This window comes from Emydura macquarii, unplaced genomic scaffold (genome assembly GCF_026122565.2).
Source record: "Emydura macquarii macquarii isolate MOO-44397 ecotype Brisbane River unplaced genomic scaffold, CSIRO-AGI_Emac_v2 contig_2676, whole genome shotgun sequence".
In the NCBI taxonomy this organism is placed as follows: Eukaryota; Metazoa; Chordata; order Testudines; family Chelidae; genus Emydura; species Emydura macquarii.
The window spans coordinates 20,733,658-21,022,015 of record NW_027132813.1 but is presented as its reverse complement, the minus strand read 5'-3'; the positions used below and the strand labels follow the sequence as shown (position 1 = coordinate 21,022,015).

At 41.3% G+C, this 288,358-nt stretch overlaps 4 protein-coding genes across 6 annotated transcripts; 2 read left to right on the top strand and 2 right to left on the bottom strand.

Moving 5' to 3' along the window:
• Positions 1–48,214: 48,214 nt before the first annotated feature.
• Positions 48,215–108,762, bottom strand: BICRAL (BICRA like chromatin remodeling complex associated protein). Its single transcript, XM_067565035.1, has 11 exons — positions 105,810–108,762; positions 96,138–96,186; positions 95,971–96,039; positions 88,778–90,472; positions 76,799–76,904; positions 75,434–75,534; positions 74,675–74,736; positions 74,381–74,526; positions 74,094–74,188; positions 57,837–57,939; positions 48,215–52,307 (listed from the first exon to the last, which is right to left on the bottom strand). The coding sequence occupies exons 1-11, from the start codon at positions 105,851–105,853 to the stop codon at positions 51,505–51,507; spliced, it is 3,273 nt and encodes a 1,090-aa protein (XP_067421136.1). The 5' UTR covers positions 105,854–108,762; the 3' UTR covers positions 48,215–51,504.
• A 34,439-nt stretch (positions 108,763–143,201) lies between these two features.
• Positions 143,202–148,191, top strand: TBCC (tubulin folding cofactor C). Its single transcript, XM_067565034.1, has one exon. The coding sequence runs from the start codon at positions 144,013–144,015 to the stop codon at positions 145,084–145,086; it is 1,074 nt and encodes a 357-aa protein (XP_067421135.1). The 5' UTR covers positions 143,202–144,012; the 3' UTR covers positions 145,087–148,191.
• A 16,901-nt stretch (positions 148,192–165,092) lies between these two features.
• PRPH2 (peripherin 2) lies at positions 165,093–184,056 on the top strand. The gene is made up of 3 exons (XM_067565419.1): positions 165,093–165,673; positions 169,714–169,960; positions 183,820–184,056. Exons 1-3 carry the CDS (start codon positions 165,093–165,095, stop codon positions 184,054–184,056), a joined length of 1,065 nt encoding a protein of 354 aa, XP_067421520.1.
• An 8,521-nt stretch (positions 184,057–192,577) lies between these two features.
• On the bottom strand, positions 192,578–287,750 carry UBR2 (ubiquitin protein ligase E3 component n-recognin 2). 3 transcript variants are annotated; one of them, XM_067565032.1, is made up of 47 exons: positions 287,619–287,750; positions 281,433–281,692; positions 276,582–276,660; positions 273,875–273,988; positions 267,816–267,946; positions 267,106–267,244; positions 265,802–265,864; positions 263,219–263,339; positions 254,822–254,929; positions 251,606–251,694; positions 250,736–250,834; positions 247,656–247,819; positions 247,469–247,568; positions 246,161–246,289; positions 245,076–245,259; positions 243,365–243,426; positions 242,234–242,344; positions 238,629–238,694; positions 235,320–235,442; positions 234,199–234,262; positions 233,660–233,784; positions 232,845–232,897; positions 232,483–232,585; positions 231,766–231,814; positions 230,971–231,125; positions 222,265–222,367; positions 221,398–221,507; positions 221,038–221,118; positions 220,101–220,282; positions 218,683–218,882; positions 216,663–216,756; positions 214,791–214,952; positions 211,716–211,813; positions 211,162–211,240; positions 207,753–207,901; positions 207,591–207,646; positions 207,003–207,099; positions 203,895–203,962; positions 203,042–203,177; positions 202,292–202,382; positions 201,619–201,749; positions 200,355–200,463; positions 200,052–200,108; positions 197,942–198,019; positions 197,421–197,591; positions 196,507–196,608; positions 192,578–195,061 (listed from the first exon to the last, which is right to left on the bottom strand). In XM_067565032.1, the coding sequence occupies exons 1-47, from the start codon at positions 287,694–287,696 to the stop codon at positions 194,920–194,922; spliced, it is 5,265 nt and encodes a 1,754-aa protein (XP_067421133.1). In that variant the 5' UTR covers positions 287,697–287,750; the 3' UTR covers positions 192,578–194,919. The 3 variants fall into 3 exon arrangements, with proteins under 3 accessions (XP_067421133.1, XP_067421132.1, XP_067421134.1); XM_067565031.1 differs by lacking the exon at positions 250,736–250,834 and adding an exon at positions 250,565–250,663; XM_067565033.1 differs by lacking the exons at positions 250,736–250,834; positions 281,433–281,692; positions 287,619–287,750 and adding exons at positions 250,565–250,663; positions 279,464–279,577.
• Between the last annotated feature and the right edge of the window lie 608 nt (positions 287,751–288,358).

Below are 288,358 nucleotides of genomic sequence, written 5' to 3'. Positions count from 1 at the left end.
TAGTTCTGGGCCTTTTATTGAAGGGATTTATGTATATCTTCTAGTGTTGTATAACATAAGACAAGGAATGTAGAAATGGAGATGGAGACAACCTCCTTTCTTTCCAGCAAGGAATCAGCTTGGTTATAGTATCATGAGTTGCAATTTGGTAGTGTGTGCAGTCTGTGCCTGTGCGTGTCCATGTTAATTCATTTGAGATCAGGCTGAGATAGCGCAGAAGTTGCAATTAGCTATAAAGAGTTACAACAAGCTGTGCAGGAACTGGAATTTCTGTTTCACAGGAAATTCCACAATACTGACATTTGTTTTGTTCCAAATTAGAATGAAAATGAAGTGTTTTGAAATCTTCTGTGAAATATAATTTCTGAAAATGTTTAATTTCAGGTCAATCGAAACCTTTCATTTAGATAACATCAAAATGTTTCATTTCAATTTAGACTATTAATTTACCAAAAAAATAGAAAATAAAAGAAATTTCACAATGAAAAGTCATTTTGAAATTAAAAAGTCTGAAAATGTTGAAATGGAACATTTTTGGTCTCATTGAAAAACTTTTTTTTCATTCTCTCCACACACACCCCCCCCCCCCCCCCCCCCCAACGAAATGTTGTCAAAATTAAACATGCTCCTGCAGGAAGCTTCAGTTTTGAGCAAACTGGGCAGGGCCCCCTGAATTCCTGACATAGAATGCAGGGTTCCTTCCAAAAAGAATGTTCTCCATTCTACTGCCAGGTTATACAGGAAAGAAAAGGTGAGTGAGGTAATATATTTTATTGGACCAACTTCTGTGGTAAGAGAGACAAGCTTTTGAGCCACACAAAGCTCTTCTTCAGGTCAGCTATAAAGGAAACACACGGAGGCTTGATCAGGCCAGACTGAGAAAGCTGAGTGGAGTTACAGAGCTCTGTGAGACTTGAAAGCATGTTTCTCTCACTAACAGAAGTTGGTCCAATAAAAGATATTACCTCATCCACCTTACGTCTCAGGCACTGACCTGACAGTGTTCCTTGTGTCTCTTCTCACCCTCTGCACGAAAGGGGAGAGAATGGAGGAGGAGGAAGAAAAGAAACCATGTACCATGAAGCTATGGCAGCAGGCTTTGTCACAGTGGATAAATACAGGTATTCAGTCTCAATGGTTGTCAATCAGCCAAATTTCATAAGAATTTAATTCATTAAGAGAGAAAATAAAATGGATACATTCTGTCTTTTATATAATTTATTTTCTAAGGGTTTTTTTCATCATAGGCTATACAAGCTCACCATGGACCTTGGGTAATTAGCTGGGCAGCTAGCCTATACTGTAGTCAGTGCTGCCACAGTTTCACTATCTCCAGGGCTGTATCTTCCCCAAGCCCCCGGGCGAAGTGGTGGCAAGCTTCAGGGATCCATGCAAGCCAGTCTCATGATTTTTGCATGTATGGGGGTTATCATAGCATTGTTTCTCTTACTTATTTGAAAAAGACTAACTCCTCAGATTGCCATTGTGAGATATCTCCTGATCACATATTTAAAATTCACTTTCTGCGGATGTATGCCAATATTTGCCTAATGTTTACTATTTCTGCAAATATTTTATCCAGTAAATTTGCTTACTAGACTATTCCTGGAAAGCAAACAAAAAGGGTGCAAACATAATCAGAGAATTCATGTAAAAATCCAAACAAATCTTTGCTGCATTCATCCGGCTCTAGCATTTATAACAGTAAACCTCTGTGGCCAGCTGGTGTAAAACTGACAGCTAGCATAAACCTGTTGACTTCAGTAGAGCTATGCTGATTTACACTAGCTGAGGATTTGACAAACAGTATCTTTTTTAAAATGGGTGACTGAATTGTTTAAACTGTTTGAACAAAATACAACAAAAATATAAAAGTTCAAATGATGTAAACAAGCTACAGAACTTCACAAATATAAGAGAAGCAAATATTCAGTTAAATAAGGTTTTAAAAAAACCCTTAGAAAATAAATTATATAAAAGACAGAATGTATCCATTTTATTTTCTCTCTTAATGAATTAAATTCTTATGAAATTTGGCTGATTGACAACCATTGAGACTGAATACCTGTATTTATCCACTGTGACAAAGCTCTTCCTCTACCTCATTGGGTCCAGGGCTTCCTTCTAGCGGTAGGTCAGAGAACTGCTTCACCTTCTAGTGTTTCTTCCACCCTCTAGTGGTGGGGGAGGGTAATGCAGCCTCTCTAAGATGGCCGCTCCCTGCTGGCTCCAGGTCCTGTCTCTGTTTCTCACAGGCCCTTGCCTCTTCGCTGGGGCTCTTGGCCCTCCAGTGAATGGCCGGAGGGGGGAGGGGGGGGGCGGTCCCACCTTCAACTCTGGGCCCCAACCCAGGGACCCTATAAGTAGCAGCCTTGTGCTGTGGCTTCAGGAAAGCTGCTAGCTTCCCTGGGTTACTTCCTTGTGCCCCTTGATTTAATGTCCGCACCCTGCTCAGACAGGGGCCCTTCCTGGCCTCCTTGCCAGAGAACGCTCTTGACCCCCGACAGCTCCACTGGGCGTGGTAGTGCCAAACCAAATGTCCAGTTCTATCTTCCCCTTCTGGCAGGGTCTCTTCCCGCAGGCCTCCAGGCCTGGGAAAGGTCCTTTGCCCTCTTCGGGCAGGGTTTTTCTCTCCCCCAGTCTTTATACCTGCAGGTTTCTCTTCTGCCAGCATTCTGCTCCTTCTCCTAAACCCTACTGGTTTCTGACAGCATCTTGCCTGCTCACACACTCTCTGGTAGCTCGCCTCACTCTCACAACTCTAGCCACATCCTTTCTCTGGAGGGGAGACTTTTAACAAGTCCTGGGTGGGGCCTGGATTGACTCCAGGTGTTTTAATTAATCTGGAGTATACCCTGCTCAGCTACCAGGGGAAAAGGGACTTGCTGAGCCTGGGGCTGATATATTGGCCTTCTAGCACTCTCCGGTAGCCATCTAGTCTGACCCTGTCACACCGCATAGAAGATATGGCACAGGAAGCAACAGTAGAACTCTCTACTGTTGGAACGCCTCCCTGTGCTCCAACCCTCAGCTAATGTGACCTGCTTTAACTCTTTCCTGGAGAACTGAGGGTGGAGTTCAACCTCCATGTCCATTCACTGTTGGGCCTCTCTGTTAAGACTGCCAAGAAGGGATGAAAATTGTAAGGTTGTTTGTATGTGTATGACATGGCAACCTGTCCATGCAAAACTGAACTGAGACTACCAACCACAGCTTAAAGATGTTTCAAAAAAGTGCCAAGTCTCTTGCTGCTGACCAACATCATTTCATAAACTCATAACAAAATGTTAAGGCTTGGTCAGTGTTCTCAAATTATAATCTTTACTTGGAAGGGCTCGAGAGAGTGTATTTAAAATTGGATAGATTCAGAGTAGATAATGATAGGAAATTACTGAACCTGTAAATCAGCATGCGCTGTGGGATTGCATCAGACCACCCAGAGATGAGTATGGGAAAGGCTCAGAGTGGTGACAGAGCAGTTCAAAAGTTAGATGTCAAACCAAAATCAACCCACAAGATTTATGCAATGACCTGCAATATTCACAAAATTCATTTCTAATGGGTGTGTTCCTGTGTCTCAGATGTCAGAACACGAGAACGGCCATACTGAGTGAGACCAATGATCCATCTACCCCAGTATCCCATCTTCTGACAGTGGCCAGTGCCAGATCCTTCAAAGGGAGTGAACAGAAGAGGGCAATTTATCAAGTGATCCATCCCCTGTCAGCTAGTCCCAGCACCTGGCAGTCAGAGACTTACATCCATTAAGTATGGCATCTTTGACAGTAGCATTGGGTCCTGAGAGGAGGAGAGAACATATAAGAACATATACTGGATGGGAAAGCTCAATGCTCTGCTTCAGATTTGGCTCTGTCATTTCTCCCATCACTGGAGATCAAAGCTACCCACTGACTCTCTCTATGTTCGCTGGGTGCATCACCCCAAGGGGGGGCCACTTTAAATCTCATTTCATTAGAATACCAAACAGCTGACATAATTACTGGTGATAACTACATTGGGACAGATTTGACCGACATATGAAAGTCCTTATATCCCATTACTAATCCCTTCAGGTCCCTCCAAGTAGTAATGTCTGTAAGCAAATACCATTCACACTGTAAGAAAAAGAAGTTAACAAGCTTGGTTTCCCATAATCCCGAAGTCCTTCATACTCCAAGAAAGAGGACCATGTAACACTATATTTCCCATAAATACCTGAAGGCATCTTGTCAATTTCTCCACAAAACCAATTGCCCACATTTTTGCAAACCATTCTGTGGCTAATAGTCTTGCTCTTTGGCAATATTTAGCCACCACCCAAATACAAACATAAAGCAGGTACATAATTATGCTTCACTGGGCATATGAAAATGGTATATCCTGCATGGAACCAAATAAAAAATTGTGTTTCTAGTTTTAGAAATTTCGCTGTAATCACCAACGTCTTCCATTCAACATTTTCTCCCAAAAGTCAGGATTCTCAGCCACAGCCCCTTCACTGATATAAAAATAGCTGATTTCCCACAGCCTCTCCAACAATTAGGCAACAAACCTGCCCCAACACGATTTAATTTCATTGGAGTCAGCACCTATGGAACAATGTGGTTTGGGTTTCTTTAAGTATTCAGGAGTGTTTTCAGTAAGAATGCCAGATGGCCTTGCAATCAAAACCTTTGCATTTGACCGATACCTTCAAGCTCTGTGTTGATATTGTTATGAGGAACTTTAGCCACATATGAATATACAATATGGAAGGTGTTTCAAATGAACCCCAAATGAAGCAAAATATATTGGCTTCTGAAGCAACATATGTTTAACTGTTCTTTGTCTTTATGGTATCTTTAAAAATATTATGTGTGACATTTAAAATAGTAAAATTAGGAAAGAAAGGAAAAGGTAAAAAAACGAAGCACAAATGAAGTGACATTACTTTTTCTTTTCCCAAGTGAAATTGTTACTTAATTACAAACAGAAACCACCCTAAGTGAGGAACTGAACAGAAAGGCAACATGTATGACCTTTCCATAGCACTGTGCTTTGAAATACATGCTAGGCAGAACCAATCAATGTGGACAGACTTAGTAAGATAAACACCCAAGGCGACATTTTATACTTGACAAGACTAGGTCTTCTCTAGGATAGAGAACAGGAATGAGAAAACTTGTTATGTACATCTACAGATGTACATTTAAAAGGAAAATATTTGCTTATCAGTTGTGGCAGTATAATGTCAAACATACGGTAGCTACTTGATGTTTTAACCTTCCCCCTAAGCTATGAGGAAATTGAGTAGATAGTTCTTTTTCTTGTGTCTTTAGAGTAACTAAACATGAAAGGCTGGACTTAGGGAGAACAGCAGATAAGCTGCCCAACAAGGCCAACAGAGCTGGGGAAACATGTTCATGTGCAATGGATATCCCGATGTTTGCTTGGAAAAATGGCATAAAATGTAACGTTTAGTGCTGATTTAAAGAATCCCATGTGAATAGGCAGTGGAATTTACACAGGAAAAAGAAAAGGATATGGAAGATTGATACAAGCTGAGAATAAATTGATGGTTAGGACCCATTTTAATTAACATTATGATCATATACTGTAGTTAACAAACACTTTTTTTTAAAGGTAAAGTAATGACTTGCACTGAAAAATCCAGTCTCAGACAAATATCTTGTAGATAGTTTAGCATCAGAGGAACATTTTCCTAGCAATACCAAATTGATGTTATAGGGAAAACAGCCCTATTTTAGCATGTATTTCTAGGGCCTGATCCCAAGTCTATTGAAATCAATGGAGTGACTTACACTGTCACTCACTGGGTTTTGGATTGGGGCCCTAGGAAGGATTTAAGAATATTTAAGATACTTGCTACTCCATATTAATCTTAAGGAAAAATCTTGTAGAATTTCAGAGAGAATGATAACTTTCTGATACAATTATTAAAACAACTTATGGAGTTTGATAGCAGGGTTATCACTTTCTATTAAATTCTATAGACTGTTTTACAAATATTGTAGAAATGATATTATTCTCTGCTAAATTCAGAGTGATTTTTGTAGCACCTTCTTTGTTTCATCCCTATTAAATTCTGTGGATGTTCTACAGTGTAGTCTAGAGGATAGAGAACTGGACAGGTTGATTATTTAGTCTTATATCTTCCCTGATATACCACTGGCAACCAAGTATTTGGCTATTTTATTCTTGGATCACCATAAAGAGTAATCTGCTAGCTGTTCTTGGATTAAATATTTTTGAAGTGGACAAGACAATCTAGTACTGGGCCTTCTCTCTCCCATCCAAACTCAAAGTCACCAATTTATTCAATCAGGCCATTCTCACCTATTGCCATTTCCTATGCACATGCCCTGAAATTAGAGTTGCCAACCCTCCAGGATGTCCTGGTGTCTCCAGGAATTAAAGATTATGTCGTGATGAAACCTCCAGGAATGCATCCAACCCAAATTGGCAACCCTCACCCTGATGTAATTGGGGCAAAGACATGCCTATCACAGAAGTACATGAAACACTCTCCAAAATTACCAAGCATGTAAAGCAGGCCTGCTACAACCAGACTGCCATTGGCTTGGTCCCCCTGCAGTCGCTCAGCCATAGCAAGGAAGGGACCCAGAGCTGTGTTACATCCTGCACAGATTTCCACACAGAAACTCATCTGGTCTCCAGAGAATAAGAACATAAGAACGGCCATACTGGGTCAGACCAATGGTCTATCTAGCCCAGTATCCTGTCTTCTGACAGTGGCCGGTGCCAGATGCTTCTGAGGAAATGATCAGAACAGGACAATTTATTGAGTGATCCATCCCCTGTCATCCAGTCCCAGGTTCTAGCAGTCAGAGCTTTAGGGACATCCAGATAGTGGAGTGCTATACAGATTAGACAGCCCCTTGCTCCACCCTATCTTCTCCCAGTCCTGCTCCAAAAATTCATGGAGCCCCAGTGAAAGAGCATTCATAGAAGACTAGGGAGTAGGTGGCATAGAGGCAACACTTGCCCTTCCTTCCCCTGGGTTCCGCTGAGAAGATCTGGGCCAAAGTATGTATTATAGTACCAACAATGCTAGGATTAATTTCTTAAGAGATAATGGGAATTAATGCAGGTACAAAACTCCATTTCAAATAAACTCTTCTTAATTTGAAGTGCCCCGATTCTAGCAATAAGCTATTGTACCTTCCCTTCATTTTTTTATTAAATCTAATTTTATGAAAATTTAAATGTTCCCCAAGACTTTCTTAAAATTGAAGTTTACCTGTATAAAGATGTTTCACTGGTTGGTTTACTTACATACAGTATATAGTGCCTGTAAATTTTGGGTTAATTAACTCACATCTGGTTTTCCACAACAAGAAATAATAGTTCTGCAGCCAAATCCTACTACTAGCTAAAATTTCTTGTGCTATCTCTTGTCTGGGGATGAAACTAGTGTCTCTTTGATTATTAAACCTATATTCTCAAAGTTTGATGCCTTGTTAGAAGGCCAGGGGTTATTAATTTCAAAAACAGAAGGTAGAGTTTAATGAATAATGAATAGCAGCTGTTGGAAACAAATCTTTGTAGCCCTGGGACTGTCTTTCCCTATGTTACAATTACACTTTGATTGACCCCAACAATAACTAACAAGCATGCCTAGCTGGATCATAAACCAAGTGTATACTATGTCCAGATTTGGTGTAAAATTTCACATCAATGAAACACTCACTGTCAGTCTAACTTTGTCCCATTGCACATCAATCAGGCTTATGAATTAACTTTGTGGAACTAGGACATGCATTTGCCTGGCGGAAAGCCCTTTACTGGAAGTGCACACACATAGATTTGGAAAATCACTAACGCACAGGGACAGTAGACATAGAAGAACACTCTGTCACCTACAATTTGGGGACTGTTTATTGTGTGAGTGCCTGTGGGCTCTGAGGGGGATGGATGTTTCCCAGTTCGACTAAAGCAGCAACATCCTTGTAGCTGGGACTTACAGCAGAAAGGGATTAAATGTGGGAAGTTGATTAACTGAGCACCTGAGCTGTTTAGACGTTTCTTTATGAAGAATCTTACTAAATTAGGATGCTCAGTTCTCTAGCAAGCTGGCATTTGGAATAGCCACTGGCTTTAATGGGAATTCGTGCATCTATTGTTTGGAGCAAAGTGTAGCACATCACTTGAATATGTCAGTTGTCTGAACAGAAATGCTCAATTATTCTACCTTGCTAGCAAAACCAGAAAAGTCTGGTATGTGTGCTCTAACAACAATCCTCTGTCAATGGCTGACATACTGTCTTTACCTCCCTTTGTCTCAAACAGGAAATCTACTCCATAGGCAAAACATTACAGGGATGAGACAGTGGTGCATAAAATAATCCATCCTTTGGATTTGCAGAGTGCTCCCCCTGTTCTTTCCCAATAGCCCCCAGACAAATCAAATAAGAGAATAGCAGACTCATATCTCATCAAACTCCCTGTTATTTTCCCCATTAAGACAATTCCCAACCTAAAACAACAACTGTAGCTAAATGTGATTTTCATAGGTTTTGTAGGGGAGACAAATTCCTCTGCTAGTATTCCCTCTGCTCCACAAAATACACTGCAATGGACCACAGATTATTTTTCAGTGGGGAAGGCTGGCGTGCATCCTCACCTATAACCACAATATCACAGGCCTAAGATTCATCCATGACACCACGTTCCCCCAGCTTCAGTCTTCCAGATGCCTCCAAAGAGAGCACACAACAGGACCTTATGTAACCATTGAACTGTTACTTGTTCAGCTTCTGGGCTGTATGTGACACACAGCAGAACAGTAGTTGTGTTCTTACCTGTTTTTCTCCACTTGTGCAGAAGAAACACATACATCCCTTCCTTCTGCTGCTCTCCCTTCCTCTGGATGTTAGAAAAATAAAGGGCTGTGGAATAAAATAGGATCTATCACAAAGACAAAAATTGATCCTTCTTTCTATCCCCTGTCCCTAACTCCTTCTCACCAAGTGCCTTCATTTTATGGACCTCACTTTATGCTTTTGCAGTGACTGTAATCAGCTATATCTTGTGTTACTGAACTTAGAACTTTAAAACAGTTGCAATTTCTTGTCAGATTTTCCTAAGCTCATCCCTTTCTATATAGAACTTCTTTGGTGTGCTGACTGTTAACAGAGCTGGGCTTAGGTGGACTGGATGGGGGAGTGAATTCCAAAACTCAGTATCCAGTTCAAGCATCTCCACTAAACTCAGCTGTAGCAGCATGGTACTAGGGTGACCAACTGTCCCGCAAATCACAGGAGAGTCCCGCAATTGGATCCTTTGTCCCACATCCCGCAATGTTTACACAATGTCCCTGAAAATACAGAGTAGCAGGGGGAAGGGGCTGCCTGGCCAGGCTGCTCCGCTCTGGGCTCGGAGTTGGGGGGCTGCCCAGCTAGGCTGCTCTGTGTGGGGCTAGGAGTCGGAGGAGCTCCGCATCAGGCTCAGGAGATTTGGGGGGGGGGGCTTGGGGCTGGCTGGCGGGCGAGCACAGGGGGACCCAGAAAGGGCAGGGCCAGGTGGAAAGGGAAAGAGCCTTGCCAAAAGGGTTGGGGCCAGCTGCGGGGCAGGGTTGTTTGCCTTGCTAGCAAACTAGCTATAACAACAGCTAGCAGCTAGCTACTGAATGTAGAATTTAGTTAAATGTGTTGTTTTAACTGTCTACAGCTTCCTGAAATGGGCTATTTTGCTACAGGATGAAATTAGTGCTCTTGGTTACATTAAAGGGACTTATTTATTTTAATTTCGCCATGTCCCTCCATGTCCCACAAATGAGATCATGCTGTCCTGAAATTGGAGTCATGTCAGTTGGTCACTTTACATGGTACAGGGAGCGTGATGGTCTCTCAAGTAACCATTTAGGGCTTTATAAGTTAATATCAACACCTTGAATTCCATTCAAAAGCCTATTAGCAGCCAGTGCAGATCCCAGGGCCCTGGTGTAAAGTGTTCTTGCCATGAAACTCCACAAGTGAGCAGTCACATTCTGCACTAGTTCCAATTGTCAAGTGATCTCAATGTATAGACCTATGTAGAATGTGTTACAGCCATCCAGTCTCAAAGTGACAAAGGCATGGATAACTATGGCAAGGTCCCTGCACTGGAGGGAAAAGGCCTCCATCCTTCTCACCATTCACAGATGGAAAATTCCCAATGTTTGCATCAAAGACTTGGCCCAAAGTGTAATTAATGTATATGATATCATTCATCCAAGAACTTTCTGCCTTAGAAAGTTCAAATAAGACTTGTAGGGTTTTACGTGTATTAGATTCATATGAACAGTTTCTGACCTCACCCTACTCATGTTAATGAAGTTATACTTGGGTAAAATCAATAAGAGGTCAGAATCAGCTCCTATGTTGTGGATAGGGTGTAATATACTTGTATAGTGTAAGTAGATGAAATGGTCTTTCAGTTTCTTTTATAGAGAGTGTGATTTTTCTCATGACTCATGAAGGTTTATAAAATTCATATAATTTGTCTTCACTTTTCATCCAAGAGAAAAATGATATCATTGTCCTGTGTGTTGCAGGGCTGGTAAACCCTGTCCCCCTTTGGAGATGGGGGAAGAGGGCATTATGGCCCCATGGATGAGTTGAAGTGTCCACCCTATGCCTCAGGGCGGTTTGGCCTAATGGCTGGCATCAAAACATCGGCCCTCCCTTATGGAGCTGTGTGGCCTAATGGCCCAAGTCAACAAGATGGCCTTCCCTAACAGGTCAGCGCAGCCTAATGGCCCAAGTCAATAAAGTGGCCTCCCTAGCAAGGTAGCATGGCCTAATGGCCAAAGTCAATAAGGCAACCCTTCCATGCAGGGCAGGATGGCCTAGTGGCCAGAGTCAATAGGCGACCCTTCCCTGCAGGATGGTGTGGCCTAGTGGCCAGTCAATAAGGCAGCCCTTCCATGCAAGGCACCGTGGTCTAGTGGCCAGAGTCAATAAGGTGGCCATCACTAGCAGGGTATCATGGCCTGGTGGCCAGTCAATAGGCAACCTTTCCATGCAAGGCAGCCTGGCCTAGTGACCAGAGGGGGATGTAGGCCTCCACCCAGGAGTGGGTGATGGCCGAGGTAGGGGGACCCGGGCCCTCCCTGCTCCACTGGGTTCCAACCCAGAGCCCTAGTAGTGGCGAATGGGTTAGCCAATAGGTCAGCCGGGATCCAATTGAAACACGCTGCCTAGATTTCCAGTTCCATACCCAAATCAAAGCCTAATTCCCCTGGATTTCTTCCTACCTGGTTCTCTGGCATTGCAGTCCATAATTCCTGAGGGCTTTTGGTGTCGGAAGCTTGCGAGGCTAGTGGCTTGGTTCCCCCTTGGGCTCCTGCGGGCAGTTGAGTGTCCATCTGGGCTTTGGCACCTCCAGCCTCTGCAGCCTGGGACTCTGGCAGCTCCTGGGTGGGAGCCTGCAAAGTGCATCCTCCCTTCTCAGTAGTCAGTCCTGAGTGAGCTTGGCTGATCCCTTTTATACTGAGGCTCCAGTTGGAGCATGCCCAACAGAGTCGAGAGGGCATGGCCTCTTTGGTCCACACACTGGAATCAACCTCTGCCAGACCAGTGTGGAGCTGGTACACCTCATCACACACTCTATCCTTAATACAATGGTTGGCGGTGGTACTCCTTCCTCTTCTTCTTCTTCCACCCAGGAGAAGAAGTCCGCCTTTGCATGGGCCTTCCCTGGCCAATGTAGTATGCAGAAAGTGGAAGGGAGAGGTACCAGCACATGATTCGAGCATTGGTCTCCTTCATGTTGTTATTCCACCGGAGGGACACGTGGTCAGTCACCAAGTGAAAGGGCTTTCCTAACTGATAATACAATAGGGCATCAACCATCCACTTGACAGCAAGGGTCTCCCTTTCTATCATGGAGTAGTGTGTCTCCCAGAGGAACAGCTTGCAGCTGAGACATAGGATCAGCCATTTCTCCCCATCTAATTCTTGAGACAACAGCGCTCCCAGTCCTACCTCCCAGGTGTCGGTTTGGAGGATGAAGGATTTTTTGAAGTCGGGCTGAGGCAGGATCAGCTTTCGAGTCAACCACTCTCACAGGGATTGAAAGGCTGCCTCACAGCTCTCTGACCACTGGATTTTCTATGGTTGGGAAGTCTTAGTCAGGTCCATCAGCGGGGCAGCAAGTGTGGTGAATTTGGGTCCACCCAAGGCATCAGGTATGCAACACACTGCAAGATAGTGTTCACCTTCCTGAAGTCAATGCAAAACCTGACAACCCCATCAGGCTTCGCAACTTACTCCAGGATTCCTCGTCTACTCCCAGGGCCAGCTCCTAACCAACGTCTTCTGTACAACCGCCCTCCCCCCCACCGCACATCTTCTTGGGGAGTGGATGGTGGTTGTCCCTCACCTTCTGGCCAGGGATGGTGGCAATATAATGCCTTGTCACATTCTTTCACCCTGGCTGAGCTTACAGTATGGTGGGGAAGGCTTGTACTACTTGTTGTGCCTGGTCCTGTTGCTCGGGGTTGAGTTCTGATCCAAAGGTCACTGGATTGGTTCATCCATTGGTGAGTTGGTTCATCAGCCCTCAGCCCTAATTCGGGTTCCAGGGAGTACGAGATGATCATCATGTCTTCTCGAGCCTTCCAGGTCTTCAGGAGGTTCACGTGGTAGACTTGCACCTCCTTCTAGCACCCGGATAGCCTAACTTCATAGTTGACAGGCCCTACCCCCTTGTCACCTCAAAGGGCCCCTGCCACCTGGCCTGCAACTTGGACTCAGAGGAGGGCAACAACAGCAGGACCCAGTTGCCAGGTTCAAAGGTTCACATCTTCATCCCTCTGCTGAACTAGTTCTCTTGGGTGTGTTGGGCCTGCAACAGGTTCACTCAGGCCAAAGGTACCCAACATCTGGAGTTGCTCTTGTAGCCGCAATATGTACTGGACGGGCCCTCTCATCTTGGTCTCCTGTTCCCCCCATGTCTCCCTCAGGAGGTCCAGAATCCCCCATGTCTGCCTCCCATAGAGAAATTCAAATAGAGAAAAGCCTGTGGATGTTTGCAGGACCTCTCACACCATGAAGAGCAGGGCAGGCAGCAACTTGCCCCAGTGCCAGGCATCGTTTTCCATGAACTTTCTCAACATCATCTTCAGGGTCCTGTTAAACCATTCCAAAGTAATATTCTGAGGTCCTGAGGGCATGGATATTTAGCGGGCAGCAGAGCTCAGCCATCAGCCTAGATGTCACATTGGTCCACTGGTCCATTAATCTCTCATGAGGTAGCCCAATCCTGGCGAAAATCTTCAGGAGCTCATTGGCAATCACGGGGGCCGTGGTTACCTGCAAAGTAATGGCCTTGGGGTACTGCATTGCATAGTCCACCGCAATGAGGATGTGCTCATGGCCCATGTGATGTTGTATGATTGAAATATAACCATGTATAACATTGTTGCTACTGCTGTTATACAATTGCAACTAAACTTATGCAAAATATGTCATGTAAGGTGTCAATGGAGAAGTTATGATTTGCTAAGAATGATTATCGTGTTTATATGCATATATCATTTTGTATCTGAAGTTATAGATATTGACTATATACTGGCATCCTGCATATATGCTGCATTCCTGACACACACCCACCAGATAAAATCTACATTGAAGCCAGACAGCCCATTGTGAATGGATTATACAAATTATGGCCCATTTAAGGACACTTAGCTCACACAATAAACCATAGAAGAAGCCTGTCCCCATCCAAATGGCCTCCCCGTGAATGTTTCAGCCATAGCATGAACAATGGCAGCTCCCATGACTCAACAAAGCATGCAAGGATAGTGACTTGCTCATGTGACCCTGGAGTCCATTTTGGGCTTGTAATTTTCCACAAACTGAGACTGAAAGCATCCACCCACAAGGGAAAAGGTATATAAGGCAGCTGCACCATCTCCATCTTGTCTTCATCTCCTGCTTCATTTCTCTGGACTGGATTTCTAACAAGAAAGCTTTAAACAAGGACTGATGAACTCCTAAGCTGTTTGGGTAATTTGCAGAGACTTTGCAAGTCAGCAGTGTATTTCACCACTGCTAAAATCTGATTCAAGAACTTTGCAATAATTGTATGTATGTGATTCTTTGACCAATTAACTCTCTCTTCTTTCTTTTTCCTGATGAATATACCTTTAGATATTAGATACTAAAGGATTGGCAGCAGCGTGATTATTGGGTAAGTTCTGAGTTATATATTGGTCTGGCTGTGTGGCTGATCTCTTGAGATTGGAAGAACCCTTTGTTTGATGAAATTGGTTTTAAATAATCACTCATCATAAAGTTTAGTGTCTGGGTGGTGAAACCAGGACTGGGATATCTAAGGAGACTGCTTTGCTGACTTCTTGTTAATCAGGGTGGTGAGACAGGAGTTTATTTTTGTTGCTGGCCTGGTATATCTTATAGAAGAATAACCACCAGTCTGCCTTGGATCTTCCCAATTTCTCAGCAGTTTGTCCTGAACCTGGTATCCTCAGCTGTGACCCACTGAGGCATGGTGACAGCCCGTACTTCTCTTTTCCAGTGGTCCTACCAGGTCCAGGCCAATGCACTCAAATGGGGTCCTGACCACAGGCAGTGGTATAAGGGGGGTGCTTGTCATCCCCTTCGGGTCAACTTTCTGGCATTCGGGGCAAGAAGCGCAGTAGTCCCATACTTCTTGATGTATGCCAGGCCAAAAAAATCTCTGTGCCATCCATAGCTGTGTTTTTTCCCAGGTGTCCTGCCCAGGGTACCGAGTGGCCTGTGGAACAAGCCTCGCCAAAATCTTCCTGGACCAGCAGTTGGTGTAGGTCATCCTAAGTTTGTAGGTCCTGGACCAGCCTGTAGAGGAGATCACTGCAGACCTCAAAACGAGGCCCCTGGGGACGGTGCTGGGGTTCATCCCACTCTTTGCTCCTTTAGGAAGTCCCCATCAACGTCCAACCATCCTTGCCCTTCCTTTGTCGGAGCTCATGCCTGTGGGTGGCTAGGGTTCGACGTCTAGGGGACCCTGGAGGGTCCTTCTGAGGGGTCATCAGGTAAAGGAAGGGCCAGTAAACCCCCCCTCCCCTTTATGGAGTGTGCCCTCCTCCTCTTGGGAGAGTGCATGCCCCATGCCTGCAGGATGTTGGCAAACCCCAGCCAGTTGCACCCCAGGATCACCGGGTAAGCCAACTTCAGTGCCACCCAACCAGACATAGTAATTCCCGCTGGTAGCCTTGAGTCACACCCTGGCAGTTGGATATGCTGTACGTCCCATGGATGCACTGCAGATGTATGGATGCTCCCACTAGGCCTGTGATCTTGGACCTGATGAGCATTTGACTGCATCCTGAGTCAACCGGGCTGTCATCCGGGTTCTGTTCACCCACACTGGAATCAGAATCTCACTCAGCTCCCTCTACTGGGCTCGGTGCCCAGCCATCCACACCTGCCCATGATGGCCACACGTAAAGGCAATCTCACTGGAAATGTCCTTCTCGTCCACACTCATAACAGGGGACACAAGACAACTCTGCTGGTGGGGCGGTCTGGGGTGTAATCCATTCACCCAGTGGGTCGACCCTTACCCGGGTTAGGGACAGGTCAGTTGTTCTCCCTGCACTGGAGCTCGTCACAGGTGCCGGCAGCCTGGCGCAATGTGGGGACCTCCCTGCTTCAGTTTTGCAGAGTCCCCAGTCCAGCAGTCCATTTTGGTCTCCTGGGCCCTTTGATTTACATACTGACCACACTGATCCTTCAGTGGCCATGTAGTCCTCCATCAAGCTCCCCCTTGCCTCTGGCCTGGCCAGGGTGGAGGAAGGCGAGGAGGGCAGCTACAGCAAGGCTACCATTTGTTGGACTAGCCACTCCTGCTGCACCTGTTGCTGGGTGGCCAGTTCGGTACCAGGTGTTCCAGTTGCTCCTGCTGCTTCACCATCTGGAGCTGTTGCTGGGCTGTGAGCTGTCAGAGTTGCTGGGCCTGATGCTCCTGCTGCTCCATGGCCTGCTGCTGCTGGCTCTCCAGTAGCCACTTCAACAGCTTCCCAGGCTCCATGACTCTCATAAGTGTCAGTGTTGTCAGTCAACTCATTGGATTAAGGATCTTTCCAGCAGGACCCGATCATTACCTGTGTTCTACACCAGTTGTCACAGGGTTGGTACACCCCGTCACCAATTTGGGGATGGGGGTGGTAGCCTTATGACCCCACGGCTGAGTCCAAGTATCCACCCTATGCCTCAGGGCGGTATCTGCCTTGTCACTTCTGATTAGAAAGAGAAGTCCAGCTGAATATATTTACCTTCTGGGTCGAGAATTCCTAGTGCTCTGGTTGTTTCTCTGACAGATTTCAGACTGTTTCCTGTCTATATTAACTACAGCTAACCTTTCCCCATTAGCTATAATGATGTTATTTCATAGAGACTCTGGGTAACGCTCCTCTCTGGTGGGTTCAGGTTGTGTTAGTTTCTTTCCTCCCTCTGGAAGATGTTTTAGTTCACTTGATGACTGAAGAGGTGGGCACACAGATCCAGTTTCAATAAGAGTTAAGTGCTGGAAATATTTCTCTTGATTTGCAAGTCATGGAATCTTCCTTGTTTCCTTTTACATCAAAGAATTTCTGAAGACAGGGATCTTGCATATACTTGGGTTATTAGCCACGAGTGGAACTCCACCAATGTAAGTGAACTGGTGTAGTCACAGTGCACTGGTGTAAATTGTGCCTTGCACTGCTGCAATTTATGCCGGTGAAAGCCATCATTTACACTAGAGTACCATATTTACATGAGAAGTTTCCATCAATGACTAAAAGCCCCAGTGAGGACATTGCCATAATCAGGTCTTCACAATCCCCTCAGGCATACATTTAGGTTTCCAGACAAAATAATGAAATTCCCTTCCACTATGAAGCTTTAAACTGGTGGAATCTGGGGCCTGATTCTCCACTGTATTACTCCACTACTGCAGATTACTGTGGGTACTACTGGATCCATGTGGTGTAGCTATACATACCCTACTTGATGCCGCAAGTGTAGGGATGTATACACTTATTAGTTATTCATAACTGTATTCTGCTTGGCAAACATTATGATCAGGCATCAAGTAATGACATAATCAGGAGACCTCAGATTTTAATTGTGATAGAAACTAGAAGTCCTGCGCCAGAGAATCACCACTTATGCAGTAAGGGCTATATCCTTGTTCCACTGACATCAGTGGGAGTTTTGACATTGATTGCAGTGGGCCCAGGATTTGGCTTTGAGAGCGTAGACAGCAGTTGGTCTGTTGCCTATGCAAAAATATGCTTCATAGTTTGCTGTGACATTATATGCATTGCCTCCCGAGGACACTGAAGTCAAATTTACACTAAAAAGTTTTAGCAGTAAAATTTCTGCCAGCATACCGTTGCCAACATTGCTGTGTCGCTGAATGGTGTTCACCTTTGGCTGCTTTTGTCAGTGCAGCACCTTTGTGTGGTGACAGGTTGTAGCAGCAAATATGCAGCATAGTGCTTAGGTATTCCAATGTTCCCTGTGCTGCTAGCCTGAGCGCTATCTTCAGGAAATGTTTGCAGTGAACTGTGGGATTCCAGCAGTCCGCTCAGGAATTGTGGGGGTTTGGTGGTTGAATTCTCACAATTCTCTCTGTTCCATCCCTCAATCTTCTGTTATTCGTGCCCTGTTTTGTTTTGTTTTTTTAATTGCCACAGTTGTCTCTGTTCCATCCTGTAATGTGTTTTTAATCTGTGCCAGTTTTCAATCTCTCCATTATCTTGCTATTAGAAGCAAAGATGTTGAACAGATCAGCTGAGTTTTCTGGTCTGTTTTAGAAACAGAGCTACTGATTCTTCTGTATTTGTGGAAGTTAACTACAACAACTACCGCAATGGCCAGATGTGCAGCAGTGAAAATGAGAAAACTAAGCAGGGGTGGATAATGTTGGCAGTGAGTGAAAGTGACCAGATAACACAGGCATTCACTGACCAGCTGGATATGGAAGAGCAGTGGTTCTGAGCCCATGAAATGAGCACTGAGTGGTGGGACTAGATCATGGTGCAAATCTGAGATGACCAGCAGTGGCAGTAGAGCTTTCAGATGAGGAAGGCCACACTGCTGGAGCTGTGTGCGGAATGCCAAAGCACAGACACCAGACTGAGAGCTGCTTTGGCAGAGAAGGATGCTGCGGAAGCTTACAACCACAGATTTCTATTGATGGGTAGGCAATCAGTCCAGTGTTGAAAAATCTACACTGAAGGTGGTCATCATCCAAGTGTACAAGATCATTAAGCATGTTCTGCTGCACAGGAGTGCAACTCTGGAACCAATACATGGTTTCAATGTGCAGGAAATAATAGCTGGATTAGTGGAAATGGGCTTCTACAGTTATGGTGGGATACATATCCCAATTCTGCCCTCACCCTTTGTTTTTGAGAACCTAATGGAAAGGGCTACTTTTCCATAGTTATGCAAGCATTGGTGGATCACCAGGGATATTTCACTGGAATTAACTTTGACAGACAGGTGATTCTTGCATCTTTAGAAATCCAGGACTTTATGAGAAGTTCCATGCACAAACATTTTTCCTGGACTGATACATTCACACTGATGGGTGTCAATGCTATTGTGATTCTCGGGGGCTGAGTCTACCGTTTGTTTCCCTAGCTCCTGAAGCCATATACCAGGCACATGGACAGCAGCAAGGAAAGCCATAACTGTTGCCTGAGCAAGTGCAGGATGACTATGCAGTGTGCATCTGGTAGATTTAAGACTCAGTGGAGATGTCTGATGACTTGGCTAGATCTCAGGGAGCCAACTATTCCTATAGTTACTGCTGTATTTCACATAATATTTGTAAGACCAAGGGGGAAATGTTACCAGCAGTGAGGAGGAGGAAAGCGGAAAGCTTGTGTGCTGATTTTGAGCAGCTGGACACAAAGCCAATTCCCAGGCCACATTAAGGCACTGTATGGCTGAGGGAGGCCTTAAGAGCACACGTTGATAATGTGTCATAGCCAGACAGCATGCTGTTTTGTGTTGCTTTATAAAAATAGAGTACATGGCCAGCTTATGAATAGTTATGAACTTTTGTGAAGCTGATGAGGTGTTATTGATTTGAGGGGGTTACATCTTTGTATTGCAAGAGAAAATAAATCATAGTTTTTCACAAAATAGAACATTATTGTGTGGTAATAAATACCCCCAGACACAACTAACAAAGAAACTGCAAGGTTCTGGCTGCTCTGGGCTTCGTCCCATGGCTCAAAAGCTTGTCTCTCTCACCAACAGAAGATGGTCCAATAAAAGGTATTACCTCATCCACCTTGTTTCTCTACATGTACTCAAAGCAGTTCTTATTGTCCACTAGAGTTGAGTGGAGAGACCCTGTTGCAGGGCATGATGGTGCCTTGATGGGGCAGAGGGGTATATGCCTCTGACCCCAGGAAAAACTAATTGTTCACACAATATAACAGCTGCTGGGGATAGACCTTTACATGTTTTGTTCCTTAATAATGGGGTACCTGGGTTTGTTGTTCTGAGGAGATGCATCATGTGTTGGTAAATTTCCTGAGGCATTTCTCATCCTTTTGCCCAGGGTCGCCAATGTTGGTTGGATGTATTCCTGGAGGGTTCATCTCATGACAATCTTTAATTAAAGATTAATCTTTAATTCCTGGAGACCCCAGGACAATCCTGGAGGGTTGGCGACCTGACCTCCAGCATGCAGTCCCTCCATTCCCTGGTCGACCGGCTCTGGAATCAGAACTCAGGAGCAGCTCTGGTAACATGCCCTCCCTTATCCATTTCTCTCTCCTTCTTATCAAGGTCAGTCTTTCAGAAGGGGTCGAGGGTGGCCCTCAAGGATACCCCAGCCAGGGTAATTGATCAACAACCAGACAGTTACTGTTAGCTTTAAGGGGCTGGGAGACATCAACAGAGAAGTGTCACAACTCCCTAACATTTTCCCATATGGATCTGAACAAAGATCTGAACAAGTCCACATTCACTACCATGCACAGCTTCAGGGCCGGGCAACCATGGTGAGCGTAAGAGGGCACTTTTCAATCCCTCCAGCCTTGAGGGGTGGGGGGGTTCGCGTTGGGAGTTCCAGTAAGTGCAGAGATAGTGTAGTACACACTGCTAAACTTATGACTGGCAGCACTGCTCCTGGCAGATACATCGCCCGTGAAGCTGCCAAGGGCACAGAGAAAGCTGTTTGAGATGACTCGAGGTTGCCTGGGCTTCGTCACAGTGATAGTAACCAGGGGAGTTCATTGCAGAGCGGCACAGGAAGGAGAGACAAAGCTGCTCTTCCTAGAAATGTGCAGGCAAAGATCAAACAATGCTTGCTTGAAAAATTCACAGGATAAAAAGAATGTCTGGGCCGAGAAAGTCTGCGCACAGGGAAGAGCCGTAGTATCGAGCTAGTTCTATAAGCTAGTCCAAGCCAAGGTCCCTGAGCCAGCAACGGTTTCTACTTGTTTCCTGGATGTAAGCACAGCATGCGAGTCAATTGCTCAGGCCTTGAACTTTCAGACTTGAAAACCGAAACATTGTGGTTTGGACTAGAAAATCTGCCTTCAAGAAGTTTACAACAGTACTTCCGCAGAACCATGTCATCCGAATGCCCAGTGACTGGATTGCTTGCAAGCATTCTTTTGTATTTTTGATGTATTTCCTTTGAATACTCGGTTCCTGGTTTATGTGCATTTCAGTTTCAGTTTTGAATGCATGGAGTTACATTTGCATTGTTTTTATTGTACTAGAATATTTTCTGCCTGCGAATGTTTTCCATTTGATTGCTACAGTGTGTATTTGGGAATGCCTTTTGATTGTTTAAAGTACTCTTTTGTTCCTTTGTACCTATTAATGCCAGTGCATACTCTTAAAATAAACTGGCTACTTTGAAACAATTTGCTTGTTTCCTGCCCACATGTGGCTGGATGCCATTTTCAGAGGGGGACTGGGGAATGGAAGGGGTGGGGGAAGTGTTGGGAACCTTGAAGAAAAATAAATAAGGTGTGCATTAATGGGGGCAGTAAATACACCTACCTGAGTCCCCTGCCTTTACTCAGTGGTTCTCTCTTTGAGTTTGGCTGGTGCTTGAAGAGCACTGTCCATTGGCTCTGCATCTCTCACATCCGCCTCCTCAATGAGCTCACTGTCACTGTGCTATTCTGGAGTGCCTTCCGCCAGACATATGAGGGGGGGGTCCACTGTCACTTGCAGCTGGGTGGTGAGGTCCTTCTTCAGTATGACATCCAGTGGTAGCAGCTCTGGGGACCATGCCAGATGCTTTGTTGGTCTCCTTTGTCTTCTGGTAGGGCTGCTGCAGTTCCTTCCCCTCAGTGGCATACCATGGGTCCCCCGTCGGGGGAAGGGTGTCTGTGGGCCCATGTCCCACTCTCCCCCACTCCCCTCCCTGTCGGTGGCAGCAGTGGTGGCAGCACCCTACAGGAGAGGATCTGCAGGCCCATGTCCCACTCTCTCCCCCCCCCGCTGTGAGGATGGCAGGAGCTGCCCAGCGGTGGTGGGCGGGGCATGACGGGCTCTGGTCCCCGCAGCTCCCTCTATACGCCCAGTGCAGGGGTGGAGGAGCCGAGAGGATGCCCTGGCTGCCTGCGACAGGGGGTGGGACAGCTCCTCCTCCATGGGGCCAGGGCCTGGCCAGTACCTCTCCCCAGGCCGGTTGCGTGGGGGCATGGCCCCCTGCTGTCCCCCCACCTCCCTCGATACGCCACTGCTTCCCCTTTGCCCAGCATTGGAACTCGTCCCTGTCACACCCAGCTTCTACAGCTCTTCCACAATGTCCAAATAAATATCTTTATTCCTGTAGGAATTCCACAGCTGGACTTGCACTGCTCTTTTCCCCCACAGGCCAAGAAAGCCCAGGACTTCTTTCCTGGCCCAGGCAACAGCACGAGGTTTAGCTGGAGTTTTAGCTGCAGCTTTACCTGGAGCCATACTTATGTGCTTGCAAAGGTTGGCTGGCAGGAAGAGAAGCAACTCCAATACACACAGGGGATTTTAAAGCAGGGGGGAGGAGAGGGAGACAAGCATGATCCCTGGGCAGCAGAGTTCAAAAATTTGATCAGAGGAGTCACTACCGCAGGGACAGGGGCATTGTGGGATTGTTGCTGGAGGACTGGTCGTACTGGTATCAGTAATATAGCTCCACACAGGCACTGTATTGGTGGAATAGTGCTGGCTGGCATGGGACTTGCATGGCTCAGGATGCTGGTTTAACTTGATGACCAGAAGTTCACAGTTTTGTTGGCAAGACTCAAAATCGAGTGTGGACTTGCCAGATTGTGCCACTAGAAGGCCAGGTTTGCGAGTAAAACTTTGTTACATAGACTAGGCCTAAAACTATGCCCAGGTTAGGAGCACTTTAGGCCTGGTCTATGCTGCCAATGGCCATCGACAGGAGATACGCAAGTTACATACTTACTAATGTTCCCTTACCGGGGTGTCTCCATTGTGCTGCACCGATGGGAAATGCCCTCCAGTCAACACAGCCATACTCCTTTCGGGGGGAGAGGGAGGGATTTACTGCATCGCCCGGAGAGCACCTCCAGGATCAATTGTGTGGGTCTCCACTGCCCGCTCAATCAATCTCCCTGCATTGATCCATGCAGCTCAACACAGTGCCTGGCAATGTAGACATATCCTTAACTGCATAGCTATAATAGTCTACTGTATGGGCAAAGCACTCCTAATGTGGATCGAGCTTATTCAGCAAAACTGCGCTTTTACTGGTATAGCATATTGCACACGCATCCCCAGCAAAACACACTATGCCAGTAAAAGTATAGTTTTTGTGGTATAAACGTACCTACATGATAGGCTTTTGCCAACAGAGATGTCTTGATCAGAGATCACACTTCTTCACATCCCTGACCGACACAACTATGCTGGCAGAAGTCCGTAATGTAGAGATGGCCTAAGGCACCTCAGAGAAGCTAGATGGGGGCATCTCTTCAGTATTTATGGGCTTCCTTAAAATGAGGCCCTGTTACTCTAGTCTAGTTAGTTCTAGTCTTGGAAATGTCACATCATAACACAGAAATATCTTGAAAGTGTTCTCAAAAAACATTCTGAACTCCCACCAACAATCTCCATGTGAAAAGAAAATGTAGGCCATGTGTGAATGTAAAGGCGAGTGAGTGAATAAAATAAAATACTCTCCTCCCATATTTTGGGAAAAAGAAAGCAAGGGGGTGTGTTCAATCTTTAAGTAAATCACTTGTAAAAGGAGCGTAAATGATGTTGCTTTTACCCACAAGAAATAGCATGGCAGGGTTTCTCTTTCTAAATTAGTCTTTATTGTCTGCTTGGTAAATCATGCTTCCATATGATATTTATTACAATGAGTTTTATTGGCACTGTGGACCTGTTTGTTGCATTCAGTACTTTCCATTTTTTTTCAAGAGGAAAAAGCACACAATTGTTTTTGTTCTATGGCTAAGAAGACTTTTTGGCTGGTCACGTCATGGAAGATCAGAGTAACAGACAGTCGATCTCCAAAAAATTAATTGATTTTGTTTTATTGTCTGAATGCAGTAGGCTGGGTTTTGTAGACAACAGATCGTGTTGCTTCTTCATTTTGTCCCTGTTCATTATAAGAGCTTTTTTAAAAGTACAAATAAAAAGAGAAAATAATCTTTTTCCATCCTAATGAGATTTTTCTATGCTTGTGTAACCTAAGTATTTACACTGCCTGCACTAATACCTGTCTAAAATGTTCCACTCTGCACCATTAGTTAAGCCCTTTTATAACTGACCAAACCTTTACAAACTTGCCAAACAAATACAGTCAATTTGCTGACTGACACAAATTCACCTCCCCACTGAGGCCACGAATCACTACATATATAAAATGAAAGAGAAAGAGTGATATGATTCGGGACAAATACATTCCTGGCATTTTTTGGCTGGAAACCTACCCAGGTTTGGTTTGAATTAAAGATCCATCATACTGAAACAAATAACTAACTGGAAAGATATGGGGCCCTTTGAAGTGTGTGCAAATCAAATTTGGGTGATAATTAGCAGCAGACAACTGAAGTCTACTGTTCATTTACACATCAGCTGATGTTACTGAGTGCTGTTTGAAGGTGGGTACATGGAGAGCTGAGTGATTTTGCTTTATTAGAGATGAACTTGATCATTTTAATATATCAGTTTCAAATGACATTTTATACAGGAAAAAGAGAAATGCCCAGCTGCCTGATTCCTTTACTTCAGCTACTGTCAAACACTATACAGTTACTGGGCTTTGGGAGTTCCATCTGCTGTATTTTTCCCCTTCAAATAGCTTCCTGAATAAAAAGATGCCATAATTGGAATGGAGAAAAAGCTGCTCATGCTTATGTTATAACAAAATATAATCTCCAATGAGGTCTTTCCAAACTATTCCTTCTTTGTTTAATTTGATTTGCCAGAATGCATTAATATATGTGTCATCAGCTACGTGTTTGGCAAAATGTGCAGTTTTTCTGCACTTGGCTGCAGCCTAAGAGGAAATACCGTATTGCAACACTCGTCAGGAGAAGAATGGTTCTCCAGCATTGAACAGACTAGTCAGACTACTCTTTATTGATTTCTCCAGTGTATTGATATCTCCAGGGCACTACATTAGGTTTGAGTATAGTTTTCACAGCACTGCATGTTTTACAGATTTTTTTAAATGACTGACTGCTAATAAATCTAAACCATCAAAAAGCAAAGAGGGTTTGATAAAGATGCTAAAAATATTAACATCTCTGTAATGATGGGAACTGGCGATAATGAAGTACTTAGGACACAATACTGTGGCAAATTCTAAGCCCCTCATCTTTCTATGTCAGCAGACGGCTACTAATTGTATGTATTAGAACCATGTTTCTGAGATTAGGAGACACTACATTTTATACCTTGAATTGCCTGCCCAAACCGTGAAGCATGTGGCTAAAATTAAATTTCCTATATGTAATGCTGCCCTGCCTCAATCTCATCTTCACCCAAAATGGCTTGTGATACATGATCAGTATTATAGCAAGAAATGTCACACCTCAAGTGTCGATCACCCCTGGGGCTGGGAGAATACCCATGTCAGCCAATTAGATTGCAACCTTCCAGAGGTTGATACATGTCTCTTGCTTTGTAAAGTGCCTGTAGTGTATTTGGCTGCACTGGGGGTTGCACTGTAGTCCCCAGTCCTGGGTCAGGGGCAGCTCGGAGCTGCACATCCCCAGGAGCAGGTCAGGAGGAACCAGACTGCCTCCTGCTCCACCCTTCCTCCAGGGGGAGATAATGGGTAGCAGCCCTTTTTGCTGCAGTAGATTGCTACTTCTGCCTCTGCACCAGGGTGCTGCGTGGGTGCAGCCAAAGCCTGCCGTTGTCCATCCCCCGCCCACCTGCACAGGAAAGGGAGCAGCAGCCCAGCAGCAAATGCTCTCGCACCTGCGTAAGTTCAGGCGATGTGGGTAGCCCATACAGAGGAGCAAGCTGCCTTACACCCCTGTGTGGTCACATAGCTGGGCTCACACTTGAGCCCCTATAAATAATTAATAAATAGTGGCTAACAGAGTCATGGGAGTCTCCTCAGCGTCAGCTTTGCCAGCTCCATTTTAAGCCAGGCTTGGTCTACACAGGTAATGGCAGCAGAGCTACGTCAGTCAGTGGTGTGACAAAACCACATTCCTACCTGCCACAGCTATGCCGACACAGCTATGTCAAAGGAAGAAGGCGTCACCTGAAGTAGCTCCTGTCGTTTGGGGATATGGTGTTCCTACACCGACAAAAACACTCCTTCTGTCGCTGTAGGCTGCCTCTATACTAGGGGGCTGTGCTGGCAAAGACAAAAGCTCAGACACAAGAGGAGCTTTACCTTCTGCACATTGGCTCTGTGAGCACAGCTCTGCAGGTAAGGCAAAGCTATGCTCGGAGGACAAAAACTCATTCCCTGAGGTTGTTTTTGAGGCATTCCCACATATTTATATCCCCCGGGAAAACAAATATCTCAGTTAATTCTCATGTTACTGAAGCAGAAAACATTTCTGTTAAAGCAGAACCAATCATCTCCAATGACTGAGATGAGCTGAACTGTAAATCTCCAGCTGGGAATTAGAAGTTTAAGCCAGATATACACTTACAGACTGTGGCCAGGGGTGTGAAGAGATGTGATCCCTGACCAATACAGATGTGTCATAGAAGTCCTTAGTGTAGGTGCAGCTATACCAGCAAAACTGCTTTTACCAATATAGCTTTTTTCACTTGTGGGCGGAGGAAGGGGCTACTATCCCATTACAAAGAGCAACTTTGCCAGCACAGCTGTGTCTACACTAGACCTGCTTTGCCAGTCGGCCTGGTCCACTCTTAAAAGTTTTGTCGGCACAACTGTGTTGGCAAAGCCACAGTATATATGCACTTATACCTTCCCCAAAGTTCTTTTCCTGATATGGCTTACATTGTTTGAGGAACTGGCACAAGCTATACTGGCAAACCCTTTCTAGTGTAGATTAGACTGAAATACACCAGTTTTTCCTCACGTGTCTGTGTATTCCATGCCATCTCATTATCATCCACCTTCTATTTGTCATCTTATGGGTCTGCTTTTTTGCTATTAAGTTAGCTCAGCATAACTGGAAAGCCCCCTTAACACCACTGTAGATACAATTTAATAACTTTAAAGGTAAAGCTGCCACAAGATGACCAGTTAACTCAAATGAGAAGGTGTTAAATTATGGGTGTCAAGGAGGATTTGCAATCATGTTAAGCTAACTCAACTGAATCAACTCAGTTGAAAAAGAAGCATCTTTTCCTGTGTTCACAGCATGATTGTCAGGGCAATGGGATTACAAGTGAAAGAACTCAGATGGGTTAAGGGGTATAGGAACTAGGCCTCAGTTTTAAAGCACATCATTTTCCCCTTCCTTTCCTTTTGATTTTTAAATGTCTCAGAGAATAAAAGGGACTGAGTTTGGACCTAATTTTGTAAGGTGCTGAGTGCTTTCAATTCCCACTGAAGTCAATAGGAATTTAAGGGCAGTCACACCTCACAGGCTTACATCCTTTGGCGGTATCCTAATATAAATCAATGTGTTTTGCTACACAGTACTTCAGGAGTCTATAACTTTTGCTATTTGAATTTTATATTTTAACATTGAGATGCATATTGAAAATATCCCCTACTAAAGGAGAAAATTCACAGGGAGTCATCTCCTTTTCCTGCTATAGAAACCCTTCTATCAAATTCTACAGTAAAATGGACTTATTGACTGCCATCTAAAGTTTAAAAGGGGAAGTAGGAATGCTGCACAGTAAAAACAGCAGAGGATAAGAACTAAAGTGCAGGGCTTCTTGAAATATGCATATTGCTCAAGCATAAGATAGTTTCTCCATCTACTGGTACATTTTGGAACTCCTTTTTGTAATCAACATCAGACACCACAACATTTTTGTTCTGTCACATGGTAATGTGCCTGGCTTCAAGATCCATACAGTATCTAATCCTTCCTTGACTCTTGGCCACCATCATCTCTTGTAGTAGTGAGTTCCACAGATTAATTATGCTTTTTGATTTAAACATATTTCCAGTTATTTAAATATTTCTTTTTTCACTGGTTGTCCCCTTTCTCTTGTATTAGGAGTGTAAATAGGATACCTGGTTTGCCTTCATTATACTGTTCATTATTTTATATATCAGGTCCCTTTTTATTTGACTCCACTGTAAACTAAACAATTCTAAATCTTTCTCTCCTCATGCGGACACCTTTCCATTGCCTGTCTCTGGAACCCCTCCACTGCTTTTCAGATAATGTGGCCAGAATTGAACACTTTATCCAAACTAAGGGCATACTATTAGCTTATATAATGGTATAATATTTTCAGTTTTTTCTAAGCTATTATGTATACTAGTGGGGTTTTTTTCTTTTTTGTTTGTTTGTTTTGATTTTGGTTTTTCTGCTTTTGACCATCACTATATATTGAGTAGATGTTTTTACTGAGGCCTGGTCTACACTACAAAGTTAGATGGATGTAAGCCACCTTGTGCATTGACCTACTTGTGCATGAGTTTACACTTAAATTTGTTTCCTTCCAATGTAAGTGCCCCAATACAGGGACACAATAACACCACCTCCCCAAGCGGCACTGAGCCATGGTCGAGGCACTAAGGTTGACACAGCGTGAGAGTAGGCACTGTTATCTATGTCAACCCTAACAGTCCTCCCGCAGCTGTTCCACAATGCCAGACACTCACAGTTGTGAAGCACACTGCCCAAGAGTCACAGAGCTCCAGAAGGCCCGAGCCCCCCATTTAAGCCCAATTAATTTTTTAAATGCCTTTTCCTGCTTATTTAACTTGGCAAGCACACCTAGCAACTTCTATTGTTGTGTGCAACTGCCCAGCTGACCATGCCAACTACATGCTCCAGACACACTCCAGCTTAGAGTAGACAGGAGATATTGGATCTCCTCCTGGGCCTGTGGGTAGAAGAGGCTGTCCAGGCACAGCTATGGACCAGCCATAGAAACGTGGACATCTACAAGCAGATTGCATGGGGGATGCAGGAGAAGGGGTACAACAGGACCAGCATCAGTTCTTCGTGAAAGCAAAGGAACTGCATCAGGCACATCAGAAGGCCAGAAAGATGCCAGGCCACAGACCTGCTGCTTTTACAAAGAGCTGCATGCCATACTTGGCAGAGACCCCAGTACCACCCTCCACACCACTGTGGATACCTCAAAGGAGACTGAGTCACAGGCCCCTGGAGTGAACAGCAAGGACAAGGAGGAGGTGGAGGAGGATGGGGGACATGTAATCAGGGGGTCCAGCTATGCCACAAGCCGAGACTTGTTTAGGACTCCACCGCCCTCCAGTCAGTTCCAGCAGTCAAGCATAGGTGAGCCTGATGCAGGGGAAGGAACCTCAGGTGAGTGTGTAAATGTATTTCCTATTACACTGATGGCTCCCCCAACTTCACAGACACAGCTATTGACTTTTCAGTAATTGACTCATAAGGACACAAGAGGTGTCCCGGCATTGGGTGACTGGGGCGAGTTTGGCACACAGATCCAGGGACGTGGCCTTGCACAGCCCAAAGTTCTGCAGCCACGGCTCGTCATCCTACGCCTGCATTACAATCCAATCCCACTAGTCAGTACTCATTTCCCAGGCCCAGAAGCAATGCTCCATGAATTCCACCAACCACCTTGAATTGGTTCTCGCTATGTCCCATAGCAAACTGACCACTAGGAAATGATCGTGTTCCCCACGGTTTTCTTGTGGCTCTGTAAATACCGGAATATCATGCGTCCTGAGCTTGCAATGCTCATGACAATAATGCAGAGCTGTGCTGTGCCGGCTCCATGCCTCTGTCAGAGGTGACGGACAATGACCACCTGCCCAGCTTCACAGGAAACTGAAGATAGGCACAAATATTATGGGCTAGCGATATTATGGGATGGAGAACATCGCATTATGGCAGAGTCTTCAATCTGTGGGGTGCACCCCCTCTGGGGGCTGCAAAGGAACATTTGGGGAGACACGACTGGGACTGGCAGGGAGGGAGCGCCACTCAGCCCCACTCTGCCCCGAGCCCAACCGTGCCCCAGCTCCAGCGCCCAACCCCTGCCACAGCGCCCGGCCTCAGCCCCTACACACCCCAGTGGCCACAGAGCCTGGCCTTGGTCCCCAGCTGTGGTGCCCGTCCCCTGGCCACGGTCCAGTCCCCACCTCGGCCCACAACCTCAGTGCCTGGCTCCTGGCCGCCGGACTGATCATGGCCCCCAACCACCAAAGTCCCCGGAGACAGCCCCGGCCCCAACCACATCCCCCCATCCGAGGCCTGGCTTCCAGCCACAGTCCTGGCCCAACTGTGGCCCTGCTGTCACCCAGGCTGTGTGGGGGGGACACGGGTGCTAGAATGGAGGGGCTGCCCCACTGGGTATTGTCACCCCGGGGAGGGAGAGAACAGAACACTCAGAAGAGAGAGACCCAGAGGCAGGAAGACAGACAAGCAGCAGCCCAATGACGAAAGAGGTTTTAAATTAGAATTTGCTCCTTTTGTTCGTAGTTCCTTCCTGCATTCGAAGAACCAAGACTTTGCACATTCCTTGGTAAATCAAGAAGTCGGCATTCATAGAAAATACCAGCCTCCATCCATTTCTTCTCTCACTTGGAACAACCAGGGCCCCAGCTACTGGTTTCAGCCTTTTTGAGTGAAAGCCCCACTAGTTAACACTAGGTAAAACCAATGCCGCCCCCCACCCCCACCTCCCTCCTGACCCTCCCCTCACCAGCCATAAACACATATAACCCCTATAAACACAAACACTACATTACATAAAAAATGATAAATGACTTTTACCTGAGTAAGAAGCTAAGCCTTCCCTGGTGCAGCCGCTGCATGTGGCCTCGCCTCTTCCCATCTCTCATGGACTGAGGGTAACGGAGGTGGGCCCTGGTGGGTTGGCCAGGGCTGCTCCAGGCCCCCACAGGCATGGGGCTGCTCCTCTCCGGCCAGGCCCCCTGTGGGGGGGAGGCTGCTTCTTTGCTTCGACCAGCGCAGAGCTCAAGGCTGCTCCTCTGCTCCGGCCAGCATGGCACTTGGGGGGGATGCGACTGGCCAGCGTGGAGCTCGGGGAGCTGCTCTTCCGCTCCGGCCAACACGGAGCTCGAGGCTGCTGTGTCCAGTGCAGAGTTCGGGGGGCTAAATGACCTCAATATTAGTGAAGCCTCATGGACCCCTGTAATTTTTGGCACCCTCCCACCCCAGGTTGGGAATCATTGGACTAGTGGGTCAGGTCAAAAAGGAGTGACACTGTCTTAAAGTTTGTGGGATTTTTAGGTAATGTGGCCTCACTTCATTCCTTTGGATGCCTTGGTGCTACAGCATAGTGTCCCGCTCTTTCATCCTGTGCACTGAATGAGGCAGGGGCCCTATGGGGAAAAAAATATAATCATGTAATTAAAGTGTGTATCATAATGCATACACACAAGAGGGTCGAATTAAAGTTGCACATGCAACCTTAATTCTGGCATTCCTAACTTTTGAGTGCTTGACTTTGCAACTGTAACATTTTAACACAGTTTTTGTTGGCTTGTTTTTAATGTAATTTTTATATATATATTTTGTTTCTGTCCAAGTCACAAGCACAAGAAAGTGTTTTCAGTGTAGCTAGAATCTGAAGACCACCATCTGCCATCAGCTATGCCCATGCAAACCCAAAGAGCTAAATTCAGCTCTGGCGTGAGCAGGCGTTTCTCAGACTGAAGTGCCTAGTAGTGGTGCCCCTGGAGGCCAGATCTAAATTTAGCCTTATATCTTGAACAGAATCTCTTGTACGGAGGACATTATTGTTGATGCTTTTACCCACAGAGAAGAGCTCTACAGGGTTTCTCTTCCTAAATTAGTCTTTGCTGTCTGCTTGGTCAGCCATCAGTGCATAGGATATTGATTGCATTACATTTTATTGTTGCTGCAGGCTTGTTTCTTGCACTTGGTACTTTTCATTTATTTTAAAGAGGAAAAAGCACATAGCAGCCTAAGAAACAGCTGGTCACATCATAGAAGCGTAGAGAAAAAGCGAGGCAATCTGAGGAAAAAAAAATTGTTTTTAGCATGATTGTAGCAGAAAGGATCTTATAGGAAAAGGACCAACTCATTTCATCATTTGATCCTAATTTGCACCCTGAAACAGAGCAGGATAAAGGGGAAAAGATTCCTTTCCACGGTAGCAGAATTTCTCTGTAACCTAAAGACTTTCACTGCCTCCTCTGATATCTACCCAAAATGTTCCACACTCTACCATTATTTAAGCCCTTTTACAACTGGCCAAACCCCGACTTGCCAAACAAGTAGGGTTGTCAAGCGATTAAAAAAATTAATCATGATTAATTGCGAGATTAAAAAAATGTATCAGGATTAATTGCAGTTTTAGTCACATGGTTAACCAATAATAGAATACCATTTATTTAAATATTTTTGGATGTTTTCAAATATATTGATTTCTATTACAACACAGACTACAAAGTGTACAGTGCTCATTTTATATTAATTTTTTTTCCAAATATTTGCTCCTTAAAAGAGATAAACAAAAGAAACAGTGTTTCAATTCACCTCATACAAGTACTGGAGTGCAATCTCTTTATCATTAAAGTTGAACTTATAAAGGTAGAGTTATTAATATTTACTTCACTCCCATCAGCTGAACAAGCCCTGGTTTGCAAGTGAGGGTGGATTTTACCTCAGGTACTCAGCATGCGGTAGGGGAGGAGAAGCTGGTGCACGGAGTCTGAGCTCGCCAAGCTCTCTAATTTTTTGTGCTGGCAACACCATTTGGACTTAAAAAAATAACTGTGACCCCCTACTGGAAAAAATGGTGACCCTCTCTGCAGTCCTGCTCAGGGCTTCAGCCTGACCCAGAGCTCCAACCTGGCTTGCGGGTGCAAGCTGGGGCTCATCCTCTTCCCCTGCTACCCATAGAGCTGCCAGCTGGGGCTTCAGCACCACACCTCCGATGCCTCCCTTCCCACCCAAAGGTATGCAATTAAGGCATTAATTTTGCAGGTGTTAACTGCGATTGACAGTCCTACAAACAAGGGGATCCACTTCACAGACTGATACAGATTCACCTTCCCACTGAGCCCATGATTCACCACATCTATAGAACTAAATAGAGAGAATGATACAATTCTTTCGATTTTGGGGCTGGAAATCTACCCAAGTTTGGTTTGAATTAAAGATCTATCATGCTAAAACAAATAACTAAATGGAAAGATATGAGATCTTTTGAAGTGGGTGCAAATCAAATTTGGGTGATAATTAGCAGCAGACAATTGAAATCCACTATTTGCACAGAAACTGATGTTTCATAGCTTCCTTTTGAACGTGCAGAGTTGATTGGGTTTTTTACTATACTAGAGATGAACTTGATTTAAGTAATTGTATTAACTAAAATCTACAGAAGTGTAAGTGGGGTGGGGAGGGGCAGGGAGAAGAGCAGAACAACCCCTCCTCCTTTCTTCAGATGCTTTCAGAAACAAAGTAGAACTATTGCAATTCGTTCTGATGCTTTTTCCACATACATTCCAAACTAGCATTCTGAGTAGAGCAAAGCACTGGAATACCATAAGTAGGAAGTGGAAACATGTGTCCACATGATATTTTAACAAATATCTTCGACCTGTTTTATGACCATCCTTAATCTGACCTCCTTTTCGAGTTTGTAATTCTCATAGAAACTCCAGTCCTTCACGCAACTTTGCATGAGAGGACTCCCACATGTGCCTGGAACCCCGTTGACTTGAGTTAGCGCTTAGTGGGATCTGGGCCTTAAATGTCTAAATGCCAATTGTGCCATCAAATGGAAAATTTGTTATCTGATTATTTTCTTTTGGGAGAAACCACCACATAGTCATACAGGAACTCAAAAAATTTAAGTTGTTCCTAAATATTTCTCACATCTATGAAGAGATTTTCATAGACTATACTCCATTTCGTTAGTGAAATCTCTTGCTTTCACTGAGAGGGTAACAAAGCATTAGATTTTTTCCTTTCCCTTTCTAGAAAGATGCATGGGCTCGATTCACTACTGAATTACTCTAGTTTTACACTGGTATAGCTCCTTTGAAGCCAATAACCCAATGATGAGTAAGGCACATTGAAGGCTGGGTTGATTATAATAAAATATAATTTAAATATCCGGAGCCAAGTCCTTAGCTGGTGTAAATTATCGTGGCTCCATTAACTTCAGTAGAGCTACACCAATATATACCAGATGAGGATCTGGATCCCGTTAATTAATTATATGAATACTTACTGATGATCACTGTATTTCCAATATAACTGATCCATGACATGTAAACCATAATCAAGTTAAGTTTATAATAGGTTTCCATGGACAGGTAACGGATGTGTTCCAAGCTCATATTGTTTTCATTTTAATGCAGCATTATTGTCCTTTTACTAATTCTTGACACTGATTTACAATAAAAGGAAAACTACAAACAAAACATTTAAGCAAAACATGAATTATTCTTGCAATATCTGTGACCCCTACACACTAAGATAATGAAGTTACGAAGAAATGAACAGTCAGACTGTTTTAAACATTTAAATAAGAATAAAAGTAGACAGAAATTAAAACTAAACTTCCAGGAACTGAACAGCTCTGATTCAGGTCTGATTAATGTCAATAGAACTATCGCTGATTTCTGGGTTGTTGTTGTTTAGTTGTTGTATAATAGCACCTCTAGGATCCAGATGAGATAGACCCCATTGTTCATGACATTACACACACACACACACACACACACACACACACACACACACACACACAAAGAATTTATGGGCCAGAGAGTTTACAAGCTAAATAGGCAAGAAAGACAAAGATAATACTATTATACCCCCATTTTACAAATGGGGAACCAAGCCACAAAAAACAAGGTTATTTACCAGTAACTGATGTTCTTCGAGATGTGTTGCTCATGTCCATTCCACCATAGGTGTGTGCATGCCTCCATGCACAATTACCCAGAACTTTTTTCCCCTTAGCAGATCCCGTAGGGCTGGCTTTGGCGCCCCCTGGAGCCCCACACACATGCTGCGGTATATGAGGCACTGCCAGCCCTATGCCCCCTCAGTCCTTTCTTTCTGCCAACTCTGGCAGGGGGGATGGGAGGTGGATTGTGGAATGGACATGAGTAACACATCTCAAAGAACATCAGTTACTGATAAATAACCTTGTTTTCTTCTTTGAGTGCTTGCTCATGTGCATTCTGCTATAGGTAACTAACAAGCAATACCTTGGAGGTGGGTCGGAGTTACCAGTGAGCTGCCCTCAGCACCGCTCTGCTGAATCCCGCATCCTCTCCCGCCTGCTGAACGATGGCATAGTGGGACGTGAAGGTATGCACCGACGACCAGGCGGCAGCTTTGCAGATGTTCTGCAGGGGCACTCTCTCCAGGAAGGCTGTAGATGAGGCTTGAGCTCCGGTTGAGTGCGCTGTGATGGTTCCCGGAAGCAGTAACTTCGCCTGCTCATAGCAGAACTTGATGCATGACATAATCCATGAGGAGATGCATTGGGTGGAGACAGGTGAGCCTTTCATCCAGTTGGCCACTGCAACAAAGAGCTGCGACGATTTCCAGAATGGCTTTGTACACTCGATGTAGAAGGCCAGGGCTTGTCTCATGTCCAGCGAGTGCCATCTCCTCTCCTTCTCCGAACTGTGCGGTTTGGGAAAAAACACAGGGAGAAAAATATCTTGATTACAATGAAATTGGGAAACCACCTTGGGCAGGAAGGCTGGATGTGGCCTCAACTGTACCTTGTCCTTATAGAATACTGTATAAGGGGGCTCTGAGGTCAATGCCCTAATCTTGGAGACCCTCCTGGCTGAGGTAATGGCCACCAGGAAGGCTACCTTCCATGAAAAGATGAGCAGAGGGCATGAAGCCATGGGGCCCCGTGAGTCTCAAGAGGACCAGGTTGAGATCCCAGGGAGGCACTGGGTCACGGACCTACTGATAAAGCCTCTCCACCCCCTTGAAGAACCTGACCAACATGGGATGAGAGAACAGCGATCTCCCTTCTAGCAGCTGATGGAAGGTCGAAATGGCCACCAGGTGAACATTCAACGAGGCCAGCGCCAAACTCTGGAGCTTTAGCTGGCGCAGGCACTCCAGGATCGCCTGTATAGGTGAGTGGTTGGCGGAATACCTCCGGACTCCGCCCAACAGGTAAACCGCCTCCACTTAGCCCGATACACGACCTCTGTGGAAGGCTTCCTGCTGCCAAGCAGGACTTGCTGGACCTGCACCGAGCAGGCTCTCTCTCCCTCCATCAGCCACAGAGCCTCCAGGCCGTGAGCTGCAGGGAGTCCAGGTCCAGGTGCAACAGGCAACCAAAGTCCTGGGATAGAAGGTCGTGCCACCTCGGGAGCTCCAGGGGTGGGGCGATCGAAAGGTCCAGCAACATGCTGAACCAGTGCTGTCTTGGCCAGGCCAGAGTGATGAGTATAACGTTCACCAGTCCCTCTTTATTTTCAGCAGGACCTTGGGTAGGAGTGGAACGGGCGGAAACACATACATGAGGGTCCCCGTCCAGTCCATGAGGAATGCGTCAGAAATCGACTCAGTCTCGCAACCCCGGAGAGAGCAGAACCTCGGACACTTTGCGTTCCAGGCCGACACGAATAGGTCCAGTTGGGGAACTCCCCACTTCTGGAAGATCATAGCCACCACCTCTGGGTGCAATGACCAGTCATGGCGGGGTAGAAACGACCTGCTGAGGCGATCCACCTCGTCGTTCCTCACGCCTGGGAGGTGAGAGGCAGTCAGGTGGAAATCGTTCATCACGGCGAAGTCCCATAGATGGATAGCTTCCTCGCAGAGAGCTGAGAAGTGTGCTCCCCTCTGCCTGTTTATGTAAAACATGGCTGCAGTGTTATCCATCAGCACCGGCACCACTCTGCCTATCAGGAATCGGAGGAACACCTTGTATGCTGGGCGAATGGCCCTCAGCTCCTTCACGTTGATGTGCAGGCACCTCTCCTCCCCTGACCAGAGCCCCTGAGTGCCTAGGTTGGCGCTGATGTGGGCTCCCCATCCTACGTCTGAAGCATTGGAAATTAGGGTAACTGACAGGACCAGCTCCATGAACAGAACGCCCTTCATCACTGCCATGGGAGTCTGCCACCAGTTTAGGGAGGCTAAGACGGATGGGGGAACTGTGACCAACCACTCCAATGGGTGCCTGCTCGGAATATATACCGAGGCCAACCATGCCTGAAGCTGTCTGAGCCTCAGGCGAGCTAGTCTCACTACATACGTGCAGGCCACCATGTGATCTAACAGCTGAAGGCAGTGCCTGGCTGTTGTCGTGGGGCATCAGTGCAGCTGGGAAATGATAGAGACCATCGCCTCAAAACGTGGCTGAGGCAGGAAGGCTGTGGCCTGGGAAGCGTCCAGGATGGCTCCAATGAATTCTATTTGTTGCACTGGTGTTAGTGTGGACTTCTGTTCGTTTATGAGTGGTCCCAGCCTGCTGCACATGGAGCAAGTGAGAGTCCTGCTTTCCCACACTTGGGACCTGGACCTGCCCCTGATCAGCCAATCATCCAGGTAAGGAAAAATTTGCACACTCTTTCATCTCAGGTGGGCAGCCACTACCACCATGCATTTGGTAAACACCCTTGGAGCCGAAGATAGGCCAAAGGGCAGAACTGTAAACTGGTAGTGGGAGCCAGCCACCGTGAAACGGAGGAAACGCCTGTGGCTGGAGAGGATAGACACATGAAAGTACATTTCCTTGAGATCGAGGGTGGCATACCAGTCTCCTGGATCCAAGGAAGGAATTATGGAGGCTAGGGAGACCATGCGAAACCTGAGTCGTTTGACATATTTGTTTAGACGACGCAGGTCTAATATGGGTCTCAGATCCCCCTTTGCCTTGGGGATGAGGAAGTACCTCGAATAGAACCCCTTCCCCCTTGAAGGACCATTTCCACCACTCCCACGCTGAGGAGGGTGTCCACCTCCTGCAAGAGGAGTTGCTCGTGAGAGGGGTCCCTGAAGAGGGATGGAGGGGGAGGGTTGTTGGGGGGGTAGATGTAAACTGTAGGGCATAGCCCCCTGAGACTATCCCAAGGACCCAATGGTCCGAAGTGATTTTTGCCCATTCGGGATAGAAGGGCCTTAACCTGTTTAGGAAGGGGCGGGGCAGATCCAGGAGAGAAGTTGGGGCACCACCCTCGAGCGCACCATCAAAATTGCCTCCTCTGGTTGCCTGACCCCCTGGGGGGCCCCCCTTGGGAAGCTGAGGACAAGCTAGGGGGCTGATTCCTTCTTCTAAACCCCCTATTCTTATCCCTAATTCCTATAGGGTTGAAAAGGCCTGGGTGGAGGCCTTGGATGCTGCTGTGGCTGGGGCCATGACTGGCGCCTGGAAAACTGGGGCGTGTAAAGGCCCAGGGAGCGAAGCGTGGCCCTGGAGTCCTTCAGACCGTGCAACTTCGCATCGGTCTGGTCAGAGAATAGGGCCGACCCATCAAAGGGGAGGTCCTGAATCGACTGCTGCACCTCCTGGGACAGGCCTGAGGCTATGGCCCTGCCCACTGAGTCAGCAGCGGCACAGGATGTCTGGAGCGCTGCCCTAGCTACCGTGGTTCCTTCCTCCATGATAGTGCTAAAGTCTGTAGCCTGGGGCAGGGACTCAGTGACCCACCTGAGGGAACCCACAGGTTGAAATTATATCTGCCCAGGAGGGCTTGACGGTTGGCAATCCTGAACTGCAGGCTTGCCATGAAATAAACCTTTCTCCCAAACAAGTCCAGCTTCTTATTGTTCTTGGGAGTGGACCCTGGCTGACCTTGCCTGTCTTGCTGGTTAGCCACATCTACTACCAGAGTTCCCAAGGCGGGGTGAGTGAAAAAACACTCAAACCCTTCAGCCAGGATGTAATATTTTTTCTCGGCCACCTTTGACATAGGGGCAACCGAGGAAGGGGTTTGTCACAGGGCCTTTACAATCTTACGGACCCTTTTGTGGACTGGTAGGGCCACTCTCGCTGGGGCAGCTGCTGCCAGCACATTAAAGAGGCTATCTTCGGCCTCTTTTAACTCCTTCACCTCCAACCCCGTGTTTGTCTCAGCCAAGCTGGTGTTATCATCACAATCGCTTTGTCAGCCCTGATTTTGTGTATGGCTTTGGGTATCATTGCTTTGGGTGGGAATGCATATAGTAATCCCTTGCCCCAGTTGAGTAAGAAAGCATCACCCATTGATCCTGGTCCTATTCCCGCTCTCGAGCAGAAACGATAACATTTTGTTTTGTGGCAGAGATCTATCATTGGTTGTCCCCATTGGTGAAATATTTCTTTCAGGACTTTGTTGTTCAATTCCCACTCATGGTTGCATGCAAAATGTCTGCTTTAGGTTGTCTGCAATTGTATTGTTTGCCGGGCAGGTATGCCACTGTTACATGGATGTTGTGTTTTATACACTAGTTCCAGAGCTTCATTAATTTGCTGCATAGGGAGTGGGATCTTGCTTTTCCCTGGCAGTTTATATAAAACATGCACGCTATGTTGTCCACCATTATTTTTATGGATTTGTTTCTTAGGTGTGGTAGAAAGTGTCGGCAGGCATTGCTCACTGCTTGAAGTTCTAACATGTTTATGTGAAGGTAAGTTTTATTTCTGACCATCTGCCTTGTATTGTGTATTCCTGTATGTGTGCGCCCCATCCTAGGAGTGACGTATCTGTGGTGATCATAATTGAGGGTGGCATCTGGGAAAATTGGATTCCCGCCATCATGTTGTTTTCCTGGGTCCACAATATAAGGGAGCCTTTTACTTCGTTTGGTACTGTCAACACTTTGCTCATATAGTGTTTGTTTGGTCTGTATACAGAAGCAAGCCATCTTTGAAGGCAGCGCATGTGTACCACAAATGTTGTAGCTGACGTGTGATGTCCTAAAAGCTGTAGGGCAACGTGTGCTGTCACAACTGTTCCTTACTAATGACATGAGGTCCATAATAGCTCTGAAACTTGGCACTGATAGTGATGCCCTGGCTACTGTCGAGTTCAAGTCTGCTCCTACGAACTCCAAACGTCGTGTTGGATTCAAAGTGGAATTTTCAATGTTTATGCTTAGTCCAAATCTCTGAAGCAGTTTTTATGGTTTGATCAGTAGCTTGTCTAGCTAGGTTTTGGGCAGATGCCTTTATCAGACAATCGTCCAAATATGGGGAGATGGTAATTCCCTGTCCCCTTAAATGTACTACGACAACTGCAAGCAATTTGGAGAACACTCTTGGTGCTGTAGAAAGGCCAAATGGTAGAATTTTGTATTGGTAGTGACTGCCAGAGACCATAAATCTTAGGAAACGTTTGTGTGCCAGGTGAATAGTAATATGGAAATACGTATCTTGAAGGTTGAAGGCTCAGAACCAGTCCTCTCTTTGCAGCACCGGTATTATGGTTGTTAAAGTGACCATTTTGAATTTTTGTCACCTGACGAATTTCTTTAGTGTCCTGAGGTCTAGGTCCACCTGGGTCTCCACCCCCTGCTCTTTTTCTGTACCACAAAGTAGTGGGAATAGAATCATTTCCCTATGTGATGGGATGGTATATGTTCTACTGCCCCTATTTGTAGAAGATGATCTATTTCTTGGAGCAATATTTGCATGTGAAATGGGTCCCTGGAAAGGGACAGGGAGGGGAACTGGATCAGGGGGTGGATATAAATGGGATAGTGTATCCTGACACAATTATTTCTAAAACCCATTTGTCTGTTGTTATTGTTGACCAATTGAGGTGGAACTGTTGTAGGCAAAATCGAAATTTTTCTTTGGTGAGGCTGGCACTCTATTTTGAGTGGGGTTTCTCAGATCCTCGACCAACTTCTCAAAACTGTTGTTTCAATGGTGTAGTTTGGGAAGTGGAAGATGTTAGTTGTGGTTGTCTGCGTCGGTGTGATCTCCGTTTTCCACTTTGGGGTTCGTACCGTCTGCACTGTGATTGAAAGGGATATCTGCGAATATACGGTTGAAACCTGTGTTGTGTCCTTTTTTGTTCCAGGGATATATGCCTAGCGTCCTCAGGGTCGCCCTAGAATCCTTCATTGAGGACCGGATTTCGTCTGTCTTCTCAGCAAAAAGCTGTGTCCTATCAAAGGGGATGTCTTCTGCTTTTGTCTGCAGTTCCACTGGAAGGTCTGCAAAATGAAGCAAGAAGCCCTACGCATGACAATGGCCGTGGCCGTTGTCCTAGCCACAGTATCGGCCACGTCTGAAGTCTTTAGAGTGCCGCGGAACGCTCGTTGCCGAAAAGAATGTAGATGCTTCTACACTTTGAGCTTTTGTTATCAAAGCCAATATGGCAAAAACAACGAGGGTTCCGCGGCACTTTAGTCTTTAGAGTGCCGCAGAACCCTCGTTGCCGAAAACAATGTAGATGCTTCTACACTTTGAGCTTTTGTTATCAAAGCCAATATGGCAAAAACAACGAGGGTTCTGCGGCACTTTAGTCTTTAGAGTGCCGCAGAACCCTCGTTGCCGAAAACAATGTAGATGCTTCTACACTTTGAGCTTTTGTTATCAAAGCCAATATGGCAAAAACAACGAGGGTTCCGCGGCACTCTAAAGACTTTAGTCTTTAGAGTGCCGCGGAACCCTCGTTGCCAAGAACAATGTAGATGCTTCTACACTTTGAGCTTTTGTTATCAAAGCCAATATGGCAATAACAACGAGGGTTCCGCGGCACTCTAAAGACTTTCTTTAGAGTGCCGCGGAACCCTCGTTGCCAAGAACAATGTAGATGCTTCTACACTTTGAGCTTTTTTTATAAAAGCCAATATGGCAAAAACAACAAGGGTTCCGCGGCACTCTAAAGACTTTAGTCTTTAGAGTGCCGCGGAACCCTCGTTGCCAAGAACAATGTAGATGCTTCTACACTTTGAGCTTTTGTTATCAAAGCCAATATGGCAAAAACAACGAGGGTTCTGCGACACTTCAGTCTTTAGAGTGCCGCGGAACCCTCGTTGCCGAAAACAATGTAGATGCTTCTACACTTTGAGCTTTTGTTATCAAAGCCAATATGGCAAAAACAACGAGGGTTCTGCGGCACTTTAGCCTATAGGGATGTTCTGGCTGCAAGTTGTCCCTCATTAATCAACTTCTTGTATTGATCTTTCATACTCTCTGGAATATCATTAATGAATTGTGACAGTTTTTCGTAAATGTTATGGTCATAATTAGACAGTAGAGCTGCATAGTTAGATACTCTCATTAGTAAAGTGAAGGACAATAATAATAAATCCTGCCTAATAAATCAAGTCTTTTCCAATCCTTGTCAGGTGGTGTAGCTTTATAATTTGTCTGTTTTCCTCTTTGGTTGGCAACATCTACGACTAGCGAGTTTGGAGGTGGACGGGTAAATAAGAATTCCGTCCCCTTGGCTGGAATATATTTCCTATCATTCCTCTTGTTGGTAGGAGGAATGGTTGCTGGAGTCAGCCATATGTTATTGGCGGGTTCCATTAAAGCTTCGTCCATCAGGAGAGCGATTTTTGATGATGTTGCTATATGCAATATTTCAGCAACCTGTGGTATGATTCTGTCACTTCCTCTAGAGGGATCTCTAAATCTTGAGCTACCCTATTAAAGAGATCATTAAATTGTTTACGGTCATCTACAACAGTAGGTGCAAGGGGAATCACGGCTTCATCTGGTGAAGAAGATGATTCGTTTGTGGGAGGAGATGTATCCTGCTGCACAGTGGAGTGCTCTATCTGAGCTTCCTTCCCCACTTCAACCAATGTATTTGAAGTTGACTGTCTCACTGATTTCATACTACTCATATGAGAACTGGTAGGCCTGTCATATGCCCTAGAGTGGGAGGACCACGCATCCCAATTATGCCATTGAATGTGGTATGACATAGGAGAAGCAAACCATGGTGGGACATAATATGGATATGGTTTGTGTCCTCTATGATGGCCATATTCAATTGGTTCTAGTGAAGGTCTAGCGGGGGAGGAGTGCTCAGATCAAAACTGAGCTTCCTCTGCATCACTATCATTAGCACTGAGGGAGCATACTGATGAGAACGCCTTGTCACGTGCAAAATGTACCAGAGCCTCTGTGGTCCCTTCTGATCGTGGTGATGAAGTCTGGATGGACTGTATATGATGTTGTTTGCACCTTCTTTTGCCTGATGATGCCGAAGTCGGTGCCATGCTTCCTGTCGGATTCGTAATGGTGGTCGGTGCCAAGATCGGTACTGCATTGGAAGTCTATGTCGCAAGCAGTGCATCACTAGCAATCAGTGCTGCTGTAGGCACCTTATTGGTCATCGGTGCCATAGCTAGCATTGTTTCTATGGCCAGTGCCATGCTTGGTTGCGATGCCAGCATGGGTGCCGTGGTTTCTCTCGGCACCATATTTTTCTTCAGCGCCATGGAGTCTAGCGGTGCCATAGTTGCCATTAACCATTGGTCAGGCGGTTTTCTGCACCGTATTTTTATGCGGTGCTGTGCTGGAGTATGGCAGGTTTTGTAAGTCGCTCAACTCCTCACCTGGACGTTTCAAGTCCTTAGTTGGCACTGACCATGTAGTACCTGAGGATCCTTTTGCCTCTTTGGTACTATATATGGGGGACAGCCCCTTAGGTGAACGCTTTCTTTTTGTCACAGTACTAGGAGTAGGAGATGAGGCTCTTTTCTTTGGTGTGCATTCTGAGTCAAGCTTGTCCGGTCCCAGGTCAGATGAGGGTCTGAGGGATCTTTCCATTAAAATTAGCTTTAACTTCAGATCTCAGTCCCTCGTGGCCCTTGCCTTGAGATTTTTACAGTGTGTACACTTTTGTGGTACATGAGTTTCACCCAAGCACCGTACATAGAGTGAGTATCCGTCCAACACTGGCATAGCCTCTCTACAAGAAGTACATCTCTTAAAATCAGGGGAGCCTGGCATGTTGCATGCCTATGAGCTCCGCTATTCGGAGAAAAATAAAATATATTTTTTTCAACAGGTAAGTAACTAACCAACTAAAAACAGACTACTATGGCTAAACTAAACTAATAACTAACTCTAACACTGCTAAACATGAGTAAAGTTTAACTGCTGGTAATGCTTTGTCTCTGACCATGGACAGTTGTTAAGGAACTGAGGGGGTCGGGTCACATGTGCACTAGAAGATGCACCAACGGCACTGACAGCATGACCCGGGTGAATACTGCTGAGATCTCCGATCAAGGGCGCGGGACGCGATGACACCTAAAGTGGAGCACCCATAGGGACATCATCAAAGAAGAACTTCTGTAATACTGGTAGGGGAAAAAAATTGTTCAATAAAAAATATTGTTTATTTCTAGGATGTGTCCATCAACATCAGATCTAATGCAGAATTACTGGAAATGGCCACAAATCTATTCTCATGCATAGCACATTTTATATAAAATTTTGTGCTCTGCAGTGAGTTTGGTGGTCTCAGTCCAAGTCCCAGTGGACAGATGTTCACTTCACAAACTGCCCCCACCCCTACAATGAGCACTAATTTCCACTTTCTTTGGTATTCTCCTCTCAGAAGGTTGACCCTATGACCATACTTTTGGGTCTCTTTCAGTTCACCCCCAAAGACCCTCTGGGCACTTGTCCAGGTAGAGTTAACACAAAACTCTGCACACAGGAGTTTCAGAGTCCATTTAAGTGCCCACTTGGCGAACACCTAGTCTGTCCCACCCACAGAGGAACTATGTCCATTACACTGCTCTAGGTAGGTGCCTTCCAAACCCCTCCCCTCTGGTGAATTTCACCCTGAAAGTAAGCTTCTTTCTTAATAATATATGTTTTTATTTTGACTGTTACTTACCAGCAGATGGTGCTACAGGAACACCGAATAATGAATGTATTCAGACCATGCAATGAACTATAACCGATTATCTGCCAGACTTCGTTTGTTCTGCCTGTGACTGTAACAAGTTAGACACTTTAGTTGCAATCATTTAAAACAGAAATTTCATAAGTCATGCACAATAAACAGTAGTATAAAATCTGAGTTTACCAGAAAATTTAATAGATCACCCATTAAGCAAGTTGTAAATCTACACAAATTAAGAACCATAGCAGAACCAAACAAAATTATCCAAATTCAGTATCTTACAAGAATTAGTACTGTAGTAAACCAGTTGTGTACATCTGTTAGCAAAGTGGTCCAGATCTAAAGAAGAAAATTGTGACATCGATAAATACTTTGTTAATGCAGGCCCAGGGCAATGCATTGCAATATTATCCAGGAGACCTGTCTAAAGATGTAATTTTAGATATTGCCTCGAGTTACGGGTGATGAAAAAGGTCAGAGAAATGACATATTGAGCCACATTTTCTAAACTTGACTCTCAATGCTTGCAATTTGTGTGTGAGAAAACAGGTATTTGTGTATGCAAATTAGATTAGTTCAGTAGCCATTTGATACATGTGGGCAAATGAGGTGTTTGCTCACAAAAAATGTTGCATTAACAAATTTATCAGTGCCATTTTGGTCCTTTTCCCGGTGCTTTATATGTGTCATCTGAGAATTTAAAATGAAAAAGGCCTGCTATTTGTGTAATGGTGTTATAATAGACAACATCAGGATGGACTAATCATCAGAGCCTGCAGCCAGGCAATGAATGTAAGATTCTGCACAAGATTGTGCAGACAGCTCAGCTAATGCCCTTCATTCCTGAGCTACAAGACCTTGCTATTGCAGTCTTGCACCTCTCTCAAGCTTTATATTTTATCATTCAGTAATGTTGTCACTCAGTTTCAATTATGTTCTACACAGGCTTTCAACTCAGGGTGAATGGCTAGCACATTAACTTACTGCATTATTTTCCCCCTGAACCATTTGTCAACCAATATTTATTACATACAATCACTAATTATGATCATTTTTATATGGTGCTACATCTTGGGATGAGAATTTGGGCCAAACTTCAAACTAGAAGTACAGTTTAGCTTTCTGCTTTGCTTTCAAAATTATGCAATTATTGAAAATTGTTAATGTTTTAAAAGAATACATATAATCAACAATTTGCACATATCAATCAGCGACATTTTAACTTTAATAAAATCATATAATTATTATTATAATACTACCTATCTGTATAGATACTTCTAGGATGCTCATCACTATCTGAGCATTTTCACATAGCATATTCCACCCAAGGATGTCAAAGGCATTTGCAAATATTGATGAATTGACTTCACACATGCTTTGAAGAAGCAGAGTCCTCATCATTATTGAAATTTTTCCATTGATTACCATGGACTTTAGATCAAGCCCTAAGTGTCAGATTTTCAAAAGGGCTCCAACCCCAGTTAGGCACTAAACGGGCAGATTTTCAAATATGGGTGCTGAGCGCTCTTAAAAAAATCTGCTCATGGTAATTTGCCTAAGGTCATTCAGTCACTGTGTCAGCATTACTGCCTAAAATAAAACATAAGCATATTGATTGACTACTAACAGACATTTCCCACAAATGGAACGATTTGTGATATGCATATGGTTTCACTGATGGCAAATAACAGACTTTATTTAATTTAAAGGAACTGATACTCAGCTGGTATAAAATGTCATAGGTCCATGGACTTCCACTGGATATGTGATAATTTACACTAGCTACGGATCTGCCCAAATTGGTGCACTCTCTTTTAGCCATATAAAGATGTGAGTTGCAAAAAAAATGGTGGAAGTAATATAATGTCACAATTCAAGTTAATAATCTGCAAGAGTAATGATATTGACCTAAACTAAACCCAGGGTACAAGGGTCAGGATAAAAGTAAAAGGGTTACATCAACCTATTCAACACACAGGAACCGAATAAGCAGATTTACTTTCCTCATGGAAAGATTTAACACATGCTTAACAAATGAGAAGACTTGACATGATGCACAAAGTTTTATTGTGAAAAAAATTAGTTCCAGAAAAAATAAAGAGTGTGCACTTAAACTTCTATAATGATTTTAGATTTGTATTAAAGTAAAACTATTGGATCGGTCATGTTAATATGAAAACTTTCTCTCCAGCCCAGCAAAGACAGTTTTTTGAGCCTACTGCAGATTGGAGTTTGAATACTCCAGTGGCAATCCTTACAACCAATTACCCAGCACAATTTTTGCTGCAATTTTGCACTCCTTTAGTCTTATGGTGCATGGATTTATTGCATAAAGACTAGATAGTTTTTAGCACAAGAATTTGGGGACCAAAGGAAACAAAAATGATAGTGGATTCACAAACCCGAGAATAATAAGCAAATTAAAATACAAGGATATTATTTAGAGGCTGGACTCTGTTGATTTTGCATATTAGAGCTCACAGTTGCAGAAGTTGGGATCTTCTACAGAACCTGTTCCTTGGAGTTTGCTGATGGCTTCCTGTAAAACTGGCTGCCAAAGCTGAGTCATACGAACTGTTTCTCGTGTTCTAACAAAGGGCCTGCCTGGTTTGAGAACTGCAAGGAAGACTGAGAACCATTCCAAAGGAAAACACCAAAATTTATAAAGAGGAAACATTTTCTGAAGATGAAAGGCATTTTTTGTGAGAAAGTTTTGAAGTTCACTTATATGCCTCCTATTGTGCTCCAGGTTTATTCTGGCAATCTTTTCCTTTTTGAAATTTCAGACACAGCTATGATCCTGTCTTTCTGAAATAACTTATTCATATATATACATGAAGGTAACGTTTTCAGAAATTCTGCATTCAAAGCTGGAATCTACAGGCCAAACACCACCACAGAAAATGCTAAGGTACCTATTTAAAAAAATAAAAAGTCAACTAGAGTTTTCTCACCCTTGCAGTAAAACCAAAGCACAGCTGAATTCCACCCGACCACAATGAAAGGGTACTTTAAAGTGAAGATAGTTGTGTAGTCTCACAAGTGTTGGACATCTGGGAATTTTTCTTGGTGATTCTATTGTCGAACACTAAACATTTTTCAAGATGTTTAGCCATACTATTTTATATAAAGATGAAAACAACATATAACCAAGTTATAAAGCCATCTTCGTTTGTTACAGGACAACTCCAGGTGAAAAGCATCATGTAATGAGGCTTTATTCTTTACTTTGTTGATACAAATTAGAACAGATTATAATATAGACCATGAAGATTTCTACCATTTGATTTCCTTTTGAGTCCACCTTAACATTCTGTGGCGTTTTCACAGGAGATGACGAGCAATGATATTCACCCGTTGGAAGCACTCACTACCTCCCTGGACAGGCCCTAGTCTTCATGCTCTCCTATGAATGTTTACATTATTCAGGCTACAAAGTCAAAGCATTTTGCTGGATCAGGATTTTAGGATTCAATTGTATCTTCTGCCAAGCCCAACCAGTGCTGAGGAGGCGCACCACCCAGGTGTATAGAGGTATTATGTTACTGAAAACCATGTTTTCTGTGTGCTGTGAGGGAAGGGTTGAGTCATCCAGGGGCACAGAAAGGGAGGTAACATGGAATCACTCATGCTACACCAAGATATGCTCCCTCCAAGGCTACTAGCACAGACAACTCTCTTCTCTCCTGCATTCTCCAGTCCTAGGAGGTAGTTTATGCCTCCGTCATGTGAAGATGTACTGGAGGAGGAGAAAGGGCTACCTGTACCTTTTCCCCACTATAGCACACACCCAGGCAGGGGAGAGATGATTTATTCCTTAATATCCTGTGATATCCTGGATGATTTATTCCTTAATATCCTGTGATAATGTAATAAGGCATAGATAGCTTAAGCACTTTGAGAGAAGAGATTAAAACTAAGTGATTTTATGCTACCACATGACCCGTGGCTTATTAACATATCTTCAAAAAATTACATGCACAGCATGAAAAACTGGTCTATCAAATGTTATTTCATAATACAGTTGCATTATAAAAAGTATAGTAAATCAAAATATTCTGCAACCATATTACTTGAAACTGAAAACAACCCCCTTTTTTGGAAATGTACTTATTCATCTTGGTAAAATCAAGACAATCACAGATACTTTTTTCCCAAATCTTTGGCTGTATTGCAATGGTTGTTTCAATCTGTCATCTCCAACTAAACATTTCCTATCCATGGATTAACAATATATTTACCGATTTGTGTCTTTTAACAGTATTTATCCAACATAACAAAATAAACTGCAATTTGTTATACTTTTTTTTTTTACAAAACATTTTATAAATATTTTTACAAAATGTATACAAAGCAATTTCAAGTGAGACATACTATACAAATGAAGGTATATAAGCAAATAAAGTCCATACCACATTGACAATAAGTGACACATCCTCTTTAAGTGAAGTCAGTCTGTAAGGCCTCCCTAATCTAACAGGTAAATTATGCTAAACTCTTCAAAGTTAAAATATTTTTTGTAATTGCCAGTTTAAAATGTATTTTAACTTTAGGCAGTATGAAAGAACATTGGAAATCATTATGCTGATCCAGCAAAGCATTTTAGCAGGTGCTTAAAATCAGGCATGTACTTAAGTACCTGACTGGATCAGATTCCAATTCACACTTTTTAAAAACAGTTTATATATAAGACTATTTTGTTTACTGCATTACCAAATACAAGTATTCCTAAAACTGAATCAAATTAATGAATAACAGAACATTAATGATCCAACAGTTAGTTTGCTGGCCTTGTTCAATGGGTCCCTGACATAAGAGGTTTGGACAAACCTATGTCTGACCTAATCAACAATGATAAAGATTAAGAAATATTCTTTATCTTTATTTGTCACTATCTAATTCACCAGGGAAAATAAATTTACATAGTGGACACAATATTTTGTTATTTAGGTTAGCTGTACAGATGCTTGAAAGCTTATACCCTATTTGAGATGGTACCAAGAGTAATAGAATCCATAAACATGCATCTTTTTTCCCATAAGATAAAAATTAAACTAATTTATGTTGCTGATATAACTTACAGTGTTCCTTCCTAGACAGCTCATACTGCCTGAAACTGAATGAATTATATGATTCAGTCCTCAGGATGCACAGCCATCAGTATCTATGAAATTTCAAAGGCAATCAGCAATGACTATACAGTCAGTATCATTAACTGGAAAGTAGCCAAATGCCTGAGAGGCTACTGTAATCATGCCCAGTTAGAAATTCAAAACTGGCAATACCATGTTATTATTTTAAATGTTTTACATGACATTGGGGAAAGTTGGATTTTGACAAATTTGTACTTTAAAATTGGCACAAATTTTTTAAAATGGCAATTAATAATGTACAAAATATTTATATTTCCATTCACATTGAAGGGGAACTGAATCTTAAATTATATGTTAAATATTGTTATCTTTCTCAGGTTGCATTATTAGATTTGTTTTTCTTGTGTTATCACATAGTGGACTGCAGATCAACACAATGAAGTGCATTATAATTTCAAGCTGTCAAAAACCCAAGGTCAAATTCTGCTCTCTTTTACGCTGGTGCAAACTCACTGGTGTAAATGAGAGCAAAACCTGACCTTTTGTTTTCTTTGCTCACAGTTCTGGCAATCTGACTGACAACCACAGTTTGTCACAAGTCTCTAGACTATGATAATGGCAATCAGCAAGTTTTGAAACATGGCAGTTTATTTTTGTGAGCAACAGGGAGGAAGACAGAAGGAAAGAGAAATAGAGAGCATGCCTTTGAAACCACAACAGCTCTACCCTTCTGAGCAGACGTACATGCTAGATTAATCTTGGTAATGGCAGAACACTTGTGTGCACAACAGCACTGATGACCAAAGTAAGCTATTAAAAAAGAAGCATGGGTCATAAAAGGGAAAATGTCACACATTAAAAATAAATAAATAAAATAAGCTTCTATTCTCATCAACATGAACACCAGCCAAATACAAACCATGCAGTGGCTTCCTTTGGCTCTAAAATGTGAATTAATAATTATACAATTTTAGATATGTTTTAACGATGGGATAGCTGATTAACTTTGGTCTGTACATATTTTGGTAGTTATGACTGCTGCTGTGGATGACTAATATTCTCTGACAGCAAGAAGCAGAAACAAGCAAAAACAACACTGGCCTTTAAATTTCTGAGATTAAGGCTAATGTCCCCTCAAAGTATAAATTACTAATTTGATAACAGAGTTTTCAAATAAAGGTGCTTTTAACACTTGGTCTTAAACAAACATTTATACCACTTCAGAAAGATTTAGGCTGACTACATCCAATTATAAAATGCAAAACCTCCTCCTTAAGAATTAACATATTTATGTATGTGTACATATAAATTCATGGCTCTCTCATGGCCTCCTCCTGTAGACTTTGCCACTTATTGGCTTCTGTTCTTCTTTCCTTAGTCCAGCATTTATTATTTCACATCATGCCGTTGTGACTAAGATTATACAGTATCATTCCACAGACTAAATTCACCCACTACAGATATACTGTCACAAACTACTTTCTGCTCAGTGACAAAAGAAAAGCACATAAAGTATGAAGCCCTGTAAACGTACTGATTGATGACATTCTTCCAACTTAAAATCCTAGAGCAGATGGATTCAATAATAAATCAGACAGACAATCATTTCTGAATAGAGGTACAATGGGTTTTTAACCACAAGGTTTTCCTGGAAAAAACTAAAATCTAGTGATTTATGGAAGGGGGAAAAATTGTTGCTTCCATTTGTCTTTTTTAAATATTCTTGAATAAATCTGTCCTTTCATACGACTGTGATTGTCAGTATATTACCTTATTACCTAGGGCCCAGTGAACTGCAATCTCATTAAGTTGCAGCGTGAAACAATTACCATAAACACAATCATTATAATACTTGAAATGTATAGGCCCCAACAGACTGCATTCTAACAAGGATTAACTTTACTGGATATCTCACTGTAATCACAATGAGTATTGCTCTCAAACACAGAACAAAATCTAGTTTAGAAAGGTTAACCTTTGACATATGTCAGGCTGTACTTGTGGTGTCATTCACATTTGTTTCTACTAAGAGAAACATAACTTGTCCATTTTACTGTAACTATTAACACTCTAAGATACTATTTACAGCTGCTTCTAAAATAGAGTCTGTTTCTACAACACCTTCACTGTGATCTGGAATAAACTTTTCCAGGCAATTTTCCTGTGAAGCAATTGGTGAAAAGTTTGGAAAGTCTAATTCTACAGAACCACTACCAGCAGCTTCACTTTGTGCCTGTCTCCCAGTTTTTTTCAGTTCCAAAATGTTTTTGAATGTAGTTTCTAAACTCTTACTGAGCAGTAAATCCTGTTGGGGTTCACCAGAGCCTTTCAGGTTGCCAGGATGTAAAACATCATTCTCTGGAAAGGTCCTTTGAGTTTTGTCTTGGAGGGAGTTATTATATGTTACCTCTGAGTGAGATTCAACTGTATTCCTTGACATTTTATTATGTGTACCGTGATTGGCTCTTGACAAGGTTTTTGACAGGTCTTCAGAACTCAAACAATTTTCATGGCTCTTGGCAAGACCTTTACCAGCCAATTTCTCTTCAGAGACAGCCATATGTTGACTGTCAGGAGAACAGCCAGCCTTCTCAAACTTTAAAGCTTTAGTGATGCTTTCTGGTTTTTTAGCAGAAATTTTTCCTTCTTGTGGTGTCATAATGTTGTTAGGCACTAAATGAAGTTTGTCATGATTTGTAGACCCCACTGTACTGGATTTTGATTGGTCTCTGGTTTGGGTCTTGGTAGTCTGACTGTGGGAAGTCAAAGTTTTACTACACTGATGATCATTTTCATTGGACTGTGTTTCATCAGCAGTTTCACCAAATTGTTTAGAGGAACAACAAAAATCAGCCAGATAACCATCTGAAAGTTAAAAACAAAGATTTTAGTTTAGCGTTATTAAATATCAAAGACAGTAAACATAAAGAAGCACTAAATGGAACAAGCATTCTAATGTGACTGAGCATTACAACCTATGAATAAAAAGAAGTTATTTGCTCACATTGCCCTCCCTTGTTGGAAAATGCCTCTTGTATTGACTGCATATTTATTGGACAACAGAACCTATTCAGAGCCTAAAGTCTTTATTGGCATTTACAAAAACATTTGTGGCAACCCAGAGTTCAAGTCAGCAGACAGTCCCTTCATATGCTAACAGCACTTTAAAAAAGTGACTTCTGCAACGGTCAGCTTTTAGGCACGTGACTTTAATGGAACTATAAGCATATGGTTAAGTATTTTACTGGATCAGGGCCCAATACTTTAGGTTTTGATCAAATTAACCAGTGGGCAAATTAAGTGTGATGCACTGTACTCCCAGATAAAGCCAGATATAAGCTAGACAAATTACGTATCATGGGAACTTTGAGTGTCTGGGAAAGTTTCAGACTGCCTCCTTGGCTCTTTCTAACATTGTTCTGAGCCTTCTATGTATTGGCAGTTTCAGGATTCTGAAACTCTTTTGTCCCTACTGAAAGTTTCTGAGGCTACAGCTACACTGACGGCAGCAAAGTTGCCACCATCAGATCGATTTCTCTGGATCGACGTACTAAGACCACCTTCACAAGTGGCGTAGTGGTTCCCGTCGGCGCAGTGCAGTGAAGATGTCGCACAGAAGAGAAGTCAACAGGAGTTACCCAAGTTTTTTGCGTAGCTTGCATAACTCCAATTGACTGCCACCGAATCTCAGAGGTAAGTGTAGACAGAGTCTGAGTAAATGGCGGATGTGCTGTTTTATATGACAAATATCATGTTTAATGGTGATCAGTGTACCAAAGACATAACTGTACTATTCTTTTAAGAGCATGCTATTTATTTGTAGTGAAAGTAAAACATGAAAAAGACACTGTTATAAGAATAAAACTCCAGGGAATACAGCATGGATTGGGATATACGCATTCTCAGGTATGGGAAATACACACAAGGAATATGCACACATCGTATTATGACTATGGATCCTGCTTTTTATTTGCTAAGCACTGTATATCATCCTGTTTATCATTCTGTTACAGCTGGGCAGAGAACAGTAATTCTGTTTCATGGAGCACTTCAAAATTTTGAAATTTGGTTTCATTCCAATTCAGAATGAGAACCAAAAATTTTGAAATTGTCTGCAGAATGGAATTACCATTCTATACCCAGGTCTACTAGAAGCCCTGGCAGGATGCCCCAGAGCTGGGAATCCTAGAAAGCCGTGAGCCTGGGATCCGAGAAGCCCAGGGCTTCGAGGCCTGGTTTCTGGTGGAATTTTTTCAAAAATCTGCACAGTCCTGAAGAACATTTCTATTTCAACAAACCAGAAAATTCTGACAAAAAGCATTTTGCTGGAATTTTTTCAACCATTTCTACAACCTACTGAGAATTATACACAGAATAGGCAGTTTGAGGTACAGGCTCATTTTCTGTACAATGAATGCATACCAACATTTTGCTACTAGGGTACATGGCGTCAGGATATAAAGTGTGCTAAAAACCAATTACACTTAAATGTCTAAAAATTTTCGTCAGAATAAAAATCCACTATGTTCAACATAAAAAAAAATACTGAAAAGTGAAATTTTATTACATTTCTGAAGAGTGTTAAATCAACGTATGAACAACAAACAGAAGATAAGATCTTCAAGACCTTACACTTGCTAAAGGTATGCTAACAGGTAAGTTAGGGATAAGAAAGCGTGCTTTACACAGTCTTGCATAGGAAATGGTGTGGAGTTGCACTGCTTCTGGGGAACACCAGGAGAGATTGTTCTAGAGTTCCCTATTATGCAGACTGCTCCCCCAGCAAAGCATGGTGCAAATTGTTTTCCTAGTACACCAACGCCACTCTGAGGAGTAATGCAGGGAGCCTTGTGGATAAGGGGGAAGTGGTAAATGGCATGTCTTGACTTTAGTAAGACACAAAAGACACTTTCTCACATGACCTTCTCATAAACAAACTAGAGAAACACAACCTAGATGGAGCTATTATGAGCTGTGTGCCTAACTACATAGAAAACAGAGAGCAGTTATCAGTGGTTCACAGTCAAGCTAGAAGGGCATATCAAGTGAGGTCCCGCAGGGATCAGTTCTGGGTCTGGCTCTGTTCAATATCTTCATTAATGATTTAGATGATGATGATGAAACCAAGCTGGGACAGGTTGAAAGTACTTTGGAGGATAGGATTAAAATTCAAAATGATTTGGCCAAACTGGAGAAATGGTCTGAAGTAAAACAGTCAAATTTTAAGAAGGACAAATGCAAAGTACTCCACTTAGGAAGGAACAATCAGTTTCACACATACAAAATGGGAAATGACTCCCTAGGAAAGAGTACTGCAAGAAGAGATCTGAAGGTCACACGCTAAATATGAGTCAACAGTGTAACACTGTTGCAAAAAAACCCCAAATATCATTCTGGGATGTATTAGCAGGAGTGTTGTAAGTAAGGCACAAGAAATAATTCTTCCACTCTACTCTGCGATGATACAACCTCAACTGCAGTATTGTGTCCACATTTCAGGAAAGATGTGGACAAACTGGAGAAAGCCCAGAGAAGAGCAACAAAAATGATTAAAGATCTAGAAAACATGACCTACCAGGAAAGACTGAAAAAACTGGGTTTAGTCTGGAGAAAAGAAGACTGAGAATGAACATGATAACAATTTTCAAGTACATAAAAGGTTGTTACAAGGAAGAGGGAGAAAAATTGTTCTCCGCAATCTCTGAGGATAAGACCAGAAGCAATGGGCTTAAATTGCAGCCAGGGCGGTTTAGGTTGGACATTAGGGAAAACTTCCAAACTGTCAGGGTAGTTAAACACTGAAATAAACTGCCCAGAGAGGTTGTCGAATCTCCATCATTGTAGATTTTTAAGAGCAGGTTAGACCAGAGCTCTTCAAAGTGTGGGGCGCGCCCCCTAGAGGTACATTGGGGTTGGGCATAGCTGGGCCCACCTCCATGTGGGGGAGGGGGCAGGGAGGGAGCACCAACCAGCCTCACTCTGCCCTGCCCCAAGATCTGCTCTGGGCTTTGCGGCCCAGCCCCCATCCCTGACCTGGCCTCAGCTACCACCCGCAGTGCTCCACCCCAACCCTCCTCCCCGGCCACGGCACCCAGTCCTGTCCCGCCCCACCCCCCCAGCCTCAGAGTCTCCCCCGACCTCGGCGCCCACCTCCCTCCCCTGACCGCAGCGTCCAGCCTCAGCCCCCGCTCCCGGCCTCAGTGCCCATACCTGGCTCCTGGCCACTGGGAGACTGGCACCAACCGCAGCCCCTACCTGGGGCCCTGCTCCCAGTCCGGGCTGAGAAGAGAGTCAGGAACAGGAGAAAGGGGGGGGAGTGAGGGTTCAAAAGTTTGAGTACCCCTGGGTTACACAAACACCTGTTAGGGATGATCTAGATAATACTTAGTCCTGCCAAAAGCGCAGGGGACTGGACTAGATGACTTCTCAAGATCTCTTCCAGTCCTGTGATTCTATGATTCTATGCATAAGAAAAACAGTTTTTGGGGGTAGTTTTTTGTTTTGGCTTCTGCTCCTTTATGCTAGATGAAGAATGCCTGAAAATTTGTTTTGAAAAATTATTTTCTGCTTTTTTATATGTTAGCAGTACTATTTCCTGATTTCCCTACTTCTGGTGGAGGATTCCTTGAAAGACTGGAGAATAAGCCGTATCAGGACAACAATTTGCTTGTATATTATGTCCCTTTCCCCCATCCTCTGTATGTTTTGCCTATTTAGACATTTAACCTAGCATACTTTAAGCAGTTGGGAAAAAATAAGTAGAATTAATAATAATAGGAGACTGAAATCTGGGCAAGTAATTGGAGAAGGAAATTTTTGCCACACTGTTCAAAACTCTTTGTTTCTATTAAAACCTCTTAACTCAAACTCACAAAAGAAGCCCACCCTTTCAACTGAATGGCAAGAAAGCTTCCACTCCAGGTGTCTAGTCCTATAAATCCTCCAGCAAAAAAATAGGAAAGACAATTATATTTCTAAGGTAAAAATAAGGATTTTTTAAAAGGTTTTGTTGCTTTCAGCCCTTCTTTATAGACAGTAAAGAAGCAAAAAGAACACTTTGTTGTTCCTTTGCATGTTAAATTGATAGCGAATTGCTTCACAAGTTTACATTGTAAGGTGGCCGAGGGACTGAACAACAGAAATGCATCATCTATATTTGCAAAAATCTGTGGATTTTCCTCCAAATTCTGCCCAATTTCTGCTGAGAAGTTTTATTTTTATTTTCTATTCTCCCACCATGTTCTTATATTTATTATTACATAACACAGTAAGATACATGGAGAGTTATTAACAAAATATACAAACCCAATTGTCTTTGCTGCTGGACCAACTTTATAATAAACCCACAAATTATGGCATGCTAAGGTGTGGGCAGGATCATACACGTTTTACCTGACAGCAATACAAGGACCCATACCCTACATCTCCTACTCCATTAAGTAAGGTTTGCAAAATAAGGCACCAAAGCATTTGCAAGCATTCTAACTATCTGAATATAATATCTAAAAGAATATCATATCAATGAATATTTGATTCTCTAAATATTCATATTTTACATTCTCTGAATGTCGTTTAAGATGAACAGAGTACCAGGATGCAAAGAGAACATTTAACTATATTACACAAGCGCATTTGTTGCATGTTTCTGGTTATATCAGTCATCAGTGAAATGGTTAACAATGCTGGAATTTAAGTGGTCCTTGGGCTCCAAAAGTAACACTTCATTAAGCCCTGGTTTACGCTTACCTGGCGATTTGGCAGCAGTCGACGGGAGTTACGCAAATTACGCAGAGTAGCTTGCATAACTCCTGTTGACTGCTGTACTTCCTTTCTGCACACTATCTTCACTGCACTGCGCCGACGGGAACCGCATTCCTGTCGACGCAGCGCTACGCTACTTGAAGGGGTGGTTTTACTCAGTCGACTTCCTGATCAATTGAGCGGGTCTACACAGACCACTCAATCGATGCAGGAAGATCGATCTGGCGGTGGCGACTTTGCCACCATCAGTATAGACATACCCTAAGTGAATGAGGGAACTCATACTCTGTCAGTATTATTTTATCTGGCTGGCTGCAGACCTCAAAGTCCACACAAGCAACAACATGATTGTTGCCAACATGATTCTTGCATGGTTTCCCACCAGTGCGCTAAGGAATTACTTTTTTCCTGAAAACAACTTTAACCTTACAATGTCTCTTGATGCAAAACATTTCAACTTAGGTTCTTGAAGCTGAAGGTATGAGTTCACCATTCTGAAGCAGAAAACAATGGTTTCAAAAAGGAATTCCACTTAAAAATCAATAGCTCAATATGACGCCTAATATTTTTAACACCTGTAAGATTATGCAAATAGTTTTCTATTTCACAGTGCTGAAGTTAAACATTTCTTACCAGGATCCACTAGTGCAAGACGCTTATCCCGGGACAGAGATGCCCTTTCTTCCTGGTTAAACATCCTGTCAATCATAACCATTTCTGCAGAGGGATTTATCCGCTGCAAAAGAGAATTCCTAGAAGTCATTTTCTATGTTCATATAAAAAAAACCAATCCAGCCACAGCTTTGGAGCATGAGAGGAGGGATGCTAAATAAAAATTTAGGGTTTTTTTCTTTTTGTATTCCACTAGTATTAACTTTTTGGGTCCGGAACTGTCTTTTATTATGTGTTCAGAGCCTAACACAGTGGGTCCCAATTTTGATTGGGGCCTCCGGGCACTACTGGAATACAAAATAATAAATAACTGCATTGTATTTGTTAAAGCTTTGTTGTAACAAATTAATCAATATTCTAATTATACAAAGTATAACATTTCAATATGGGCTACATTATTTAACATTGAAATTTGCAGTTTATTATCTAGTATGAAATAACTTTCTCTGTTAGAAAAAACACTCACAAAGAGTCCATATTGTAGCATTTATCAACACACTTCTGATTACTGCATTTTTTATTTCGCTTTTGTTTTTTTAAGTTAACTCTCTGGTGCTGACAGCTCTGTTGCATCCATTGCTGATAATGAGATTAAATCAGGAAAAATCCATCACCAAGCAATAGAGGATTAACCCATTGGCTGGTACATTACATCCCATACAATAAATCCAACACCAAACATGGCACACTGTTCCAAATATTGTTTCCTTTCCAATGTTACTCAATCTGAATTATTGTATAATGGCTCAAAAGATAAAGAATAGGGTGTTTTTTTAATATCCAGATACTCTTTTGCACACACAATTATTTCCCAGAACATTTGATGTCAGTCAGATAGCTGTCTAATCAGATAGTCAGATGTCTAAATGATGTCAACTATACCTACAATTATTTGTGTCCATAAAACCTGTAACATAAAAGAGACTATACTGAAACCCACACTATTTTAAAAAGACTTGAAAGCATACCAAGTCTAAAGCAACTATGAGGATGCCCTGATATTCACACAATAGACCCCAACATTATCACTTATATAAAATTACTAGTTTTTTTCCTTTTTATAGAACCTTGTTACAGCTGTGTCTGCACTTTTTTGGTAAGTCTATTTTCATGTGCTTATAACTCTCTGGGGGGACAAAAATTACGGTATACCACTTCATGCTGAAATTTCACATGCTTTATGTTCTCAGTTCAAAGGTGAATTCTTCTGGGAGGACATTTGGATTATGGAACACTATTGTTGTTTTCTTTCTGATGTATTGTGTATACATTTCTTATTCATCAGAGTGAAAATGAGATAAATAAATACTTTTTCTACAGCATAAAGTCTGGTGAAATTTCAGTTTTAAATTAACTGATTGTAAATAAATTGTTTTTCATGCTTTACAAAAAATTTCAGATTTTTTGGCGTACAGTTAATTCTTGCACATGAGTAAACCGAGGCACAGAAGCTGTGTCTTCACTAGGACAAAAAATGTATTTTTAGCCTGTGATAAGTTACTATGTTGACTAACCTGTGTTAAACTCTGGTGAAAACAAGGCAGTTGTAGTTTTAGCCCATTTAGCTAGTTTAGGTAAACCCAGCTAACATGGATTAAACCTACAGACATGTCTTCACTGAAAATGGTGAATGCAAAATCTTATTGGAAATATGGCACTGTAAGTTTCTACTTTGGTGTAGCTAGTTGTGGTAAACCCCAGTTTTGGGGGCTGGGAGGACAGGAAGTTATCACTGTGCTGCATATTTTGCTGTGAAGATGCAGACTACATCTGTCTTCATTAGGATTTTAAAACCAGGGTTAGTTTAACATGAATTTAAAACTTTTTTTTTTTTAAACTAGTGAAGACAAGGCCAGATGAGAGCATTTATGCATCTGCTTAACTTTAAGAATGTGAGTAGTGAAGTCAGTTAGACTACTCACACAATTAAAGTTAGCACATGCTTAAGTGCTTTCCTGTATCAGGCCTAGGTGACTTGTCCAAGGTCACATAGAGTATATACCTACAATGCGATTAGACTCAGGCTCGCAGAGCTTGGGCTGCAGAGCTGTTTCACTACAGTTTAGACTTCCAGGCTCAGGCTGGAGCCTGGGTTCTAAGATCCTGCAAGATGAGAGGACCCTAGAGCTTAGGTTGCAGCTCAAGCCTGGAAGTCTACACTGCAATGAAACAGCCCCACAGCCGAGTCAGCTGGCATAGGCCAATCACAAGTTTTTAACTACAGCATAGACACAACCATGCAGAATGTCTATCACAGAGCTATGAATAAAGTCCAGGTGCATAGTAAAGAGAGTACTCAACGAGGAAAACATACTTAATTAAGACTGAATAAAATTTGTTTTAGAAATAAAGAACCTCCAATCAATAGAAAATACCATGTTGCTTATGCAAAGTATGTCTTTCCCTTTATCAATTTACTCCCCGTTCTGGAAATCTGAACCACACAGGTGGACCCACTAACTTTGATCAGACTCTGAGGGCATAAATATTTGCCTGCATTGGGGACTGAGGAAAATACTAAATATACGTATCCTGCATATATATATATATATAGCTATCTACACATATTTATTTCAGTTATTGAACATTCAAATAAATGCCCATGGCACTTACATTCTGCCTAGATGAGAGAATATACAACTATTTCAATTTAATATTATACCAGGGGGCTTTTGGCAAAGAAATCATATCACACATTAAAACAAACAAATGAACAAGTGCAGAGTTGTAGATAGGTGCACTTGCTAGCATGCTTATCTCTGGAGATCTACACATTTGAATCTCACACTGAAATGAACAATTTCAGTGTGCGATCACTTCAACAAATAAGGATATGGAGTACCAGAAATAACCGTGTACCAGTGTGCCCCTAACTGAAGATCTGCACATTTGATTCCAACATAGTAATGTTTATTTCACTGTGCAGATATCCAGCTATATGAATACTCACTTCTGTGTTTCTAGATAACTACACTCCTTGAATACCAAAAGCAGCAAGGAAAATTACAATCCCATTGTCTTAACTTTATTTCTCAACAATACTTTTATTTAAAAAAGAAATGTTTCCAAATATTTATTGAGTCTCACTGAGAACTAAAACTAGCCAATTTTTATGCTTACATCCCACATTAAAGGATATATGGCGAAAACCCAGAATGCACCTAAAGTTTGTGAGGGGCAGGTAATGACCACTCCACAGCTGCTACTTCAGATTATGGCATAGTATAGAGGCTGCTGTCTTTCAGCACCCCCAGCTGGCCACTGGATCTATGTAAAAAACGGTTACCAACCGTTTGTAACTGTTGTTCTTCGAGATGTTGCTCATGTCCATTCCATGTTAGGTGTGTATGCACCGCATGCATGGTTGTCAGAGATTTTTCCCTTAATGGTATCCACAGAGCCGGCTCTAGCGCCCACTGGAGCTACATGCATATGCGCTGGTATAAGGGGCATCGCCAGCCCCACGCCCTCTCAGTTCCTTCCTGCCAAGGACTCCGACAGAGGAGTAGAAGGGCAGCTCATTGAACGGACATGATCAACGTGTCTTGAAGAACAGTTACGAAAGATTGGTAACTGTTTTTTCTTCAAGTGCTTGCTCATGTCCACTCCATGGTGGGTGACTCACAAGCAGTAGCCCCGAAGGTATGCTCAGAGTTCATAGACGTGTTAACTGCAACACTGTCTTCCCAAAACTGGCATCGTCTCGGACTTGTTGAGTGATAACTTAGTGGAATGCGAAGGTATGCACCGATAACTATGTCGCGGCTCTGCAGATATCCTGGATTGATACACGAGCAAGGAAAGCTGCCGAGGATGCTTGGGCTCTGGTGGAATGGGCTGTCACAATGGCTGGAGGCGTGACATAGCAAGCCTTGATACAGGCGGTTATCAAGGACGATATTCTCTGGGATGATACCCATAGTCCTTTCATCCTCTCTGCTATCACTACAAAAAGCTGCGTGGACTTGAGGAAAGGCTTAGTCCTCTCAATGTAAAAGGTGAGGGCTCTCCTAATAGCTAATGTATGGATCCTTCGCTCTTCAGCGGACTTGTGAGGTTTTGAAAAGAAAACAGGTAGAAAAATGTCCTGACTAATATGAAACTATGACACCCACCTTTGGCAGGAAGGCCATATGGGGACACAACCGGACTGTGTCCTTGAAGAAGACGATGCAGTGTGGCTCTGATGTGAGGGCCCTGATCTCAGAAACCTTTCTGGATGATGTGATTGCAACCAGGAAGGCGACCTTCCAAGAGAAAAGAAGTAGGGAGCGCAAGGCTAACGGCTTGAAGGGGGAACCTGTAAGTCTGGACTGGACCAGATTCACGTCCCATAGCAGAGTAGGCTCATGAACCTGAGGGCAGAGCCTTTGAGAAACCTAACTGTCATTTCGTGAGAGAACACTGACCTACCACTTACCAGCAGGTGATGGCTGCCAAGTGAACCTTTATAGATGAGAGCGCCAAGCCCTGGTGCTTCAGATGGAGTAGACAAATCTAATATGGCCTGCAGTGAAGAATGAGATGGAGAGAGATTCCATTCAGAGGCCTAGCAAGTGAAATGTTTTCATTTCACCAGGTTAGTTGCTCTGGTAGAAGGCTTTCTACTATCTAACAAGCAAGTCTAACTTGTTCTGAACAGGCCTGCTCTTCAGGGTTCAGCCATGCAGTGACCATGCCATCAGGTGCATGGAGGTGAGGTTCGGGTGCAGTAACTTGCTGTGGTCCTGCGAAATCAGATCTGAACAGAGCAGAAGTGTAAGGGGGCTCTGCCACCGAGAGGTCTATCAACATACAGAACCAATGCTGGGGTGGCCATGCCGGTGCTATGAGGATGACCTTTGCCTTGTCTGATTGTCTGAACCAGAGGGATCAGAGGAAAGGCTTAAAGAAGATGGTCCGTCCACGAGAGCAGGAGGGAGCCTGGGCTGTGCCTTCTCAGTGAACACAACTGCTGACACTTCCTGTTCTGCCTGGTGGTGAATAGGTCCACCTTGGGAAAACCCCATCTTTGGAAGATGATCCTGAGGACCTCTGGGTACAGGAACCACTCGTGGTGAGAAGAGAATGCCCTGATGAGGTGATCTGTGAGCACATTTCTGATCCCCTGGAAGGTATGATGCTTCGAGGTGAATGTCGTGCTTCACACAGAAGTCCCAGAGACACAGAGTCGAGCACCAGGAGCCCCCCTGCTTGTTTATGTAAAACAAGCTACTATCTGTCAGGACCTGTACCACTGTACACAAGATTCTGGGGAGGAACACCTGGCAGGCCAAGCGTACTGCCCTGAACTCTCTGACATTTACATGCATCACAAGGTCCTCTCAGGACCAGAAGCCTTGAGTCTACCAAGGTGGGCTCCCCACCCTAAGTCCGATGCATCCATGACAAAGGTCACCGATCGCTGCAGGGGCGCAAAGGGCACCTCTGGAACCTCTCTCAATATTGCACTGGGGTCTTTCTACCAGGACAGAGAACCAAGGACCAAAGGTGGGACTGTAAGCACTGAGTCCAACTGATATCTGCTTGGAGTGTAAACTGATGACAGACAGTTTTGGAGGGGTCTGAGATGTAATCTTGCATGTTGCACCACATAAGTACATGCTGCCATATAGCCCAACAGCTTGAGGCAGGTCCACACTCTCGTTATGCGGTAAGCTGTGACCTTGGAAATAAGGTCTGACATGGTCTGGAAACAAGCCTCTGGGAGGAAGGCTCTGGCCTGGGTCAAGCTGAGCACCGTCCCGATGAATTCTAATCTCTGAACAGGGACCAGAGTTGACTTTTGCTCGTTTATCAGCAGGCCCGGCTCTTGGAAGGTGATGCCCTCATGTTGATGCCCTCGGTGGCAGGGTGCACTTGTGCCTGTGACTGACCCTTGACCAACCAGTTATTGAGGTAGGGGTATACTTCCATGCCTCGACGCCTGAGGAAAGCCGCCACGACCGTCATACATTTTGGGAAGACACTCAGGCCCGCTGACAGGCCAAATGGAAGGTTGGTGAAATGAAAATGGCAGCAGTCCACCACAAACCTGAGGAACCTTCTGTGGCCAGGGAAGATGGAGATATGAAAATATGTGTCCGTTAAATCAAGGACAGCGTACCAGGCTCCTGGGTCCAGGAAGAAGATAAGAGAGGCCAAAGAGACAATGCAAAATCTCAACTTCTTGAGATATTTTCTGAGGTGATGCAGGTCCAGGATGGGCCGGAGCCCCCATCTGTCCTTCAGGATTAGAAAGTATTGGGAGTAAAACCACTTCCCATTCAGGTCTTGAGGAACTTCCTCCACAGCTCCCATAGCATAGCAGAGACTGAACCTCCTGGATGAGGAGTTGCTCGTTAGAAGGGTCCCTGAAGAGGAATGGTGAAGGGAGGTGGGATGGAGGGGTGCACAAAAACTGCAGGTTGTACCTGACTGTCGCCATGTTGAGGACCCAATGGTCCAATGTTACAGACACCCATATAGGGCTAAAGGGCGACAGACGGTCCCGAAATAAAAGGTGGGAGGAAACAGAAGCATTGTATGGTATAGTGGTGACAAGTACAGCGCACCCGGACGCACCTTCAAAAGGCCTGTTTAGGCCTGCCCAAATACCTCTGAGTGCCCGCTGGGGGGGGGGGGCAGGGGAGAGGAGGGACGCGTGCGCAGAGGGAAGAGAAAATGGGTGATGCTGTCTGTAACCCCTGCACTTTCTCTGATAGAGCTCGTGCCTGAAAATCACGGGGTCGCTGAGGCCTGAAGTGCTTCCTGGAGGCCGACAGAGCATACAGGCCCAGGGACCAAAGGGTAGCCCTTGAATCTTTTAGTCCATGCAGACTGGTATCTGTCTTTTCCAAGAAGAGAGCAGATCCCTCAAACAGGAGCTCCTGGATGGACTGCTGGACCTCTTAAGGAAGGCCAAAGGACTGCAGTCAGGAGCATCGCCTCATTGTGACTGCAGAGGTCACTGTTCAGGCTGCCGAGTCAGCTGCATCCAAAGCCACCTGCAGGGAGGTTCTGGCCACACTTTCACCCTTCTCTAAAGGAGCCAAGTACTCCTGCCTCGAGTCATGGGGCAGGGAGTCCTTGAACTTGCTGATGGAGTCCCACAGATTAAAAGCGTATCTAACAAGCACTACCTGCTGATTGGCAATCCGAAACTGGAGGCTACCTGTTGAATAAATCTACCGAAAAGATCCAGCTTCTTGGCGCCATTTTGTTTAGGGGCAACATTCTCCTGTCCCGCTCATTTGCAGTGACCACCACCAGCGAGCTAGGGGAAGGGTGAGAGAATAGGTATTCAAACTGTTTTGCTGGAACATAGTGCTTTTTTTCTGTCCTTTTTGACATGGGGCCGGAGAAGAAGGCATCTGCAAGAGGATTCTGACTGAGCCCATCACTGCCTCGTGATAGGCAGGGCACTCTTGGCTGGGGCAGCTGCAGCCAGGATATTATGAGGCTGTGAGAGGCCTCCCTGAGTTCCTCCACCTCTAAGCTCAGGACTGATGCCACCTGCTTTAGTAAGATTGATGGGCTTTAAAGTCATCTTGGAGCAGTAGATTACTTGGTCCTGCCACTGCCTCATCTGGGAGAATGAAGAGGAGGGTTGTACCAGGAGAGGAACTCCCTCCTTCTCCTTGACTACATCCCCTAGCAGCAATTCCAGTGCCTCGGTACTGGGGTCGGTACCAGAGTCGGGATCCGATGCTGAGTGAAAGGGCACAGTGCCCTGTTTTTCAGATGCCCGAATATGAACGGTGCAGAGAGGACCCGGCACTAGAGGGAACCCCCAGGGGTTCCAATACAGCCAATGCATTGGCCATTAGCCAGCCAGCCAGCCAACGACCTGCTGGAGGGCCACTGCTAAAGCCCGAGGGGAGTAGGCTGGGTGCCTATAGTGTCCTCTCACTTGCATTTCTCCTCCTTCAGAGGACTCCTCTCCTTGCAATCACAACGGAGCGATGCCAGCTTCTGCCTCTGTCAGGCGCCAGAACTCTGGAGACGGATGCCATGCCAGAGATAAGTATGGCATTCAGGACCAGTGCCACAATGGAGATCAGCACCATGCCGGTGACTGGTGCCACGCCAGGGACAGGCGCTGTGCTGGTGACTGGTGCCGCGCCGGGGACAGGCGCTGTGCTGGTGACTGGTGCCGCGCCGGGGACAGGCGCTGTGCTGGTGACTGGTGCCATTACCAGGGACCGGTGCCATGCCGGGGAACAATGGTGGCTGGGGATCGGGATGCCAGTCATCTGGAGCTTGTTCTAGAAGATGCCCTAGGTCCTGGTGCCAGGAACATGTTCGACACCTCCTGTTCCTTCCTGCCTGTGGAGGCCATTGGTGCCCGATGCCCCGATGGAATTGGGGGAATCAGCAGGTCTCTGGCTGCCTGGAAAGTTTCTGGCATTGACAGGACCACTAAGCTGCTGGTCGTGCCCTGAGATGGCTGGGGGTCCTGCACCAGACTCGATGCTCCCGGCGGAGTCGACGGTGCCGGTGCAGCAGAGTGGCCTGGCTCTTGTTGCACTCCCTTTGCCCACTTATCCTTCCTCTGCACCGGCAACCACTCTCTGTCCATGCGCTGCTCTTTGTGCTTCTTTCTTAGCACCGGAGATGGAGAACGGTGCCAGCAAGAGCTAGGTGCTGGTGGTACACTTCATACCGAGGCCAACGTGCTTGGTGCTGAATCGGAGCAGCTGAACTCTGAGGCAGGTTGGACGGTAGCTTCCATAAGGATAGCTATTAGTATTATATCCCAGTCCTTCCTAGTGCAGGGTTTAAAACCCTGACAAATCTGGCACTTATCTCTGCCTTGCGACGTCCCCAGGCACTTCACACAGTTGGCATGCGGGTTACTGACAAGCATGTGCTTTCCACAGGATGCACAAAGTTTGAAATCCAGGGATCAGGGCATACTGGCCCCAGAAATGATAAGTTTCCCTGACAGCAGGGACTTATGCCCTACTACTACACTAATTATTATATACAATGAATATAAAAACTATATACGCTAAAACTATTAAGTAAAACTGAATAAAAAACGGTTGCTTACCTTCTGCAACTGTTGGTCTTCGAGATGTGTTGCTCATGTCCATTCCAAGCAGGTGTGCACGCATCGCGTGCACAGTCATTGAAAGGCTTTTCCCCCAGCGGTACCCGTCGGGTCGATGCAGGCGCACCCTGGTGTGGCGCCTCCATGGCACCGTATGTAGGGGCCTGTCAACCCGCCACATCTCCAGTTCCTTCTTGCCGATCGGCTCCGACAAGAGGGGTAGGCGGGTGGGTCTTGGAATGGACTTGAGCAACAAATCTTGAAGAACAGTTACAGAAGGTAAGTAACCATATTTTCTTCTTTGAGTCTTGCTCATGTCAATTCCAAGCTGGTGATTTGCAAGCAGACCAACGGAAGAGCGGTCAGAGCTCACAAGATTGCCGACTGGAGCACTGCTCTACCAAAAGCCACATCATCTCTGCATTCTGGGTAACACCATAATACAAAGTAAATGTGTGTATAGAGGATCAGGTTGCAGCCCTACAGATCTCCCATGTAGGATGTGGGCCAGGAACACCGCTGACGAGGCCTGGGTTCTTGTGAAGTTTGCCATGAGAACTGGGGCTGGCACCTTGGCTAGCTCATAACATGCCCTTATACATGAGGTAATCCAGGATAAAATCCTCTAAGAGGACACTGGAAGTCGTTTCATCATTTCTCCTACAGCAATGAAGAGCTAAGTCGATTTACAAAAGGGTTTAGTTATTTCTAAGTAAAAAGCCAGTGCCCGTCTGATATCTGAGTGGAGAATACATTCCCTGCTGTTGGCATGCGGCTTTGGAAACAACACTGGCAAGAAAATCTCCTGACAAGCGTGAAATTGAGAGACCACTTTGGGCAGGAAAGCTGGGTACGGGCACAACTGCACCTTGTCCTTATGGAATACTGTATATGGGGGCTCTGAGGTTAACGCCTTGAGTTCAGACACTCTCCTTGCCAAGATGATAGTGACAAGAAAGGCTACCTTCCACGAGAGGTACAACAGAGAACATGAAGCTAGGGGCTCGAAAGGGGGGCCCATCAACTTACTGAGCACCAGGTTAAGGTCCCATGCCGGAATTGGATGACGTACTGGAGGGTAAAGTCTTTCTAAGCCTTTGAGGAAACAGGACACCACAGGGTTGGTAAATATCAAACAGCCCCTTTCTCCCAGATAGAAGGCAGAGACAGCCGCCAAGTGCACCTTCACAGACGCAACCACCAAACCTGACTACTTTAGGTGCAGTAGGTAGTCTAGTACAAGAGGCAGCGATGCCTGCATTAGACTGCCCTTATGTAGTGACCATACCGAGAACCTCTTTCATTTAGCCAAGTATGCTACTCTGGTGGATGGCTTCCTACTACCGAGAACTTCCTGCACCTGCTCCAAGCACTCTGTCTCCCTCAGGTTCAACCACGCTGCTTCCATATCGTGAGGTGAAGCGACTCTAGATTGGGACGACACAACCGACCATGGTTCTGCGAGATCAGGTCTAGAATCAGCAGCAGGGTGATCGGGGTGTCTACAGAGAGTTGCAGCAGCGTTGTATACCAGTGTTGCTTCGGCCACGCTGGGGCTATAAGAATAACTGAGGCCATGTCTCTCCTGATTTTCAGGAGGACTTTGAGGACAAGAGGAAACAACAGGAACACGAACAGCAGGTGGTGAACCAAGGGAAGGAGGAACACATCTGCCATGGAACACGGGGTGTGCCCCCAGTAGGAGCAAAACCGGTGGCACTTCCTGTTGGACTGCGTCGTGAATAGGTCCACTTGGGGAAATCCCCACCTCTGGAAAAAGTGTCTCGTGATTTCCACATGGAGAGACCGCTCGTGGGTGTTGAAGGAGTGGCTGAGGTGATCTGCCAGCTCGTTCTGGGTGCCCGGAAGATAGGATGCCTTCAAGTTTATGGAGCGGGCAATGCAAAAGTCCCAGAGTTTGATGGCCTCCCTGCACAGGGGAGAGGAACATGCTCCCCCCGTCTGTTCATACAGAACATCGCCATGGTGTTGTCCTTCAATACTGACACCTCTTTGCCCATCAGACAAGACTGGAATGCCTGGCAGGCCAACCTGATCACCCGTAGCTCTCTGATATTTATGTGGAGTGACAGTTCCTCTGAGGATCAAAGGCCTTGGGTCCTCTGTTCGCCAAGGTGTGCTCCCCACTCCAAGGATGAAGTGTCCATCACCAGCGACAGCTGTGCCCTAGCAAATGGGACCCCTAGGCACACATGACAGGGGTCGAGCCACCAATGAAGAGACTCTATAATCCGAGGTCGGAGGGAGACCACTCGGTCCAGACTGTCTCTGTGGGGTCGGTAGACTGATGCTGGCCACAACTGGAGAGGTCTGAGTCGCAGCCTCGTGTGCTGGACCACATATGTGCAGGAGGCCATGTAGCCTGGAAGCATCAGGCAACTTTGAGCTGTGCTATTCAGAAAGTTGCTAAGGATCCGTTCTATGGAGCCCATAATCCAGAAACAAGACTCTGGCAGCCGAGTTCTGGCCTGAACTGAACTCAGGACTGCCCCTATAAATTCTATTTTTTGCGTGGGCACTAGAGTCGACTTGATCAGGTTTGGTTGCAGACCCAGGTTGAGGAACGTTGCTGGTATTAGAGCGACATGTGCTTCCACCTGCTCCTTGGAGCGGCCCTTGACTAGCCAATCGTCCAGATACGGGTATACCTGGACACAGTGCCTCCTCAAGAATGCAGCGACCACAGCCATGTATTTGGTAAAGAGTCTTGGAGCCGCCAATAAGCCAAACGGGAGGTCAGCGAATTGGTAGTGGTTGTGTCCTAATATGAACCTGAGAAACCTCTTGTGGGAGGGTATTATTGAAATATGGAAGTAAGCATCTTTTAGGTCGAGGGTAACATACCAGTCCCCTGGATCCAGAGAGGGAATGATCGAAGCCAGGTAGACCATGCGGAATTTCAGGTTCCTTACGAACTTTTGAGATTCCGCAGATCAAGAACAGGTCTGAGCCCTCCTTTTGCCTTTGGGATTAGGAAATATCTGGAGTAAAACCCTTTTCCCCATAGCTCATGAGGGACATCTTCTACCGCTCCAGTGCGAAGCAGTTCCTGCACCTCTCCTATGAGAAGTTGCTCGTGAGAGGGGTCCCTGAAGAGGGACTGGGAAGGAGAGTGGGAAGCTGAGGTAGAACAAAATTGGAGGGAGGATCCCACTTCTACCGTCTGCAACACCCACCTGTCTGATGTTATTCAGGCCCAGGCATGGTAGAAATGGGATAATCTGTTGCAGAAAGCGGGGACAGAATCCGGTAACTGTCCTGGAGTGTCACCCTCAGGCGCACCTTCAAAAGTTTTGTTTTGGCCCTGGCGGATGCTTCCTTGTGTCTTTGCCAGGGTTGGGCGGCTGGGGCGTCCTGCGCCTTTTGCTCCTGCCCCTTCTCCTGGAGAAGTCCTGCCGAGGATGCTGAGGATAAAACCTTTGCTCAGGCTGGGGCTTAAAGTGCTTCCTCTGCATGGAGGGCATATGTAGCCCCAAGGATTTCAGGGTCGTCCTACAGTCCTTGAGGCTGTGGAGCTTGGAGTCTGTTTGCTCTGAAAATAGCCTCACTCCTTCGAAGGGAAGGTCCTGGATGGTGGACTGGACCTCAGAACTTCTTCTCATGGCCAGTCCTGAAGCTATAGTCTTTGCCGCAGAGTCAACAGCATCTAGCACAGCCTGTAATGATGTCCTGGACACAGCTTTTCCATCCTCCATCATGGCTCCAAACTCCGTTTTGGACTCAGCCAGAAGGTGGTCTTTAAACTTCACCATCATGTTCCACAAGTTGAAGTTATATCTGCTGAGGATCGCCTGTGGGTTGGCGATTCTCAGCTGCAGGCCCCCAGTGGAGTAGACCTTCCTCCCAAACAGGTCTAGACTTTTAGGCTCCTTTGCCTTTGGTGTCAGGCCCTGCTGTCCCCGCCTCTCTTTTTCGTTCGCCACAGACACAACGAGCAAACCAGGCTGAGGGTGGGTGAAGAGATATTCATATCCCTTGGAAGGGGCAAAATATTTCCTCTCTATCCCTTCTGCTCTAGGTGGGATAGAGGCCGGCGTCTGCCACAGCATCTTCATCGTGGACTTGCACCGTTTTAATCAGTGGCAGGGCTACTCTCAAGGGGCCCTCCGGGGCCAAAACGTCCATCATAGGGTCTATGGACTCTTGAACCTCCTCTGTCTGTAGACCCAGGTTTTGGGCCACCCTTCCCAAGAGTTCCTGGTCAGCCCTATTGTCCATGGGAAGCATGGTGGTCGAAGTCCCCATTACCGCTTCATCAGACGAGGAAGACGATGATGCCCTGGGTGCCCCTGCCACCCCGGGAATGTCCTGGTCCATCGGGTCTTCCGTACCCGGGACCTCCCTATAGGCGTAGGGTTCCTCCTTGGTACCCGGATTCACCTCCTCCCCGGCACTGCGTGCCACACAATCTGTCCTTGGTGGCACCGCCTCCCTGCGCCCACTGGCTTCAGTGCTGTGCAGCATGGAGTTGTGTTACTGCGTGCCAGCTGCATGTCTCTCTAAGGTGATCGAATAAGGCCCCCTGGGCTGGGACCCTTGGGCTCGGTGGTACGCCCACAGAGTCCAAAGGGCCATTGCTGAGGTGTCTGCCACTGCATAGGACAAGGTCCAGAGGGAGGTGCTTGCTGTCTACCCACCTTATAATATCGTCCCTCTGACCTGTGTCTCTTCAAGGCACCAGAGTCCACCTCTCAGTCCGATGACCTGGATTCTCACCGCGGGGACCAGGGTGAAGTTGAAGTAACTGCAGCCTTCGAGTGGTGCTGTGGTGCCGGCAATCGGTGCCGAGAGGGCAATCAGTGCCAAGAGGGTGATCGGTGCCGAGGTGGGGGCGATCAGTGCCAAGGTGAGGTTGACCGGTGCCTAGATGAGGCTGACCAGCGCAGGGAGGCTGATCGGTGCTGCGGAGAAGGTGACCAGAGACGCCGGGGGTGATCGGCGCTGGGGAGACAGAGATCGGTGCCTAGGAGACGGCGACCAATGCCTAGGCGAAGATGACCTGCACCGCATCATGGGAGGCTTGCCTCTAGACGGTACCGCAGCTAGCGGTGCCGGAGGTCTTTGATCTGGCATCTTTGCTCCCAAGACAGGGGACTGCTATGCCATCATGGCAATCAGGTCCCGAGCTGCCTCAAACGTATCTGGCGTAGAGAAGAGGTCCAGCTCTTCCACCTCACTCTCCCTCACTGGGGAACCCATGCTCTCCAGGCTCGGAGGTGCTCACGGCAGAGCTGCCGCCAATGGTCCCGGGGACCCTTATGCCTAAGACTCCTGTGGGCGCAATGGGCCAGCGACCTTATCCAAGGGCAGCACCAAAGGCGAGTGCCCATTGTACATCCTGTGCTTCTTACAGGGTTCCAGTGACTGGGATCGGTGCCGCACAGTCTTTGCCACCGGCAAGTGTTGGTGCCGAGGCTCCCTCTGCACTGAGGACTTCTTCGGTGCCAGGCCTCTTACTGTCGCCGGGGCACTGCACACCGACGCGGGAGTGGCGGCCAAAGAGCTACCTCCATGAGGATCTGCTTTGGGTGCGCACTCCTCTTCTTACGGCTCCTCGGACGAAACCCTTTACAGATCTTGCAACCATCTGTTTGGTGAGACTCTCCCAAACACTTCAAGCAAGAGTCGTGTGGATTGCCTTTCAGCATAGATTTGTGGCAGGATCCGCAGAGTTTGAAACCTTGGGCCCGAGGCATACCCCGGGGTCCCGGAGAGGTGAGTCCCAGAAACGGGGAGTCCCTTTACTGTCACTTAACACTTATCGATAGCTACATAACTACAACAACAGACTAACTTTCTAACTATTTACAGGAACCACTAAGGACAACGGGGAGAACTTGTAGAAGCAAGACAACCAAAGTTACAATGACCGGCATGGGAAGCAAGAAGGAACTGGAGCGGCGGCGGGCCCCTACATACTGCACCATGGAGGCGCCACTCCAGGGGGCGCCTGCATCAACCCAATGGATACCGCTGGGGGAAAAGCCTTCCGATAATTGTGCATGCAGCGCACGCACACCTGCTTGGAATCAACATGAACAAGCACTCAAAGAAGAAAAATGAGTAACCACTGGGTAAGAGCGTTGCCCAGGAAAGAAAGAAAGCGTTCCAGAAACTGTCATGGGTAGTTAGAAGGAACTGAGAGGGCTGAGGCCGGTGGTGCCCCTCAGACCGACGCATATGTGCATGGCTCCAGAGGGCGCTAGAGCTGGCCCTACAGAACCACTAGGGGGAAAATCTCCGGCAACCGTGCATATGGCACGCACACACCTAACATGGAATAGATATGAGCAAGCACTCAAAGAAGAAGTACAGATCCAGAGACCCTATGCACAGCACCACAAAATGATCCCCTCCACGCTGGCCTATCCAGACCCATGCAAAGCACACATCTCTGGAATGCATGAGGTGCAGAAGTTCACATGTTTCGGGCTATCATGGCGCTTAAACAGTGTGGAGGTCCTTGATCAGGCTCTTTGCAAAGAGCTGAATATCACCCATATTTTTGATAACTTCTTTTTCCCATCAATAACACTGCTTTTATCTTTGCTTTTGTATTAATTTAAATTTATAGCCAGACAACTGATGTTACTGGCACACTAAGAAGCAAAGAAAGAGAGTTCTTTTTACGAATAGGTATGTTTAAGTGATAAATAACAATAAGAAATTAAAAGTATGTAAAATATATATGTATATATAAATAAAATATATACAATTATATATTTTACACACACACACACACACACACACACACACACACACACACACACACACACACACACACACACACAGAAGAGCTAGCTCACCCCCTCCTGTGGAAAAAAATATACAGGATGACGCTTAGTGGATTAGTTCTTCTATAGTTCTCCTGGCATTATCCACCCTTAACCCCTTTCCTAAGCAGAGCTAATATCAATTCTGCAAGCATGACTCCAGCCTCTACTAGCCCCTAATGTCTGAGCAGTATAGTTTCAGAACCACTGCAGCTACCTGCAGCTACTGTGTGGTAGCCACACAATACTTGGGGATATAGAAGGAAATAATACAACTCTGAGATCACTCAATTCTGAACCGTTACACCTATTTTAATAATTCATTCCAATTTGCATTAACTGATCCATACATTTCACAAAAATAAAAATTATCTTGCTTATAAATCTTACCATTGCATCTTCTATGAGCAAACATCTATACTTATTTAGCATAGCTTGTGTCCTTTTCAGAAGCTGCGTGGCTACAGATTCAAATTCACTGTCCACTAAAAAGACACAGAGAATACATTTAGATAATGCTCTTCAATAGCTAGCACGATCTTGCAAAAGTTTCCTCTTTTTACTCTTTGTAATTTACACAATGCATTTTCTCAGCACCCCATGTAATATTTAACTGCTTAAAAATTCTAACAAGTAGCAGCACAACTTTTATCATACCAAATTAAAAAATAAATTACCTTTTCTTAAATCCTCCTTGGTTGGCAGTGATCCCTGGCACACATGATATGAGAGGAGTCTCTGGACTGCATCATTTAATGATCGGAATTGACTTTTATCTGGTATCATGGCATGTGCCTGGTCTTTCTGCAACTGCTGCAGAATTCTGAAAGGAAAAATGACTAATATAAATAATTAACATTTATTCTAATACAGAAAGGTTATGTTACAGTTTACAATCTGACAGAATGAGAAAGGCAGAGGTTAGTAGAAATGTCTGTAACAAAACTATAAATGAAAAAGAAATTACTTACAAAGCTCCTTTTGTTAGCTGTTTAGCAGCAGGCCTCTTTTGTCCAACTGTATGAACATCCACCTAGGCCCAAAGAAAACTTCAATTACATTGGCATTACCTTTTCCCTTAGAAAAAGTAAATTATAGGATTTCTTTGTGCAAATTGCCCATTAAGATATATTTTCTGTAGGCTTCTGTATCACTGAAACCAGATTATTTGAAGTATTTGCCATAAATGTGAGCTAGCATAAATGATTTCTGCTTTGCTCATGAATGAAGTAATCAATAAGCAATGGAGAAAATGATGTATCTCATCTTACACAGCACTCAGAAAAGAAACTTATCACATAGGTAGTACAACAGTGCTAACAATTAAGTCCCACTACATAAAGAATAAAAATACTGTGGAGTAACTAGCAGGGTGTAGCCTGAGAGCGCTTTACTGACTAAATAGATCTCAAAAGCAGAGTTCACAGTATGGAATTAGCAGACATACCTTCACTCGGTTTGCTATACTGATTTACTAATATTTAGAAAATAGAAAAAGTGTTTGTAACTTTTAAAACTGTAAAGAGTCACCCAGAATATCGCTATGGGCTTGGAAGGCATTCCTCTTTCTTCCCACAAAACACCCTTTTGGAAGATTAATTATTGTGTTTAGGGTAGGGATCAATGAGAATAACATTGAGGAGGTAATTTATTAGTATTTCTACACTGTTCCTGGTTCCTTATCATCACTAAAATTAAGAAAAACAGATTAACAGAAAAATGTTCCCTACCTGCATATTTTGTTGGACAGGAGATGATCCTAGTACTTTTTCCTGCTGTGGCTGTATTGTTCCTAAAGGTTGCTGCATGATTTTACCTCCAGAATCCTGTCCTATAAAAGTACACATTAAAAAGAGTCTATTACTCATGAGTCTTAAAACAAACCATCACAGAATATTTGAAGTTATGTGCCTAACATTTTACTTGATCTGGAAATTACATATAGATAGATACTGATACATAACAGCGTGTATGGGAAGTATTGCTATTGCAGTCATGTAAGGAAATCAGCACATATAGTAAAATGGTACTCAGATACTACAGTGCTGAAAACCATAAAAATGTTTATAAATAAAGCAAATCAGTCTAAAATCTCCATACACAACAATCCAAAATAAGAAAAAGTCAAATACTATAAGCATCATCCCAAAAGAGATCTGTAAAAAGATAAATAACTGGAGTCTATCCTGCTTTTCACAAATAGTCCCCTAAAATAATAAATTCAAGACTCCAGCACTATTAAAAGTTGTAAACAAGTGGCCAGATCAAACACCGTTGTAGATTCAGACTGGCAGCCTCCCACCTGATCATCCTGCTGTATAATTTAGAGGAATCCTATCAGCCCACCACAACCACCACATGTAGCACAAATAGTATTGTTAAATTTTTCACAGAAACACTGTGTAGAACGTACATTCGTTATAATATATTAAACCAAAATTGAACTAGAAGTCTATTGACATTTCCTGTTGACTTAAGTCTATATTAGAAACTTTAAAATTTTAATTAGGCTGGTGCTGTTTCAAGAATCCATATAATATCTTTTCACATTCAATGCACCACTACTTTAACTGAAAACTGGTATTTATATTTTGTTTACAAAACAACAACAGCTGATTAGCTTCCAACGCATCCTGTACCAGGAAAGACAAAATGGTGAGTATTTAGAGTGGTTGTTACATGAGGACGGCTGGAAGTCTCAAAGATATAACTGGAATTTTGAAGCAGAAGACCTTGGTTTGAAAGTGACTTTATATTTCTCACTTTCTAAGCCAAAGGAGCTGAGACACATCACACAGATGACACATCTGAATTGTGGAAACAAATTTTTGACTGCTCATTGAGCGAGTACATCTTGTCTATCATTCCAGCAAATAGAATCAGAAGGCTACTAGCAATTCTTTTCAGAAAAAGAGCATATGACCAATTGCTAAAGAGAAAGTCTGTGGGCTCAACTTCATTGTTCCTTAAACAGAAAGAAAGAATAATTCCCCCATCACCACAGATCATCAATCAGTGCCTGACATAATGAAGGAGAACCCATTTCAGATGCCAGATGGATTGGGGAAAACCATCATGAAAAGACTTTATCTGACCTGACAACGTATTACTCAGAAGACCTGTTAGCTGGGGTTGTCTCAAGCTATCCTGTGACTTTGATGCAGAAACTGGTGAGGACTGGTTCATACCTTTTTTCTGAGCCTGTGAAAATGCCAGAGAGATAAAGGTTAGCTTAGTAATCACTGAAAGTTTTAACAGACCTAGTAACAATGCAAAAAGGAAACCTACAACTCAGATCAATACATTCCCCCGTGATTATGTAAGAATGGCTTCAAAGAAACATAATGAAAACAAAAACTAAACTTTCACTACATACTCACTTCCTCTGAGATTTCTTATTAAATTATATTTTCTCTATATTGGCCACTTTCCCTCAAAGAACTCCTTCCCTCCATATCTAAGTCATCTAAAGCTGTTCATCATCTGCCAGGTTAAACTGTGCCATGATAGCAGTAAGTCCAGTTTTTATTTTCTCTTACTTTTACTTTCTCTTTAATTTTAAGAGCCAGAAACTCAGTGCAATCATATTATCAATTTAAATCTCAAATAAGTTGGCACACATAGCATCTAACAGCTGTTGTGTGATATTTTAATGAAATTTGGAATCCCAAACATGAAAAATAATCACGTTGTGCTGACTGGTTGGAAATTAACTATTTCCTTACACTCCCTTCTCTTCTATTCTTCGTGTTCTTACATATAAATAATCAGATCTCATGCAACACAGTACCAGACAATGCTCATAAGTACACAGAGTACTGATGTGTAAAACATTTCCAGTGTGATTACCTGGCTCTTCTATTTGTCCTATCAACTAATAGAAAAAACAGTTACTAACCTTTCATAAGGTTGTTCTTTAAGATGTGTTGCTCATGTCCAATTCATGTCAGGTGTGTGCTCGCCTCGTGCACAGTTGCTGGAGATTTTTCCTCTAGTGGTATCCATAAGGCCAGCTCTAGCGCCCTCTGGAGCCAACTGCATGTGCACTGGTATAAGGGGCACCACTGGCCTCGCGCCACCTCAATTCCTTCTTGCCGGTGACTCCGACAGAGCATTAGGAGGGCAGGTCATGGAATGGACAAGAGCAACACATCTCGAAAAACAACAGTTAAGAAGGTTAGTAACCGTTTTTTCTTCTTCAAGTGCTTGCTCATGTCCATTCCATGTTAGGTGATTCTCAAGCAGTACCAACACTGGTCTCCGAAAACTGGCATAATTCCTGGCCTGTTGGGTGATAGCATAATGGGACATGAAGGTATGAACCAATGACCAAGTAGTGGCTCTATCGCTGTCCTGGATTGGCACCTGAGCGAGGAACACTGCTGATGAAGCTTAACCTCTTGTGGAATGAGCTGTCATGATGGCTGGAGGCGTGACGGTCATCTGATCATAGCACGCCTTGATACAGGCGGTTATTCAGGACAAGATCCTTGGGGATGGCACCAGTCGGGCTTTCATCCTTTCAACTATCGCTACAATGAGCTGCATGGACTTTTGGAAGGGCTTAGTTCTCTCGATATAAAAGGTGAGAGTTTTTCTAACGTCTAGAGCATGGAGCCTCTGTGAGGTTTTGGAAATAAAACCAGTAAGATGTCTTAGCCAGTATGAAACTGAGATATGAGCTTAGGTAGGAAGACCGGATGGTGACGCAACTGGACTTTGTCCTTAAAGAACACCGTGTAGGGTGGCTCCGAAGTGAGCGCCCTGATCTCAGAGACCCTTCTAGCCAACATGATCGCAACCAGAAAGGCGACCTTCCATGACAAAAGAAGTAGGAACATGATGCTAACAGCTCAAAGGGAGGCCCTGTGACCCTAAACAAAACAGGTTCAAGTACCCTGGTGGAGAGTCAGCTGCCTAATTTGAGGATAGAGTCTTTCCAGCCCCTTGAGAAACCTAAACCTGATCTCGTGTGAGAACATTGACCTGCTGCTCACCAGAGGGTGGAAGGCTGAAATGGCTGCCAAGTGAACCTTTATGGACAAGAGTGCCAGGCCCTGCTGTTTAAGGTGGCGCAAGTCCACCACGGCCTGCAATGACGATTGAGATGGGGAAAGATTTCATTCAGATGCCCAGCACGTGAAGTGCTTCCACTTAGCCAGGTAAGTTGCTCTCGCGGAGGGCTTTCTCCTGCCTAGAAAGACCTGCCAAACCTGTTCCAAGCAGACTTGCTCTTCAGAGTTTAACCATGCAGCAACCATAGTCCTGCGAAATCAGATCCAGGTGGAGCAAAAGCATGAGGGGTTCTGCTACCAACAGGTCCAAAAACGTGCCGAACCAATGCTGGTGTGGCCATGCCAGTGCTATGAAGATGACCTTTGCCTTGTTCTGCCTGATTTTTAGGAGGACTCTGAACTAGAGGAATCAGAGGGAAGGCGTACAGGAGATAATGTGACCATGAGATCAGGAATGCATTGGAGAGGGAGTCCAAACTGTGCTCACTCAGCGAGCAGAACTGAGGGCACTTCCTGTTCTGCCTGGTGGCAAAGAAGTCCACCTGGAGAGACCCCCACATCTGGAAGGTGACCCGGACAACCTCCGGATGGAGAGACCATTCGTGCTGAGAGGAGAATGTCCTTCCGAGGCAATCTGCAAGCACATTTTGGGCTCCCGGGAGATACGCCTCTTCGAGATGGATGCTTTGTTCCACGCAGTAGTCCCACAGGTGCAGGGCCTCCTGGAACAAAGCCAAGGACCTCGCCCTTCCCTGCTTGCTGATATAAAACTTGGAAGTTGTATTAGGACCTGTTAGAACCTGCACTACCATACTCACTATCTTGGGGAGGAACACTTAGCAGGCCAGATGCATTGCCCTGAGTTCTCTGATGTTTGTGCGCAAAGGAAGCTCTCCTAGGGACCAGAAGCCTTGCATCCTGAGGCTGCCGAGGTGGGTTCCCCACCAGACGTCTGACATGTCCATAACCAGGATCATTGATGGTTGAGGGGATGCAAAGGCCACCTCTTCCATTACTGAATTGGGGTTTTTCCACCAGGACAGGGAGATGAGGAATGGTGAGCACCAAATCCAAATGGTGTCTGCTTGGAGAGTACACTGATGCCAGCCACTGTTGGAGGAGCCTGAGGCGTAGCGTTGCATAGTTCACCACATAGGTGCATACTGCCATGTGACCTAGCAGCTTGAGGCAGACCCGAGCTGTTGTTATTGGGTGAGCTGTGAGCTTGGAAATAAGGTCTGACATAGTGCACACCGGCCCTCTGGTGAAAAGGCTCTGGCCTGGATCGAGTCAAGCACCGCCCTGATTAATTCTATTCTCTGAACCAGAACCAGTGTTGACTTTTGCTCGTTTATCAGCAGAATCAGCTTTTGGAAGGTGGCATGGACCATGCTGATGCTGTGCTGCATCTGAATCTGTGAATGACCTTTGATAAGCCAATCGTTAAGGTAAGGGTAGACCTGTACTCCTTAACGTCTGAGAAAGGCTGCCACAACTGCCATCCACTTTGTAAAAATCATCTGGGCCACTGACATGCCAAAGGGTAGGGTGGTGAATTGGAAGTGGCAACAACCTACCATGAACCAGAGGAACCTCCTGTGTCCAAGGAAAATGGAAATATGAAAGTATGCGTCCTTTAGGTCAAGGGTGGTGTACTAGCCTCCTGGGTCCAGGAGGACCTGAACCAGGAGGACCATATCCCTGTGCAGCTGCCCATAGGGATATGACATAGTGAGCAGTGAACGTATGAATGGAGGATCATGTTGCTGCTTTATATATGTCCCGCCATGGAACATCTGCAAGGACAGCTGACATGGTGGCCTGAGCTCTGATAGATTGCTCTGTAATGCCCGATGGTGCAGAGAATCATGAAAGAGGGTAGCACTCCATCATACAGCAGGAGATCCATTTAGAGATGTGTTGGGACAAGAGGGTGAGGCCTCTGCAGTGCTCCGTTACAGTGAGAAACAGTCTGGGCAAGATTCGGAAGGCACACGTATGTTCAAGGTAAAAGGCAAGCGTGCACCAGACATCAAGAGAGGGTAGGGCACGTGTCCTGGAAGATATGTGGGGCTTCGGGTATAATGTAGGGAGAAATATGACCTGACTGAGGTGAAACGGCGAGGCTACTTTAGGGAGAAACTTGGGGTGAAGCCAAAGGGATACTTTATCCTCATGGAATGCCGTGAAAGGAGGTTCCGCCATCAGGGCTGCTAGTTTGCTGACTCGTCAGGAGGACGTGATGGCCACTATGAAGATTACCTTCATTGTTAAGTGGGTGAGTGAGCAAGAGTGGCTTGAAGGGTGGCTTGGTGAGAGCTGAGAAGACAAGGTTGAGGTCCCACATGTGGGTAGGTCTTCTAACCATGGGAAAGGTGTTCAGGAGACCATGAAGGAATCTAGGAGTGGTCGGGTGGCTGAAGACCAAGAAAACTTCCACAGGCACAGAGGAACGCAGACAGCTGTCAGGTGGACTCGAATGGAGGAGAAGGCAAGGCCTAAAAGGCAAAGGTCAAGTAGATAGTTGAGGATGACCGGTATAGACACTGTGTCTGCAGAGTGATGGTTGCATGATACCCTCTCCGTAAAGAGTCACCACTTTGTCTGATAGCACGCCCCGGTAGTGGGGTGATGGCTATGAGTGACTATGTCCTATACTGGTGTGGAGCATGCGTTGTCTATTTGCAAGCCCCATCCAAATACCAGGCTGTGAGGTGAAGAGGGTCCAGATTGGGGTGCCTGATTAGGCCCTGTTGTTGTGTGAGGAGGTTGAGCAGGAGAGGAAGGTGGATGGTAAGTGGGCTGACAGGTGAAGAAGATCTGTAAACCAGTACTGAGGGGGGCCAGAATGGGACTATGAGTATGAGAGTTGCCCGGTCTCACGTCACTTTCCAGAGTCCTGTTGGGAGAAGCAGAATGGAGGGAAAAGCGCATTGTAAGCCCGATGTCCAGGTGAGACGGAGGGTAGTCCCCTGTGAGCCATGCCCGAGGGCTCCTCTGGAGCAGAAGAGAGGAAGTTTGTGGATGTCATGAAGAGATCCCATTGCGGTGTGCCTGACCAATGGAATATGGCGTGGAGAAGGGAGGGTTGTGCAGTTCCCACTTGTGATTGCAATAGAAAGAGCAGCTGAGGGTGTCTGATAAATTGTTGTCTCTGCCCGGTAGGTGTGTTGCGTGGAGCGTGATGTGGTATCATAGGCACCAATTCAACAGCTATATTGCTTTTTGACAGTGCGTGGGCAATCTGGCTCCACCTTGTGTGTTGATATAGATGATTGATTGCCATCATATTGTCCAAGAGAAACTGTATGTGTCAAGACCAAATGAATGGGAGGAGCACCTGACAAGCACGCTGGACTGCCCATAGTTCCAGAATGTTTATATGCATCCGTGCTTCTATAGGGGACTAGAAGCTTGCACCGTATGGCTTTGTATGTGGACGCCCCAGCTTACAAGGAAAGCATCTGTGGAGCGGGTGATGTGAAAAGCATAGGGGTTGAAGGGAATGCCCGTGAGGACCATGGATGGGTCGCACCACCAAAACAGAGAAGCAAGTACTGCAGGAGGAAAGACCAGTTTGGTGAGGTGGTCCTTTTGCAGGTCATACACCAAACAAAGCCACATTTAAAGCATCTCATATGATGGATGTGCATGCTGCCATATGCTCCAGGAGTGACAGGCAGTGGCAGAGACATGTGCGTAGCTGGCACCTCAGCTTTGTGATTAAGGCAGTGAGTGTGGCAAAAGGATTCCTTGGAAAAAATGCCCTTCCTGCATAGGAGTCCAAGCATGCTCCTATGAAGGTGAGTTTATTGGTTGGTACCAGAGTGGATTTTTCCTCATTGATGCATATTCCCAGAATGGACAGGAGTTCCCACAATATGCTGATAGTGATAAGAAGGCGGGCCCGGGATGGTGCAATTAATAGCCAGATAGGGAAAGAGGGAGTGGCCCAAGCGTCTCATGTGTGCTGCCACCATGGCAAAGTCCTCTGTGAACACTCAAAAGGGTGGTAGCAATCCTGAAAGGGAATACACAGAATCGGTAATGGCAGTGCCCCACCATAAAGCATAGTGTGCAGAGTGGATGTCCACATGGAAGTATGCATCCTTCATATCAAGAGCCATGAACCATGCTCCGGTGGGAGGGAAGGAGTAATTTGGGGGAGGGTAGTTATGCGAAATTGGAACTTGCGGATGAATTTGTTCAATGCCCGTAAGTCCAGGATGGGGCAGAGATCTCCACCTTTCTTTGGTATAAGGAAGTAGGGGGAGTAGAAACCATGGTCCTGATAATGACATGGCACTGGTTCTATGGCTCCTTTATCGAAGAGGGTGCGTGCTTCCCTTTGTAGGAGACCCAGTTATTCTGGGCGTTCCTGGTCGCCTGGGGATGTTGGCAGGGGTGAAGGTGTGAAATTCTATGATATAGCCCGTATGTACAATATCTAGCACCCATCTATTGGTGATCTTGCTCCAGTTGTGGGCAGAGAGAGCAAGATGGCGCCTGAAGACAATCAGTGAAGCCAAGGAAGGGTTGGGGCAAGGTTCACAGGTCTCTCTGTAGTAGTCAAAAGGGGTATCTGGAAGAATGTTGATGGGAAGTAGATGCCATAGAGGTGGAGATGACAAAGAATCTTGGCCATTGCGATCGTTGGAGTCGTTGCCGCTGATCTTGTTGGCGTGATGGGTAGGGTTGATAGGCAGGCCTGGTCAGAAGTGCGGGCAGAAGGCTGGCCTGTTCTGGTAGCGGGCAGAGGCCGGCGTGTATAAGCCCAGCGACCTCTGTGTGGCTCGGGAGTCCTTAAGCGAATCCAGGCTCTAATCAGTCTCAACACTGAACAACTTCTGGTTGCCAAAGGGGCGGTCTTCTAGAGTGGTCTGGACCTCCTTGGGGAATCCCGACTTCTGCAGCCAGGAGTCCCGTCTGAGCACTACCCCTGAGGCCAGAGAGCACACTGCCGTATCTGCCATGTCGACTGCTGCCTGAAGGGCAACCAGTTTGCCCTCATCAATGAGTGATTTGACTTTACTCTGTTTAGTTCTAGCAGGAAAGCTTGGAACTCTTCCACCTTTACGTATGACTTGAAGCCATACTTTGCTTGTATGGCCTGGTAGCTGGCTATTCTAAACTGTAAGCCTGCCAAGGAGTACACCTTCTTCCCAATAAGGTCAAGTTTCTTGGCCATTCGATCTGGGGGAGCTGTTCTAAGATGCTGTTGTCTGGTCCTTTGCATTGCTGCCTGCACCACAAGAGAGTTGGGCAGTAGGTGAAAAAAGAGAAAATCGGTGTCCTTGGCCAGAACAAAATAGCATCTCTTTCTAGCTATGCAGTTTGAAAAAGAGAGATGTTCTGACTCTGGCCATGCAGCGGTTAGAACTGAGGGGCATCGACCCTATCAGCCTCGTAAGACCTCAGCCACAACCACAGGGACCATGCATGACGTGCAGGTCGATGGAGACTACTTCAAACAGTTTCGGCTCCGGCACATGGCGCGCATGCGCACCCACATATGAAATCCACATAGGGACCAACACTCAAAGAAGACCTCGTTTTTTCTCTTATACGACTCATATCTCTGAGGCCCTGAAAACTGCCAGGGGTTACTGCAATCTGAAGTGCTTCCTGAAAGAGGAGGGTGCATATAATCCCAGGACCACAGAATGGCTCTCAAATCCTTTAGCCTGTGGAGCCTGGTGTCAGCCTGCTCTGAAAATTAGGCTGAGCCCTCAAATGGGAGGTCCTGGATGGATTGCGGGACCTCATGGGGTAGACCAGAGGACTGGAGCCAAGAGCAGTGCCACACAGTGATTGTGAAAGCCACTGCCTGGGCCACCAAGTCTGCAGCATCCAGAGCTGCCTGCAAAGAGATTCTGACCACACTCTTACCCTCTTCCAGGAAGGCCACAAACTCCTATTTAGAGTCATGGGGCAAGGAATCTTTGAACTTATTAAGGGAGTCCCAAAGATTAAAATCGTATCACCCCAACAGCACCTGTTGATTGGCGATACAAAGCTGCAAGTTTTCCATTGATTAAACCTTTCTACCGAAAAGGTCTAGTTTTTTCCCGTCCTCATGCTTGGGAGTGGTTTGTTTGTCCTTGCCTGTCTCTTTCATTTGCCACAGCCACTATCAGGGAGCTCGGATGAGGATGGGAGAACAAATAGTCCAAGTCCTTGACAAGGACATAGTATTTCTTCTCTGCTCGTTTGGATGTTGGGGCCAGAGAAGATGGAGTCTGCCAGAGTGCCTTGAAAGTGCACATTACTGCCTCACTGATTGACAGGGCAACCTTGGCTGGGACTGTAGCAGCCACTATATCAATGAAGGTGTGGAAGGTCTCCCTGGGTTCCTCCACCTTCAGGCCCAGGTCTGAAGAGACCCACTTCAATAGGTCCTGATGGGCCTTAAAATCATCCTGTGGTCGGGACCGGAGTCGGGGTCTAGTGCCGAGTGGGTAGGCGCAATGCCCCATCTGTCCAACACCGCTGAGCCCAAGTGGTGTGAAGGGGGACCCTGAACAGGGAGAAACCCCCCGAGATTCTAGTAAGGCCACTGCATGGCCCACTGGCTAGCCAGCCAACCACCTGCTGGAGAGCCAGTGCCATAGCCTGCAGCGGGGTAGACTGAGTGCCCCCAATATTCCCTTGACCTGTTGCGTTCCTCCTCCGAGTCGAGGTGGAGTCCTGTGGAGCCTTGTGACCATGATGGAGCAGTGCCTGCTTCTGCCTCTACTGGGTGCCAGATGTGTGAGGAGCAATGTCACTCAGTGGATCGGTGCCACATCAGGGTGCGTGCCAAGTCGAGCACTGGTGCCGGGTCAGGGACCAGTGGCTAGATGAGGTCCAGTAGCTATATGGAGATTGGTGACAAATCTGGGGCTGGTACCCATCCGGACACTGATGGTGCACCAGGGACCAGTGCTGCACTGGAGATTAGCGCCACACTGGAGATTGATAGCACATCGGGGAGCAGGGCACTGACCTCATCTGTGGCTTGCCTCTGCATGGTGCCCTGAGTCTCAGTGCCAGGAAGGTGCCAGTAGCCTCCTGTTCATTCCTGCCTGCAGGGGCTGTCTGCACTCTGTGTCCAGATGAAGTGGGGGGGAATGTCAGGGACAACAGGTCCCTAGCTGCCTGAAAGGCTTCAGACATGGACTGGATCACCAGACTGCTGGCATCGCCTACGGTGGGCATTGGGTCTTGGACCAGACTAGACACCCTCTGCAGAGTCGACAGTGCTGACCTTGGTCCTGGGAAAGTGAAGCAGCCCAATACAGGTCTCACTCTCTCTGCCCACTTGTCCTTTACTTGTGCTAGTGAGCGTCCTCTGTCATTGCACTACTTTTTGTTTCCTCCTTGACATCGGCGATGGTGAGCAGTTCCAAGAAGTAACCGGTGCCAGGGGCGCACTCTGCACTAATGCCGACTTACTTGGTGTGAAATCAGAATGGATAGGCTCTGAAACGGGCCTGAGGGCAGCTTCCATCAGGATAGCTTTCAGTCTAATGTCCTGTTCTTTTCTCATGTGGGGTTTGAAGCCCAGATCTGGCACTTATCTCTTCCGTGAGACTATCCTAGGCATTTAAGACATTCAGAGTGCAGGTCGTTCATGTGCATGTGCTTCCCAAAGGAGACACAGGGTTTGAAACCTGGGAACCAGGGCATGCCCAGCCCCTGGGCAAGGAGTCCCTCAACAGGGGGACCTATCCACTATATGCACTACCATATACACTATTATTTACAGTAACTATACACACTAAAGCAGTAGAACACAAATAAATCACTAAACCACTAAGGATAGAAGCCTTGCGGAGCAAGAGAAGACATTCCAGCAACCATCATGGGCAGTAAGAAGGAACTGAGGTGGCGGAGGGTGAGTGGTGCCCCTTATACCAGCTCATACACGCACAGTTCCAGAGGGCACTAGAGCCATCCCTATAGATACCACTAGGGAAAAATCTCCGGCAACCGTGCAGGCAGCATGCACACACCTAACATGGAATGGACATGAGCAAGCACTCGAAGAACTGGCAGCATTAGAATGCTGAAATGTCCTGAGGACCCCTTCTACAGAAGAGAAAGGAAATATTCAGGACTACTGTACCATGTCCCCATAAAATAGGAAAAGAATATCCATCCCTACCCATCTTGTTCCTAGTAAGTGTCTTCAATATATATATAAAATTTATAAATATATAAATGCCACTGTCCTAAATATACAAATGTGAAGAGTTGCATAGTACAACATCAAGGAAGAAGAGAAAGTACATAAGCAGTGTAAATGTGCAAAGCAAACATTCTGGAAAAGTCACCATTTGTGAGATAACTGAGTAACCATTTTTTCCTCTTGAAAGTGGCATCTGCATATTCTTACTTGTGAGGGTCTCACAAACTGTACAAGCCTGGCCCAGACAGTGTCACACACTACCTAATACTGATTAATTAACTGAAATATAATTTAACAATAAAATAAGGGTAGTTTGGAATTAACAATATGGCTGCAGCACAGAAAGAAGCTAGAGCTAATCATGGAAAAGAACTGAGATAGTTGGGGCCACACAGCCCTTTTATGACTCAGAATTTTCAGTGCCAACAAGAGGGCGCTTGTGTGGCTCCAATGGACACTGCTTTTTAAAAATTCCCAGTGCTCCCATCCCACAAGTGGTAAAGTACAGAGGCCACCACAAAAAAAAAAAAAAAAAAAAAAAAAAACCAACAGGTAACTAGGCCTGCACACTATCACCACACAAAATGTTGTTAACTGCCTGGGCAACTTTGACTCAGATGAAAATCTGGTCCCATGACAACACAGCTTTATTTTCTAAATAAAGCTTGCACCCTTTATTTAGCAATTACTCTTTCTATGGAAAAAAATCAATGTTCCTCAAAAAGAACAGCAAGAAAGAGATATTCCAAGTGTATAACAGAACAGTTAACTCACTCACCATTTTATTAAGCTTAACAAAAACACAAAATAATTGTAACTGATTTCAGCAGAAGTGGTGTAAATTCCCTGTGTTGACCATGTGAAACTAGTCATTCACTCAGCTAAGCTCTGACATTATTTTGATGCTCACTTATGTAGTTAATTTGAATTTCATGTACATTGTTACGGCCCCCAACACCAATCAATCCAGCTTGTGACTCCCCCGTCCCAAAACACATATGCAATTTCTGATTCAGTTACACAGAATATCACTATTTTAATTTCACTGACCTCTTACTAAAAAGGATTCCCTTTCACATTTTATTTCTTATATGAGAATATTTTCTCTCCAAAGAGCACCATGAAATTAAGCTCTTTGTGGCTTTTGCAATGGTCTACACAAGAGTATGTATCTGCCCCAAACTTCAAAACTGAAAATCCAAATTGACTGAGACATTTAAAGCCGTACTGAACACAGTACTAAATAAAATATGCTGTAGTAGGGAATAATCCTGTGCTGGCAGAAAAATGGCCTAGAGGATCAGATACCCTTTTTCCAGCTCCAATTTCTGTGGGCCAAATACTGAGAGGGCCTTAGCATACATAACTCTCATTGAAGTCAAAATGACTTTCAGGTGCTTAGCACATGCCAGAGTTTTGCCTTACGACTCTAAAGGTGGGATTTTCAAAAAGTGCTCAGAGTTGGCATAGTTCTGCTCCCACCGAAATCAATGGCAAAACTTCCACTGATTTCACTGGCAGCAGAAATAGACCATGATGAACATTTGAAAATCCCACCACTAATCAACAAAAACAAGATTATCTGAATTAATGGGAATGATAGATTCATCCACATTAAAAAAAAATTGGAAGATGTTTTTAGGTGAAATGGCTGCAGCAGGGTTAGATATCTTTTCAGTAGATCCACAATATTTGTTTATAAAAAAAATTAATGTTTTATTAATGTATTAATGTAAGAATAGTAAATTATGCGTGAATATTTGGAGAATACAATATTAAGGAGTACTATGTATTAATGTCCTCCAACACCAAAGAAAAAGGTAATGCTTTGCTAAAGCTTGCATTAGAAACATTTTGGGGTTTTGCTGGTACTTAAAGGATATTCATACCTGAGCAAAAGTGAACTGTTGCTGTGTTACTCCTACTGATGTGTGACTGAAAGTGCTGATAGATTTAGAAGAGGAAACTGGAAGACGATGTGATACACTCACTGAAACTTGTGTTCTATTCTGCTGTGTAAGTTGATCTCCAGTAAAATTTCCTCCTGATGCAACAGATTGAACTGGTGGCCCAAGGCTGGGATGTACTGTGCCAGAAGAACTTACAACAGTAAACCGGTTAGATGCTGACATATTTGAGACTGTAGACTGTCCAGGTGACATTGCAGTAAAACCTGATCTACCTTGAGAAACACTACTTTGACTGGGTGATAAATGAAACACTGTTGGTGATGCCTGCTGTAATGGCACCTGTCCACCAACAATTTGCGAAGTTCCATGATTTACTATAACTTGACTTCCAGGAGCTGTGAATGTCTGACCAGAAACTAACTGAACAGCTGTATTCTGATTATTCAGCATCTGTCCTGAATATGAATGGTTGGCCCTGAGCATGTTTGTAGGGTTCCTATTCAGCATAACATGCTCAGCAGATACTTGGCTAGAAACCAACTGGGAAGGTTGAGTCTGAAGAAGTTGTCCATTTATGGTCTGGACGTGATGAACCGAATTAGAATTGACAGAGAGGCTTGTAGGTATGAGAAACTGGTTTTGAGATACATGAGGCTGTCCCATAGCAGAATGGATAACAATACTACCTCCAGTATTACTAACTGTTTGAGGAGTAACTGATTTTCTTGTGTTTTGTTGATTAACGATATTAACAGACATATGAGGACCAACTACTGAATTTTGAGGTGAGTTTGCTGAAGCAAAAGGAATCCCTTGTTGTACATGATGCTGCTGCAGTCCCAAGTTATTCACATTGTAAGCTGTTTGCTGAATAGGCTTTGGTTGGATATTAATCGGAACTTTATTAGAATTTGGTGCTAGACCCCTCTGAATAATGATATTATGCACTGGTAAAGATGTCTGAAAATTTGTGCTGTTGAATGGGACAGTTACAGGTTGTGCTACTGGACTTGAACTTGAGTTACCAAACAATGAATTACCATTAGAAGTTTGTCTATGAACCAACAATCCACTACTCATGTTTGTAGGTGCTTGCTGTCCACTGCCTTTCAATATAATCTGAGATCCATCAAGGTTGTTAATGGTCATCATAGAAGGTTGATTACTAAATGAACCAATTAGTTGTATCTGCCCTGAACCACTAATCTGACTATTATTAGACAAATGCTGGCTGGGAACACTAATTCCCACATGTTGCATAAAGCCATGTTGCACACCAACTGTATTGCTTGCAAAAGATGCTCCAACTGGTTGCTGTACCACTTGAGTAACTCCTATAGGCTGCAGCGTCTGACCTGAGTAATTAGAAACATTAGAAGCCTGAGTAAAGGATGCTGATGAAGAAGGATGAAGCTGAGCTTGTGCAAACTGTTGGCTAGAACCTATACTGGCATCCAGATATGCCTCTTCTGCCAAAGTCTGTTCAGTAATATTGGCCTCCTGTAACGACTTCTGAAGAATATCAAAAGGCTGATCCTCACTGAGATCAGGTAAAGGAGAAGATTCAAGTTCATCTTCAAGAAACTGAAGGCTACTTGACAGTTGTAGTCCATCACTAGGCCCCTCTCCAAGCTGACTGCTTACATCTTTGATGGATGATTTAGGATCAGTGTTCTAAAATTAAAAACAATAAATAAATTACATCACATTTTTAAAATAATGTAAGATACAAACTGTTTCCCATTAAATTTTTCCCTGCAAAAAAACAAAGCCTCTTTATAAAATCACATCCTTGTTTCTACATATGCAGAGTGAAATTCAACATGTGCATAGGGCCAATACAAAGCCCATGCACCACTTAAGCCCTCAAAATAGACTGCTGGGGCAGCACTGCTAAGGTGCAAAATTCAGATCTCAACCCACTCAAAGCCAAGATATCTTCCGAAACCAAATTCCTTTTGGCCCATGATAAATACAAGGTCTGGGTGTGCAATTCAGAATCAGGTTCAGGTTCGGAACTTTGCCTCAACCCTCAAGGATAGGGGGGTGTTGGCTTTGAATGTCTCACATAAACATTGTGAAAACTGCTGCATGACACAGTTGTCATATCAGAAAACTTTCATACCCTTCCCTGTGATGGGGTGGATGTACCCCACACCAGCCCAGAAAGTATTTACCCCACACTATGGGGGGAGGAAGTCCTACCCCCTAGACCATGTAAGGCATGCTCTAACTGCACCTTAGTATAAAAGGGAACAGCACAGCACACTAGGCTTACCACCGAGGAGGAAGGATGCATGATGGAGGCTCCAGCCCAGGAGCTTCTACAGCCCTTGTCTGAAGCAGCCAAAGACCCAGAGAACCAGGCAGGATCCCCAGTGCCTACAGATCTCTAACTGCAGTCAGAGACTGAGAAAGCTACCTGAGCTGAGGAGCCTGGGAGGTGCCAATGAGCTATGGACCACCACAACAGGAGACAGGGCAGAAAGTAGCCAGGGAAAAAGAGGAACAGCTGTGACCCCTGGGAAGAGTCAGCGTGTTGTGGTCAGATTCACTGCTGACTCAGTGGCAAGCACCCTTGCCACCTGGGCTGGGACCCAGCAGAGTATGGAGGGTCTGGGTCACCCTACCCCAGCCGTCACCCCCTGGTGGCAGCCCCTGACTCCAACCATTGGGCCATACAGTCCTGATCCCCAGGGCAGCCATATTGACTCTGGTCTCTAGGCCATACTGTCCTGAGTCCGAGGTCAGTCGGGTGAGCTCTAACCCATGGGGGGCCGCCACGCGCCCCAACCTGCCCCAGACATAGATGGGGTGGACATACCCCATGACACCCCCACCTTTAATGTTTGCTTTAGTCCCCTTTCTTTGATTGCCACACTATTCCATGAGTATAGCTTATTTATTCTATTCAATTTACAATGTCTGTCTGCGTCTGCCTTTTACTGAATCTATCTTATTTTATGAAAGTATCTCTCTCACTTTGGAATACTGTGGGATAGTTCTTGCTATTTTATTAAAGGTTTTCAAAAAATAACAGAAACTTTGCAACTTTACCTGTAAAGCTATGATGTACAGTAAATGCATGAAAGCAAAGATTACATCTGGCACAAATATTTTATCCGCACCTCTGAAACACCTAACACTTATGGGCCAGATTCCCTGCTGTTAGGTGCACCAGGAGGGGATGAGGAGGGAGGGTAACTGAAACCTGGTTACATCTCCCTGATTCTCTGTCCACATTAGAGCAGCCTGGGGTCTGCTCTAACATGTGCCAGCTTACTATGCTCCCCAAGGGACCAGCCAGCACCTGGGAATTGTGCTTTGGCCACTCTCTGCCTGTGCATCAGGGGCTGCAGAAGTCCATGCATGGGTGGTCAGGTCAGTAGGTCAGGTCAGGTCAGCACTCCACCTTAGGAAGAGGCAGTAGTGGCAGCTGAGGGAAGTGAGGGACTGAAAATAGAGCAGGGTGAGGAACAGGAGCTATCATAAGAACAAATGGGTATAAAATGGCTGTGAACAAATTTAGGTTAGCGATCAGAAGACTGTTTCTAACTATCAGACGAGTGAGGTTCAGAAAAGCCTTCCAAAAGGAGTTGCAGGGACAAACAACTTAATTAGTTTTAAGAGAGAGCTGGACCAAATTATGAGTGGGATTGTACGACACGACTGCTTGTAATGGTGGGGGACAGGACTCAGCAACCCTGAGAGAGTGCCTTCTGGTTCATGTCAGATATTTTTAAAATCTCATGCATCACCTGTCACCTGTAGGGATCATCAAGGGATTTTTTCTGGCGTTGGTTTGGGTTTTTTATGTTGTTTTTTGTGAGCTTTTTGTTTTGTTTTTTCGTCTCCTTTGAAGCACCACAGATGGCCACAGCTGGAGATGGGACCCTAGATGGGGTGGGCTAGTGTTTTGGGTGGTACTGAGAATTTTCTCTCTCAGGTGCTTGGCTGGCTTGTTCTTGCTCACATATTCAGTCTAACTGATTGCCCTATGTGGAGTCAGGAAGGAATTTTTCCCCAAGTCGTACTGGCATTGACAGTGAGGATTCTTCACCTTCCTTTGCAGCATGAGGTGCAGGTCCCTTGCCAGGTCCATATGGGTATATCTCACTTAATATCCTGCCACTGCAGCAGAGCTGCTGGGCACTGGTGCACCTCAGTCTCCTCAATTCTCTTGCTGGTGGCTTTTAATAGTTTAGTCTCCTGTGGGTTGTAACACGTTGGTCTAATTTCAGTTGTTGAGTTTAGCGTTCGTGTGTTGGTGGCCTGTGATACACAGGTTAGACTAGATTGATCTGGTGTTCCCTCCTGGCTTTAAATTCTATTACTCTAAATGGGAAAAAGGGCAGAATGCAGGATACTGCTCCAGGAACCCACAGCCAAAAGCCCTCTGCCCCAATTCCCACTGCCCTCCTGACTAGTCACCCGTCACAAGCATCTCAGACTGTGGCAGGCTCCCCCGCCTCTCCCAAAACCCCTCAAGGATCTCTCCTTCCCCCCAAACAATCCCATTCCCCTCAGGAACACCCACCTTCCCCAGCATCCCCTGCCTCCCCTTAATACCGTTTCCAATCAGATCCCCAAAAGTCCCCAGTTTCTGAAATGTGCAGGAAATAGGTTTCTGCCTCCCCCACTCATGCTCAGGGGGACCCAAGGGAGCAACCAGTGACTGTTTGTCACAGACAAGAAATGTCACACGCTGCCCACTTCTTCCATGAGCACCTTCATACTTGCTCTTTGACGTGGGAAGACCTCCTAGTCAAAATCCACAGAGCCACCACCTTACACTCCTTCAGGTGTCTCCTTAAAACTCACCTCTGCCATGATGCATACAGGACACAGCTGCCTAATAATGGCTAGACAGGTGGCATATTGTGATCACTGTTCCTGACTATCTGAAAATTGTGCACACCCTAATGCTGCTGTTACACTGTTTTCCCCACTTTCATCCAACCAACTTGCTGTCTTATCCTCCTGTCACATCATGTCTTTTAGACTGTACGTTATTTGGAGCAGGGCCTGTCATTCACTATGTTTGTACTGCAATATAAATGTTAATAAAATAATAATAATAATAATAATAATAATAAAGGGAGCAGAGCAGGGCAAACAATTTGCTTCTATAAAAACTGACTAGAGAAATGTTATAGGTTCTTTACCCACAGTGTCATAGTTTTCAGGGTCTAGATATACCTATTTTATGTCAGTTATTAACAGCCCACACGTCTACAGCGTATCTGTTATCATGTGGGACCATTCACTATGCAAGCTATAAAACTACATGCAAAGATACTACTTATCAATTATTCAGTAAAATGTAGAAGAACAAATATTGGACAAACCCTTCTCTATAAAAGTTGCTGTGTGGCATTATTAAATAAAAAACAAACATTACATCAGTTTCAAATATCATCCATAAAGAAATTATTTAAATAGAATAATTACTATAAGCAATAGTCCTTACTGCTGCATGTTGTAGCATGTGATAATGAAAAACGCAGCAAATCCTGAGCTAGAGATAAGGGCTCATATCTGAGCTGAAATCAATTATTTCCCAGAACAACTCACAATGAAGGGGACTATGACTATTAGAATACACTACAAAAATATTTAAACCAGTGACACTCAGAACTGAGTGGCTCAGGAGCCAAATTAGTGATCAACATTACCCAAAAGAGCCACAGTAGTGTGAATTCATTGTTTCCTGTGTGTATATAAATATAATTCTCACAACAAAAATGACTGACAAAGTAGGATTATTTTATCAACTACAATTGCTTAATAACAGTAAAAGCATACTGATTGGTTAATAACTTAGATTGGTTAATAATTAAATCAGTGTTTTAATACCTTGTGCTGCAAAGAGCCACAGAAGACACCTTAAAGAGCCACTTGTGTCTCTCAAGCATCAGTCTGAGTATACCGATTAAAACATTTAAAATATTCTAAGTCACTCAATCTTATTGAAGCATCTTCTAAGAGTCTAATCAGCCAATAACGATATGGAGTAATACAGATTACTTTAAGAGAAAAAGAAATTGAATACGTAACATTCTAAACCAATCTTTTCAGCTCGAGGGCCACAGATATCATTTTTACAAATCTAAAGGGCCACCAGTCTCCGCCAGCAGCCCTCCCTCCCGCGCACTGCAGCCAGACAGAAGGAGTTCCTCGCTGACCTCCTGTCCCCTTGGCTGCAGCAGGGAAACCGCATGTGTCCTATAGCCCTGGGCACTACACCTGGCTCCCTATGCAGTGGCTCCCTTCTGCAGCCAGGGGAATGGGAAATCAGTGCTTCCCTCCCTCTGGCTCCAGCAAGAACCCCAGCGCCTATGGACCCAGGCGGAGCGCTTTGCCGTGTGAGATCCCTGCTACAGCCAGGGGGAGGGGAGCACTGATCTCCCGTCCCCTTGCCTGCAGCAAAGAGCCTGCACCGGTCTTTGTAGCCCTGTGGCAACGCGTTCTACCTGGGTCCTTAGGCAGCGGCTCCATTCTGCAGCCAGGGAGAGGGGAGCAGCGGGCCACTTTGAAAGACCCCGCAGGCCACTTTTGGCTCTCGGGCCATGGGTTGGGAACCCTAAACATATTACAAGATTCTAGTATGAATTGGAAATCAGAGAAGACAGAATCCAAATTCTAGAGTTATAAGAAGAAAATGTTCTTTCTTCATTGTTCAGCCTTCAGCTATATTGTACATTATTTGCTCATTTAAAGCATAAAACGGGGTGATTAATTTTTTTAATGAATGATAACAGTGAGCTGTTACCCCAGATTCTACCTGGAAATAAGGTGGGATAACATCCTAATGCACACAAAATATTTGAGGTAGTATATAAACCAAAGGTTTAATTCACTATGAGCACTAAGAATATAAAACCCACAGTTTATTTGCCAGAGCTAACTTGGAAAATATATACACTATTCATTAAATTGTTCTTCCATGTTAACCACAAGACGGAGAGGGACCCTGATCATGCCATCCATTTTTAAGCAGAACTTCCCATAAAAGTATGATATGGCATGATATGGCTTGAGGTCAGAATTTGGAATTTCATCATAAGATGGCCACCAAAACCTGAATCTACTCCATTTAGTTTTATATAGGACAAACCATGATGGAAGTGTGTAATCGCAATAAATACATATTTTCTCTTCTGAATACTTACATTGGAGTTGGCGAAAATTGAATTAGAATTGGCTGCAGAGTACCCTGCATTAGTCAAATCTTCATTGCTCTGTCAAGGCACAAATATGGTAAAGTAATGTTAAACTAATAGTAAAGCAGTCACTAAAGTTCATGTAATTTTAGAGTAGTAACTTGAATACTACTTACAGATTTACTACTAGGTCCATGCAGAAAATAATTCAGTGCCTGTGGATCTCTTTTAAAAAAGAAACAAAAAAAGTTACCACTTTTAAGTACTTACATTTGTTAAAAAAGCATAAATAAGACAAAAATAATAAAAACCTTGAGCCAGGTGCTCTGCTGATGTAAATCAGTGTAGCTCCAAAGAATTCAATAGAGTTATGCCAATTTACATCAACTGAGGATGTTGTTTTTTGTTTTCAGCAAACCATGTTAATTTATATTTCACCGTATTTTTTTTTTTTTTTAATTCCTCAAAAACAGGAATTCTCACCATTACATTTCAGAATTTCAGGAGATTACAAATATTCATTACTGCAAAAAACCCTAAATTTCACTTTACATGTTTACTTCTATTCTATAGGCCACTACTACCATCTTTTAAAATAAATACCCAATATTCTATAACACAATAGTTTGCATTAGATGGACAAACAGTGATATTAGATCAAGAAACGTAAGAACAAAAATAGGAATAATCTCCTCTAATGAGCTGTATTGCCTGCAAATTGGTTAGTGTCCTGATAAAGAGCTATCATATTTAATAAATAAAACTAAATATTTAAGATGTTTTCTTGGCCAATCTATTCATAAAAAAAGAAACCATTTTCTCAAAAAAAGTTACTCACCCTGAGATGAGTGTCTGGTGAGTGCTCCACTTCTAGTGATGGTGTGTCCCTGTGCCTTTGATCAGAGAATTTCAGCAGCAGCACCCATCTGGGTCGCGCATGCACTGTCTCCATATCAAGTCGTCAGCGCCTCATTGAGCATACGCGACCCAACCTCCCTCCCTCAGTTCCTTCTCTACTGAAGAGTCTGGAAATTTAACTCTGAAGTAGAGGGGTGGAGGGTGGGTAGTAGAGCACCCACAGGGACACCCATCTCGAAAAACCTCAGTTACTGTACAGGTTAAGTAACCTTCTCTTCTTCTTCAAGGACTGTCCCTGTGGGTGCTCTACTTCAGGTGACTGTCGAGCAGTTCCCCACATTGGATGGAAGGGGCTTCAGAGTTCCTGCATATGCAATGATAAGACCGTAAGACCTAGTAATGTGCCTGATCTTGAGCTCTGGTTGATTGCACAGTGTTTTGTAAATGTGTGTGCGGAGGCCCAAGTGGCTGCTCTACATATGTCCATGTACATTGTTTAGAAAGGCTACTGAAATTGAAAGGGATCTGGTAGAGTGAGTTCAGATCCCCGATGGGGGCTGTAGATTCTTTTGTTGAGAGCAAAGGTGGATGCACCTGGAGATCTATTTAGACAGTCTCTGTGCAGATATAGCAGAGCATTTACAATGTTCTGCATGGAAATGAAATGCCTCGGAGATTTTCTGAAAAGCTTAGTTCTAACAAGATAGAACGCTAAGTGCATGCCTCACATCTAGAGTATGTAGTACTGAGTCCTGTATACTTCCATGAGGTTTGGGGAAGAATGAGGGAAGATGGATTGATTGATTTATGTGGAAGGAGGAAGGTACTTTAGGTAGAATTTTTGGGTGAGGTCTTACGGTGACCTTGTCCTTGAAAAAGATGGTGTAAGGTGGATGTGCCATAAGGGCCCCTAACTCACCCACTCCACAGGCTGATGTGATAGCCATTAAAAACACCACTTTCATCAATAGATGTGTCAGAGAGCATGTTGCTAAGGGTTTGAATGGGGGTCCGGTGAGGCAGCATAGCACTAAATTCAAATCCCAAGGTAGAGTAGATACATGTACTTAGGGGTAAATGTTCTTGATACACATAAGGAAACATTTGGTAATCAGATGGGCAAATATCAATGCCCCGTCAATCTTGTGGTGACAGACGGCAATAACTGCAAGATGCAAGATATACTCTGATCAAGCTAATGGAGAGTCCAGATGTCTTTAATCCCAAGATATAGTTCAATACCAAGGGTAGGGGTGCGGAAGCTGCAGTAATTTGTTTGTTCAGACACCATATGTGGAACCTTTTCCATTTGTGAAGTTAAGTATTGCACCGTGGTTGTCCTTCTACTGTTTAGTAATATGTCTTTAATCTGTTCCAAAAGGCTAATCCATTATAATGGAACCATGTAGGAGCCATGCTCTCAGGTTAGGTCTCCCCAGGTTTGGGTAATTAACCTGTCCGGCGTCCTGTGATAGAAGATCTGGCAGAGGCAGAAGAATGTGTGGTGTACATACCACCACCTGCAATATGTACATCTGTCTAAGTCACATTGGGGCTATCAGTATGACTTTGGCCTCATCAGTATGTATTTTGTGTATCACTCTCGATCACAGGGGGAAAACATGTATAACAGAGGTGCATCCCATTTGAAAAGGAAGGCACCCCGCAGGGATTGGGGCCCCAAACCTGCTCTCAAACAGAATTGTAGGCATTTGTAGTTCCAGGATGTTGCAAAGAGGTTGATGGATGGATGACCCCAGTGTCTGAATATTTTCTGTAGGACCATGGCATTTAGTTCCCACTCATGATCCTGAGACAATTCTCTGCTCAGCATATCTGCTGTAGTATTTTGACAACCTGGGAGGCATGAGGTTGAGATGTTGACACTGTGTCAGTGTGACGGGGTAGACTAGGTCCAGAGGCCCCCTGCTGGATGCCTCACAGCCCTGACTCACCCACCCCAGAAAAGAGCAGAGAAGAAGTCATCCAGGCAGCCAATTAGAGGGGCTGCTGGAGCAGCCAATCGGGCCAGAAGCATATAAAAAGGAAGCAGCAGAGGAAGAGTAGTCAGTTGCTGCCTGGAGCTCAAGTAGGGAGGACCAGGTGCCTGGCTGACTGAAAGAGCAGCAGGACCTTGGACAAGTCAATGCGGGCAGACTGAGCCCAGGGGACTGAGCCCAGAACCTAGCCAGACCAGGTGAGGGTACTGTGATAGACCCTGCTGCTCTGGCTGAATACTGAGCCCAGGCAAGAGTTGCTGAAAGGACACCAGCCGAGAGTACCGAGATGGGCCCCTGTTGAGCTGTTAAAGGCAGTGCCTACAGGAAGGAAGCCTTGGTGTTACAGCCCCATATCAGGGCTGTGAAAAAAAACTACAGACTGTATACCCTAGAAGGTGGGACAGTGCGTCACTGAAGACCCGTCGAAAGAACCATTGGCCGGGGGGGAGGGGCGCTCACAAGATGTAAGAACTGAAAGAAAAGTAGGCTCACACCTGACCAGAAAGGGGGCACTCAAGGGTGGCGGGTGCCAATGCTGTTACAGTCAGATACACTAGTTTCCTGGCTTTGGGGCCCTATAGGGAGCATGATCACGCTCCTCCATCGGTTTATACAAAACATGAAGGCAATGCTGTCTGTCATTACCATTATAGTTTCATTCCTGATCAATGGCAGGAAGTGTAAGCATACATTGCAAACTGCACAGAGGTCTAAGAGATTTATGTGTAACAGCGTCTCAGAGGAAGACCACCTGCCCTGAATTGTGTTGTGCTGTACATGGGCTCCCCAGCCTATCACTGAGGCATTGGTTGTGAGTATCAGTGAAGGTGGAATCTGGGTGAAAGGGATTCCTAGGCACACTTTATTGGGTTGCGTCCACCAGTGTAGAGTCTTTGACTTTGATCGACATTGCAAAGTGCCTGTTTAGGCTGTGGTTTGTGTGGTATGTAGATGGTACTTAGCCAGCCCTGAAAGGAGCACATATGAAGACGAGCATGTCGTACCATGAATGTTGTCGCCGCCATATGGCATAACAGTTCGAGGCAGGTTTGTGCCAATATGTGTGGACTCTCTTCCGAAGAGATGAGGTTGGCTATAGTAATGAACGTGTTTGTTGGTAATGACGCTTTGGCTTCCAGAGAGTCAAGATGGGCCCAATGAAGTCCTACTTCTGTTGGGGTTTAGAAGTGATTTTTGTATGTTTAACTAAAAACCCAGTCTCAGAAAGAGGGCAAGTATCATCTTCTAAGTGATGTCGAGGGCAAGTGGGAGCTTTTAGTAGACAATCATCCAGATAGAGAAATATTATTACTCTTTGTTTGCGAAAGTGCACCCCCGCCCCCACCAACACCACAAGAATTTTGGAGAACACCCATGGCGCGATCTAGAGATCAAAAGGCAAAACTTTGTATCAGTAATGTTCTGTTCCCAAAGTAAATCTGAGAAAGCTCCTGTAGGCAGGGTGCATTGTTACGTGGAAATATGCATCTTGGAGGTCAAGGGCTGACAACCAGTCCCCTGGATTCAGTGCTGGTATTATCATTGCTAGTGTGACCATCCTGAACTGTTGGATCCTTAGACATTTGTTGAGCTTTCAGAGATCTGGAATAGGCCTCCATCCTCTGTTCTTTTTCTGGGTTAAGAAGTAATGGTATTAAAAACCCTTCCCTCTGTGTTGTGGTGGTACCTGTTCCAGTGCACCCAAAAGTAGAAGGTGGTTCACTTCTTGCCATAGAAGGTGTTCATGAGAAGGATCCCTGAAGAGGAATGGGAAGGCAGGGTGGGTAGGAGGGAATGGAGGTAAATGGTATCGAGTAGCCTGTGTGGATTATCTCTAGGATCCATTTGTCTGTGGTGATGGATGCCCATGATGAATAGAAAGGGGTCAAACGGTATCCAAAATGGGAGGTCAATGTTGCCAACACTAATGGATGGGTGAGGTTGCTTGGGCCCTTGACCAATTCTTCAAACTTGTTGTTTAACAGAGAATGACTGAGATGCCAATGATCGAGGCAAAAGTGGTCAACGCCTTGGAGGTCTCTGTCTCTGTGTCTCATAGTGTCTTTGTTGTTGTGCGTATGAGGTGGATCTTGTTTGCTGATAGGGATAATATCTACCCTATTTTCTTTTGGTTGCAGGTGTATATATCCCCAAGGTACAAAGAGTTGCCCAAAGGTCCTTCAGAGTGTGGAGGGCTTCATCTGTCTTGGAAGCAAACAGTTTCTGGCCATCAAAAGGGAGGTCCTCCACTGTGGATTGTACTTCCCTAGGAAAGCCCGAAAGGTGGAGCCACGATGCTCAGCACATAATGATAGCAGTGGCTGTGGAGCATTCCACTGTGTCTGCCACATTTAGGGATACCTATAGGGCGGTTCTGGCCAGAAGTTGACCCTCAACTAGGATGGATTTGAATTGGTCCATCTTCTCTTTGGGGATATCATTAATAAATTCTGCAAGTTTGGAGTAGTTTACATGGTCATATTTAGCCATCAATGACGCAGAGTTGGCAATTCAAAACTGCAGAGTTGCCAATGAGTAGGCCTTGCAGCCAAAAAGGTCCAGTCATTTCCACTTGTCATTTAGGGTGAATCTTACCATGTTGGTTGACTGCGCTGACAACCAGAGTTTGGTGCGGGATGGGAGAATAAAAAGTCCATCCCTTTTGAAGGGACTTAACATCCACGTGGAAGGCGGGCCAATAAAAAGTATTATTGTTGCCGGGGTCTGCAATATATTTTTGGCTGGTTCCATGAGCGCATCATTTATTGGAAGTGGTATTTTTGAAGCTGACAAGGTTTACAGAATGTCCAGCAATTTATGTTGAGACTCTGGGACCTCCTCTAGAGGGATCTCTATCTAGGCAGTCTGCCACTGTTTTGAAGAGTTCCTGAAAATGTTTGAAGTCATCCGCGGCTGTAGGTGGTAGAGGCAATAGAGGAGGAAATATTGGCATGTGGTGTCATGTCCAGTTTCAGAAGCACCTCTTGTTCCTCAAAGCTTTCCTCAGAGGGCACTGATGATGCAGCCACAGAGGGAGGTGGGTGAGATCTAACTCTTTCCCTATAGGGACTCAGGGGCTTAGGGTATTGCCTCCTGTATGTGGCCCAGGGATCCCAATAATGTCATTGTGTGGGGAATGGCATAGGTGGAGGCATCCATGGGTGGCCATATCAGGTCTGGGTGTCAGGCCAGTGATGAAGTCTCAGCCAAACAGGTGGTCTTAGGGTTGCAATAGGTCAGACAGGAAAGGAGTGGTGTGATGAGAAAACACCCTCCTCCTTGTTATCTTCTTCCTTGCTGGAAAATGGAGAGGCCAGCAGTGAAGCAGTTTGGCCGGCTACCATATGTACTAGGCATATATCAGTGCCAAACAGTGGTGTCAATAGAACAAGTAAGTCCTTGTGCTGCAGGAAATGGGTCAGCGCTGATAGTTTGGCACCAAAGAGGTCACTGCCGACGACGCTCTTATAGTTGGGGTCGGTGCCGACACCGAAGTGCTTTGCGTTATCAAAGCAAGTGATGGAGCCATAGCCTGTGGGGAGAGTCTCGGTGCCAAGTCTTTGGGCAGCTCCATTGGTACCGCAATGGAGGAGATGGGCTTTTGTTTCCCTCTTGACTCCCAGCCTGCCTGCTTGGGGTGGGCAGATGTCATGGCGCACGCAGTGCCAGAGGATCTCAGTGCTTCGTACATACTCAGCCATGGTGCGGTTGGTAACGAGAATACAGAGTGGCTCTTTCAAACAAGCAGTTACTGCTCTTTTCTTCGTTGCTTTTTTAGAGGAATGAGCCCTCTGTGAAAAGAGTGCAGTCTCTGGAGAACGCTGCCCAAAGGGGGTCTGCTAGCTGGAATCAGATGTCAGGTGCAGACACTTTTCCATAAGAATAAGCATGAAACACAGGTCTCTGTCCTTTCTGGAGCAAGCCTTTAAGTTGCTGCAGTGAGAACACTCACCTAAACATCAGACACATTGAGAATGACCATCCAATACTGGGATCGCTTCCACGCAGGAAAGGCAGAGCTTGAAGCCTGGTGAACCAGCATGGTATGAACTATGGCGATTTAGCCCTGAGGGTGAACACAAATTATTGTAAGGGTAGGAAAACAAAAGAAGAAAAAACTTTGTTTTGTTGAGAAAAATGGGGAGGAAAAAGGAAAGTAAATCAAACTAGTAAACAAACAATTACTCTAACAAATTATTCCACAAACTAAATAAAGTTATCAGCTTTCACACTGCTGGGAGCTCCGTCTTAGGCCGAGGACGGCTGAAAAGGAACTGAGGGGTGTTGGGTCGCGTGCGCTCGATGAAGCGCTGACAACGGCATGAGATGGAGACAGTGCATGCACCACCCAGAGGGGCACCGCTGCTGAAATTCTCCCATCAATGGCGCAGAGACACACCATCACCAGAAGTGGAGTACCCACAGGAACACTCCTCAAAGAAGAGCAACACTATCTTTTCTTGGGGGAAAATACTACATCTTTTCCAAATGAAGTCAATTGCATAACTGATTAAATGCATTTTTTCCTTTGATAACTTAACACTCTTTCACTGAACAAAATAGTGATACACAATTAAAAAAAGAAGTGCAGTCGGATGAACTAGGTATTTGGAGTTAAAGTGTATTAAAAATAAATATTCATGAAATGCAAATCTGAGGGTAAAAATTCTCAATGTATGCACACACATATGTGACTTTAAATTACAGGAATTATTTTGTAGCTAGTGCTAAATACAGCAATTATACAATTATTTTCTTGACACATCCATTAATGTACACATTCAATTCAAAAAGTTACATGAACTCTGATTTAAAAGAAATTATCTTTATTTGTAAACAGTACTAATAAAACATTTTTATAAACATTGTAAGGGTCTCCCCAATAAACACCAGGGTCAATCTGAAACTTCCCCTCTTCTTTCTTGATCTTCCTAAAAGAAAAACAGAAAACAAAATAAAGACACCTTCAAGTTTCCATCTAACCTTCTGAAAGCATAAACTCACAAAACACCTTTAAAAACACCAAGAAAATCATGCAGTGTTCAGCTGTCCATACTATACACACATTTTAAACATATTGCGTGGTATACGTGATACTCAGTTAATGTTTAGGCATCTAAGCTCAGATTCTACTCACACATACCACAACTTTCTCACACTGTATTTTAAAAGAAATCTTGTTTTCAGTGAAGATTACAGAAAATTAAAAAGATAAAGGCGAAAAGCTTCTCTGCCTCATTCATACATGGACTCGTTGGGTTTATGGGGTTTTACTGATACATAACCAAGACCTTTACTATCAATACTGCTTACCAGATTTTATGATCATAAGAAATTTAAATCTTGATATTTTATCATCATCCTAGCTAACCATCCTTTCTTATAAAACTTTTGTTATTTCTAAAAATAAATCCATAAAGATTAGAAGACACTCACCAAACTGAAAGATCTAATGGAGACAAACTTCAGTTTTCTGTCCTGCTAGATGTTCTGGATGATAGTTGATACAAGCAGTAAAAAGGGACTATACAACAAATAATGCTTTACATCTCAACACTCTCCTACTTGTAGAACCTTATCTTCTGAGTCTGTGGACTGGGACTGGAGTTCTTGTAACTTGGCTTATTATTGAGCTCTTTTCACTTTTGTTTCCATTTGGACAATTTCTTATGCTGATGTTCCAGGCAGGATGTAAGTATGTTCCCTTTGGTGGCTGAAGTCAGCAGTCTCATATTATAATATTGTACATGACATAATTGTTAGGCAACACTACCAACACTTTGTTATTTTGGTAGGTTATTCACATAGTATTCTCCAAATTATAGTGATTATTGGGCCTGAAACTTCACTCCTTTTGCATTCAAGACTCTCACTGGTTTCAATAGAAGTATTGGGTGCATAAGCAATGTAAGATAAAGCCCACTGTTCTCTATACTTGACATATGTGGGTTGATTTGTCTTCTTGATTTCAGCTACACCTAGAACCATACAGGAAAACTTTCCTATTTCAGTAACTAGCATATCACTTGAAAAAAAAAAAATTAAAGAGTCTGAAAAAAGTACTCGATATTGGATATTCAAGATATTCTATACATTTTGGCCACATTATGATAAATGTCTGCTCTTGAAGAATTATACTGATATTTTGGTCAATCAAGGGAAAAGGAATTCACCATACCTACAGTGAGCATATTTCATTTCCAGATAAAGCTTTTTTTGGGTGCTACTCTACCTAAATATTGATTTATGAATCTCATATAGAATACATACCCAATTTGCATGTAAAAGTGGTATAGAATGGTATAGAAATAATGCAAAGTAGGAGGACTGTGGTTTTGTTTGTTTGATTTGCGGGGTTGGTTGTTTTGTTGGTTTTTTACACAAATAGGAATTTAAAATAAAAATGCCTTTGAAAACACAAAACTTGATAACCTTTAAAATTCTTGATTGCTTTTAATTCTTTATAATACCAGGTAACCATTCAATTCTTATAAAATTGGTACACAAATGCATTTTTTCTTCTGTAAAAATAATTTAGCTAGTTTGTATTTTGAAACCGTTCATATATTTTAACTATTATTTCATTCAGAAAGTTAGTGCTTGTGAAGGTGTTATACTGACAGCCCTGAAGGTTGAAGTCCTTTATCTAGCCAAAAAAGAGGTATTTCTTTTGCATCAATAATGCAAGCTACCCTACACTACTTGCCAATGTACCTCAGCACTGACCTGAGAGGACCATCATTGTACAAAAGGGGAATTCAGTGTCATGCCAACAAGTGGACTATCAAACAGAGTCCAATAGTCAGCTTTGTGGTGTGGATTCCTAAACTAGATTGTGACTATCTGTTCATTTCACTTACAGGCCTTCAAACTATCACATGACACCAACTTTCAAAGACTACTGGAAATTAATCATCTTCTGTATGGATCATTTTTGTACAATGATTTATGCATAGATTTTTCTTTAAGAATTTCTTAAGGGGAACTTACCCAATAAGATCAAGGAGACAGGACTCATCGTCGTCATCATCCATGACAACTAAAGCAAAAAGGAAAGGACTGATGATATTTCATCAAAATCACAGAAAAGATTTCCTTCAACATTAAAACAATTTCAAAGCACATCAATTTATTTTCAATAAACGATCTGTGGGAACTGTGTGGTATTTATTCTGGGCCATATTCTTAGATGAACCTGTGCAACTGCCTCTGAAGTTAATATAAGTCGTGAAGTTAATGTGAGTCTGCACTCTTATCTGACCACAGAATTTAGCCCCAGGAATCTATCTGTGTAAACTTAATGCAGTATTTTACCCTGTAATTCTGTAGTTATTTTTAAAATGGAGGCAGGCAATGACCTGACCAACTGACCAATCGGACCACTCTGTAGACGAAAAATGGATTAAACAAAAAGTGAATGCTAATTATAAACTCAAATTTCTCTCACAGTAAAATGCTTTTCTGGGAATTTTTGGTTATAGTGACAGCTTGCCCATCAGGAAACAAATGCATGCTGCAGAACCTGGAACGGTGGGGACTGCTAAGCATGGTGTTTTGTTACTCACAATCCAATGAGGTGAAGTAAATTGAAGGAAGTAGGAACCACAGCCCAGTTGGCCTAAGTCATGAAGCACCGAGCAGCTGGCTCAGAAGGATGCTGTTTTCTCAGAACACACATCTGTGTCAGTGGCTGGTCCTCACAAATATCCCCACTCTTAGTTTCTTCTAAGTGACACTCATAAGCATACTTGAGTGAGCTCCTGGTTAGTAACTGAAAATCCTAAAAAAGGTCTGCTACACACATCATTTGCATTAACTGGGTTGTATTTAATCATCTGTGCACTAGTTACATCCTCTCTCTACCCCCCAAACCATCATGGCCACCTTCTCTCCTATTAACTGCTTGTTCAGTTTGGTACTGATGTTCTTATGCATTTATCGTGTTGATCACTTTCTCTTCTGCTTGTTCTCTTCTTTAGGCTTCTGAGATTGTACGATTCTGGTTCTCTTACCACAATAACCATCATCATCTCATTTGAATGCTCTATCTTCCTTCACCTTTTTCCACTCGGTTGACACCCCTCAAAGTTATATCCTTAAACCACCTCTTTTGACTACATTTACTCTCTCTTTAGGTGACCTCATCTGCTCTCACTATTTAAGACACAAATGCTATGTTGGCATTTTCCAAATCTACCTTCATAACTCTGACCTCCATTCAGTCTCCCATCCCCAAATGCCTTTACATTATCTCCTCAGGGGTTTCCTGTAACCACCTCAAATTTAACATGTCCAAAATGAAATTTGCACTTTTCTTAGTTATCTCTCAACTTCCTCTGTTCTCTACCTTGCTGACAACTCCACTATAATCCCTAGCACCCAGACTTGCATATAAGGTGTAAAATGGGTTTGCAAAATGGGTTTGGGTTGGGATATGCAGGATGCATGCAGCCCTTCTACACTGCAGAGCCTCACTCAGTAAGGATTCTCTCTGCTTTAGTTTGCAAGGGCAGGTGAGGCAGGGCACAAGGATCAATCACTATGTGAATCCTCCAAAGGGCTATTTCAACTACTGGAATAAAGTAGCATCCATGGAGTGACTGCACCCTAGGAAAGAGAATTCTTTCTCCAATGCACTAGTCCATCTGCTCAATGCCAAATCTAGCTATTCAGTATGGGTGCTGAGCTGAGTATTTAACCCACAATGACTTACAGCATAAACACTATTTTATTATGTGAGTACATTCTGTAAATATGTACTATTGAAAATAAATAAATGGTTGGCCCATAGCTTTCTTTAACTGCATTCCTAGTATTGTTTATTGTATGTTGTTCTTTCCTTTGTTCTAATAGCAAATTGTGAGTCCATGCATGCAGTACTGCTTCAGTGGCAGGATTTTCTAAGGGATTGTCTACACATAACCTGCTACAGCGGCGTAGCTGCCTGCTGCTATAAACACTTCACTGTAGCCACTCATTACAGTGACGGGAAGGGTTCCCATATCGCTGTAGTTAATCCATCTCCTCTAGAGATGGTAGCTGGGTTGCCAGTAAACTTCTTCCATCAACCTAGCACTGTCTACTCTGAGGTAGTTCAGCATAGTTTCATACTCCTGAGACATATCACAATGCTGACTGAAGTTTTCAGTGTACACCAGCCCTCAGCTGCACAAGCCTCACTGAAAGTCAATAAGATTTGTGCTGCATTACATAGTGCTTTTGAAAATCCCACCCCAAAAGACACAATGGCAGTATACCTTCTTTTGTAAAAAAGTTCCATGGCTACTTCACTTGATACTACAGTACAACCAGTTGCTGACAAACAACTTAACTTGAGAAGCAGCAAAAACAAAGATAGAAATATTTCAGCAAAAGGACCACAAAATCTATTGTGACAAAATAATAAAGATTATACAATTTAAGAAAAAAGAAATAAAAGTCGAAGTAACCATGCAGAAGTTTTGCTCAGCTTCAGTATTTCCATGTGTATAAAACCAATAAAAACAAATAAGCTGAATTTGACAGTGAAAGCTCAATCACTAGTCAAAATCTGCAAATTATATTTTAAAAGGAAAAGGTAGGACGGAATGAAAATGTATTATAGTTAAAAATTTTAGTAATTCATATTCTTCTTTACAATCTTTATACTTTATAAAGTATTTACACTAAAGACTTTTTTGATTAATTCAAAATGAAAAACATCTACCAATATATTTTTCTTCACTCTGCACATCTCAAGTTCTATTACAATCTACCCAACATACTGTAAACAATACAAAATAAAGATAAATATACTGTGCATTTTAGCAAGCAGCAAGGATCAAGGGCAGTCATGATTAGTGAGGCTCCAACAAAAGCAAGCTTACAACATGACAGAGTAAGGAATTAGGCTATGAGTTGCTACATCCTACAATCTCACTGCCAGTGGAGTACACTTAAGAACAAGCCCCAATATACAATTTTGCACCGGGAAAGGGTATGGAACCAGCCACGGAGTTGTCTATGTGAAACCTATTCCCTTAAAACCGTATTTCTCAACCTTTTAAGTAGCAAGTACCCCCTAACTTCTCCAAATTTTAATAAGTACCCCAACACTCAATTTTCCACTCTGAAAAATACAATCTTTTTCCCCTTTACCGCTGAACGACTGTATTTCTCATAAAGCAGGAGAGTTCTGCAATGCTGTGCGGCTGTGACAGTTCACAAAACCCCCTGCTGTTTCTTCTCCCCTTCCTCCTCCCCTTCCTCCATATAGGAGCAAAGGTCAACACCAGCCAATCACTATGGCCTGACGGCAGGGACACGTGGTGTTCTCCTCACGCAGGCGGGAACTTGTGAGGTATTGGCAGGCAGTAGCGGCCCACCAGAATGGATAGCAGCGCTCCCCATGGCTGTCCCTAGGGGGTGCGGGCTTGGAGCAAATCACACTGTGTGGGCCCCTCTTAAAATTTTTATACTGGTAAAATCTGGAGCTGTCATAGTTGTAAATTTCACTGCTCAACTACAGCAATGAAATTGACAAGTAAGCCTGTGAGTAGAGCCCGGCTCCAGGACTGGGCAAGCCGCTGGGCTCACCGCCTGGCTTTCTTGGCACCGGGCTTTGAACTGGGGAGGAGAGCTGCACCTGGGCAAGTTGCAGGCAGCTGCCGCCTGGCTTCCAGCCCGGGAGGTGGACGACTGTCACCTGCTCCGAGCTGGGGCGGAGGAGGCTTCTGCACAGGCTGAGATCCAGGGATGTGGGCAGGCAGCAGGCATCTGCTTTCCATCTTCAAGCCAGCGCGCAGGAGGCTGTCTCTCTGCTCAGAGCTGGGGCCTGGGTGGCAGCCACCTGGCTGTGAGCCCAGCTGCTGACAGGCTCCCACCTGGGAGCTGGGACCGGGCAGGACACAGGCAGCTGCCGCCTGGATTCCCCAGAAGTCGTCAGCTGCTGCCCACCTCCCTTCACTGGGTTTTTCATCGCGTACCCCCTGCATGTGTCTTGCATACCCCTGGTTGAGAAACTATGCCTTAAAACACAGGAGCCTAAGCATGTACCCTGTCAGGAACTAAAACTTTTTAAATGAAAAAACTCTCAACCATACATATAATGGCTTCGAAATATGAGCACAGAGACTACCCCTCAGGCGCTTCAAAATATGAATAGCAGAGGCACATTTTCTAGCATTATTTATTGGGTAGGAGGCATACTACAATATTCATGTTCATACATTTTCTAACTCTGAAATGGCTTTTGTGCCGAAACAGTCATTAGTCTTCAGTAAGTTACTTCTTCTGTTACTAAGATGGCACAGATTCTGCAAATGTAGGTTTTGGTAAGAAGAAGACTAGATATTAACACATTGTTTTTGCAGTGTATTTGTATGTTCATTCAGGGGTTTGTTACACCTTCATCTAGGTTTCAGACAGAATTTGGCCCATAATCTCAGAACATCACATAACCAGAAAAAAAGAGCATCACAAAATACTAATAACCTGCAAGACATTCCACACAGAACAGGTCTTACAGATTAAATGTGTCAATACAAGATACCTGATTTAGGACCAACTTTATTCTTTTTCCATACTTCTAAGGAAATTTCCATTAACACCAGCAGAAATTCTGTGCATATATGGAAAGGAGAATAGATTCCATTGTTTCCTTCTGACCCAGTGGTTCTCAACCCACAGCCCGCAAGCTGCTTGCAGCCCAGTCAGCACACAGTTGTGGCCCATGTGACATCCTCAGGACCATACAGGTAGTATATATGACAATGATTCTCAACCTATTTACCATTATGGGCCACATATGCAGCTCTCTATGTGTTACATGGGCCACATCCACACAATATATATACTACCTGTATGGCCCTGAGGATGTCACATGGGCTGCATCTATGTGCTGATTGGGCTGCTGATTGGAACCACTGATATATATTGTGTGGATGCAATCCACATAACACATAAGAGAGCTACATATGTGGCCCACCATGGTAAACAGGTTCCACTGTTCTAACCCTGCCAGTGATCTGATTAAATAGACATGGGCAAAAAATTAGTATCAGTAGTCTTTACACAATCAATGCAACAGTGCCTCACAGTAGCCAAAAATATGCAGATCATATTTCTGGGCATCTCTTGGTATAACCAAAATTGTTATATTCTGCTGAGGGTATCATCCATCTATATTCTAAGGGCCATATGCTCTTGTGACTTGACACAGTTCAAATAATAGAAACTGCAGCAACTTCCTACCATGATAGCCTCAAGTGACTGCCACAACTTCCTACTTGATACGATGCCATACTGAACTGCAAGAGAAAAAATGATACTGCACAAAGAATCTGCAAATAGCATATAGAGGATGTGGTTTGTGGAAAAGTGGTTCAAGTTTAGAACTAGGTATGAAACTTAGAGGCTCATTGGCCATTTAGGGTAAGTTTTGCTCAGTTCACTGGTGTAAAGCTGGATATTGACCTCAATTAAATTATTCCAGATTTACATCAGGATAACTGACAGAAGAATTTTACTCATAAAGACCTAAATACCATGGCGATTGATGCTCTATAAATACTATAGGGTAACCAGATTAAAGATACTAAGACAAATTCAAACTGATGCAAGCAAGTACAAGTCCTTAGGCTTGCCTGTTTACAAAAGGGAGTAAATTCAAAAGGTGATGTGTAAGATAATGCAAGTTGGGCTCCCTTACACGTATTTACTTCCATTTACCAATATGTGATCATACATATGACTAAGTGTGTATAATGTACACAACGAGGAGCTAGAAAAAGTTTTAAAGAAGGTACAACTTTCAATAGGGTTTCTTATTTAAACATACAATCCCTTCTGCTTGCTGCTTTGTTTTTTTGCCACACTCCTCCCTTCAACACTCTCTGACAGAATTTGGCCCATCATCTCTAAACATCACATAAGCAAAAGAAAATGAGGCCCAATTCAAAGCAAGTTTCCAACATAATAGTGATTGGGCTGTGAGTTGCTACCTTCTACGATCTCACGGCCAAAGGAGTGTAAACTGATTATATAAATAGTAAGAGTGTGTGAAAATAAATAAGTCTACGGGAATTCAAATGGAGGTGCTGAATCTGGAAGATGTGAATTATATGAACCTCCACCCCTCCAGACTTTGACTCTCTTCTGACTGTCCCAAGGACTGCATTTGGCTTCAAATTGTGTTTGACAAGCACCAAATGCATTCTACCATTCTCACCTGTTTCTTAAAACGCCAACAAATATTGAAAAATCTATTATCCTCCCAAACTATTAAAAATAAATACATACTTAGAATCTGCAGACTGTTTTCCATTAGAAACTAATAATTTTAAACTATATTATATATTGGACATTAACTGCTTGATAATTCTTTTTATTACTTTAATTTTATTAAACATTTCTTAAAGATCCAAGCCTTACACTCCTGGGAAACTGTCAGAGGAAAGAGGGAGACAGCAGAAGAAAAAGAGCACAGAAAATCTGACATATTTCACAGTTTCATAAGACAGGTATTTCCATTTAAACAACTTATACTACAAACTAATCAATTTAGGTATAGATATCACAGTATGACACAAAAACACTGTGGATGTAGTTAACCTCAATAAACACCTACACTAGAAAGACGCTGGATGGGCTACCTGTGTTCTGTCATGTTCAACACATAAATGAAAGCTAAGTAGTGCCTTTACTTTTGTTTTCTTTAGTATTTATCCAGCACTGGCAGAAGATGAACAGTATGAGCTAACAGACCTTTTCTATCATCTCTCAACTTGTTCAGCGACTGATCATTCTTCAATAAATTATGTTTCAGACCAAAATGTAGCATACAGGTTCATAACCTGAAAGCAAACTTTTTTTCCTTTAAAAATATTCATTGATCCCACAAAAGTGGGTTGACCTCTTTATTAAAATAGAAATGATGATTTTTTTATATGCTCTACTATGCTCTATGTATCTGGTGAAAACTTTTAAAGCAGAAATTACCTTCTCATCAATGCACACCCAAAGCACCAACAGGAATTATAATACAAGCACTGAATGTAGAATAAAGTCCAAGCAATTGACAAGATGCATCATAGCCTTTTTGGGAGCCATTGCAATGTAGCATGTCAAACATCTTAGAGTTATTATCTCCACACAATTGTCTGACACAATGAAATCTGTCAAAAATCAATTTATCATCATGCCAAATATGGCCCTGTTCTAAGCAGGTGCAACAGAACTAACTCACCAGAGTGGTGTCTACTTATAACAGGACTAAATTTCAGCCATCTTTATTATCATCAGTGCCAAACAATGACACACAATGTAACTTTGTCTTATTAGTATGCTTGGCAGAATCTGATTTTTTAAAATAATTTCAACAGATAATATTGTTTATTTTTAGCATTTTTTCTATTTTTATCTATTTAAATTTTCACAGTTGTGCAAAATTGAGGCTTATAAGCATTTTTTTTCAATTTTGTCCATTTAAATTTTCACAGTTGCAGGAAATTATGGGGGGAGTCAGACAATGGGCAGTCAGACAATAATTATTTAATGACAGTGGACACAGTCAAAAAGTTGAGGCCTTATAACAGTTAAAACACAAATTGACAGCATCCCATGTCAAAGTATACAACGTAAACAGCCTTATATCAAACTCTAATTAAAGTTCTCAAGCAGCATTTTTCTTGCTTTGCCTATCTGTAAATATCAATTATCATCAACGGAAATATTTTGGTTTATTTGTGTGTGTACAGTGAATTCAACATTTACTAACATTTACCAATAAAAATCTAATCCTTCCAAGCCTACTTATTAGTAAATACTCTAGGAACCCACCACTTCACTCCATATTACTGAATGTTACTGGCACTGTTATCACTCTCATCAACAGAAGCTGGTCAAATGAAAAATATTGCCTCACTCATCTTGTCTCACTGGCACTTTGGCAGGTGAGTATATGAACTTTCTTGATTTCTTAGCTCACTCTTGTGCACTATGGAGCAGTCTTGGTCCTGGCCTTGCTTTTTGTGGGACAGAAACAGACTCCTTACATGCCCTTGCACACCAACATAGTACAGAGCAGGACCAATCCCACAGAACATTCAAGATATAGTAACATCTAGGCACAAAATAACAAACTACAGAAACAGAGCAAAGGACAGCGGTCAAAACAAAGGTCCTGAAATGAGGGCAGTTTAATTATTAATTTAAGTAAGTCACACTCATTTAATGTAGTTTTCACTAAGTTAAGGTTTCAGGCTCATTAATGAGACACCATATGTGCTGACATATTTAAGCACAGCCATAGTGACCCAAGGAGAAAATGGTAACAATCAGAACATCCCAATGGGAGATTTGTATATGAACCTTTTAACTATTGTAGCTAGTCAAAGAATGACACAGATAGATAGATAGATATTGGCTTGCTGACACAGCACTGATCATTTAATTTTGATATTGCCCTATTTCCTTACGAATACACTAGTATTACCACACTATCTTAATATCATAATGTCTTCTTTGCAGCCAAGAGTCACAGTAAGTTAGGTTCAATATAGCACTGAGATATCTTCCTTTAGCATATAAAGCAGTAGTTTTGGATCCACCTTCAGTGTTTCTGAACTCCAACACTGGCTTCATTCAGCTTCTTACTGATAATCTTAACATTGCATCAGTCCACTTGTATACAGGTTATTTTCATTTGAATGCAATGCATACTCAAACACTAAAATGGTCTCACTGTGATTTTATATGGAGACAATATAATCAAATCCCATTACAGTTGCAATGTAATCAAAGTATCATCATAATCTCCTGGAAGACCAAACTTTCAAGGACTTTGTCAATTTCTTCCCCCTTCAGTGAACATGGAGTTAATACCATTTAAAATTCTGAAGTCACCAATCCACTTAATGAAAGAATAGATTTTGGCTTTGCCACAAATCCTGAGCATATTGTTGCATTACCCCTGGGGCAGATCAGAAGGCAAAGGGAAAACCGGAGTCACTACATAATATGCCTCCTGATTTCCCCCTCACATTAGCAGGTAGGTATCCTTAGCCTGGTATGGCACAGACTAGATCCCCTAGCAGGAGAACCAGTATGTTGTGGGATTGGAGCCAAGAGGTTCAGTCCATTCACCATCCCTTCCTGCCCACTTTCGCCACATGCACAAGGGAGGGGAGTGCTGCAGCTCTGTGTAAGCTGCGCTCCTCCCCATGCAGCTACCCCTGGCATGGGAGCCCAGAAGGGAAAAATGGGGGCACCTTAAATCCTCTTATTCCCTGCACAGCTCAAGACATGATATGGCCAAAATGATTATAGTTTTAATTAACATAACCGTTTCTACATATTTTTTCTTTTGAAGCACAATTCCCTGAAAAATGATTAAAGGAATCACAGGGTTCCATGTTTAATGTCTCTCACTGACTATATCAAATTTGCTCAGATTAAAAGTAAGACTATGGCTTTTTTAACTGTCGGCCTTGAAAAACAAACCTGAAATCAGAAAGCTAGGCTGTATTTTTTTCAGCCTGTACATCACAAATAATTAAGATTTTGAGAGCCAAATTCTGTCCTCAGTTATACTTATGCAATATCAATTTCTTCAAATTCTGCAGGTTAGTCTCCAACTGGACTGGAAAAATGTAAGTGAAAGCAGAATTCAGTTCTGCAACTGGAACATTAGTAACCTTTTTTTTTAAACATACAAGCTGGAATAGACTCTAGCTCTCATAACTGTGTTGTCAGGGCAGATATAACATTAGAAAATTTCTGTGTTAGGACAGAAGCATGCCACAGAGATTGGCTGCTTCCCAGCTTTGCTCCAGGATGCCACTTCCAATCCAAAGATCCCCAAACATGTGGTAACAAATATCAACGGATGTGCTTCCACGCTCTACAACCTTCTCCTCGATCCTTTACCCCAGCTTGATTTCCACTAAGTTTTCTTCCTCTCCGCTAGTGTAAGCAGAGAAAAACAAGCAGCTCCTTGTTATGTGAGATCTCCTTCTAAGAAAAGCTGCTTTCAGATTTGAAAGTCTAATTAAAAAAAATCTCACTAAACATGGTGTTAAATATTGCTTTTCAAACAGAATCAAAGATTTTATCACCTCCAATTTCTTTATCCACTGCACTAAAGTTATTGCTTGTACTCTTACCAAAGGAGAAAGATATATAGAAAATGAGAGAAGTTTTGTCACAAGTTAAGGCAGGCCCTAATCCTGTAAAAACTTCATTTGCTTAAAGTCCCATTGACTTCAATAAGTATTCACAGGATCAGGACCCAATTTGATACATCTCGTTGTATAGGATACCTTCCTCCAAAACGGTCCCTGAACATTATTTGTATTTCAATGACAATGCTGGTTCACTTTATACTAGGCATGAAGGCAAGGCTACAATTTATATTTAAACATTTTAAATTCCCTGTTCCCTCCAAATTATAAATTATTTCCTTGAATTCCAATGACCTGTTACATATAAAAATCAGTTTTGTAGCACACACTACCATCATTAGATTTGGTTTTTTCAGGCTTCTTTTCCATCTTTAAATTCTCCAATAAAAAGGGGACTGAAGTAGCACCAGTGTTTGTTGTTAAAGATTTATGCATATATAAGTTAACCCATTTCAAATCACATCAATCTAAAACTTGTCTCAGATTTTTAGCCTAGATACCACTGTTTTTGTTGTTGTTGCAAAGGTTTGTTTAAAGTATTTAAAAATTCACAAAATAATGAGATATCTTGACTTGAGTTGATTTGGTTTAGTTTTAAGAGGGACCAGAACAAAATTTACTTTATAAATGTTTTAGATCTTAAGACAAATTATCATTTAGCTATTTCTGTTTTTTTAAATTGGGAAATGGGCAAGTTTAGTTAGAAACACACCAAACTGCACACACAGTAAGCCACTTCCTTAACTTTGTAAATGTATGGTTTTAAAGAATTATTAAAATTAAACAAAGTATATACCACACAAAATCTCACTAAATTCAATATGACTTAACATATTATGGATCTGATCTTGATATATCTATCCATTACAGTTTTCACTGTGATTTACAGTACAAATGACCCATCAAGGCCAACAACAAGAAATATTTCATCTTAACTTCCATTTACATTATTTTCCAGTATTTTAAATAGCAGTCTTACTATAATATTTACTATTTTCATTATGCAAAATCTTAACAAAAATTTGTCACTGTAACAGCCATATGAAAAAGAAGACTAATGCAATTCTAGTTACATTGTAATGGTTCTGAATTATTTCACTCCTCTGATAAATGTATATGGCATTTTATTCCTTTGGGTTTAGTACAGTTTTAAAAAATTCAAAATGGCTATGGCACAACTCAAAGTAATGGAAGAAAGAAAATTCAGAACAAGACTACCACTGTATCCCTTCATTCACGAAATTATATCAAAGCTGTGTGTAACACAGAAGTCTGATCTTGCAGTCTTTGTACTGGCCAAATCCCTGGGTGAAATATTGGCCCTGCTAAAGTTGATGGCAAAACTCTCATTGATTTCAATAGGGCCAAGATTACCTCGAGGGTATCAACATCGGGGGAGAGCGGGAGGAAGGAAAGGAGAGGGGAAAGAGTATTTTAGCATGCATTTACCTCGGCCTGCTAACGCATTAAAACTAAAACTGCCTTGTCTACACTAGAATTTCAATGTGTTCATTAACATATATTAGCTTCCTAATGCAAACAAAGCCCCAAATGCAGTTGAAGGGAGCTCTGCAAGGAATCTGCCTGAACTCTGAAATATACAGGCACAAGAAAGGAGAATATATTCAAACCCTTATTACTATATGTTTTTGTTTTTTAAATTTCCACAACCTTGCTAAAAATGGCAATGTGAGAACCTTCCAATTAGGGGATATTATCTGACTCTGGCAAAAATTAACCAGGCATATGTTTATATGATCAGCTGTGGATTTTGCTCCCCACATTGGCTAGCCTTTTGTTCTCAAGAAGCAAATTTGAGTTTTGCACAAATGTAGTAAAAGGAAACATAATTAAAATATATTTCTCTTCCCTACCCCAGTTAGCATGAAAATTATGCACCAGGAACTGCTAGAGAATGTTCATTGGGAAAAAGTGGTAAACGTTGTGGAATTTGATTGACTGCACTAAAATTCAGAATATGAAGTTTGATGAAGAGGGTAGTGAGGAAAAATGGATGAATTATTTTCAAGGTGTCATTTTTATACAATAAAACCAGCCAGTAAAACTAATTTGAGAAAAGCACAGTAAACTTTTTCAGTTAGCTATCCACTCACATACTTTCTGTTCAGATTCTAATAAATAAGGATAAGATTATGTCACAAAGGTCACAGATTCCGTGACTTCCAAAGACCTCTGTGACATTTTCTGCTTCAGCCCTCGGGGGCGGGGCCAGAGCTGTCAGCAGTAGGGGCCTGCAACTCCCAGCCACCAGCCCTGGATCTCCCAGCCACCATGGGTGGCGGGCAGACACAGAGCTCGCAGTTGCCCTGGATAGTGGGGGTCCAGGAGTTCCAAGCCATCAGCTCCAGAGCTCCAGATTGTTCTGGTGCAAAATTTAAATTAAACATTTCTTGTCACAGAAGTAATTTGCATAATGCTCCCTTACTGAAAAACTATGGCTGAAAAAAGATGGTAGAACTACTTTGTGGTATATAATATAATGTTATGTATACTATACATCACAGAGTAGTTATATACATTACATACATAGATACAATCACCTATTAAATACACAAAGTGCTACCTCCAGTGAGCTGCTGGATGCCTTTTGCAAGTGTCCTCATCTCCCACTACACTTTAATACCTTTCAGGAGGCATTAATCATCTTAGAGGACTGGGTCCTTATATAGTGACATACACTGTCTCTGCACTGGAAGGGCAAGTAACACATGCACTGCACAAAGGAAAAAAAGATAAAGGCAGTTCATCCAGTATGCAAATATTCCTTAAATTTCATTCATCATTAATATAGCTTAGAAAACTAAAGAGGCCTCATTTAAAATGAGTTCTTGGAAACCATTCTGAATTTTATGTACTAAGGCCCAAAATACATGCAGAGATGCTTGGATGTACTGTGAAAATTGTAAAAAGTGCATTGACATTTTAAGAACATGCACATCAATGAAGGTCAACCTAATTACTGTCTAAAGGCTGTTGAGTAGATTCCTGAAGCTCTCAATGCTGCTGCCTAAAACTGGTACTTCTTTCTCTATTATATGTTGAGATGTTCTTGAATATTTCAAGGCACCAGCATATACAATATCATAGCATACAGTACTTGCTATACTGCAATGTAGTGTTATGAATAACTTCTTGTACCACAGTTTCTTCAGTTGGCTTTATTTAATTTGCTGTTCAGAATAACTCTCTCTCACATGCTTTTGCTACTTTTACATGGTTTTTAAAGATATTGGACAGAGAAAGTGGCCTAATGCAATCCCAGATTTTAAAATTTTGGGAACAGAATTTGATTATTTTACTTGTAAATCAGTGTCCAGAGCAGACATTTTCAATGCCATTCCTGTCAATACATCTGAGTAGTAACAAAAATGATAATTAGATATCTGGGAAAAGAGAAAGAACACCTTTAAAGTGCAGAGGAATCTATGAAGTAAAATTGCATTACCGGTGTTAACTCAGGCTGAACATAGCACTATGTACCCTTCAATTACCCTGTTCTGGAAACCAAGTAATTTTTTAACTTATTGAACTAATAGATGAACTAACCAGTTTGAATGTTTGAAAACAGTGAACTACTAGTACTTAGTTTGCACTAACGCCTCAGAAAACTTAGCGTGGAAATCCTTTAGAAAGGTTAATTGCAGATAACTACATCCACACTAGAGGGTTTGGTTTTTATTCTGCTGTTTATACTGGTATAATTAGAGAGGCAAGCACAAAGGCCTTGTCTACACAAGAAAGGGTTTACTGGTACAGCTATGCTACTATAACTATCCCAACAAAGTAACAAAGCTAAAGGAAACGCAGTTTATACTATCAAGAATTATTTTGCTGGTATAGCTTATACCAGTTCCCCAAACAAAAATAAACTACACTGGCAAAACGGCTTTTTTGCAGGTATAACTGTGGCTACCCTCAAGTTCTTGTCAACATAATCATGTTGGTTTGGGTGGAAAAGAGTGTGATCCCTGACCTATATAGCTGTGCCAGCATGAACCATAGCATAGATACAATTATACTGGCAAAATTACGCTTATGCTGCTATCGCTAATCTTACTTAGGGCAGGGGCACAGTAATTCTGGCAAAGGCGCCATTTACCATAAGCAACATCCACACCAGCACCTTGTCTTTGCCGGTATAGCTATATTGGCCATCCTAGAAGAGATGCAGTTAACGCTGTTAAAAGAAGTCTTCTACCAATATAGTTTATTATACCAGCTTCCCAAACAAAATCAGCTATTCCAGCAAAACTACTTTTTTACTGGTATAGCTACGTCCACAAGGGGCTTTTGCTAACAAAGGTATGTAGATTAAGGGTGTGATTTTTCACTCTCCTGACACAGCTGTGCAAGCAAAACTTTCAAATATAGGCCAGGCCAAAATGACACTTGTTAAAATGCCCTTAGTACATTTAGGTTCCAATCCTGTAAATGTTTGGAACTACTCACATGAGTAAACATGTGCATTAAGCATTTGCAGGTTTGAGCAGTTAGTGACACAGTATCCTTGGTATCGTTATCATATTTTTGTTGCTTTCTTGCTAATTTGCACAAATTAGTACAATAATCCACAAGGGAACTCCCAAACAGTGCAAATTAGATAGATTCTATAGTATATAATCAATGTTATTAATAAAATTACTCCTCCTTCACACCTTTAAGATTATTAGCAAAACAATGCAAAGCAGCAGTTCTGGAACACATTTTTATTTATTAAAAAATATAAAATTAAAAAGGTAAGCAAAGAAGAATTCCATTCCCCTTAACTGATTTTAAATAATGAGTTTTGAAGAATGTATTGTCCTGTCATTAATGTAGATTGTCTTTAAAAAACAAACAAAAACATTAACAGGGCTGTACCAAGATGTGTTATAGACATTATAGCTTATATAGAGGGAGAGATTTTTTCAAAAATTAAATGAGGAAAATGTTTAATTTCTCATTGAAAATTCAGTTGAAATCCCTTCATCACCAATAGGTGAAAGCTTTAAAAAAAATTGCCTTAAAATTAATCCCAAATGATTGTATCTTCTAGTACCATCATTAATGAATGAGAGGTCTGAGTTTGACAGGGACATACTGTGATGTATCAAAAAGCATAAAATTCAACGGTAAACAAACGAGTATTCCACATGCCTGAGTAGTCTTTTGCACAGTTTGGCAGTGTTCATTCCTGTGTCCTGAATATAAATTTTATCCTTTTTCTAAAACACACATTAATAGGTACACCTTAAACTGTGTAGAATTTGAATGAGGAAGTTTTATTTGTTTTGAATAGGAGAGAGATTTCAAGTGTGTGTCACTGAAATACACACAGCTCCAAAGCAAACCCCTCCCCCTCTCCAAAAAAAACCCTTTCATCATAATGGAACTGCCATGTTTAAACCAGAGGGAGCCTCCTCATTGGGAAATTCTTTCAAAATTGGCCTTAAAAACCCTCATGAAAATATACCAGCCCCTGCACACACACAAAATATACTCACTCATCCCTATCACAAAGAGGATAACAAAATTTAATTTACTCACCCACCAACTGGGTTACTTGCCCTAAACATGTGGGTCAGCAGAATTTTGCAAGGCAGTTTTTTTATAGTCTTTCTAGTGATAAAGAATTTTTAATTTGCCATGTGTGCTACAAGACATTTCAAAAATCTCTATTCCCATTTTTTTTTTAATTTATTAACACACCATGTTTTGATTAGCAGCATCAAAGCCTGAGCCAGCAGCCTTCACTACAAGGAGAGAAATGCTTTTAGCCTTGCTGTGAACTTAATTTCAAATGAGGGAGCGTTCCCTTCCCCAAATTTGGGGCACATTTTGGATTCAGAGGTAAACAAGTATTCCACTAACATTAGCAGTTTTTAAACAACAGGGTCTTGACCCTATGGGACACAGAGCACCCTCCCGCCCCACTGAAGTCATCAGGATCTGAAAGGTGCTAAATACCTCCCAGGAGTGCACCCCTAGCTCTGGCAGCTTAGTTAAGGACTGTGGGGACCATTTGAAAGAGGGAGAAAGGGAAGAGATTTCAAATCAATGTAAGGAGATTTGTAAGGGCCCCTTCCTGAGACAGCAACTCAAGAGCAAAATAAATAATCATGGCATGTTCCCAGCAACATGAGCCTTTATCCCTTCCCCCCTTACACCTACACACACACACCAAAGAGAGTGAGAAGTGCTGCTTTCACAACTCATCCATCTACACACAGTGAAGGAGACGAAGGGAAGGGAAGGGAAGGGAAGGGAAGGGAAGGTTTCCCTCAGCAGGAATGAAGAGCTCTTTGCCCGGACAAGCAGCATTTTGAGGCCTGAGCGAGCAGTAAAGGAAATGGCCTGAGAGAGGCACAGGAGGGCGACGTCCCAGACAGTGGCACGAAACATGAAAGCAATCCCTCCCCCACCCCGTCCCTCACTCACTCACTCACTCACGGCTTAAAATGGCGCCGATGGGGGAGGAGGAGAGGAGTCACAGTGAAACTGCGCAACAAACCCTGGCAGGCAGCCAGAGGCAGCGCCATCTTCCCCGTCCTGCGCTCCCGTCCCAGCCGGTCACACACAGACCGAGGCAGCCCAGCCCAGCCAACGAACAGCCCAGCGCAGACACCGGCCGCAGCTCGGCCCTGGAGCCCCTCGGCATTCCGCGCCGCGCCTCTCCTGTGCCGGCGAGCGCGGGCCGAGCGGAGACGCAGCAGAAGGCCGCAGCCCCCCCGCCTCTGCCTCTGCTCCCCCAGTGGCTATTAAATAACACTTGAAAAACAAACACAAATGTGTCCTATTTTCCCCTCGATTGTTAAGAGGGTTTTCAATATATATATATTGATACGATGCCATCTTACTACATTTCCCCCCCACCCGCCCCAAAAAAAAACACCTGTGATTGGAAATAGGATTTTTGTTAAGGTCGGCGGAGAAAGCAGCTAAAATCAGGCAAGCCACCCTCCCGCCCCAAAAGCCAACCACTGTCCCCTTCCTCGGAGGGGAGGGTGTCCATGGAGCCCCTCAATAATGCCACCAACGTTTGGTTTTGGCTCAAAAAGGAGCCTTTTTTAAAAAAAAAAAAATGTTCAGAGCCATAATCCGATGAACCAGACACACACACACACACAGAGATAAAATAATCCAAGAACCAGATACACAGCCCTTCAAAAGCAAAACTCAAAGGGTTACCAGAAAGAAAATCGGTTTATTATTAGGTTTTAACATAAAAAGCGAGATTAGAGGTAAATACTTTAGGGGGGGGGGGAAGAGGAAGGCTGATCCTACAAAGAAAAAAAATTATTAAACCCAAATCTACCGCCCAAAAACCACAGGCACACCCGGGAATCGCTAGTCCCACTCCTTGGAGGAAAAACACAGGCACATTCAGACGGAGCTGCAAAGAAAGTAACAAAATCTAGTGGCTACAATCAAAACGATGAAAAACAAATCCGCAGCAGGCACAAATCAGGGAGACAAATTCAGAGAAATGACAGGATCAGGGTGGTGGGAGCAGGCGGCGAAGGGAAAAAATCAAGCCAGGAGAGAAAAAGAAAAAAAGAAAAATCCGCCCCAGCCCCACACAGCCAGGCAGGAGAGAGACGAAGTGTCTCCATTTTCCTGTGAGGAGGAGGAAGAAAGTGTTTCACAGCCCAAAGAGCTTTAGAGAAAAGCAAAGAAACGAGGGGGGAAAAAAAAGAGGGAGGAGATTTGAAAAGATTATTTTTCTTTCTCCCTCTCACACTCTCTCTATCCTCCTCTCTCCTCACACTCCCTCTCTCTCTCTCACACACACACACACTCACACACTCCCTCTCCTCTTTCTATCCCTCTCTTGATGGCCATCAAGGGGGCGGAAAATAAAAAAAAAAAAGAGAGAGACCAACAACTAATTTTAAACCAGCTCAATCAATGAGTCATTAAGAGATTTTTTTTCCCTCCTCTCCTGCATTTGCATGGCATCAGCAAGAAGAGGGAGGAAAAAAAAAACAACCCAAAACACCCCAAACCTCTCCCCTCTTTGCAGTGATCAGCCTGGACCTGAAACCTTCTCTCTCTCTCCTCTTTATTTTAAGAAACAACTTTTTTTCTTTGCAAGTGGCCTCAGCAGCCACCACCGCAGCCTCGCTGAAAAAGAATGAAATATTTCATTGCCATGTGAATTAGCATCTGCCCAACAACCACCCACCAAAATATCCCTCTTCTTTCTCCCTGTCTCCCCTCTCGCGCTCTGCAGATATATATTTATATACATAGCCCCAGAGCCAATAGCTCTCTGGGCTGAAACCTAATATCCTGGTTTTGGCAACTCCTGGTTGTTAATTTGCTCCTCTTTCTTTTCTGTCTGTCTGGAGATAGATTCCCCCCTCTCTTTTCCCTCCCCGAAGGAAGGGAGGAAGGAGGTTGTGTGTTTTTTTTTTCCTTGAAATTTTTATCACAAAATTATAATACACTCAAAGGGAAACTCACCGTCATGAAAAAGCAGTGCCTGCCTTGTCAACGGGGTTTCTTCGCCATCACATCAGGGGCTGGCAGTGTAAGAGAGAGAGAGAGAGAGAGAGACAGAGAGAAGGGAGGGAGGCAGGGAGGGGGGAAGAGAGAGAGAGAGAGAAAGAGAAAGAGAGAGAGGAGAGAGCACTGCACTGCACAGCACAGAGCAGGAGTTACCAGCCACAAGGAGAGAGAATAAGCAGAGGGCGAGAAAAAGATACACGCAGCCACCACCACACACACACACTTTATTATTTTCCAGGCTCTAACTCTCTGCTCTTCATTTTTCAAATTCGGTCCTTTTAAAAAGTTGGGTTTTTTGTGTTTTTTTTTGTTTTTTTTGGTAAGAAGATCTGTAGATCTGACCATTTAGAAAGAGCTGAGCTGTTCTTTCAGTTCAAAGTTGTAATTTTTTAAATTTTGTTTAAAAAACAAAATAAAAAACGCTTTGTTTTTTCCCCCTCTAAAAACATGTAAAAAGCACCCAAGATTTCTTTCAGCCTGAAACTGTAAAATACTGAGCAATTTTTGTCTTTTTTTAAATCTAAATATGTATAAAGCAGCTTCCTGCATGAGAGATGACATTCCTTCCTGTTAAAAGTTGCGATTTACTGACCTTTCTATCTTTAAGAAAAAATTGAATTGTGAATTTGTGGTCACCTGCCTCCAAAAAAAATCCACACTTAATTAAAAGCAAGTTCAATTAGAAATGCCTGACAGCAGTAATAAAGTGAACTTTCTGATCTAGTTCAGAAGTCATTGTACATGCAGAATTCCCATTGATTTTAAAGTATTGGGTAAACTAGAAACGCAGGCTCTGATCCAGAGCTTGTTGGTATACTGAATTCTGTAATTATTTATTTCAGTTAAAAGTAGTAATTATAATATTTTTATTCTTTTAAAATCTGAGTTTTTAATGTATAATACAATTTAAAACAGCCGAAATGTTTTCTTTCAGAACAAAGTAGTAATGTTAAAATAAATTCTTTTTAAAATAAAATATGGATGAGATCTTGCAGATCCAAGTTTTACAAAAATCTCTCTTTGAGGACTGGACCCTGATTCTTACATTTAAAAGATTTGTAGATAACATTATAAAAATAAAATAACTCTTTAAAAACCAGTTTCTCCTTTTTCTGCTGAAATTTTAATTTTCAGAATTTTTTATTTCAGAGCTAAAAATGAGTAATTTACCAAAAAAAAGGGGAGGGGGGAGGGAGAAGAGAGTTTATAGGCTGTGGACAAAATTATTTTTCCCCTCACCCTTTTTGAAAAATTAATGTTGTTAAAGCTCTTTAGAGATTAGAGGACAGGATCTGGCAACTTTATTTGGCAACACTATTTTTCATTATTTGATAAGCCCTAGAAAATATTTATTTTCAGTTTTTATATAAAATAACCAGCTTCAAAAAAATGCTTATGGTGATATAAGTAGAACCTCTCTGAGAAACAAAGGACCAGATTATATGTTTAATTAATACGCAGGCAGTATCTAAATGTCCAAATTTTAAATGTAGATGTGGTTAATGTTATTTTTAATAGTTTAAGTTATCCCACTCTAAAATGAAGCACACAAAAGACTCAGCTCTGAGATTCTTATTCAGGCAAAACGCCAGTTGGGCGAAACTCTTCCATGAATTACATCCCATTTGATATTATTGATGTCAATGGGATTTTTGCATGATTAAGAACTATTGGATTTGGCTCCAAATATAGGTCCCCGTGTTTTCTTCTGATTTGGTGAACAGAGGAGAGCCTGGCTTTGGAAGGATACAGAAGTGCGAAGTACCGGATCCTTTTCCACAGTCCTGCAAAGCATGACCATTAGTGTGCCACAGGTAGGGAAGGGACAGTGCAAAGTGAGAAGAAAGGGAGAAGGGTCAAATTATTTCTGGTGGGGGTCTCCTGTCAAAAAAATATGAGGAAGCCAATGTAAATGATTGCAGAGTGTGCAATAACTTGCACTTCCTCCCCCTTGGAGGAGTCTCTAGGGCAATATTGGTAATAACCTTGCTGTCCAGGGGACTGCAGGGAACTGGTGAAGTGGTGGATGGCTGTACTGAGGCACCTTGCCTCTACTACATCTCCCAAGATCTATGTGGGTCAACAGGTTTAGGGATGAGAACCCTTTACCTCTTCTGCTGGGTGGCAAACCTGTACCCATTTGGACTTCTCACTTCCCTCTGCAGGGAATAACCCATACAGAGTGGAATTTGGCTTACACAGTAGTATTTATAATAAAGACAAGAAGTTGTAAATGACTACACAGTTCGGACAGTAATGAGATTTTCACTTAAAGCCGGACTGAAATCCCACTGTCCTACACTTTAAAGTTTGGATTTGGGCTTCAGATTTTAACAGTAACTTTTCAGAAGACAATTTTCTGACTGATTTTTGCAGAAGGAAACATTTAAAATTTCTCCCTTTTTGAAAGGGAATTGCTGGATGTCCCTGCACTGTAGTATCACCACATCAAGAGCTCCCCATGTCCACGCTGCATTAGTGCACCAGGAGCAGAGCCAGCAGTGTTAGGGAAGACCTTCAGGTGACAACGGGGTTCCTCCATGCTGAGGCTGCCTGCACAGCCTGGCTCCCCCAATCAAAATTCTATTCCCCAAATTCCCCACAGCACACATTGATTACTCCTTGGCTCCACCAACTTCTTCAACCATTACAGGGAACAAAGAGAAGTAGTGGTGCTCAGAAATGAGAGGAGCAGAACAGAGCAAGGTCATGGAGGCATAGGGGAAATCTTTGGGAAGACGTGGTGTGGGCAGAAAGCTTTAGCAGGTGTACAGGGATGTGAAGACATGTGGGGGTGAGGTGAACTGTAGGGTGTAGGCGAAAAGGGGCTGTGAAGGGGTGAAAAAGTAGGGGTTGAGCTAAGAGGGGAATAGAGGGGAGAGAATCTGCAGTCTGATGAAATACCATTCCCCTTCTTTTCTATCCACAGGTCTCCCCCAGCACTCAAGTCCCTTTTCTCTATTTTCTCTATTCAGCCCGTCTCCCACATCCCCGTTCGCTCCCACATACTCTCCCATCCCGCTACAACCTCCATAAACCTACTACCCTACCCCTCAAACGTCTCATTTTTATGGATGTAACGCATTTTAATCCCAAAGTGGCCTAAAATCTATACAAATTTAGCATCTCCCTTTACTTTTATTGTTGCAAATTATTAAGAACAACAGAATTACAAGAAAAAGAGACTATAGAATTATCTATTTACATGAAAGGAATTAATTTCACTGCATCCTAAATTTCCTGCATGTGTCCTTAATTTTGGGTCTTTGTCACACTGCATTGCATATATGGGGCTTTGACGGTTAAAAGATATGCCTCGTACCCCCATCGCACATGCCTATTCCTTGAGATCAATCCAGACCTCCTGACCCCCATCGCCCCACTGATGGCACACATTCCTCCTATGACTCCATACAGCTCTATTCCTTTATGAGCTCTCCCAACATCTCAACTTGTCACCAATTTCCTCTTTCCCTACTTCTACAACTTTTAGATGCAAATTTATATTAACATGAAATATATATAAATACAATTACATATAGATGTATAGACAGATCAACAATTAAAGCTGAAAGTAGTAGGAAAGTAGAGGGCCATGATAAAAAGCAGGGATACTGGTGGGATGGGGATATGCAGATAATCAGACATGGAGGAAACAAGAGCTCTACAGAATAATATGGGAGAAAAGATTTTAGCTTTACAGGATTCAAAAGGGGAAGATGAGCTGTGAAGAGGCATAAGAGGGTTATGGTGGGAAGGCAAACAAAGGATTGTACGTATCAGTATTGACAGTTGCTCACATGGATAGCTATCATATTGAAACGTATTTTTAAAAATTGGGACATTCCAGCACAAAAGAACATTTTAAACTTTGAGTTAAGATTGCTAGTCCTAGTCTACATCATCCTCCACTGCAAACTCATTAAACACCACAACTACACTCCTCATTCAGTACTTTCCATCCAGCACACGTAAGCCGCATCTTCTTCATCCCCCTGAACAACCAACGTTCAACCTTAACTCTGTTCATAAATATAATACGCCAACATACCACATTCTGATATTTCCACATAAAAATTACGGCCTAATTTCAAACAATTACCATCACATGTTCCATTCCACAAAAATTAAATGTTTTTAAAAAAAAAAAAAAACCTCACAGCCAACATAGTTAATCTGATACTATGCCACAGTTACAAACGAATACAAAGTCACATTCAAAACGATGTAGACTAACCTATGAAAGCAACACAAACCCACTATTAATTATCGTATCAAAACACATGAATATATAACGAATAAATATGGCAAAGTTAAGGCTCCTCGTTCAGGGTGAGGGTGAAGATATGTGGGTAATGGAAGGGAGGTAGCTGAGGTTGAGAAAGGGATGCGATGAGTGGAGTGTAGGAGGTTTGTTGAATGACTTATTGCATACTTCCTTATTTTTCATGTTTTTTGTTGGTGGGATCAGCAGTCTAACAGCCTTAACTCAGTGTTAAGTAGAGACTTTTGGGTGGGAATATATACTGAAGAGTGAAAACTAGAAATGTTTTTGGCCACATTTAATAGGACTTGAAAATAAAAACACACTACTTGTGAAAACATATTTTTCCGGGTCTGGCCATGTTAGGAAGAGAACAGAAAACTGGTGCTCATGCCCCATCATTTATATGTAAACTTTGTGTTTAATGACCATTTCAAATCATATGGCACTTGAGGTTTATTATCCTTGAGGTATCTTTTCTTGGGGGGGACTCATGCTCCAAATTCAGTCTCTGCTTCCTGAGGATAGCTCTTCCTTGCATACATTGGTATATTTCTCTATACCTGCTATTTGTGACACACAACTCTCTAACTGGTTCAGTACAGACTTAGTTTTAAAACAACTCCACTTCAATTGGTTGGAATGTAATTATTATCTTAAACATTCCAAAGCCTCCGTCTATTATTCATGGCAATTAGAACACACCAAGCAAGTTTTACAGCTGTTGCTCTAAAGCGCCAATTAAACAGTGATTTCTTTTGCTTTTCTTTCTTTTTTATTTTTTTAATACAAAGCCTTGCCAAACATACATATAATTTTAATCCAAAACTAGACAAAAAAACTAAACTAAACTTTTAAATGGTTAGTATATTAGCTGTAGTTTTAAAAACACAGCTATGATTACTTCTTATTTCAAAAACAAATGTAAACCTCCTCTATATTTTGAATTATCGAAAAGTTCTTATGGACATATAATTAATGTGTTTGAGCTCAAAATTTAACAAGTAGAAGAAGTAGGTGATTATACTACACATAATACAAGGAAAACAAAGATTACCCTATGTCCTTTCAGAATTAATACTAGTTTTATTTTTGAAGCGTCTCCCCATACTTATGAGCGAGGCACTCAGAATAATGTATAACAATTCACAATAAATAGTACAACACATAAAAATTATTCTTTTGGTTTTCTCCCTTTTTGGGGTGGTGACCTTACTTGGGGATGGGTATCAGGGTATCAGGTCTGTTGATAATGAAAATACTGTTTGGATGGGAATTATAACATCAAAATGCATTTTACTGTTTGCTTTGAGTTTTGCATTTCGGATCTAGCTTTAGCATCTGGGACCCTTCAGTGGTTGTTTTAGGATGGCCCAGGAGGTGGGGCAATGCTGCTACAGGCTGGGATTTGGAGGCCTGGGGGATGGTATCTTGAGCCCCGTGATAGTGGGACAGGGGAAAAAACATGATATTCTTGAGATATTTCACTGAGACTTTTTTGGCTTTACCAAAATTGTTCTCAAAAGGAGAGGTTGTCAGTGGACAGTGATTTTGTTCTATTGTCCTGCCAATTAATGCAGGTTCAACTTTGAATGAAGTTACGATTTAGGATTTAGTGAAAGATGAGGCCCCTAACTTTGCATATATTGCCAAGTCTTGTTTGGATGATACTGCAGAACCAATACTCCATGCCACCTGAGTATTCAGTGCCAGCATGAAGTGAAGGAAGATCAGCATGGTGTAACTGTTTTGTTTACATTCAACCAAAAATTCAAGAAATCCTCTCCAAAACTAATCACAGATATAGTGTATCTTTCTCATCTGAGCATCCTGGAATAGTGTTAAAAAGGTAGAGGTGTTAGTCTGTTACTCACCCTGCTGTACAGTGGAGTCCTTCTAGGAGCTGCTAAGGTTGCTCACCAAGGTGGTTTTAGAGAAACCAAAGCTGATAGTAAGAGATGACATCAATCTCCCTGTGGATGACAAGTCCTCTGAATAAGCTCAGGAGTTTATGGCTATCATGACAATGGTGAGTCTATGCCATATGGTTGCTGAATCAACTCATATGATGGGCAGCACTCTTGATCTGGTGTTTGGAGTAGGAGTACCAGAGTAGTCAATTGCCTTAGTGGATGAGAGCTAACTGCTTAGACTAGACTGATGTTGGTTGGTTGAGGGAACAACCAGAAAAGATGGCAAAGATAATTTCTGCCTGTCTGAATGAGGCAAATTGCCCATCATTTGTGGAACAAGTACATAATCTAGGAGCCTGGTTGGATTCCAAGCTATCAGGAGATCGGGCAGTAGCTACAACCAAATCAGATTTGCCCCTACATGCCCTGCCCTTTATATGCAGCTAACAAATTGAAACTGTTTCTATAAAATTTAGACATTGCAGTTATCTTCCACACCTTTGTCTTCTCCAGATTAGACTGCCACAACATGCTCTAGAAGGAACTACATTTTAAATCTATCCAGAGACTGATGTTCGTGCAGGGTTCAGCAGCTCATTTAGGTATCTTGCCATGAGCACATTATATTCATGGTTTTGGATCTAGGTAGAATTTAAAATGTTGATTTTGACCTGGAAAAGCCCTACTTATCTTAGACTCTACTTACTGAAGACACCATCTCACTCCCTGTACCATATTGTCACAATTACCAGTGGGGGCACCTGAGCTAGAGCCCCACTAGTATAAGAGAGAGGGGGCAGCTGGCAGGGTGTTAACCATGAGGTCCCCTCAGTTTTGGAACTCACTCCCCTTCCCTGGGTGTCTGAAATAGCCAGAATGAATTGATGTTCAGAGCACACTGCAAGGTCCATGTTGTTTTCTCTAGCTGTGAAGGAATAGTAAGGCTTTGGCCAGATAGCTTAAAGATCTTAAATATGTTTTTGCTGCAATTTTATTGTTGTGACTATCACAACTAATGGTTGAAGGGGGATTATAGGAAGAGTCTCTTTCGCAATTGTACATTTAAGGATCGTCAAAAACCACCTAGAGCAAGGAATAAGTACTTCTTTTAAATTGGCATGTACACAAACAAAATAAACACATACAACTACAGTGAGAAAATGGAATAAAACAATAAAACAATGGCTGCCTAGGTAAAAATGGGGAAAGCATAAGGGTATAGGCATATAAGAGGTCAACAATGGTTATATAAAAGAAATACAAAAGAAACTGGGGAAAACTACATAATATATTTAAAATTGGCCTGTGAGGGTAATGGATTGAAATAGTTGCCAATGGGGAGGGAACATGTTCCACAACTTAGGGCCCACCACAGCAAAGGCACAATCAGCATTTGACCTAGGATATACACTATTCAGGATGCAACTCAATTAGGCAATATTAAAGGTGTCATTCAGAAGCTAAGCACCAGTGCGTTGCAACAAAAAAGCAGAAACATGATGAAACACCTGCTGTTGAGTAGAATTGTAGCAGGAAAGACATTAAAGGGAGACAACATGAGTAGGAGTCAAAAAAAAATCCTGTGTTCTCTTTCTGACTCTGCCACTGATTGTGAGACCTTGGGTACATGCCCAAGTTTTTGTAAGTAACCTCTAATTTTGGATGTCTCTATTTCTGGGTATCCAACTTCAAACACCTAAGCCCTCATTTCCAAGTTATCCAGGTATTTATATGATTTTTCCCATTAACATAGTATCTTTTCAAAGGTCCTGAGCACCAGCTGCTCACAACTGGAGTTTTAGGTGTTTAACTCTTCTGAAAATCAGCACCAATGTGCCTCAAGTTGTGCAGCCAGAAATGGAAGCATTCAGAATTAAAGGCCACTTTTAAAAATTTGCCTCACAATCTCTCCGGCCTCAGTTTTACCATCTATTAAAAGGGAATAATATTACTTACCTACCTTTATAAGTCATTTTGATATTTTTCAATAAATGTGAAGTAGTCATTGCTGTAGTATACTTCCACTGCAACATTATTTTGGGCCCAATTCTCTCCTAAGTGAGAATAATCCTGAGGAAAATAAAAACTGCATCTTTTTACTTGAGAGGTTCCCTTCTAATTCTTCCATCTGGGAGACAGGGTTTATCTTGGCCCTTGTCCCAGAACTGCCAGGGGATTTGGCCCACAGATTCTCAGAGCTTTTCATGGGATATTAAGGGTTTCATTAAAAGTCAGAACCCTCTAGAGCGTCCAGACTTTCAGCTCTCTGGCTTTTTTTTCAGTTAGTAGAGAAGGGGTCTCTGGGGATGCTGCGATTAAGAGGGCTAATGCAATTCTTGGGTGTAGAAGCAGGAGAATGAGTAGGAGTAGGGAGGTGGTATTACTTCTGTATATGGCATTAGTGAGCCCATCTGACCATTTGAAAATGGTTATAAGCATGCCTAATAATAATAGGATACTTTCTAAACTTAAGATGCAATATTTGCAAGATCGTACACAAACACTTTAGGTGATGCTATCAACAGTGCTATCACCAGTGCTATCACCACATGCTATCAACAGTGAATTCAGATCCATGTGGGATATGATTTAAATGGAGTACAAAATTATGGTAGGCGTTTTACATATGAGAAAAATGAACACTTCTTTGTTCATATTCATGTTTGTTAAGCCAACAACAATTACTGGCTCTAGTTCTGGTGTCCACACTTCAAAAAGGATGTTAGAAAATTGGAAAGGGTTCAGAAAACAGCTATAAGAATGATCTGAGGTCCGTAAAACGTGCCTTACAATGAAAGTTTTGGGAAGCTCAATTTATATAGTTTATGAAAGAGTAGGTTAAGAGTTGACTTGATCATGGTCTATAAATACCTAATTGGGGAAAAAGTTTCAAATAGTAGTGGGCTCTTTAATCTATTAGACAAAGGCAAAACAAGATCCAATGACTGAAAGTTGAAGCTACATAAAAATGTGTGCCTTATTGTCTGAATTTAACAGTTAGGGTAATTAACCATTGGAACCAAGGAATATGGAAGATTCTCCATTACTTGAAGTCTTTAAATCAAGATTTGATGTCTTTCTAAAAATATGTTCTAACTCAACTACAAGATATAGGTTTGATACAGAATTTACTGGATGAGGTTTGATGGCTTGTGTTATGTAGGAGGTCAGACAAGATTATCGTAATTGTCCCTTCTGGCCTTAGTGCTAATTTGGTCAGCAACAATTTGAACTGGTTTGCCCCTTTCCCAAGGATTTTGCTGTGAATGGAGAATATTGCAGAATGTGTGTGCCCACTCTCACCGGCAGAAGCCAAAACTATCATAGCAAATATGAAGGGCTTCCATTAGTTCTCTGGGAAGATGGAAACATCCTACAAAGTCCCTTCTCCCCACTCCTTAGTCCAGGTCCATGGGCTTTAGTTTCCCTTCACATAGATAAACAGAGGATGGCATCTGACCATTTGAAAATGGTTATAAGCATGCCTAATAATAATAGGATACTTTCTAAACTTAAGATGCAATATTTGCAAGACCGTACACAAACACTTTAGGTGATGCTATCAACAGTGCTATCACCAGTGCTATCACCACATGCTATCAACAGTGAATTCAGATCCATGTGGGATATGATTTAAATGGAGTACAAAATTATGGTAGGCGTTTTACATATGAGAGAAAATGAACACTTCTTTGTTCATATTCATGTTTGTTAAGCCAACAAAAATTGCTTACTCCCCTAATGCTTTCCTCCTGAGAATGGAAATGGAAAATTCAGATGCTAAGAGAAATGGGTGGATAAATTTTTCCCCACTAGTGAGTGTTCGTCTTTCTTTCTCTGAAAGACTGAACATGAAGATGTACAGATACACCAATTAGTATCTGAATAGATATGATATGGGGATTATCTAAATATACAAACTAAACATTTCCAGGTGAATAAAGCAAACACATAGGTCCCAGATAAAGTTATATCTGTTGATGACATGAAAGAACTTCCTTGAACACTAAAAAAAAGGAACGAGTATACTTGCTGTGTGGCAGTGAATACAGAATTGCCTTAAGTCAGCTGTTCAGGGCAACTTTATTGCAATGACTGCACACACTTCTACTAATTTATATTTTGCACATTATAGTGGGTTGAAATTGTACATGAAAAAATAATTTTAATACAGGAAAATGTTACTATATTACATTCCTTTAAATACAGGTGTGCAGACATAACTAATACACTTAAACAACTCTAAATATTAAGGTGGTCTAATGTTAGTGCAATGCACTCTGCATATGTGATCCCCTAGCGAACTAGTGGAGCTAGTCCCCAGTCCAACAAAACATTTAAACACTTGTAAACAGAAAGAATGAGAAGTAGAAAGATAAAGAGGGATTAGTTTGGGAAGTTGAAAATCTGCAGTGGTAAGAAGTGGGATGAAAGGGCACCAACAACTACTGGTAAAACAACAAGAGTAGGGATCCACACCATAGGTGCGCATCTCCTTCATGCCCTCAAATACTGTCATTTCCTGCTCCTGTTGACCAAATCTGCATCAGTTCTGTTGCCAGACAATCCTTTATGCATGTGGAGGCAGTAGCAGGATTTGCCCCTGACTAATAACTGTAACTTTTCTCTACTCACACTGTGAAGGTCCCAGTTTTGCAACATGCACATGGACCATCTGATCACATGTAAAGTCCCATTGACTTCAAGTTCTACTCAACATGAATAAGAGTTGCAATGTTGGGCCCTATGTAATTAAACAAACTGTGGCAGACAAAAGAAACTGTACTTTTCTGATCCGATCCCTACACTTTATTCTGGCCCAGTCCTTATTCAGGCAAAAAAGGAGATTTTTGCCCTAAAAAAAGAGTACAAGATTGGGCCTGCTTGTTTTGAGCCAAGTATAATAAATAGCTCTCAGTGAGCATACCTCTCTGTTATCTTTTTCAGCTTTTATAGCAAAGAATCATTGAGTAATCACTGTAAAGAGAGATGCATGTAAAGAGAGATCTATGATTCTATGTGAAGTTATGGGACTGTCTCTGTTTCATGATAACACTAACTTGAAAAATATTGCTTTAGGGCCCAATGTGTTCCTCATGCATGGTTTGGAACTTGCATTTAAGAAAGTGGCATGGAAGATTAAGTCCAATTTATTTATAAATGCCTTAACTTTTTCATATAAATCTTTATTATTTAACAAAGGTCAGATATTCACAAACACAAAATTTTTAGTTGACACCAAATATATGACTGCTTTGCACCTATAAAGCCTATCAACCAAGGATCTCAAAGCGCTTTACAAATGACAGTTATTTAACCTTCACAATACACTTATAAAGCAGATGACTATTATAACTATTTTACAGAAAAAGAAACTGTAGCAGAGAAGGTTAGGGGCAGACATTCAAAAGTGGCCTCTAATTTTGCAAGCCTCCATTTTTGGATGCTCAGCCGTAGACATCTAAGGTCAAATTTTCAGAGGAGCTGAGCACTCACAACTCCACTTTAAGTTAGAGGGAGCTGCAGGAACCCAGTATCTAAAACTCAGACCCCAGGTATCACAAACTGGGCACTCAAAATTAGGAGAGAGAATAAAAAATGTGGGACTTAACCAAGGTCACACAGCGAATTAGTGCCAGGAACAGAAAGAGATCTTGTGACATCCAGACCTGTGGTTACCCCCAGGTCTGTGCTAACTCCAACTTTGCAAACATGAAGTTTCACCTCTAAAACATTTTGAAAGAGATTTAAGCATGTGAAATACAGGTTTACAACAAAAGTGGAATTTCAGCCTTAATACATTTGCCACTTAAAACTCTATAATAAATGGAAGGTCCTAGATTATTTTTTATAAAGGGTGTCAACATTATTAGAACTGTAACAGTTGTGAATTCATGCTAGCAGTGGTACACATTTGATTGTTAAAGTTTCATAATACTAAATGTACCAGTTAAAGTCTGATTTCAAAAATTAACTGAATAAATGCTAACTAAAAAAAATAAAAACTTAATCCACAGAATGCTAAATCTCTAGTCTACCATTATCCACTGCAGCATGGGAGGTAATAATCCAGTCTTTCCTACATTGCCCTGCTGATGCTCCTTGATACTTCTAGGGCTAAAAGGATAGAGAAGTCTTGATACCAATTCAGTTGTGGGCTACTTCAATGATAATATCATGTTGCCATGTAATATTGTGGTGATGGTTTTCATCACTAGGAACTAGATTGAATTTCACATATTCCATACAACCCATAGTAAATTGGTAACTATTTTCAGTCATTACTGATGCCAGATTTCATCAAGGACCCACATGTGAAAGACTTCATAATCCATTACCACACATCTAATTTTATCTAGCAACTTAGGTTTTGGCAGAAGCCTTCACTGTTGCATCGGAGAATCTAAGCCACCCTGTTCCCTAAGCATAATAAAAATCAGAATGAAAAACAGCAGGACTGAAAATCAATGGGACTACTTATGTAATGGAAATATAGAATAGACAGTTTTCAAATTTCAGTATTTTAGGATTTTTTTTTCAAGTTTCCAATATATATTAGAAGGGAGTTGCCCATATTACAGACTAATGACCTGCAACATTTTAAATTCAACTCCATTTAATTCAGTTAAGTTGCACCTATTTATATCAGGGAACAATCTGGTCCTCAGTATTTATTTTTAATTTTAAATCCTTTTAAATTAGAAATATAAACCAAAGTCATTCAATATTAAAAGCATTCCAAACAGGTAACCTATGTCATCTCCTAGTGACACATTCCAGTTGATTGAAAAAACAGTGTATATTAATTAAAGAAGAAGCCATGTCTAATCACCTTCACCAAAAAGAAGAATTACTGGAGCACAAGGCTTCTCAGGAGAAAATACAAAAAGTAATGTGGAAAAAACTGGGGCACATTCCTCTTCATTACATTGTCTCTGCAGAGCTACAACATAAGAATCATGTACCCGACCTGCAGACACAGAAACAGAAACTTGAGTAGTAAGAACCAGTGGGAGTGCACATATCCGTCAGGCCTACATTACACAGACAATGGTATAAATATCCAAAAGGAATAGAGAGAACAAAATGGAAAAAATTAGGGTGCTATAAAAAGACCAGTAGAAGGGTTTGATGTCTCTATCCCTTGGGGAATAAAGAAAAAAGTGCTTCCAGGCTGAGACTTTCTATACCAAGTTTCAGGTCACAGTGAATTATAATGGCTTTAAAAATTCTGGAAACAGGAATTAATAATGGAAATGTTAGTAGCATCCTAATTATACATATGCTAGCAGGAACTGTCTTTATAAGTACTTCTATCGTGATTATGCTGGGTTTTTTTAAAAAGGAATTGATAAATTATATTTATAAAACAAAATATGAAACTGCATTAAAATAGATGTTTAGTTTTATACAGAACTTTTCACATGCAAAGTATCCAAAAGTGTTTACGATAATGCGTTAGGTACTAAGGGCCTGATTCTCATTTTCAGTAAGGCCCTTTTAAAACATGTAGTATGCAGTGTAAAAGGGCCTTAAAGTGAGTGTAATGTAAATATAACTGATATTCTCACTTTAAGGCCCCATCAGAGTTCCAGAGCAGCATAAAGCAGCCTTAGGGTATGTCTATACTGACAGCGGCAAAGTCGCCACCGTCAGATCGATCTATCTGGATTGACTGAGCGGTCAGTGAAGACCTGCTCAATCGATCCAGAAGTCAAAGCTGGTAAACCACCCCTCAAGTGGCGTAGCATTGTGTCGACGGGAATGTGGTTCCCGTCGGCACAGTGCAGTGAAGACGCTGCGCAGAAAGAAAGCACAGCAGTCGACGGGAGTTACGCAAGCTACTCTGCATAGCTTGCGTAACTCCCGTTGACTGCCACCGAATCGCCAGGTAAGTGTAGACCAGGGCTTAGTGTAAATGTAAATCAGGCCCTCATAGTGCAGTGGTTGTGTAGACCAATGCAGCATCCATTATGCAGCCATCAGCAATTCACACACTGTTGGGCCCTAACCTTAGACTCAGAACAATGCAGATGGACCCATTTCCCACAAGTGCAGGGGTACACCCACATGTTTCTTGATGCAGGTTCAGGGCATTGGATAAAACAATCCTATTTGACAAACACAGATACTGTTAGATAGATTTCTAGAGTTATTCCCTATAGTTTTTAAGTATTGAGAAACGTGCAATGCGATCTTTAATTTCCACCTGAACAGTACTATATGGCACAGTAGTAGTCTCAAGTTATGAACCAAACTTCTTGCATGGAACTTGAACCCCAGAGACCTAATTCTCCTCTCAAACTGAGGGATGCAACTCCCAATGATTTCAGTAGAAATTGCACCAGTGTAACTGAGGAGAGAATTGGGCCCTTTTTAAGGCATGAATATGCTGCAGCTGGGAGAGAGCATCCAAGCCCAGGGAGACAGACTCATACTAGCAGGGCTCCAGCTAGTGTGCTAAAAATAGCACTGTGGACTAGTTGGTCAGGCTGCACCTCAGACTCTCAAACCCACCCAACCTCCTAGTCTTGAGAGCCCAAGCATCAACACCCACATTGCTATTTTTAGCATGCTAGCTCAAGCCTGGCTAGTGTAAATCTGTCTTCCCCAGACTGAAAAGCTCACTCCCAGCTGAAGTGTAGACATACTCAGAATGACTTTCATGCCCAAAGGTGATGAAAGCTGACAGTGCTTTAGACAGAATGCTAAAAGATTTTAGTATGCATTATGCTGATACCTTAAAGGTCAATTTAAGAACACATTTTCCTTCCCTCCCCACCCCCCCACCCCCAAAAAGTAACCTTTATTAATTAGAACTGTTATCCAAATTAATGTGTGCAAAGTAGTCTAATATTTTTGTACTAATGGAATCAACATTAACATATTTCTCTGTTCACGACTTTTTTCAAGAATCAATAAATCAAAAAAACAAATTAATAAAGCATTTTAAATGTAGATAATATTCTCTAGCTATAACAATGGGATAAAGATTAAGGGGAAGAGCTCCATGGGCTGGTGCATGCTTAGTATAGATGAAGGTCTGTAAACCACAAAGCTGACAGTGCTTTAGATAGAATGCTAAAAGATTTTAGCAGCATCTAAAAAGCTCTGCTGTTTGCACATGCTCAGTAATTTCAGAAGCTTAGAACTAAATCAGGTCAGGATGGATTGTTAAAGAGACAGCAAAATATTTCCCAGATCCCAGGAGCATCCTTGCCTGCCAAATTTCAAGTTCCTTCCTCAAAGCATAAAGGTGCTAGATCTCTTCAAAGAAACATTTAAAAAAATAAGATTAGAAAAACTATCTATTTTTCTCTAACGAGGTTCTCAGAAACAGCTAAACTGTTTTTGCTGGAAATTCCCCCAAAAATTCAGTTTGAGGCAGAAAGCAAGCATGGAAAATTTCAACTTAAATGGTTAAAGCTTTGGCAAGTTTATAAACAACAGAAAGTAGGGGGCTTAAAATAGGAAGTGCAACTTTATACAGAGGTGTCACAGCCAGGTCTGCTTAATGGGAAAACTTTGTTGACTTTCTCGGTGCTCCCACAAGAAATACTATACTCATAATTATGTAATGAAATCTGAAATTCTAAATGAGAAAAGGGAAGTTGGAACTTCTCGATGAGAAAAGTGAAGGAAAGGATTTTGTTGCTCCTTTCTCTTTAATCTTTCATTACTAGTACATAGTGTCACCCTCTGATATCCATAGAACTGACGGGTACAAAAGTACTGGTTCTCAACCGACGGCCCAATCAGCACACAGCTGCAGCCATATGATAACCCCAGGGCCATACAGGTAGTATTAGATGTGGCCCACAATGGTAAATAGGTTGAGAACCACTGGGTTAAGCCTCTTAACACCATAGATCATTTGTGTGGATTAACAGTGTCAAAAAATTCCATTCTCTATGTGAATCTCATACTCACAAATACAGTTGGCTCTTGCTAATTTGCACCATCAGTAAACTGCAGGAAGCTCCCCTGGTAAAATTACCAAGTTTTGTGAGTACACAAATGGAATAAAAAATAATTTTATTGCATCATAAAAAGTACTTGCTTAATATATTTTGACAAACGTACTTTAGTGTCTGGTCACTTCTGACATTTTGTCTAGCACAGTACAACTGATTGTACACAATTCTGTAAAGGTAACGAAGTCTTCATAACTTGAGACTTCAATACAGCACTCTCAAAAACTCTCTTCTGAAATGATGAGAAATAGGGAGTGCTGTTTTTTGTCAAAGTTATCATGTACATAGTAAATTGCTTTTATCATTGTGCACTTGCATTATTTGTATTAGCTACATCAGTGAGAGCACAAGGTAGGAAACTGCCTGTAATGTGACACACAACATACATATACCTCTTATTTTTAATGACAGAAACAAGAAAAAACAGCAATGTTGAAGGAAAACTTTGCTTTTTTTACACTAAACTCATTGCACCTAATTAATGTCTCTCGTAACTCCATAGCAGTTACACCAGAGATGGATTTGTTTCTGCTGTTAATTGGCATAAGTGTTTATATATTTTAAGTTAATATGTTTGTTGATATTATATATTTTAAGTTAACTTATGTTTTATATTGACATGATTTCTACAAAACTGGAAAAAAGTGAGGGGCTTTCAGAATTTCTTTCTAGTTTTCATGATTCGGCACTCTCCTTTTCCAAAATGTAATAGATATTACCTATAAGATTCAAAAACTCTTATGTTCCCAGAATTCTGGACCCATTAACTTTGCAGTGTTGAGATAGCTAAATGCTGTAATGCATTAAACACTACATTACCCTTCTATATTCTGAATAGACTATTACCTCTGGTATGCTGGAAATCAATTACAAGAAAGCAATGTGACTCCACTGCAATTACTGTGTCAGTATTACTTTCGCCTCATGCTTCCAAACCTGCTGAGAAGTATTTATCTTACTAAACAAACATTCATCCTTCAATTTTTATATCATAACATCAAAGGTAATGGTTTCACCAATACCCCATCTCCATTGCAATGCAGAACCCTTCATAAGTTAGCTTTTGCAAAAGCTAAACCAGCAAGACAGAAGGCATTTCACTGCCTTTCTTCTATGCTGGCTTTTCCTCCATGGTTTTAAATGGGTTGTCTTTACTACATGCAAGGTCCAGACACTCCCTAGTAGCTAATGCTGTAACTTTACTTTTGACACAGAAATTAAACCCAGCCTCTGTTAAACAGAATATAATAGCTTGTAAAGAAGTCAGTCAGAGTCAATGTTCACTCTTAATTGTGATAGGCAATTAGTTGCAGCAAACAAAACTAGGTATTTTCCAAATAAAAGATATCAAACCCAGACTACTTAATCTGGGTATATCACATTTTCATTGTAATGGGTGGTTTTTGAGATTGTTTGGGGAGAAGTTACTATTGTTTATTTTATTCATTTTCCACCTGCAAAGAGGAAGATAAGTGGTAGAAATGAACAGAACTTAGATTTATTTTCTTACAAAGCAATCTTCCTCATGCTGTATAAACTTTCTTTATGTTATAGAATATTAGTTTAACCAAAAAAGATATGTTCTGCTGAGAAATGCCAACTCACAGCTACAGCTGACTACATTTCTACCATGCAGCAGGCAGACTTAGCTTATGTTATTTCTGTAGCTTCAGCCACAAACATACTTCAAAAATATTCCTTGACTATAAAATAAATTTAAGAAATACAGAGTAAAAAGGAAAACAGAGTGAGAAATCCTTGGTAGTTCTATATTTTCAACAGCTGCCTACCTCTAACACATTAGAATCCACATGCACACCCTTCCCCTTCTGAATAAAACAGACATTCAAGAGGTCAGATGCACAATCATGCAAAACACAATCAAACTGGGCATTTGCACATATAAATAGCTACTTCAGTCCCTATTTATTTGTGCATCCAAATACTCCATTTGCACATTTGACTTTTTGAAAAATAGTCACTTGATCTCTAGGAATAGTTCTGAAGAGCATGTGCACTACAATCAGCCAGCACATCTCGCATACGGTGACATTTAGTACAGGAAGTACTACAAATGTTTGTCTTGTCTTTGATACGGGATCCTTAAATTCGAGGTATCCAGTGTGCTCTGTCTCAATTTTGACAGTACCTGTCCATTTATTTTGTAAGTTTCTTCAGGGGCACCACCCAGGTAGGGTGACCAGATAGCAAGTGTGAAAAATCAGAGTAACAGGGACAGGGGTAATAGGTGCCTATTTAAGACAAAGCCCTGAATATCAGGACTGTCCCCATAAAATCAGGACATCTGGTCACCCTAGGCCTAGTCTTCCTCTTTGTATTGGACAGTGCCAAAGATAAATAAATAATTAACAATACAAATAATGTAATTCAGTGGGCAGCCATCACTGGATTGGGCCAGACTTTATTGTGAACATCAAATACATTCTGGTCACAAGGACGCCTCAGGCTGCAAATTATTTACGAAGAGTCAGGAAAGGAAGACGACAGATGAAGACTAAGAGGGAAAGGAGCCTCCCTGCAGCCCAGCTTCGAAGCGAACTGACAGGGAAGGGAAGGGAAGGGAAAGGAAGAGGCTCTGCTAGGGGTGCAGCGTGGCAGGGGAGAGGGTTTCTCCGGCTCTACTTCTGGCCCCTCGTTGCGCCTGGTGTTGGGTTACCCCGGCCTGCGCCTGAGGCCGCCTCAGCCCCAGCGTTTCTAGGGGCACAGCCCAGCCCCACCGCTCCTCTGAGCTGCCCCCCGGGGCGGTGGCGCTGCCGCAGCGGGGCAGGGGACCTGCAGGCCAGGGACCGCAGCGCCTAGATGAGGGAGCCGAAGCTCCGCCATCCCCGCGGCGTCTCGCCTGACGGGCGAGGCCAGTTGCGGGCGAAGCTGCCCCACCCCGGCCGGGGCCCGCCGCGGCGAGCAGGCGGCTCCTGACCGGAGCCCAGGAGCCAGAGCACGAGCAAGGCTACGCCGCGCCGCCCGGGCCCAGCCGCTGCCAGGGGAGCAGCGCGCGCACCTGCTGCACTGCACGCGCGGCCTCCTGCTCCACCGGCCTCGGCGGGGAGCCCCGCGCGCAGGTGGGGGAGGGGGGGCATTTACAGCCTGGCTCTAATTTCGGAAGCTTAATAACAACAAACCCACAGGCGCGCGCATCTGGTGCCGACGCTCACTCACCCGTCCCGCAGAGAGGCGCCGGCCCCTTTAAAAGCACGCGAGGCCACGCCCACCCCCGCGGAGCCCCCCCCGCCCGAAAGGCAGTCCACCAATCCCGGGTGGGGACGTAGCTGAGGACGCCGGCAGCCAATAAGCAGGCGGCTTAGTGACAGGCGGAGCAGCGGCGGCGGCGGCAGGTCGCAGAGTGGCGAGAAGATGGAGGCGGCCGGCGCGGAAGTGAGCCCGGCGGCTAGCGGCGGGTCAGGGCCGCGGCCTGCGGTGCCGGAGCGGCTGCAGCGGCGGGAGGCGGAGCGGCAGCGGGAGGCGGAGCGGCGGCGGCAGGAGAAGGCGGCCCAGGCGGTGCAGGAGGAGCAGAGCGGCTTCTTCGCGGCCGCCTTCTCCCGGCAGCGGGCGGCCATCGAGGCGCTGCTGGGGCCCGGCCCGGGCGACGGCGACGAGGAGGCGGCGGCGGCGGCGGCGAGGAGCCCGGCGGGGTCGCTGGAGGCGGCGGCCCCCCGGCTGCAAGGGCTGCAGAAGCTCCTGACCGACAGCGTCCGCTTCCTGGCGCCCTACGAGGTGCGGCAGGCGCAGGAGGCGCTGGGCCGGCTGCAGGGGGCCCTGGCCGCCAAGCGCCAGCAGCTGCAGCCCAAGAAGCCCTTCGCCTTCCGGGCCCGCAAGAAGGAGGCGGCGCCCGCCCCGGCCGGCCTGCTCCCAGCGCAGCCCGCTGCGGCTCCGGCTCCGGCCCCCGCCCCGCCCGGCCAGCTGCCCGCGGAGGGCGAAGGGAGCGGCCCCCCGCTGTGCGGCTTCAGCCGAGCCGAGGCCCAGAGGCTGGAGCTCGGCCCCTCGGAGCTGCTGCAGCGCGACGTGCTCCTGGCCGAGCTGATCGACTGCCGGGTGCTGCTCCGCGGCAACCCTAACACGCTGCGGGTGCGGGACTGCCGGGGCTGCACCGTGCTCAGCGGGCCCGTCTCCACCTCGGTGCTGGTGGACGGGTGCAGCGGCTGCCTCCTGGCCCTGGCCTGCCAGCAGCTCCGCACCCACCGCACCCGCGACACCCGGCTCTATGTGCAGGTCACTAGCCGGGCTATGGTGGAGGACTGCAGCGGCGTCCGCTTCGCTCCCTACACCTGGAGTTACCCAGGCATCGAGGTCGACTATGAGTCCTCCGGGCTGGACAGAGGCAGGAACAACTGGAACCTGGTGGATGACTTTGACTGGCTGGCCAGAGACGAACCCTCGCCCAACTGGAGCATGATCCCCGAGCAGGAGAGAATCACCCAGTGGGACTGAATGGGGGGCTGCAAAGGAAACTCCTTCCACCCCAGGGGGGTCTCTGGGACGGCAGAGGAAACTTGTGGCTGATCAGCAGGTCCCAGCATAGCTGCAAATAAAATAGCATTGATTCATTCTAAAACAATTTAATTCAATATCAGATTGTGGGTATTTAAATACTGAATTATAATATGGGAATAAACGACTTGCTTTAAACTGTTATAAATTGATGTGCTAGCTGCTAACCACTGCAGTATCCCTGTGACAACTCTTTAGGGCTTCTGTGATTTGTATACTAGGTTTCCCTACTCAATGGCAATGAGCTCCTAAATAGAGGTACACTGCTGCTAACTTGTTCAAGTGGATAAAATCTGAACTGCCTTGTAGCAATGTACATTTCAGTGGAACAAGTAATCTAATGCTCAGAAGGAAGGAATGTGAGGTGCCTGAGTTCCCCAGCACATTACAGTCTATGACCCTGTCTTCACTAGGAAAATAATGCATTCTTTCTTCATTTTAGATAGTGTGATAAAAGCCTACTGAGGACAAGTCAGCTTGTAGCTGTCATCCATGTTAGCAAGCAGATCAGGACCCGGGGGAACCTAGGGCTACGCCTACACTAGAAAGGCTCCAGGGCTGCATCTAGTGAAGTGCTGCTGTAGACACTTACTACAGTGATGGAAGAGTTTCTTTCATTGCTGTAGTAAATCCACCTCTTTGGGAGGCAGTAGGAGTAATAGGCTAAGAATTCTTCCATTGACCTAGTGCTGTACACACTGGGGCTTAAGTTAACTGTGTCTCGCAGGGGTGTGTGAATTTTTCACACTCCTGAGCTATGTAGCTAGGTCAGCCTAAGTTTTACATGTAGACGAGGCCTGGAATTTACTTTGACCTGCTAACATGGGTGAAAGCTACAATTTGCCTTGTTCTCACTAGACTTTTACAACATGTTGGCTAACAAGGTAAGAACCTTCCCCCCCTCTTTTTCTAAAGTTTTGATCTCAAGTTAATCGGCAATCCGTTAACTCAAGGTAAATATGTTCATAAATGCTAGTCTGGGTGCAAAACCACAAATGTAGCCTGAAACAGACATTTGGGACATATCCAGACTAGCCATTACAAACATTAATTGGCAATCAGGTAACCAGCAGTAAAAAGTAGTGTCGACAAGTTCTTAGAGTGCACGTGTTTATGCAATAGGTGATGGTTAGTACCACACAGCTCGTGCTCTAGTAATATGGTGCAGTTGCCTAATTGGGAGAAGAGAGGAAGGTTCTTAATGTACAAACTCTTGATCCACTGTCTGTACTACTACCTTCACTTTTGCATAGGCAAGTTGCATTGGCTATTTACCAAAGCCTATTTATGGTGAAGATATGGCAGTAGCCCTTCAGAAGGCATATAACATTGCAAAATGTGTAATAGTACTTCCATATGTCTTCTAAAGTAACATTCTGCAAGTTTTTGTACTTATATACAGGAACTTCCCTTGAAAGAGCTCATTGTGTTTACTACTGTGACAGATTGGTACAAGGATGTGGTGGTTCTGTTTCAGATGTCCTAGTTTCAAAGCCATTGTAATGTTCATACACATAGGAACATCTCTACTCTTTCAAATATGAATGTAGGTAACTATATAAAATATTAACACTGCCTTGCCTACAAAAAAAAACCCTCCCTCTGGGGTGCGGGTAAAGTGCAATGTCATAGAATGTCAAACGCCTTCATAATCACTGTAAAGGAGTATCTCAGTGTGAAGATACTCTTAACTACTTGACTGTTTGTTTTTCACAAACAGTGATTTTGTCACCTATTCAGTTTCTTTCCGGAATGAAGTGGTGTTGTAAGTTAAATTTTAAATGAAAGAGGGGATGGGTTTCTGTGTATTTTCACAACTTTGTGGTTTTGTTTACTTGTATTAATGTACATCTTCAGGCTGAGTTTTTCAGGTTTTATACCATGAATATACATGAGCAGCTGTACTTACCTGAGTCCTTATTTTGTCTAGTTTTCTGCCACTGTTGAAACTGTTTTCTCTTGTTTTAGTCTCAATTAGTCTGAGTCTGGCAGTCTCAAACAAACAGGTTCTGTACCTACTCTAACTACTTTCTTTGAACATATCTTTAAAGGGACATTATCAAGTGACAAGTTTGTAGTCTTATGAACAGGCTCTAATTGGGATAAAGAATCAAATTTGTTCTTTATTATGACTGCCCTTTTTCCCACTTGTCTTTGCACTGATAGTAAGCAAGTCCTCTTCACTTCTTGACCTTCCTACTGTAGGTCTGTGTTGGATACAAACTATGCGTCTTGGACTTTATAAGAGCTAGGGAAATTCCTGCTTTGTAGAATAGCATTAGTAGACTCTGAATTCACCTACTACTATTTCTTAAATTGTTCCAGTTGATTGAGGTAAAGCAGTAAATCAACAAAGGGAGGAAAGCCTTTAAAGCTGGATCACAGAGAATGAAGTTTCGATGTGTTATGTGGAGATACGTGGCAAGCACCCTAGCAACTCACTTCAGTGATCACTGACAACTACCAGTGCCTCCTGTAAAGGGCTTCACTCTTAAAATTCTCTTAAGTCTTGTAGTCCTGCAGGAAAGTTGCTACTTCGGAAGAGGATTTTCAGACAATTAGTAGTGGTAGTTGGCCATAATGATTGCACTGCGTAGGGCACATAGAACTGGCAGTATGAAATGAAGCATATAATAATTCAGTTAAAAGTGATTATCCTGAGGACTGAATCTGAGATCCCTCACTCGTGCAATTAATTCTGTGCATATATAAAAGTGGTATTTCTGTTAGTCTCCCAACTCCTTGCCCTTTCCAGAGGCTACATGTATTGCTATGCAGAATCTCTTATTTTCCTGCCAGGGAATTATTCTAAATAAGGGGGAATTGAACAAACAAAAGTACTGTGTCTAAAAAGGTTGCACTAATGTTGAATGACGTGTAGTGTGTAAACATTTAAGGTTGAAGATTTATCTGTTGGCTATGAAATTGTCAGTGTAGGAGCATCTTGCAGTCAAATTAAATCTTTTAATCTCTGCAAGCCTAAAAAGATTAGAATTGGGTGAAAAAAGCAAAATACTTGCCACAAAAATTCATTCTCATTTTTTAGTGAATTAACTTTTGGCACAAGCATGAGCCACTTTATGTGCCCACGTTGAGGAAGACGAGGTATAAGGTGCCCCTTTATTCCAGCAGCGGTTGCCCATACAGCAGGGCTCGTGTAGGAAAAGGGTATGTTTACACTGTAATGTAAGCCCAGGTGTAGTGGGACTCAAGTCGGTAGACCTAGGGTTAGAGAACTCGCGGCAGACTGTCTACAGTGGAGGTAAAGCCTAGATTAAGAATTTTCTAGCCTGGGCTCAAATGCAGGGCTGAGATGTCCACACTGCAGCCTGAAAAGTACACCATTAACTCACTGCCAGTCAGGCCAGCTGCCAGTACCACACCAAAACAGCATTAACAAAACCTTTTTAAAAATAAAGTGCCTGAACAAGTGCAAATAGTGAAACCATGTACAAGACAGAAATTCACTACTGTTTCATGTCTACTAGCCCCTTATTCTTTTCCCTCCTTACCACATTGGCTACACGCTTGGTATCAGGAGTAGGGATGGAGCTATCCGTGAGGGAAGGGATCAACATGGAGGACTACATGGGGCACAGTTGTCCTGCCCAGCTGTTCATAGGGCCTGATTGCATGGCCCACCCAGCTATGGAATTGTCCAAGCTGTTTCTGGACTGCATCACAGCATACAGGGGAGGGGATTCAGACTGTGGTGCAGGTGCAGCAGGACCCAGTACTTTTGCAGCCATTAGTAACAGTAGCCACTCAAACAGTTCTTTTTGCAGAGCTCTGTCAGCCTCCCTTAGCCATTATTTCTGTTCCAGGAACTGCTAAGCAAATGCCTGCTCCGAGGCTGAAACCCGGTCCTCAAGCTGTGCAGCCAAGCCTGAATCTTTCCTCTATCCGTAAGTCCCTCTCTCTTTGGTACTAGACCTCTGATGGGCCTTGTCCGAAAGTTCATCACAGAAACATTTCTTAGAATAGTCACTGAAAGTACGTTGACCCTGGCTTCTGCTACATTGTGAGCCAGCTGTGGAGGTACCGAAGCTAGTAACCGTCAAAGGGCTAGAATAGGACAAAACATAGAGAGGTTATTGTATCAAATAGCTCAGTGCAGGAGCACAGAAAAGATCCTTGTGGAATTTCAAAGACAAAATGTTATTTTCAAAACTGAACTTAAGTACATTTGAGAGGGATGCTTCAGAGCACAGAAGCTCCCTGGACACAGCCAGGTTAATTGCAATAAAAAACATTTGAAGACGAGTAATTTAAAAATCAAAGCTGTTTTCAAAAAAAAAAAAAAAAATTGCAGGACAGCGTGGATTGGTGGATGTCATCAGTAACCATGCTACAAAAGATTTTTCTATCATTTTAGGCCTTCCACATTTTGGAAGACATCAGTTCTTGGGGTGCCCAATTGGCAAAGGGAGATGTTATTCCAAGCTGCTGGTGGAAAACCAGCACTGTATGCAACTGAAATATTCAAACATAAGTGATTGAACAACACATCTATGAGTGGAGTAGGCTGCTTAGCTACTGCGATGGTTCTGGAAATACACCCTTCACTGAAATGTGACTACCTCACTGGAGTTCTTGAGACAGGAATTTCAAACCCCAGTTGTATTTGGGACAAATGATTTTGTCACCTATGGACTTCCTTTAACTGAAACAGACTAGATTTGTAAATGGAACACGTTTCCACACCCCACTCCACCCTGCAGTTCATTGTTTCCAGGTGGTTTGCTACACCATTGAGTAGTTTCAGAGCAATGTATTTACATGCTTGGCAGTACAAAATTATTATTAAGAAATAGAAATGCCCTTGCAAAAATCTGCACCTTTCTTGTAAAAATTCACTTTCAAGATATTTTTACTCTGCATTTTCTGGTCACCATTTTAGACTCCATGGTGGGTGGGGCCTGGGGGTGATGCCAGGCCATTGGCATACAACCTGCCATTAACTAATCTGACATAGAATTTGCCATTAGCTTCTAGCTGGGACTTCTGATAACAGTTACATTGGTTCATAGAATGGAAATCCCTCCCATTCCTATATTGATAAACATTAAAGTGTAACCAGAAACTTACCAGGCTCCAGGCCAACTTCTGTCCCTTCTATGTCTGCTGCCTTCTGCAATAGGCTGTTCCTCAGGGGGAGGAGGGGCCATCAGAACGCTCCTCAGAGTATGGCCCTAGGATGTGCTGATGATGATCCTGCAGCAGAGCCTCCCCTGGGACCAGTTTCAGCAACAAAGTCACTTTTCTGGCCTCACTTGGCACCGGCTGCTGGCTCCCAACAGTCCCCATGCTGGATTCTGGGGCCAGCAGGTTCCCATCCTGGCCGACCAGGTCTTTGTCCACCTCTCGGCTCTGTGCTCAGCGCAGTACCCAGCTGCTGGTTAAACTCCTCATAAAACAAGCATGATACTGGCAAATTGCCTGAGGTGCAGTTCTGTTCACTGGTTTTCCAGTACTCTGTCTTGAGGCACTTAATCCATTCTCTGCACTGGTCAAATTAAGTGCTAGACTAGGAGTGCTGGGAGGGAGGGGAGGGGGAGGCATGCTGTCACACACCCCTGGTTTGACGTGGTTTCCATTATATAAAGGGTTTACAGCTCGGTTCAATGGCTCTCAGTATCCCCACTATAAAAATTGTTCCAGCACCCCTGCTGGTCACCAATCTGACCCAGAAGAAAGCATTTTGTCCTGAAAGTAACATGCGCAGCCGTCAGGAGAAGGCCCATCTCACACTACTGTCCTATACTGTGACTTCTGGCATTCCAAACAGCATTAAGGGACTTGGAAAGAGGAGTGCTGCAATGTTAACCTTTCCAATGCCGCCAGCTTCTTTGCTATTTGTTGGCGTGCATGGTCATTCCTGGTGCTCTTAGTAAAGTACACTGTTTTGCTGGCCTCTCATCAGAGAGTCACCAAAATCTGGCTGTGCTCCCTCAGCCATGAAACAGCATGCTCTGCAAAGGGCTTCTTCTGGTCAGTCTCCATGGCAAATACAGAAGCTTCTCTGAAGGTGTGTTTGCAGCTCAGCTGTCAGAAAACAAAGGAAGGGTGACAGAGTGCTGCACTGCAACAAGAGGCTTGCTTCTGTTTCCCAGGATGTTGGCCCATGGGATTGTGGGATACTTTTGGCAGACGCTCAGGACCCAACTCATGGGAGGGGGCTACCTCTATACTGCAAAGCAATAGGGCTTGAACCCTGGGTCCCGGTTTGATTCATGCTCGAACTCTCCACCCCTGAATTGTTCTAGGACCCTGGGTTTGAGCCCTAGTCTGAGGGTATAGCTACACTGCAATAAAACACCTGCAGCTGGCCTGACTTGGGCTCAGGCTGTGGGGCTCTAAAGTTACAGTGTAGACATGCTGGCTCTGGGACCCAGCTGACAAGGGCCATCTACAGGTGTTCTATTGCAGTGTAGGCATAGCCTGAGAGCTTTGTGTGTAGGTGGAAGGGGTGTTTGGGCTCAAGCCTGAGTCTAAGTCCGGACTTCCATTGCATTGTAGACATACCCAGAGAGAATAGCCTGCACAAGGCCCTACTCCTGCTCCTGTGCAGGCAGGTGAGGAGTGGGCGGGTGGAACAGGGAGGTGGGCAGCTTGTAGCTTTAAAAAACCTGAAAGAAATGCTGGGGTTATCAAACCATATAAGTGATAGGAGCTAATGAGTTGTGGGCTTTAAAGCGCTGCTTAGAATGGCAGGAGACATTACAAAGATACGCACAGAAAAAGAAGCAGCTGTGTTCGTGTGTTATGAGCAGTATGGCCTTGCTTCACCTGCATGCAGTGAGTCCTGGGCATTCCTGACCCAGAAGAAAGCATTTTGTCCTGAAAGTAACATGCGCAGCCATCAGGAGAAGGACCATCTCACACTACTGTCCTATACTGTGACTTCTGGCATTCCAAACAGCATTAAGGGACTTGGAGAGAGGAGTGCTGCAATGTTAACCTTTCAGCATGAGTGAGGAAATGCCAGCTGAGAGCCCAAAAATGTGATTACCAGACCCTGTTAGAAAATAATCTTTCCTTCAAAATCAAATGGGAAATGGCAAGAGATGTAATTATGAGGATCTAAATATTGCTCATTTTATGGTTTTACAAAGATTCTTAACAGTGAAAAGGTGTTAGGGAAAAAAGAAGTTTAATAAAACATTTTAAGCATAGGTTAATAACCTGTTTGAAACTGCTGCGCTGTAAACTTATTCCTCCCTACAGAATACTATTCCAATTGTCAACAGTAAACTTATTTTTCATGAAAACTTTAACACTGAAGTTGACTCATTAAAATGCTTTATTTATTTAGGAAAAATGAGCAGGTACCCATAAATATACTGGGCTTGTGTAGACAGAGTTAGCCCACAACAAGCGGGGGTGGAAATCTATGGTGCACTAGCATGCAGCCCACTAACTGGCTCTGTAGTACCATTACCATGCATAGGACGTGGTAGCAGGGTCCACATGGCACCCTCCTGTGCTGTAGATTTCCCCCCAGCATGCCAAGCACAAACTTTCTATCTAGAGACAAGCACTCCATCAGCACATAAAAATACAGGACCAGATTCTGCCACCGTTACTCCATAATAGCCTCAATGGAAGTACTCACTGAATAAGGTGCTACACATGAGAGTGGCCATGCTGAGTGGGACCAGTGGTCCATCTAGCCCCAGTATCCTGTCTTCCAATAGTGGCAAATGCCAGATGCTTTAGAGGGAATTAACAGAACAGGGCAATTATCAAGTGATCCATGCCCTGTCATCCCGTTCCAGCTTCTGGCAGGATTTGGGACGCGCAGAGCATAGGGATGCACCTCTCGCCATCTCAGCTAATAGCCACAGATGGACCTATCCTCCGCTGTTTGTAAGACTGATGGAGGCTGACACACAATATTTAGAACTTCGTCAGTTTCACTAACTCTTCCCTCTCAGCCAACACTCACCAGGCACAAAAAGACATTGGAAAATCCTACTCACCAGCCTCCTGGTTCTCTTTCCCTAAGGCCTGGTCTACACTGGCGACTTAGATTGACTTAAAGTCACTTAAGTCGACTTAATTACACCTGCATCTACACTGGCACCCCTCTCTCTTAATTCAAATTAAGGTGCCAGTAAAATCGACTTACTAAGACCACCTTCTCAAGTGGCATAGCGCCTAATTCGAATTTGTTAAATCGATTTAGTGTTAGTGTAGACGCAAGGGAATTTAAATCAAATTAATTGACCTCCGGAATGTATTCCACAATGCCCCATTTTGACCACTCTGGATAGTCGCGCTGTGCTGTTCTGTGGTCACGCTAGCAGGAAAAGTCCCCACCCCTCAAGTCCCAGGAAGATTTGAATTTTCATTTCCTGTGCTGCCAGCATGGAGAGAAGTTTGTCACTGTGCTTTGACACTGCATGGCTACTGCAAAGCCCAAACGTGCTCCAGCATGGAGTCGACCAGAGGTCTTAGATCTCATCAGTCTGTGGGGCGAGGAGTTTGTTCTGGCTCAGCTCAGACCCAGCAAAAGGAATCTGGACATTTATGGGAAGATATCCCAGGGCATGCTGGAGAAGGGACACCAGAGGGATGCTCAGCAGTACCGCGTGAAGATCAAAGAACTGCACCAGTCGTATCAGAAAGCCAGGGAAGCTAACAGCCGCTCTGGCTCCTCACACAAAAAAATGCAGATTCTATGATGAGGTGGCATGCAATTCTCAGTGGGGATCCCACCACGGTGCCTTCCTGCAGCATCAATACCTCCGGTAGGTCACAGTCAATGATCAGCGATGAGGACTTCATGGACAAGGAGGAGGAGGAAGCTGAGGAGAGCAGGCTGCAGGAGAGAGGGGTGTCTGTTTGCCCCAAAAGTCAGGACTTATTCCTGACCCCCCAAGCAGTCCAGCAGCACACAGCACAGCACAAATGATCCCAGGGAAGGCACATCTGATGAGTTTTCTTTCTTATTAGCATTTCTGTCCTTGTACATTGGTTAGGGGGGCACGAAGGGGATCTCAGGCATTTCGGTGACTGTACTGTGTGGCTACCCAGGGATCAGTTTTTTTATGTGATGAGAAATGCTACGTTTATCATCAGTTGATATCTCATGGAAAACTTAATGTATGTAATCTGTTATCCCTAAAAAAACTTTTCAGGGAGGGCTGCCTTGTTCCTCCCTCCACGGTAGGATTCTTCGCTGCAATCAAGGTCATGCATCATGGCTTCATGTGTTTTAAGCATAGCCTCCCCCACCCACCATGCCGTCCGCAGTTCCTCTCTGTAAGGGTTTAAAATACAAGCAGAGAGAGAGTGAATCATTTCCTACATTGTATCAAGGGAACCATTTGCTAAATTTTTAATGGAAACATTGTGTACATTGTTTTACTGGAATCATTGTCTACATTGTGTCAGGGGATCATTATCTAAATTGTTACATTTGTTTCATTTTCTTCACTCTGCTAACTGTGACTACCTTGTTACTTTTCTTTTATTCTGTAGACACCTCCGCAGTGAACCGACCCTTAAGAAATGCTGCGGACAGACTGTCTCAGATTAGGAAGAGGAAAAAAAAAAAGCAGAGACGACATGTTTGCGGAGCTCATGAATGCCTCAGCAGCCGCAGAGGCAGAGCATGGAGGCTGACCTTGTCACAGAACATGGACAGGGAGAGTCGTCGAGAAATGATGGAGCATGATCGCAGCACCACGCAGGAAATGCTGTGAATCATGTGGGACCAGGCAGACATGCTCCGGTGGCTTATGGAGCTTCAGGAGGAATGGAGGCAGGACAAAGTCCCGCTGCAGCCCCTCCATAATGCTCCTCAACCAAGGGCTTTGCCGCCCTCCCCCTCTCCCGCCCCCAAGAGGTCTCAGAGGAGGTTGTCCAGGATGCAGTATGTGCTCTCCTCCACCCCGGTGGAGGCAAGCAGAAAGCCGTGGTGGCCACAGTGATAGCTGGCCAGCAAGCTAGCACCCTATCCCTTGAGACAGTGAATGAACACTCCCCCCCACCACATCCCCCCATGACTTGACTGTTCAGAAATAAAGTTTTGCATCAACACATTTCTTTATTAAATCGTATCTTGTTCAGGAGGGATTTGGTGGGCACGGATATCGATGGGGGCGGGGGGTTCACCAAAGGCAAACAACATACAGGAACAGAAAGCAGTCCTGCATCTCATTGCAGAACCTGGTTTTCAAAGCTTCCCTAATGCAAAGAGCTCCGCGGTTAGCTCTCAGCATAGTGCTGGCATCTGGCTGCTCATAATTGGCGGCCAGTCTTTCTGTCTCCACAGCCCAACCCTGGGGGAACCTCTCACCCTTCGCTTCACACACAGTATGAAGAACACAGCACGCAGATATCACTGAAGGGAGGTTCTTTTCACTCATGTCCAGCCTAGTGAGAAGACTCCTCCATCTGTCCTTTAAACGCTCAAAGGCACATTCTACAACGATTCTGCAAGTGCTGAACCTCTTACTAAAACACTCCTTGTCACTGTCAAGGTGACCAGAGTACGGCTTCATTAGCCAAGGGAGCAAGGGGTAAGCAGGATCCCCCAGGATCACTCTGGGCATTTCCACACCCCCAATCTGAATTTTTTGGTTGGGGAAGAAAGTTCCCACCTGCGTTTTAGAGAACAACCCCAAGTTAAGAAATACATGAGAGTCATGCACCTTCCCAGACCACCCCACATAGATGTCGGTGAAACAACCCCTGTGATCCACAAGCCCCTGCAGGACCATGGAAAAGTACCCATTGAGGTTTATGTACACGGTTGCTAGGTGGGCAGGCACTAAAATAGGAATGTGCATCCCATCAATCCCCCCCCCCCCCACACCACACACACACACACACACACACACAGTTTGGGAAGCCATCGTGGCAAACCCCTCCACTATGTCCTGCACATTTCCCAAAGTCACTAGCCTTCGTAGCAGAAGTCTATTTATGGCACTGCACACTTGATTCACGGCTATGCCCACTGTAGATTTACCGACTCCAAATTGATTCCCAACCGAGCGGTAACAGTCGGGGGTTGCAGCTTCCACAGAGTGATGGCCACTCTCTTCTCCACTGTCAGAGCTTGTCTCAAGCAAGTGTTCACGTGCTTCAGGGACGGGGCCAGCTCTGAGCACAGTTCCAGGAAAGTTGTCTTTTGCATATGAAAGTTTTGCAGCCACTGATCATCATCCCACAGCTGCATAATAATGCAGTCCCACCAGTCTGTACTTGTTTCCCTGCACCAGAACCTGTGCTCCACGGACTGCAGATGATTCGTTACATCCTGCAGCAACCCGGAATTGTTCTGCTCGATATCTTCTAGCAGGGCAGCCTCGGTGGCATCGGTGTTGTCTCTGCTTCAGCTTCTTGCTCTATTTCAAAAATAATCAATGATAAGCCGCGATGTTTGTCACGCTCACATTTATAGTACAGAGTTTAGCTGGCTCCATGTCTCTGCAGCAATGGTGATAGCGGGGAGTAACAAAACGGCATGAAAACACTTTTCCTGTCTGTTTGGGGCGGGGAAGGGTGGGGGAAGCAGTCCACCGTGGCTAGTTGCACTGTGGGATAGCTACCCACATTGCACTGCTTTCTAATTCAAATTAAGGCTGGTCAGTGTGAACGCAAGAGACCAGCGCAAACAGTGTAGTGTGTACACTCTGCTGCGACTTCTAAAAATCACCTGCTGAAAGTCAAATGAAACAAAGTCGACTACCCACGGCAGTGCAGACATAGCCTCAGAGGAAGAATGAATAGATGGGCTTTGCAGTAGGCCTTGAAAGGCAACCGCTTCAAGCTACTTTGGAGGTGGGAGTGAGTACCTAAGTAGAGAACCTATCTCAGAGAACATACTGACATGACCTCGGCTGACTGCAGTCGTGGCACAGAGTGAAGGGTGCTGTCTCAGGTTGACCTCAGGCTATTTAGAGCTCAATAGGTCAAGCAGACCACCTTAAAAACCAAGAACTAGTGTGTATAGTACAGCTTTGGTGTGATATGTTCACAGACATGTAAGTTCTAATAAGTAGGATACTGAATTCAGCACCATCTTCACTGTCTAGATGGATTTATGATGGGGCCTAATGTACAGCACACGACAGTAACCTAATCTCAGAGACAAAAAAATATGTGTAAGGAGATATACTGACTCTTTCAGGCCAGAGGGGGAACTCACAGGGGCCAGGCTACTTGGATCCAGGAATTCTGCAGCAGACAGAGAGTTAGAAATGACAGAAGCAGATGGTAAGAGAGTGGGCCCAGGGTAACAGAGGGGGGATGGAAACACTCCAGGCTACTGTCTCTTTTTGGGCCGGGCACCAGGAGCCTTGTGGTGTAGCGTGGAGCAGGGCTCCTCCCTTTCTCAGCCAACCATGACAAGTTCCAGGAAGGAGGGCACCATATAATCTATTAATTCCCTCATAACAAGGGGATAGACTGGCAGGAAGAGAATTGCCTGCTACCCACAGGGCAGGGGGAATGAGACCAAATTGTTTTTACTCCGTCTCCAAACAGTGGTGGAGCTCTGGGAAAAACGCAGCCCACTAGAGACAGCTGGGGAGAAAGGGACATTTTGCTGTGAAGGTTTTGATTGTTTGAAAAGCTTCAAGGGCAGTCTGACTGCAGCGCCACAGAAATAATCTAAAGGGCTAGCTGGGAGAAGCAGGCTCAGTGTTGCATTCTGCTACAGTATGGCTGAGCAGCAAGGTCTGCATCAAAAACAAATGATTTCAAGCTCCTCACTGTTCATAATAGAAAAAAATTCACAGATGTTGCTGCTACCTGATCATCTTGTAGCAAGACAATCACTAAACAACCAAATGCCAACATGCCCTCAATCAAGGAGGCAAATATTATCCTTGCCATGTCCTCCAGTTGCTTTCCCTAACCAACCAAAATCACTTCAGTCTGATACAGCTTCAGCCAGTTGGTTTTCATCAATACCACAATATAGACCAAATCCTGTGTGAAGCAATCAGTGTTGCCTAGGTCATTTGAGCTAAAGCTATAGAGCGAGGTATCACCATGTACACCACAACCTCACTGCTCACCACTGAATTGTACTCTCAGGGAAAAGGAGCAACTGTCCACCATCACTATTAAAGAACTCTTCGTAAGAAAGGAATGGAGCCACCAAGAGCAGTCCTATCCATGCTCATTGTGGCCTGCAGTCAACAGCAGCTCATCATCAGTGGTATCAAACACAGATGATTAGAACTGGGTGAAACTTTTTAACTGCAGCTCTTTTAGTGAAAAATGCTGATTCCGTGATACCAAAAAGTTTGGCAAAATCATGTTGGTTTCACCTAATTTTTGGTTTTGAAACCAAATCAAAACACACGTCTGCAAAAAATCAAAATGCTTCACTGTGAAATTTTTTAAACATGGCATCTCAATTATTTGGTTCAAAATGACTTTTTGTTTTGAAATTTCCTTTAATTTTGTTTTTCAGAAAATCAAAAATGTTAAAACTGCTCAATCTAAGCAAAACATTTCATTTGATCCAAACCAATTTTATTTTTCAACTTTTCAATTAGCCAAATATTTTGAAAACTTCTGGTTTCAGTCAGCCCCAAAACCCATTGTCTTCAATGGGAAGTGAGGATGGTCAGTGTCTCACAGGATCCAACGATTTTTGAAATTGTCAGGAAGCCAAAAAAAAAAAACAGTTATTCACCCAGCTGCATAGCTAATCAATTTAACAATATCAGCATGGCTACCCAATCTTCATCCCTTAGCGTGGAGGAGACCATTTACCAGTACAACAGCCTCAGGGTCATACCAAAGGCGCTCGTAAAGCGCACACAAGAAAAAATTGAAGTGAATAGTTCAGGTATCCCCAAGAACCTTAACTCTGGCTCTATATCATTGCAGGCAGAATAAGCAAAGAGCTGGAAACAAACACCTTTACAAGGGTAATTCCAAAAAATAAAAGATGCTAGAATTGGATTACTTTACTCTTGTTGATAGAGTGTCCGTAATATTTTTAAAAGCGTCCCCCTGCCAGTGACATTTAAAGACAAGTTCACCTGCTTAATTTGCTGCAGCCGTGTGTTAACGCTTGACTTTTTAAGACCATATGGTCTCCAAAAAAAAAAAGGAGACAAGTTTTTGTGTATCTTCACCAGTGTTTGGTTAACATACTGTAAGACAACGTAAGTTGCACAGTGTGAAATCCTAGCCATTGCTGAAATCAATGGGAGTTTTGGGCACAGAATTTCATCTGTAGCATTGGATCTTATGAGATGCTGACCATCCTCCGTTCCCATTAAAGTCAATAAAAATGTAGTGTGCTGTCACAGGGTACCTGGTCCCTGTGAGTAGATTTGGGCCCAGCTATCCTGTGTCAGAGCAAGTGAACCCAATCCAACCAGTTAAAGGGGACTGGCTACACCCTGGTCTATGAAGGGTAGGGAATGAGAAATGAAGGAAAGGATGACTGAAACAGGCTGTGCCTAGGGAATGGAACCCACCGGGGAGTAAAGCTACCTCTAGTGGTGGGTCCATGGAGTAAGGGGCCAGATGCTCAAGGAAGCAAACCTGGGGCTGCTGCTCCAGGAAGGGAGCAGAGCTGACTAAAGCTAGGAGGCTGCCAAGAGCAGGAGTACCAGGACCCACTGGGAAGGGTGGCCCTGAAGCCGAGAGAAGCAGGAGTGAATTAAAAGGCTGTTTTCTGTTGGTTTATTTGTCTGCCTTAAAAGAATAAACCATCTTAAAGGAGACTGGGTATGGCAGTGTGTGCTTGCAAGCCATGGAGAAGCCCTGCTCTGGGACAGGTATTCAGCACTTTGTTGAAGTGGACCGCTAGCTTCCATGTCTGGGATTATGAATGTTTTATGGCCGGGGGCAAATGAAATTGGTTCATGAAATCTTTAACAAAAAATGATTCATCTAAGTAGGTCCCATTTTATAAGCAAGGTCTAACAGCTGGACAGCGTGAAACGTTGATACAAGATTGGGGGCATAGTGAAGATTAGGGGGTAATCTCAGTTGTGCACTTTGTACTATTTAGGTTTGGTTTTGTTGGTTTTGAGAAAATTTCAACTTTTTCTTACCAATTGCTTAAATGTAGGCACCCAGAGACTGTCCTCTGGGTTTTCAAAAAATATGGACTCTTCTTCTCCCCATATTGCCCTCCTATGTCTTGCCATGCAGGGTCCTCCTCTAGTCTCCCCTTCCCGTTGGAGTGGAACCTGGAGGGCAATGGATGTAAAGAACATTTGGTGGATTCATTGGGAGGGAACTGTGTTTAGGCATATATATATATGGCCATTCCTTTCCTTCTCAGCTGCCCTCCTCCTTTCTGTGTCGTTCCTTCTCCTGCTCTATGACTCCTGACCCCTACTCTTCGTAAGACTCTTTCCTGCCTGCTTGCCCCGACTTTGACCATATTTGTTCCATGTGGGATTCCTTGCAGGCAGCTTCCCTTTTGTGGCCAGGCTCATAAGGTGTTCATCAATTCTGTGAAGTCCATAGTATATGTGACAACTGTTTTTAATAACTAAATTACTCTGGTAAGCCCCTCACTCCTCACAAAGTTGTCAAAGGCAGTCCTTGCCAAGACCAGCACATCTAAGCCAAGTCATTTTGAAATTATGACAACTGAGGGTGTGGCAGGAAATAGGAAAATACTGAAGAAATGAGATCCCAAGATGGAAGGGATTCCCAGCCTGAAATAACGCTAATACAGTCTTTGTGTTAGCAAACATTTTGTGTCACAGCTTCACAGCAGTGTCCTACGGCTCTTGTTTTGCTGTCTCAGGCTCTAGCATTTGTTCTTTTTTTTCTCTTTGTTTTCTTCATAGGGCTTTGGAAGTTAAAATAAAAGCTATGCTACCACAATGTTCAGTTTGCATACTTACAATGTAAGTCTGTACATCTAAGGGTGCTCACACCAGTATTAATTTGCTGACATTGCACATAATGTGAGGTGTGTGATTTCCAAAGGATGTAGGCTGTTTACATGAATAGTTCCGCATCTATAATAAGAGCCTCTGACAAATTGAGAGGATACATTCATACCAAAAAAAACCTGTGCAGACTTGCAAGACCTAACAGTTCTAGTCACAGCTCATGGTCTCCCCTATATCTGTCTTACTTGGTCTTCCAGCTGGGCTGTTGAAGTGTTTTCCAGTAAAAATGACTTTTTTTCGGTGAGCTTGAGCTCATGTTTTCCAGTTACAGGAACAGAAAAGAAGCCTGTCCAGAAGTGAAAGCATGGAATTAGGGCATTTGGCATATGTTGGCGGTGTGTCTTTGACTCTTTGCACAGTAAACAGGATAGCCTAAGGGCTATGGTAATAAAAATAAATAAATAAAATACTACAGTAAACACAGACATGTTGTGGTTCAAAGAAGCCTGTTTGCTAAATATACACAACATGCATAGCCTTGCTACATAAACACTCTGTTGTTCTGGGTTCTGGTGGCTTCTAAAACAGTGAGTGCTGCTAGAGGGCTCACAAACTATTTAAAGGGATACTATCCTATTTGTATACACTATAATTGGATCAGCATTCGTCCAAGCTAACAGCCTCTGTGTTCCTGGTGACAATCTAGAATTTGCAATATCCACATTGAGCTGCATGAGACCCATCCCCTCTGCGTGCACACTTGGTGTTTTTTGTTTTACTCCTAAATAAACAGCAGAACATGTTTTCATTGTATACAATTTCGATCTGTGTTCCTGATATAAAATTGTCAGATGCTCCAGTTTCATTTTATCATCACTGACACACAGGCAACTCATTCAGCTTCATTTATGTATAACTCACTTCAGGCTATCAAGAACTTCTGGGTTGGTGCTGTTGAAGCCAATGAAACACGGTGACCTGCACTGCGGGGTTACCTGACATTTTGCTGAGGAAGGAAGTCCTCACTTTGATGCTATGTCTTCTGAAGAGAGACACAGACTGTCCAAGAAACAGCACTTCCCATCTACTTTATCAATTATCTGCTATTCGTTTTGCTTGTAACTTCCTCCCTCCCATGCTCTGAAGCGCCCACTCCATAAAGCAAGCGTAAGCTGGCAAGTGGCAATGCAAACCACCAGACCTGCAGTGAAAAGAAAATTCCAATTGTTAGTTCCAAGCATTTACACGTCACTTGTATTTAGTGAATGGGACTGTTGTTTTCTTGTCAAGTAGGGGCTGCCGTTTTAACAATATTGCAGTGTACTGTCAAGCCCCATGATGGAGAGCTGAACTAAGAGACTCTAGCTCCCCCTTTCAAAAGCAATGGTAATTGGAGTTTGTAAGGAAAGTTTTAGTTTTTAAAAAAACTTGAATTCATTTAGCAGTAGTTAAAATTACTAATGTAACACCCCTTGCAACTTGAGAAAATCTCTGATTTCCAGTGTTTTCAAAAGGAAACAGAATTACTTCAGTCTTACTGTGCAATGCCAGACTGTTCCCATGTAGGCTTTTTATTATATTTGACACTTAATATTTTTTAAAGAGACTTACTCTGTGCTAATAGCCAGGATGATTAGAACAGCTGTTACACATTACAGTGGTGTTTTTCTTTAAGCCATTCTGTTGTCAGCCACTAGAGGATGCACATAAGTCACATGATCTGTGCTTTCCTCCTCAGAAATTGAAAGCATCACAATTCTGTTTAGCTGTTCTTTTGGCCACCATCTGGGGATGCGGGGGTGAAGAGGTCTTTTTTCAGCATGTTTTTTTTAGATTGTAATACAGTGATACTCAGACTGAGGTTCCTGAGTCGTAAGTGGCTCTTTGATGTATTTCCTGCAGCTCTTTGCAGCACATGATATTAAAACACTTCTGTGGTTTCATTGGTAGCCAATCAGGATGCTTTTACTATGTTTTTAACCAATTGTAATTGATAAAATAATAATACTTAGTCATTTTGCTGTGAGAATAATATATATAAACATTTCCCCCATCATACTGCTTATATAGTATAGTACTGTAGTAAATGAAACAATGAATTCACTGTGACTCTTTTGGGTAATGTGCATCACTACTTTGACTCTGAACCACTGAGATTTGAGTATCACTGCACTAATACGTTGCATTAACACCTGAGCACTCTCCTTTCTATTTTAAAAAGAAATCACATTGCATTTTTCTTTTCAGTTTGTTTAGTCCACTTTTCTTTATTGCAGAGGTTTCTGAACTAGTCCACGGACCACCAGTGATCCACAGAGCACTTGATGGCGTATCGTATGGTGTTGTTGCTCTTTTTTTTTTTTTTCCTGAGCCAGAGGATGAGAATAGATGGAGAGGGAAATGAAACGGAGAGGAAACGGGACACCATAATTAACTCTTTTTGAAAAGCGTTAAGCCCTTATTAGCTAGGCTAGGAAGGATTAGCTTTTATCAGTAAACATCAATTTCAACATACACACACACTTCAAAAACTGATGAAAAAGTACAGTATTTCTATAAACAGTAGTTAAAATTTACAGATAGACAAAGTAAGAAAAATGCTGCTTCAGAACTTGTTAGGATTTAATTTAAGGCTATTTACTTCATATATTTTGATGTGATGTTGACAATTTGTGATATAACCCTCTAACTTTTCAAATCTCAACGTCTGTCATTAAATAATTGTCTGACCCCTCATTGTCTAATGCCCCATAATTTCCCACAATTGTGAACATTTAAATTGATAAAATTAGAAAAAAAGCTTAAATAAAACTGATATCCACTGAAATTATAAAAAAATAAAAATTGAATTCTGCCAAGTCCACTTATAACATCAAAGGCTTTTAAAATGACATACATACATTCCTAATACTGCTGTTCAGAGTAAGTATGTGCTGTAGTTGCCACAAGGATGTTATGTGAGCATGTCTTGTGGGCCACTGCCCTTTCTGTTCAATCTCGGTATTGACAGTTAGTCCACAAAATTAAAATGGGTGAGATTCCTTGGATTCTGTACTGCATTCTGTCTACTCCTTCAAATGCTCTGTAGCGAGTCTGAAGGACTAAAATAGTCTCTATTATGTATTTACTAGTGACGATGAAGCAGAGATTCCCTTCTTAATCATGTGGTCGAATTCATCACTGGTGTAACCCTACTGAAGGCAATTACTTTTCGTGCATTCTTGACAAATCTTGCTCCTCCACATTGGCCCATCATGATTAGCCAATAAAATGCTCATGACTCAAACAAATGTTTCTGGATTTTAGGCTGTTCTATTTAGTGAGTGTGTTTGATGGCTTTTTGTTTCTCTCTCGTCAGGGCTAGTTATAGTCTACTTTCTACTCGCTATCCTACTTACAAGCTTAAATTTTTTAGGTTACTGAAAATGATGCCCTTAACTGCTCCCAAAACACATAAGCCATAGAATACTATCTAGGGTGAACAGAGAAGGCTATGTATCAGAACTGTGTTTCTGACTGTACGTACAAGTAAATCAGACTGTCATATACAAAATACTTTTCTTTGTCGACACAGCTTTTTATCTTGAACTAACTCCTTATTCCCTGAAAGAATCTATATTCATCTGGTAACAAACATCTCTTTATAGCTCTGGGCTTTGATATTCTAGTACAATGTAACCTATCGCATGAAGGCACAAATCCACTAAATAGTAAAATGAGGGATTATTTCCACTGCCCATCTATTAGCAGAGCTTTCTCTAAATTGGATCAAACCGATTAAAGGTATTAGAATGACGTCTTGTAGATCCAGATCAACTCATTTGAAACTTAGAGACTGTTTCTCTTTTGCTTGGCAGTGACCACCAGAAATAGGTGTAGGTGCTATTTGAAAATTATCTTTATTAATGTGTAACTGTTAATTTGAAACTTCTGTTATTTGCTTGCTTGAGTCCTAATTTAGGGAGCTCAAGATGGACGGACCGAAAAACGGCTCACTTAAAAGTACTCCACTCAGTCTTTTTAAAGGCCTGAATGGTTCTTTCTAAATTTGCTCACAGTAAAGAAAAGGATTAATACTGTGGAATCTTTCTATCCAATATTACAAAGATGGCACTGCTGAAAGTCAAATTCAACCAGAAGAAAAGGGTAAAACTAGCTCAGGGACTATGGCTCATGAACTGGTTTTCAGTGTTTGCAGGAATCATTGTTTTTAGCATGGGATTGTTCCTCAAAATTGAGCTCCGGAAACGAAGTGAAGTGATGGACAATTCTGAAAGCCATTTTGTGCCCAATTCTTTGATATTGATGGGTATATTATCCTGCGCCTTCAATGCTCTTGCTGGCAAAATTTGCTATGATTCTCTAGATCCCACTAAATATGCAAAGTGGAAACCTTTGCTGAAACCTTACCTGGTTTTATGTTTCTTTTTTAACATCTTCATTTTTTTCATTGCTCTGATTTGTTTTCTCATGAGGGGCTCTCTGGAAACTACATTAGCACATGGGCTAAAGAATGGCATGAAGTTCTACAGGGACACTGATACCCCAGGAAGATGTTTCATGAAGAAGACAATTGATATGCTCCAAATTGAGTTCAGATGCTGTGGAAACAATGGATTCAGAGACTGGTTTGAGATTCAGTGGATCAGCAACAGATACCTGGATTTCGGCTCCAAAGAAGTGAAAGAGTAAGTTGTTTAATGTGGTTTATTTTATTTGATCCATATTGCACTAAAAAATCCACATTGAAATGAGATGGAACTACCGAGTTGTTAAACTACTTTTGGTTAGAATAGGCTCTCTCTCTATTTATACTTTAAATCCGGAGACCAGTATTCCAAGGTCTCAACAGATTACTTTATCTCCTGACAAGTTCACCCCCACATTATCTAGAATGTAAAAATGTAATACACAGATATTATCTTCCTCTTGAACAGCCTTAAATATCAAAGGACCATATAAAAAACATCTTAAGTTTTGTTTGTCATTTAACAATATTTAGACTTGAAATAACTCACTTTTTATTTTTTTATAACTGACTGATAGATTTTTTAAAAGCATTTTATTGATTTTAAATTTTCACAGGTGTACAAAATTGTGAGTTTAGACATTTTTAAAATGTTAGTTTAAATTGTCACAGTTGGGGGAAGTTATGGGGAGGGGTGGGACAATAATTATTTAATGACAGATATTGAGATTCAAAAAGCTAAAGCTTTATAACCATTAAAACACAAATTGTCAACATCACTTGCCAAAACATACAAAATAAATATCCTTAAATAAAATGCAAACAAGGTCTCACGCAGCATTTCTTACTTTTCCTATCTGTAAATTTTGATTACTATAGATGGAAATAGTTTTGTTAGTGTGTGTGTGTGTGTATAGTGAAATCAATGTTTACTGACACTTATGGATAAAAAATATAATGCTTCCAAGCCTATGTATATTTCAGCTCTTCCATATCACAAACCCAGTTGCATAGAGCACTTCCCTGCCTTCTCCAAAAATCAAGTGTATGAATAATAAAGTATTAAATGTATTACATGTCCTGAAGAGAATTTCCATTGAATAACACTGACTTACTGTAAAAAAGGACGGTCTTGCCAAACTGATGGAATTTTTAGACTCTGGCATGGTATCACTACTTAATCTTTATGAAAGCAAGCTGAAGTATTTTATTTCCTTTACTATTAATTCAGTTTTTTTTAAATCAAAACTTCAAGGTTGTTTATCCCTTCTGTATTTCAATTTTTACTTCCCTTAATGGGTTATTTTACTCTCCCTATAATGCTGTGCTATTAACTCTTGTCCTTGGGTTCGGTGCTTGTCCTTTAGTATAGTACTTATAAGTAGGTGGTTTTGTGTGGGAATGCTTTGACATGTGAACAAATAGCCACCATCCACACCCTCAGATGATATGAAATTAAAGGTAAATTACAAAGAGGAAATCTATTGGATTCTTCATGAAATAGGTAACAGAACATAACAGTAACCATTACCTGTAATTCTTTTAAAATATAAAAGCTACGGTTATGTTGTGTCTGACAAAAATAAAATAAGAATTTCAGAGTGAAGGTACTCAGATTCTCTTGATGCACAGACAATGAAGCCTGTAAATCCCTGTGACTGGAGACAAAATAAGACTAAATTCTTCAGTTTTATACAGATCTGTGTTTAAACTATTTTTACAAACCTTAGTTTACCTTCACACCATTCCTAAGAGGAAGGTAGAGAAGTAAGGATCTTCCCAATTTACAGTTACGGAAACTGAAACTGAGAAGTTAATTGACTTGCCAAAGGACACCTGGTGAGTCAGTGACTGAGCCAGGATTGGAACACAGCTCCCTGAGGTCCCCAGTGGTGCACTTTAATGGCTACATCTCTGGTATAGGGGGCAGACCTTCAGCTGGGGTAAATTGTTATCGCTCCACTGAATCTTGGCAAATGTCACATGAGATCATTCCAAGAGTATGAAGTGAGGACACCGCAATAGCCCTAATGCTGTAGTGGGTTTTTTTCTTTTAGTAATTTACTTAAGACCTTGCTGATACTTCAGACTGAATGAAAACTAAAATCAATCAAACATATTACTGTTGTTTGCTGGTTTTAGTTTTATAAAATAAATATGTCCTTGAGATCTCAGTGAACATATGACACCCTGCTGTTAAGTTCCTGTTGACCTCATCCGGGTTCAGCATTTCATAGAAATTAGAACAGATTATTGACCAGAAACACCATAATGGCTCAGAGGTCAGTGCATAGGAAAGTCTTAATCTCCAGATGAATTCAGGCACAGAAATTCCACTCTAAAAAACAAAAAGTGCAAACAAATTAACTTTTTGAATTAAAAAAAGACATCAGTGAACACCCAACAACCTCTTTGCCAAGTTAAACATCTAAGAAGAGTGGCCTAGGAATTGTCATTAAAATGTAATCAATTTATAATTTTTACTACTCTACAAAGAATGCCTTAAGCCAGAAAGTCTTTTTAAAATACTCTGTGCAAGTTAAATGGCTCAAGTGATTTTAAAAAATATTCTCCCATGCACCAAGCCAGATCCCTGAGAGATTTGTTGTTTGTTTGCTTGCCTGCCATTCTGGCTGATTCTAAAATCTTGAAGATACAGTTCAAAATGCTCCAGCATAAGAGTTGAGTGTGACATTGTAACAAATACAATTTTATTTGTTGTTTAACATAGGAGCACTTTGAGTTGCAAAAAAATGCCCTGAGATATAAATAACTACTTGAAAACATAATGAGATGTTCACCCTGCTAGCATTATCTGAAGATTTGTGAGCTGTAACTTAATCCAGCAACAACTGAAGGGCAAAGCACTGGAAGAAAACAGGATTACACTGTGCTTAAAAAATAGGGAAATAGGAGATTTCTGGCAATTTCCTCATAGATTTGCCCAACACTAAGATGAGAAGTGGAACCTTTAAAAAAAATTCAGCTACTCAGGTTGAATCTATTGGTCCAATTCTGATCTTTGCTTCAGAGGTGTGTAGCGCAAAGGATTCAGTATAGTCACAGGTTGTGTATTCAGTGTGAAATCCAGGCCTCACTGAAGTCAACAGCAAATCTCCTGTTTATTTCAATGGAGCTAGGATTTCTCCCACAGCATAATTTTTTTTTTTTTTTTAAACATGATTCATGGTCTACTGAAATGAATGGCATTCTCAATGTTCATTTCAATGAGAGTTAAATCAGAACCTAAACACACTACATATGAAATCAGAAATGGATTCTGTTTGGTATTCAGACACATTTAGGCCATGTTTGCGAAGCTTTGCACCCACAAAACCATTCATTTGTGTGTGCTGCTACCCATTTTGCTGCCAGTTGACACACATTGAGAAAGGTTGTGTGGCCACCTTCATGGAAAATATAGCCCTACTTGACAATGACAGGTGACGGAAGAGGATATTTAGGGTTTTTAAATTTTCCAAACGGTTTTGCACATTTCACATGTCAGAGTCAGTTTCACGTGGGTGCCAAATGTTAAGATATTTGATATGCTAGGGGATGTTTGCTGGAGTCTCAACCCTCAAAGTATTTTTGCCATTCACAATTTTTGGTGGAAACTGGCACAGGTATTACAGTGACTGAGTGCTTTATAAATGTCTTGATGGACACACTGAGGCACAAATAACAAGACAAAAAGGCTACTTTATTGAGTGCTGAATTCTGAAATGGAGTACAACAGGTCGATAGTTCCTGCACATACTTAAAACACTGTTCTCATTGCTAAAGCACATTTGTTTTAAATCCTGGGTAACTTCACTACATAAATTAATTATCATACTCTGGGATTGGCCATTGTCAAAGAAAAGATGAGGGATTAGTGGTCTAGTTGAGTACCTGTGGCTGTGGTAGATCCTTATCCATGGTCATGGATGGGAGTAATTCTCTCATGGTTGCCTCTTATGAAATTTCCTCGGTCTTTAACATTTTTTAATTAATTCTTTTACTGGAGAAGGGAATAGAGAGATTGGGGTGTTGCCGCTATGGAGTAATGGCTATAAAACCTAGCTCAGCAGAGATGATTCATAGGTCGATAGAGAGGAAAAACCGGTTCAGGCTTTTCATGGTGAGTGTATATATGGAAGACACAGGCAGGGCCTTTAGAAAGTGCTTTTGGTTGACCCATTCTCATGTATCAAAGTTCTCACTCTTCTGAATATTATATATGTATTTACATTTCTTTTGCCCTTTGCCTGTTCATAGTCGAATTAAAAGCAATGTGGATGGAAGGTACTTGGTTGACGGAGTCCCCTTCAGTTGCTGCAACCCTAGTTCCCCAAGACCGTGCATCCAGTACCAAGTCACTAACAACTCGGCTCACTACAGCTATGACTACCAAACAGAGGAGCTCAACTTGTGGAACCGTGGCTGCAGGGAGGCACTTCTGCACTACTACAGCAGCATGATGAGCTCCATGGGTGGTGTTGTCCTCTTTGTCTGGCTTTTTGAGGTAATGTGCTGCCATGACTATTTCTCCATCTATGTCAGTTTCATTAGAACAGTGACTGTAGAAACACTATTGTTATCTAGAGAGAAATGTATTTCTCATTTATAATATCTATTTAAAATAAATAATCCACTAATCTCAGGCTGGGAAATCCAAAATGATAGCTAAGGCTTTTGTGGGGCCTACACTATTTTGTGCTGTGCATCAAAACTGGCCAGCCAACAGAGGAAGCACAGAGTTATTTATAACACCCTCCCCTCTTCCCAGAGTTGTATTGAGATATTGTGGAAGATGCTTACTGCACAAATTGTCAGAAAGAAAAAGGTACCAGATGTTCATTTCTGCTTCATTACAAAATAGAGTTTAAGGAGAAAATAATGAGAAAGAGTGTCAAAATAATGAGAGAGAGAGTCTCAGACAACTGAAAGTCAAAAACATGAAACCCGTATATCAAAAATGGCTGGTGTATTTTGGAGCAGAAAGTGAAGGTAAAATTCAATGAAGAGATCAAGCTATCCCCAATATTGGGATCTAGAGCCAGGTTCAGAGTCCAAACACCACAAGGTTCAGTGGTATTTAGGTCCAGGGTCTTTTTTAGTCCTCCTAGCTAATTCTATCAAATTTCTTGGACATGAAAGATAGATTTGTTGAACTGGCTCAAGATAGAACAGGAATTTATTTCCATTCTGCTTCTAAAAATCATAGTGTGTATTGGTTAGGTGCCTAAAAAGAGCATGTTGCAATTATTAGTGGACAACCTTCTCTGTAGTTGAGTTCTGTTTTTAAGCTACGTTCTGTACAGTGTGAGAGAGATATTTTCTGCATTTGGGTGAATGCCAGCTAACTGGCTACAGTATTTAGTGATACTGAATTTGTCAGAGCATCGGCTGAAACTGGTTGGACTTGGCATGAAGGAGTGGGTATGCAGCCAGCCAGAGTGGCAGGAGAGAGCTGGGTCAGCAGAGAAGGGAGGGAAGGCTGCAGTTCAGATTGGGAAATATGAGGAAGCATTCTATGCAGTATACCTAAAATGGCCGCTGACAGCAGCCATTTTAAATATTTCATTCGGAAGCAGAGTTACTTTAATGTCAAATAAATACAAATCAGAGACATTACATCCCTAATATAAGGTTGTTGTGTGCTATCTGCATATATTTCACTGTGTCTCTGGAAGGCTAAATTTGCTTTTTATTGGCAAATACAATTGAAACCTTCAATTTCCCCCCATCTCCAAAAATCATTTGCATATTCAGAGGAAAAGCAGAACATGCGGCATTTTTTAAATGAACAATCACCACACATGGCTGATATTGATGCTTCTTATTACAATGTATAATTTTGGGGGAAATCAACTAGCATCTTTATGGAACACCAAGATCAAGAGACCTTACAAACAGGGGAATGGAAATAGGTTTCTTATTAATACTGATGTATATGAAAACAGGCAGGGAATTACAGGATTGAGGAGCAGACCATACAAAAATGCCAATCAAGTGTAAATTAAATCCATGAAACAGGTCCCAAAAATCTTGAGACTGATTAAAAAGCAAATAATTTGTTTTTTTTAATTTAATAATTTTTTAGTTTCCAAACCTTCAGGGTGCACCCAGGTCACATTTTCACAAGCTCTTCTCTGTAGTCATGAGGGATGGATTCTTTTTCTTTCATTTTTTAAATGAAAGCTGTGGTTTTCATACAATCGGAGGATGCCAAGAACTGGGGCTCCCCAAAAATACCAAACAACATGAGACTCATAATACAACCATGAGAAATGGATACACTGGGCTATACTCATCTGGCCTGCTGTTATAGTGTGGGTCTGGAGCTTCTTCTGCTATCAAGAGCAGGATGCTATGGAAGCACTCAGCCCCGGTCTAACCAGATGCAGGAATCACATTTACGATCATCCCCCCACTTAGCAAAGGGAAGGCTACCATTATCTGGGGCCCTTGAAAAAGGGAGTCAATCTAGGACACAAGCAGTCACCAATTTATACAATAGTATGTCAGTTCTTTCTTTAGATTCATTTCAATATTGAACAAGGGAGAAGACAATTAATAGTGCAAAAGGGACGCTGACCCCTGGACTTAGGTCCTACCTACAAACTGAAATTGGATTGGAAATTATCTTTCAAATTCTAAATAAGAACATAAGAACAGTCATACGAGGTCAGACCAATTGTCCATCTAGTCCAGTATCCTGCCGTCTGACAGTGGCCACTGCCATGTGCTTCAGAGAGAATGAACAGAACAGGGCAATTATTGAGTGATTCATATCTTATCATCCAGTCCCAGATTCTGGCAGTCAGAGGATTCAGTACACCCAAAGCATGGGGTAGCATCCTTGACCATCTTGGCTAATAAGCATTGATGGACCTATCCTCTGTGAACTTATCTAGTTCTTTCTGAACCAGTTTTGGCCTTCACAACATCCCATGGTAACAAATTCCACAAGTTGACTGTTGTTGTGTGAAGTACATTTTTGTATGTTTGTTTTTAAATATTCAGCCTATTAACTTCATCAGATGTCCCCTAGTTCTTGTGTTATGTGACAGGGTAAATAATTCTTTACTCACTTTTTCCATACCACTCATGATTTTATAAAGCTCTGTCATATCCCCTCCCCACTCTCACATTAGATGTCTCTTTTTTAAACTGAATAGTCTCTATCTTCTCTCTCTTATGGAAGCTGTTTTATACCCCTAATTTTCATTGTCCTTCTCTGCACCTTTTCCAATTCTACTATATCTTTTCTGAGACGGGGCAACCACAGTTTTCAAGATGTGAGCATACCATGGATTTATAGAGTGGCATTATGATCATTTTTGTCTTATTTATCCCTTTCCTAATGATTCCTAACATTGTTAGCTTTTGTGACTACTGCTGCACATTGAGTAGATGTTTTCAGAGAACTATCCACAGTAACTTAAGTTTAAGTGAGTTAATTTAGCTAATTTAGACCCCATCATTTTGTATGTATAGTTGGTTTTCCAATATGCATTTCTTGGCAGATGAAATTCAATGTTAAGTGCAATTTTGTCATCTAGTCACCCAGTTTAATGAGATCCCTTTGTAACTCTTCAGAGTCAGCTTTGGACTTAACTATCTTGAATAATTTTGTATCATCTGCAAACTTTGTCATCTCACTGTTCACCCCCTTTTCCAGATCATTTATGAATATGTTGCACAATATAGATCCTGGGGGGACCCTGCTATTTACCTCTCTCCATTGTGAAAACTGACCATTGATTCCTACCCTTTGTTTCCTGTCTGTCGGTTTCTGATCCATGAGAGGACCTTCCCTCTTATCCCATGACTGCTTAGTTGGCTTAAGAGCTGTTTGCAAGGGACCTTGTCAAAGGTTTTGGAAAGTTCAAGTACACTATGTCCACTGGATCACCCTTGTCCACATGGCTTTTGTTGACACCCTCAAAGAATTCTTATAGATTGGTGAGGCATCAGTTCCCTTTACAAAAGCCATTTATCTCATTTTATTTTCATCTACCACGGGGTTGCTGAAAAGCCAAATAAAAACTCCACCATAGTTGCCCTGTTTTGCTTTGTATCTGAAATCAGTGAGTTCAAACTAGCTGCACCGTAACAGCATCTTACTAGTAAGCACCGTTCCAGATCTTGCAGAGTTGTGCGCATACCCTCTGATGGTATCAATGATACTGGTGCTCAGAGGGAGGAATAAAGAGCAGAGAGGCATTGACTCCATCTGTCTTAAGAACCATTGGCAAATACCCTAAAGACCATTTAATGTCAAGCTTCTATGGGGAATGTTAGAAGCAAAGAATGAAGAAATTGTAACATATTAAAGTTCCTTTGTTTTCTTTATACATGCCATATCCTCTGGAAACACAAGTTAAAATATTGCCTCTATGCTGCTTACAGTAGCCAGAAATTAAGACTCTCTGCATAACTGACAATCAGTCCTCAATGTAACATAGTTCAAACCACCTTCTTGCAAATCTGCTTCAGGATAAAGCCCAGGTAAACAGATAGGCTTTATCTCTGAAGGTCAGCTAATGCAAGCTCTGGTGATTTTCCCTACCTGTTTTGATTAGTACAGAGAGCAAGCTCCAAACTTAAGGACTGTCCAGAGAATGCAAACTAAAGATTACCAGCAGAGGTGGCTCAATTGATACTGATGACACTCAGAAAACATGATATAAAAACACACGTACATGGATCTCAGCTGTCACAATGGCTCAGAGTGAGAGGTGGCTTCTTAGATAGGTCCCATGTGTGGCATAAAGGTAAACCCAACACTTAGAAGCGGACCCTGAAGCAACAAGGAGGCAAAAGAAGCCTTTGAAGCATATGTGATATGCTCTGGATGACTTACCCTGGAAAGCAAACATGCAGCTGCATTCTACACTTGATGAAACCTCCCCGTGACTTTCCAAGGTAGCCTTACATCCACATGTTCCAGAAGTCTAAGAGGTAGGTAACACGGGCATGGATCATTGAAGTGAAGTCAATGGGAGTGAAAGGAGGTCTGTTATCCCAATACAGTTGATAAAAGTGCTAGGAGTAAGCCAGAGGTCTAAAATGACTCCACTGACTAAAGTTGGGCTTACTCCTTCAATAAAACAGGCAGTCACCATTTGTCCATCATGAGATCCATATGACATTTCCCCTGGCCACCAGCATCATATCTATCTTGTCTGAATTGACCCTCAACCACCTGAGTCTGCCTTCTAGCTCAGTCAACCACCAGGAGAAAGAAGAGACTCTGCACAGCCTGGAATCAAAGAAGATTTAAAACTGAATTTTGTCTTGATATTGATGGCATTGCAGCCAAGACCACTCCCACCTTCTTACATAATCTCTCATATATGTTGAACAGGAATAGTGACAGGATGAGAGTCAGTGATGAACAACTCAGAACTTTAAAAAAGGAAAGAATAAAAAAACCTTCCAAGATCCTACAGCAAGTTAACAACACTTCAATATCCATCACATCACAGGTGCTAATAAAACTAAGATTTGTTATGATTGTTTGTCCATTGCCAAGAGGAGATCAGCAATCAGTGAAACCTGCAGAGCTTTCGGGCCACAGCTGCCACTGCTTTTCTGATGGACTATAACTAGTCAAGGATCTACAGCTGAAATGCATACTAGTGAGGCACCAAAAAGTGTATTTTTGAAGTTGAGTATCTACTTCACCTTAATTTCTTCTTCGAATGGCTCTGCATATTCCCACCAATGAGCTAGACTGATAAGCAGTGCTGAAACTAACCTGGAGGGGGGGAACTGGGTCCTAATTCAATAGAGACTGAAGCATTGCCTTGTCGAATCCAGCATCTGCCCTAGAGGCCAAGTCCAAAGCATAGCATTTAGTGAAAGTGTGCATCAAAGTCCAGCTTGCAGCTCCGGAAATTTCAACAGGTGGCATCTGTTGACAAGCAAAGGAAGTAGCCACTGCTCTAATGGAATGCAGTGGAATCGAAGCAGATACAGGAACTTTTGCTAGTAACAGTCAGTAATACATAGTCAACAGAGAAACTTTATAACCCATGTGATGTTAAGCATAAGACAAATCCATCTAGATGATTTACAGAAACTTTTTAGTTCTGTCCACGTAGTAAGCAGGGGCTCTTCTGGCATCCAAAGTGTGTAGGACAGATTCCTCCTATTAGAATGTGGTTTAAGGGAAAAATGGCAAATTAATGTCTGATGTTAAAATCAGACAGCATCTTAGGAAATAACTTAGGATCAGGTCTGAGAACTACTTGGGCCTTGTGAAAAGAAGTGAAAGATGGATCAACCATAAGAGCATTCAATTCACTCACTCTCCTGGCCATCATGGTAGCAATAATACAAGCCATTTTGATAGATAAATGATAGATAGAACACTCAGCCAAGAGTTCAAAGGGGGATTTCATCATCATGGCCAACACCAAATTGAGATCCCAAAAAGGGACAGGCTCTCTAACAGGAGGATACAAATTTGATAAACTTTTTGACCAAACAATCAACAGACAGCAATCTCCCCTTAACTAAAGTATGACACTCTGAGATGAATGCCAAATGAACTTTTAACAGCGAGTTAGATAACTCTTGAAATTTTAAGTACGCTCAGTATCCCAGGACACAGAATGGAAGCAGATAAAAGAGAATCAGGTCTTCCCTTCATCCAGGCCTGACATTTTGGTCCATTCTAAATAGTAACAGCGTCTGGTAGATCATTTTCTAGAGTTAATTAGCATATCCTGCACAAAGAACATGACTGTTCAAGAGAAGAGTCAAGGTCTGATCGCCCATACTGTCAGGTGAAGAGACTGAGTGAAAGATCTTGCCCTCTTGCTGAAACAGTAGGTCTGGAGACAGAAGAAGATTTGTAAAGACTCTACCGGACAGTTTCAAGAGACCTGTAAACCATTGTTGACACATCCAAGCCAGGGAAATGAGAATCATCCTTGCCCTGATGTTGCTTTCTCACTATCTTCTGGAACAACTGAAAGGGGGATAAGCATATATCAAACCCTTTCCCCAGTGGAGAAGGACAGCACCTCATAGGGATAGACTGTCCCTGTCCACTCTGGAACAAAAGAAGTGATACTTTCTGCTGGACCTTATTGCAAAAAGGTCCACCTCTGGTCAACCCCAGCTGGGGAATATGATCTGAACCAACTGACCCTTTAGGGACCATTCATGCATCTGAGAGCTCAGAGCTGTCTCTGCTGAGATGATCTGTGACTTAATTGGTTTTCCTAAGCTAAATGTAGGGCAACAAGATAGACATTGTGACTGATACACCAATCCCAGAGACTTAGTCTCCGCACACAGGACAGCAGAATGAACAGCCCCCTGCTTGTTGATGTAATACATTGCCAATATATTGTCCATCACCACCTGTACAACCCACCCCTGTGAGTGAGGGAGGAACAACCTGACGGGCCAGACAAACAGCTCTCAATTCCAACTTGTTGATGTGCAGGGTTCTCTTCCAATAAGACCAGTGCCCTCAAACTCTCAAATGCATTCCCTGAACCTGAAGTCACCATCTGAGATGGATCCAGGGGATTGAACTGTACATCTCTGAGCACATTGACTCTGACTTGACCAACCATTCTAGGGAGACTATGATGGTCGGTGGCAGGGTGATCAACACATGAAGGGTGTCCCAACTTGGTCTATAGACCTGAGATATCCAGTGCTGTCTAGGTCTCATTCTCAGACATGCAAATAGAATCACAAAATTAGTGGCTGCCATCAGACCCATGAGACCACAAAATAATTTTACTCTGAGTGGGACACTAGTGAATTTTTAATAGAATATGGCTCATTTTGAGAAATCTGTCCTCTGGTAGTAACGCTCTCCCTCCCACAGAGTCCAGCATGGAGCCTACAAAGAGAATCCTCTGTGTAGAGAATTGACTTTGCACAGTTGAGAAGAAACTTGAGGTCTGAAAAGAGATAGGTTGTCAAGCAATAAGGCTTAATTGGTCTTTGACTACTGAAAGCCGCTGTGCACAACTGTCCAAACAGACGTAAACAAAAATACTCTGATTTCTCAAGTGAGTCACTGCCAGAGGCTGGCACTTTGTAAAAACTCAGGGTGCTGTGGAGAGACCAAGTGAGAGCAACTTATACTAAAAATGGCATCCAGCCACCACAAAATGAAGGTGCTTGCCATGATTGTGATGAATCAATATATGAAAATATGCATCCTTTTAAAATCAAGAGTCTCAAACCAATCCATGACAAACAGAAAAGGTATTATGTAGGCTAAAGTCAACATATGGAACCAAAACTTCCAAATATACTTATTCAAGTCTAGTATCAGAAAAAAATCAGAGAAAATAATCATAATTTCTCCACACCAAAAAGTAACAGCAATAAAAACCCCTCCACCCCCCTCCACCCCCACCCCAGGCATTTGGGGACCTCCTCAACTCTTCTGATCAGAAGCAACCTATCTATTTCTGCAAGAAGAACAGTCTTGTGAGAGGTCCCTGAGGAGGCAAGGGTAGAGTGAACTGGGGAAAGGGCAGTTTTTCAAACTGTATGGCAACAATCTCTAATACTCATAAATCCTAGGTAACTTGCCTCCCTGCACTGATAATTCCAGTTAGTCTGTCTCCAGAGAAGGGGGTAGGTTTGTCCTGGTTTGCTGCTTCTTGGCTCCTGATCATTTTATCAAAACTGAGGCTTGCTGTCTTTGTGGCAGAACCCTAATGAGGAAGCAGGTTGTTCAGGTTTAAATTTTGACTTGAAAGGCTGTTTTCTATGTTCACTCTGGAAGGCGGAAGGCTGCTGGCATTGTTGACATCTCTGATTGGATGAAAAATAAGATGAAGACTGGGGAGTACTGTGTCTGGTTTCAGAAAGCAGTAGAAGGTCTCCTTCTAACAGAGGGAATCAGCCTAGAAAGCGGGCTGCCTATCTCATGTCCTTTAGCTTTTCCAGCAGGTCTTCTGTCTTTTCATCACTGAAAAGATGTTCCCTTTTCAAAAGAGAGTTCTAGAGCTAAGGAGGATGAACAAAGCCTAGCATGCCTCCTCATGATCACAGCAGACACCAGTGCCCTGGCAGCAGAGGCTGAAGCATCAAAAGAGACCGAGGCAATGCTTGGCTACATATTGGCCTTCCATTACAATGACATTTGCCAATCTTCTTCTGTCATCAGGTAAGTCTTGTAAAAATAATGTCACTGTCTCCCATCAATGGAACTGGTAGCAAGCCACGACCACCTGGTAAGTCACCATGGTAATAGCAAAGGACGATGACCCCCTAAAAAAAAGATCAATCTTTTCCCTTCTTTGTCAGTTAGGATCGAGTGTGGTTGTCTAGATCTTTCCCTGTTTCTGGCAGCAGCCACCACCAGTGAATTAGGGTGCATATGAACTAGTAAAACCCTTCAGAGGGTGTCAGTTTTCTTAGAAACAGGTTGATAAGGAGTAGGCATGGGGCACACTGATTTAGCCAGTTGTAGAAAACCATCCAAAATGAGTAGGGATTTTCTGCTCCTTGAAATAGCACCAAAGATATCAAACACCAGGTGAGAAGTCTCCTCCATAGGCACTGCAGAAAGATTTAAAGTGGACCTCACACACTCCATCAAATCATGGAACTGCCTCACATCCTTGGAAGGAGAGGCAGCGATAAACAGGTTCATAGTCCATTCCAAATATTCTTGTTTAAAGAATGAGACTACACCTCTTCATCTTCTTCCTCAGACAGCATTTCAAGCATCATTGTCTGTAACGACAATGGACCTCGAGGAGTCAGATCCGAGGATCTCTGGACTGCTGGATCCTTTATAGATGAAACATTACCTCTTCATCCACTTGGAGATTGACTGAAAAATTCCTGAGGTGGCCCCGAATAAAACCAGTGGCCTCATGACTGCCAGTCTCCCCCATGACTAGGGTAGGGGGAGATGCCTTGAGGAGGTGGACCAAAGAGTGGTAACAAAATGAGCCAAAGGTTTCTGCATTCTGCTCCTATTTTCTCCTGGTAAGGATCCCGATCTGGGTCTGAGATAGAATACACTGGGGATAACAATGGATTCAGAGGGATATATGAGATCCAACTTTGTGGAGACCCCATAGAAGTCCTAGAAGGAGGAAGCATAGGATGTTATGGGGAAAGGCAAATGACACCTTCTAGCCTCTTCTTCATAACAGGAGACTAGGAAGATGATCTTGGAACTGAGGAAACATGCTTCCTTTTAGAAACCTTGCATTTCACACTTGGATCTGATGCATGAACCAGAGCCAAAGAGTGAACGTGGGCTGCCCCAGTGACAGAGCTTTGCAGAACTGAGCATGTGGCCAGAACCATCACAGGAACCGGAGCAGGAATCATCAGTGGGCTGCAGATCTGGATGTGATACACAAATCCAACTCCTTTGCTACTGAAGCTAGGGGTGGAACTGTGACGGCTGTGCCAGAATTGGAAGGATTTGATAACTCTCACGCAGGGGAACTGGCACTGCCAACAGTGGCCACTTTGTCCCTATGTCTCCTTTTCTTTGGAACCATAACAGACAAAACCAAAGGTGCTGACATTCCTGGGTCTGATGCACCTGGATTCAGAAGTGGAATTAGGAACTGACCCTGGTCTTGCAGTCACAGAGATTCCGTCAGGAATGAATAGTTTTGAGGCATGTCTCGCGACTCCTGTTCCAGAACTGAAGCAGTTGAATCCGATCACGTGGCTCTTGATTGAGACATATTAGCTTTAGGGGCAAAACTGAGGGAGCTGGAAGAACCAAATCATGGCCAAACAGGGGTTGCAGCTACTTGGAACCTTTCAGTTACTTGGAGCTGATGGAAGCCACAAGGGCTGAGGACTGATCAGATCCAGGGGGTCTAGCCTCAAGAGGAGGAGCTGGAAATGAGTGGTCCTACCATGCAGGCTCCGGGAGTAAAGGTCTGACAAACTGAACACCCAGAAGGTGAGTGTCCTTCTCCCAGGCACTTGAGGCACTGCACATGGTCGTCAGATGCTGGGAAAACACTGGCCAGGAACTGCACAGCTTGAATCTCGGCTTCTTCTGTTTCTTCATTCAACCATTACCCAGAACCGGGAAGAGACACTAACTATCACTAACTAGCTAAGAGGAGAGCAGCTCCAGCTCCAAAGAGACCAGAGAGGTTCAAATCCATCCAGGCACACTGTTGGAAGGAACTGAGTTGGTGAGGGTGCTCCACTCCCTGTATAGCATCTCCCTCAGAATGTGAGTGACACTGAGGTGAAGAGTGGGGGGGGTGCAAGAGTGTTCTAGCTGATGCTGCTAGAAGAAGGTTTTACCACAAGGCACCACAAGGTGACACAGGACCCGTAAGTGAGAATATGCAGAGTCACTCGAAGTACCTCAATATAATCATAAAGGGTGCTATGCTAAAGCCTCCTATATGGTAAATACCGGTAGCTAATTTATCAAATAGTTGAGTTTAACAAAAGATGGATGATTGATCTGTGCTGCAATTCAGGACCTCCCAGTTCACATCTCAGCCATTAACCCCCAGCTTTCAAGACAGACAGAGGAACTGTGATGGAAAAGGTTGGCTCACCCCTGGACCAGCTGCACTTTGCATTGCTCTTCAGCAATCCAAATCAGAGAGGTGTTTTGGGCTCAGAATTTTATGACTAGAGTTTTAAAAACACACAGACCTTGTTAGAGGGAGGAATCTTAAATTGGGGAATGTAATAGGGAACCTTGTCTGAAGCTGTTTCAGACACACTAGATGAGACCCTGCTGCCAAAACCATATCAAAACAATTCAGAGCAGTTGGGGAGAACTACATGCACTATAAAACTGTGGGAATGCTTACAAGCAAGCCATAGAAGAGCTTCTGCTGATGAGCAATGGAGTAGCACAGTGAAAATTACTTGCTGTACAGTTATATGAAGACCACAGTTCGGGTTCACTCTTGTAAACCTTTACTTACAGCAGTAAACCATTGATGTCAATGGCACTAACTTCATGGGTAAGGGTAGCAGGATTGGGTCCAAAATTGGAAGGACTGACCTCTCAAGATTGACAGAAAGATTGACTTCTAAGAGTTAGTTGTGTAAATCAATGTTTGCTTTGATTTCAGTATAAAATGGTGTCAGTTGCTAAAATTTTTGTTTTGTGAATTCACAAGAAAATACTCAGTACTTTCCAGGAGCAGGGTCCGGAACCATTTGTAGCGGACAATGACTAGCATTTTTGTTGTGGTGTGGTCCCATCCTAAAGAGAAGATGAAAGGCACTCTATAGAAGTTAAATAGCCAACCTTCTTTCCAGCTGCCCTTGGGTGTGGAGATATGTGAAGTAGCTGAGGAAACTTGTTTGTTTGTTACAGCTTTGTTGCATTTACAGGATGGAATTAGGGGGGTAACCAAAGGTAGTATTAATCAACCAGGAGTTTGAAGACATTAGTGTTCAAATATAACCTCATGTTAAGGCTAGCTAAAATCAGATGCAGTCTTACAGACACACTCCAGATTTTGGCACCCCAGTCTTTAGGGGTGTCCAAAATCTGAATCTAAACTTTGCAACTGATCATCATAAGGGGCTGAACCAAAATCATGGAACTGCACCACCCCTTGATGTAAATTTGGATTCAAGTTTTGCAGCTTGCCCCCAGCTCTAGTTAAAATGTCTCTTAATACTAATACTTTGCACATCAGTGACACCTTTCATCATAAGATCTTAAAGTATCTTACCAATATCAATTAAGTCACAACTGTGCTGTGGACAGAGAGCAATCCTTTCAATGAAATATGGCCCCCTAGGATGAAATGTGTTAACTGCCAACAATAACACAACTGCTTAGGATAAGAAGTGACGGGGAATGTTTTACCCAGTTGAAACTGAAGGGGAGTTTAGGAAGACACAATGCAGTTACTTTGGTTAGAATTTGGACAGGATGATGGGGCTAACACTCAACTCTTATAGAACAAATCCATGAGATGGTTAATGATAATAAGTGGACTAGACCTTAATTCTACATAACATCTGAAACACCGAATTAATCCTATTGCGCTCTCTTCCTGTTTTTAGCCTACCTGCTCTTCTATTATGCAGCATAAAGTTGGCTCTTCTAGAGGCTGTTCTTCCTTCCTCTCACTAGTTTGTCAGACACCTCAGTCTTCTTCATAAATACAGCACAGCAGGAAGTCAAGCAGTTCAGAACAGTATGAGGAGACAGATGAACACTTAAGAACAATAGGTTCCTGTAAGCTATCATATTCTGTCTGAAGGCAGATTTGAGACCTAATGGGTTCCTTCATGGATGTCAGTGGTGTTAACACACCATAATACCATAGAAAATATATGATGTAGGCTTCTAGGACTGGTAAATATTTTAACCCAAATTATATATTTTTTCAGATTTAAATAGTGACAAATACTCTTGTGTTGACTTCATTTGTGTTTTAAATATAAAAATAAAATTATAATAAATGAAATAGCTGATGGTCCACACGGTAAAGCCTGTAGGGTCCTGGATCAGTTTTTGGTTCAGGACTTTCTCCCTGATCATATTAATATATTTGCCAAAGATATTAAGGTCAATGTGAAAACCAGAGTATTTATGTATAGTTAAAATAGACTGAAAATATTAAAGCTCATGTTGCTCATAAAAGTTTTATTAAAATCTAGTGCAGAGACATAGGACTTACCATTCAAATCCCTTTGTGAAGGCTGTACCCCACAGATCAGGGGTATCTGATGAGATGGAGAGCCACTTTTACAACAAGCTGAGTTAGAGGCACACAAAAACCATCATTGTGGAGCAGCCTGACATGTTGTAATATCTGCTTCATGACTGCGTGGGTATTCCCTCAGCAAGATTCCACGTCACCACTGATTGAGCCAAATATCACAAATCATGGATAGGAGGCCATCACGTTGTGATTATTTTGTGATTCCTCTCTGATTCCACGCAATGCAGTTTCTCCTTTCTACTTCCTCATTCCCTCTCCTTGCTTCTTGGGGTCTTTACTCCTTTTCCTCCCACTCCTTGCTATGCCATCCTGCTTCCCTCTTCTGACCCTTTGGAGATGAGGGAATCTCTCCTCTTTCTTCCTCCTACTAGCTACTCAAAAAAAGGGAGAGTTCAGGCAACTCCTTTAATCTTGAGGGCGTCTCATACCACTGGCCTTGGTTGCACAGCCTTTTCTAGCCTGACAGAAAGTGGAACTGCACTAGTGTCACCTGAGATGGAGGTAGAGAAAGTGGAGACCTGCAGAGACTCTCATGCTGCCAGTAGAGCTCATGTGTCAATTACCGGTTGCGTATTACTTCTATGATGCTAGAGGATGAAGACATTCAGCTATGCGCAAATGTGCACGTGTGCGTGTGTAGAAGGGGTTTACTGCATTTCATTACCCTTTTCCACTGCATCCCACGCAGGTGTCTGTGATGGCTGGTTTGCGTCTTTTGCACACCTCTCTGGAAAGCATCGCAAATCCTGAGGATCCTGAATGCGAAAGTGAGGGGTGGCTCCTGGAAAAGAGCCTGAAAGACACTTTCAAATCCACATTAGAAAGTTTAAAAAATATTGGTAAGTTCAATCAGGTGGATGCAGGTGCTGAAGGGGCTGAAGGTGAGGAAGGTGGAAAGACTCCAGCCATCTCAACAGTCAGTTGAGCTTCTTGACTGATGTGGACTTTGTCAAAGAAAAATGAAAAACTGAGAATTGTGAATACTTACTTTAGAAAAATGTATAAACAATTAAAAATATACATTTCTACATACTTTTTTATATGTGGGGTATGCTACATAGTGCTCTTTGGAATAATATATTTACTTATCTTCATAGTGAGTGCATATGGTATCCATAACTTCTATGGGAAAAGACCAGAAATAGGGCTTTAAGGCTCCATACACTCACTCGTTGGGGATAGTTGTGTCTACACATATCTATATGATGGTTAGTTAGACTTCAAAAGATTTTTTTTTTTTTTTTTTTTTTTTAAATTGACTGACATCACTTTATGGTCCTTTCCATTTTTTGGGTAATTAAAAAGGGAATTTGAAAAGTTAATCTCAAGTTTACAAATTTATTTGATCAACATGCTTGAATGTTTAAAGTTCAAAGGCAAACAGGTTGGTATTTTATGGAGTAAAATCTTTAAAAGTCAAACTGAAAGACAGTTTTTCAGAAATGTATACAACTTTTAGGTTACCTGATATCATTGCAAGTCTCTCATACAACATGATGTTTGTTAATATGCTAAGCGATGGTATTTTCTTTCATGTTCACAAGATGTACATAATAGAACAGAAGACAATTGTACTGAGAATTTATGCACTGTGTAAAAGTTGTAATTAAATAGAACAGTGCAACCAATGTGATAACTAAGATAAGGCTTGTGCTTACTGTTTCTCGGATGTTTTAAGCCATATATCCTGAATGGGTATGGTAGATATTATATTGGATTTTATATTTAAACTAGCAGAGAGGGTTGAGGACTCCTCCTTTAATGGGTGAAATCAATCAATCCATATGCCAGCTATGATTATTCTGTACATATGTTTAAAAATATGAAACATAAGCTTTTTCTCCAGGGAATTCATGGCAACCAACTCATAACAAAAAATGGCACCTTGGAAATTAACACAAAGCATTGGAGGAGCTTTCCAAGTTATTTACAAATTCATTCCATTTGTCCACAAGTAGAAAAATGCATTAAGCCTATCTTTAGACTGCTGGAAAAAATGAGACTAATCCAGTCTCAGAGAAGATTAGTTTGCCAGATGATGGTCCTTTGATTTCCTTTACCATTTACCACACTGAAAAAGGGTACTAAAAGGAGAAAATTTAGGGTGTCATTCTATTAATTCTTTGTCAGAGACTTACTTCTAGGTACATTTTGAATACATTGTATATCACTCAAAATATGGTGCTAGCCAGAGAAACATCAAGGCTCTCAGAAATTGGAATAAAACATGGAATTAATTTGCTGTAGTGTATGGGCTCTTGTAAAGGGACATCTGTAGTATTTGTTTGCACAGCTGCCGGACAAGCCCAGCCAAAGAGAGAAAACTCTAGGGGACAAAACCTAGCCTAACCCTCATTGTTGATAGTATAGCTACAGTTCTAAAGAATTAAACGTCAGCAAGGGTTAGGCACTGAAGTTTTTAAACTTATCTCTGCAAAATTTTACTCTTTGGTCTAAATGAGGGTATTCTCTCAAAACCACATTTTACCAATCCAGTTGGTTGCTGGTCTTCAGATGCTTTGTCTACAGCTGTCTAATCAGTGTAGAGATAATTAGCTTTAATTTCTAATCAGTTGTATGTTTCCTAAATGGTTCTTCCCAGCAGTATTTCAGACACAGCTACTGTAATTTTTGTTTTAGCTAATGGACATCTCTTTTGATGGATGGAATCAGTTAATAACTTGCCAGATATGGATATTTTGCATGTCAAGCCATATTCTACATTTCAGTGTCCAAGATGTTACAGGTCATTTGCATGTGGGTTTTTTCTTGTTGTATCTTTCCACCTCAAGGTAGATCTAAAAGGAGTTCTTTGCTAAAGCTCTTGTGAGAAAAATCAAACTATCTTTTTATTCCACCAAATGGAAATAGCTTGAGGGCATCAACTGATAAGTCCATTAGCTAAACCTCACTTGCTACCAATTACAGATTTGCTGGGAAAAATTGTGCATAGCACAAAGTTAAGCTGTCTTCTTCTCAGTTAGAAATCCACATGACCTGCTGCTCATCTCAGCTGGTCCATGGCAGATGACAGCTTTGCAAAAGAAGATCCAGATGAAGAATTTCATGACAAGGATTCTGACCTCTCCCTTTGTGAAGCTTCTTTGTGCTCCATCTCATTTCCTGCAGTTTACATTTTGTTCAGTGTCACTTGAGAGCCATAACAGAATTATCAGGTTCTGCTTCTAACACCACCACCACAACGCTGATTCCAAGAGCAGTAGCCTCATTGTGTTATATGGACAGGCAAATTGTAGGAGACAGATTTGTGTCAGGACACAGAGAGGATAGGCTTTATCAGTTACTGAAACTGGGTCTCATACAAATAAAAGCAAATACTAAATATGCTAAGATTGAATAAGAAAGTTTCCCACTTAACGAAGGTCTCTGTAATATCTTACGATTATTACTGGATTGTATTATGACTGATTTGTATTATACAACTTGTAATATATTTATTTGTTCACTCTGTCAGAAACCAGAGAATCTGTGACATTGTAAATGCTGTTCTAGATTTATATATATGCTACTTGCAAATGTAAATTTAGATATTAAAATATATTGCAAGAAAAACCACTTGTTAAATGTTAAATATATACAGTTGAATACAGTTTTCTTTAATTTGCACTATAGCTGATCTTTTTTATTCTAAATTAAGGTCTTCAGTTTGTATATAAATGCCCTATTGAATGGGTTTCCATAATTGAAAGACTTCTTTTCTGTGAACAGTACTTTAAGAGAAACCATATGCTCCACATCTTGAGCTTTTGAACACACGGAAGAAGTGCAGACACACTCCCAACTCTCCCAGTTCTTATTGGTAACACAATGCACTGGACCGTCTTAGGAACTCTTCTTGAGTTCTTTGTGCACATAAGACTCTCCACTGACATAACTGGGAATTTTAAGTATGCAGGATTAAATGCTTAATGTATATACTACTCCATAGGGAATTCACAATAGGAGTCAAGCTCAAGACTTTCGAACATAAAATCCCCACATTAGGCTCTTTAGTCCATATTCAGGCACCTAAGTAAATGGCCTGACTTTAAAAAGTACTGACACACAGCAGCTCCCAATGACCTCAAGAGCAATACAATTTCCCTGGGCCTGATTTTTCAGAAGTGATGAAAAACATAACTTCAGCTGAAGTCAGTGGGAACTGCAGGTGCTCAGTATCAGTGAAAAAAATAAATTCAATTGAGACAATTCAACTTCTAATATTTAAAAGAAAAATCTGACTCAAAGAGCAATTGCGTTAAAAAATAACCACTTAAACTTTAAATGTAAAATAATAATAAGGTATTTAAAGTTTAAGGAAAAAGATTTCAAACACGAGTGATTGAAGTTAGACACCCAAATAGCAGTGCCCTGATTTCCAAAAGGTGTTGAAGCATCTAAAGTTCACACTGACTTCAGTAGGAGGTGGGCTTGCCCAGAACCAATACAAATTAGATCACTTCTTTTTAGGTGCCTAAATGTGTATTTAGGGGCCTAACTTCAGGCATCCAGGTTTGAAAACTGGCTTAAGGTTTTAAATTTTAAATGGTTAAACAACAACCATTTACTGTTAAAACAGAGTTCACATAGCAAAGAAGACTTTTATCTATTATATCTATTTGACCAGACATGGAACATTTATTTATAAAGAGTTCTAGAGAGGAAAATATAAACAGCTTCACTCAGAGCAAATAATTCCTAAGTAACCTTAATACAATTTAGAAGATTAGCCCTTGTGCATTACACTATCCTGGACACCTTATAATACTGAACAAATAGTCCCTTCTCTGTGTGCGTGCGGCTTAGCAAGTAGCATAGGAAGACTGTATCAAGCTCCCCAGAATAACTGCAATTGTCAAAGTCAATTCACAAGGATGGAGTAAAGAAAGAGGCATTCCAGCAACATACTGAATTTTTACTAGATTTTATTTTAAATCATTGCCCTTAACTGAGCCAGTATAAAATAAGCCATGCTTATTTTAAAAAATAAAGAGCATTAGAGATTAGTTAATTAAGAGATAAGGCTAGAGGAAGAGAAGAGAGTCATGTGATTATGGTCCCCCCTCCTGGGAGATGAATGCCTAGACAACTTTATTTCTGGTAAATAAACATTGAGGAAATGCAAAGCTTTATTTTCAGTCAAAACTGAACTAATGAACTTGTGGCAATCTTTTACAAGACATACTGTGCTATGTTTAATGACTGACACACTAATATGAGGATCCCAAAATACTTCACAAACTTTAATGAATTATGAGTCTCTGGCAAACATAGAAATTAAACCCAGTTTTGTGCGCATCCAATCCTGTACTTAAACCACCAGACATGGTTCCCTAGAGTAGTCATAATCATTGTCTTGTGGATGTTAGCACGTTAGAATGACAGTGTACCATTAGTGATTAACTATTCTGACTGGTTCTGGAAGTCTGATTTTCCTGGAGCAATGGCCACCATTAGAATTAAATGCACTATGCAAAGTCAACACAAAAGGACTACGTGGCAGGTCTGCAGTGGATCATCTGATTAGCTTTGCACTCCCTCAGGAAGCTACTGAATCTCAACACATTTGAGAGAGAAAGACTATCTCATCCTCCCAAAACAGAATCAGTGACCACCAAATCAGGAGACACAAGACACTCCTGAAACTCATTTAAGAACAACTTTAACCAGCAGGATAGAGGAAAGAATGAAACCAACACACCACATTTTGCTTCAGTGGGATAGAAAATGTCACATATGGGAGACGTACTTCCCCAAATTGACTGTCATGGTAAGATATCCCATTAAAAAGCAGAGAAGAAAAATGAAGCATAATTCTAGAAGTAAGAGATCACAGAAAAGCTTCAGAATGTAACAACCTGCCAATGAAATAGAAGTGAACAATAATGATAAATGAACCATTATTTCTGTCAAGCATGTCCTAAGTAAAGGTGTGTTAGACTCCCTGCACCCACACAGGATATAGCTCACTTGATGTATTTATCTGGCCCCACGACACATTCAGATTCTGCAGAATGCAAAGCTTTCATTTAAAAAAGAATTTTGAGCTCCTCTAGTTGCAAAAGTAATCTTTTGTACAGAAACTGGTGTAGCTAAGGTATGAAATTTCCATTTATCCTAGTGGCACATTAAATCATCATCAGGCTCAGATTTAGCAGTCTGCGATTATTAAAAAAAATGTAGTTGAAATGTCTTGCATGCAAAATGTGAGTGCCGCTGCATGCCTAATTTGCTTTGCAATTACTCTAATAGCAACTACAATTGGCCAAATAAACCAAGGACAGAGATAGTACCAGTGCTACAAATTCCCTGCATAATTTCTTTCCCTTTTCAGTGAAGGTATGCCACTATAGGTTTAATTTGGGAGCACTTGGTATTGAATTATATTGTCATCAGAAACTGAAAATGTAACAAAAAAGAGCCCTTAAAATTTCACTCATCTCTCCATGGGTCTGAACTCTCCATTTTAGTTAAGAAAAAATACTTGAAATTATTCACAAAATGTCAAGTTTAAATTTGTTACAACAATTGTGCTGTTCAAACTTATCTTTTTTCTTGAAGTTTATATCAGCTGTAAAATGTGCTCTAGGCTAGAGTTTCCCACAGGAAACCTAGAAGAAATTTAAATATTTAAGTTCCTGTAGCACAACTGATATGTGGATGGGCTGTTGCAGCCATATGCTTCCACAGTTGTAAGAGTAGAACCACAGCTTGGTCATTTTTGAGATACAGCATACTTCACCTTTAATAAAGCTTAAATTATTGAATCAGACCTTTGATACCCCAAGTGGTAGGTATGGACTTTATCACTGAAATTCAGCTACATCTGAAATAGGTTGTTATAGCTGTTTCTGAGTACAGGTGAAGATTAACATCCAGTTTAAGAAGACAGGAAGAATTTAGAAAAACCCAAAAGAATTTTGCAAGAACACTATCAATTATGCACAAAGTACTATGAGACTAGTGCTGGATTAAAATTTTTAGCTCCTTTTTTGTTTGTTTGTTAGCAAAAAATGCAGATTTGGTAACACTGAAGTGTTTTGCAAATTCATGTCACTTTTGCCAAATCGTTTTGGCCAAAACGTTCCCCCCCAAAATTTTTTGGAAAAGGTCTAACCAGTTCACTTTGATGTTTTCAAAATGAAAACATTTCAATTTTTTTTAAACAAAGCGGCTTTGTTTTGAAATTGTCTTCAATTTAAAAAAAAAAACATTAAAGACTCAACATCTAAAGAAAACATTTGGAAATGAATTTTATTTCAACTTTTAAATTCACCAAAACAATTTTTTTAATGTTTTCTTTGTTGTATCAGAATTGCCAGCAAACTGAAAGATCAGTTATCTGCACAGTTCTGTCCAGGATCTCCAATGACTACAGAGTCATGGCTCATTTATATTTCATCCAATGAGTCTTCCTTTTGGTACCATACTTGGACACCAGGTCACTGCTGTCTGACTAAAACAACCTCTGTGCTGTTGTTCCTAGTAAGTATTGCAATAGAAAAATACTGGGAGTGGGACTGAAGATTTGATCTCATGTCTACCTACTCCTCACCTCATGTGACAGCTTAAAGGAAATGCACAGGGGAAGAGCCTTAGTGAGTGGAGAGATTGTTCCACTAGGTGGATTGTAAATAAGCCAGGTGTTAGACCTCTAGGAGCCAATTCAAGGTAAGGTTTATTAGTGTAACTGTAGGCCCTTCGTTTTGGTATTTGTTTTTTTTTTTTCCAGAAAAACTCATGGGCTTTTTCAAAACCCACATTTGGATTTTACCAATTTTCATCCAAATTTTGGCTTTTTCAGGGTCTGAGAATTTTTTGGAGACAGGCAGGGACCCAGGTCCCAGCAGCCAAGACTACCTGAGCACTACAGTGACAGGCCCACAGAGTGAAAAGCTGCACCCTATAAGTACTGGACTCCTGCAGATCAGAGCTGCCTCCTGATCCCAGCCATTCAGTGCAGCCCCAGAGCAGAGAGCCCCATCTGCTTTCCCAGCTGGACAGAATCCGTGCAGAGAAAGCAGATGGGGCTGTGCTGAAGGCCTGGGCTCAGAAGGATGCTATTCTCTGGCAGGAGCCGGTACTTACAGGGTTTAACTTTCCTTTCCTCTCCTGGCCTCAGTCCTTTAGCACAGCCCCATCGAATTCCTCTGTGCAGTGGGGGAGTAAGAAAGGCAGGAAACAGGGCTTTGGCAGCTGAGAATGCCTGATGATGCAGGGAGCAGATGACTTCCTCAATTGCTATATTGCAAGTACCCCACACCCTCAGCTCCCATGAATACCAGAAAACTCCCCACCTCCTCATTTGCAGTTTTTATTATTTTTACCCTTTTTGAAAATTTGTAAACAAACACTGAAATTCCCAGGAAATCACAAAGAAAATAAACCAAAAACGGAGTCCCATCTGTATCAAATTTACAGATCTATTAGATCATCCAATCCATCTCCCTACCAATGCTGGTTTGTAGAAAAGATCCTGGACTAACCACTGCAGCAGGTAGCATGGAGACCCCTCTGAGGGACATACAAGAGCATGCATAAATCAAGTGTGTGTGTGTGTATGTGGGGGTGTGGGGGGAAACGGGGCTGGATGTAGAAGAGAACCACAGTGGAGCTAGCATGAGCTAACCTCAACCAACGGAAACCAGCAACAGATGAGCTTCTACGATGAAAGTAGTTAATTCAGACTTGTGGGGACCAAGTTCCTGCACTGAAATCAAGTGAAAGAGTTGTTAGGTCCAGGCCCCTCCTGAACCCCCGATCCAAACATACCTGTGTTTGGCGGCCTTTGTGGCCTCCTGGGCCAAACTGAGTTTAGGGCCTCCCTACTACAGGCTTGGGGTTTCAGGAAAGGCTCACTCACTAAGTAGGTATATGTTGTTGTAAACACAAATAACACTAACATTCATTCATTACAAATGTTATGCAACGGGTTATAGCTCACATTTTTTAGATGCACAACTGGTACCATGTAATTAGTCAGAATTCTGGATAGCTATGATGAAGCACAAAGGAAGGATAGGTCTGAATTCTAAAAAATTTTCTGTGCATAGTAGTTTGCAACATAATGAAACAGAAGGCTTTATTTGTCCCATTTGTTTTACTTACCCCAGTCAGTCTGAATAATGTTTTATTATGGTACAGCCTTCTGTTTCCAAATTCCTTGTGGGACTCTGCCCCAACATCAGCCCTTTAAAAAAATCTATCAGTCTGTTAAATGATGATCAGACTTTGCTGGTAGAGGTCAAGACAGTGTTAGCTAACTGAAGTAATTGACACTAATATTATAATCATCTTAAATTTTTAGTCAGGGAACTGCAGGTGTTGCATATCCAGGTATTTCTCTTATCCTGTGATTAACATTATGGAGCAACAAGGTAATCAAAGTGAACAATTCCAAAGCTCAGCAAAATTTTCTAAAAATAAATAAGATTTAAGTATTTAATGTCAACACCTAAAGCATTTATTTTGTTACTTTCAGTTTTTTGGTTTTTTTTACATATGATACATTCCAAATTTTACAAGTAGTCCACAGATATTAAAGTTATAGCCAATGTATTACAGATATTTCTTCCCAGATACTGAAACCATGTTATATAAACATTTCTACAATGAACATAAGTACATGCAAAATAAATCAGAAAAGAAAAGTTTGTTAAATAAGAATGACTAACCTTACAGAAAACAGGATGCATTTTGTGTACTTTGCTATTTCTTGCAGAGTCGTAATTCCATTAATCCATTCAACCCTCTCCATCTCAGAAAAATGAGAAAAACGCCTTCTATCAATATTTTTATTTACACCCAGAAAAATCTGTCAATAATGAATTGTGGCAAATAGCATTTGGTTACTTCTGGAATACCTATACCCATGATAAAGCTGATTTTTTCAGTGAAATTTCAACTATAAATTCCCTGGACCAGTGGAATAAAGCAGAAGCAGCAAGACTTTCAGTCAAAGGAATAGAGTTGCAGAAGAAGGAAATTCGTAACTTCTTGCTATGCATGTCACATAACTAAAAAGAGAAAGAAAGACTGATGGAACTTTAATGCTGATTTTCTTCCTGCAGATTTTGCAGCTCTCTTATAAAAAAATGAGATGCATATATGAAGATCGACCAAAGAACCAGTAGAGACATGAGTGTCCTATCTAAATACCAGCCTTAAGAAATAGGAGTTGATAATAATGGTTCACTTTGTCTATTTTGTATTAGGTCTATATCTTAACTGAAGACTATTTCCGAGCCTGTGGAGAATTGTCCTGTACACCATAACATATACAAAATTATTCTGAAACATTAAATCTGTAAAAATACAAACAAGCCAGTCAAGCCTATTGTAAATGAAGAGAGCAGCCACTGAAAGGATTACTTGTCTGTGCTGAAGAGAAATCAAAAGCAAGCCTTAGTAAAAGAATCACTTTGATTATTAAAACTCAGGACTATGTAAATAAATTGTTTTAATAAGCTACCAAAAATGTGGAAAGCATTAAAGGTTATGGAATTTCTATCAATAAGCATGTCATTTAGAGATTTCTTGGTGGTCTAACATTGCATTTACCACACACAGCTAGAAAAGTCTCTGCCTTCAGGCACCCAGATTCCAAGGGCAAAATCTGTGCAGTTATAGAATATATTTATAAAATATACTATAGGCAACATCTTTACAGAGCTTTAGTCAAGTGTCTACCATGACAGAAAGTAAACATTCTTGATGGTACAACTGAAAGGAAACGAACAGGAGCAAATGTAAGTGCTCTGTGACTGGCGTCCTTCAGATACAGAGAAAATGGTTCATTTTTGTCTGTTTGATGGTTTCTATTTGAAGACCTGAAATTTGTGAATTGCAATAAGATTCAGGTGGGATTTGCACCTCGAAAGATGGAAGTCAAAAATGAAAAAAAAAATCCTTCTGTGCCTCTCCTAATTAACATAAAGCCACCTTTCATGTGACTTTTTTATGTATTGCCATTGCCTTAAGACATCTTCTAAAATACAAAATTAACCCTTTAAATATTGGGAAAACAAATCATATCATGGAAAATGAAAGCATTTCTCTGCTAAATTCAAAATGCAAACCACACAATACTCGTAAGGAGTGCAATGCTCCATAAACAGCTTTAAATTAAATTGTTTTACTTGTAAGCTAGTGTTGGTTCTTTTAGTAAAAAAGAAAATCAACTGGAAGGCAAAAAAAGCTGCAAGAGTACAAATTATAAAATAATTTTAGATACACTGTTTAAGAGTTATCCACTGATGCAGACAGATACATCCATTTGCTACATTATTTTCATTCTTACTTTATTCCATTGCATGTACACAGTTTAAGTATTAAAATGCAGAATAATAAATAAAGTAAAATGGCTCAGATTACTAGCAAAGGGCAAAACACAATCCATAATTGTGCTCAATCTAGTCTCCATTTCAGCAGGTTTTTTTCCTCTTGTAGTTCATTAGAAAAATCAGTCAGACTTCCAAGAACAGTCATTCTTTTGTACCAGAAACTTAAGTTCATTTGCCCAGGTTCTATATCCCAAGATGTTTCATGTGAAGGAAGCACAGTGCAAATAATACTACTAATAAAACCTGCTTACACAGAAAAAAGTTTACATGGTTATTGTAACCAGAAACTTAACAAAATAAATTGGAAAACAAAAGTTAAATAGAAGGACTGGAATCGGCTCTTTATTTTCCTCAAATTTATTTTCCAAATCCCTCTTTTGTTTGAAAATCTTACTCGGTTACAAAAATCATCATAAATAAAGTTCCAGTCTTCAGATGATAACCAATTATAAATGCTGCCAATCAATGCCAACTAGTGTTTGATTTGCTTCTTGTGCATGTCCAATTTCTTCTGTGATACTGTGCTGTTGCCAGAGTTTTTGAATCTTTTTAAATCGTTCTTTGCACAGGTGTAAGGGATTCCCACGCCTGAAAAAGAATACATTTATCAGGAAATTAACAACTGTGAAGTGTTAAAAAGCTCTTATGTACTCACAAATAATACACAAAATATTTACATAGTCTTTTAAAGTATTGTATGTATGTAATACTTAAATTGCAAAAATTGCATTGAGAGTTGATGCCAAATTAATTTGATCCTGTAGTATTCTGGCTGACCTTCTGCAGACACAAACTTTTCATTTTGTACAATGAGCGTCATTAAAAATGACGGCCCTTTACGTTTGTGTAGATACATGTCATCTCTTCAAGATGAAGAGAGATACTAACTTCTCTTAGTTTGGGGCTCTATGCTCCCCCACGCTAGGAGGCAGATTGAGGAAAAAATAATCTGTAAAAGCAGAAGAAATTAAGGTGAGACACAAACATGGAATGCTTCTCAATCCCACTACATTTGGGCTCGCTCTCTCTGGTTCTAGGTGAGAGATGTATTACGGCAAACCTGCAGAGAAACTGCTTATGGGGGGCATGTTGCTTCTGAAACCAGTGGAAATAGAGGGTCAAATTGTCAGGTGCAACGAGGTCACTGTATGGTCAAAATAACACCAATGGTACAACACAAGCTTCATTTAACTGGTCCAGGCAACGGTGATCTTGCAGGGGCATACAAGGCAACGCATGGGCCAATAAACTATTCACCTTATTTCCTGCTAGCATTGTGGACAAAAGGTGATGCTGCTACAGAAAGGAGGGGCACCCTCATGACACACCAAACTGGCCTGTTTTAGTTCCCTCTGACTGTTAAAGGCTGCCATAAATTACAAGGGGCCCAGGGGGTAGGGGAACAGCATGTACAAAGCAGCACCACGATCAGGGAAACATAAAGGTAAGCTTGAAGCAAGCAATCCTTGTATGCCACCACCGGCTTACACTTTATGATTCTGACCATTTGCAAGGACCTGGCTCCATTGTCTATAAAGCCAGTAAGAGTAAATGCTAGTGAAGCCGAAGCTACACCCTCCCTAAAATTAAAGGATTTCAGCATAGAAATCAACATGCAGATCTACATTAAGTCAATTTGTGTCATGAGGTTTTCATCTGATATAGACATATATACACAATAAACAAATTGTGCAGAAAGAGTAGGATATATATTTGTCTGTAGTATTGTTTGTGGAACCTCAGAGATACTGAGACATTATTCAAGATTTTACCCTTCAGGACACCTCTTTATACTAGGCCAATTATTTCTCATCAGATGCTTCTAACATGAAGTTAATATTAGAACTAGATTCAGATTTTTAAAGGTTTATTTTAGACATTACTGCCACACACAACTACATTATTGGCCAACTTTAGCAGCTTAGTTATAAATTATTTAATATATAACTAAGTTTATTATATGAACCAACTGCTTTTGAGGGTAAAAAGAAATGCTTCAGTGAATATTTTAAAACATTCTTTAAAAAATATACCTGAGTCCCTGGTCTGTCTCTCCATAGTCATCAAGATAGGGAGGAGCATAAAAGCAGCCCTTTGTTTTTCCAGCTAAAAATAGCACTTGACATTCTCGTACTCTGCACAGAGAGAGACACAGGACATTTTGGTCATTAGCTTTATGATGTGACCACATCTTTGGTATTTTCATAAATATTAGCTTCTTGCAGCTCACACATGTATCTGTAACTCTGTATAATCTGCACATACTATGGAATTTAAAATGTAAGCACCACCTGCAAATATTTGCATCCCTCCTCTACTATGTGTATATTACATATGTAATAGAACAGTTCGAACAAAATGTTGTTCCACTTTTCATCTGTTACAGCATACATATCAATGTGCCTGGACTAATCTGGAAACTATTTAAGAACACACACAAAATATCAATTTTGTTTTTCATTAACAAATCTATTTGTGAAAAACCTTAAACAAATTGTGTGGTCTAATCCTTCTGGTGCACCTGTATAACAAGAGTTGTATCAACAGAAGGGAGAATTATTATAACATGATGCCACAGTTTTATTCCTGTGAAATTAATTTAGAACTAAGTTTCACACCAAAATTATTTTTATGGTTTCTGAAAAATAGGAAGTTTACTATGACCGTTTCATTTATTTCCACTGAAATGTTACACAATACATGGGATACATCCTTTTCTTTTTTTAAATCAGCTTTGGATTTCTAAGAGATCTGAAATTCTGAAGTGCAGTGAAGATAAAACATATACTCTAGTTTTTGTGCAGTTATTAACTAACTTCTTTTCTACAAATAAAATTGTCCTTACATACAATACAAGGGCAGACATATTTATGGCAATATTCACTTCATGCCCATGTGCACCACGTACCCTACTAATAAAATTATTTAGATGCAATAACATCCTTACCTGAGGAATATGCCCACTCCAGAACCACATGCATACGTATGTGCAGTACAGGCCCCCACATCTTCCCCTTCTAACTCTGTTTGACAGCAGTAACTCTGAGAACATAGCATGGTCCCACATACAAGGCACAATGTTGGTGCTCTGCTTTTATCACCACCTGATTTTGGACACCTTTACATAAGCAAACAAAAAAAAATTCATACCTGTAGGTGAATACAGTTCAATCTTTATCATAGAGTTATAGCTCAGTACTTTAAATAGTAATCAATAGAACCAAATTTATTTTGGAAACTTCTCCAATTAAATGAAATTACAGATCCCCTCCACCCCCAAACTTCTACTTTATATTTCATGAAATAATGAAGATAAGGCACATTAGTGGAAAAGACGGCAGAGAACATGTGCCATTTACTTTATGATTTTCTAAACAACCTTTTCAAGTCTCATGCTAGAAGACTTCCCATTCATCAAAAGCAACAAATGGCTTTTAGGGCTCATCATCATAATTGCATAAAACTTACGAGAAATTAGATGCTTGATTAATGAGGCAGCTGTAATCATCTGGAAGGTCTATTAATTTGTTAGATTCTCTTGCATAGCTAAAATGAAACAATCAAATGTTTAACAAATAATGGACACAATCGTTAAACTCATTTATATTTTCCTAAGTGTTAACCTAAGTAACAATCTTATGTAAGTGATCAACACTCAATTTTGTCTTTCATACCTTGCACCATTCTCTGTATCTATGACAATATATTACAATGGCATATAGGGATAAAAAAATTATATAAAAACTACTGTGAACACACACCTCTCTAAATGTTCTATGATTTAATATAAAATCAGTGTAATAATTTGTATGATTATCTGATAATGTATTGGTGGAGGCAAGCTGGAAACACATACAGTACTGTTCTATGTTAAAGCACACCAATGAACCTCTAACAAGGTCTACATGGATCAATTAACACACAACACATTAGTGCGGTTTAGATATTACACCCCTCTTGAGTTCATTACCTCACCACAAAGATAAGCCCACACTTGATAGTGTTACATTTGCTGTTCTGTAACATTACTCACTTGATTAGTAGCAAGTCTTAATTTTCTTCCTCTCTGCCCATGTGAATAGTTAAACAGCAGCACATTTTTATCTTGATGTGATAAGTCTGATAAACTGATGTACCAAAAAGGAATTCAACATGCCACAATTGAAACACACTAGATTTGTTTTGCATGGAGTCATATTTTGTTATTTCTCCTGTACGACTCAAGGAAAGTTGCAGATTATATATTCTTTCATTTGCATACTTTCGGCAGTGTTTCATCCTGATTCACAACAGGATTATATGAACATTTCTGCTGGAAAGGGATCAGAATACTGTAGGCAATTCGCTGATACAACTAATATTGCACTGAAAGCTTCCACTCTCTAATTCAAAAGACTTCTGCTAAAAGGAGTAAATTTGTGTTTCTTTTCTCATTACACAAACACTTTGATATTGAATATTTATGTCATTTGGAAGTCATGACTCTTAATACCAAGAATTTCCCCCCCTTCCAGATTCTACACAATGTACATTTTAATAATATTCATCTCTTCAGAAACAGTAAGACAGAATCTATCAGGTTGTGCAATCTAAATTCAAGATTGTACAAGAAGCAGTGCACTGTGACATGCTGAGACATAAAAAGAACTACCACCAGATTAACCATCTATAACCTGCTGATCTGTTCATGAATAGTAAAGAATGAGAAACAGGAACAGTTGTAAAAAAATCCTAACAGTCAAATGAATAAAATCCTTCAACTAGTCAGTTAGAATATTATAATAATTTGAAATGATCTTCATTTTAAAACTGGTAGTCAATCAATTGTCTAAACTGATAATGTACTGATTTTTTTCACATCGGGATATGAATCTAGCATTCCTATGTACAGGCTTCAGAAGAAAATTCATTTTATACCATTTAGCACAGAAGCTTAAGCTAAAGGTAAGTTTTCATGAGAGTTTTACGGCTTGTTTGTGTGTTCAATTATTTGAATAGTGCAGTACCAATATTTAGCCTCCATTTTGAGTAAATGAACAATCTTCTGTAAACTATTAGGAATTAAAAGTCTCCTGAGCTCCATTTAATTGTTTTATGAGTAGAAATACATTTAACAGACCACCCAATTTTGCTTTCAAATGTCTACTGATCTCAAAGCAAAAAGTTTGGTTTCTTAGAGCAGACAATTTAAAAACAATTTTACAAATCAGTTGGAGTCTTTTAATTAAGTTTAAATGTCTTTCAAACAGATATTCTCTAATTCAACCAGAAGTTATGAGCCTGATGCAGGAATTTCTGGATGAAATTCTATAGCCTGTGTGTTATGCAGGAGGTTAAATGAGATGGATTATAATGATCAATTCTAGATTCAAAAATCTATTAATGTAAATATTTTCCTTATAAATAATTCAATATATCTTGGTTCATCCTCGAATACATCTGTGCTAGTGAATTACATCCTGATGCTGTATTTTTGTATATTACTTTATTGGTAGACCATGTACAGGACAAACTGCTACATTTAGTTGCAGAAAAAAAAAATCTTTTCTCCCCCATCCTAAAATGCCTCCATACTCACCTTATGGCTTGTCTCTTGCCTTCCAGGTACCTTTTTACTTCATTGTTACTACACCAACTTCAACAGAAAAAAGATGCCTTTTAGTCTTCATTAGACAATAGTATAGAGGAGCATCTACTAACAAGTAAAAATATTGATCTATTTAATACACTCTCCATCCCAAAAGACTTCTTCCAAAAACTTCTGTATTTTAAAAATACATTTATCTTTCACTTCCAAAATATATGCATTACTGGGGAAATATTTACATTAATTTCTGGTGCAGCACACTTTATGTTGGAATTGAAAAAAAAAGTTCCATACCTTTCTACTAATGTGTTCATAATTTTGCTATTTTCTTGAAAAAGGCAAATGAGGTTGTTTGGTAGGGAAAGATAGCTACATAAATGTTCAAACTGGCTTGCCCCAGTTACTGTAAATGCAGAAAAAGAAAGACAATAAATACTGGCATTTTGGAAGATATCACTAACAGTAAATAAAACACAATCCTAACTGGGGATTATAATGCAAAAGGGTGACACTTATTCCCCCTCCCCCACATTAAAATGTGATGTGAATTTCAGTCTGGTGAGAGGTGCCAGACTGAAATCCCTGGAGACTGAAGTTGTCTATTTATTTACAAAACAGATATAGCACAAGCAATGGCAATGCAAATAAGGTTGCCAATTAGTGCCAATTATGATCCATGAAATGAGCTCTGTTGACATGTGGTACAGACTATAGAAAAATTGGTAAGCATCACTATGTAAAACGGAAGTTCAGGGAAGAAGGGAGTGTTTTTCACGCAGTCTTGCATACAGTCTAATAAAAGTATCATTTACTCTTTTCAACATTTTGTTGAGGAGCCATAACTCAAAGAAATGTTATGCATCAAGAGCTAGTCTTGATAATAGCCTATATGAAAAAACACTGACTTTAATTTTAATTCAGAATTAGAATATCAAATAATTCAATTTTAAATACAGGGAACTTAAGAGTATTGTGTGTTCAGATGTGACTTTTCTTTTTGATTATGACTAACAACTCAAGATTTATATTTAATCGCTATCTGAACCATAGCTGAGCTACAGCTCTTGCTAGCACGAATTCAACTGTAGTGTAAACAGTGTAACATTCTCACATTTGGAAATTAATTAAAAATTAAGGCCCGCTGCTAATCTCATTGAAGTCAATGGGAGCAGTAGCAGGTCTCATATGAAAAGAATGATGAAGGTAATAAAGATGAGATTTCAAACAAGCAATGGGCCTTCACACTTCCTTTTAACCACTAGAATACCAAATTAGAGTTCTATATTATTTTGATACACAAAGATACATCAGTGCAAAATTGTTTGTATTTTGCTTATTTTTAATTAAAGTGCATTTTTAAAAATGAAAAAAAAACATTTTCTGTTGCATGTAGTTTTGTGCAGATACAGTCCTGAATCAGTAAAAGGTCAGCATTTATTAATTTCAGCTGCTACAGAAAGGAAAATGTAATGTGGTTTATTGTCTTTAACATTTAAATCCGTTTTTTCATATAATTTACAAAGCTGTTCCCATACATTTAACAATAAATGGACAGTACCTTGAATTTCTGATGGCACTGGGACTCCATTTAAATGATGGAAAAACAAAGCAGAGCATCTCAGGAAAGGCATAATTCCAGCTTTTATACTCCTCCATAGATGCCAACCTGAGGACATTTCTTTCAAGGCACTTAAAACAGAATAAATAAAATTAATTTTTACTAAACAAAAGTATGTTTAATAAAAGTTAGGCAATACTTCATATTGAGCAGTTTTTTACTTTGGTTGAAACAAATGTCAGGTAAAGAATGTTTACTTTGAAGCTGACACTAACGGGATGATTTTTTTTATGGATCTCTAATTTCAATAGATAATACAATATGGAAGCAGAAATTTGGAATAGGCAGATTGGTTAAGTAAATAAGTTCTTGGAACTCAGCTGCAACCAATCAAGATTTAGTTACATATGCCAACTGACTGAACAAAATTATTCTTCAGTACAGTATTACTGAACTCTGAAGAGGTAAATTACAGAAATTAGCTTACTTGTCATGTGGCTCTTTTCAATCAATCATGAACCAGAATTAGTGGGTAGCAAACAAGGAGCAAGAACTTTTTAATTTAAAATATATAATTTTCTTAACAGCATCAGTAAGTACACCAAATTCAATCTTTATGGTGCTACAGGTTGGTGATGGGACCAGGAGGGAAACAACAAGACTACAATTTTACCTTCCTGTATGCTGGCAAAGAAATTTATACAAAGTAAGCACTGCTACTTCTTCTTCACTGTTAGGGTTTTCTTGGTCCATGCCATTTTCTTCTGAAGATGAAAGAAAAAATAAAATTGGGTACAATTCTAAACCTAGAAATCACTTAATTATTCTTTAATGGACAATTATTTTTTTTTGAACAGTTGGGGGAGGAGATAAATCTCTGAATACCACAAGGGTTTATAAAAGAAGCAATAAAGACCTGGCTATATTACCATCTATATCAAACATCTAAAATGAGGTAAACCAAATTCTCACAAGAGGGCCAAGAAAAAACAATTAAAATTCTCTATTAGAAAACTAACAAGGAAAATATGGTTTTGCCCTCAAGAAATATCTCCCATCAGGGATCAGAGCTGGCAGCTAATGTCACACAACAGAGTTTTTTTCACACTATACCATATCCAGTCCCTCTTGTTACATGAGTATTAATAGTAGGATGCATTAATTCCTTTCTTTAGTAAGCACATATTTTCTTCAGGAAACAAAGTTTAAACCTGATCTACATTATAAACTTTTGACGGCACAGCTAGGTTGGTAGGGGGTGTGATTTTTTGACTGACAAAGCAAGCTTTTGCTGGTATAATTTGCATCCACACCAGGAGTACTTTGCTGGTATGGAATAGCTGTATAGCTATACTTTCAAGTGTAGACTTGGCCTTAGTGTGCATTTTAAGAAAACATAGTGAAACAAAAAAGGAGACATTACCTGTTGATGAGGTAAGTAAAATTTGTACTATGTGTGCCATTGTGACAAGGTGGAAGATGTGAAGATCTCCAGTGCCAAGACTAACCCCTGAAAAATCCTGACAGTATATGGCAGGAAAAGAGAGCACCAAGCTAACCTGAGAAAAATAGAAAGTGTAAGAGAATGAATGTCTTCCCCTCCTTGCAACAGCCTCAAGAATCTGTCAGTTTTTTCTTGCTCATGTGGCAGCCACCATCCTTTGTGCTGCAGGACACTTGATGGGACTAATTTTAATGCCAGTTATCCCGATCTTTCATGTGACACAAGGGTAACTAACAAATAATGTGGGGTTCCCTGCCCTTTTGGGGCTGAACATTGCCTCTATAGCATTCCCAAGTAGGAGAATACATTTTAATGTAGCAAAAAATATTAAGAACCTAAACATATGTGAGAAGGAATCCTAAGTAGCCCATATTTTTCCCTCAAAACTCATGTGGTTATGCAGAAAATATATAACTACAGCTTTGACATATAAAACATGCCTAAGAGTACATCTACACTGCAGAAAGCCCTGCAGTGCGAGTCTCAGAGCCCAGGTCAACTGACTCTGGCTCACACTACAGGGCTAACAGTAGCAGTGTAGATGCTACTGTTTGGGCTGAAGTCTCAGCTCTGAAAACCAGTGAGGATCTCAGGAGCTGGGCTCAAGCCTGAGCAGGCATGTTTACGCAGCTATTTTTAGCCTCAGAGACTTTTGGGGCTTACACTGTCAGTGGACCCTGGGTTTTGAGACTCACTGCCCCAGATTTTTTTTGCAGTGTAGATGTATCCTATGGGATCAAAGATTTAGTTGCATACATTATGAAAAACTTACCAATAAATGAAATATGTCAATATCAAGTATGCATGGAAGATTTTCATTTTTTTCATTAGGCACCAGTGCTGAATATTTAAAAAAAAAAACAAAGAAATGTATTAATTTACACTACACAACAGTCGACATTGAGTGTTTGATACAGAAAAGACTATAGTTTTCTTAACTGTATGTTACGTGTTTTAAGTGTCTACTGACAAATTCAGTTTTTGGCTAGAAATAAATTAATTCAAGAGCTTGGTCACACTGCTGAAGCTGATTCTATTTTACTTTCCAAACTTTCTATTTCATTGACATGAGATAAGAACAAAATAATTTGTATCAAACTGTGTTGTATACACTGTTCTCTGATTTGTAAACAAAAGAAATGGGGGGAAAAAGGGGTGGTACTCAAACTCTGCCCACTTGTGAGTCACCAAAATGCGACACTGTTCACTGTAGATTATGCAGACATTTAAAATATCATTATACAGCTCTCCTGAGTTCTGCTGGGCTACTTGAGTCTGGCTCCCCTCTGTGGGCATGAATATGTCCATGAGCTTTGCTGGGCTCTTTGGGCTTGGCTCCATCCTGATGAGGGAAAAATAAATAACTGGTGCTATCTCCACTTGTGGCATCAAAATGAGACCTGACTCTTAGAAATCATATAGAACTGTGAATCTTCCCTCCAATTTTACAAGAGGAATTCATTACAATGCTAAAATTTAAGTTACCTCAGAAGCCCAGTGATGACACCTCATTGAGATGAATGGGGAAAGTCACACCTCTCAGAGCTATTATCCAGGCTCTCTATAGGCTCATTTTTGCATCAGTTACACAGAGTTCACATTTCTGAGATTGTCTTTGCAACTATAATAGCTACAGACTTACTTTTTAAAAAAATGAAAGCCTTGGTTCTGGAGAATAAGATAGCTGCTTCAGAGCGGTGCTGATATGCTATATGACCGTGAATCAGTTTAATACGAGCCTTTAACAAACCCCTGCTTTGATCTGGCACTAGTGATCTCCATAGTTTTAAAATTTACTTTAAATAAATGTAGTCAGTGGAATAATAATGCAAATAATAAACAGTATGTTTATTTTTAGTGTACCAAATGCAAATCAAAAATGGAAATTTAAGCTTAGACTAGTAAACAGAGTAAATATATAATCAAGCACTTCATCCAATAATAGAACATCACCCATTTTGCATGGATAGTACCCGCATTTAAAAGAAAAAACAAAAAACCTTGACAATACTGCCACATATTATTTAAAGAAAATCCAAAGAAATACATGACAAAGCATTCCCTCTGAATATCACTACCCCAAACAGTAAATAGTAAAATCCAGATTAGGTAATAAGAATTTTAGACACATATTGTACAGTAATATAAACCATCACACTTGACAATATTTTGCAAATACTCCAAGAGAAGAAGGTGGCTTACTGTTGCCAGAGCACTTAAACTTCCCTTAATAATTGAAGAACTTTTAGGCAAATTTAAACAGCTACTGTTATTCGAGAACAATTCACTACTGTAACGATTCCAGTACCTTCAGATAACAAGTGCTACTGTTTTGGTAAATTCAACATATACCCATATAAACATCTATCAATTTTTTTTTTCTTTTCAAATTCTATCCAAGATTTAGTACTGAAAATGTCCACTGTTAGCTGTACTATTGCAGATGTCAGCAACTGATCCACTTCTATTGATTCTATTAACTTCAGAGTCTAAATGAATCTCAATGTTTTGACTGAAAATACACTTTTTCTATAGTGCAGCCCCTACAAGCTATCTCATCTAATAACATCTTCTGAAAGCAATTAGTTGCATTACTGGTTATTATTACTATTACTTACCTCAACTTCTGAAAACTTAAGCAACTTGAAAAAAAGGTGAGTTAAACTAATAGCGCTTTAAATTTTAAATTGGGGTTCTACTGACATTCACGTTACTTAATTCTTGAAAATATTCTTCTTTCCATCAATAAATATACTGGTTATAGCATGCATTCATATAAAGGGATAGATATTGGCCTGCTTTTCAAAGGTGCTGAACACCTAGAACCTCTAAAAATCAGGCCAATATATCTATATCTTCTTATATTCCATTTCAGCTGACTTAGATCTCAAGTGTTGGTATGTGTCTAAGACTGCTCATCTAGTTCCACAAGCATTTCAAGCTTAGGGCTTTTTTGATATTTTTATTCAAATAGTTTTCAAGTTAAACACAATGTAATTGTACTAGATTTTTCAGTCAATATAAGCTATCCCTTCAGTTACTCAAACTAAACATTCCTGAGTTCTAATACTAAGAAATCTCAATATTACTGATCCAAGTAACCACTATTAACAACATTTTAAGTAAACAAAAAAAATGGATCACAAAGAAAAACTTCCATCAGTCCATTACACAATAGGGATTCTGTAAGTTCATGTTCCTGTAGTGAACTTTTGAAACTGGATTCTTGCATTATGAAAACAATAGGTGAGCCAAAAATAAATGTTCCTATGAAATTAATGCTAAATCATGTAAATTTTAGATAAAATAAGGATGTATTTGCAGGTCTCACCGTTTTAATGATTCTTCAGGGTTTTCTCTTCTATAGTGTTTCTTGATATGCCTATACATTTTTCTATTCTAGAGTAAAGTTATATAGACATCCCCATCTTTCCCACTTCCTTCCACCACCAGTTTCTCTGTATTTCCTCCCTGCTTAAATTCCATCAAAGCATTTTCTCTTCTCATTAGAAAGACCAAAATGCAATTTCTTCTGAGCCTATTGTTAATAGAAATAGAAGAATAAACTTTGAATGAGTAGCAATGCAGTTTCCAGCTTCCACTAGAGAGTATGCATGTTTCTCCTGCAACATTCATGAAAATCTACTCCACAGGCTGGAACAAACTTTTGTTAACTCCCAAAAGAAGATCCTTCCACACCCCAGTGTTATGACCACACACCTATACATACCAGCTAACAGTTTGTTACCTAAACTCTCCACATGCAAAACGAATCACTTTCTCAGATAACCACATTGCTCACTGTAAGCTAATTTTTGTCAGCTTTACAAGTGGCTGTACTTATTATACAAAAATAATTAGCATAATGTATTGAACTTACATGCTAACAGCCTACAAAAGTGACCCTGTACTGCCGAAAGAGATGAAACCGTCCAGTGTGCTGCTGCAAATCTTGTTAATGAAGTAAGGCAGTCATCCTAAAAAAAACAACCCCCCCCAAAAAAAAACTACGTGTCACAATTAAACTCTTCAAGACGGAATAAAATGATGTTTTTATGACACTATATATAGTATATCACTTTAATTACATAGGTATAGTCTTTAACCACATATTTTGAGAGATATAGATTACTCCAAAAATTCATTGTAATACAGATATCATGGTGTGAGTGTAAATAGATTTACAGAACAAAGTTACAGTCTCAAACCTTCTTGCTTTGGCTGTCATTATGACAAGACAAATCCAAGTCTATTATACTTGGCATTCATGAAGAACAAACAGTTTAATTATATTTTACATTTGTTTCAAATTAAAAAAAATCAGATATTGATGAAGAAAAGGATGGAATCCAAATTAAAATGAAACTATCCAGTAATTTCAGATTAGAATTTTGGCACTCTGGGATAAAGAAGAGACAACCTATGCTCAACCCAGTGATCCAGAACTGGAGCTGATATTTGATCTTACCTGTCGGCAAGGTAAATGACCAAACAATGGTTTGTCTTCATCAGCTAAAATTCGTTCTGCAGAAGGCAAAAACCAAAAAATGTTTCAGTGCTGTAAATTTAAATAAAAATCTGAAAACCTCTTGACAACACACAATAGTTGTTACTAACAACAAAGTATTACCTATAGTCTGTATTGTGTAAGCACAGCTACCCCAGCACATGATGGGTACACGTAGATCTTCTTCATTAGGATGCACCTTCAGTCCTACTTTATAAGTTGCAGTACCAAATGTTGTCAGCATCTCTTTGATGCTTTCAGAATAAAGATTCCTGAGATAAAAGAGAAAGACACTGGTTTTGTTGGCAGGCTTTAAAAAGATGTCACTATCATATTAAAAGTCTATTCCGACAATAGGTAAATTAAACATCAATGGAAGCATAATATCTGAACGCTCTGATTTGTACAAAGTTGTCAAAATTTTTGGACCATATCCTACTCAGTTTACTTAAGCAAGTAATCTACTGACTAAATAGTCCTGTTTGTGTGAATACTGGAAGAAGGATTTGGTCTTATGCTATTTTAAACAGTTTGTCTGCGCCATGCACTGTCGCAATCAACTTTTTGCTAGTCTGCATTAGACTGAAATTTTACATATTTGTATCGCCCTAATCACACTCTGCCCTCAACCGAATTTGGATAGAACAGTTAAGACTATAATGGGAATAATGTGTGCCAATTGAGGGCAGAATTTTAAAATTATTTTCCCATTAAAGAAGAGAGGGTTACTCACCCTGCACAATAACTGAGGTTCTTCAAAATGTGTGTCCCTGTGGGTGCTCCACTTCAGGTGTCAGTGTATCATGGCACTGTCAGAGATTTCTGCAGCAGTGCCTGTCTGAGCTGTGCATGTGCAGTAGGTGTCTCATGCTGCCGTTGGCGCCTCAACCGCCGCTCACATTTCAACCCCTCAGTTCCTTCTCTTCTGTGAAGCTATAGCTATGACTCCGAAGTAGAGGAAAGGAGGGGGGTAGTGGAGAACCCCCAGGGGCACACATCTTGAAGAGCCTCAGTTACTGCACAGGGTGAGTAACCTTCTCTTCTTCAAGTGCTGCCCTGCGGGTGCTCAACTTCCGGTGACTGAAAAGCAGAGGCTCGTCGTGACGGGGGAGTGGAGGACTTCGGAGTGTTTAGAATAACTGTTGTTAACACTGTGGAGTCTAACAGTATGTCATAGTCAGCAGACTGAGTAACTGCATAATGCTTTGCGAATGTGTGATCAGATGACCATGTCTCGGCTCTGCAAATATTGCCAGCGATACACTGTTGAGAAAAGCGACAGAAGTTGCCATCACCCTCGTGGAACGTGTTCTGAAATGAGGGGGTGGCTTTATTTTATTTTGCTCATAGCAAAGGTGGATGCAGTTCGATATGCATCTAGAGAGCCTCGGGGTAGATATTGTGGATCCCATGGGGCATTCGGTCATTGACACAAATAATCTCAATGATTTGCGGAACATTCTGGTTTCACCTAGGTAAAACACAAGTGCTGGTCTAATTGTTCATTATTTGTGGTAAAAATTGCAGGCAAGCCCTGCACACCTTAGCTTGAGCAGGCTGATGTGCAGGCAGGTTTCTGATGCAGACCATTGCCCTTGGATGGTGAAATTCTGCATGTCAGCACCCCAGGCTATGAGTGAAGCATCTATTGTGATTATCACAGATGACAGGAGCTGTTAGAAAGGTACACTGTTGCAGATGTTGTCTGGATTTTTCCACCAGCACAAAGAGTTCTTGATTTGGGGGGTAGTACCAGTTGTTTGTTTAGGCTGTGTCTGGATGGCATGTAAACCAATTTCAGCCATCCTTGCAGGCATCGCATGTGCAGTCTGGCATGCTGCACAACAAATGCCATGGTAGCATCAAGGCTGCACTTCGGCGCTACTGACTTTTTTGTCAGCACCAATGTCTTATTGATGTGGACGGTGCTGGAGGTGTTGGGGGCATAAAAAGTGCTCACCCATGAGACAGACGAGACAGGCAGTAGAGATCTGGCAGGAGACTACTTCCTTTTCGGGGTGTCTCCCTGATGTGAGGTTGAGGCCCTTTTCCTCGTTGTTGTGGAGGAATGGGTCTTGTCCTTATCTCTCTTTGCATCAGAACCTGGTTCAGATGCAGGTTCAAGGGATTTCTTCAGTAAGATAAGCTTCAGTTGAAGATCCCTATTGCACCTGGCTCTTGCCTTCATATTAGCACAATGAATACACTCTGCAGAGATGTATATTCCCTGAGGCATCTAACGCACAGCAACTGGCTGTCCGAGACAGGAATCACATCTCTCCTTGAGTCACATCTTTTGAATCCTGGGAAGACACTCATTTTGTCTGTTGTATAGTCCTCCAACTAGAAGTAATTATCTACTTAAAGTGGGACTGCGGACTTAGAAGAAAGAAAAATATTTTTTTAAACTAACTAAAACTTATGGTCTACTCTATTACTAACTTATCCTTAGTGAACCAACTAAGTAAACTATTTCTGACTGTAATTTAATTGCATTTTATTTTCCTGTCAGGGATAGCTATGGAGCTCTGTCTCAGGCTGAGGACGGCTGAGAAGGAACTGAGGGGTCAGGCTGACAGCAGCAGTTGAGGCACCAACAGCGATGCAAGACACCTGCTGTGCACGCGTGGCCTGGACAGGCACTGCTGCAGAAATCTCCAATCGACACTGCAGGGACGCACCGACACCTGAAGTGGAGAACCCACAGGGACAGGACTTGAAGAAGAAAAGAGACCTGTTACACAAATATAAATGTTTCCAAATACCTGTATCCTGTAAATTACATTTTAATATATTAATGCACTCACAGCTTTGTAATTTTTTAAAAACTGTATTTGGAGAGTTTTGAAGAAAACTGATTGAGTTAGAAATTCACAACTGCCAATCAAGTTTAATCTTGATCATGAAGTTGTATGTATATGATTACGTATCCATGGGTTTCTCTGTATGCATAGGTTTACAAAAAGAAACCATACCGATCACTGAAATAGGGAACTGTAAGGGCATCAGAATCAGTTTCACACATACACTAGAACTTCAGAGTTACAAACACCTTGAGAATGGAGGTTATTCGTAACTCTGAACAAAATGGTACGGTTGTTCTTTCAAAAGTTTACAACTGAACATTGACTTAATATAGCTTTGAAACACTACTATGCGGAAGAAAAATGCTGTTCTCTCTTTATTTCTGTAGTAGTTTACATTTAACACAGTACTATACTGTATTTGCTTCCCCCTCCCCTCGATAGCTGCCTGATTGTGTACTTCCGGTTCCAAATGAGGTGTGTGATTGACTGGTCAGTTCATAACTCTGGTGTTCGTAACTCTGAGGTTCTACTGTAATAGTGCAAAAGTAGTGCCGTACAATGACCAACACTCAACATAGGCTCGTCTCCTCTAATGGAAGTGTGATTTAGAGTTCTTTAGCTTATTCAGCTGAGGCCCTACTGAACACAAATATATCCCATTTTTAGTCCTATATCCCTACTATAACACAAAAGATGTAAATAATTTTTAAAGATGGAATACATACTTTGGTTGGAAGTCTGGCCTAAATCCTTTAGGTAGCTGTAGCTCATCCATTTTTTCTGAGTTACCAGAAGAAGAATTATCTGTATTAAAAAAAAAATCCAATAAATTCTGTTTTACTGTTTATGAAAGTTGCAGTCTGACAGCATTAGAAACTGAAGTTCTGAATTCCTCACAATAATTATAACATAGGCAGTGGCTATGTTAATTTCACCACATTTTTTTCCCCAGCATCATCTCAACTCCACTATGGAAGGACCCTCTGTATGGAAAGTGTTAATTCAACCCTCACTGCCATGTAATTCTTGGCTTCACTGCTGAGACTGCAAACATGGCTGCCATCTTCATTAAGAACTAATTGGAGACCACAAAAGTCAATTCACACAGGAGCAGTTATCAGATGAGTACTTTCAGAGACTATCAACCTGATCTGGATTCAAATGTAATACCAAGAGGTAAAAGCCTCCACGTCTAAATGACAATTTGCTGAGTCTCTTTTCAGCGATACAGTAAAATTTCCCATAATTCAAGATATATAAAATTAGATCTTAGACTTACTAGCACTTTCTTCATCGCGAAGTATATATAATGCTTTGATTTGCTGGGATAGTGTTCTCATCCATTGAGCTAGATTTGGTTGGTCTGAAAAATCTAACCTGTCAAAAGACAAAATGCATACATTCTTTAAAAATTAACTATTTCAGAACATATAATGTATTCTCTTTTTGGAAAAATTAATTTGCGTAATTTATCCTACCTAAGGGTAAGCCCAAAGTTTGAAACAAAAATCAGATATTAAGATTATGGAGGAGTGGGGGAAGAATCACATTTATACTTCAAAATGCAATGAATCATCACCCTATGCCATCATGAAATTGTTTAGAGGAATGGGTAATGTTCTCATGGCAAGAATATTTTTGGTTTGTAACTTCAGAATCTATATCTGGGTGGGTTTGTTTGTTTTTCCCTGAAGCACAGACCTGCTCCACTGTGGCATAGAATATCTGGTATGAATGCATATTTTATAGATTACTTACATTTACCATGTAAAGAATTACTCTTACTTTTCCTGCAATCTGCAGTGGTGCATCTTACACATTTGCTAAAACCTCCCAGCCCCCTTCTTCAGAAGGCCAACTCACTGTAATAGCTGTATCTAACACTTTATCCAAAATACCTTTCACAAATCCTGAGGCCTTAAGGTCTCCATAAAGATATTAGTTTCAACAATCAAATTTCATATTTTAAAATATTGTTAGTTAGTTCTTTGGGTTGTAAGGATAATGACTCACTCTCTTTTTATCCATGTTACACTTAGTAAACTCTTAACCATAAAAGTCTCCGTTTCAGGTTGTATGAACATAGTTTTGACATTGCTCCTGTAAATGCACTTGCCATGAGAAATAAACCAGCATTCAAGGAGGGGGACGGATGGACAACAACTAATCCCCATGACATAGTGTGGTGGATTCTACTCTGACAGAGCAAATCTCTTTAATGCAGCTCTGACCAGTTAATCTGATAATTATTGATGTTTCCTGAACTACAAGGGTTCTGCCACGTGCCACTGTGCTACATAGGTCTTTTGCATTAAATGTTTTTTCTATAAACCCAATATAGAACTTAACAGGAAACATTTAAAAATGTTTTTTATATTCCAGAACTTGTGTTAGTGAAGAGAGTTTTAGATTTATATGTGAATCTATGTAGGTAACAGAAATTTTCAATAGATAATGACTAAAACAAATATTTATGGATTTCACAAAGAGAACTTCAGTATGAAGTATTTCTGAATAAAATTATATTTAAATATATCTTTTTTTCATGGCCACAAACCTATTGCAAAGGCTAACAGATAAGCAGTACTGTAATCTACAGAAGAGTCACTCTTCAACTTCTTAATTTTATCTGCTTTGACAACATTTAACGTGAAGAAGTTCTACAATTCATTGTGGAGACAGTACACTGAAATAAAGCCAGACATTCTGACAAAAATTTTTATTCATGTCTGCCACTGACTTGTGTGGGCTACCACGGCACTAATGTAAGATTTATTTTTATCATAGAGAGATACACTGATGCAGTCCGCTAATATCAATAACTTATAATAACTTAGCAGACCACAAAGTTTGTGCTAGCTAAAAAGAGCATAAACATTGTAGGTTTGTGACCAGAGTGCTGTGTAACAACAGTGGAGCCAGTACTCTGGTCACTGCAACTATAATTAATTACTCTAAAGCAGGCATTATTAAGAGCTGTGCCTAACTGATAGGCTTAGGAGAACAAACAAGCTAATTAGGCCATTACACAGATGATACAAAAGGCATAAGAAGGAAGTGGAGGAAGCAGAGAAAGAAAGAGATATTACTCTCCCCTGCCTGCTTCAGGAGCTGGCTGAAATACCCCTGCTTGCTTCAGGCTCCCTATGATTGTAGGGTTGAGGCTATATAGTGTATAAGAGAAGTGTAACCTAATATTGTAAATAATCTGCAGTGGGTGTTTTATCAGCAGAAAGGTCTCTGAGCTGTTTATGGACTTGAGCAGAGGCAGGAGTGAGTGAGCCCTGCCACCTGGTTGAATGTGTGTGAAAATAGGTATTTCGTGCTTAAACTAGTAATACATTTATGTACCAGCACCTATGCCAAAAGGTATTTAAAATTCTTACCAAAATAACTAAAGCAAGAAGCCACATCGCTCTAACCACCAAAATAATGGAAGCAGTACATATGATTTAACAAGAATAAATTCAGGTTTTCTGGAAGTCTGCTTTCTGACTGAGCTGTTAAAAGGGAAACCCCTAGTGCCTATGAGATCATATAAAAAAATTCAACCTTGCATATATACAAAAACGCATGGACAAAAATGGGAATCTTTTCCCCTAGTAGTTGGAGGGGAAACTCCATTCCCTGGCGTGCAGATGCAGTTATTCTTTCCTTTCTCCACCCATCTTGCCCTCCAGATTTTCCTTCCTTTCCCCTTTCCTTCCACTCCCATTCTCCTTCTACGGTCCTTCACTCCCAACCCTTTCCTATCCTGCTGACTCCAGTCACCCTTCATGCCACTCTATATTTTCCAGATTCCTACCAGTCTCTCTCTGCCCTGCACACATTCCTCAACCCACACAGTCGTCCTCCTGCTTTCATCCCACATTTCCCTTTCCCTTTACACTCTCTTGTAATTTCCAAACCATAAAGCACATAAGGCAGCCTTGACTGAAGGCAACCTAGTATTAGTTTCAGATTATCAAAATAATGAGAAATGGTGACAATTTTGAAAAAGTCAAGAATTTCACAAGAGAAAACCTGCTGTTCCTCAGATGAGCAGCTTTTTAAAAAATATCACAAGACTCACTATAACAATGCAAGTTGGCAATTCTGCAGTTGATTGGAATATGAATTAAACACAGTCAATTTCACTGACAACAAATCATTAAAAAATTAGTTATAAGTACACATACAGATCCCTACCCTACAAATATTTACCATCTGACATTGCACTTACGTGTAGCTCTGGTAATAGGCATTTGCTGAATTGGGCCCTGATTCTTTACATTACTCAGTTAGCTTAATTACAAATTTGATTTAAAGAATGGGCTTTTTCCATAGTTAACAAGGATACTTAAAGCAAACTGACCTGTTAAATAAACCTCTTGGTGGAGGAAGCAGAGGAATAACAGTGTTGCTTAAACATTCACAAAGCGGGCAAAGGAATTCACCATTTTCTACATCATAACTTGTATGCACACGTAATCTTTGTTGTCTTCGTTGCTCTTTTGCTTGAACAGCATCAAAATACCTTTAGAAAATAATTAATGTATTAGTAAAATAGTATTTTAATGTATAAATCAATATATACTCTGACATCATACTTTTTGCCATGATGTAAAAATTACATTCCTGTTGGTCAAGGATGTGAAATGCTGGCTCTCACTAATTTTTTAAACCAAAAAAACAAAAGATGTCAGTCCACTGGACCCTCAAAATCACTTAAAGTAAGATTCTTTTCAGGTTTGAAGATCAGGATTTTCTAGATTTTTTTTTTTTTAAAAGTACGTTTGAAATAGATTGCAAGAAGGGTATTGGGAGAATCCTAGTCTTCAGGTTTACTCAGGAAAAAACCCTAATTTTAGTAATGAGTACTGCTGCTTCATTCTCTTCATCAAAATTTGTTCATTCCATTTAGTCACAATTTTGTTGTCCACTGCCAGTGACCAAAGTACCAAGACGAAGTTATATGGCATAGTAAGCGCTCCAGAACTGAAGAATCAAAATTCCAAACACAGCCCTCCATCTTGGGGACAATGTGGGAGTCTGCTTGCGCAGAGCAGCAGAAACAAATGTTGATAATCCAAAAAATATGTTAAAACAATTAGTTTTAACTGAACTAAAATAAATCAGTTATAGTTCTTTGTATTATCAACTCAAAGTCTAAGTGTTAATACTATGTCAAACTGATATAATATAAATGAGCCAGTATTCAACCTTACAGTATTTTTACAGTAGTAACTACTGCCAAAGGAATATTGGAAAATAGTTACCTGCAAGTTTTCACTAGAATTTAAAAATAAATTCATTTTTTAAGTGAATCACTCACTTGGGAAGTGGATTAAGCTAAACATGAAAAGGGCACTTATTCTAAAAAGAGAGAATCCACATGGAAGCTCATACTGAAATAACTATTCTAGAATAGCTATTTCAGTAAATTTCCAAATCTAGACAAGCCCTTACACACTGTCAACTTCCACTATTCTTCAAACTCTTTTCCTGATTATAAACTATGTTTTAATCAGGAAATGGAAGCAATGCCTTAAGACTTGTGACTGATCAACAAAGTAAAGCTCAAAATTTGAATACTTGCAGAAAGACATATCAGCAAATATCTATCTAGCAAAGAACAAATTCAAGAAAATGTGGACAACCTACAAGCAGAAAAAAAGGCAATATTGCACAAATAAATTATTCACTGCAAATTATTTGCTCAACTCCAGATTAAGCAAGAATCCACCTACTTTTTACACACTAATATCTAGCAATGGCTGTGAAGCACTGATCATTTCAAGATGCATATTTAGTATTATGGCAATATCCTAGCATTATAAAAATACTGTTTAAATATGAAGATAAGCCCTTTTAGCTTCAACAGACCTTATTGAAACTTTTATCCACTCAACTTTAGTTTACCACTTAAAGTTTTAATTTTTTTAAGGAGTAACAGCATGCACTAAGTTCCCTCTGAATATGATAACTCATCAAGATGACAGATGTTAAACTATCATTTCTAATAAATCCTGTTTGCAGTTTGGCTATAATGGGTTTTCTCTTTTTTATCTTAGATATCTTTATTGGTCTGTAACATGCTTTATTTCTAAATTATGTATTTGGAATCTACTCCTTCCATTCAAGTAAACGTTAAGACTCCAACTGATATTAGTGGGAGAAGGATTGGGTTCTTTATGTCTAGCTGAAAAGAAAGTTCACTTCTGCTAACTCTGAACATGGCAATTACCTTTGCCAACAGTGGGCGTGCATAATATGTCCACAGCTACCCGTGTGTGTTCCACATGACAGCTCTGGGTGCATGAATAATGGGTCATATTTTTCTGCATAAAAACAAACAATTTTTCATTTAAATTTTTCTATAATAAATGTTTATTTCTGACACTAAAATACTAACATGTCATTTACATACTTTGTTAAACTTTATTAAAGAATCACAATGTTTTTTATTATTCCTTTGAGAAAGTCAATTTAAAGCATATTACCAGTCCCTACTACTATACTTTTTAACTAGGTCATTTGAAGCACAGTTTAAAGGCTCAGTTATAAATACATAACACTTAGTTATTAAAGATTAAATTATCATCAAACAGGGCCTGATTTTCAGAGGCACTGAACAGCAGCACCCATTCAGTTTAACTGGAATTTTGGGTGCTCAGCACCTCTGAAAAAAAATAAGGTCCACTGAACATTATTAATCTTATAGAAGTGGAATAAAGAGGTATAATGTGGTACAGAAAAATATTCTGTGTATTTGCATACACATTATATGAACAGAGAATACTTCAGGTGAGGCAATCCCAACCAACTAAAAATGAGCTGTTCCAGAAAAGTCTTGAAACCAAAAGTGTTTTTTCTGAGTTTCTCTATCAAAAAGAATCTAACAAGAAACAAATCTGTACAGGCAGAGAAATATTTTATACAGATTATTAAGACATATGTCACCTATACACATGAAATGAACTGACTGCTGCCAAATGTTTAACATAAATCCAGGTAGAGAACAACTGATGTATGTACTAGTTATGTACTAACATAATATGTCCTCTGTTTAGGTTTAAGAAAATGGGGGTTATGGGCCCAGGGTGGTTTCTGAGGAGGATATAAATGGAGAAAATTGGGAGATTCTCACAGTATGTCTATGCTGCAGCAAAGAAATATCGCTAGCGCACTAAAAAATATCAATGTGGGATATTTCAGCTCAAGCTCTCAAGCCTAGAGGATAGAGTGGGTTTGAAAGCCAGAGCCAGAACATTCACATTTATACTTCTAGCATGCTAGAGCCTGAACCCTGCTAGTGCTAGTCTATATATGCAGCCTGTGCAGCTCGCTCCCACCTGCACTGCAGACATCTTCAGGCAAACAACTATAGGAATTCACTAGCTGAGGCAACTGTGAAACCAACCTAGTAATTCTGATCCTAACAACCCACCTCATGCATAGTGTGTGGTCTATTTGAAACATTTGTGCAGGCAGCTCCCTCCACACTAGTGCTGAAACTGCTGAGGCCAGAAACAATTCAGGATCAATTGTTCTATAGCCCTGAAAATTCTAAGTCTATTAGTAATGTTTCTTAGCCTACCTGATAAACTGAAGCATGTGTGTGTATAAGTGCTTTTCAATCAATAAGTGAGGACTAAATGATACTGAGCACTGTAAATAGCTCTGTTGTAGACAAATCCACATTTTGGATGTTTAATGATTATAAGTGAGAAGTTGGGAAAAGTAGCAGTCATGAGATGAATTTTCTGTGAGGGTGTTGTTCGCAACATAGAGTTTGAGAAAGCCTGGCCTATACCAAACCATTAATTCCGTTCGCTGATTGGCTAGTTGCCACTGTAACTAGATAGCAGCACTGCCTCTTAATTTATTATAGCATATTTTGTTTCAGGCATTGCCACATTTCAAGTTGTGAGATTTTGCTGGACCTAGCACTATCAGGCTTCCAGTTACACCAATAATTGGGATGAAATAAAGAAAAATACGGAACTAACATCTGAAAGCCACTGAGGAATGGGTTGGAGAAAAATTATTATACTGCCTCTGTTTCTAGCTACTTCTTATAGGGCATGCTTCTAACAAAGACAGTGAGTGTTTTGCCACGGACTACAATGACTGAGCTTGCTCAAAATTATATAGTTAATTAATGAAAAGGGGCACAGTGGAAAACATCTACTGTAGAGTAAAAAACAGGGCAGATATAGAGGATTCCTTCAGAATGTTATAGTAAAGATCTAAACACTACTTACCAGGATCCTGAATAACTCTGTTCCGATTTTTAGACAATACAGTTGATCTCTGAACAAATGCTGCCAACACCATAGCCCTGCTGTCTACTTTAACCTCCTGTTCTTCTTGACACAATATACAGGTAACAACCTGTCTCTGTTCAGTCACTCTAGTTTGCTTTGGACCCAAGGCTGTAAGCTTTGTATCTGAAACTGCAGGACTGAAATCAAATTATACCAGTGAGTATATTATTTGACAATTATTTAAACTAGATCATGCTTTAAGTTTTATTAGTTTACTGGTGTTTTGTGTTAACTCATTTTCATCTTGTAAATAAGCAAACATCTGTCATATACACATCCATGCATGTGTTCCCAGAAACCACTGTACAACAAAACATTTCAGAGAAATCTTATGTCCTCCAGATGGTGACATGTAAATATTCTTTGCTTTCTTGAAATCATACCTTAACTGTTTCCAGGTTTTTAAATACAGTTAAATCACAAATTAAGCTTAAAAGTAAAAGCTAGAGAGATTTATGCAAATCTTAGTCTCTGGTGTGTTTTTTAAAGTTTATAAGTAGGGGGACAATACTTTAATATCCAATTACACCAAGTAGACATAGTTTATCATTAGAGATACCATCCCATTTCAATCAAATACTGTACTGGAGGCTTTGATTTTTACCCAACAACTTCTTAACAGATTGCTTATGTTAGTTTAAGATAGCACTTTACTCTTTTAATGTAGCTTTTTTAATGTTAACTCTATTTTTAGGTTTAGAATACAACATTCAGGATTTGATAAGTACTACCATAGAGTTTTATAAATCTTGATTCAGCCCAGATAAAACAGAAATCCTCCTCTGGGAGCAACAAAGCTTCATTTCCACTTACTATGTACCCCTATATAAGTAGAGGCCAAGCTTGTACTTTTCCCAGCTGTCCCCTAACTGCCAGACATACCAAATACCACATACGTTTTCCATCTCCCAATGCACCGCAAATGCAAAGTTGCCTTAATTTAGTTCAGCTGCTTACAAACATCTTCCCCCCCAACACCTCACAAACAGACACTAGTTATTCCCACATCCCAATGTCCAAAACAACTTTGCCTATTATAATTAACATTTAATCATCATGCCAGTCACACTTACTAACCAAGATTTATAAGTCAGGCAGGGTTTATTTGTTTAATTTTCAAAAGCAAATCAGCCCTGGCTATTTAGTGCAATTCTACTATAATCTTAGTGGTGTGCAGAAAAAAAACAAGTGGTCTGAAAAAGCAGCAGAAAATGATCTGAAAGGGCTGGACAGATGTCAGCTAAGGAAAATTTAGCTTTTTAGTTCAAATAGAAATACAAGAGGATACTTTGATTTGAAAGTCACAAGAGAGATTTATCAACTCTCTCAAAGTTCTCTTAAAATGTTTTCTTTACCTATTATCGAGTACTCTGGAGGTTGAAGTGGCTAGTTCTTCTAAAGTCTGCTGAAAGAGTTCTTTGTTCTCATCAATGAAGTGTCGCTGCATCTCTGACATTTGAGCCATGATCTTTTCTCTGCGCAGCCTGGCAATCTCAGCTTTTCGCTTCCTTTCAGCTTTGTCTTTATCTCGTGAACCCTGCAATTTTATTGTTCAGTTAATAATTTTAAAAACATATTACAATGGACCACAATTTGTAATGTATTTACTTTTTAATTCTTCAGCTATTTATAAGTCACAACAGGTTATACAGTCTAAAATGATTCTGTTTGGCTCTTATGCCATCTTCTGAGCTGTCTGGCTCATATAAGGGCCAGGCAGAGTTGCAGATCACATGAAGTTCCAGAAGTACAGAGGTTGCTCCATTTCTTCTCCTATGGAAAAGGTGAGGCCATCCCCTCCACATAAGCTGTGTTTCCTAAGGTTTTGTGACTTCACAATACTCTTTAGTCTAAGCTGTACCTAATGAATCTAGATCTAAACAAATAGGTAGGGTGAGATAATGCCCATTCACTTGGAATGACCTACAGGATTGGAGAAACGATACTTATCTCCTAAATGTCTTTGAGCAGCCTCTAAAATAGAAATAATGGAAAGGGCAAAGTCTCCAGACCCTACTTGCCAGGTAGGGAGGCCTCAGACAGAAAATGCAGACTCAGTGATGAAGTAATACAGTAAGAAGTAAGAACCCCTCCCCACATACTGAACTAACCTCTCTGTACCAAGGCTGACTACACTACAGCTTGTGTGCAAGAATGTGAACTATATTTTTAAAAGACCTGCAGATTCTGGTCTGATTTAGGTCACTAATTAAAAATGTAGTCCATTGCAGTTCATGGCCTATATCTGTTTTAGAGCAACTAACAACATAACCTGATGTAGCATATTTTTACCTCTTCTATAATATTTCCTTCAGTCTCAGGCACAGGACTTGTAGAAGAGCTCTCTCTTAGTTTCTTAATGGCATTAAAAGTCTGCAACAAGAAAAATTAGTTAGCTATTTAAATGCCACAAGCTAACAATTATTATTTGTAGTATGATAGTGTATAATGTTCCAAGTCATGCACCAGCACTCCACTTGTGCTGGATGCTGTAAGATGGGAAACAAATAAACAAACTGGGGGAGGGGAGCATAAGGAAACAATGATTTTTCTGATATTGCATTTCTAAAACCAGCCCAATTTCATTAGCAATGTATTGTGGAACATTTGATATCATTCATGAAACATTCTGGAAATGAAACTCAAATTTACCTTCAATATCCATCTGATCATGTCCTTGTGCACTTCCAGATGAGGTGCATTTTGCAAAGTTTCTAGCATAGCCAGTATACTCGGGGAATTACTGGGTGCCTCACCAGGTCCTAGATCAAAGATATGGACAGCTATATTCACTGTATTTTATCTGTTAATACTGGACTAAACCATCTCTAAATCCTGTACATTAGAGCAACAGTCTGGTTTTTTTACGGGGTTTTCAAGATCATACACATTGTCACTTTGCCCTCTGTGCTAGCTTGAACTGGTATAAGGGAATAATAGTGATAAACATCCTGCTCACTTTAAAGCAAGAATAGTGTCAATTTAATGACTTTACCAGATCACAGGAACTAGCTGGAAGATGAAGTGGAGATACTTTTTTCAAATATATAGCTATAATCCCAGAGACCCGGTGTTTGGTCATTACATCAAAAAGCAGAATTTAAGATTATTGCAATATTAATTTAGTCAATTGATAGTAAAACAAACAATAAAAAAGCTTATCAGTGGGACATTTTAAAATTAGAAAAAGGTAATATTCAAAAAGAGGATAAATATTAGGCTTATCAGGTGTGATACTTTATATTTTTCTTTTTTATAAGACAGATGTACAGTATTTAGATATTTCAGAACCTAAACACTTACGTACATTTTCTACAATGTATTATTTTTGTAGAATTTTACACTTTGTGTGTGAATTGATTATATACATACAGCAATAAAGTGTATTAAAATGCATCTTTTTAAAGTTGTCTTTCAATGCATCTTGATTCAGAAGGGCAGAAGAGGCTTATATACAAAATATTAGAGGTTGATATTCTTGATTTTGAATTTGCTAAATATTTGGAGGAATAGACATACTTGAGATCTTCTGAGTGAAGGTAAATGTTACAACATTCTCTTCATTGAGATTCTCTAGGTGTTGTTTTTCTTCTTGTAATGCCATTCCAATCAAGTGCAAAACCTAAATAAAAATCACTAATTTCAGACCTCGTATCAAAAAACATTTAATACTATCCCCTAATGTCTATAAAGGAATTAAAAACACCATATTGAAAGAGAAACAACTAAGTACAAAGCAAAATTACAAGAAAGTGAACTTTATATAAAAACTACCTAGACTGTCTTTGCAATGTAGTTGCAGTTGTGTCAGTTTCAGGATACTAGAAAGACAAGGTGGGTGAGGTAATATCTTTTATTGGTCCAATTTCTGTTGGTGAGAGAGACAGGCTTTCGAGCTACACAGAGTTCTTCCTCAGGTCTCTGTGTGGCTCAAAAGCTTCTCTCTCTCACCAACAGAATCCGGTCCAATAAAAGATATTCTCACCCACCCCTTTCTTTCTCTCTAAGACTGTCTTTGGCGAATCTTAGTTCTGGAGACTTATTTGAAATAAATTCTTATTATTGTATCCAAGTCACAAAAAGTACTACGTACTATGTGTGTTTCCAATGTTTTGTTTTCCTGTGTAGCAACTGTGAAGAAAAGGTTACTCATCTTTACAGTAGCCGGAGTTCTTCAAAATTTGTTGTTCCTATGGGTGCTACACTCTTGAAGATTTTTAGTTAGCAGCAGCCACCGGTCCAGAGGTCCACACCTATGCCCTCATGCTCCAGTGCAAGAGTATATAAGGGGGCAGACCCATCACCGCTCCAAATCCTTCTTAACCAAAACCCCACACAAGATCTGCAGCAGAGTGGAAGGTGGTTGTGGAGCACCCATAGGGCCAAAATATCTTGAAGAACACCACTTAGTATATAGGTAAGTAATCTTTTAGTTTTCTTTGAGTTACAGTCCCTATGGCTCCACCTTGGGAGATGGGTGCTGATGTCAGTGCTCAGGAGGCAGATTCAGTATAATTCAGAGAACAGCATTTCCAGAGGCCCTATCCACCCTGGAAGCAGGCATGATAGCAAAGTGCTTGGAGAATATGTGAATGAATGAGCAAGTGCTGGCCCTGCAAACATCCACATTGAATGTGTTTAAGAAAGGCTATCAAGGTGGACTAAGCCCTCGTGGCATGGACAGTCACTCGAAGTGGGACACGTGCTCCAGAAGCTATGTATCAAGCTAAGATGTATTCTGAAACACATTTCAATAGCCTCTGGATAGAAATTGGTTGTTCCTTCATCCTTTCAGCAAAGAAGATAAAAAGAGTTTAGGAGGCCATGGAAGGTCTTGTTTAATCAAGGTGGAAGGCAAAAGCCCTTCTCACTTCCAGGGTATGAAGATTAGCCTCCTCTGCTGAATAGTGAGGTTTAGGGTAAAAATACTGGGAGTCAAGCGTCCTTAATAATATGGGATTCCAATAAGACCTTCAGTGGGAAGTGAGGCTGGGAATCTAAAGTCACTTTATCACCACTGAAAATCATGTAAGGGAATCAGCCACAATTGCCCCCAGACTTCCTGTTCATCTGGCCAAAGTTATGGTTACAAGGAATGAAATCTTGAAAGACAAATGAACAGCTGCCTATGGGTTCAAATGGAGGATAACCTAGTTCACAATGCCTAAGATAAGATCCCAAGGAAGGGTAGGCTCCTTGACATGTGGAAAAAAGGTTAGGAAAACCCTTAAGGAACCTAGCTGTGGCAGGATGAGTGAAAACAGAATACCCCTCAACTGGAAGGTGAAAAGCTATAATGGCAGCTAGGTGGACCCTATGGAACTGAGTGACAAACCTTGTGTTTTTAAATTTGGCAGGTAATAGAGTATATTCATGAAGCGAGACTCAGATGGAGATATGGACAGATGGATACACCAGACTTGGAAATGTTTCCCTCTTGTCAAGTTTTTTACTGCTTAGAAATACAGATTTAAAAAGGAGAACAGCGCAGTTCTCTGCCCAATAACCGTTGAGAAACTAAGCTTTAAGGTGTAGTGAAGAGCATTTGCGCTGGGTTACAGGGCCTGATTCCTGTGTCAGGAGAGCTTTTGTGAGAGGAAGGTAAAGAGGCAACCATAGGGAGGCAAAGCAGATCCAAGAACCCCACTTTCTTTGGCCAAGATGGTGCTATCAGGATAGTTACAGCTCCTTCTTGCTTTAGCTTGTTCAGAGACTTGAGGATCAATAGCATTGGAGGGTAGGCATACAAGAGGGTACAAGGCCAAGGGATGAGGATGGCATTCCCCATCAAATTGTGACTGTAACCTCCTTTTGAGCAGAAGCAACACCACTTTGCATTGGACAATGTTGCAAAGAGACCTACTTCTGGAATGCCCAAGACTGACATGCTCTGAGAGACTGAAGCATTGAGTTCCAACTCCTGGTCTTGGTCAAAGTGTCTGCTCAGGAAGGCTGCTACGGCATTTTGAGGGACTGGTAGTTAGGTCACTGAGATGTCTATGTGATGGGATATGCACAACATCCACAGCCTTATTGACTCTGCACATAAGGACTGGGATCTTGCTCTCCTCTGACGATTTATATTGTAAATAGACGCTGGACAACAGAGCAGCACTTTGACAGAATGGTCTCTCTTGTTGGGTAGGAAGTAATGGCAAGTGTAGCAAACTGCCCCGAGTTCAAGAATATTGATGTGGAGGGATGCTTCTTGGGGAGCTTATTTGCTCAGGGCTGTTGAGCCCTGGAGATGGGCACCCAACTGAGCAAGAAGGCATCTATGGTGATGATCTGTGATTGCAGAATGTGTTTTCTTGATTTCCTCCAGAGGGATCCGGAGTGATACCATTATCCTTTTCATCAGGTCTTAAAGAGCCCTGATATCACCTGCATAGGATGGTGGTGGGGGCCTAACCACCTCATCGGGGAGGTAGACTTGTTGGACAGTGTCTCCTTCTCCTTCGTCATTAGTTCCTACTCCTCCGGGAAGTTCTTTTGGGGAGAGGGTTGAAACTAATAATCCTGTTGTCTGGACAGGGCCTCTTCCAGGAGAACATTCTATAATAATGGTCACCACAGGAGCCCCTGGGTTCCAGAAAGTCCAGTGTGGTGGTGCATAGGGAAAGGAACTGTGCCAGATTGAGGCATCAAAAAGAGGTGGTTTTGGAACAATTTGATAAATTAAACAGTAATAAGTCACCAGGACCAGATGGTATTCACCCAAAAGTTCTGGTGGAACTGACATATGAACAACAGAACTACTAACTGTAGTATGTAACCTATTGCTTACGTCAACCTTTGTACCAGATGACTGGAGGATAGCCAACACAACAAAGAGTTTTTAAAAAAGTTTTCAAAGGAGATTCTGGCCATTACAGACCGGTAATTTCAGTACCAGGCAAAATGGTTGAAACTATAGTAAAGAATTATCAAACACACATGAACAATATGTTGGGGAAGAGTCAACAGAGTTTTTGTAAAAGGAAATCATGCCTCAATCTATTAGAATTCTTTGGAGGTATCAACACAGTCAATCTGTGGAACTTGTTGCTAGGGGATGTTGTGAAGGGCAAAAGTATAACTGGTTTCAAAAAAGAATCAAATACAAGAATCCATCAGTGATTATTAGCCAAAATGATCAAGGACACAACCCCATGCTCTGAGTGTCCCTATACATCTGAATGCCAGAAGTTGGGACTGGACAACAGGATCACTCAATAAGTGCCCTGTTCTGTTCACTCCCTCTGAAACTTCTGGCACTGGCCACTGTTGAAAGCCAGGATACTGGGCTAGATGGTCTGTCCCAGTATGGCCATTCTTATATTTTTATATTATGAAAGAGAGAGGAACCCCAAGGGTGTTCCTGCCAAGATTAGTTTGACGTCTGCTGGTTCTTGGGGTCCCCCCTTCAGGAGGTACCTCCAGGAACGAAGTTTGAAATGGGAAGGAGGTAGAGTCCTGGGAAGAAATTCTGAATTTGAGGAGGTATCCTCTCCTGTATCCAGTAAAGAAGCCCCTGGCAATAGTACCAGAGGCTGAGGAGGGGCCAGCAATTGTGTTGGTACTAATGGCTGACACTTTGTACTGGGATGCAGTAGAATAGACCAGAATTTTGGCTCCAAAGAGTGTAACAGTACTCGGCAGAGCAATTCCTCTCAATAACCCTTAAGAGGGGAGAACCAGGTTCTTCTGCAATTATGAGACCCTTATGGGAGACCTGGTTGGTACAACAGAGCCTGGACAGTGCTCCTCAGGAACTTCAAGCAGTACTGGAGAAGGTACTGAAACACAGTATGTTCTTTGTGGCTATGTGAGACACTGAGGGATTTCACCCAGACCAGTAAGGGTTATCTCCTGCCCTGTAACCCTGGGTTCTTCTGTGCTGTGCAGCCTTGGTTCAGAGCCCTGACACCAGGAGCATGCTCACAGCACAATGGACTCACCCTGGCTTCCAAGCCTGGTTATTCCTTGCAGGGTGACACCAACAGCCCTTCCAGTTCCAAGTCTGTCCAGTCCCTCTCACTGGATACTCACAGAAGTTATCAAATCTACTGCCTCCAAAAAGGCAAAGGTCACACCAGCCTATTAGTTTAACTGAGGATTTTATCCTTCAGTTTTATACACAGCACTGAGATGGCTTTGTAATAAAACAGAAATAAGTTTACCAACAAAGAACAGATATAGGTGATAAAGAACAAAATACAGATAGGTAAAGAACAAGACAAAACAAAAACATACTTTCTAGTGGCTAAAACTTAACTTCACAGCAAGTTACAATCTTTATCCAAGCAGGTTTCTCACCTATAGTCAGTTCCCAGAACTTCAACCCCCTTAGTTGAAGGATTCACCTCTCTCAGATTACAAGAGCTCTGGCCTCTTTCATTCACCCAGGGATGGATGCCAAAATGGCTTTCTGCCTTTCTTACATTTCCCAAAGTCTACTGTCTGTTTCAAGAACCAGAAAGGTTTCCTGGGGGTGCAGACTCCATTCCTGGTCTTGATTGCTAAGCAGTCATTCCCCACTGCTAGTTTAGCTAGATGGCTTTGTTTCACTTCTATGCCGATGTATTCTTCATTGTCCTCTGAGTTGTTCCCTGGCTCAATTCCTAGTGCAGACACCGGAAAACAGGCAAAACAACATTCCTTTGTCTAGGACAGGCTGGACATATGCACTGCTTGCAAATCACCATTTAGGAACGTATTTCCAGCACGAGTTATTCTTTATACACTGATAGTACATATATCACATGATCATATTAATGATCAGTGTCTCACTGGTTTGTGTATAATACCTTACATGACACTTTTTAGATACAGATTATGACAACAGTGTGTTAAGGCACTGAATGCATCTGACCTGATGCAAGTTACAGTATGGTGTATCCTCTGCCAGTTGGCAGTGAGAAACTCCCTGGGTCACATTGTGACCTAAAGATGGTACTGGAGTGGAAGAAGGCTTCTTAGAGAAATCTTTGCTCCTAGAAGAGTCCTTTGATCTGGAGGTCTCCTCCTCTGGTACCAACAATAACAGTAACCGTCAGTGTGGTTTGCTAGAGGACTTCTCGATGAGCAGTGTACCAGAAATCTTCTTGGTGGGTACTGGCATCTCGGTCCAGGAAACCGCAGAAGACTCAGCAGTACCCATACCAGGATGTGAAGTCTCCTACTCCCCTGGCCTCAAAGGTGACTTTTCCCTTCTTCTGGAGTCTGTCTCTGGGGAATGAGGTTTCTTCCTTTTAGAATGCTTCGTTTCCAAAGCCAGCCCATGATCTCTGTTTACCAAAGATGAAGAAGTCACCAGAACAGTCTGAGCAGCCAAGGCCAATGTACGACGGGGGAGTAGGACCCTGCACTTCTCAAGGAATGCTCCATCAGGAGAACTTTCAATCTATCTTCCCTCAGCTTCCTAGATCTGCTCTTAAACCCGGAGCAGTCCTTGCACTTAGATGGGACATGGGATTCTCTGAGGTAGCTGGAATGCCCATCAATGAGGGGGAAGACCTGTGGCAGGTCTTGCAAGGTGGGAAACCCAGAATCTTTGGCATAATCTAATGCAGCGGTTCTCAGCCTTTTTTTCTTTGAGTACCACTCGGGTCAGGTCCAGTCAGGTCAAGTACCACTTGACCTGACTGTACCTGACCCATGTACCACTCGGAAAAAAAAGGGGGGGGACTTGCGGCGGCGGTGGGGTTTCACGGCAGCAGCGGGGAGGGACTTGCGGCGGGTTACATGGGGGAAACAATGCCCTCCGCTGAAACCCTTCCGCCGTTTGCCCCTTTTCGGCGGCCGAGTTTCGCAGGGGAGGGTGGGAGGACACTTCCAGCGGCGGATTCGGCAGCACGGTACGGCTCACGTACCACCCAGCCTTCTCGTAAGTACCACCGGTGGTACGTGTATCACTGGTTGAGAACTGCTGATCTAATGCAAACAATGCAAACACACACAGAGGGTGAAGGTGGCCACTAGGAGCGCAGGGGAAGATACATGCTCCCCCAAAAGGACAAGCCTGTGCTTAAAACAAATGAGAAATAAAGAACAAAATTAAATAAAATACTAAGAAAAAAATAAAGAATAAAGGTAGCAGCTGTGACGCTAACATGGACACCACAATGCTCCATCTTGAGCCAAAGGCATCTGTGAAGGAACTGGAATGGCGATGGCAGTGGCAGTTCTGCCCTTGCCCTGCCCCGCCCCCTCCCCCCACCTTGCATCAGAGCATAATGGTGTGTAGGGTGCAGATGCAGCCCTGCTAACTGAAAATCTCTGATCAAAAGTGCATGAGAGCACATACAAGCTAAGGTGAAGCACCCATAGTGACCATAACACAAAGAACCAACCTGGTTTGGGTTAACCACGACTGGCTTCTGTTGTATTTCTTAGTGTTTTGGGAGCAGTCACATATTATTATTGGGACTTTTGCATAAAATGTGTGCACACATTTTGAACTTCTTTGCCCTAACATACAGGAAAGTCAGTTGAGAAAACAGACATGAACCATTAAAAAGTAGCTCAAACTTAAACTGGCTAACAGCAACTTAACCCTGAAATAAAAAATCAGTTTTCCAGCTATTTACCAATTTACAAATGGTGCCACATTAAACTAAAAATACAAACCACCAAAACTAGCCATAAAATGGTCCAAAGGGCAATCAAGAGTTTAAAATAAATAAACCTAGCAGCGAGCTCTGAAGCTTTTCACACATACTGTCTCTGAATACCACAGATTAGGTTTCGGAAATGTCAGCCCTCCACAGAGAAAGTTCTTCCATGAGTACTGGAGCGTTCAATTCCAGGAATTGATAACAAGAGCAACCTTATAAATTGTAACCACCTTGGGCCATTTATTGGGCCAACACTGTCACTAATACTTGGTGTAACACTGCCTGCAGAAGATAATAAAGTGAAAGTGCAAAGCTTTAGGATTCTCCAGTATAATCAAGGATCTAGAATGAGTTAACTAGAAAACTATTAATTCAAGCCAAATTATCTGACTTCTCAGGGTAACTGTCAACAGGATGCAATCTATCACTGTGCGGGCAAAATTCTGCTCTCCAGTATGTGCACTCAACTTCCATGCACTTCAATGGGACTGACACACAAGTATCACAGTAGAATTAGGCTCTTATATTCAAATATTGATTCTATTATAAAAACATGTTACTGAATTATGATTATACTTCCTGACTTTTAAACATTGTTAAAATTTCAATGTTATGGTTCCCATAGCAATTACATCTTGTCCTTATAGTATATCGTTAGTATTTTGTACAGTATTACTGTGTGATATTCATTTCAGTCACATTTATACATTACATATTGTGGGGGCAAAGGGAATTTTAAAAGCACAGTTGGGAAATTAAAGTCTCAACATTCCAATAAAGACGTGTATGATCTCATAATCAAATACATTATTTTCAAATGGTTAGAATTTTGAGCTCAATCCTGCAGTCTTTATACAGATGAGTAATCCTCACTTTTGCCAGTTAGGATTAAACTTTGATCTGTAAACTAAATTTCACACATCAAAGACATGAGCCTTCATGGAGGATTAAGTCTATGTCAAGCTTCGACATTTGTGTTTTTGTTTTTTTTTAAAAAGGCAATTATAAATGAACACAGAACATCTGAAAAGTCATGTAACTGGAGAAAATAGCTTTTTAGTCTTGTTTTTGTGTTTCAAAACGCCATTCAGTTTTTGGAATGGATTTTTTTTTTTAAATCACATTTTTCAAAAAAGATTTACCTCTGAGTAGAGAAGATCTTCATGTTTTTTCAACCCTTATATGTACTGTTTTTTGAAAAAGATACAAAGTCTCGAAAATACAAGGTTGCAAGAGAAGGAAAATGCTTTCCCTACCATAAAATTATAGAATTATTCTAACTAGTTCAAACAGAATTTTTTCCTTTTATATATACAAGTATCTTTGAAATTGAGGCCACCTGTTAAAAATGTACCCAGAGCTCTAGAAGATGCTTCTGCTACCTGTGTTTTCATACTCAAAAATGACTTGCTGCATGCAATTTAAAACTAATACTAATTAACTAGTTGATATTTTTAAGGCACTACATTTTATTTTTTTATAACTAACAGTAAGCTAGAAAAATAATCCTCAAAATGCACGTGTTCTTCTACATATTACCAGGATCTATACATAGATGTAAATATCAATATAATAAAATGGATATTTCTGCTCTAACACATGCACAAATGTAAATGTCTATACATACCCTTTGCAGCATGGACTCTGACCAGGCATAGCCGTTATGTTCTACTGCCCACTGGAGTATTGTCCCCATAATGCACAACATGACATCAGATTGGAGGATATTAATCAGGCTTGCAAAAAGAGGGGAGAGAGGAGGCAGAACGGGAGGCGGAAGTGCTGAAACAGAAATTAATTTGCTAAACATAAAAGCTTTTTGAAACGTTCCTAATACCTATACAATTTAGAACTTCTCTTAATAATTTAGTAGAGTCTAAACCAATATACAATTTATCAAGCAATTACATAGTATTATTAGGTAAGGTATACTTCATAAGACTAAAAAATTGCTTAACTGAATTATAAAAAAGCACTAAAAGCATTAAACAGAGAGACATGGAACAAAGGAAGGAATTAATTTTCACACAAACTTTTTCCCTTACATTATTGTAGTAATGAAGTGAAGTAAAAGTATCAATATGTAAAACACTAAGGTAAGGCAATACAGTTATTAGATCAATTCGCCCCCCGAAAAGAGGACACCTTTGCTCAACAAGAATTAGTCTGAGTCAGAAGAGCAATTATGCTGGAGGGATATGGTGTTCAAAAGGTTGGCTCCAAGATAGATCTAAATTCAAACCCTTGGTTATTGGGTTGGAGAAAAGGATTGCTTTACTTTCATTGTTTTTTTCCTAACCTAAAAGGTAGTGTTGGTCTAATGCATAGCCTCTAGATGTGCAAAGAAGAAAGAAAATGGAGGCATCCATGTGAATACATTACCATACTTCCCTTCCCCTCTACTTTCCTCAAGGAGTAATACCTGTATTTTCTCTGTTTTGTCTTTTCAGCTTTCTTTGTGCTTCCTCTGCCTGAAAAAAGAAATAGTGCTCAGATTATTCCAAATCTGTACAAAGACACAAATGGACAACAGAAGTGTTTTCGTACAGGTTATACACACATACCCCTTTACTTTCCTGGTTGTGTCCTTTCAATTTTTCCTTTTACCCCATAATCTTTACATTAAAGTGGCACAACTCATTGCAAATTACATTTGTTATTACTTTCTTGATTAACATTTTACTTTCAGATACATTTGTGTTTGATTATACTGCTGTTAGAATTGCTCTAAATTTTTCTTGTATTTTGATTCAATCTGGATTTATTTTAACACAAAAATTATTACACAAATCTGAACTTTTATAATCACAACTACTGAAGTGATGAATTCCATAAAACTGAATGGAAACTTATGTCATCAAAATATTTTTGGTACACCGTAATCAAGCAATGAGTTCTGTGTAGGTAGACTCTTACACTTACATGAAGCCTCACTGATTTCAATAGAACTCTGCACAGTGGTCCACTGGCATAGAGTTTATTGCAGAATCAGTATCAAATTTTGTAAATGTTCTAGAAGAGTAACCCTTGTTTACAAAATACTAATTCATAACAGTTCTTAAAGAAGAATACAACTTTAGAAGCCAAGTATATAGAAGACCGTTTAAAAAGTGATGTCTCTTGTTTTTTTGTTAATTACCTTAGATTGCTCTGCCCTTGAAAAGTGATAGAAATAGAGATTGAAATCCTTGGTACATTCTGGTTTGAGTTCATACAATCCTCTGCCTGTTAATCCAGGTTTTCTATAAAGAAAGAATATACATTAGTTACAACCACTAATATGAGCAATTTAATACTAAATTGGCATAACTGAAAATTGCTGCTCATGAAATGTCCTAGGATTAAAACAGCAGAGGTAATACAGGTTATAAATGAGGCATATTAGCAGACCTGTGTGGGGAAATGCTTTGGCTCCAGCCTATGCTTTTACTTCCTCACTTACAGTAAATAATTCACATTCAATTTTAAAAATTGAGATATTAGAATAAAAGATAAACATACTTGAAACAGGCAACTGCTTCAATCACACTTTCCATTCCAGTCTCTTTGTTCTCCTGCATAGAGTCAAAAAATAGAAATGATGCATAACCATATTAGTTATCTGATTAATTGCTTTCCTGCCATATCAAATACAACACCAGCACGTGATGCAAAATATATGCAGTACCAAGTCATTCTTCTTGCACTTTAAAGAATGCTAAAATAAAAGACACAGAAACACATTCCACTGTTTTTACAGAAATTCAATATTATCTTAAAAGAGACCATGCCAATTTTAGAGTCACACTTCAGTCCAATTTTTTAAAAACTAATATGTACAAGTTACACCTAAAAATTACTGGAACTGAAAAGATGAGAAAATAGTTCTGTTTTTATAGTTATTTATGCATTTGACAACATCTTATGTATAGTCAGTTTCTCCTGTTTCTGAGAGTCTTTGCACAGCAACAAGTGAGCAAAGTAAAATAAATAGGAAAATGTGCTTGTAACCACTCTTTCAAGTTCCCTAGACTCTTCCCCCCCCCCCCAAAAAAAAAAAAAAAAAAAAAAAAAAAAAAAAAAAAAAAAAAAAAGTCTGGCAGGGCTGACTGACTCATGGTTAAGTGAAGTACATGAAGCTACTTAATTCATTTTTAAAAACTGAGTAGCTTGCATGCAACTTGAAATCATCCCCCTTTAAGACGTTTTACAAAAACCAAAACCAGACATTCATACATTCTCTCTGGTTATGGTACACTTGTCTGTTTCAGAAGATTCAGACACATGAGGTTTGGATAACTAAGGTTACTTTGTACATATTTTTTCATATTACTTACATTTTCTGGTAATGCTTTTACTAATTCACTGTGGGCCATGGGTCTGATGCTCAACTGATGGATAATTTCTCGCTTGATTTCATCTGTAGCATTTACCTGTCCCACCCCAGGACTAAATCTCTCTCCTGTAAAAATAAAAACATAATTAATGAAACAATGAAAGACTAATTTAAACTAAGTATTCTCTTTTCCCCCAAAGCCTCAGGGAAAGGGACTGGAAAACAATCTTTCATGAACTCTGGCTTACCCACATCTCTCCCGAAACCACAAATTAAGCCAAACTAACATTGAGGCCCTATATCTTTATGAGTATTTTTCTAGAGAAGGATGACTGGACTAAACTCTGGGGACAGGTAAATGTGACTCTTAGGTCAGAGGAGGCACTGCTGAACAAAGAAGCGCCTTTCCTTCCTCCTAAGAAGGGAGCATGAGGTGCAAGAAATGAGGGAACAGAACCAAACTCAAGTGTCCACAAAGCAATGTAAAGTGCCAGCAAGCTGACCCAACTTGAAATGAACTGATTAAATATATCAACTTACCAACAATCATTATAATTAGGTATAACATTTCTTCTATAAGAGTATTATTCTGCTGAACAACATCCTAAATGAAAATAAATGGAGAAAGAATGAATAAACATTTTTCAGTTAAGAACAAATAAAATATTTTTGGAATCTTTAGGATTTCAAATTGCAATCTAAGGTCTGTTGTCCTTTCTCACACTGAAACCTACCAATGCTAGCCATTTACTGAGATGCAGTAATAACTTCTCGTTAATGCTAAAGAGAGGATTCATTATTAATTTCTGGTGTTACTTTAAAATTCCAGTTTATTTACACAAACTGCACCCATAGCAAGTTTTGGGTAGTTTTTTTGGGGGGGGAAGAGGGGTGCATTTCAGTACCCAGATGCAAGTTTACGAGGCAAAGGAATATCACAACATGCAAGTTCTTCATTACATACAAACTAAAGATCTTTGTTCCGGTGCTGAAGAATCTTCAAAAATTTGAGCAACTGTATGGAGGACTGGTTCTGTTTGTTTTGTTTTTTTAGAAAGTAGGTAAGTTTGTGGCATCAACTTTGTAGATTCTTATTTAATGGATTTTCTAATTAATGCATCATAACTTAATTTACAAAGTTTAGCCCTTTTAAAACAGCCTCTCTTGTTTCCTGAATTCGTTTGTGTTAATATATATCAGATATGGTATTATTTTAACTAATAACCACTGTCTTTCTGTCAGAGAGGTGGGACTCCCTCTGGAATCCCATATCACCAGTTTTCTCTGACCAAACAGACTGCCGTTGAATGACATGAGAAACTCTCTCCTCACCAAGACTCCAGTGTAACGCTTTTGCAGAACATACAGAATCTGATGAGCGAGAGAGGGAGACAACAGTAATATGATAATTTAAATCTACATTTTAAAACCAACCCAGACCTTCTTACAAAGGGCATTGTTCTGCTTTACTACTACATGTGATTATTTCTCTGCTACATGGCCCAAGAACCAAAATTTCCACACTCCTTTCAGCACAATTACTTTGTCATTCTTTGAGTACTAAACTGCAGTTTATTTGGTAGTCATCTGTTTATCTTTAAGAGTTTTCAAAAAGAAAATTAGTTTTTCCATTAAAAAATTATGACAAGATATAAGAGTACCTTATTGGTATTTTCAGTATTAAATCTTTTGCCATAGTCCGGAGTGCTAAATATCTGATAAAGTTCAAAGCGACTCAGCATGATCATCAGGAAATGATTTGGATCCATCATGGACAGACCTGTCTATTTAAAAAAAGGGACAGGAGAAAAATAGAAAGCTTATTATGCATGTAAAACCTGTATAGGTGGAATTACGGAGTGGAGGGATATTACGCACAAACACAAAGTACTGTATCTGTTCATAGTATGTTCCTTAAGTTTATTTGGGGAACAATAAATTCCATAAGTAATTAAGTTACTCAGATACGTCCCAATCCTGAAAGCGATGCCACACAAGTGCACAGACTTGCCTGAGCAGAGTCTCTTGCAAGACCAGGGCTGTTTTCCTTTTTATTTTTAATCAAACATTTGAAATGCAAGATTATTTGAATTAACAACATCAATAAGTTCTAATCATAGACAGGATCCCCCTGGATTAGGTGCTCTTCAGAGACACCATCCCTACCCCAAAGAGGTTAAAATCTAAGATCTTCACAACTGTGTCATAAATAAAAATCTATATAACTTTATTTTCAGTTTGTAGGCTTATCTCATCACTACCTTTTTGTTTCTGCCACCCTACTTTATGAAAATAAAAAGTCCTGTGGATGATTTAATATAAATGAAGTTTGTACTTATTTAAAAATAATTCTTCCCCAAAAAACTTGGTAAACAAAGACTTTTCAAGCTTTCCCGATAAACAAATATTATAATAAACAAAATTACTTGTTTTAAAATGTGGTAAAATTTCTTTTTTCCCCCAACCTACAGTTTAGTAAAAAATGAGGGCCAGGATCCATAATTGCCTAACATTATCTATTTGAAAAGCCTGGACCTATTTAAAAAAATAAAATAATTTGTGGGTGAGGGGTTGTGTTAGGGCCCCTGAGAACACTTGTCCTCAACCCAGGAATATACCAAATTGCCCTGCTGATGTTCACTGAAAAGGACAGCGGATAACTCGAAACTCCTAATGTATAACTGCTCACCTTGCTTGGTTACTTACAAGAGAAAAGGGGACCTCTTCTGGTCCCCCATTTGGAACAGGTGCTTCATTGTGCCTCAGGACATATAAGCACAGCAGAGCCACCAGCTCCAATTTTTACTGATCAGCAGCAAATGAACCTTACTAGGCACACAAGCTCAGAAAACGATCTTTCTTGAGCTAGCATGAATTATGAATAGCTATCTGGCTTTACTTATGACAGACTAACAAATCTTCCCTTGATTTTCAGTTTAAAGAAAAAGATTTAGGTCCTTAAAAATCCCCTTTTAAAAACACTTACATACCACCACGCTAATCACTATCACACACCACCACCACCTCTTAGTTTAGTTACATCAAATGAGCTAAATCAAATTTAACACAACTTTGACAGGTTTTATGTAGATGGTGGTTTGAAAAATGTTTAATTTGGGGTCCCTGTAACTCAGTGGGTTCTGGGCAGTGGTCATTGGTATGGTGAAGCAGTATGACCTGGTGTCTCATATAGCATGCGGCTCCACTCATCTCTCCTATCCCTGTCAAAGAGAATGATGAAAAGGCAAGACTCCGGCTTCCAGTCAGGGTTCCACGGCAAGCCTGACAGCATACAGGGGGGAACAGCCTTCATGCCTACCCTCAAATTCGTAATACCTAGGGTCACATGTGCTAACAGAGGTCTGCACTGCAGTCACCTTGCCAGGTAGTTTGGTGTAGTTACCCCAGTTGGGTGGTAGTTTTAAATAGTTTTAGCCAGTGCATTTAACGTACTATTGTTATGGGTTCCATGTCTGTATAAACACACAGCGAGAAAGAAAAGCAGGGAGAGACGTGACCAAACCAGCCTTCTATGCACCAACAGCCCTGGCACAGGAAGAGGCCACACTTGTTTCTCTTTGCTCTCACAGCTCCCTTTAATGCAATACACAGGAGAGAGGAGCAACAGGCTGCATTGTCCCTGGCACCCCTCCCCGGATCTCAGTCCTCCCCATTCAGGGGACTTGTGAGTGGAGGGGGAGGAAAAGGATGTTTGTTTCCCAATTTACAAAGGCTAGGGCATTACAGAGGAGAGGAACATCTCTGCTCTATTTGCCTTTATCTCTGATATGGTTGTTTGTTCCCCACCTTGCCTGTCATCCATCAGAAAGGGTTGGGAGGTGTCCACTGATTCTTATCCTGCCTGGCTCTATCAATTCAGGATTTAGGGGTTCCAGCCACTGCCCCACAACTTCCGCTAACTACAGGGAGCCCCTTATTGTACTGCTCTACTACTGCCAGTAAGCAGCTTTTAAGGACAGAGTTTGGAATCAGGGGTTTCTGGGGACTCTAAACCCTCTTAAATTCTTGCAATATAAATATTAAAATATTAGATCCACATTGGGCAAGTACAGGCCCTAACTCTTCCCTCCAATCTGAAGTGGGGATCAAAAATAGAGCTGTTTTGAATATTCATCTTAATATAGGTAACAAAATTAGGGCCTTATCTTCTGAGGTGATGAGCAACTCAATATCTTGAAGGATCAGGCCTGTTGTGTTTACCATTGTGATAGAGGACAAAACCAAAATCCAAGACTTCCAAATAAAGTTGTACTTATACATTTGATTTAGTTATGTATGTGCATCTATACAGTTACATACTGCATTAAGGAGATACCATCTTGAAAATCATATGTCTTGAAATTTTGTACTTTCTATACTTACAACTAACAAAGAGTATGATAACAAAGTTGCCAATCCCAAGTGTTCAAAAATGATGAGCCAGGGCCAAAAAAAATCATGGAATTGTCTTAAAAATGAGATTTTAGAAATAATAATTTTGGGGTCCTTTTCAGTTGCCTTCTAATTTTTGAGCTTTTATGATTCACATTTTCAAGCTTCTCTCTTTAATCATGAGGGCTAGATTTTTTTAAAAATGAAGCTGAGATGTAAATGACCAGGACCAGGGTTTTTTAAGAAATACACCAGATATTAAGAGACTTATGAAAATTGCAGGAGTTGGGAACATGGAGATAAATGAAAGAAGCCAGATTGAAATATTTTCTCTCCAATTTTTCGGTTTATTTTGTTCATCTAACAGCTCTACAGAACACTCAGTTTCACAATTCTCCTAAATGATCTGTTCCTCCTTTGAAAAAGACACTAACACAAAAAGGGAGAATTGAGGGCCGCATAAAAATTGTAAAGAAATTAGAAATACAGGACATACAATATGAAGTTTCTTCTATCAATTTAATATACATACATAACAAATGTTGAAAATATCTACCTAAAAACAAAAAATTGATTACCTGAAGCATTATTATGTCTTTGTCAAACATCTCCCTTCTGCATTTCACATTATGATAGTAATAGATCTGAAAAACAATGCATTTTATTTAATAAATTCTACTCCTGCTCTGAAAATGCTTTCTTTATTCAATGGAGAAACTAATTCTCTCTCATGATGGAGGATTAGAGAAAAAAGATGAATTAGCCAATGGATTAGAGGAATGCCTGAAAAATCAAATACACATAGGATACCTATGTACCTTTGATCCACTGCAAGGTGATATACCTTAAAATAGTTAAAAAGGGAATTGGAACAACCCATATATCTATCTAGGTTGCCTAATATTTTCCATTAGGAAAGATTCGACCTTTTCTGAAAAATTTTAACACCCTCATTTGTTTGCCATTGTTTAAAATTCACCAGTGAGAAAGTCCTGTGGCCAAAAAAGTGTCTTTTCTTTCTTCCATGGCATTCAGTTCAGCTGGCTGCCTTCGACACTTTTGAGAACTGCCATTTCCCTCCTATTGATTGCATTATCAACAACATTTTAATAGCATGCCCATACAACTTTACACAAATATTTTAATTTAAGACTGCATGCCTACACTGAGCCCAAAGCAGCAGCACTATACACTGCTCAGGAAACGCAAGGAACAGACAGCCTCTCCAGGAGCTTTTGTGGGGCAGAGACTGACTTACCAGGTTCCCCCAGCAACTCCAGAATATGGCTCCAATGGCCCTGCTTTTGCGCGTGCGCGCTCTCACTCTCGCTCGCTCTCTCTCTCCCTCCCTCCCGCCCCCCCCCCCCCCTTTTAAGCTACAGACATTAAAAGAGTTACTTAATATTAAAAGATTATATAGGAAGTTTTCAGTTCTTAAAACAAAGAACTGGAGTTTTTGACGTTTTTGAAAACAAAATTTCATTTCCTGTCAAATTCTAATAAAAGTAAAATAATCTCTCAAAAAACGAACAGAAGAAAAAGAAAAGAAAAGTTAAAACTAGCTTTGAAAGTTGTCTGATGCTTTCCTGCCACAAGAAAAACAAAAGCAATTAAAGAAATGTTGCATAATCATTAATAAACTAATATTTATAAGGGAAAGGACCTCCTATGAAGGCATGCAAACAGTGAAAAGAGTAACTTCAGTGAACTTGAATCTAAACAAGCCTGAAAAGAGATGTGTTTTCCTATATAATATCATGAAAATAGGAAGAAGGTTATAAAAGATCTGAAGTGAGCACACCTCCTACACACTTCCAGCTTCTCTATTTAGACAGAAAGCACACTGCAACTCATCTGTCCATCTCACAAGCAAGCTGCCACAGGCACATAATAAAAAGAAAGAAGACTCAAAAGGAAACCATCCAAGGAAAACCTTTCCAAAGCTTCAACATGGATTGGTGAGAGGAAGTTAATTCAGACTCTGCCAAGGGATTAGATTTAAACTCTTACAATGATTTTATTTGGGGTACTGAAATACTAATGTAATTTAAAAGACTACAAGTTTCTCTTGTTAATCACCAAGTTGTTAGTCCATATACTTCTGAAAAGAAGACTGGCTAAACATCAGTAAACAGAGAAATAGTGGGATTTAACTGGATTTAATATTCTTAATATTGCTTAACTGGCCTGTCTCAAGACAGCTCTTTAAGTGGCTTCTTCTAAGTAACGGATTTAAATATATATTGTTTTTTATTTCATAGGATGTACTTCAGATGCCTTACTTTGCCAACAAGAAACTGGTTGGTTATTTATTATTAACCAACAGGTCCACATACCCCGAAACAAAATTCTTTTACCCATGTATAAACATTCTTAGCTATCTAAGGACATACTGTGGAATAGATTCACCATAATTCTGGTCTTAACAAGAGAAAAGCACCCCCTAGAGATGTTCATTCTTAAAGAGTAACCACAGAGAAATATATAAAAAGATTTTAACAGAAGTAACCAGTTAATCATTTATATTTGGTCATTTGTGTTCAGTGTCTTCCTGCCCCCTCTTTAATAATAAAATAGGTTAATAATTGTGAGTATTCTGCTTGGTCTTAATCAAGGTATCCCCGAAGATACTTAAAAGAATCCCTTTGACTAAGTAATGGGAGCCACACCCCTGAACTGGAGTAAGAGAAACAAACAAGAGCTGGCCTACCATTGTCTCTCTAAACTAAATTTTTTTTTTTTAAAGTAATTTTCAAAATAAAATATCTTGGCATCCAACAACTTAAAACTACACCTTTCAACCCCATTCAATGCAACCTTAATACAAGTATCAACATAGGGTGAATTATGATACCATATTTAACTATATGAGCACATATAACTTTTTCCACAGGATCTCTGTCTTATTCAGTGCACAGGATGGATGGTGTTCAAAGGATGAATTAGTTACGTAGTAAATGAGGCAGTTTGTAGGATTGCTGCATCATTTGTTGCAGAAGTTGAAGTTGTATAATGAACGTGGCAGGGCACTAAAGGGGGAGAAAGGTCAGTTTTGTGGTTAAATGAAGTGAATACCACAAACAAGAACTGAGCTCTTTTCCTGTTTCTGCCATTGTCTATGTTATGCTGAGCATATCATTTTGGAAGGTAGCCATTAGCTATGTATTCCTTTTGTACTGGGTGCTCAACTTGAGACACATGGGGCCTGATTTGTGAAATGCAGAGAACTAACTGAAATCAATGGGAGCAGTGCATGCTCAGCACCTCCAAAAGTGTGGTCTGAAGGAATGAGCACAGGGTTAGAAATCCTGAGTTCTAATCCTGATTCTGCCACTTACTGTGCAGCCTCAGGCTAGTCTGTTTGTCTCCATTTCCTCATCTGTAAAATGGGAAGAACAGTGCTCTCTTACCACACAGTGGAGGCATGGAAATAAATTAATATTTGTGAGATACTCCAATACTACAGCAATGAGCACCCTAGAAAAGATCATAAGAAAATAATTAATTCTGTATTTGTTGCAGGCTTTGAATAGTGTGCAGTAAATATGACTGGGGCCATTAACTGAATGAAGAGTAAAAATATTTAGCAGCTGCCTCATTATTCATCACTATCTGGCCTGGTCACTCAATGAGGCAGGGGTCCTGTGGAAATGAATAGTATGTGATTATATAATTAAAGACTGAGTAAAATTTTCAAAAACATCTACCACCTGATTTAGGAGGTCCCATAACTTTCATCTGGATTTAGGCTCAAACTCTGGACTATACTGCAAAAACAAGACCTGTGGCAGCAAGCCTCAGTCCCCAGGTCAACTGGCTTGGACTTATGGGGCTCATGCTATGGGGATAAATATAGCAGCATGGTTGTTTCAGAGCTCGGGCTGCAGCTGAAGTCCAAACCCATCTAGGGGGCTAGGCTCCAGTCCAAATGTCTACATAGCTATTTTTAGCCCTGTACCACAAACCTGAGTCAGCTGACCCAGCCTCTAAGACTCACTGCTGCGGGTTTTTTGGTTTTTTTTGCATTGTAGACATACCCTCAGTGACTTTTTAAAGTTAGACTAGAGAGATTTTTTGTTTTTAATATAAAAGGGGTGTAATTCTAGAAGTTTCCAACAATGGCACAAGAATCATTACAACAAACTAGAATAAACATATACATCACAGCTATTAAACTACTTACTTGATTAACAAGAGAGAACCCATTTCTTCGCCACATCCCTGCATGCACTTGGGCACATAAAACTAGACATCGTAGAGGGTGTTCTATTAACAAAGGTGGGCTAAGTTCACTCTACATAAAATAAAATATAAAACAGCAAAACATTATAATTACCAAAATAGTATAATTACCAAAAATGTCATCTAGAAGGACATAAAACCATTGAAAACTTTTAGAAACAGCAAAAGGTAACACAAAATAAACATATTGCAAGCGTTTCACTGAATAGATTGAAATGAGTTTATCACCCTTTCCTGTCAACTTACCCCACATTTTACCTTTGCTTGATATAGCACTGGCCAAGGTTTATATCCTACTCTTAAGACCCCCCCCCCCCTTTTTTTTTTTTTTTTTTTTTTTTTTTTAAACTTTAGCTTCTCCTGAATGTGAAAAAATGCATCAATGCTATCACACCATTTAATACTTTTGGAAAATTTATCATAGATGACCATTTTTCCTCTTAACACTATCATTTTCTTCCTCTTCCTTTTGTTTGGTCTCTTATCCTGTATATCCCTTATTCATTCAAAAGTTAACTATTTCTTCTTTTTCAAGTCAGTGTCATCTCCTCTGCCAGTTTTACCCCCTCCTCCTCTCTTTTCCATATGTTCTCCTTTGCTCCATATTCTTCCCTTTTAGCCGTTTTTTTTTTTAACCTCCCACCACCCTTTCCTCCATACCTAAAATTTAAGCAATGTCCATATTTATGTTTAAAATGATTGCATAAGGTGCCCCCAAAAAAGAGATATGAGGAGAGTAGGAGAGTATTGGATAAGGACATGCTACAGCTGCCACTGCCAACAGAAAGAGATAACTCCTGGCAGAAGTCCCAAAACAAAGCTTCAAACATGCAGTGAAGACAGAGTATGAGAAAAAGTAAGATTTTAATTTAAAAATCTTTAAACAGTTTTAAAAAACGTTGATTATGGGTTTACTCCTAAAGAACTACCAATATTTTAAAAAGATTGTCTTCCTAAATAAACATATTTTTGTTTAAAATAGTTATTTTGTTAACCTTAAAACTTCTAAACACTTATATGGCACTTTTCATATTTCAAGTGTATTACAAACATTAATTAAATTTCACAATACCAGTGGTAACAGCTCTGGAAACTTGTATGCCACTTCACTTTTACTTAGCAACACATGCAAACCTGTAGGGATATACAAAATAAAAGTATATGTTAATACATGCTTCACATTAGGATCAAAACACATCTCTTGCAATAATTGGTATAATTTAAATTTTCCATAATGTTTTAAGACACATCAATACATCCAGCCCAAGTCATAGAGGATGTCCCCATTAAATTTTCATATATCTCATCAAGATACCTATGATATTATGTGTGAGCATGTCAAAGATTAACCTTTGCATAAAGTCTGTTTCCATTATATAGATCCTGGTTTACCCAAAAACTAAATTTATCCCCCTCTCTCAATCAAACGGAGGTCATAACTAGCAGCTAATATAACGGATTAAATTCAGCTAACATAGTATTTCAATAGGTACAAAAAGGTCACCTCATTTAAACCATTTTATTCTTTTCAGATTCTTATACTGTACTCATCACCATGGTATCTGACCCTTTCCTAAGTCATATCCTCTTAATAAAGAGATTTTGCAGATGATGAACTTTGCAATGTATTTAGAACATACACGGAAATATTATGCAGAAGCAAAGTGTATATGTTTCATTAACACTGCCTCTCTCCATATCAGAGGACTATTCCCCAATTACCATCCTTTGTCTATAAGAGCAAATTACCAATGACAAACTCACTTTCCCTTCTTTTAGTCTTCAGACTTAAATTTTAGGAACTATTAAACATGACAAGTTTTTCTTAACTGCAACACTTTTGCTGCTTGTGAAGATTCAAAATAATTTGACCCTGACCTGCTGAACTTGCTAAACCTAAGATTAAATTCCCATTTAATCTCCAATATTTAATTGTCATCATATCAGTCATTCTTGCTACTAAATGACTTACTTATTCTATTTGAGCTAAAATTCAGTCGAAGGTCAGGTCAACATTACAGACTTCTGCCAGCATATCTGTCAGTCAGAGGTGTGAATTCCTGATGGCACAACACTGTCCAAGCCCTTAATGTAGACAGTTCTACTGGCAAAACTGTGCTTTTACCAGTATAGCTTGTTTTGTTCAAGGCGGTCAGTTTTACTATGCCAGTAAAAAGTGCAGCTTTGCTGGTATAACTGTGTCCATGCTAGCAGCTCCTTGCCAGTAGAGCATACCAGTATTCCTATACCAGTAAAACACTCCTAGTGTAGATATAGCCTTCATCTATTTCCAATACAATTGCTCAACTACCGAGCCACAATGTAAGGGGAAAAAAGGCTAAATACCTGATGAACAATTCTGGGTGTAATGTGCAGATATATTTTACAACCGTTTCTCTAATAAGTGGTGTCCAATCTTTTCAGCCTGAGGGCTGAACATATTTCAAAAACATCATGGACCCATAATCCATACTCTAGGGCAGATCCTGTGCCCTACTTCCCTTTGTCCAACTGAGATGACACAAAAGGAGCAGACCTTGCTGGCATGAATGGGTCTCCAAGTAGGCAGAGAGCCAACATAGCCATCCCCTACATCTCTCCTTCCCCAGCCCCTGGCATGAGGATGTCATGGGGCAGGCTGGGAGAGATGGCAAGAGTACAGTGTATTCTGGCTATCCTCAGATGACATACAATCTCATATCAGTATGCATGCAAGATGCATATGTGCACACACGTGTTACTTTAATTTTCTGAAATATTTTTAAAACTAGGTTCATTCCTACCTGCAAGTAAACGAGAAACTGGGAGATGAATGCTAACTTTTTCCTGAGAAACACAGTATCTGATGGTCTCCACAGTATGTCCACATATACTGAGAATGATAGGCTGTTCACCATCAGTAAAGCCACTGTGACACTGCATTAGCACAGTTAAGCATTTCTTATAAGCTTCAATGAGTACTTTTTCCTACAAAAAAGATAGTGGTTTACATACATCATTAAGAAAACAGAGCCCTTTGAAATGATGTACAGTCTAAATAACATATTAAGTATAAAAATACTTGCTGTGTTTATTTTTTGTTTCTCAATGCAAAGTTTCTTTTACTTTTCTTAATATAACCTTACCACTTTAAAGTTAAAGATGTTCTTATTAGCTCAGAAGGTCAGTGGTTCCCCTCTTTCCCAAGTGCTCGTCACTCATTAAAGAGGACACAAATCAATTAGCTAAGTCTGATTAAATAGTAGCATGTATCATTACTGTATACCTGTAACTATGTGGGCCTGCTGACAATGTGCTAGCATGATTAAGATGGGTTATCAAGAATGTTTACAGTTCAACGAAATGACAAATTAAAGGTCACATTTAATATTTGACTTTTCTGGCTCACATGTTTTAAAGGAGCCCTTACCACATTTGAAATCCTACTTAGCAGGTTCATTTAAAGAGAAAATTGTCAGAGAAATTGCAGATCATCCTGTTAGAGTTCAGCAATCTGCTTTGCTCTCTGGATGGCATCAAGAAGACGTGGAACCTGATAACTCCTCCATTAAAAATTTATTCCCCTCTTTCTTCTCCAGTACTGATACTCTGAAGGTATGTGCCAGTACAAACTTTTGGATGCTTATCTGAACTTCAAAATGTTCAGACTGATCTCCTATGTCCATTCTAGGAAACATACACACAGGTTTTTTGTTAATTCAGGCCCTATGTAGATTTAATCCATCACAGTTTAAAATACTACTTCTGGAAAAATAAATAATTTGGATTGACAGAGTAAGTATGTATGTTTGTTCTATTACTATTAATAGACATGCATCTACCTACATCTCCCTTCATATATACACACATAAAAACTGAAACAGCTTACATCTAAAGCACACCAGTCTTGCATCATTGAAATAACATGTGTTAATTTCATCTGTAATGTAAATGCTGCTTCCCATTCTGGTTCCATTTCGATATGTTGTCCTACTTGACGAGTTATTGGATCCATACCCTAAAAACCACAAAGAATCATGCAGATAATTTGTGTCATTAAGAACCCCCTACTGGTGATAACATAAGATTAAGTGAGTAATTACTTATACAGTTTAAATATTCTGCTCATGTCACAAAAGTATACAAAGGATCAGGAGAAAAATCAAAGAGCCAAATTTAAAGACAGAGGAAAAATGGTATTAAACAATTCAGGAAGCAGAGGAGATAAGAATACTAGACTAGACAGGTGACTGGTCTGATCTGGTATGGCAAATCCTATTTTTGATTTAGGAAACATCTTGAATTGAAGACAGAGTCATGAACTCTCTCTACAATGGTCTTTAATCAAGAGAAAAAATTTTAAAAGGAAAAACCTCTAAATACCAAATTCAGTTTGTTAAAAATGTTTCTAGAGATTTATTTATTATTGGTTTGTGGATAACAATAATTTAAAATCCAAAAGGACATTGGAGTGTGGTTTGGTTATGATAGCACACCCCCAGCAATGAAGAATTTATTAAGAGGATGAAGAAAAGCTAAAGTTTTTTGGGAGAAGCATGCCAGTCAGTCACAGAGCACTGAGAAAAGTGAGTGTTATTTGGTCAGGCCTTTTTGCCCAGGTAATAGTTTGTCCTTGTAAAAGCATCATTGGTCTTAAAAAATTTAAGATAACATGTAATATATTAAAGGGTCAAAAAACATTACAGCAGAGGATACCATCATGTGTGTATAATAAAAGTTCCTTGGGGAAAGGACTTTGTCTCCCAATATGTTTGTACAGAGGTGAGTACACTTGTTGATGCTCATAAAACTAATAACTGGCACACACACATGTAGGGAAAGCTGGTTAAGACAGACCAGTCTGACTTTGCTCACAAATTTAAATGTGCATTGCCTCACTATGTAATAACACAAGAGTGCCAGTTTATGTATTTGATGCTGATTCATACACAAACAAGTTAATGCTTACTTTACACACACAAACTTTAGAAACATTTGTTGTGATTCTAACAGCAGTGTAATTCAACCACACTGCACTGAAGCCAACAGACACAGAAAATTAATATAATTTCCTGAAGATTACAAGTACTTCTAAGTTACAATTTTACTAATGAAAAACAAAATGTGTTCTACATCTCACAGTACTCATTTTACTAACACAGAAAATTAATGGTGCTTAATTCACAGATTCACATACCTGCATACACTTCAGTAACTCTAAGAAGGCATCAAAACCCTCTAGAAACTTTTCCCTCAAGTCATTTGACCAATCAGCTGGCTTGGTTATCAACACATACCTGAATACAGTAGGAAACAAATTTGTGAGTTTATTTTAAAAAAAGGATTAAAACTATCATTAATTTGATTAGTATCAAGACACTTACTTGAGATCCAAAATAAGGCTCTGAACCCGCCTGAATTTGAAAGCTTGAAGGGCAGTATATCGTTCAAACTGAAACCTCCCCTGGACATCACGGTGCCTTAAATGGTCCATAAAAGTTTTAATGATCGTGGTCATAAGATTTTCTTCTGTTATCAGCATTCGAGCCTATGTCAAAGTACATTAAAGTTGATTGTAATCAACAGATATTACTGACAGGAGAAAGAGGCAAAATTAATATTGCATCTTCACCAGTAAAGATATATGCCTTTTCAGCCAAACCATTTATATTGCTGGTGTTCTTCTATATTTTAACATTGCGTAAGTAAAACAAACAAGATTCCAGGTGTTCGTAGGAGAAAATTAAAACTCATCTGCAAAACCACCTACTGTCTACCCGCTGCCTATTATGCTGAGCAATACTGTTGCATTTCCTTGTCCTCCCCCATTTGTCTGAATCCACCTGTTGCCTCTTGTCTTATACTTATATTTTAAAAAGTTCCAGGGGCAAGGATCATCTTTTTATTCTGGGTTTGTAAACACCAGGCACAATGGGGTCATGGTGCAGGACTGGGGCTCCCAGGCACTGTGGTACATACATACATAAATATCCAAAAAGGTTTTCTGCAATGTTGCCAAAGAAAATCTATTAATGTATTTGAGTATGAATGCTGAGACTGCAAGCAAAAAACCAGAAAGACCTTCCTGCTTCCTCTTCACAGTTGTTCACTGGGTAAAATTTTCAACAGCTAGTCACTGAGTTAGGATGTAAGTACCATTGAATTTCAATGGTGTTTAGGCTCCTACATGACAGAGGCTCTTTTGAAAATTTTACCCACTACTTTTTTGAGGACTTTCCATTCTTTAACTTAATTCACCAGTTTAAATAAATTTATAAGTGCCCCGATAATTTACTACACTATAAACAAAAAGAGTACTAAGTGATAAAAACTTAAACCAAAACCGCAGTCCAATTTAAATGTGTGGTCTTCTTGAAGGATTGGACCCCAATTCAGCAAGATAATTAGAAACATGCCTCGGTTTAAGTACATGAGTAATCTCACTGAATCCAGAATAATTATTCATATGCTTAAAGTCAGGCACATGCTTAAGTACCTTGCTGGATCAAGGTCAGTCAAAATACCTGCTCTATTATCTCGCATATACAACCAAGTAATCCTATTGTACAAGGACAATTTTTAATAGGCTTTCAATTGAGTTAAGCCAACACATCATGGCTTTAGCTAGGGAAACTTGCTAGCAAAGAACCTGGATATAAGACTGACGCTAATGTAACTGACCTTATTTTTTTTTAAATTACCTTTATACTTCAAAAAAGATTTTCTTCATCTCAATCCTTATCGACTACAACTCTCAACTCTTTCACACTTCCTTTTAAGTTTCTCTCTCTGATAACACTTAAAAAAAAATTTTTAAATATATTTTGGGAACATATTTTAAAAAATTTTTTTATTTAAGTTATTCAAAGTATTTTACTAACATTAGCTAAGTAAGCCCCACGATACCAGTGCAAATGGTGAAGATGCCATTTTACAAAAGAGTAAACCAAGGCACAAAGAAGTTAAGTAATATGCCCTACTTCACAGGGCAAGTCAGTGACAGAGCTAAAAAAAGAGAACCTTGACTCAATAGGTGAGAATATGCTACCAGCTGACACCTCCAGCACCCAGCAAACTATTAAAAACAAATAATAATTTAGAACAGTTATCTTGAAATCAGTTCCACCTACCTGACCACCATGATTTCCATACAGTGTCACAAATTTAGATCTACCTTTAAGTTGATTTCACTTGGAAAACTTCCAACAGCATTCTTTTTTAGAAACAGTTCTATGTAAGTCAGATTTTCTTTCCTCATTTTATTTAATTTCCGAAGATGTTTTCATGAAGACAGAATCTCTGTTGAGTTCATCTATTCTTTTTAAATATTCTTCACTTTAGACAATAATTTATGACATACAGACAGACACGTTTCTGTTAGAAAAAGGTTTTCAAAATTTTCCAAAAGGCAGCAGTTGATTTTTAATAGAAACCTAATGTAACAGGTTGGTCTGTCCACTTAAATTAAAGAGGAATGTTCTCAGTTCACAGTCAAGGGGAGTCAGGAGAGACCTGCAAGGAGGTTCTCTTGTGGTAGAACCAGAATGGAGGTGGGGTGTGGAAGCCTCAGGATTCAATCACAGACCCCAACATGCTGTGGAGACCCTACCCTAAGAGAAGACAAAGTTTAAGCCAAGGTCTCCCCAGAGAAGTCCAGAGGCTGGAGTGGGACTGGCAGATCTCCTCAAGCATAGAGAGAACTGGGGTGATGAGAGAAAGATAGTCTGAAGGAAGATAAATTGGAAAACCCAAGGAAGGAAGAATTTGAACCTGGAAGGGCCAAAGGAACTGTATGTTTATCAAGTGAGGACCTAATAAATCAGACCCCAAGACTGGGAACCTTAGGTGAACACTCCTGGCTGTGTATGGGTGGAATGGAGAATCAAGGGAACTGCAGTGCCACACTGCACAACACCTAGCATGGATATTTACAAATAGTCACTTTTGATTTGGCACCGTCAGAAGTTAATTTTTTTCAATGTGGGGGGGTTGGGGGGGGATGAGAGATTACTACTTAATGAATAGTTTTAAGAGATGTGGCCAAACCAAAATAATAGATCTATATACCCATGTACTTCGGGAAGTTCAGATACAGATTCAAATTTCGTAGCATAGGTTCAACTCTACTTAGTAATTGTACCTATATTGAAACTACTAATTAGTTTTCAAAAAGCAGTACACTATATTTGCACGGTAGTACTACAAACGTTCAGAAGTCTAGCGGTCTATAAGCTCAAGATCTTAGTGCAGCTCCTAAAAAGAAAGTCTATTTGTTTAGTCTTTTAGTACTTACAAGTGAAGGCACTGTGAATATCTGTACCGAGAGGTCAGCAATTGAGAACTCTCTGTCGTGGTCATCTTTCACATAATCACTCTGCAATCGCTCATAGTTCTATTAAGAAGGAGGCAAAAAAAGGCAAGGAGTGCCAACTATCAGTTTTTAAAAAAGGCAAGCACTACTCACCAGAGTAGGTACAGTGAAGAGTTGGACAGACAGAGCAGTCACCGACACTGCCCGCTCGTGATCATCCTCCATAAAATCTCTCTGCAACTGCCGGTAATTCTAAACAACAAGGGGGAAATTCACCTCTAATCCACACTGACCTAATGTTTTCTTTAAATTTAATGTCTGCACTAGGGAAATTCAACACTATGATAAAGATGAGAGTGGTACTGATCCATCATTAAAAAGAAACCTTGCACAGTGGGCATGACAATTTATCAGCCCATGCAAAAAAAAAGTTAAAATTAAGTTAAAGTTAAAATCACCCATTCTAATCACCACTATGAAGACTAATAATATTTTATTTACTAATTTAAAAAATTAGTTATTTGTCTGGAGGCAAGAGACTGTCCGAAAACTGATTAAAAAACATCTCACATATTAATTATTGCAAGAAATAATATTAAGTGTAGTTGATTTTCAGAGGCCACCTCTGGGTAGCACAGCAACAGCTCACCTACCAACAATGCTTAGTGATTGGTTCTCAGGTAATGGACCCTAGATGGTTGATTGGGAAGGATAAAACATCAGAGGTGATGCATTCTGTGTTAGAGTTGATCTAAAAAAACTGCACTAGATTGGGAACCTATAAGACCTATTTTCTTGACAAGTGGTAAGGTACTATGATAACTAAGTTTTTGAAAATAGAAGGAAATCTATTGAAGTTCTTATTTAAATGGTTTCACCTATCAAAAAAAAAAACCACAAACAAAAACCCAAACCAATATTCCAAACAATATAATATTGTAAGTTTTGTACGTTCTACTTGTAATTCTGTTTTCAAGGCTATATTTTGAAGCATTTTCCATTCACTATAAGAAAGTTACTTACTCTTGCAAACCGGATGGCAAAAAGTTTCTTGTATTTCAAATCCATGAGTAGACTGCTCATGAATAACTGATGGTACACGCTTCTAGCTCCTGTTATGAAAAGTTACATATTATTTTGCCATTATTCACTCTCAGATTATCATAGAAGCAATTGTAGTGGTAGTCTTGTAAAGAAAGAAGAAATTCTGCCTACTAATCCAGAGAGAAGAGTGCTCTGATAACATTTGGCAGTTGGTAGAAAACGGTGAGGAAAAGCACTTTATACTGTTTAATGTGGAATGATTATGTATAGAATATTTGTTCCCCTGAAAATTGGCAAGTAGTTCCAAAAGTTACAATAGAAATGTGAACTTTCATTCTACCACCTGTTTACACGTGAGATTCTGAACTAACAAACAAACTTTGGTGAAGGGAAGGGATGGTCAATTATCAGTGCCTCATAACTAGGGCTCTACCAAATTCACATGAAAAGTGCATCATGGACCGTGAAATCTGGTCTCCCCCCTGTAAAATCTAGCTATTGTAGGGGAGGGGGAGGGCCAGGGACACCACAGCCAAGGACTCCTACTGTGCGTTGGCTCTGGCTTTCATGGGGGAAGGAAGCAGGGGGGCCAGAGATTCCTGCAGCTCGTGGAGGTTCTCGGAGGTGGGTCTGACCCAGCAGCAGCCTGTGCAGGGGAAGAGGAAGTCCCATCCCTCCCCAGCCCAGCCAAGACTAGCAGCTGGAGCCCAGAGCATAGTACGAGGCCTTGGCTGGGACGCCCTCAGTCTGCCCTTCCCAGGCGCCAGGCCCAGTGCTCAGAGGTTAAAGGGGCCTTGGGCTGACTGTGGGGGGAGGTGGGGTGGTGACGCTGGCACCTCCCTGACCATGGGGCCCTAAGTGGTCGCCCACCTGTAAGGCCAGCCTTGCTCCCTCAAAAAGTGATGATACCCTCCCACCCCATACCATGTGACCCTCACTTCTGTGCGGCTGCTGGCAGCAGTGCTGCCATTAGAGCTAGGCACCTGGTCAGCAGTCACTACTCTCTGGTCACCAGCAAGCAGCACAGAAGTAAGGGTGGCAATACTGTGACCCGCCTACAATAGCCTTGCAACACCTCCTTCCCCCACAACTCCCTTTTGGGTTAGGATCCCCATGATTACAACACCGTGAAATTTCAGATTTAAATATATGAAACCATGACATTTAAGATTTTTTAAATCCTATGACCGTGAAATTGACCAAAATGGACTGTCAATTTGGTAGCGCTCTATTCTTAACCTTCAAGAAGGCTGAAATTCGCAGTCAAAAACAGAAGACTCTGAAGGAAAATGTTCAACTGCACAAAATACAAGTATTAGAAAACTGGGAAAAGCACAGGTAGAGTGATTTTTCCCCCACACTACATGCAACACTATTTCTTTCCCATTTGCCTAAGGGAACCATTAGAATGGCAATCAGTTTACAGTGTTATACATTTCCTCAAGACATTTGGAGGTCAGCAGGCAGAATGAAAGAAAGCAGTGTGGGAGAAACTTTAAAGTGTACCCTATGATCCCTGCTCTAATGAGTCCCTCACACGGAGAGTGCATCACATTATCTTTCACTTAGTCAAAGGGCTTATCTACTGTGATCTGCAGTTTGGACTATGGGGGTCTGAACAGCACTGCACAAAGTACTTCACTGTAACTCCCCCATGTGAATGCTGAGGACACAATCTAAAAGCTTCACACTGATGTATAATAATCATCAGCCTCAATTCCCCTGCGAGATGGGTCAGTGTCATTATCTCCATTTTGCAGGTGGGGAAACAGAGACCCAGAAGGGCAAAGCCACTTGACAAAGGACACCCAAGAAGTCAATGGCAGAGCTTGAGTTAGAACCCAGAAGTCCTGGCTAAGAGCCATTTATTTTACACCTGCAGAGTCCACATGGGGGGAGTTACAGTGCAGCACGATAGTGCACACTGCTATTCATACTATCCATAGTCTGAACTGTGAGGTAGTGCAGACATAGCCTTAGACACCCAAGGCTGGCCCGTGCCAGCTAGCTCAGGCTAAGAGGCCATTTAATTGCAGTGTAGATGTTTGGCTGGGGGCTGCAGCCTGAGTTCTTGAACCCTCCCACCTTGCAAGGTCCTAGAGCTCAGGCTCCTACCAAAGTCCCAACTGTTTACACCACAGTTAAACAGCCCCTTAGTCAAGTCAGCTGGCACGGGCCAGCCGTAGGTTTTTAACTGTAGAGTAGACATACCCTTAGTGTCCAGGGAAACGTCCACCAAACCCTTCTACTACTCCTCAGACCAACACTGTGCACAGAGTAAAGTGAAGGTACATGGGACTGCATCAATAGCATGCACATCTGGAGTTGTGAAGCATACAGAGTGGTAATGTTCTGTTATATTCCCATTTGCTGCCACAGAAGCAAACTATGCATTTCCTAGTTTTCTAATGTTTGTTTTAAATGTCATTTTTAAGACAGGTCATTTTGGAGAAAGAAAGGGCTGTACCCCAGGATGCCCTGGACCAAAGGGCCCAAAATTTGCAGCACAGATTCTACCATACTCCCTGAACTGACATAACAATTTTCAGGCCAATGACATTAAGCCTGAGGATTTTAAAGCACTTTGGAATAGCAGCACAGGAGTCTCACAAGTGTGTGAGAACTGTCGCAGTCATCTCCATAGTGTGTTCTCGGCTCAATGAGAACATCTCATGGGTTTGAATAGAGCCTGAAACAATAGCTCTGCATCTTTCTATCTTTATACAGAACCAGGAATTTTTAAAATTAGACCATTTTGGAGGAATATGCTTCTATCTCAGGATCACCCAGGGACTGCACATTTTTGCTGCTGTTTCTACTCTGGGCCTTCAACTGGCACAGCAATTTTCAGGACAATCTGTGTACACGTGAATTTTACAGCCCTTTGAAAAGTCCATTCTAAACAAAAAGCTCTACTTCACCTTCACTATAGTACTGAAAGGGCCATCCCATAATCTCACAGTTCAGCATAATCCAGATTTGGGAAGATGTAAAAAACCAGAACATCTGTAAACAGGCAATTGCTTCTATAATGGATGGCAGTAAAAACTGCCTAAAACATGAACAGCTAAAACCTAAAAATCAACATGAACAGTCTAAATATTGCCTCAAACATGTGACAATACAAAAGTCATCAAAGTGCTTTCTATAAGCATATACAAAGTCATTTTCTTTAAAAAGTGGGGAACAACTCACCTTTCCACAGTTTAGAATCAGACAGCATTAGTTTATCCACAAGAGAAGAATTTTCACCATCTGGTCCTTCCTGTAAACCAACCTGACACAATATTCGACGAAGGCCATCTAAACAAAACAAAACAAACAAATCACAGAATAAATATACAAACTAGTTACACTGAAGTTACTTTTCAATGTGCTATTTAGCATAAAGGAAGTTTACATAATATACTGAGTGTTCATCTTTATATATTTATTTAAACTCACCAAGCAAAAATAATCAAGGCTTGAAATAAATCTTCTACTTTTTGTTTGCTTTTGAACTGTCCCCTCATAGTAAGAAAGGAAATAAGAACTAATTCCAGGGGGGGAAAAGAGCACATCAATTATAAACTGCTCATGGGTACACTTAAAGTGAATTAGACAAAGGACTAAAGGCCTGGTGGAGCAGTGGACATAATCCACTGGCTCCTACTTCCCATGTGTTTTCATCAGTGGTTTCCTAATCTACAGGAACGCACTGACCATAACCTCTCTGTTCTCCTGGTCCATCCATGATTCTATTTCTCCATTCCTGTGCAAGGAGCTTAGTGTGCTTTGAGCAGGATGCACGGAAGACTCCACTGTCTGGCCTCCCATGCAGCAAAAGTGTTTCATTTCTCCCTACACATGGTTGCACTGGGAATTAGGAGGGGCAATTATTTTTCCCCTTAATAAAATATCCAGTTCCACTGAAAGACTACCAGATTACGGGTGGGATTTTTCAATGTGCACAGATTGCACTTTTGAAAAATCCCACTCTAAATTTCTGTATTCCTACCCCTACATATTAAGATAATATGTCTGTATCTGAGCAGAGACCTGACAATCTCCTGACTCCTTGTCTCAGGCTTAATAAGCACACATTTCTCCTTTCTCGAGGAAGTAGTTTCAAGAACTGTTTACACATAAAGCAAATTGTTTCAAGAACTGTTTACATATAAACTTTTATCATCACAGAAAGTTATGAGCCAAATCTTTTGAATGCTGGTATCTGAAATTAGACTCCTTATGCCATTTAGACAGCTAAATGGTTGGTTTTCAGAAGCTCTGAGCACTCACAAAGCCCAGTAAATCAAGGGCTCAGCACCTTTGAAAAAAATTAGTCCTTCTTGATTTAGCTGCATAAATGTAGTTCTAGAAGCCTAATTTTAAACACCCAGGTTTGAAAATGGTTGTTTATCATGAAAGGGACCATTTGAAGTGATAGAAAGGAAGATGCAAAGAAAACTAGGTTTCTTACCAGTTTAATGAATGAAGAACATTACAAAAATAGCTACCTACACCATTTTAAATGACTTTTTCATGACGTGTTTTTATATAATGCACCACACACCAGAAGCTGATGAATAAATACAAGTTAGAAATAGCACATGAAGACTACATGCTTCCAATGTTTCAAAACCTGAAGATGGACAAATGTATTAAGTAATCTAGTTCATCTTTGTACCAGTACAGGACCATTGACTATAAATTTACAATAGCTTCTACTTATTCTGTTGGGAATTTATTTCACAGGTTAACACATCTCACTGTTGGAAAACAATGAATATGAAGAAAACCTCTCCATTTAATCCCTTTTACTTCTTTCCCCTTTTATAACAGTATATACATGCAAATTCCGGTATCTGCACCAATCCCACAGGTGGGAGTTTTGAGTAGAAAGATTTGAAGTATACCTGCAAAAGTCGTAAATAGAAAGCTTTAGAAGTATACCCCTAAAAGGTTTTCTATGTATGTGAATGTACAGAAAATAAATAAAACCCTGTTCTCCAAAATATGTTTTCTAATAATGGATTTTCATGGAAAAATCTTATCAATGAATGCATGGACAATTTTAGCAGTGAGAAAGAACTGTTACTTACCTCATTACTGTTGTTCTTCGAGACGTATTGCTCATGTCCATTCTGAATTAGTCGTGTGCACGCTACATGCACCAGTGCCGGAAATTTTTCCCCTAGTTGTATCTGTAGGGCCAGAGTCCCTGAAGAGGGACAGGGAAGGAGAGTGGGAGGGCAGGAGTGAAATTAACTGAAGGGTGTAGTTGCTAGTTACTGTAATTAGTACCCAGTGGTCTGACATTATGGTTGCCCAGGCTGGGAGAAAAGAAGCAAGGCAGGAGAAGAATAATCAGGAATTTGGATCTTGGGTAGCGTCTGGTAGGTTGTCCCCGAGCACGCCTTCAAAAGCTTCATTTTCCCCCCCAAGGAGTGACGACTCAGACCCAACTGCAGTGCAGAGGCTGGTGAGTGGCTCTGGTGGCATTTATAGCCTCTATTCTTTTTCTTGTAGGGTTCTCTTGGATGCTGCCCCCCAAATCACTGTTGCCGATAAGGCCTAAAGTGCATTTTAGCAGAGGATGGGGTATAAAGTCCCAGGAGCGCAACGTAGCCCTTGAATCCTTCAGCCCGTGCAGCCTGAAGTCCATCTGGTCGGCAAACAGGGCTGAGCCATCGAAGGGGAGATCCTAGATGGACTGCTGGACCTCCATGGAAAGACCAGACAATTGGAGCCAAGATGGTCTCCTCAGTGATATCATGGAAGTCATCGACCGTATCGTGAAATCCACTGCGTCCAATGCCGCTTGCAGGGATACTCTAGCCACTATCCTCCCTTCCTCCAGGATCACCTTAAATTCCTGTTTGGAGGCCTGCGCCAGGGAGTCGGCGAACTTTTCCAGAAACTGCCAGATGTTAAAGTGGTAGCATCCCAACAGTGCTTTCTGCAGTTGCAGGCTTGCTATCAAATAAACTCTGTGACTGAATAAATCAAGTTTCTTGGCCTCTATTTTTTGGAGTTGAACTCAAGTGGAGTGCCCCAGGGGTCAGTCCTGGGGCTGATTTTGTTCAACATCTTCATTAATGATCTGGAAGATGGGGCAGATTGCACCCTCAGCAAGTTTGCAGATGACACTAAGATGGGGGGAATGGTAGATACCCTGGAAGGTAGGGATAGGATACAGAAGGACCTAAACAAACTGGAGGACTGGGCCAAAAGAAATCTGATGAGGTTCAACAAGGACAAGTGCAGAGTCCTGCACTTAGGACGGAAGAATCCCATGCACAGCTACAGACTGGGGACCGACCAGCTAGGCAGCAGTTCTGCAGAAAAGGACCTGGGGGTAACAGTGGACAAAAAGCTGGATATGAGTCAGCAGTGTGCCCTGGTTGCCAAGAAGGCTAATAGCATATTGGGCTGCATTAGGAGGAGCATTGCCAGCAGATCGCGGGAAGTGATTATTCCCCTCTATTCGGCATTGGTGAGGCCACATTTGGAGCACAAGACATATGAGGAGAGGCTGAGGGAACTAGGCTTGTTTAGCCTGCAGAAGAGAAGAATGAGGGGGATTTGATAGCAGCCTTTAACTACCTGAAAGGGGGTTCCAGGGAAGATGGAGCTAGGCTGTTCTCAGTGGTGGCAGACGACAGAACAAGGAGCAATAGTCTCAAGTTGCAGTTGGGGAGGTCTAGGTTGGACATTAGGAAAAAGTTTTTCACTAGGAGGGTGGTGAAGCACTGGAATGGGTTACCTAGGGAGGTGGTGGAATCTCCATCTTTAGAGGTTTTTAAACTGCGGCTTGACAAAACCCTCACTGGGATTATTTAACTGAGGTTAGTCCTGCTTTGAGCAGGGGGTTGGACTAGATGACCTCCTGAGGTCCCTTCCAACTCTATGATTCTATGATTCATCTGGCCTTGTCTGTCACACTCATTGGCAGCCGTGACCACCAGCAATCCCGGGAAAGGGTGGGTGTAGAGGTATTCAAACCCCTTAGCCAGCACACAATACTTCTTCTCTGCTCATTTAGACATGGGGAGCAGAGAGGCAGGGGTCTGCCATAGTGCCTTGTTTTACTATTAATATAATTACTATTCTCTCATGTACCGGAAGAGCCACCCTGGATGGGGTTGCGGATGCCAGGATGCTGAAGCGTTCATGCACCAGCTCTTTAAGCTCCTCTGTATCTTGAGGCTTTAGTTAGCCACCACACATTTCAGCAACTCCTGGTGCACCCTATAGTCATCTAGAGGCGCGGCATGGGTGGGGCCTGCTACTGCCTCATCAGGTGAAGAGGAGGAGGCAGCTGGCAAATGTGGGTGGCCGGATCCTCTTCTCTGGTCAGGGTAACTCCTGACAGACTGTCTGATCTCTTCCTGATCAGATCCCATGTCCAGATTCGGTGCCGTTCCTGGGGCTACTGAGGATCGCAGTACCAAGGTTCCTGCAAGTGACTGAGATTGCAGTACTGTGGCCTGTTGAAACCCGCATGGGTTCCAAAATTTCCAGGGACCGGGCCACTGTCCCTGAGGTCATGCATCTAATGAGGAACCTGTCCATTTGGCTGGAAGATTGTTCTCTCAGAGGGGCTATGACTTCTCCCTATCAGTCTAAAGAGCACTCCAGGGTGACCATGGGGTTTCCAGCAAAACTCATCCTTCCGTGCCAGCCCTTGAGTGTCTGTACTCTGGTGCTGGGGAGCTATGCCGGGAGCCTGAGCATCAGGTGTCCCGCAGCCTCATTTTGTCCTTTGGTTTCGTGTAAGGACTTGGCGAGCAGTGCTGGGGCTCTGGGGATCCGCTTCGGGAGTCTGCAGATTGGCGCTGAGGTCTTGCGGAATGGCGGCATTCCAGGGATCGACGCCGTCGATCCAGAGACCGGTGTCTAACATCCCGGGACTGGAGATGAGATCCCGACCTCTCGGCATGGTTCCAGGGATCGGTACCAGAGGGTCTGGTGACTGCTGGCAGACTGGTGAGTGGTATGCTTGTGACGGAGGACGCTGCAGCAGTCTTAATATCGGTTTTCCCCTTGACAAACCCCCCATTGCAGTAGCCAGCTCTCTGTGCATTCTCTCCTCGCTCAGAGTGGGCAATGCCTCCAGCATAGTGGGGACTGTCAGGTGCCAAGGCTCTTGGCCACTCCCTGGAAATTGGTGGCGGGGCAGGCACCGGGCTCAACGCCTGTGAGGGAGAAGATCCCCTTGAGGTCACTGGGGACGAGTGGCCCAACATGGGTCTCACTGTCACTCCTGTGCTTTTCTTTGTCGATGAGCATCCCCTTCAGCATGAGTCTTTTTTGGCTGCATCTTCATCACTGGAGATGTTGAGCGGCGCCTGGAAGACGGCACCAGGAGGGCGCTTTTTGCCAACAATGAAGTGCTCAGCACCAAGTCAGACCTCGGTTCCTACACTGGTCTGAGCACCAATTCCATCAGGATGGCCTTGAGCCTGATGTCTCAGTCTTTCTTAGTTTGCAGGCGAAAACTTTTGCAGATTTTACACTTTTCCCAAATGTAAGCGTCTCAGACACTTTAGGCAGCTCTGGTGTGGGTCACTCAAAGGCACTGGCTTCTTACAAGAAGCGCAGTGTTTAAAAACCCTAGGAACTGGGGCATACCCCACCCCTGGGTCAAACGCACTAAAAACTGACACTAAACTAACAACACTAACTATATACACTGGATGAACTAGTAAACCACTAGGTCAACAAAGGCTTGTGAAGCAAGAGAGTATTCCAGCACCGACAGGCAATAAGAAGGAACTGAGAGGGAGGGGAGCCAGCGGTGCCCTATATACAGGCGCATACGCGCACTGCTGCAAAGGGCACTAGAGCCAGCCCTCTGGACAACACTAGGGGAAAAATTTCCGGCATCAGTGCATGTGGCACATACACACCTAATTCAAAATGCAAGCAATCAAAGAAGAACCAGTAATTTTCCCTTTAATTACTAATTAGAAAGGGAAACTTTGAGGATTAAAACCTGGAAATTCAATTAATGTTTCATGGGAAAAAAGATACAATGGATATTTGCCAACAACAGAATCACAGTATTTATTTCCAAAAAGATTAGTCCCTAATCCTCCTTTCCTGCAATTCTTTAGGAAAGGGGACGGTAATTATGAAAATGTATGCTGTTGCTCACAATCTATTCAAAAAGCAATAGTTTAATACTGTTTCCAAAACAAAAGAAATTGATCAACTCCATCATCCTAAAATAAGAAGTTCCAAGATTGAAGTTTACATTTCTATTTGTGAATTGATCACACGGATAGCAATAATCATTATGCATGTACTTTCACAAAGCAGAATTCTAAGCTCTAGTCCTATTGAATCAGATAGCATGGAACCCATTGGTGTGCAGAACCCCATAAATTTAATAGGAGCTGTGCACAGGTCAGGAGTAGTAGATCCAAAGAGAGGTTTGGGGCCCTCGTTTGTATCCTTCCTCAAGTTTTATATTTTCTTGTCCCTACAACAGAGATTTTTTTTAATGTTACATATTTTAATATCTAGGGCAAAGAGTTTGGGTTTGGATTTAAAGAGGAGATGACTGTACCTTTTTGTCCAAATTTGGTGAGCAATTGTACAAATCAGAACCCTTCTCTACCAACTTACATTGCTAGAGGGAGTTCAGCGGAAACAAATTTCAAATATTTCTGCATTTAAAAGGAACAACTGTCTCTTTCAAGAACACAAAAAAATGCTTCCTAGACATTTCTTCTTTAAACAATATATGAAATGTTCTTTGAAGTAAAAAAAAAGTCTGTATAGTTGGGGGAAAAAAGACAAGGGTGGCTAAAAGACCCTGTGAAAGATGCTCAGTGGATCTGGGGTTCACACAAATTAATGGGAAGAATCTGGATGGGCTGGGAACAGGAGTAGGAAGGCCAGGGAAGACTATTTTTAATTTCTAAATCCCTTTTCATAAGAAGACACCTCAGAAAGTACAATACAATTATCCATTTCCAAGGTGCTTAAATCATTCAACAAAGTAATTACAAGCCACATCTTATTTCCTAAATTACCAATATGTAGAACTCAGAGATTAAAGCTCAGGATGTAAACATATGATTTGCACCAACAAATATACAGTATTTTTCCTTCTGAATCATAAAAAGGTTTTAGTCAGATGTGGGCACAAAACTACATATACAATGTGGCATCTGCAATTATTTGACCCTCACTTTCACTCAGATGTTCAAGTCACTTATATGCAGGTGAAATCAGGTACTTGGACTTCTAAGTGAAGTGAAACGTCTGGCACAAGTAACTGCGCCACAAAATTGAGCTCACAGAAAAGGAGATACAGCTAATGCCAGGTTGAAAGTTTTGCCTCACATCAGAGTAGGCATTCCTCAAACTATATATCCCATTTGCCCCTCCATTAGTTCATATTCACAATGAACCCAGATATAAAGCACATTATATTACCAAACACATGCACTAACACCACCCATGATAGTCAGAAAACACTGATTTACATAACTTTAATATATTAAAGTACATGAAAATGAGCACGTCCAATCATTCAAACTAATGCATAATTAGATATTATAATGTACACACGATGTTGGAAGTGATGGCATAAATACAATGCTAATAACTAGAGATAGCATAGCACAGAATAATAGTTTTTAGTGGGATTGCATCTATACTTCGCTACACCAACTGGCTTTGGCATGGTTTTCCTTTTCCCCCTCTTAATCCACTTCTATTCTTTTGCAGTTGGCTAAAACAAAGGTTACATCCACATGACCCCACAGTTCGGACTCTGGAGGTGTGAAATGCAACACGCACAGGCAACCTGTGCTGTAGCTTCCTCACGTGGACAATGCAGGCATGAAATGAAAGGTACCTAGTTCACATTAAAAAGTCCTCTTTAAACATGTAAAGCCCACAGATGGAACCAAATCAAAAGTTAAACCCATAGTTCATTAATAAGCTATATTTCCCCTCTTCCATTTGCCCAGTCATAACCATAAGAATGCTATTGTATGACAGGGAAGAGAGCTTTTCAGCCAGAATTCACAAGATACTCCCCATGAAATGATACTGCATACCTTGATTCCCTCCTTCTACAGAGGGAATCTCCTTCTGAACATCTGTTCAGTGCTTCATTGGCTCGCTTCCTCCCTCATTCCTTGGATTTGAGAGCATTAAGTACATATTTGCTGTTCTAGTTACACTGTGACAGATATGAATCAATCAGTTTTCTCATTAAATAAAAAAGGAGTATTACTGACATCTATACAAGATGTTCATATTTTAATTTATTTCATTCATTTAAAAGTGATCAAGGGGTGAGGGTTACCATTAGCACACACCACTCAAAAGTTCTCAAATACTTTCTGCTCAATACCACCAATTTTAGTATGTGAATACATAAAGCACTTTCATATGGGAGTCAGGATTTGGGGAGAACAAATCAATGAGTAGACAATAGGATGAAGTGTTACAAAAGTTATTAATGGGTTAGTCTTACATGTTATGTATTTGAGGTAAGCTATTTTAATTCAATATTTTTATGATTATTTTTAGTATTAAGTTAGCCTCTAACTTATTCTCTAGTCTATAGAATTGTTTGAATTTGCCTACCTGAATATCCAATAACATTGCCAAGCCAAGTCAGGAGCTTCAAACCAAAGCTCTGATGGGCAACAATAGATGAATGCATAACCTGAACCTTCAGTGGCTTTGTCTGGCGACTGGTATTTCTCTTCAAAAAGAAAAGAGGAGGGGAAGCTTAGTTAAAAGTAAGTATCAGGAAAGGTACAAGTTTTGTTGCAGAGAAACACACAGCATTCTAGAGACTAAATTAAAACATTTTATCATAGAAATTAAAATGGAGACCTATTACTAATAGGCAATCTACCATAGTTCTTCCACCTTCCAGCACAGGATTATTTCCAATAGTACATTATAAAGGGAAACTATCAATTTTATTTTTAATTTTTTTAGCTGAAGAAAAATCCAATAATTCCCTTTATCGATATCCATACTGTGTATAACCTCCTGACCGCACACCCGTCCCATAGACCTACATAGCACTTCCATTTAGCAGAACCCCAGACATCCAAACATTTTGGATGTCCCCCAGGCCACGCAGATAAATAGGAGTGGACAGTTTAATTTTCTGACTGAGCACTGAAACAGTATATCCTGATTTTTTTTTTTTTTAAATCTTTCAATAAAAAATAAGATGTTTTGAACAGTCTTTTGGCCAGGTCAAAAACTAACACCCAACATGCTTAGCCCTCCCCTCCCACCCCCACGCCCACACACACATGCACGCACACACCCCTTTCCTTTCCTTCCCTCCTGTGCACACATCTATCACCTTTCTCTTACTGAAAAGTACCCTCTTAAAAAACCTCAGGAAGAAATTACGAAAGTGAGCTCCTGCCAGAGCAATGCATAAGAGTGATGCAGCTGACTACCACCAGAATAGTGAAACTAATCATCCACAAAGTAAATTCACTGAAATTAAAGAAATATATTTTCCCCCTGATCTCTTACTGTGCTGGTAATCTTTGGGGTTACTTGTAATTACAATAGGTAAAGTTAACTGATATGGAAATGCAATATTCAAGTTGATGGTGTCCCTTCAACTAAATAAAACGTCAAATTTTGAAGAGTCATTATGTATGTTTCTGGAACCTAAACAAGCATGTAGCATGAAAGCATCTTTACAGAGATATGAAATTATATTTTTTCCAATATACTTCAATACTTGAAGACAGTCTAACTGAAGTGACAATTTGGTTTTCATTCATATTTTACTAATGCTATACATATAATAAGTTGTTTCACACAGGTCATTCACTTGAAAAGCTCTGATGGCAAACAGATGACCCGATGAATAAATTCACTGATTTCCTTACATAATTCAACTTTTACCTTTATAGTTTAAGTATATTTTCAGTTTTACATTTTAAGTTTTAACAGTTAACTATTTCAGTGACTTATGCTTTCATTGATAAAGTGAACAATTTTTTTTTACCATAGTAATACACACAACAAATTCAGTTCCTTGACTTTATTGGTATTAACTGAAAATGTAAAATTCAAGGATGGCTTACACACTTTATAAGTTACTTTTACTTGTATGATCTGGTTTGTAGTCTCAAAACTACTGTGACATATACTATGTATTTTTAAATAGAATTCCCTATGACTTCACTGGAGAGCACTGCTTTAAAACGCAATAGAAATATTTCTACAGTCAGAACTCTGCTCCAATCTGGAAGCATGAAAGTCATTTTCCCAGTTCCTTACACAAATGTCTTTTTGTAGTTGATTTAACACACAATCTTAGAGATTGGAAATATTATTTCTCTTCACACCTTTTTTTTTTTTTTTTTAGAAAGAAATATTTGTTAATTATACTCTAAAGTAGAATTTGCAAACTTGTACTCAGGTTAGTCTAAAATTTAAAAATTTCTAGATGTTAAGTAAGGCAGAGGCTACAATTTATACACTTAAAGAATCACTGATGTCTCATGGGTAAATATTATGCAATTCTGATTCTAAAGCTTAAAAAAAGACTACCACAAATGTATACGACATAAACCTTTATTACTCATGACACTTGCATAAAAACACCAGTGTTCTTTGCTGCTTATGAATATCTGCTTCTGAAGCTTATTCCCAACCTGAAGTCATCCCCTCTAACAGCTAGTTGAACTTGACCACAGAGCATTAGTATTTCAAGCGAGGAATAGCTAAGAGTAGATGAACTAAGTAACAAAAATTCTGTTTTCATCCAAGTGTACATAGCAATAAGAAACTGAAGAGAAAAACATCAAGAAAAGGAGAAATATATAAATACGAAAATTTCCATGAGATATTTTCCACTCAAAGTGAAATAAAAACATTATACAATTGACTGATTAAGTATTGAGGATTACAGAGGTGGAAATATGATTTGTCAAAACTGCCCTAGACCTCAGATTCTTGTTCCCAGAAGTACACTGGTATGAGGATTAGGCCACAGAAAGAGACAAAAGAGTGTAGACAGGCCTTATATTGCCACCCTCAACCTCCACCACAGAGTGATTAGTTAAAATAAATATTTTGTATATAAAATATGAGAATAGTACATGGTATTTCAAAACTGTGCTGTTCTAAGCATTTTATGAGAATCTAAGAAGAATGGATAAAGTATGTAAGACCACTCACCACTATTACGGATTTTGCTTGATCACAATACTGGAAGTCTCCATATCGGACTGATCTACGTCCCTTTAAATTTATGAAAACAAGATAATAAGCAGCTTTTTGAAACACAAGAATAAGCTTAAACTCTATATCTTAATGTAAATGAGAACAATAAATCACAAGTAGTAAATTACCATCTATGATAATCACATTTGCAGTTACTTTCTAGAGAAAGCTTAATATGATCCTAAGAATCTGATAGTGACCTTCTTATTTCAAAAATTTAACATTAATTCCTATTAATGTATGTCAAGCATATTTTATAGTATTAATATGAAGGTGCTTCTTTTCTAGTTCATTTTAAAATAGGACATTTTATATCATAACATATTTTAATACCTTTAAAGAAGGCATATTTTAAAACTTGTTAGGCCTATAGATCCACCTGCCTAGTCTGATCAGTGCTGGTTTTACCTGACTATTTTGGGGATCTTACCAGTGATTCTTTCTTTAGTGTTCAATATGCTTATTAAAAATGTGCACAGTTGATTTATTCACGTTATATTATAAACAAAGTGGCTCATTCAAGTTGTTTTATAGTACATATGAACTGGTTTGCTTTCAAAAAATCAATTCAGGTCTCTTACCTTTGTTAAAATGTATTTAAATATGCTGCAAGGTTCAGTTGTTTAAAAAAAAAAATCCTTGAAGTATGACTACAATATGGAGAAAGTCTGGCACTTCTTAGGCCTAACCAGAGGAGTGACCCTTTTAAGTTATATGACTAACCAATGACACTACAAAAACATCTGAGACAGGGCGAATAACTGAAAAAAGACAGATTGGTCACATTTAACTTTAGATGTTTTGAGGCCCCAAACTGACTCTCTCACTTCCCATCAGCAAAGAACAGCCTGAAAGAAGTGCCTGCCCTGAAGGAGATGGCCAATGGGCTTGAGGTAGAAATGAGAAGATATACTTGTCCTTTCTAGGAAAGGCAACCTGGAAGAAAAGAATTCCATTCTCAAACAAACACACACATAGCCAGCTGTGGGAGGTGCAAAGCAAGTAAGGTGGTCTTGAGAAGATCAGAGGGCTTGTTATGGTAAAGTCAACTAGGTGCTAAACTCTCTGCTCCCTCCAACTGCAGTGAAACTGTCCGCTCTTGTCTATTCTCTCCTGAAAGCCTTTCATCTGCCAACAGCTAGAGGAGAGAAAGAATACTGGGAAGGTTCAAAACCACTTTAAAAGGGAAAAAGCACTAAGTTTAGTCATATATACACACCCGGACTTTAATTTAAAGTTCCAACAAGGAAGTTACTTACATCTCTATCTACTGTTGTTGCAAAACCAATGGCCTCTTTCTGTGTACAGTTGACAGCTTTCTGAAGAGTGTATATAACTTGTTCATACGTGTGGACTTCATCATTAAAAAGCATGCAATAGTAAGTGTCACTCTTCTCACTATAAAGCAAAGACAACATTTATATAATTAAGTGCTTAGCTTCTAATCTATTTTTAATTTTAATACTTTCCAACAAGTCGGGTATCTAAGCTTGGGTTAACCCTGGCACTAATGACTTACATCAACAGGGCTTTATCCTGAAGATGCTGCGTGCCTTCAACTCCCACTGGAGTCTGTGGGAGTTAAAGGCATTCTGCACCTCACAGGAGTGCTCAGCACCTTAAAGGATTAAGCTCCTAATGAGTAAAGATGCAGGGTATTAAGTTAGTCTGACAGTTCTTGATTTTACTTCTCTGCACTTCATTTTTCCTTACTAGAAAACTGCCAATCCAGAAAAAATAATCTTCTGACATATATATTGCACAACATTCTCCCGTAGCTTTGGCCTTATTTTCCTACCTCTTTCTTTTCTAGGCCCTGGTCTACACTTATCTGGAGATTTGGCGGCAGTCGACAGGAGTTACACAAGCTATTCAGAGTAGCACTGATGTAGACTAACCTGAGAATTTAAGTGTTATACTTGAAACACCTGCAAGTCTTGAAAACCTTAGACACAAAGAATATACTTACACAGTCTCTAAACCAGGTGGCAATTCATTTTCTTTTTCCCATGTTAATATATCTACTGCATATTGAAACATGATAGCAAAAATGTTGTAAGCTCTTGCTATCATATCTTCTGATAAATGCACAAGAGGATCCTGAAAAGTGAAATTGATTACAGTGAGATAGTAGAAAAACATTATAGGAAAATTAAACAAAAAAACTGAGCAGTAATAACAAGAACCATTTGAGTTTGGGCTCAAACCCTCATTCCCAGTATCCTGCTTGTGCTGGACATTTCATTATTCATATTTCAGTTAACTTAGTAAATTATAATATCAATCACAGCCACATCGGCTTTTGTCAAATTTTGTATTCACACTAATTATAACATGTGTTACAAATTATAAACAAGATTCAAGCTGGTAAAACACCATATTTTACTCCTCTCCCTCCTGCCTCATAGTTCTTTGTAACCACATGATAATTTCTTATTAAATGTTTCTAAAATATGGTAGTACTCAATGGCCACATCTAAACTAAAAGATTACACCAAAATACAAAGCAAGTAAATGCTAAGTTTATATTATCCCACCTAATGCCATAGTGAATCAAAAAATAATTGAGAAAAATAACTTCCACAGCAAGCTTGAAAATAAACTGCTTGTCTTAAAAATTTAAAAGTCCAGCCATTCACTAGTCGTCCATACCTTACACTCATTTATTTTCAAAAATAATAATTCAGTGCAGAAAAGTCTGTAAAGCATGCATGAATTCTACAAAAAACTGAGGAATGCCAGTTTGACTGAATTATAGTCTGTTGGGAAATATGTACTGAATTTACCCCATATCCATGTGAAACAACAGAAATGGCCCAAATGTGTATTTGTCATCTATACCAAGGAATCAGATGGGGGTGGGGCGGAGAGAAAGAGGAAATGGAGAATGACTGCTTGCACCCAGAACAGTTTCAGTCATAATGCCCCTGCTTTGTTTATTTTCACTGTTATTGCATCTTCATATCTTAAGAGGAAAACAGAATAAAAACCAAAAGAAAATGAAGATGATTTACTGAGCCCACAGCAATGCAATGTTATTGCTCAAACTATAGCACAAGACAAACTGGCAACTAAAATGAGCAATTAATGGTTCTATTTTTGGACAAAACACAAGTTATTAGAAACGATTGTGGAATAATCACATGTCATCTTATTTATTTATTTATTTGAAATTCTTTTGGAGCTACACGACTGCAAAACTTGAAATTTTAAACTAGAAATAATGTTTGCAAAAATCAAACTGTTACTTCAGTCTGGCAAACCAATTCCCTCTCTCCCGTCCTTCTCTCCTACAACATTCTTCTTGACAAGTTTTACTCCAGGGCAAGCTTTTATGAAGGAGGTAAAAATTCTTATAAGTAGCATTAATACATGAAGAACAAGTGTTAACCTTAGCAAATCTGTCATTACAATAAGAAGAACATACTAAGATAGTTGTACTGCAATTCTCACTCATTTGACTTTGAAAAAGCAGTGCACACTACTTTTGGCTTATGTCATCAGTGCTGAAAACTGAGGTTGTCCTTAAAAGAAGTGCAGGATCCACATGGGAAGAAAACGATATTGAAGTAAAATGAGATAATCTGTAGGTGATCTGTAGATATTTATTATTAACCATCTTTAAGATTATGGGATCAATCTCCAAATAGGAAAGGTAAGGAGGACATTAAGCACAGCAAAGATTCCAAATTGTTTTTGCCCACTCATGATTTCAGATTCCCTGGAGTAACTGCTATGTACTCCTGGCTCCACAATGACACAACCATATGCATCAAACTGCAACATGATCTACCAGAGAACCTCACTGGAGCAAAGGTAGCCTACTGAGAGGCATGGGCATCAGGTAGAAAGCCTTTGGAGTACATGGTGCTATTTTACTACTTTTTAATGTTATTTTATAATCCAAAGGAGGGGGTGGGAAAGAAGGGGGAGCTTGGCTGTTTTTTAAAATGGTAAAACCACACCACACACTAATTCTCCAGCATTTACTCTACAACAGGCTACCATTAGATTTGGGACAATATAGCTTGCTGCACGCTGCAAGTGCAGAGCCTGAGTTGACCAGACTGGATGTTAAGGAGGACTGACTGGCATAACAAACAAACACACACTGAAAATAAAAAATATTTTAAATAAATTTGTGCTGAATGGCCCTGATAACCTTCGCTATTTGGGGTATCCAGCACACAATTAAGATTAACACCATGTTTGCAAATTATCCTTTTAAAAAAAACAAAAAAAACCCTTTATATAAGTGGGAACATAATTGTTACATATCCTGTTACATCAGGCGTGACTTGTCAATTAGGCATCTACTTCTTTGCATCAAACATGCCAGCATAACCATGTAAGATATTTATACCATATAGGGATTCTGTAAAATGCACATGAATGTGTAATTGGAATTGTATCTATTTTAGAATCTATGTCAACAGAATGGTAAGAATTTTATTGAAAACTAAACAGGCATCAGCTGTGTGACTGCCAAGCAAAAGAGTTGCTTTCCTTGCACAGTAGTCACTTTAAGTTAAATATTTAGCTTTAAAAATAATAGTCTCCATGTTTACAAGAGCCACAGGACTACATTCTGCCACCCTTTACCAGCTTTGAGGAAGGTGGAAGAATCTAGCCTTTAGTCATCAGACCTGACTGGTGTATTTTTGGTTTCAAAGGCTGGTCAATGTGTTTGTTCTTCAAAAGGCTGCCCCTTTTTTATTTTCTTTTTTAAAAAAACCAGACAGATATAGAATAAAAAATTAGGAACCACTTAAAACTCCCACAGGCTGGACTTAAGTCTAAAATTTAAGTAAATAAATAATGCATATTTCAGTCAGATGTTATTTTCACTAGCCAAAAAGCATATAATCTAATAAAATTGAGGTTTAATACAGATGTAGCAACTTTCCAATAACCATTTTTCTCTTATTTTCCTGGCTAATGCACTTTTTCTTTTCATGTTTAAAAAAACCTCTTTTTTCTCATTAAGAGAACTGAAATAGCCTCAGGATAAATGGAGCCAGTTAGTTTGTTATAAAAAAGTACATTCCAAAAGGGTAAGAGGTAATAGCTCTTATAACAAAACTTTTCATGAGTGGTATAGTGAAAAAAATTAACAATATTAAACATTATATTATTATTCTAACTGGTACGTGTAGTCTGCATTCCCTTTCTTGGCATAATTTTCTTCCCTGCCTCCATCTTAGCCCAATGTGACTTTTCCCATTTTCTTTGTATTTAAACAATCTTAAAGGAATACCTCTGCTATTACACAAATGATTCATCTAGAAAAAGCTAATTAACTTGTGGTATAATCCGACGATCTGAGTTTCCCCAATATTCTGAGAGGCGTTTAGCAAATAAAAAGTGCTTAAGAACATTGGGGAAATCCTGGAAGTCAGATGGCTGATGAATATCCAGCATCAACTGAGAAGCACAATTTCTTTTTCCATATAGCACTGTCTCACAATATATGTTTCACAGTATTAAAATATACAGCTGACTAGAACTATAAAAATATAAATATTTGTATGAAAAAAAGACAGGTATAAACAGATATTGAGGTAAGGAAACCTTTCTCTGCAAGGGGTCCTCTCCTTTGGAATGCACTCCTTGTCCCTTCCCTCTTCCAAAATACCCCAGGATCTTTTAAACTTCAGGCCATCTGCCTCTCACCCATGGCTCTCACCACACCCCTCTTTTGCATCTTGCAATCATCATTCTCCTCCTCCTCCATTCCCTCCCAATACCAACAATTCCCCTTCCTGGTTACCCCTCCTTTACCCCATCTACAGTTCTAACACCTCTACCAACACTTCTTCCCCTCTCCACCCCCATCTAATCCCTTCCTATCAGCAGCACAAATCTAGGTCCCACATCTGAACTCCCTCATCACCTCTGATGATAACTCTGGCACTACCTCCCCCACCTGTCCCCAGCCCATCTCCAACCCTATCATGCCACCATTCCTAACCTCACACCCATCCCTCCTCCTCTTCTCTAGCTGTCCATCTCTTAAAAGATCACAGCAATCCAAAGCCTCTTTCATATACTTTTCCCTCCAGCTCCTGACTCTCACAGTGACCTGGATGCCTTCATCTGACACTGCCTCTACAGCTGCCTTCTCTTGTGGAGGCCACTCCGTCTCCCACATTCCTCACTCTGGATGATGGGGGTGGTCTTCTGATCTCCTGTTCCTGTCACTTCCAGTCCCGCTCACCTCCTCTTCCCACTCCTTCTCCTTAGAACACTAGTAAATTCAACTCTTCTCTCCTCTCTCCCTCCACATTACTGTCCACCCAACCCATCCCATCAGCCTGCTCTGTGATTTTGACTCTGAGTTCCCTCTTTTCCTCTCCTTGCAATCTCATTCACTCATACTTGATGACTTCAACTTTCATGACAACCCATCTGCATCTTTAGTTGCTTATTTCCTCACCCTCTCCTCTTCATTAAACCTGTAGCCCTGGATCAACTCTCCCACTCACCATAAGGGCTGTTCACTTGACTGGGTCTTCATCAAGTATTGCTCTATTTTTACTCTCTGTTGTTGAGTTCCCCCTCTCAGACGATCACTTTTCTTCCCTTCTCCCATTAAGTTCTGTTCAGTCCTGGCAGAGCTATAAACCATTAAAAATCACCATTTCCCTTCTGTTATTTGTGTTCTATGGGAAATTTTGGCAGCATGGAGAATTAACTAACAAAACATTCTAAAGAGTGAAGTCCACATATCCACCAAGCAGCAGCAGCACCATGTCATCACCACACACTATACCGGAAACACGTAACAGTTGTTGGGGTAGCTGTAACAGTGGGGGAAGGGAGAGAGAGCACCAGGCACAGCAGGTTGGCTGGGCTCTTCCAAAACCATGCTTAACACATCTCATCTCCTCTGAGGGGACATCACAAAGGGCAGGAGTCTCCTCAGACTCTGTGGAGAAGAAATGAAAGCTAGGCCAAATTCCCCACATAAACCTTGGACCCAGCACATGGCACTAGCAGTCCATCTGTTTTTCTCATGCTACTAGCTAATGTGATTAGTCCAGTATCTCAACAGGTAGAAATCTGTTGCAGTGCTGAAGATTCAGGGTCAAACCCTGCTGATGATCTATGACGGGGATGTTCAGGAGAGGGTTCTTACAGTTGTACATAGAATTTTTAACATGAAAAAGTTAAAAAAAAATTCTAACACATGAACGTTAGGAAAGTCAGAATACAGGTTGCATGTCCAAACTTAATTCACTCCCTGATATGCATGCATTATGAATCAGTCTTTAATTACATATATTTTTTCCACAGCACCCTTTCTTCATTCAGTGCATAGGATGGAAGAACAAGGGACAGAACTAAGGCTGCCTGGGAAACCAGAAACCTAGCTTTTTCTATTTTTGCATGTTTGACTTTGCAATCTAAACAGCTTGTTTTTAAAGTAGATCTTTATATGTAATTTTATATTAATTTTATCTAGCATATAAATACATAATGGTACCAATCTTTATATTTAGCCTGCTGCAACTTTCCAATATGTTTTGCTTACTTTGTGGTTGACTAAAGAAGACTAACAGCTTCAGTCCTTTAAATTATTTCTTCTTTTAATTACTTTATATAAAAAGTTAAATATCAATGTGATGAGATGATACGATAAATAATATATCAAGTAAACATTTTTAACCAACCAAATAATGTCTAGTATAAAAATTCCCTGTCTTTTAGTTTGGTTCACTCATGTTCTTAAAGTTTTACCATAAATACTAGGACATTATGAATGTTCCAATATTTATTAAAAATGTAAGAGTTCTTCAATGTATTAACTATTTCACTAAAACACTGAAGTGTACAGATTTTATTATTATTTCTATAGCATTTAGTTCTCTTATTTTTTAGGTAAATTTATATCATTACAAGATGATCAGATACTTTTCCCATACCTTCTGAATTTCAGAATCATGCATTATTTGGTCTGGTAGCATATGATGTCCTAAGCTGGCACTATTAGACATAATATATATATCAATCAATTATATTTATTACCTCCTCTTCTGCAGTCTCTGCAGTGCTAAGTTCATGCTTTTGACAGTAAGGACCTTCTTTCCAAGCTTCAGTATCACCACAATCACAGAAACCTCCTCCACCTGATGTTGTCATCTGAAGTTGTTTAAGAACAAACAAAACTGTATGCATATGCAAGATCTATATATATTGAAAGCACCAACACATTAACCCTTATGCTGTTAGCGTTTTTCCTCCATGCCAGTCAAATAAATATGGTAAAAACATGTCAATACATGTCCATGTCAGACAGAGATTTATCTGCATCATTCATCTGTTAATGTTTAAAAAAAATTGTACAATTATTATATTGTTAAAGTAACTCTAGAGCATAGGATTGGGGATGTAGTATATGATGCAGTTATAGAATACAAAGTACAAGTATATGTTTATTCTGAATCAGTCACAGATGACTGGTCTGATTTTTTTTTTTTTTTTAAAACAGAATCTCTTATTCAAACTCCCATATTTAAAATTTTTGCATTATAATGAAGATTATAAACAGTACACTTAGTTTTGAAAACAAACTGTATGCTCCTACATAATACTGTATAGGGACATTCATTAGAGTTTGGGGGCCACATGTATAACAATTGGCTGGTTGTTACGCTTACTAAAGTGGATAGTGAAAAAAAATGTCTGCAGTGTTGTGACCTGAAGAAGAGCTCCGCATAGCTCGAAAGCTTGTGTTTCTGACCAACAGAAGTTGGTCTAAAAAGATATTACCTCACTCAACTGGTCTCTCGAATGACAAATATTTGCACACTGCACTGCTCTATTTCCACATTGTTAGTAAAACTTCATTTTAAAATTAAAAGCTCTTGAAGCGTATTGAATACAACATTCTTTCTTAAATCACAATTGTGAACAGAGTTCATAAATACATAATGATTCTGTGACTTATTTTTGATGCACAGATTCTCTTATAGTAGAATCATAGAATATTAGAGTTGGAAGGGACCTCAGGAGGTCATCTAGTCCAACCCCCTGCTCAAAGCAGGACTAACCTCAGCTATATCATCCCAGCCAGGACTTTGTCGAGCCTCAGCTTAAAAACCTCTAAAGATGGAGATTCCACCACCTCCCTAGGTAACCCATTCCTGTGCTTCACCACCCTCCTAGTGAAAAACTTTTTCCTAATGTCCAACCTAGACCTCCCCAACTGCAACTTGAGACCATTGCTCCTTGTTCTGTCATCTGCCACCACCAAGAACATCCTAGCCCCATCCTCCCTGGAACCCCCTTTCAGGTAGTTAAAGTCTGCTATCAAAAGTATTCATTCTCCTTTTCTGTCTAACAAGTAAGTCATGGCACTCAGGCCTCTTTTCATTTTGAGAGAATACTTTACAGCTCCAAAAGCCTCTATTCACTATTGCAATATGAAATAAGAGGGTTATTAAGTTAAGAGTGCATACTAACACCCTCAACAACAGTAAATGTAAGTATGTTATCACCGGGTATTAAGAGAGGAAAACAGTTGTCCCCATTCCAGTTTCAACTGTAACGCTTCTACAGAAATTCTATTACATACTTGACAGTATCAAAGAAACAGACTGATACGTAAAGACTAATTAAGTAAATATCTGTGCTAGTTTAGAGAGAGATCAAAGGCGGTTTTTTGTTTGTTTTTTTTTAAATACTCATCTGTACTACTAACAGTACTGCAGATTAAAGAAGCTTACATTTTTATTTTACCCATTTCATGTGTGTTTACTTTCATATTTCACTCAGCTTGACAAACTAATCTGTTTCACTTTTCTTGCTAGAGTTTTATTTTCTAGCTCTCATGCACCAACAAACTGCTGTTGTGCAAGAGTTCACGGCAGTGCAGAGATGTTTAAAACTAAGAAATAAAAAAAAAATGTTTAACTAACTTCTCTGACCCGTAAGTTTGTTCAACACCTTTTAAAAAGAACAAACAAGAAAAGCGCAAGCCTAAATATTGTGCCCAAATTAAGTGAAACTATGTCTAACTTAGTGGGGATCCGCTGACTATGTCTAAGGGTCTGCAAAAGGTGACTATAAACATACGTTTTCAGATTCCAGAAAAGGCATTCCATTTTTCACATTAATCAAAACTATGTGAATACCCCCACTTACAGGTCAAACCTAGAAGTGTTGTCCTTACCATAAAAACCCATAGTTTAGCGCCCCTTTCTCACACTGCATCAAATGCCATGCCAAACACGTGCAAAATTTATAGTCCAAATCTATTCAGTCAGTTTCGATCTAACTAAGGCTTCTATGGTAGGGGTGTGCTGACCACAGGTTGAATTTCCAAAAGGGTCCATATTCCATTTGAAATTTTCTAGGGGTCCGCAAATGAAAAAAGGTTGACAACCACAGATCTAACATAATTAACTAACTCCCGTTTATGTTTAATTTAGAATTGTAAGTGTATTTAAGATTAAAGTGTAGGAACACTAACATAATTTACTCGGTGGTTTGAAATATTAACTGGGTGTTATTAAAGCTAAGCTTCTAAACTGAGGTTAAAACTCCCAATTCTGCTAAGATTACAGTGCACATTTTTAATTCCAACCATACTGTGTGTGTATATTCATATACACCCTTTATTTTGAAACATATAAACATTCTTAAAATATAAATTACATATTGAAATTTTGAACATACCCATTCGTAAGAGAAATATTATACCCAAGTAATATATTCTAATAAGATTACTAACCCTGTATCGATGTTCTCTATGAATACTTCCCAAAAAGCACTCCATACATAATACACAAGTTGGATCAACCGCACAGTCCCTGTAAATGAACAGAGAGGAAAGAATTAAACATAAAAAATTATATTATTTTAACCTTTAACCTCATAACAGGTTATTTTAAAAATACATGAATGTGAGCCTTCTTGCTAACCTGTTTCTTATTCAGGAAGGTGACAGTTTTCATGAGACAATCGGAGGAAATTCTATTTCTAGAGCAGAAGTGGCTACAAAGAGCAGTCTGGGACATTAGGCCTTGAAAAGCATTTGGGTAATGTACATATTACTTTCAGTAGATGAAACAAGTATATTAGCTGGTAATTCAGCCATGTTATCAGACTCAAACCTGGTTTTAAGTTATAGAAAATCATGAAAACTACATAAGCAAGATAGGTTTCTCAGAGTACAGGATGCAAGTGCTAGACATGGTCCTAAGTAATCAGTGCAAACAGATTTTCATCACACCTTGGTATGAAAGGTTACACGCAAAAGATTAGAAACCAACTCTTTGCTTCTAAGTTTAGCCCTACAAGTCTTCTAAGAAGTTCCAAGAACAAGATCTTCACAACAACCAGAAGATCAAGGACCACTTAGAGAAGACAAACACTTTCTACAGGTACTACTGTAAAACCTGAAGATAACACTTATAGAAAACAGGTAAAAGACTGAACAAGGCAATTGCACATTACATGTAGCCAAACATTTGAAAAAAATACCACCAGAATAATCAAAGACACATTGACACTAATGGCAAATGACTGACAGACACTGAAGAAAGATTCAGGGAGTCCCATTTCAAAATGAAAAAAAAAGACCATCTAAAGAAAATCTGAAGAGAAACTAAGGATTTTCTGAGATGTAGAAGGATAATTATGTATATTTATGCTGTGGATCCATAAAAGTACTTTTTTTGGTTTACATTAGTTTATTTTAAGTGCAAATTTAATTAGTGTAAAAAAAAAAGCTGTGAATAATAGCAGAAAACTGTTCTGTTTTAGAATAATTTACATTAGTATAACCTCCAGTTTCTGGATACAGGTAGTCTATTTTTGTAACATTGTGCAGTAGGAAATTAACTGTTTAATAGGCATGGGCTTTAAAAAATAAATACACATGACCATTCACCAGCAGTTATAAAGATGATTTATTTGGCAAGTACAGAAGCCTAAGATATCAATTGCTGCAGGTCTACAAACATCTTTTTTCTAAAAAAAACATATTTTTCAAGTTCTCATACTTCTAGAGCAGGGCTTGACAAACCCCGTGCGCCGGGTTGCCATGGTGCCTAGAAATTTAAGTCTGGCACCTAGTTTTTTCCCCGGGGGGGGGGGGGGGCGCGGAGCAGCCGCCGCACTCCAGCCATAGTGCCCCAGTACTGGGCCCACATTGTGGGAGAGGGGCGGGGGGAAGGGGCAGGAGGGGAGAGCAGCTGCTGCGCTCCAGCCAGGCCCCCCGCCGCTGGGCTCACGTTGTCTGGCTCCTTAATTTTTGGGCTGGTTCCTAGCTCTGAAGCAAATTTGTCGAGCCCTGTTCTAGAGAATTTCATGGATTGCAAATAATTTTAAAAATTGTATCCTGTCAGATTTAAGAAAAAAATTCTCCCCCATTTGCCACCAACTACGAAGTATAAGAAGTTATTCAGCACAGTAACAATTTATATATGTATCATAGCCCTAGGAGAAAAGTTGAGACTCAATCTTGACATGCACAAATCAGATTTCCACATTGAAAATTGCAGAAGTTAACCATATTGGTGTACCTGAATTATTCTTCACATTTTCTATTAAGATAAAGATACCAAGGGAGTTTAAACAGTAAACTCATAATTCTCTGAAGATTATGTAAGTGAACTGAATTTTTCCATGCTTTTCTACAACATTTGCTACTGTTTTCTTAATATCTTGTGATGCAAGTCTTGAAAACACAGGTTTGGAAAAACTTACTGGAATTCCCACAGGGCAAATTCATCAACTCAAGTAAAGGAAGTTTCATGTTTAGCCAATGCATTGCTTCTTCTGGGCCACAAAAAGTAAGAATGACTCTATAGCCCAGTGATTAGGAACCATATTTGACTTTTTCAGGCTAGATTCACAAGGAAATTTAGGAGCTATTCACCAAGGAGGTGGTGCTGCTGCTGCTCCTGCTGCTACCGCCCTTATATCTAATAGTCCAGTGGTTAGGTTGCTCATCTGGAACATGGGAGATCCTGCTTCAACTCCTCACAGGGACTTGAGCCCAGATCTCCCATACCCCAGGTGAGATCCTTGTCTCTCAATAACTCCTGTTGAAGCTGCTCCACTTTGTATAAATAATTAAATATTCATCGGTCCTGAGAGGGAGAATGACTCTATGGCCTGGATGGCACTAATCTGGAGCAGGAGGGGAGGAGGGATAGAAGACTCACCCAAGTTCTAGTCCCTGCTCCAATTAATTATTTATAAAAAGTGAAACAGCTTCAACAGGGGAGACTCAGAGACCCATCCCATAATAGCAAAAAGCCTGGTTGCTAGGGCACTCACCTGGGATATTGGATACATGAGATCAAGTCCCTGTTCCTAGACTATTGGGTAAAAAGGGGGCACCATCACACCCACCATTTGCTCAGCTTTGGGAATCTAACCCAAAATTTCATTTCCTTTTTTTGAAGAAAGTTTAAAATGCCAATAATTCACCAAAAACATTTTGTTTCAGATCAAACAAAATGTTTCATTTCACCCAAAATGAATTTTTTCCCCCCGATTTTACAATTAGATGAAATTCAAAAAATGATTCAGTTTTGGGTTGACTCAAAATAATTTTTCCCCCTTCAAACTGCCAGCAAATTGAAAAATCAGATATTCACACACCTCAACCCTTCCTCCTTCACTGGCCTGCTGTAATGGTGAGGCAGAAGAAACAATCAGCTTGCAGGCACCTCATTTCCACTCTTACTCAGCACTTCAGCCAATGAGTTTCTAATAGTGCAGAGGATTTGATAGTCGACTTCTCCCCTAGCATTCTCCATAGGCTCAGTGAAGGTGGGGGGGGAGGGGGTTTGGAGACACAACAAAGAGCAGAACATGTGCAGAAGACGAAAAATAATAAGTTTACCCTAAATTTAAGCAATTTGTTTCTGTTCTGTCATTTCCCTTTTCTCATTCTGGGATTTTTGGGGGTCTCCATTTTTTAAGTAACCAGACGTGTGCTTCACAAAATAAGAAAATAAGTGTTATCACTGATAAATGCAAAGTAATGCATACTGGAAAACACAATCCCAGCTGTCTATACAAATTGATGGGGCCTAAATTAGCTGTTACCACTCCAGAAAGAGACCTTGGAGTCATTCTGGACAATCCTCTGAAATCATCTACTCAATGTACAGCAGTCAAAGAAGCTAACAGAATGTTAGGAACCATTAAAAAAAGGATAGATACAAAGACAGTAAATATTCTACTACTATTATATAAATCCATGGTACGCTCACACCTTGAATTCTGCATGCAGTTTTGGTCATGCCATCCCAAAAAAAGATATTAGAACTGGAAAAGGTATAGAGAAGGACAACAAAAATGATTAACAGCTTCCATACCAGGAGTGATTATAAAGACTGGGACTATTCATCTTAGAAAAAGACGACAAAGGGGGGATATGATAGAAGTCGAAAAAAATCATGAATGCTGTGGACAAAGAATAAGAAAGTATTATTTATCCCTTCACATAACACAAAAAACAGGAGTTACTCAATGAAATTAACAGGCAGCACCTTTAAAACAAACAAAAGGAAGTACTTCTTCACACAACACAGTCAACCTGTGGGACTCGTTGCCAGGGGATGCTGTGGAGCACAAAATTATAATTGGTTTAAAAAAAGAATTATGTAAATTCATGGAGGATAGGTCTATCAATGGTTATTAGCTTTGGGTGTCCCTAAGCCCCCGACTGCCAGATGTTGGGGATGGATCATTTGATGATTGCCGTTCCATTCACTCCCTTTTGAAGCATCTGGCATTAGCCACTGTCGGATGATACGATACTGGGCTAGAGGACATTTGTCTGACCCAGTATGACCGTTTTTATATTCTTAAGTGGTTCTTGTGCTAAGAAATGTACAAAGGTTAACATAACAAAAAATGGGGAAGGAACAAAACAGACAAGGTGACAATAAAATCCGACGAAGTGAGTTTCTGCTCACGAAAGCTTATGCCCAAATAAATTTGTTAGTCTTTAAGGTGCCACATGACTCTAGCTGTTTTAATAAAATCATAATTATTTTAAGTCATATACAGGTCTTGATAGCGTGGTTTTTAATATTTGTTTGTTGGTAACATCCTCCTATTTACTTCTTGTAGGCTTCACAACACAATTGAGATTTTAAGAGAAATCTGAAGGGGAGAGCTTGATGAGCAAGTTAGTTTCTTTTGGCTACCAATCTAATCACCATTAACCGAACTTTTAATTGAAAAACATTCAGAAACATAGGACGGACATATGTAGATTCATGTTAAACATTTGAATTAATGAATGATAAATAAATGGGAAAAAAAAAAAAAAAAAAAAAAAGCAGCCCTGGACATGGTTTGACAGTTCACACCAGCCTTTCCCTTTATATAAGACTATTTTTTTCTTTTTAATAACCATCGCTGACATTTTCAAAAACTAAGTCTGTTTAATTATACTGATACTGTAATTAATTTTTTCTCCTACTGACCAAGTCTTTAGTATGTTACAAAAACAAACAAGACAACACCCATTATATTCTAAACATATTAAAAATACATGTGGACAGTTAACTTTTACATTAGAACAAAATTTAGGAGAATTGCTGAATTAAGCTACCTGCAAGAGTATGTAGGTTCTCCCACTTTAAAAACCCGACCACAGAGATGGGAAGGTTTGTTTGCTTGCTCAAGTTTTGGAAATCCAAACGCAGGGTCTTCACCACATAAATACCATTCCATTGGTCCCAGCAGTACGTGTTGTGCTAACATGTCTTCTCTTTGTGGAGCAGGGTTAGGACCCCTGCTGTAAATTTTGGGTATATAGTAGGCTAGATGTAGATATACTTCTTTAGGGAGATCAGTTGCTTGTAGCCATTTCTTTAATTAAAAAGAAAACAAACAAAATTACTCACAAATAAAAATCAAAGCCATCCAGTCATAGCTGTTATAGCACCTTTCTTTTCAACCTAGAAGCTAAAGGGACATTGCAAACTTTACAGTCAAATCTCTCTGTGAAAATTTTGAAACTACTACAGTTACAAGTAACATGTAACTACAAATAAACTTAGCAAAAAAAGGAAAAAAGATATTGTGAATATTTTGTGCATTTGACAGTACACACTGGGATATTTTCAAAGGCACAAAGGAGAATTAAGTGCCTAACTCTAAAAAAATTCTCCATCACAGTGTATAGTACATTCTTTATTGCTTGAAAGGAACTTTTTAAACAAAAAAAGTGTGTAAGGGATCTTCTCCTTTATTGATGTTTATAGAATCCCTTTAAAAAAAAAAACACAACTCAGGACATACTGTTTAAAGAGTCGTCTGTCAGAAATTGGAATTGTTATATTCCAGTTTTTAAATGTTTTAAGTTGACAATGATCTTCAAGGTTGTCAAACTGATGTACCAGGTCTATCCCAGAGAATCAAAACCTTTTCTCCTCAATTACACAAGGTACCAAAAGGTGAGCTAGAATCACAGAATCATAGGACTGGAAGGGACCTTGCGAGGTCATCTAGTCCAGTGCCCTGCACTTATGGCAAGACCAAGCATTATCTGGAAGACCATCCCTGACAGGTGTTTGTCTAACCTGTTCTTAAAAATCTCCAATGATGGAAATTCCACAACCTCTCTAGATAATTTATTCCAGTGCTTAAATACCCTGACAGTTGGGAAGTTTTTCCTAACATCCAACCTAAACCACGCTTGCTGTAATTTAAGCCCATTGCTTCTTGTCCTATCCTCAGAGGTTAAGGAGAACAATTTTTCTCTCTTCTCCTTGTAACAACCTTTTATGTACTTGAAAACTTATGTCCCCTCTCAATCTTCTCTTCTCCAGACTAAACAAACCCATTTTTTTCCAAATCGTCTCTCATAGGTCATGTTTTCTAGACCTTTAATCATTTTCGTTTCTCTTCTCTGGACTTTCTCCAATTTGTCCACATTTTTCCTGAAATGTAGCATCCAGAACTGGACACAATACTCCAGCTGAGGCTGTAACAGCGTGGAGTAGAGTGGAAGAATTACTTCTTGTGTCTTGCTTACAACATTCCTGCTAATATATCCCAAAATGATATTTGCTTTTTTTGGATCAGCGTTGCACATTTGACTCATATTTAGTTTGTGATCCACTATGACCCCCAAATCTTTTTCTGCAATACTCTTTCCTAGGGAGTCATTTTCCATTCCATGTGTGTGCAACTGACTGTTCCTTCCTAAATTGAGTACTTTGCTTTTGTCCTTATTAAATTTCATCCAAATAGCATATTATATTTTATTACATTGTATTACAATATACATATGCTATCTGGATGTATATTATATTAAATTTCATGCAGATAGCATATGTGTATTGTAAAAGTTTGTCCCTCTGATTACATTTGTTTTATTTCAACCTTGTAACTGAAGACTTCATTGTTCACCATTTTTAAGTGATATAATGTATTATCAAGGATAATCATTACTACAGAATAGAATCAACAATGGGCATATACACATACTACAAGTATGCACTGATTCAGTACTATTCTGCGTATAAACCTTACCATCGTGTAATTACTACTACCAAATACATCTTGGTAACTTCAGAATTAACCCAAAGGTGGATGAAAAGCAAGAATTAATTATACAGAAATAATTAGTTTTAGTAACCAGATGCTACAACTTCATTTCACTGGAATTATTTATTGTCTTCTCTTAAGGATCTATACTAGAGTAGACAAACACTATTCTGAAACAATCTTCATGAAAGATCTGTGTTTACCTGTTATTTATACTGTTTGCAATTTTAAATTTATATAGCAATTTTTCCACTTGAGACATTCACACAGTGCCTAGTTGGAAAACGCTGAACATATAAAATAGAACCATAGCAGAAGACTTGGTAGTTTGAACAGTTTAAAAGCAGATAATTTTACTGCTAGACTATTTCTGATACAACTCTTAGAACTCATGGTAGAAATGTACTTTACCCTCCCTGCCCCCAGTACTGATTTCTCAATGCCATGGTAATGAAACTACTCAATTTTCTAGTACTAAGCTGCCTTAGGTATTCAGAGAGCTGGAGTTTTTCCAAACCGGCCTTGGGTAAAGGACTACCCAAAAAAAAAAATCCAGCAACCAAAAAGCTCATAGAATTACTTTGCTCTACAGTTAAACTGACCGTTCCTAGAATAAATCAAAGAAACTACATCTTTTTTTCCTATGTTCTTTTCTCTCCAAGAATTGACCTTTCTGTTCTTGTAAGCCTTCATTATAAATTTTTTTTTTTGAAAAAATTTAGTCTTCCTCACTTGTGCTGAAGAACTTCTACTACTGTATTAGGAACTAAATCTAATTGCAAGGTCAATTCTACTGTATCTCCTGTTGTGTTTATCCAAGAAGTGGGTCATTTCCAAGGCAATTTTCTGCAGTACACATCAGTTCTATTATTTTGATTATTTCCTTAACCAAGTGTCTTAAACTTGCTTCATCCCAACTGTATAGTATATTACTACTTTCTATCTGGAAAAACCGGAGTGCATCAATTTTACTACAAGCTCAGACAAGTACCTAGTCAGAGAAAAATCTTATCTCCCAGGGGAGCAGCCTACACTCCCTAATAATTGTGGTTATTCTTACACTGGTAGAAAGATGCTCTCTAGAGGCCACACATAAACTGCTAATTCATCCTTGAAAGTCAGTAATATTTTCTAAAATGTTTTAATAAATAACAAAACTTATTTTTAATTTCACCCTGAAGTAGATTACATTTTTGCCAAGGGTACAGAATTTAATTTCTAGACTCTATAATATCTTAACGAGAGTCGTGTTTTTCAAATACATGTTTGAAATTGTTTGCTTAATTTGTCTGACAAATATTGCAATTACACGCACACGGTCTAGTTTCTGCATATGCAAGAAAAAGCTAAATAATTGAGTTACATATGCAAATACAACATTTTATACAGAGTAACTGCATGTGGAAACTTTAGGCTCCAAGCTGCTCAGTATCTCTCTCCACCCCCCTCTCCCCCAGGCTCCCCGTGTCTGTACAGAGCCCAAGTGACCTCATTGGGGCTTTTAATAAGATTCAACTCGCAAGTCCTGGCTCATCTAAAGAGAAATCAGAAGCTCAGAGGTATGGACTATTAGAAGGAGAAAGTAATGTATCCAGGGGCAGATCAAATGAGTTTATCCTAAACAGTCCCAAAAAGTTGACTGACAAAATGAATAACAGGGAAAATGTGACATAAAGATCAATATTGGACTGTGAGAATGTTAGAATATGGCAGATCAGTAGGCAAGACTCAGAAGCTGTTCCAGTCCAGGAATACCTCTGACTCAATGAGCTTGCAAGAAGCCAACACAATATTGAAAAGCATGTACAAGTTATTTACTAACTCAAAAAACATAATTAAAAGTATATTTATGTTTCTAAACAGATTACCATTTTAGAAGAATGAAACTGCAATAAAACCACCACAAAGCTTATAATTTAGTCTTTGGTGTATTTACTGTACATTTGAAAGAGATCAGTCCATGATTGAAATTACATGTAAATACTGATATGTAAAGTGATGCATGGGAGAAAAAGGAAAAAATTACATCTTCTGTAAGATGGATGAGAGGTTCTTGTTAGAAGCAGAAGAATGCAGGACCTGTTGCTGCTCTTTTCCCTAAAAGCCTTATTCTCCAGTACCAGCTTTTTGCCACCTAATACACTCTAGCCCTTGTAAGACTTGGTCTACACTAGTTAGGTCGAAGTAAGGCAGCTGACGATGACCTAATTACATCAGTGTACACGCTACAGCTTTGATTCCACTGATGTAAATGTCCTACTACACTGACATCATAACTCCACCTCTATGATAGGCATGTCAGTGTAGTTATGGCGTAGTAGGGCATTAACATTGGTGACTGTAATGCAGATACTGATATAATTAGGTCAACATAAGCTGCCTTACTTCGACCTATCTCTGCAGTGTAGACCAAGCTTTAGGGCGACTCAGTGTCTGTGTAGACAGACACTGCATTACTTACATTGACTGTTGGCTGTCACTGGGGGGGGGGGGGGGGGGGGGGGGGGGCGTGGCGGGCTCTCTGCTCCCAGTTGAGCTCATGGCTGGTCTGCTGCTTGGGCTCACGGCAGAAGCTCCTGGCTCCCTGCTCAGAGCCTGGCTGCACCACAGCTCCTGGCTCCCTGTAGGGAGCCCAGGAGACACATGGACTCCAGGTGCAGAGCTCCCCACCAGGAACCCAGCTGCCCCCTCCCCCCAAGCTCCCGGCAATGAGGAGCTAAGAGGGGCAGCCGGGCTCCTGGCAGCAGGGAACCTAGAGCCCAGGGGGCAGCAGGGCTCCCGGAGAGAAGCTGTACGGAGCTGAGAGCCCAGGCTCTCAGCCTCCTACATTGCGCCCCTCATAAGTCTGTGGGAAGCACTCTTGGTGAGGACATGCACCACCGATAGAAGGAAGGTAGTGTGTACATGAACCATTAAAGTTATTGAGAAGATCGACTTAAGTTTCAGGTATAAACATGCCCTAAATGTTTTAAGAACCTGTGTCAATGACCAAGTCATGTTTACATAAGTACATATTTCAATTTGTCATACATAGTTGCCACCACAAGTCTGCATTAAAAGAGGGAATTTACATATTAGTAGCATAAAAAACATTTTGATAATCTGAATGATAGGAATCCCCTCCCCCCATAAGGCAACTGTAAATCTGTCATTGAAATGTACATAGAAAGAGCTTTAGGCTACGATGCTATAAAAGTTACACCCAAGAGCAGTTGCACTGAGTCCCACACATGAATCATGTCACTCTCATACATAAGTGTTTACAGGATAGAGCCTTAGTCCCAATAGAGAGATATTAAACACCCGTCTTAAATATTCCCAAAAAGAGAATGTCTCTCTTCCTCCACTCCCCATGAGCAGGAAAGGTATATTATCCTTCAATTCTACCTTAAAACTCAATGTAACAGTGTAGGACATTTTAGATATTAAATTGTTCTGACTAACATTTCCTCTTTGGGCTTTCTCTCCTAATAACCCCAAAAACAGGTGGCACAGAAAAACCAGCTGCTTGCCAGAAACGGAGGGAAGGAGGGAAAAACGTAATTTACGAAAGCCCCAATCCAGCAATCAAGTCTATAGGGGCAGACCACTGCTCTGAGGCAGAATCCCACTGAAATCAACGGGACGCTGGGTAGGGGTCCCTGCGCATGAAACTCCTTCCAAGCTTGGGGCCTAAGAAGCTGAGGCAGGATGAAGGAAACACTGTTTCTAAAACCTTCTCCCAAAAAATCCTGGGGAGAACACTTTAAAACTGCGGGAAGGAGGGAGGGGAAGGAGGAGGACCAGCACCTGAAGCAGAGTCAGTTAAAATCAGAGACGGGGCAGCTGATCAGCTTCAGAGAGGGGAGAGCAGAGTCGACTCTCCACGGCTCGCCGTCCCATGCACACGCCAAGCAGAGCAGCGGGCGGGGCAGCTGTTTGTGCGCCTCTCCTCCAGGTCCCGGCACGGCCGCCGCAGGTTCAGGCGCAGGGCGAGTCTCTAACCCAGGGGGTCCCTTCAACAGCCCCGCCCCCGCACCGCCCCGCGCCGCGCCAGCAAGCGCGTCCGCTCCCCTCCCACCCCCGGCTGCCCCCAGCCCCGATTCCTCCTGCCACGTCCCCTCCACTCTACCGCAACCCAGGAACCGACCGACCGACCGTCCGCCTCCCCGCTGCCAGCGCCGGGCACCCAGGCCTGGCCCCGCGGCCCCGGGCCCCTAACGGCCTCCCGCCCCCGGGGCTCCCGCGAGGGGACGAGCCTCACCACGGCCACCTCCTCGGCAGAACATTCCAGCAAGCTCCTGTCAATGGCCTGCCCCTCCGCCTCCAAGTCCGACGCCATCTTCCTCCCGCCGCCGCCGTCCACCCAGCAGGTGACACCCGGGCCGGAAGCAGACCCAGCCGGCCTCCTTGCGGGGAGAACCCACTTCCGCCTCTCCACCTCAGCCCCGCCCTGCTGGCGTATAACAGCCCTCCCCCGCCCGCCGCCGGGACGCCATCTTGGGCCGGCGGTGCATTGTGGGGGATGTAGTCTTTTCCCTGGTGGCGGGGCAAGGAGTTCTCTCTGCCCCGCCTCTGGGAGGTAACACGCAGGCACAGCCCCCTTCGATGGCTGGCTGGAGCCATGACCCCTCTGGTCAGTGTCCACTCCCACCGGGGGCCAGTGTGCTGCCCAGGATTTGAGGCCCCAGAATATGGGGCGGGCCTCACCAGCATCCCTGGTGCTGTGTCTCATTGGCTTACAAATGTGCTTCTGCTTGTCCTAAGCAAGGCACCGCCTGTAATGTCAAGTGCCAGGTAGCCTCAATCCCAAGTGGTCAAAATTCAGCCCTCCCAAAATCTGGAGGGTTTTTTTAAAATATCTTTTGGGTTTGGTTAATTCATTTTCTAGTTTTTAAGCCTTTAGAGTGCACGGGGGTCACACTCCACAACTATGAGGGCTAGACATTTATTTTTTCCTCCTTCCGTGTAATTGCATGAATCCAGGGGCTGGGGCTTTAAGAC

Coding starts and splice junctions, on each gene's coding strand:
- BICRAL (XM_067565035.1), bottom strand. CDS start 105,853: ATGGATGATGACGACGATGAGTCCTGTCTCCTTGATCTTATTGG. Junction 90,473..95,970: donor CAATTTTCGCCAACTCCAAT/GTAAGTATTCAG, acceptor TTTTAATTTTAG/AACACTGATCCTAAATCATC. Junction 75,535..76,798: donor TCTGAGTAATACGTTGTCAG/GTCAGATAAAGT, acceptor GTACTTTTATAG/GACAGGATTCTGGAGGTAAA.
- TBCC (XM_067565034.1), top strand. CDS start 144,013: ATGGAGGCGGCCGGCGCGGAAGTGAGCCCGGCGGCTAGCGGCGGGTCA.
- PRPH2 (XM_067565419.1), top strand. CDS start 165,093: ATGGCACTGCTGAAAGTCAAATTCAACCAGAAGAAAAGGGTAAAACTA. Junction 165,674..169,713: donor GGCTCCAAAGAAGTGAAAGA/GTAAGTTGTTTA, acceptor GCCTGTTCATAG/TCGAATTAAAAGCAATGTGG. Junction 169,961..183,819: donor TCTTTGTCTGGCTTTTTGAG/GTAATGTGCTGC, acceptor CATCCCACGCAG/GTGTCTGTGATGGCTGGTTT.
- UBR2 (XM_067565032.1), bottom strand. CDS start 287,696: ATGGCGTCGGACTTGGAGGCGGAGGGGCAGGCCATTGACAGGAGCTTG. Junction 235,443..238,628: donor AAGACATAATAATGCTTCAG/GTAATCAATTTT, acceptor TTTTTTAAATAG/ACAGGTCTGTCCATGATGGA. Junction 198,020..200,051: donor GGCAAGAGACAAGCCATAAG/GTGAGTATGGAG, acceptor GTTTCATTTTAG/CTATGCAAGAGAATCTAACA.